Source organism: Apus apus, chromosome 14 (assembly GCF_020740795.1).
Source record: "Apus apus isolate bApuApu2 chromosome 14, bApuApu2.pri.cur, whole genome shotgun sequence".
NCBI classification, from domain to species: Eukaryota; Metazoa; Chordata; class Aves; order Apodiformes; family Apodidae; genus Apus; species Apus apus.
In genome coordinates, this window is record NC_067295.1 from 11,219,316 (window position 1) to 11,507,673 (window position 288,358).

A 288,358-nucleotide genomic window follows, 5' to 3' on the forward strand; every position below is an offset into this window, starting at 1 on the left:
TTAATGGCTGTGAGGGAAGAGTGTGGAGCCCACCACCCTTTATCAGTACCTCAGGCTCTGTGGAGCTCCTGTGTAATAAGGCAGCAATGTGCAGCAATCATCTTGGGATTGTATGTGCCTTCTTTGCTGTGTTTTTCAGCAGGTTAAACTTGAATGTTAATCTGTGTCAGGAGAAAGTAAAGGTGATTGCCTTCTAATCCTACTTTCAGATGCTTACATTCCATGTACTTAGTATTCTAGGCCAAAAAAAATGCTTTTCTATATAGAACAATTACAGAGCTATGGGATATGTCTTAATGTTCTTAAGGCTTCAGGTGATTATTTTTTCTCTTTCTAGTCAAGTTATCTCATCATGATAGTGAATACTTGAGTATTTTTTCAAATGTGTTAAAGGTGCTAACTTGCCTGCAGTTGGTGTACCTTGCGTGGTTCTGAGCTGTGTTGCACTAACACCATTAAAAGGAAATCCTTCTGGACTTAGATTTACTCTTTTATTTCATAATCTGTTCTTGGACTTAACCAAATATTATAAGGGACAATATTTCCTGACGTATAATCAATACATTGCTTGGAAAGTATCTTACCTGCAGGCAGTGGAATTATGAACCAAGATTGTGGCAAGTGAGCCAGAAATTCAGGAAACAAGAATAAATAAAAGGATTACTTTGTGAAACAAGGAAATCTCTTGAACAATGGCTAGTAGAATCTCTGCTACTTAGGGTATTCTTAAGTGATATATCAACTTGAGTACAATTTAGAGCTGAAAAAAACCCCACAACAAGATAGATTAATATAATTTGAACTTCATATAACCCATGAAATATTTTGAGGATGGTGTTTCTAGTAATCTACTTTTTGCATATCAGTAAGTCACTGTTTTTTTGGGAACTTTTTTGAAGGATAAGAATATCAAGAAGTACTTGGGAGTAACTCCAAAATGAATATTTTATAGAAATATGCCTGGAGAAGTAAATTAACTTCTGTTTTTAAATAAGTGTCTTCACTTCTTCATGGCACAGCTGTTATCAAATTGTTTTTTCATCTAGATATAGTGTTCAGTTAGCTTTGGTGATAATTAGCAGTTTGTGTACTTGTTCTTAAGAAAATACACCTTTTTATATTTGATTTAAACCACTTTTAGATAATTCATATGCAGAAAAACCTTGAAATTAAAGCTTTTCTTATTAGTGATACAATTGTATATAAAGTTATCTCTTGTTTCTGACTGCTTCAGTTATTTTATGAGCAGGTTTTGAGATAGATGCTAGGGCTCGGGATTTGCCCTTTTGAAATTGTTTCTTGTGGTGCATTCTCCCTCTTTCTGCTTGAATTGTTGCACTGCACCATGTGCACCTTACAGGCTGAAGAAACACTTCATATGAGAAGGAGCCAGGAGTTTGTCAGCCTAATTCAAGTCTTAACAGTCTAATCAAAGAGTTATTATTAGTCCAGGAATAATTATCGCTTAGAAAGAAAGAGTGTTGTGGTTGAAAAGGTCTTGGTCATAATACAGATTTGTTATTCACATGCACCCTGGTTTCTACCCTTTGTCTTGCCCTTCTTCATCCATTTGCTGCCCTTCTGTGCCTTAAGGTCAACAGCCACAGCCTTCCTCAACGAGGAACAGGGGCGGTTAGGTTGCCAGGCTACAGCATGGCAGCTTTCCACAAAAAGGGCACTGATGTTGATGATGGTGGTGCTTTTTGTTTCTCCTAGAGCCCACATGGGGCTCTTCTTATTTTCTAATGCCTGTTTGCACTGTGTTCTTTGTTCATATGTCTGGAATTCCATGTTACAGCTGAATTTCCCAAATGTAAACTATACTCTATACGTACATATATTGGATGCTTATTCTTTGTTCTCTGCTATAGCTGGTTTTACCTAGCTCCATTTTTTTTTTTCATTGAATGACCAATAATCAACTATTCATGAGTTGAATATAACTAAGGTCTTAGCTCCTTCTTGTACCTTTTTCCTCATGTTTTGCAGGGCAGTCAGTCTATTTTTTCATGCTTTTGGTTTTCTTGACATCCCTTTTTGTTTAATCTGAACATGGCAGGGGCTTTTATGATTCTTCAGTGTTTGCATTTCTGTAAACCCTGTTTGGAGATACACTAAAAGGGATCTCAATTTTTATCAAAAATCCTGAATATTTTGTTTTCATACCTCATTACAGAAATGCTAACCACCTTTTTAAGATCTTGGCTGTGCTTTTGCTGCAAAGTTTATTATATTCTTTCTTAATATGCTGTGAGATATGAACAACGCTTTAATGTTTATGGAAGTAATGCAGATACTGTTATACTGTTAAAAAACTAGTAGTGAGGCAGTTTTCCGGAAATGTTCTGTACTACAGCTTGATGTTTGTGATAGGCCATTATAATAAAAGATAAACTTATTTACAGGATTTAAAGCTGTAATTAGTAAGTGTGCTATTGAGGATTGGGTCAGCTAAATGAGTAAAGTGGGTATTAAAATTCCAGTTGTGCTTATGGGCCAGTGAGAAACTGATCGCCTGCCAAACTCCTTGACTCATCTTAATGCCTCAGATTTAGCATAAAGTAGTTCATTTATAGATTAACTTGCTCAAAGACTGGAGATAAAGATGAGGTGACTGATGGGAGATTAGAATGGAGTTTTGTGCTGTAAATTCAGAATTGCCATGTGTCAGGAATAACAAGTTAATGTTTCTATAGTTGTAGAAGAGTGGCTGCCTGGACTTGAGTGTACTTCACATGGTATTGGTGACTATATGTACTTCAGAACAAGGGGGCAATAGAGATGATTTATCAATTAAATTTCCATAGCAGTTTTCTCCCATCCATCTTCTTTTCTGACCAGAGGGTTTCAAAGCATTCAGACACCAACCTCCAGTGGCTTTTTGTACTTGTAAATTGTTCAAAACATTGAAGGTTCAGATTTTGGCCATTTTATTCCCTCCTGTTCTGTCTTTTGCTTGAGTTCTCATTTTGCTATAAAGATGCAAATGTTGATAGGGGGTGTGGAATTAACCATTTTAATAGAAATGCTTTTGAGGTTAATTATACATTGAAACTTTACTATCACACAACTGTGATGTTTTTGTTGTGGTTTCTGCACAGCAGAATCCTGAAGTGGATGCCACTGAGGCTAACTCTGATTACACTATGCAGCATCAGCTGTTGGAAGCTCACTGGAAGCATCTGGGGTTTTTAAGCATTTTTCCTTTTTTTTTTTTTTTTCCCCCTAAACAATAAAGTGCCAGAAAAATGATGCTGTTCAAGTGAAGAAAACTGAATCTCTACCATCTGAGCAGTGCACTTTTTTCCCCAGGCAAGAGAGTTGCTTTTATGGTATTTACACAGGATTTCAGAGAGGTCCTTGAAACTATGGGTTTGTTGGCACAGGGGCAAGAGAAGGAAGTTTGTGAAAGGTGTTAATTTTGGCCCTTCAGTAAAGACAACTGGATTTCAGAGCAATTAATTAAATATTTATTTTAATGTATACTAAATTCTGGTCCTTTTTATACTAATATAAAGCATCTAATTAACTCCAGTGTACAGAAATCTATTGCATTTACATCTTGTGTAAATTTTATCTCATGAATGCTTTAGATGAGGCACTAATTTCTGATGTTCTTCTTAAAGGTCTCTATATACAACATTTGGAAGAACGTCAATTTATAATTAATACTTAACTGTTGAAAATAGCTAAGCTGTAAATTGCAACAGAATGTAGTATGTGGGAAAAGGAATACACAGTAGAATGAGGCAAATTACTAAACTTACATCAGCCTTCCAATTTGAGGGCCTAGCTATAAATATGGATTATCACTTTGACTTTGCATGGGTCAGAGTCTCTTGAATATCACAGCTCTTAAATAATCATGAGTTGAATCATTATGAATTTTTGAATATCCAATGGTGGAAATGCTCACTATTCCCTTTATTGGGATGGATGAAAGTCCAAACTCCAAAGTGCATCCAACCCTCATTTCAGGTAAAGAAAAATAATTAAATGAATCATAAATCTAAACATGAGTCAGGTAAGACATGGGCTGAAATATACTTAAAATTCCATCCAGTGAAATTGCGGTTGTGTTTTCTAGAAAGGTCATATAGAAATGTCAAGGTGGTCACATTTCAAGTGTTACTACTTCAGGTGAAATTTGAGGTGGAATTGAGAAGAAGCTCTGATTTGAAATGCTGAGTTCTGCAGCCTCAAATCGTATACAGCAAAAATATAAAAGCTCTGTTAAGTGCAGCTCCTATTCTATTTTTTCTGGGTAGATGTGGGGCTGAGATGCATGGTTAGATGTCTCTTGCTTTACCAGTTATGGCAGAGCAGCTCAACTGTGGAAGCTGTAAAGTTCCTTAACTTTTCTCAGTGAGCTTTTTTTATTGGTACATCTCCATAGAGGTTACTGTATCTAAGTGAGAGGGACAGTTAGCTTGGAAGTACATTCTTGGGCTATGCAAATTAATTTATTTTGCTTTATTGCTAGTCCTGCAAATAAAATAGAGAAACTGCCCATTAGTCAGCAGCATTTTACTAGGTGTGTCCCTAGCATCTTGAGAAAGTAACATGAATTCAATTGGAGTGTGTTCTGTAATGTGAATCATGCACAACTGCAATGGTGAGCATCATGCTTCACTGAAGGACAATGTCCATCTTTCATTTTAAAACATCATTTCAGCTGTGACCATAAGGACAGGATATTGAATGTGGGCTGGAAATTACCTTTTAAATGAATCTTAAAAAGCTAAAGGATCAATTAAAAATGAACTCATACAGAGTTGGAAAATAAACAATTGAAAATGCTTTTGTCTACCTTGTACTGATTAATAGATGTTAATTAAAATGGCTCACTCTACCTGCTTTAGTGGTAAATAAATGTTTGCTAGTGCTGCTGAATCAGTACTTGATCAGGAACATAAAGCAATCATGATTATCAGAACTGACTTCTGAGTGACATTCATGCTCTGCAGTTCATAAAGATCTGAGTATTTAAATTTTAAATATAGTGATTAATCAATGTAGAGACACAAGATGATTTTTTAATAAAACAGTAACCTTTTTCATTTCTTATATGAAACTGATGAAGGTAAAAATCTTTACCCTTTGCTCAAAAAAATTAGTAGAAAAATCAAGTTCATGTTTTGCAGTATAGGGCATTACCATTGATCTCAGACTAAACTTTGGCCAGAATTCCTTGCTTGAAGGGCATTGGTCTGTGAATCTGAGTTTATTGGTTTAATGCCATTGTTGGTGGTGTGAATGAATGTATGCTGGCTATTTTTAAACTTAGTCTTAAGGGGTTTAGTTGCATGTAATTTATTTTGCATGCAATTGGGCTGACAGCCCAAATTCTGACTAATTTTGGTTCTAAGTGTGCAACAGACTTGTCTGAGGGCAGCTTCTGATGCAAAATGTCACAGTTGGGAAGCGAACATGGAACTTATGGTCTGTGGTTTGTTTAATATGTTTACATATTTATATTGTGTATTAACTTCATAGATGTGTGCTGGAAAGTAAGTCTATGCTTAGGAAAATTCATAAAATACAAAAAACAAATACAGTGCATAGAACAATAGAAGAACAAAGCAGGCAAGAGTGAGATTACAGGGAGACTCACACGAGTCACTTGTGAATACTAAGTTCTTCATGGCTGCAATGGCTGTATTGATTGTGAAGAATGTGAGTTTTTACTATTCCTCCCCCCACCCTGTTTTTCCTTTTCTAATTTCTCTTTGAATGATAGTTAATAGTTAGTATAGCAAGACAGGAAGCTTTTCTCATTTTGCATTGCTTGATTTCAGACTGTTATGTACTTTTTTCTGCTCTACATAAATCAACGCCTTACAAAGCTCTTAAACTGGGAGCCAGTCTCTTAAGCATTATATAAATTGAGACTTTGAGTCAGGAGGTCTGTATTCCAGGTTAGTATCTGTAAACTGCTTTAATTTGTGGTTCAGTTTCTGATTCTGACTGGAAAGTCAGCAGTGGTTTGTTTTTGTTCTGTTTATTTTATTTTATTTTATTTTTTTAATTAGAGCTGGTGCTCCCTTATGGAAACATATATTTTCTAGAAGAGCAGCCTGTTGAGAAATTTCTCATGTTCCCTCTGTGATGAAGTGGGAGGAGTAGGTAGATACTGAGAATATCTAGGAGAGGAAAAAAATACAGAAGAGAAATGAAATTGTAGTTAGCTCATAATGAAAACTAACAGAGGCAAGTGTCATTAGGGAGTTGGAAAGAAATGCATCTAAGGTAAACATAGCAAAAATATGATCAAGTTGCAGATCAGGTATTTGAAGAAGCTGTACTGATGGATTGATTATGTTGTAGCAAATCTTGAAAGGGAGGAGTTATTTCATCCAGATCTGGAAAAAAGTTGTAAGTGGCTGGAATGAGTGTGATACAAAACCATAGAAAGGGCTCTTGGCAGATAGTGCTGACTGTTTTTCCTGCATTGCAAAAGAATATTGCTGCTAGGTTTTTGGTTTTGGGCAAAGCGGCTGTGGGAGCTGCATAGTTGAAACAGTCTCTTCTTTAAGTGCATCTGTGTTCAGTGGCAGAAGACTCTCCCTCTCCTTTGCCTGTGTTCAGTGGATTTCAGGTGTAATGTTCATAAATTTCACAATGACATGATGAAATCCTAATGATTCCTGTGAGAGCAGGTTGCATTACCAGCTTGCTTGTGTCCACAACAGAAGGCACAGTTGCTTTTGGCAGGCCTACCTGAAATTATCTTCTTATCCTAGATGATGGCTCCTATGGGTTTTTGTTGAGAAGAAATGAATAATTGGCCAGTCATGCTCCTTTTTTTTTTTTTCCAGAATTGTATTTGCTGACTTAGATCTAAAAAGCAAAACAAGTAATATTAGAGTAGAAGAAACATGAGTACTTGAAGGATAAATAGCATTTTAGAAGTAATTCCAGTGCAATTACTGGAAGATGAATCTGTAAAATAAAAATAAACCCCACCAACAAAACCCAATATGGATTATCTTAGGGTTATTTGATTTGGGTGAGGATGAGTAGTTTTTAGTGAAGTGAGTGGATGGCACCTGTTGTTTGCCAGTTGTGCTGAGGCTGCAGTGACAGAACATGCATTGAGTTTGCAAGATAAATGTTTCATTTGGTTCTGTTTTATCCCTTTTAATCCTTGTCCTTATTGAACAAGGTGAAAGTAGAAGAGAATAGAGGTATTTCTACTGCATCGCCAAGAAGCAGGTGTCGCTGCTCAGTTATTTATAGATCACAAGAATGCATATCATGGAAATGGGCTGTGAATGGTCAGTTATCCATCTGTTTTATCTGCTGGGTGTCATAGTTGATTGTGTGGAAACTGACTTTTTTTAGCTGAAAATTGGGGTTCTCAACAAACCATTATTTGGCTGACTTTTTGCATCCTATTAGCCCTGGAAGTTAGTTATATGCAATTTAAGTTTAGAAAACAAAAAAGGCTCTTACTGTGGACCTTTTCTAATGCCTGCTGAGCAAGAAGATTACTTCTATCAAACCTTGAATGCAGCATTCCAGATTGTAGCTATTAAGTACATTAGGTTTCCTGTCTGACTTTGCCATTTCTTCATTATGGGTCTAGTGGTTTCTGTTTGCTTGTTGTCCCCTTCAGTTTCAGATACTTAGGTGAAAGAAATGTCAATACCCACTTCCCAATACTTCCCACTTCTCCCTGCATTAATTTAAGCTTGTGTCCCAGAATTCTGGCTGTCACTGAGAATATGTAAGCTTGAATTTTAGCTTGGAAATATTCCTTAAGATCTAGGTCAGAGGATGATTCAAATGTATTTTATAATAATGAAACTAGGGCAAAACAAAAAAAAAAAACCCTAAACAAACAAATGCAGCTTTTCAAGTACAGAGACATGGAAATAATCCATTACAAACAAAACAGCCAGCACCTCATGAGCTGAGATAACAAATTTCTGCTCTTTACCAAATGAAGCTGTACAGACCCACTCAAGCAGTTTTCTTTAAACCATTGTTAGTTTCTTACTGCTTAGTCTTTTTCTTCCAATTTGTACAGAACAGTGACCTACAAATATTGCTTTATCTGTCAAAGAGCAGAAATGAATTTGGCAAAGAGAAACTATCTAGCCTCTTGTAATGGTCTACACTATAAACAGTGAAAGTCTGCTGATTGGTATATTATTTTCTAGTTATACATGAAAGAGTTAAATATTTTAATGTGTTGCTTTTGTCCATAATAATATTAGAAGTAAACAAGTCCTCTGTCCCCTCTGTAATTAATAGATTATCACACCTTGAATTTGCTAATATTATCAAGCCTGTATTTAAAGTGTAGCTATTCTGGGTAAAAAAAAAAAAGCTGAAGAATTTCTTTTCAATTTGTATACTTATTAAAAAATTTGAAATTGTAACAATGATATTGCTTCTCTTGCTCTGAGGTTATAACATAAAGCTTGTCATCTATTGGAGTTTTGTACAGATTAAGCATTCCCTCTTTGGGACATGGGATCTGTGATATTAATTTAAACTGAATTATTTGGGGAATAATTTTGTAATTTAAATTCTTTCTGCAACTAATGTTTTTATGTTCGATTTTGTTTATTTTCCTCTCTGATATCAGAGGTAGTGTTCATAGAGTGTCTTATGGGTTAACATTCCCAAAAATGCCTGGTGTAGAAAGACTTAAGTAGTGCATTAAGAGCTTGCCCTTCCAGGGGGTTAGGCTATAAGGTAGATACTGTGGTGTATTTCTAGTGGTTAACAGCAATGATTCCTTTCTCTGATCTGTTCAAAACACTTCATGAGGAAGGTAAAGGAGCCTACACTGGAAGCACTGGTATCCTACAGAATCAGCATTTCTTTTGAGGAGTCAGGACAGGTGAAGGGGCACCTAAAGAGAAGAGTTTCTAACATGTTCTATTTATGAGTAAAACTGGGTCATATTTTTCTGGACATTTATTCAGTAGAAAATACATATTTGGGTCAGCCAGAAGTATAATATTCTTGTTTAATCCTATTGAATTTGTCCAGTTATTACAGAAATAATTTTGGCTTTGTTTTTTTAACAATATCTTGCTCTGATATTTGTTTAGAAGGTTAGTACCCCAGCATTTCCTTCAAAGTAGAGTTTTGATTTAAAGTGAACAAAATTTCCTCTCATGGATTAACCAGTGAACTGAAAACATCCTTCATTCACACAGCAATACTTGCAGTGCTTCTGATGAGGGAAGCTATAAACAATTCAAAGCTTCAAAGTAAATCTGCTTTAATGTGCATAAAGCACACGCGAGATTTTGTTGATAGGAAACAGAGCACTTCTATGCTATTATGTAATAGTATGTAAAGACAAAGAAGCTGAGGAAAACAGTCTAAATGTCTCAGCACCAAGAAAGCTGATGGAAAAACCTTGGCCCCTTTTCTTCATCACAAGAGTCCTGTGGTAACCATTAAGAGATTGTGAGATGGTGAAATACAAGTGGGGGAAGTACCTCTAGTTAGAGAAAATCCCACACATCACATTTTCTCTTCCAACTCGTTTTTTTGTGCAGAGATCACTTATCTTTCAGCCACAATTTTTAAAGCTTTTGCAAAAGCAATGCAGATTTGGTTCACAAAGATTACACATAGAGAAATGTTAGCATGCTGAAAAGAGAAGAATGTGATGGGAAAGAGGTAGGATCTATAGGAAAATTAACTCCTGTCTGTCCTGCAACATTTATTTCCTTTCCACTTAGTGCCTTTTCACCTATTCAAAGTGATGGGAATAGTCAGGTCTGAGGTGGAAACTCAGATCCATTGAAGTGAATCTGTGGTCCCAGTGCTGAAGCAGTGGGAGGAATGTTGTGATAAAAGTGGCTGGTAAAACCATTCTTCTGTCTGCCCTGCTGCACAAAGCAGACAAAGTAGGTTCTTCTCAAACTGTGGAACTTACTTATACTTCTCAAAAAGTTGTGAGTAATAAAATAATGGAATGGCTTCGGTTAGAAGGAACCTTAAAGATACCTAGTTCTAACTAGCCACGGGCTGGGACACCTCCCTATAGACCAGGTTGCTGAAAGCCCCATCCAACATGCTCTTGAACACATCCAGGGATGGGGATATCCATAGTTTGAAATAGTTGAAATCTGTGCTTCAGTGATACCCAACTTGCTTTGGTGAAAATTTAGGTTCCCTTTCAAGTCTTCAAAATTTTATAAAGGGAAAAAACACCTGAGTTTAGAACTTAGAGTGGAAAGAAAGTATAAACTCAGCTATGATTTGGGAATGGCAGCCAAACCTGAATAATGTGATCTGAGCTCTCTATGTGTAGAGGAGGGAAAAGGGATGCAAAGAGTGGTATCTGCTCCCTGTCCTTTATTTTTCCCCTCCAGACACTTCCAGGCAGGTTATGACAGTGATGTAGTTGTAAACTTTTAAAGGGAAAGAAGCTACAGTGCCACTTGTATAAACTTGACATGTTCTTAAACAGATGACCAGGGTCAAAGTATATACCCACAGCCTTCACAAATAGGTTGAAAGAGCATCAGCAGAAATAAAGCAATCTCAGTGCTGCATTTGGCAAAGCAAAATCCCTCAGATCTCCAGGCAGTGAACTGAAATGGTGGTCTATTCAGAGAGGTTTTGAGACTAATTTTTGGTCAGGGTCAGAGAAGAGGAGAAACAGTGTCTATTTTGTTTTGCTTGTGTATATACTCCAGAGTACTTGAAGACACTTCACGTGCACACACGCTGTGCTGCTTGCTTGTTTATGCTCTATAAATGTTCCCATGCTCCAAGCAGTTTAGTCTGATGACGACCTAAGTATGGGGATTTCTTCAATGTTAACTATGCTCTGCCTATCTTATGTTTGCTTTTGTTACAGAGATGTGACCATATCTTAAGAGTTAGGTATGTTATTCTTAGCTCTGTTTCTTTACCTGCTTGTTTCCCCTCTGATGCGATGCAGTCTTGGAACTGCAATGTGTTGTCAGTTTACATCACATCAATAACAATTTTTAAGTTGGCACCAAGTTACATGATTAGTTTTGCCTTCCTGTGGTTAGATGCCTACTGAGCAATCAGGGCTGCATGCTAATGACTCAAGAGTAGTTACAGATCATACCTTGACAAAGTAATTTGCTGTGGACAGTATGTGGATAGCTTCTCAAACAATTTTTGTGTAAACAATATAAATATAGCTATGCACTGGAAATTTTCAACCCAGTTTTGAATGTAGTTTCCACGCAGGAACAAACTAAAAATAACTTGCTTATGCTGAACATAAACTTTGGGCTGTTTCAGGCAGGTTAGATTTTATTTTGCAAAACAATGCAGTTGACTGGGATCAACTGTTTTACTCATTGTTCTGGCCAACTGGTACTCTGTAAACAGTAGTACAGACTGGGCAAATCCTTCTAAATAGTGGCTAGAATTTTGCTTTAAGCACAAATATACTCCAATATATGTCTGGTATCAAAATAACTTGACTTCTTGGGCAGTTGGACAGAACTACAGAGATGTTTTTCCTTACCTTGTGTGGCAGGAATGATAATGAAGTGTTCCACCAGGAAACTTTACGGACTAGAGTCTCCTGGATCCAACTAAGCGAACTGCAGTACAGTTGCAGGCCTTGATTTAAACATGGTCTGAGACAATCTTAAGTGCTTGGTTTGAGCATAAGTTAAGCTGTCAATAGATCATTTCATTGCTGCCTGCAAAAGTGTAAGAACTTGAAGGCTGGTGTTCACACCACATAGGATTTCTTGCTTGGTGGAGTTAGTACCAATGTCTCCACAAGCAGCCTGAACAGTACACAAGCTTAGTAATTCTTCTGCTGCAATTGGAAGGCATGATAACTGCTGAAATAGCTGTTTGCATATTCTAAGTTTACCTTTCCTATAGAACAGCATGCAGCATGCAGTGGCTTTGTGCTTATGCAAGACTGCTGTACTCTGGTGACATGCAGCATTTGTTAGGTAATTGCCATTTGAGTCAATGTATGGAGTTGCTTTTTGTCCCCTTGAGTAGTTCTAATGTGCTTTAACTTTTAGACCATCATTCCACCCATTTTAGAAAGTGGATTATACCCTGCTGTTCCCTTCCCTCATCTTGGAGTGGAACTGAACGCTGGGATGCTGTTCAGCTTGATAGGAGTAGTCATAGTGGAACTTTGGGATGTTGCCAGACCTTTAACTATTCAGAAGCCCTTGTGAAAGAAGTAAATTATTCTGAGCATATGATACTTCAAGGGGAGTATTTTATACAGTGATGTACTTGATACTAAAAATAGGCATGATTTCATGTGCTTAGATTAACAATTGCATGCTCCAAAGGTAATACATACCCAATCTGCTTCAGTATCTTGTGCTTCTTGAAGGTGAGATGTGGTGGGCTGTCAGCATTCCCTGTAGTCACTAGAACACACTTCTGTGTGACACTTGTTAATGTGTTTATTTAGCTGCAACAAGACATCGTTTGTTGTCGTGTGGATATATAGGCAGCATCTTGGGACAAGTGAACAACTGTCATGTTGGACCTTATTTTAAATGGTAAATTAGGTTATGTCCCATAGCCCTCTTCTACAGGAACATAAACAAGTAAGTTAAATGTAAGAAATACAAGATAAATATTTTCTTTCTGTAGTGTTCCCATTGGTGCAGTTTCTTAGGAAAGTAACCTACTGAGTTTATAGATTAATCACTTGCCCTTTAGAGAAGAAATTATCTATTACCTTTTTAGTCTTTCATTTAGCAATGGAGTGTTTATAAGCTCTGTTAGATTTTTGACTTAATGCTTCCTTTTGTCATACAGTAGTCTATTTTATGCATCTATATATAAAATCTAACATTCTGGATCTGAGCTGATTTGTCAAATCAAGTATCTGTTTCTTCTTCATACTTACAAAATTAACTCATTTGGAAAACAGTCTGAGAAAATATTACTCACTTATCTCCAGAAACTAAGCCTTATTCCTGCCTGTGCTCTTCTCACTCCAGCAGTCTAAGTGCCTTAATTGATCATCTTGAGATGAGGTTTAACTTGGCAGTTAATTGAACTTCAGGGAGCAAAATACATTTTGTTTATAAAAGTGCTATATTACCTGTGAAGGCATTGGACCTGTCACTGCTCTGCTGTATTGAGTTAACAATTTGCAGACAACAATTATTTCAAAACTTATAAGAAGCATAAAACTTTGCATGTGTTTAAAACACTAGCTCTTCATGGACCTATTATAACTGCTTGTAGAAAAGAAATCTAGTCAGTTACTCAGCAATCTTGCCCAACATATGTTTACAAAATATATATTATACTGTGTGCATGAAGTGACGTATTTTGAAATAATAAATGTATAGTCATTTTGCATGTGGATTATTTAGGTGATTTCTTAAGGAACAAAAAGTCTCTGCCCTTAAGAGGATAGCTGAGTGTGTTTTTTCTTCAGAATATTTTCCACTAAGATTTTTGGAAGACGTCTTTCTTGGGTCAAAATTTACATTGTTCTTAAAGGGGAAAAAAGTTTTGTCTACTTTTTTATTCAATCGTACAGCCTTTATTAATGTCTGTGTTTTCATATATGTTGACCTGTTTTGTCACTTTGAAACTGGCTCCTGGCTTTAAAAAAAGAGATGTAATAGAAGGCAAGTCTATCTCTTACATTGCTCTGGGAAGGTAATTTATTGCACTAAAGTAATCAGATGGTCTTCAGGTTTTCATTGCTTCTCTTAACTAATTTACCTTCTGATCAAATGTGTGGAGAAATGAGTGGAAGGTTGTAATTTTTGAATTTGATGCTAAACTTGGTTATCCTTCTACAGAAACAGAGATGACAATGCGCCCTTTGTAGAGTAATTAAGATTCAAGAGCTAATAATCTGAAGAACAAGAAACAGGAGAGAGTGCAGGCTTGGGCACCACTTCAGTGTGGCAAGAAGAGAGAGTTTGGAAGTTAGATTGTAAGATATTAGTGAGAATGTTTATGATGTTTCTGTATGCGTTTATAATCTAAATAAACTGGAATTGAGTGAGGCAGCTGATGGAGTCAAGGATAGTAGTGTAGAAAGTGTCACTTGGAATGGTAGTAGGTAATAAAGCAGGACACTTGTTTTACATTAGAACTCATATTGAAACAGACCCTTCCCTGTTATCTTTGAACTTATTTTTGTTACTGATATTAAAAACTTTTATTCTGTGAAGTTTCTCTCCAACCTCCTGTACTGTCTTGAGTAAGAGTGCCTTTTTAAGCAGTATCTTTATCTTCCTGAGTGCCTTTGTAATTGATCGTGGCAACATTTTAATGACACTAAATCTAGAGTAACTGGCTATGCCAAACATCAAAGCTGTCAGGATTATCAGTGTCAGGGTATTATGTCAGCTGTAAGCATGTTACAAAAGCCATAATGTTAGCAAGGGCAAAGCAACTCAAGTGAAACAGATGTTTTCTAGATGAGCTAAGATGAACATCTGTAAATCTATCTCTATACATGTATACATGATGATGACTAGTAGAGATGATAAAGGTTTGAACAAGGTAAAAGACATCAAACCCTTTTAAATGATAGGTGGGCATTTTCATAATAAAGGATTAAAATTAATTTATTTAACCCCACTTTAACCTATTTAAAAACTGAGCCAGCTATTACTTCAGACCATTAAGATGTCCCCTTTCTATATGCTAAGTGGGGCTATTGAGGAAAATTCCTCACTATTGACTTTACTGGAGTAAACAGCTGTTCTTGGAATTAGTGCTATTGAAATATTTTTTTTAACGGGGGTAAATACGAAGACTGGGAAATGTGCAAAGACACAACATGGAGTCTGTTTTTTTTAATTTTGTTTTTGAACCTTGAAGTGGTTTTCTAAGATAAATAGCTCTTACACCTGCATTCAAGGATGAATGTTGATAGCAGTGAAGATGAAAAGTCAATTGGTAAAAAATATGTTTCAAGTTTTTCAGACTTGCATCAAAGAGAACTTGGAACCATGAAAAAAATCTGGTGGACCAGGACAACAGTGAGAGATAAGTGAGGTCAAGAGTGAATATAAAGCAAATGTGTTTTGAAATTTCTGGTTTATATTAAGTATCTTCAATTCAGATACTGCAGAAGTGCATGCTATTTCTCTTGCAAAAAGTCACATAATCTATGGATTTTGATATGGGATTGTAATCAAGTATGTAAAGATAAACACAACAGAAGGTAAATACAAATTGAGTAGCTCATGAACCTTCTCCTGGTGTTCAGTACTGTAGAAAAGTGCATTGTTTCCCACTTAGCAAGATGGTTTAAGAAGAAAGTCTTACCTTTTTGGTTATCTTCCACCATTTTAGCTTTCTGGCTAAAATCAAGAAATTAAGAAAACTGATTTTTGCAGAAGAAAGATAAGATCTGGCAGGCTTCAACTAGAAAATATTCTTGCTCTTATGTGTATCACAGTTATTTTGGAATCTGTTATAGAAAGGACTGGTGGAACAGAAATAGTTGTGTGAAAGTAGATAGCATATAACTGTCTGCCAAGCAAGATTCCAGATAATTGGCTTATAAAAATTAAGTGATTGTATATTAATTCCAGAAAACAGGTCTGGGATCATTTTTTCAAGAGGTTGGTAAAATACCTTCATATGCTTATATTTGTCCAGATGATTCTGCATGTGTAATTGTTACCTAGAAAACCTCCCAATCCTTTTTGTTTTCTGATGTTATAGAAAGTGTGCACAGTATATAGATGGTCAGATAAAACAAAACTGAGGATATTTACAGTTTGAATTATATGCTTGAGCATATACTCGAGTCTGAGGTGAAAAAGACACTTAATACTTGTGTTGATGTAACAGTGCTATTGTTTAGCAGATGGTATTTAGAATAGTAGAGATTGATTTAAAGAATGTCAGTAACATAAGCAGATGTTTAATTCATATCCATTTGATTTGCTATAATGAGGTCATGATCATAAAGTCATTCCAGTAAATCCTAGAAGGCCCCTTATTTGGAAAAAAGTTACTTTTGTTATGCTTTCAGTTTGTTTCTTAATGGTTATCATAATGAAGTTTATGAGAAATCATGCACCTATTTGTATTTTAAATATAAAATGCTTTTGGGCATCCATGTTCAAATATAAAACCAACAAAACAATACCATTTTTTGTGCAAGTGATTTATGTCATTGAATATGAACAGAATTGTCTTGGACACTGAACCAGCTTGGGAAGGTCAGATCATAGCAAGACTGCAAGCAAAGTCTGTGGTCAGAAACAGAATCTTCCCTGATGTAACTGAGGCTTCCGTATCAATCTCAACCTCTGAACTTGACATCCTTTCTAAAGCAACATAGAGCTATATTGCATGACACCTGGAGAACTAGTAGCTTCTAAACCTTTGAGGTTTAGAAGCAATGATTTATAAAAAAACTAGAAATGAACCTGTACAGTCCTTGATCTCTTTGCAGAATTCATATGAGCATGAATTATTTTCTTTTGTCCACTTAGAGCAGGAGAGGAAGAAAGAAAAGAAATGTTAACAGTAAGTTTTCTGGGAAAAGACCTATTTAAACCTGTACATTTTGACAGTACAGGAACTGTTACAAGCAAACTCCATGTCTCCACCTAAGGATTAATTCCATATGGCTTATCTTGAAGGTAGACACAAGCAGACAATTCCTGTATTTCTAGCAGCCTGAAAAAATTGCTTAAATCTTTCCTTCCTCCATCCAGCTTGACGTCTCCTGCCATACAAGGCAGAAGCCTTTCAGGCTTAAGAGCTACTCTCAATTAGACGTAAGTTAGGTGGGTGAAATGGCATTTGTTTTACTGGGCGGGGGGGGCATTTTCCAGAACTATTGGAATAATTTATTTGCATATCAGATCCTAGAAATGTGGTCATCTGGGTAAGATAAACCAGCATTAGGTAAAAGACAAATGTTTTAATATGTTACTTTATTTAAAGCCCCTTTGTCTTATTTGTTGTTCCCACCAGTGAGTTTGAAAATGCAATAGAATGAAACTAATTAGGTCTACTAATAATCACAGTTACTGTAGAGAGCACTGCAGCCCAGAATTCTCTTTGGGCAGGGAAAAGCAAGAGGCTTAATTTCTACAGTAAGCAAGGAATAGGGTACCCAGACTGGAGCAAGAGCAAACTGAATTAAAAACCTAGAAGATCCATCACAATTGCACTTCAAAGAAAACAAATATTTAAGTGATTCAATGGCATTCCTTATATGAAAGAAAGCCATGTAACATGTATGGGAGAAACAGGTAACAGAAGGCTCTGACTCATCATGTGGAACTGTAATTTAAGTTTAAGGGGAATTTTTCTATCTTGGAACTATTCCTACTGGCTCAGATGTCTCATAAGCCTTTAGCACCTAGGTTTAATAGAGCTAGTGCCTACAATTGAGAAATGGGTTGGATGCAAGGAGCAAAATATTATTCATCTTAAAAATATCTTCCAGCTAGAGCTGAGGTAACTTTATGTTGGCAAGAAGCTTCCATTGGCCTTTACTAAATTTAATTTTCTGGATTTAGTCTCAACTCCCTAAGCAAAAATTTGCTTAGTGAAGCACTGAGAAGCAGATGCAGTGTAGGCATCTTGGAGCTTCCCACTCAGTACAGCTTTCTTTTAGCAAACAAGTACCACCAATGAACAATGTGTGAGAGGTCGCTGCTGTCTCTTACCACCCATAAGTAGTAATTTGCTTTGTGTTGAATCAAATTTTAAGTGAAATAGCTTCAGAATATTCTATGAAAATTCATTTTACAAGTAATACTAATATTGGTAAGATTAGTAGGCCATCTATCTTAAAGATTCATAAGGTATTTTTCTGATTAATATTTTTGAACTTAACAAGTCTGTCCAGCCCCTTGAATGCCTAGTATGTGTGTATTTATCCAAGGGATTAGGCTTTAGAACTGTGTTGCTTCCTCAGAAGATCACAATTATAGTAATCTTTGCCTTAAATTTTTGGTAAAACCTCTCAAAATGTACATCAGCTATATGTATTGGGGCTTTTTTTAGGTGTATAATATCTCTATAAATGTAGATCATTGCATGTGTGGAGATTCAAGAATCTGAACATCCTTTATATAGACTAATAAAAACTGGTAACTACTTGGGCTAGGAGGCTCATCATGCTGTTCTGAAATAGATACAGAAGAGACAGATTTATATGGTTCAGGGGGTGAGTGAAAAGAAGACTTAAAATAGTATTTAAAAAAAATCTGATTAATGAAAGTTTGTCAGTTTTACTGAATTCAGTGAGGATTAGGAGATCATATTTTGGCCCTTAATAAATAATGGTAATTTTTGACAGCTCCACTACAGCTCTGTGTTAATGAACAAGCTGTACTGCACTGTCAGATGTTTCTTTGGGTGTTCCTGGATGCCTTTATTAGAAATACACTTTCTGATTGAGGGGGAGAGCAGGGAGGGAAGAAAAGAAGCAGTATTAAACTAGGGATTCACACCTGATTCTGTTCCCTGAAGTCTGGACCTTGTATAGGTGGTTGGATGTGTAATGGGGTTGCTACTGACACAGTCTTCACAGGACTGCACATCTGTGACACTGATTTCCTTGGTAATAGAGCAACTTTAATTAAGCAGTACAGAGTTCATGATGAAATTCTGGCTTAACCCTCAGTTAGATTTGACTAATTCAGTGATTTCCCAGAGAAAGCTAATTCCTCTTCAGAATTGCATAGCAGAGTTTGGAAGCAAAGCTAAAGATTGATTTGATGGGGAAATAGATTACAAAAGAGGCAAAGACACAGTCTTGGTGAATCTGAAATAACTCTGATAATTGTAGGTGAGGCGGTAAGGAGGAACTCTGGCTGAACTGTCCCTGGGCTGTTCCTTCCCTGCTGGGGATTGTTTGTAGAGAAGCTGAAGTACTTTAACAGCCTCAAGCTCTATTCAGTGATGTTGCCCCCCCCGCCTTTTTTTTTTTTTTTTTTGTGGCAGCCAGCTCATGTCCTTTGCAAAAATGAGAGTAGCTCAAGGCCATCATTTCATGCATGACTTGGTAAATTGTGCAAGAAAGGACACTGCCAAATGAGGAGCTAAGCCAGTTTTCAATAAGAGGGCCATCTGTGACCAAATGCTGTAGTAGATTGAAAACAAAAAAATTCTTTCCCATTTTTACTTTGAGTTCATTTAGCATGTATGTAACTTTGCTGCCCCTCAAGAGTAAGTTTATTTTACTGTATCCTTGCTTGATATGCATTATCTTTGTTGAGTCAAGTGACTTCATTTCAGACTTGATGCTGTGTGGTACTGGAAAATGACTTTGCATCAATGTTGCTTTTGGTTCTTGCTGGTGACTTTTCTCAGGGTAGATGAAATTCAGACATTTGTAGCAGATAAGCTGCATGGAAATATATTGTTACTGGTTACAGCAATATTCCCTAAATGTCATTGGAGTTTAAAGCTAGAACTAGAAATGTTTTTGAGGTTGGAATAAATTCAAAGTAAGGCTCTCTCCCCTAACCTAGCCAGTTACCTGTAATCTCTTGTTACTGCTTTGTTTCAAAAAACAGATGAAGTCTTGTGTAATGTTGTCTGTGTAGCAAGGATTACTGAGTATATCTGCAATTTGTTTTAGAGGTTTCTTGGTTCATGGCTCAAACTTCCGCCATAAAGACTACCTCTATTGAAAATAGAGTGGCAATGATTTGACATCTAAGGCCTTGAAGTATTTTTCTTGGCTAACTGTGGTGACACTGCATGAGAAAATTTTTTTTTTAAAATGAGTGACTGTGCTTGCCTTACTTAACTTCTTCTTCTAAGGTTACAGTAAAATGATAGAGTTGTTTTTTTCTGAATCTGGGGGTTAAATCTGACTTTCAATTTAGCTGTTTAACATGTCTGAGGCAAGTGTTTTACAGCTGGTGAAGTAAAGTGAGTGGAGAGAAGGTAACAATGTCATTAATGAGTCAGCAACAGAAACCTACCTTGTGCCAGACCACTAGACCCCACTGCCTCTCGAGTCCTTTGGAAACATTTCTTGTACCTTATAGTTTGGCTGCTTGCTACTGTTGACAAGTGTACTCTGCAACACAATTTTCAGAAAGGGGAAACTGTTTTTAATTTAATGTTGCTTTGTAAGAGGAAGGCTTCTGACCCTTAAGTATGGGTTTATGAAGCAGGCAGAAGGTAGGGAAACCCCAGCTGGAAAATATCTGCAGAAGAGCAGCTATATGGTAGCTTCTTTTAGACAAATGCACAGCTGTTTGTGTGGAGAAAGGGCTCACTTATGTATCAATCCATTTGCCTGTCAGAATACATGTTCTCCATGAAAATACAACATTTGTAACTTAAACACTAACATCTTTACCTTTGGGAGATTGTTATACTCAATTTGAAGTAAGCATTCTGTTTTCACACACAAATTACAAGGGTAAGTTAGACACTTAAATGCAAACTTTGTTTTATTGTTTCTATTGAGTGAAGTTGATTTTTTTACCATGTTTGCAGCTCTTTAGTCTTAAATTAAACCGTGTGAATAAAACCAGAAATAAAATACACGTCTATTAAAATAGCAGTCTAATTTTGCTGCATTAACTCAACTCTGTAGGCAGTAAAATTAAAATTAAAATCTTAAAATTAGAAAACTTGTCTATTTCTTTGTATTTTAAGACAAGAAATTCAGTCAATGTATTATGCACAGCATATTGCATACTGACTATTTTCCAAAGACACCATGTCACTTTTAATATTTTAAATAGATGTTAATGTTAGAGACATCATTTTTTTTTCCATTGTGAATTTCACTTGCATTCTACCATCTTGAGTCCCTGGTTTGGCTGCTGTTTTAGTAAATCTACTGAAAGATAACACTGAAATAACCCTTACATAAGGGTGGAGATGCAACCTCATCTTCAGTGACTACGACAAGTATTTCCATGATATTTACAGGAGAAAAGTGTGCATCAAGGCTGAAAGGCAAAGATGCAGTAAACCATCAAACTTAAAAAAAAAAGGGGGGGGGGGGGAGGGGAGAGCATGGTTGTAGCTGCTTAATTGCTTTGCTGAGGAAGACTAATGCAGTGCCTGAGGAAGGAAGTAATCTCTAAATGAGTTAAGAGACGAGATCTTTTAAGGAGAAAAAAGGCATAGACCTATTGGGAAATACTATGAAGAGACTATCAAGAGCAGTAAAACTGTGTTGTTAAATGTCTTTGGGAATGAGTTCTCAGGGTCCTGTGTTTTAATGTGGTGAAAAGCAAATCTCAGAGTGGACACTTGGCATTATGCTATTCGAACCCAAAGGCTTCCTCTGGTGTAAGTGCCTGGGCCATCAGGTTTGTCGAAGTAAGGTAAATTCAAGTTTTTAGAGTAGAAATACACAACTAAAAAGGATTCAGTACAAAGAAGGACATCACCTCTGTGGTAGGCAGTTAGCTGGTGTATACCTTTATGCAAAAAGAATTAAGTTGTGGCAGCTGGAGCAGGATGGTGGAAAGGGGAAAGCGGAAGAGTAATGGAGTGAGAGTGGAGGAAGGTAGTGGCAGTGTGTGATATGGGCAAGGGGAAAGAGCGGCTCAGCAGCACGGGGGGTCTGGCACCAGGGCTGTGCTGCATGAGTGGGAGAAACAGGCACAATGCTTTGAAGTAAGGGATGGAGCAGTGGGGTTGCCCAGATGGCGCCAACTTCTACAGAGCATTTTTGTGATATTAGGCTGCGGTCTGGAGCTGCTTTTAGCATGAAAGCTGCTGCTCCACATTCATTCCCCCGAGCCTATGCCAGGGGCTTATGGTTGACGGCCCCTGAATCAAGGGAAAGGATGGGCTTCCCGGGCTACTAGCCTCTCGCTGAGGCTGCTGGAGTGGGAAGAGTGCTCAAGTTTGGGACTCTTTTTCACTGTTTCCCCAGATCTGACACCCCCTACCCGATTGCCGGAGTCTGACTCATTCACCGGTGGCTGTGGAAGCAGACGGGGGCAGGGGAGGGGTGGAGAAGAGCTCTCGAAGTAGCCGCTCTTGCTGTCGGGGTGACAAGGCGCCCGTGAGCTTCACCCCTGCAAGGGCGGCGGAGCGGGCCGGGCAGCAGCGGCAGCCGGTGGATCCCGCCGCACCCCCAGGAACCGCCGCTGTCAGTCCCCGCCGCTTCCAGGAAGCTGAGAGGAGCGCGGGGGCTCCGGAGCTGCCGTCCTGAGGAACTGCTGCAGCAATCGTGCAATTGCCCTTTAAACAACAACAACAGGAAAAAAAAAGGGGGGAGGGGAAAAAACATGAAGACGTTTAAATGCTTCCTGCCAAAAGTAAAGAGCAAATCTCAGTTGCAATGGCTCTGCTAAAACTTGATCATGCGGGATTTCAAGCGGTAAAGGGCTGCCGGGCTTGCATTTACTGCGGTGGGAACAACTTACAGGATGAAATCCAGGCATTAAGGGACCTATTTCCTACTTCATTGCTCTCAAAGGAATCTACTGAAATGACTTTGAGGATTTTAAGGCTGGAACTATGTGGAGCGAGAATGCAGTAAGTATCCCCTTTTGGCGAGCACCGACAGGCGCCCGGTAGTTGGGAACGGGCTCGGCGGCCGCGGGCGCCGCGCAGGGATGGCAGCGCGGCTGCTCCCCCGGCTGCGTGCTTGGCTCTTAGTTTCTAGTCAGCACCGAGGAGCAGTTAGGGAATGCCGGTTGCCTTTGCCTGACGAGTCGGCGTCCTACATTTAACTGGGGTTGCTTGGAGAAGTGTCTTTATACATGTTTACTGGAAATAGTGAAGGGAAATTCCTGTTCTTGGAGGGATCTGCTAGATTGTGCCTCTCTCGGTTTGTTTATGATAAACTGAGAATTAATCTGTTCCAAGATCAAAAAGAGCTTTATCCCACACCGATGTAGCTGTTTCCCAGATTATACTTGTTTTGAACCTGTCAAGAAAGCCCCTGTCCTTGATCATGTGAATTAGTTTGCTTCTAGCCTCTCTTCCCAGGTTGGATGTCTCCGTCCTCGGAGCTCAAACCCGTGCATTTCTCTGAGAGGCAAACGGGCTGTTGAGAGCCCAGGATTTTCCTGACCTGGATAGGATAAGGGACATTCCCCCGACAGCTGCGGGCTCACGGTTGTTGCTCTAAGAAATAAATTTAACCCCTTTCGTAAGAGAAAAAGGGGAAGGGGGGAGTTTTGAATCTAGTTCCTTTATTTCGGTTCACGTGCCACATGAGATCGAAGTGTGGCGCTTTTTTTTTTTTCCTGTCACATCTCCAACCTGACTAACGGCTTTTCGTCGTCCCCTTTCCTTCCCCCGTTGTCCCGTCCTGTCCCGTTCCCCGCCGTGTCCAGCCCCCCTTTGCCTGTCTCCCTCTCCGTTTAGCTGCCCTCCCGGGATGCGATGTCCCTCGCAGGCTGCGGCGGGGATCGTTCGTGCGGCCTGCGGCGCGGAGGCCACCCCTGAGCCAGGGCACCGAGGGGCGAGACATGCCCTCGGCCGCGGCGGCACCAGCGGCATCCGCAGCACCGGCACCGGCAGCACCGGCACCCGCCGCCGCTCCGTCTCCTGAGCCGCTGGGTACGTGGCACCGCGCCCACCAGGGGGCGCCGTCGCGCCGCGGCCGGGGCAACCGGCGCAGCTGCCGGTACCGGGAGTTACGGGAGCGAACTGCGGGCGGGGGGGGTTGTGTGTGTGTGTTTGTGTGTGTTTGGCTTTATTCTAATTATTAGGGTCTGAAGGAAGCTGAAGGGGCTTCGTGGCATTTAGGTTTATTTCTACCGCTTTCCGTGGTACCTCTGGCGCCTCGGCGGCGAGAACCTGTCCCGCAGTGCGTTGACTTAGGAAGCGCAGTGGCACTCATCTGCAATTAATGATTGCTCAAGTACTCATCTCCTTGTCTGCCCCGAAAGGAGGTTATGATACAGCAAACCTTTGTCCTGGTGTGTGTTTTAGCAGCGGATGATTCTGATTGATAATAGAGATAGGGCTGGGAGGGTGAGAGGTGGGGTTCTGAAATAATGCCACCCCTGATTGGAGAGCTCTGCTGTTTTTTTTTTTCTGCATGAGGCTTTGCAATAAGCTTGGCCTAATGTGGCGCAGGGAGTCCCTTCTTGCAGCTAGCAGAGAGCCAGCTATGGGGGTGGAAAACCCCCGGGGCACAGATACAGGGGGCGATCTTGCAGAATCAGACCTGTTCTCCCTCTTCTCCCTCCTTCAGATAGTTCAGATCACTCCTGTGGCTCATCTCTCTCTCCATCCTACTCTATATTCAGCCCCCTACAGAGATTTGGTGAAGACATGAAGTAAACCAATGCAGTGATGCTCATTTATGGAACACCCTTCTCTTCAACACCATTGACAACTTTGTCTGAGATCAGCAGCTCTGAGATGCTCAAGTGAATGCCGTATAAGAGGAGAGAGAAGAATCAAGACAGAATATTGTGCCTCTGAATCAGTTCTAGAAATGCAGTAGACTGTGCTTGAGCAGCAGCTGTCTAGGAGAGACCTTTAGAAATAAACCAGCATGGTTCTGAGATGCTGTGTGATGTGTGAAGTATGTGGACTGGTTTTTCCAGCAGACCTCTGGCTCCCTTCTCTAATTTCTAACTAAAGCACCTCTTCTTGTTGGACTGTGGCTGAATTTTAAATGTTCAGGACAAAGGAAAATAGATTTCTGTATTTTATCTGGTTTAGTATGGCAAGGTTAAAGAGAAGAATTATAATATATTTTTTAAATTATTTCAGTCACTTTAATTTTTTTTGCCAATCAGAAAGAATTTTAATGGGTCTTTCCTCTGAACTTGTGCTATGTTTCTTTGCTTCACTTGTGGGAGACTGGTTGTAATACCCTCATTGACAAGCCAGATTTTTTAGGGGTTGTAAGAGGCTTGAGCTGAAACTAAGGTGAAGAATGCATTATAAAAAGCTGCTAAAGTTTGCATTGTGTCCAGATGCTTTCTGTTTAAAACCTTCATTGGAGATATACAGTATATATTTTTTTCCTCTCTATTGTTTTTCTCATACAATGTGGTCACTTTTACAGGGGATAAAGCTGGCAAAGATGAGGAAAATTGGCTGTGCTCTCCTGATACTCCAAGCTCTTCTGGCACCTTTGGATCTTGTTTGTGGAGCAGAGAAAAATTACCCCATCCTGAACATTGCAGTGATTCTGGGAAGGACCAAGTATATCACAGAGAGAGATATCAGAAGTCTCTGGACCAGGGAAATGTCAGCAGACATGACTGTTGATGTCAATGTAGTGACCCTTCTGGTGAACCAGACTGACCCTAAGAGCATCATAACACATGTTTGTGACTTGATGTCAGGCACCAAGATCCATGGAGTGATTTTTGGAGATGATACTGATCAGGAGGCAGTAGCTCAGATTTTGGATTTTATTTCATCTCAGACTTCTATTCCAATTCTTGGAATTCATGGTGGAGCCTCCATGATAATGGCAGATAAGGTAGGAAAATTTATTAAAAGCTTTTGCCAGTCTAATTACTTCATTGTGTTGTTCTCGATCATGATTAGTCACTGCAAGTAGTTAAAAAAGGAAGCTTCCCATTGTCTCTGTATACTTTAACAAAATATACAGTGCAGTGTCCTTGTTGATCACTCATCAAATATCCCAAAATATTTTGTTGTCCATGATTGAAACTCAACATTCTGTCCATTGTAAGAGCAGTCCTAAGGAAATTTTACCCTCCAGCATGCTAAGTGTTGGTCAGTTTAGAAATTTTACTAGCAAATATGGCAGTAAAAACTACCTCAAAATAGTAGATCAGTAAAAATAATTTTACATTTTATCCCTAAAATAAAAGCAAATATTCTGTGGTGCTTGTAAGAAAGAGAAGGCAATAGACCTGAATGTATTTGAGGACAATAGCAAGATCAGGACAATCATCTGAAACTGGACTTCTGTGCTCCACTGCAGTCTATAAACTAAATAGTCCTGCAAACTTGAACTGCTTCTTGTATCACTATGTTTATTAAATTAGATTTTTGCTGACTGGATACTTCGAATTTCCTAGTGTATGAACATCCACAGCGGGGTTGTCTGTGCTCTGGAGATAATGACAAAATGATTTGTTGGAAAGCATCTCTATGTAATCAGTTGTGAAACTATGGAATGGTAGAAGTGACTCATGTGCTCAGCTCCTTTTCCTTAACATAGTACCAATTCATTTCAACCCCCTTGCTCGCACTGCAGCATTGGTCCTTGAAGTGATCACTGCTGTTTGTGAACCAGTCGGTATTAGCACCTAGCATGTCCAGGCCCTCTGGCATTGACTGCTGCTTGGCCTGAAACTGAGAGGAGTTTCCACTTTGGGAAAAGATGATAGCTGAAGAGGGAGTTTGAATGTGGGAAGTCATTTAGTGGTTCTCCTGCACACAGGGCTTTACAAATGTTAATTGTAACTTATTTCCTGATATTTTATGCTTTAGGGTTTCATATTAAATATTGTTATTCCTTATAAGTTGCTTTTGAATAGTACTTGAACAGTAAAGAGCTCTCAGAATCCATCTGAAAGTGAAGTGGTCCAGATGCCTTGTTTCATAAATTGAAGAGGAAAAAGAGGCAGGAAAGATATAATCATTAGTTGCAATTGAGGAATCTGTTTTGAACTTTTGGAACTTTTTACATTTGGGAAAGACTTTTTCCACTGGGATAAGAGATCTCAGTATTTGAATGGCCTTCCTTTAAAGCTTACAGCATACAAGGGAAGGACAATAAGTGATGAATTATAACTGGGATTCTGTAACAATGTGTCTGATAACCTGATTTATATGGAGAGATTATTACAGTTGATACTGCTATCTTAAATGTAATTGAAGTAACCAAGTTACAGAGGCAGTTATCTAATGTACTTTTAAATTACTGTGCAATTTACCCATCTTTGTAAAGCTGGATTTATATACATTTAGGAAATTTATTTCACTCATATTTCTATGTCAGTATGAGGACATTTGAAGATCCTGGCCAGTGCTGTGTGATGAATACTGGCAGAAATCCTTACGGAATTGACTTCATGCTTGGTAGCAGATGCAGGATGTTACTGATAGAGATAATTTTTTTTTATTCTTAATGTAGAAGTCTCTAGAAAATGAAGCTGATTGTATTTTTCTAGTCTCCATAACTTCCTGCTATTTTCATTGTGTGCTAATTAATTAATGGTCATTATTATATCACTGTCTTTGATTTTTAGGAGCTATCACAGTTTGCTAGTAAAACATTCTCATGCTGAAGCTTGGCTTCAAAGATTTCCACTTGGGAAATAATCTTTTGTGTATTAAGGCAATCTAACAGAGCTGTCTTCAGTCTCTTGAATTGTTCAAATTGTTCAAATTACTTGTTTAAGGTAATTTTAGTCACACAATTTTTAACTTGGCTTTTGCAATGTACGATGTCTTGCAACTGGGTTTGGAACATCACAGTAGTGAGACTTGCATGTGTCACTCAATTAGCCATTCGTTTAAGAGTGAATTCCTGGGAGCTGAGGGTGAAATTCACAGTGTTGTCAAAATGGCAGAGGAGATGAAGTCTGAGGGAGAAGGACTGCAAGTGTAAAACCTGTCTTCCAAGTCAGTGTCAGGATTTTAGCTTAAACATATGGGTGTTGGCTGAATTGTGAAGCTTGATCAGTGTTGAAATACTTTTGTTTTTTTCTCCTTCATTAGTCTGACTGGATAAGCAAAAAAGATGCTTGGTCCCACTCCTGCTTGTGGATGTCATTCTCTGACGCCCATTTCACTTATGTCCTTATTGTGTGGCTCTAACAGATATTTTCTTTCCCAGTGGCATTATGCTGGTGTTGTATTTTAGATGACTTTTGCTTCAAAATGTGTGTGTAGGAGCTGCTTGTTTATGGTCTACCAGGCACGGCTGATGCAAAGGTGGAATAAAGGTTCAGCGAGTTCTGTGCCTGTTGGTTATTACATGATGTTTAACTGTCCTAAATATGAACATGAACTAAAGTGAAGGCACAGAATGAGAAGTCATTTATAATGCTCTATACTGCTAAAGACTTTACTGAAATGACTCAGAGTAGATAAGATTACCCTCTTCTCTGTGGTTAATAAGTGTTATGTCAACATGAATCTCATATGAAGAGTCATCTCTTGAAAAAGAAAAAGTTGTTCTAGGTTTCTAAATATGAGATATGCCCACATCTAGAGCATGCAGTGATTAATGTGGGACATAAACCTTTAGAAGCACTGAATCCCTCTGTGAACATCTGCTGTGAATGCTGCGTAGTTCAGACTGCCTCCTCCGTGGGCCCAGCTGACTGTACGCTGCTTCAGTTTGGTTCAAGTTTGAGAAGACAGGTTGCTTGAAACAGACTATGAAAACTGACAGCCATGTGAAACCAGCAGAATTGAAATGTGTTCTGAACCTGTCTTCACCTGACATCTGCTGTCAAAACCCTACCAATAAACAAACCTGACACTTAAGGATGTATGTATCTACCTGATCCCAGCTGTGCTGCTGAGACACCCTTTGGGTGATGCCACATGCTCTGCCTCCAGCTGAGTTTGTCACCTGCTGTTGGCAAGAATTCTCTTGCCAATGAACTGCTCCTTGGCTTTGGTTCTCAATTCTGTCATGGACTCAAAACATATTCAGATGTGGGATATTCTATGGAAGCAAGATGGAAATTCTGTCTGGGGCATCTGTGGTAACCTGCTGTGCATCAGCATTCCTTGGGTGATGCTGGAAACAGGCTGTTTATTCATCTTCTATCTGTTGATATTTGAGAGATCTCAAACCAAACATTACTTAGGAACTGTTTCTTGACTTGAACATTTGGTTTTAAACTTAGTTATGTTTGTTTCATCACATGCTATCACTATAGTGATAGTATTTATAGTACTAAAACAGAACATCATACTTAGTTCTGTGGCAATAATAAAAGATTTGTGTCCTTTGGAAGTGAGGAAAAAAGCTCTATGTATTATAAATACATCCAGGAATACTCTGAACAATACTGCTTTTGCATATTACCAAATTGAGTCTTTCTAACATCTCATTAGAATTCTTTGAAAGACATAACTTGAAGCATTTTATTGTCATGGAAGCAGTGACAGTTACAATGCATTGAGAAATAGCAGTAAAGGTGAGGGTAATTTTCTAGAAGGACTATTACAAAGTGATACTTCTTGAAACAGCTTTGGAAATGCTGTGCAAAGTAAATATTTGCTTTAAAAAAAGTGTATATATATGGTTTAATTATTATTATTCTGTTGATAATACTCAACAAAAACTTCTGTTTTTTGTATAAAATCACTTTTACATCTACTACCACTTCAGCTTTCCTTTTCTACCCCTATCCTCCTTTAAAACAATAAACATAAAATAATAGAACAATTGAGGTTAGCAGGGATCTGGAGGTTGTCTAACCCCACTTAGCTCAATGATGAGCTGATCAGTCAGATCATTTAGTTGAGTTTTTAGTATTTTCATGGACCTAGATACTATAGCCTCTCTGGGCAATCTGTTCCAGTACTTAACCTTTCTCACCATGCAAATATTTTCATTATATCTCATTAGTACTTCCCTCTGTACTGTGACCACAAGCTCTTGTTCTTTTGCTGTCAGTCTGAGTCTAGCTGTGTTGTCTCTGTGTAGTTGAAGGCTGCAGTTATACCTGTCCTTACCTGTCCCTTTTCTGGAGTTCTTGCAGCCTTTTCTTGCACCTCTTGTGCTCCAGTTCTTTGAACTCCCTTGGGTATAACTTGTGTCTTGTATGGGGGAACCCAAAACTGGAGGGAGGACTGCAGATGTGGCCTCCTGAGTACCAAAGAGGGGAACGATCCCTCCCTTCAGGCAGCTCTACCTGTGCTCTTGCTAATGCAGCCTGGTCAGGCTGTATCACCGGAAGGGTGCACTGCTGGCTCTTGTTCAACTCATCTGTCAGGTCCCTGGGTTCTACAGTGCTGCTGGGATCTTTATCAGACTGTGAATAAGTATTGAGTGAAACTGTACTTCTAAATCTTCTTCATTCTTTTGGTGGATATTTTTCAGGTATTTTAATGAAATACTTGCAGATGTTTGCATTACTTATGATTTTCAGCTCATTATAGTTGTAACACCTCACTTGTGCAAACCAGAACTCTAAGCCCAGCCCTCTAACTGCGAACAGAGCACACCCAGACTCCTGGCCCCGGTACTGAGAATTTACACTCCCTTATTTGTATATAGCTTGTATGCTGCTCTTAAGGTTCCTCTGCACCTCTTACAGCTTATTTGTCAAGTGTCCTCAGAACACAGTGATCATATTAAAAAAAGTAAAAAAAAGTTCAAAAGCCACATTTCACATTTGCACTGTGCAGGCTGACTTTCTTTCCTTCTAGCTGTACTAATGCTGTTATGGGAAGCAAAACTTTCAGATATTCTCATTTTTTAGTTTGAACTGCAACAAAAATGCACATTGACCTCCTTTTGCAAATCTGTGTTTACTTGGCCATATCCATAAAAGTCAATCTATACACATTTTAAAAAATAAGCTTGTTTTACACATCCATAAAGATTTTTAGAACAAGGTTAATAATCTGCAGTTGTACCTTTTACGTATATATGCCATAAATACAATTATTAAATGGTTTAAAATATGATTGAAATCTTAGTGAGGTCAGTGAAGTGAATGTATAAAATATTTTGTGCTTTTCCAACAAGAGGCAGAGCTCTGGGAGCATGAGTTGGTTATGGCACAGCCGGCAGGTTTACATTGCTGTTCTTGTACTATCATAGCTATGAGAAACTAAAAGTTTAACAGTGAGAGCTGCTGCATTTGCTGCTTTAAGCTGCTTCAGAACTTGGAGGAGCATTGTGTTAGTAACATGATCCTTGCTTTCTTGCTCTCTCTGTCTCCCACTCTCCTTTTTTCTAAAAGATTTTAATATCTATTTGAGATGATGATATTGTTCCTCATCCTCTTGTCCACATAAAAGTTTCCCTCTTAACTTAGCAAAGAAAGCATGGAGGATTTTCTGGAATACTGTGAGAGTAGACTTGAACTGTCACCCTTCTGGGGTTGAAGGGTGAGACATTTGATTTAATTTTCCTAAGTAGAAAGAAGATAATTTTGAAGAGATTTGGACTTTCTCTAATAAGTGGATTGTAGCAAAATGAATTCTTCTAGATATAATTTGATTTTTTGAGGTAGCTCACGTATGATTAAATTCCTGTTTTTTTAGCTTGCTTGAGTTAACACTTCACAGCTGAGCCCAGGATGCAAGGTGGAATCCTATAAAACACTCTGATTTAGGAGAAGTGTGTTTGGCTATACTTGGATCTGGTCATTTGCCAAAGAGCAATACATTTTAATCTCAAAGGTACTGTTTTCTTTCTCTTCAAATTGTCTGTTCTTACAGTTCTTGGAAATAAAAATTCATAACTGTGTTTTGAGTAATAACATTTTAAGACTTCTAGAGAGTCACTGTTGTAGATCATCCATGCAATCTCTACACTGTTGCCTGCCTATAGGTAATTATAACTTAGGAGACTTGAAGGTGCAAAAGTAGGACACCAGGTCTTCAGCATAACTTTCTGCTTACAAATGTTCCTGGTGGCATCTTTGGAACTTTTTCTCAAGGACATTCTCAAATATAAAATTCAAAATTATTCCCTTTAAACTACAGAATAATAACAGACTATGATAAAACACACAAGGAGTTTCTGGCAATCAGTTGGGATATACCCAGAGAACATATCTGAAAAAATTAATCCTAATGAAATTATGCAGTGAACAGAACAAAAGGGCCTTGATATGTCAAACACATTTTTCATGTTTCATCCATCTATTTTTTTGAGAGGAGGCTTAGATTATTTCAGTAGATGGTTTAGTAGTGTTTTATTTGTCATTTATTTGAGCCAACAATTTAATTAGAATAATTTCTTTATAATTTTTTTTCACCTTGCTTGGAAGATATACAGAGCAGATAGGCCTATATCAGTGATGGTACAAAGAGCTTTGTACAGATTAAGAGAGAAACTTTGCAGCCCAAAAAATTTTATTTTTAAGACATCTATTATCATCTGGGCCAGCTTTGCATTGTACTCTTTTCTCCCCCTCTTCCTCCCCTCTTTCCTGGAGCTATGAAGTTGTGTGGATTTTACTGAGGGAGCCCAGTCTGGATTGTCTCCACACCATCTGTCACCATATTGTTTAAATCCTTGAGATATTTTCTTCTGTACTTCACTGAAAAAAAATAAAACTGTAGCAGCATCATTGGCTATTTAAATTAGATTTAGAGGTAATGTCCTTTAGAAAGAGATCCTGTGCTTGCAATTGAGGTGCATGAGCTAGATGCACAGTTTGTAAAAGTGAACATGGTTTAATTCTCTTAGCATAGAGCACTAGTTACACTGCATGTTAACCTTCCAACTGAGCCCCTCTGGCTTCTGAAGAGAGAGACCTAGCTGGCCTCAGAGATGCCAGAAAGTCATCTTCTGTTTCATATATAGGAATGAACATTGCTGAGAAAGCTTGGCCTGTTGTTTCGTATCTGTGGAGGTCCTTATCCCTCCTTTCTTCCAGATGCCCTTGCTGAAGGTGGAGAGGAAAGGTGAGAGAATAAAATCTTCATACTTTTAATATTTTTCTTCATGTGCACTCATTTCTCCTCAGGATGAAACCTACAAGTAATAGAGGTTTAGTGTGTTGAATTGGCTGACAATAGTGTAATTTCCCAGTAGGATCACACACACCCATCTTTGAGTAGCTGGAGCAAGTAGATTTTTTTCAGTTTGAGACCATATACCTTTCAACTTCATAATGACATATACCTTAATTTTGGTTTTGAGTAAACTCTTTGGGGGAGGTCCATCATTACTGCATGACTCTTCAGTCAGTGTTTCAGGCTTATATCTCTGTCATTGGTTTGGGAAAGTAGTCTCCTTTTATGCTTTTAATGGATGTAGGTTGGACTATTTTCTTGTCACCTGTTACCTGCTGCAGCACGACTGAAAGCAACAATGCTGGTCTTGCTGCACAGCTTCCACTCAGTGGAGTTTTAGTGGAACTAGAACTAGTTATAGCCTGTCACTTGTGCATCTCAGGCTAAGGTATTTTGATAAACATAATTCATTCAAGGGATTGCTGGGTGAGAAGATGCTTATGTTTTACTTTTATTTACAGTGGTTGTGGGATATTATTTTTTTGTGTTCTAACTTTTGGTTTGAGATTCCTGCCTGTAATCTTGTTGATACAAAGTTTTTTCTATTTGTGCTGAACTGTTTGCCTCTCCACATGACTATAATTAACGATAGGACTGCTTTGTTTTCACTACATTGATTTTGTGTCTAGTGGAAACACACTGCATGTGTAGAACCACTGTGAAAGTGGGAAGAGCAGGGATTTTATAGCCACCTTCCAGCTCACCACAATTCACAATACAATTGGGAACAAGAGTTATAATTGGATAAACAGGAAACAGAATTAATCTGTTCTAAGCGTGAGACATTACTGTAATGAGTTGCTTTTAGGAGTTACAGAACATGTAATTTATCTGGTAATTATGTTTATTTTTTGTGTGAGGCTAATTAAGAGTTCTAGGTAAACTGTGTTGGCAGACATAGAGCTATATGAAGTATCTAATTGGGATGAGATAAGGCTTGTGAGTTCATAATAAGATAACATGTAAAAACTGGATACTGTCTGTATCCTAGTAAAGTGCCATTTAGATGGTCTGGTTTATTTTTCAATAGCCACATTATCATTGTAGCAAATAAGCTAGCCCTGTCCTTAGTTTTGTTTTGGTCCATTTGCCATTCCCTCCTCTCTCCTTTCTCCATCTGCTTTTAAACTATTGTTATCTGCAAAAAGGCTGAAATTTCCTGTAGTGGAATCAAGGTTTCTAGAGAAAAATGTGAATTACTCCAATGCTTAACATGCAAAATGTTGAGCTTTATTGCTTAACCATGTAACAGCAAATATTGATACAGAAGTTGTAAAAAGAAACATTTGCTTCCTTTGCTTGTTCTTAGGCTGTGTTTTTCTTATCTGGTCTGTTCTGTAGACAAATTTTTGTCCAACAAGCAGCTGTTTCCAAACACCTTCTTGTTAAGATGTCTTCCTCCACCTGCATCCCACCTACTTGCTATTTCTACTATATATTTGGCTGTGAACCCTGCTATTAGAGTTAGAGTGGTTGGTTTGCTGTCTTGTGGGTTTTTTTAGTGTTTTTGTTTGTTTTTAATTTATCTATTCCCTTAGTTCACTTCTAGCAGAAGCAAGGTTGTCTAGGAGAGACTATACCTCTCAGCTTTAAATTAGGTATCATTTAATGTTAGCAGTACTGGGACTCTTTCAATGTATGTAGAGAACAGATGATAGCTGTGCCAAAATAAGATTATTGGAGCAAAGAAAAATTCTCTGGAATCTCAATAAGTAAAATATGTTATGATTTTAAGTGAAGCCTGTTAATATTTAATAAGCAGAAAACAGAGAAAGGAGGAGAAACTAAACCAGGTGAACTAGGGTGATGTTGATAGAGAGCTAAGATGGTGATAAACCAGAAACTGAAATTACTGATGAAAGTGATCTGTTGGTGAAGAAAGAACAATGAGGAAACCAAAAGTATCCAAAACTCCAACCAGTTTCCATCTTGGTATCTCTTCAATATCTCATCCTGAGACTTTGGGCAATTCTTCTCCTATTATAAAAGATTCCTTCAGTGTTCATTGAACCACCTGTACATACTCACATAGTGGACCCTTTCTAAAAGTGGTTTTCCTGGTGCAATACAGGGTGTCTAGGCTGTAGTCAAATATGTGGAATATAATGTATGAAAGTCTGTATATTTCTCTTCTAATTTAATTTAAAATATCCCTACTACTTTTATTTTTTCCTTAATATCACCACTGGGACAGGGTCAAACTTTCCTAAATACACCTACCTATCCAGGTCATGTAAGAGTCCCACAAGGAAGGCAAAAGCCCTGCTTGTGGCATCCTGGCTGAAGCATGATTAATTTCTTGGAGAAGTAAAGCAGTAGGAGCAAGTGCAAAGTAAGCAAATATGTTAAATATTTAGTCCTTCAATGCTTACTTAAATGGTTTTCCTGAATATTTGAATGCTGCAATATAAAGAGGAAATGGAGAGTGTTTTGCCTTTGTAATAAGGGGCTTAGTGGTTCTTGATGTAAAAGGCATAAAGATGCAGACAGCCTCTTAATGTTTGAGGTGCAAAGTCCAAGCACCATATTTGACTTGAGGCATATTCTGCCTAGAAAAGCAATCTGTACTCAAAGGAATGATTTGGAATGCTGAGGGCTGTAATGGTACTTCGGGTTTTCTCTTTCAAGTGACTTACTGGACTGTTGGTGAAATGCCTTGTTGATATGCTCTTGATTTTACTTATGTTAAACCTGCTATTTTATTTAATCTTCACATTGGTAATTAGATTTTTGTCCTCTCAGGTCACTTTGAGGTTTCATTTGCATGTTTGACCCAGTTAAAAACTCTATGTTATTAAAACAGCTTTTCTGATTCAGCTCAGATGGTAGTATCTTTTCCTTAACAAGCATTCTAGTGCTGTATTTAAAAAGAAAAAACAAAAAAATTTCTCCCTTAGCTTCTTTTTACATAAAGTATGTACAATAAGTCTACTCCCCATTGAGCTGGTTTAATCATTTGTTTTTCCATCTGCAGAAAGCCAATTCCCAAAGTAACTTCAAAGAGCCTTGCCTGAGTAAAAGCTTTGGAGCAACAAAGATTACAGAAATATGCTTATGCAATAGCTTGAAACCACTGGTTATCCTGTCTTGGAGGTTAAGAGGAATATTTGCCTCTATTATTCTATTACTATAAACGTTTAATGTTTGTAACTGAAAGTTTTACTGCCACTTTGCTTTTGTCTCCCTATGCCCAGTGCAACGTGTTACTCAAATGCACAGATGTGGCTTTGGTAGGGGAGAGCAGTGGCCTTCTGGGTCTTGAGGTGATCTCATCTTGAGGGAACTTCATCAAGAAAACACCCATAAACTTCAGGCTTGACATAAATTGTCTGTAGACAAGTCCGAAGACTTGCAGCAGCACATACAGAGTATTTGTTATAGTTTTGATATAATCCAGCCTAATCTTTAATGAAATCATGAAGCAACTTCAAATGAAATGGGTCCTGGGAGAGTGGTATCTTCCCTTCTTAATTTTTAAAATGTTCTGTGTTAACATGTGTAATCTCTCAGCTTGCCAAAAAAAAAAACCAATTCCCTGCCCAAAATAGATAATTAGATACAAGATAAATGTTTTCTATCTAATGTATATGTCATGTTTTTGAGCATAGTAATGAATTTAAAGTAGTTAAAATGACCAACTGAGTGTTTGTGAGAATCTACTTCATAAAATAGAAATAAGTAATTGTCTTTATTTCTGCGGTGTTCCTAACTGGAGACTGCTTTATTCATGTATTACAGTCCAGTGGTTGTCATTATAATTTTAGAGAAATGCTGATTTATTTTTGTTCTTTTTTTGGTGACAAAATTCCTATCTGAGAATCTGTGTCTGGGATTTGTCCTAAATTAATTTCCTGTGGAGAGAAGGACTATGATTTTTGGTCTCAGTACAATGACTCTTCTGGGTAATAATATCTGTCAGTAGAAACGCACCACTTGGATTTTAACTGAAGCAATTTCAGATCTTAATTTTTGGCTTAGTCTAATCCTTACCACAAGCAAATCTAATTCTGGCATACTATTTCAACTGCACGGACTTTCATTTCTAACTAAGGATTGGAAGGATTAACCCAGATTTTAGCAGTTCTCTCCATGACCGGGTGGATAGGATTAAAATATCTGTGCTGCTCATTGTGGCTGTTTGTTCCAATTTCTAAATATCATGTGTTGGCCGGGCTGGAAATTTTCTGAGGAGTACAGCTAAAGTGCAGTATCTTGAGTTCTCTGGAGTGTGTTGTATTTCAATTAAAAATGCAAAACACCCCAAACCCAAATGACTCTCTACCTGCTTATAATATCACAATATATAGTTTTTAATATTCTAGATCCATTTTTCAGTTTGCAATATTAAGAAATTTATCGTCTTTGAGACATTGTAAAAATAGATATTTTAGACAAAAAATTGAGCGGTAAACCAAGAATGGCATTAATCTTAGTAGGATCAAATTTTAACAACTTGTGAAGAACTGCTTGCTTGCAACAAGCCTTTGTGAGCCAGAAGTTGGCAGGGAGTGCCTGCATTTTTTTGTGTTCATGCTACTATTAGAAATAGAGACAGTTTCACTCCACTAAGCAGGAAATGGAGGAACTTCTGGAATAATTTCTGCAATTAGCTCCCCTCATTCTAAAAAAACCCTGGATAACCTTGTAAGGGGTTTAGAAACTGGCTTCTCCAATGACTGGGAATGGAAATTTTCACCTGCAGGGGGAGGTGAACTGGTTTAGTTTAATCTAGTAAAAATAAGCCTGGAAGGAGAATATGGTAGCCGGATACAGGATGGAGAAAAGCTGATTTGGCAACATGAAATGAGCTTATTGGAAGACTGAAGCTAAGGTGGACATAATTTGGGTGAGAAGTTGACAGTAATGAATAGTATTTAGAAGGAAAACTAAGAAGTTAGGAATGGCAAGAAACCAGATAGGCTAGTGTTGTGATGGGAACTGATCAATGAATAAAGGATGAGGACTTGCAGCATGAAGTTCTTCCTAATCCTATGTTATTTACATTTGTAAAAATCTTGAGATAACCTACCATACCATAATAAGATTGTGTCCAAACCTAGCCAGGCTTATATAAATGCTAGGATCGGTGAAGCTAAAGTGGGATTAATAGAATCCTGACGTACAGCTCATCAGAAGGTCAAGGACTCTCCTTATTGCCTTGGAGAGACAGACTGTCCTTGGGGTCCTTGTAGGAACACAGTAAACTCTATGAAGAATTTATAAAGTCTCAGCTCCTAGAAAAGGATATATTTTGTTTCTTGGGAAAAGGTTAATTTTGTCTTTTTATTTTAAGGAGAGTTTGACTGTTCTTTGGGTATTTCTGCCTTTTTGTATTTTAGGCTCTTGTACTTCATGCAGCAGCAGAATTCTCAAGAGATGTGCAATGAACATACTTTTGACTTGGAAAAATGGTGCTGTTTGCTGCATATCATCCTATTTTATTAGGCAAAAGGAGAAGCTAATAACCATGGAGCTGCATGTTTGGAAGGTTATAATGTTCATAGCAGTGAAAGCCTTGTTACTGTGGTCTAGTTTCACCATAATCTGCAGGCAATGTTGGCTGCATGCCAGACATGATATGCAGTGGTTTACATTATAGAAATACCTGACCAGTCTGGGTTACAGTTGCAGCTGGACACTCAAAATGCTGCAGTTTTTAAGGATGTTGCAGGACGTTCATGGCCATTCTGTGTATTGAAGGCATAGGTGGACAAGCATGAGAAAATCTGATGTTTTCTTGATGGCAATGCATACATAATTATGTAAAAATTGTATTTTATTCTAGTAGCTGAATCACCTTGCTTTTCTTGGAAAACCAAGCCGTTGTTACCCTGTTTGCATGAATGTATTCCACAGGATGCTTTTAATTTTGTTGTCTTTTGTGTTACACAGGCATTTAGAAACCAATCATGTACTGTTCATGTTTTTCATGTTCTTGCAAATTACCCTGTTTAAAAAGTTCCTTGCTCCTACTCTTAATTCTATGATCTCCAAACACCAGAAAGAAAGATTTTAAACCTCTTAATGCTCAAATAATTGTTCTCAGGCTAAAGTCTGTGGTGGTATTTGTCACTATTGAGTAATCAGGAGTTCTAGACCAACCTGCTATCCTTGGTACAGAGAATTGTCTAGCTGAATATGCTCTCATTCAAAAGATTGGTTCAGAGAACAAAATCTATTAGTTCTTGTGCTGTGGAGAAAGGTTTCTGGTGAGTGCCATGAGCTTTTATGTACGTAGTGAATACAGAAAGGTAATAATCCTGTGGTTACTGTAAGTAACCAGCTCTAGGAAGCAGAACTTGCTGTTTAGGACAACAATTTCTTTAGCGAGGAGGAAAAGTTGATGGAACAGTGTCTGTGAAGAAATGTAGAAGAACTAGATTTCTTCGTATTTGAGAAAGGACATGAAAAAATCCCCAACAAAACTAGGTAAGTGTACAGATAAACCTTTTCCTGGATTTTAGGCACTTTCACCAATTTCATTTCATGGTTCTGGTCCCCAAGCCTTGTTTGACCAAGCTTTTTTGGTGCTACTTCACTCCTGTGATTGTATATGGAGCAAAATAATTCCCTCCAGGTGGAAATCTGAGCATAGCATGTAGGATAGGTTGCTCTAGGGTGTGCTCCTTAAAGGTGGTATGTGTAGCAGACCTGCTCCCACAGGCATGAAGAGGAGCACAGCCCTGGACCTGGAGGCTGTTTGCACTGTGGTCTGAGAGCATCTGTAATGCAGGTGATGCTACTTCTATTTAAGGCTGACTTAAGCCATGAGAAAGGGTTTCAAAGAGTAAGTAAGATAGAGAAGGAGAGCTAGAGATAAATAGATTGATAAATATATTTCTAACTTTGAAAATCTCTCCTGGCTGTTTTCCCTTGTGCTCCTGTGTTTTTCTACATAGCTGTCCTGAGGAACTGATGATTTCAGGTGCCTGCCTACAGAGCTTGCACAGTTTTCAGCTGTGAAGGGTTCCTCAGAGACAGCATACTTGAGCTGGCCTTGTTGGGCAATTGGAAATGAAGGTTACTCTCACTGAGAATTTGATTTTATTATTTAATAGCTCTCTTAAGAAAGACTAAAGAAGGTAATGCATTCCAGCATCCATAATTTTTGTGCAGATTCAGGATGCATAAGGTTTGAGGGATGCTCTACTCCATGGGCAGGACATAATCTACATATATAGCAGAACATTAGCAAAGGAAGACTAAAAACTTTAGTGATGCTGCGTTATTTGTTTACCATTCTGTGTGGCTGTGTTTGAAGAACTGAAACGGTGTCCTTGCTGGAATGGAATAGTCTTCTTATAATGCTTTAATGAAATGGCCATTTACTGATAATTTACTGTGTCTGAAGAGGAAGGGTAAAGTGATGCGCTAATGAATACTACATATGGTCTGAGACACATGGATGGTACTGTTTAAAATATTTTTTTTGTACCAGAAAAGGCTTAACAGCAAATTGGATAAAATTCTGTGACCAAGCTTGTTTCTTTCCTGAAGCAATTCAGACTTCTCCCAGACTTCATTAATACTGGATTTATCATAATCTGTGCACCACTTACAGCTGTTGCTTTTTTAGGGACCTGCAAAAGCCAATTATTTTGTGATAACGTGTTTATTGATGACAATATGTGGCCATCTAGAAAGAAAAGGCTAGTGCAAGTGTAAAAAAAGTGTTTCAGAAAGCTTAAGGCACTCCTAGCTATTCTTTTGGGAGAGAAGAAGAAAAAGTCAGAGAAGCATCCTTTGTTTTAATATAATTTTATTGTCTGTGTGATGACCCTTGCTTTCTTGCAGTAGGGAATAAGGTAAAAAGGATACATCTCTTTGAAAAAGAAAACAGCTTTGTGCTCTGTCTGTACTTATGTCATGATATAAGGCAGTATGTATTGCTGAAAAAGTTCCTGTAGTTTTGTGAATTCCTTGTCTAGAAACAAGTTTGTGGATTTCTGTTTGAAGTACATGGCTTAACCTCTGAGTTAGGGAATGTAAGATCACACTTAGCATTTCCACTTTCACCAGCTTACCTGACAGAAGGGAGCACATGGAGAGTCATGAAATGGAGCTGTGTTACTAGCACAGCCAAAGCTCCTGAAACTGCTTTTGTGTGCACCAACAAAACCCGTTCCTCTGATCACCTAGGGCTTCTTTCCCTGACTCTGCAGGGCAGTTGGTATCTTTCTGTTTGGGGCATTTTTGTTGTAATAGTTCTACCTCCCCACAAAAGCATGTACTTCATGCACTTGAGCCCACATCTGATTTTCCTCATAAATGTAGCACTAATGGCACACTAGTCATTATTTGTGTAATGTATAGTTGCCCTGATTGTTACAAACTTGCTACTGGGATTGCTTTCAAAATGATGGATTTTTTTTCCTCCTCTTTTTTCTTTTGTCAGTTGAGGTTTTGGTTTTTGATTTTGAGATGACCACCATCTTCTTTCAGCTTCATTCTTCATATCAATTGTGCCTTGATTCCCCTTTTTCTCCCCCATGTTACTGCTGTCTTTGTGTTCTAGACCTACTTCTGCAGCAGATACATGAAGAGCTCTGGAAAGGTATTTTGAGTTTAAGTTGTCTTTCACATCCTTTTGCAGCATCTGATCTAGTCTGACTGGCACACAGAAGCCCTCAGGGGCTCAGCTGTGTTACTCATGGACTTCCTCTGCTAAAAGTGAGAGTTGGCCTCCTGCCTTACTTTGGTTGGAAATGCCTTGGAATGGCAGCTGTGCTTTGTGTGCTATTTTGGACTTCACCAAATACAATTCACCATGTGCCTTTTCCAAAGTGAAGATCAACATACTGCAAAGAGAGCAAAGCAGTAAGAAACCTCTATCAAGTCAGCAAATGAACAGTCTAGTCTTTTATTCTGTGGCACTTTTGGAAGGAAAAATAAGAAAGATGCATTCATAGTTTCTAACTTCAGTCAAAGTAAAACTTGCACTGAAAATCGGACCCTGCTTTTCAAACCCAGCTTTTCCCTGAGCAAGTGTTTAGGATTAGAAGTACCTAACTGCCCAAACAGACATGCCAGAAAATTTGTAATTCTTGAAGGATTTAACACAATACAAAGGCAGATACTAGTATGTACATGGTTACTGCTTACATATAAGTAACTAATACATGAATTGCCTTCTGTGAGGTCTTTCTATTGATTTATATGTTTTTGGTTACTTATCTCTAAGAGGTGATTAGCTAGTCCTCATAAGTGATAAATTTGCTCAGAAAGTGGTGTTGCTAATGAATAAGTATTTCTGTGAAGAGGGAGGAATTTGAAAGGCTGTAGATATGACTCCTACAGGAAGGTATGTGGGTCAGGTTTCTTTGTTCATGCAGGTATCAAGAGCTCTGAAGTCCAGGCTGGCACCTTGTCTGAAGGCAGGTAAATCTGCTTTCCTGATTTTCTTCTGTGGTTTGGGTAGCACAGCAATTTCTGCTTCATTGTTATTTCATACTTGGACTGCTGGGCTGTGCTGTAATTTTATGTTATTCTATTAATGTGCTTTCTGCTCATAGAAAATGTTTATGTATGTTTGTAGTATTTTAGGGTTAAAGCAGTAAACATTAGCAAACACACAGATTTGGAATAAGTGACTAGACAAAGCATTACAACAGAATGAAGCAGAGGATCCCATTATTCATGTTCTCAGGAAGGTACTTTCTGCCAATTATATGATCTGAGTCTTTTTAGTATGTGTGTGTGGAAAACAATAATCCAACACACTTTTCTACTCTGGCACTTACTGTTCTAACTTTTTCCATTTTCTCCAGTGAGCAGTCTCTTATTGACCCCACCAGGTGTAGGAAATCTCAGATTTCCTCTGGCAGTTAGGATATCTGTCATCTTGATGAAAGCCCTGCTGATGTGTTTCTCCTTGGGAACTGCCTTGGTGACGTTTGAGAACTGTCTGCTGCTGCAAAACCAGCATCAGGTGAATAAGCTGAGCATCCCAACAGAGAACAAGCACCTTAAGAGCACTAATTTTGCATTCCCAAGTAGTAGTCCCGGTAGACAACCTACTAGCTTTTCGAGTAAGCTGGTTTTCATATGTGAATAATCAGAATAGCAACAAGTGTCTATGAAATAATATGAGTAAGGAAAACAATTAATGTATTAATAATACGAGTAAGGAAAAAAATACAACAGGGATCTCAACTGATCCCTCATGTTTGTGGGCTCGTGGCAGGTAGTTTAGGGCTTTACCAAAACTTTTCCTTGACTGGAATACCCTTAGAGTAGTAGTTATAGCTAACTGTCTCTCTCTTGGAATATGGAGTAATTCCCCCCCAAAACAACAACAACCACCAAACAACACTGCTCTGTTAAAAGATAACTGGTGTCTTGCCTCCTTCAAATTGTGAATAATGTCAGGTTCTTCATCTTGGCATGCACTACTGAGCTATTTTCAGGAAAGTGCAAATAAAAGCTATAATTCCCCCTGGCTCATCAGGGGTGTAATGGAGGTGTCTGGCAGTATTTCAGTAAAAAATTGTTTGGTGAAAAGGATTTCCTCTTGGCATGACTGTCAGTCAAAGTATAAATAGAGTGTGAGAACCTACTTACAGCTTTGGTAGCTCCTGGACAGCAGATTTCAAGCCCTTACAGCTAGGACAGGTGATAATCCTATCCCAGCACTTTTGAATTTGTAATTTATGTATTGAGAAGCAAGAGTGAACATGCTTGAGAATTAGGCATGTGCCCTCTCTGAAAAGGGGCAAAGCATCAGGTACTTCCTTGTTCATAATTTTTGACAAGGTATGTGATGAGAGGAGGCAGCTGAGATGCAGCTAAACCTTGGGAAAGGCTTCCAGAATGATTTATTAAAAGTAAGCTTTAGGGAGATACTTGAAAAAATGTACCTTGTTTATCTTTGGCTTTGCATGTGCATGATAGCACTATGGTTCATATGCTTTGAATAAGCTGAAGGAAGTAGAAGCACTCTAATTGTAATTTGCATATCCTTAGCTGGTTGTAGGGAATGTAACAAATGTTAAAATGAGACATAAACAGGTGCTTGAATGTTTCCTTGGGTAGAAGTTGCAGGAACAAAGTAACAACTGGGCAGCGGTTATTTTGTTTCAAAGGTTTTATAACAGGTGCTTCTTCTGTAAACATAGTGAAATTTGCTTCCTTTAACTTTAATTTCCAGCAATTTCAAGTGATGACATGTCAAAAGTGCACCTTTCAGTGACATAATGGTGACAGTTCATTCAGCATGATCACCTTAGTTTAACAGAGAGCACAGGGCTGGTCTACTTGGAGCTTTCGGGAAGGGCAAGCTGTGCACAAGCTGCTGCTTTATGCTTGGAATGAGAATCTTGAAGCCTACTAACTTCCATTGTTTAGTAATTGAATATATATATAACAAAAAAGTGAGGATTATTGCATTCCTAATTTAACTTGTAAAGTAGAATATGTGAGACCTTCCTCCTCTTTTTTTTTTTTGGTGTTTGGGAGATAGCTTTTCAGATGGAATGTGTAGAGCAAGGCATGAAAATGTGGCATGATTTTTCTCCTTTTGTTAGAGGGACTTAAAATACTTTTTTTTTGCATTTCTTGTTGCAACATGATAAGTTATTTCCCCTGCAATGTGTAGAGCCCCGGGGGTCTGCACTTCGCTATATTCCTCTGCCAAGGCACTTCAAAGTGGTGAAAAATCAGGTATTATTTCCTTGTGGTTAGATAACACCTTTACCTCTGACTAGTCATTTTGCTTGCTATGGGTGATGTTGTACAGTGTCTCATATTTACATCAGAAGCCTGTACCTGAGGGGGGTTATTTGGGTTACTTCATTCTCCTCATAATCTCTTGCATCTGACTCTTTCAACACTGGGTTTTTATTCCCTTGCTCCCTCCTCCCAGAAGTTTGCAATGACAGCTTTTTCTGTTGTAGATCTTCTGCAGCAACATCTCCAAAATTCAAGCTGATCCTCACGACTATGCAAATAATTGGTTAAAGCTTCAAGGTCCCAAATCCAGAATACGGCACAGTGTTTCATTCCAGACAGTTACACATGGATCATAAAATATTTAGCTGATAGCTTGAAGATGGTGTAAAAAACCTCTTGCATCCTCTAGATCACTGTTAGAGATGAGTGAATGGGATGACTTTAGGCAGGTTGTGTTGATGAGGGTAAGTAGAGGGATGACACAAGTATCAGGGAAGTACAAGTTTTTGTTGTAGCTCTTTCTTGGGGTTTTCAACTTTCTTTTTTATTTTTCATTATTTCAGAAACCCATTTTGAAGCAACTTGTCTGTGGGACAGGTTCTCTGGGTTCTCTGTTTTTCTGTTAAGATACATGAATGAATCTTGCTTTTTTTTCATATGGGATTCTGTGGCAGGTATAGTGTTTCACTTATAATTTCAGTGTGAATTAAGAGGAGATACGAAAATTAAGAATCAGGTATAAATACAATTGTTGTTTTTCCTGGTCTACCCTATAAATTTTCCTATCTAGACTGTGATAAAACACTGAAACAGAAGGAGGCTTTTTATGAAGTACAGAAGTTCCTTTACAGACATGTTCAGGGTTTTGGGCAGTGTATAAGGTGTACTAACATTTGCATTCAAAGAGACAGAGTGGATTTCTGGAAGAAAGTAACTAATGCTTTAGAGGAAGTGCGTTTGTTTAAATAAGCATCTCTCTTTTGTGACATTTAACATACATCCTGTACATTTAAACAATGTAAATGGAAATTGAGGCTACAGAAAACTAAATTAAGAATAACTAAATATGATGGATCCATTTTTGTTTAATTTCAAATTGGGGTTATGACATTGAAAGTAGATACGAATTTACACAATGCTGTAACTGCATGCCTTACCTCATATACACAAATTTGGTATGAGTAACTCATGCATTTGATTTTTTTCATAAGTTTATTTTTTTGTGTGTGCAATGATGATTTATGTTCAAGCATTACTGCACCAGTGAGGAAATGACAAGTGAAGCTGGAGGCTGCAACAGTCATCTGGGAGATGACTTAAGCTCTGGGATAAGTGTAATAGTTGGGTATATTTGTTAGAATGATCAGTTGTGATTTGAATAAATGAGAACTGCACTTCCTAATGATCTCTGCGATGAACATTTTTGATTAACTGGCCTTCTGAATATTGAGGAAGATATTACTATATCATTTTACATCTGCTTGATGTATTTAAAGATGGCTTTATTGGTATGATGCTAGTCATAAAACTCCATACAAAAATTGAAGTCTGGAAGTTGGGTTCAATATTTTGCAGAAGATGAATTTTTCATGCAGAAGAGTTCCCTCTGCACTGTCTGTTTTGCATCCTTTTGCACAGTGAATGTGAATAAAAGATATTCCCCTGGTTTATTAGTGTGAGGACTGACCTTTCACATCTTACAGTCAATTCTCAAGTTGCTTGAGAGCTCACAGATGTCTGTGATGTCATAGGAATGCTACATCTGTGGTTCATGCTTCTAAAGATGATAACTTAGCAGCTATCCTTTCTCTGCTGTACCTTCATTTTGTTTCCTGTATGGGGCTTTCACTTGCAGACTTCAGACACTGTCAGAACTGCTTCTCTAATGAAAAAAAGTACCATCCAATAGGAGCATCTGAATCAGTCTGTCTATATGTTGTCTTCTGCTGTGCACACTTGGGAGCCACTGGGTACTGTTTCTGCTCAGTTGATCTGGTATGTGAGTCTCATGTCCATGTATATAAATAACACCAGAGCTGTTGTCTCCACGTGTGGGACCTGTACTGGTCCTGAGCACAGAAAGGAGGCTTCAGTGTGTAGTGGACAGGTTCCAACACTGGAATATTCATTGTAATAGCCTAGGAGTGTGTGCTGGGATAGGAACTCAGTTCCTGAGCTGAGTTAAAAGGGAAACTGTTGTTGATTGGTGTCTGCTTGTACCAACTCTTAGGGGTCTCCTGGTTGTTTCTAAAATGGTGTGATTCATTACTGCATTGGATCCATACCTGCAGGATTAGGAATACTCCACTGTGTGAGTGCACAGAATAACCTTGAGAGGAATTGCAGAGCCTTTCATTTTTCTCTTATGAGCCATGCAGTAAGAGAAGAAAGAGTTGTGATTGTCATAACAATCGTGCCTGCTGCTTTTCTTTGCAACTATGGCCAGTAAGGTGCCCTCTGTTCTAGTGGGCAAGCTATGGGTTGTGAAATGACAATGCACTCCCTTGTACCATTGGTTGTTCTGGGTCAGCATTGATGTGCATTGAATTTAAGCATCTATGAATGTCAGTCTGCCACATCACTGTTTGGGTTTATTTTTGGTTTTTCTAGTTAAGTAAACTTAAGAGTTTGTGGAGGTGCTATAGATTTTGAATGCCCAGGAGACAGAACTTCAGCAGCTGCTGTTGTGTGTCTCACTAAAGAAGTATATCTTCCTTGGCAGAGTGTCACGACTATACCAAGTGTTTCCGCTTAGAATTTGTTGCTGATGAATGTCCTTTTGTCCTAAGATCATGAACCAAGTTCCTGCAGACTGTTACAGCATGTTGGTTGGTGCTGGGCACATGTGGGCATCCCACTGACAGAATTACTGAATAATAACATTACTGAATGATGCCTGAAGGTGTAGAGGTTAATTGAGTATGCATCCCTACTTGTTCAGTTGCTGAGATGCTTGCCAGTTGAGGTTGTGGATTTAAAACCAAGAAAAGATCAACTGTATCCATCCTGGTGTAAATAACTAATACTGTGAATCTAAGCTGGATTGTCTTCCTCTAAGCCTACTAAACTTGGCATGAAGGTGATTCTCCAGTGTTTATTTCCTACCACACATGCTTGGCTACACAGTCCCTTTTTAAAAGTTCTCTGGCACTCATGCAAGGGGCATAATGGTTTACTTTGTGAAGGTGGGAGACAAGGCAACCTGGCAAGATCCAAGGCTTCATGGATCTTGGATTGAGTTTATTCTGCAGGCTGTTTTGGTGTGGGCTGGCAACCTGCCTGGGGACAGTCCCACGTCCTTAGTTTCCTTCTGTCCTGGGTAGCGGTGAGCTCAGGCAGACAATGCCCTGTGTGAGCTGCAGTGAACATCCAGTGGACTCTGGGACAGCAGGAGGGAGGAGAAAGCCACATTGGAATGCTTTTGGGAAGGCTGCAGAGCACTAATCAATGAAGAGTATGAAGGAAGTGTTTGTTGATAGTTGGGATTGAGAATCTTGAGGTGGGGAAAAGACAGAGGAGATGGTATGGTTTGCTGTGTATGACAAGAAGCACTGAGACAGGCCACATAGTGCAGTTATACATATATGATGAAGGGAATGGGAGAAGAGCAAGAGGAATGAAGTTCTTTAAAGAAAAGAACTTTCTGAACTACTGAACAAATGCTTTTCTTCTTTCATTTGGATCTATTCCAGCTCACAGCTGGGGTCTTCCTCCCCCCACCCCCAGCTCCATCAATATCTTCTTGGTGCTCTTTCCCCTGTGAGAGGAGGGGAAGCAACTTGCTGCTGCAGGAGGGGAGCATCTGTGAAAAACTAGTCATGTTCCATTCTGAAAATCAATACAGCTGGGAGATTTCAGTCTAAGCCAGTATGGTTGTTTTAATCTACAGCTCACAAGAAACCTAAAATTTATGTGCATATTTCCCACAGAAGCTCCCATCTGTTACCTTAGAGTGAGTTTTCATATGTATAAATAAACTTAATTTGCAGTTGAGAGAACATAAACAATTACCTTTAGGCCCTGTAGGTATCTCAAGGGTTGCTGCATTACTGTGATTAAATGAAGACTGTTCAAGAATTGGTATCAATGTTAAAGACTAACTCTTGTGATCAAGGATCAACTTAGATTGTTTCCCTTCAGAGGTATGTTTTAATTTTCATAGAAAAGTTGGATTTTAATTCAGCCTGTTGAAATGGCTGAAAAAAGATACTTGAAAGCAAAACACTTTTAAATTACTTTTTTTGGGATACTTTAATACTATAGATAACCATCCAAAGTTTCCAGAAGAAAAAAAGTTGCAGGTTTATAGTCAGCTATATAAATAATAGGTTACGCCTTGTTTAGAATATAAATTATTATTGGTGTTTCTGAAATACCTCTTTGAAAGCTTCATTGCTGTAATACTTCTGGACCAGAAGGCAAACAGAGCAAGTCTGAATCAATTCAAATGAGCTGTTTATGAAATGTATCACTGGAGAGGTTTTATTTTGCAACTTAAATTAGGAATGGTACGTATAAGAACATCCTAGTAACTGTTGCTTTTGCTGAGACATTGGAACCAGTGCAAACTCATCTTTCTTGTTTAGGATCCTAGTTCTTAAACTCTGCGGCCACACAAATGTAGATACCTATTCCACTGAAGAGGATCCATAACACTCCAAGGCTGACTATGCAATTTCTTATAACATTTTCAAGTCTTACAAACTCCAAACTGGTATTACATATGTCTGAGAACTCACCAGCTTGATCTATCCTTGTCTTACAAAGCTTTCCTGCAGTTTCCTAAAAGATTGCCACAGTATTCTACTGTTAAATATCAGTGACTTTTGACTAACACTGAGGCCTGTGATACTAACGTGGCATGCAGGAAAGTGAATTGGGAACTAACTCTGCTTGGGTTTCAGAAATGGACATCAGCTCAAGGCTGGAGGCAGGGGTGGGTGAATATTTGTAGAGCTTTTTCTACTGCTGTTCTGCTTTGTTTTAAGCAAATAGTCATTGTCTGGAAAGTTGGAGCCTTCCAGGGGAGAAATCTTTAGTATATGAGAGGACTTGTCTAGGATCAAATAAAAACTGAATCATGCTAGGACAGAGAAAGCATAACTAATTCCAGGAATTCTGTCTGAGTTGAAGAAACAGCAAGAGAAAGTCTTCAGTGAATCACCTTTCCTGGTAAACTGATTCACTGAGCTATTCCTACACTCAAATGTTCTCCCTACCACTGAAGGGTTGTGCAGCAATAGTCCTCAGAGCCTCTTCTATTCCATCTGGATGGCTCAAAACAAGCCTTGTTTATAAAAAAATCCTGGCTTTCTGTATGTTACCTTTAACAAGAGTAAGTAGTATTTTCTCAAGTAATGTTATGGTAAAGAGACCCTCTTCTACTTACTGCTCTGGCTGCAGCTGTACTTGACAAACTGTAACTGTATCAGCTGTAATCAGGTAATATCCCAAATGCTATACTGCAAACGCTGGCAGCCATCTGAACTAAAAACTAGTTCATTTTGAAAACTTACTGGAATTCAGAAATTATGGCCCATTTTGCATGAGAGAACAAGTAATGAAAATTCATGTGCAGAGAATTTGTCAAAAAGCATTAATAGGGAAAGAGTGGTGTGTTAGGAAGCAATTAAACCTGAGCTAATGAGAGAAGTTCACTGTACTGTGAGTGAGACTACCTGCCAAATGTGCTTATAAAAACAAAATGTACATTGTAGAGAAACATTTCATGTCATAGCCATGACCTTGAGTGATATTTTAAGTGTGTTTAATTATAAGTCTCATTAATTTGTGCAAGTTACTCCTGAGTTTTATGAAGTCAATTTGCATCCGCAAGCTTCATTGAGAACTAACAAAGAAGCAACACAACCAGGTTGAAAAGGTCCCTTTCCAACTATCACTGAACATGTAGGGTCCTATTGTGCAATGAGTGATCTAGATTAAAGCTGCTGACATTCAACTAAATGCACCCAGTGAGAAAAATCCCAACAGTTCTCTTACTGGTTCTTCTCACACTTCTATAATGTATTTTACACCTTCTTGAACAGATGCATTTGAGCTTTCTCATAGCATTTTCTTTCTCTAGAAAGAAATGTGAAGCAGCCTTCTGTAGAGAAATAGATCAGAGTCACTAGAGGTTCTCTGACATGTTTTCACAATCTTCTAAATTTTCATGATTCTACAACAGCTCCCATCTGATGCTTATTTTAATAAATAGATGCTATGCATTTTAAGTACTGGGTGCTTGTAGATTAAATACATAACTTCATAAATATAGCAAATTGTTATTTAAGTATCAAAGTTGCCACCTGGTCCTGCCTGGTTTCTTAATGTAGATAGGAAAAAAAGATGTAAAGACTGCTAGGTTTGAGGCTGCTACAATAGGTATTGAGCCCATGGCTGTTTTAATTATTTGTTCCTTAAGCCTCTACAGTTATTTGTAGGTTTCTGCAATATAAATGGGATATTAATTGATGGCAAAATTATGAGGGAGGAAAAGCTCTGTCCATTACCTCAAGGATGTTTGCAATGAATTTTAATTCCAAATTTTTGAGACAGTTAGCTGTAAATATGTTGTATATATTTTTTATAGAGTTCCTTGAACAGCTTTTCCCCCCCCCAAATGGCTATCTAAAACCAGACAAAGTAATCTACATAATTTTTGTCTGAATCCAAAGTCCTTATGTTTTGGCTTTTGGTGCAGAAACGTCATCGTGAAGAGGGTGTTGGGCTACTCTACTTGTCCCATGACTGAGGAAAAAGAATTGCTGACAAAGAAAGGCTTATATCTTTATAGCAAAGGAGCTTATGAAATCCTATCTAGGAAATGACTTTAGATCTTGCCTGTAAATAGCAACTTGATTTTTTTTTTTCCAATGAGGTTTTGTTTTTCTGCTCTCTGCTTTCTACTTTTGGATGAGACATGAGTCAACCATTAATCCACTTCTGTTTCTGAGTTCTGAAGATAAAATAATTGGGGGATAATTTGAGTGGTGGAAGGAAAGTGCTTTATCTTCATATTAGATCTGCTGCTAACAGTATTTTACTTTACTTTATTAGGTAACCTCAAGTGGTGCACATAAAGAACTTATTCCTATCTACAAACCACATCAGTGATATTTAACTGCATCTATAGAACACAATTTAGTCAGCTGCGTAGAGCTGCTACATTCAGACTGAGATTTGTTGGATCCTGTGTGTGTGGGTACAAATATATTTGAGAATGTGGTGAATAAGACTCAATTGTCCCATCTTACTCTAAGGAACCTAGTTGTATCCAGAGAAATAGAATTTCCCAGCATTTTAATAATGGGTATATCAGCCATATTTCTGATAAAACCCATATGAAGAAAGGGTCTTTTCAGGCTTCTCAGAAGCCTTTCTTTTTTTTCTGTCTTGCTATGCATGTTTATAATCTCTTCTAGTCTTTATCCCCTAGACTGGCTTTGTACACCCCAATTCACTTTTCTGCACAATGAAGGAAACTAAACCTTCTGTACTTTAAAATGAGAATCTCATAAGTATCTAGTATTTGCTTTTCCTTTAGTTATTTTGCTCGTGCTTAAGTTAAGAATTCATGTTTCCCAAAGAGATACTGAAGAGTAGTAGGTCATTCAGTGAACTTAAGACTTTGTGCAGTGTCCATGTTGGAAAAGTAGCCACTTAAACTAGATGTTTAAAATGGTGATTTAAATACCCTTTTCTCCTGACCCATTTTACTGGAAAATGTGCATATAATTTCTGCTTTGCATTATGAGTTTAGCTTTTAATTCTGTAACTGCATTTAAATGCAAATCATTTCCTTTCAAAAGTAAGTCTTTAAATGATGTTTTTCCAATTAAAATATCATGGTAAAATATATTCCCCCAGAGGCTTGGTACAGTGTGAAAATGTGTGAATAATGGATGCATGTGCATTGTACAACTTCCTACCAGATGGTACTGCTCAAATTTATAGTGTTGCATAATCACTTTAGAAGAGGTTGAACGAATTTGGTGAATTTTAAAATTTCTTTTGTAAATGTTCAAGGATTTTTCCTGCCATGTGTGATGTTAGTTTCATCTCCAGTTTTGCCCCAACATGTATCTAGACCAAGGAAATCTTAGTAAAAAAAAAAAGTCAATATTGTATCTGCTACAAGTTAGTGGGCAGACAACTTTTGATTTAGAACTAGCTTAGCTGTTGTTTTTTGCATAGCAATAAAATAAGGTGTTTTGCCTTTTGGACTACAATTCACATGAGACAGTGCATTAGTATAAAGAAAGATTTTGGTCAATTATTGGTAAGCTTCTTTTGATTGCTGCTGTCCTTCACTCAGCCTTTACATTTCTGTTAGAACACCTACTGAGTGTCCAAACTGTGGACTTGTGTATCACTAGGTGTTAAAGTACACTATTTAGCTACTTGTAGTGTATATTTTTCCTAGTACTGTTCCTAAATTACTGTGGAACTGAATGATGTTAGTGTTTGCTTAGGATGCTATCTTAATGAAACATATACTCCTTCACATGTGCCTAACTAATTTAAAAAAAATCTTGTTTCTTTACATTATGTTAAATGTAAGGAAACCAAATAAAGCTGTCTGAAGAAGGATTCTTGCAAAAGTGTGCTGGTTGAGTCATTTTGTACAAGCAGACATGTGAACTGCTTAAAATGAAAGCCATTTGTAAAATATGAGTTTTTAGAGACAGGCCTTATGAGGCTTCGGCCAAGCTTGACCTTGGACAGAATTCTGTCTATGACTGACAGAATATTTGCAAGGATATTGGTGCATGGTTTCAGCTTAGCAGTTTAGTTTGGAGGGAAGAGGAAGCAAACCTGGAATGGAGTAAGGGGCAAGCAAAAGGTTCGTGTATTGATTTTTCTCTGCAGCTCTATCTGCAGTCTTCTAGTGGAGTAGTACAGAATAAGATCTTATTTAATCACCTGTTTCTGTTCAGCTTAATTTTTGGTTTGGTATTTTTTTACAAGCACTGCCTATATGTTCATAGCAAAATAATGTCTCTGCCTTTTCCTTGTGTTTTAGGTTATTGTGTGAAGTTTTTAAATTTTCAACCTTGTGTTTAGTGTGTCATCCTCTCATTGAACTTGTAAGACATTTTTCTTTTGCTTTTCTGTGAATTCTAGTGTCACTGCCATCACTCATCTGAGACTGAGTCAGAACTGAGAATCTATTTAAAATTGAAGTAGAAAATTGTAATATCTAACTATTAGTGTCCACTGGTTTGAAATCTAAGTATAATAGTACAGAATGGTGCTAGACTTGCTGTCCTGCAATTCTGCCAGTTGCTGAATGTTCAGAGAAGCTGACAGCAGCATCTGCTGAGTTTTCCTCTTCAGATGAGAAAGGAATGTGGTTTTTTTTGATCTGGAAAACCTTTGCACTGTGACCATGCATTCATGGTCAACTATGAGCTTGTTTCCAAGAAGGCTGGGACGTACACTCAAAGAGCCTCTTGGCGAGGTTAGCCCTACTTTTCAACCTTACATTTCTACCTAAAAATCTTAGTTTTTATCAGGAATTTTTCTGTCCTGTTTAAAAGTTCTATTTAGCTTCTCTCTCAGTAATTCTGAGACAAAATCCCTCTTGTAATTTGTGCATTACATTAAGGTTTGCTTGGTGCCCACAGTATTTCTTTTAGAAGGATGATGTTTGACAGCCTCTTTATTTTCATGATTATGCACTTACATTTTTGAACCTCAGTTTATTCAGTTATTATTATGTACCTCATACACACTGTGACTGTGTGAGCAGCATTCTTAGACAGTTCTTAGGCTTTCCTAATGCACCTCTCTCATCCTAGTCACACAGTAGACCGGACCCCCTCTGTCAGTCTTCCCTTTTCTAGACTAAACCAGCCTGTGTGATGGGTTTTTGATTTACCCTGTTATTCCTATAATGTTTCTCTATATTTGTACAGTTTAATGAATATTTACTGAATATGGGTAACAAGAATTTACAAAATAGTGTTTCAGATGGTTGTTCACCAGTGCTTTGTCAACAAGCACAAATATTTCTGTAGCTGTGCTGCAGATGTTAACAGTGCATCCTGAGATGAACTTTTCTTAGGACTGTGTTACATCATGATCAATTATTTATAAAATTCATGTCAGGCTGTACATTTTGGGGACAAAATAGTGCACTATTTCAGTTATATGAATTTGAAGTATCTTGATATTGTTTACATTGTCTACAAAGACAAATACACAATGCTTATTTCTGTTACAAATATTATTTACAAAGAATAGCTTCTTAACCACTTCAAACATGATTTTTCAAGTTAAGATAGTGTGGAATGTTCAGCTGTCACCTGAATTCAACATGTTCTACAGGAGAATGCTCAGTGTAAGAGGCTGTGATTTCTTGTTTCTGTCCTCTCTTTCTTAGACGATGACAGATGAGTTCATATTATTAAAAAAATAGATGAGAAAAAGAATGGACCCCTTCATTCATTAGAGAAATAGTGAACTTTTTAAAAGGCATTTAAAAATAATTTCAACTTATCAATTTTATCAGAGTGCAATGAAGGAAAATATAATTCAAAGGGAGTCGTGTTGATCATTTTGGTTCAAAATATGAAAACAATGATAACTACCAATGAAAGGGGCTAAATATGAATTTATTTAAAAGCACATTGGTGACAGTACTGGTTACAGCCACCACCTTGCTTGCAACTAATTTTATGGCATTTTAATATAACAATTTATTCTTTTGTAAGATTTACTAGAGAAATCTCAAGATTTAAAGAATATATACATCTAGAACAGTGTAAAGGTTAGAAGGAAGTAATAATAAAAAATGGATATAGCTGCTTTAGTAAGCTAGCATTCATATTCTGGTGCAGACAAGATCTGTGAAATGAAATAGTAACATCAAATTAACCTTGATGCCAGTATGTCTTTTGGTCAAGCTCTGTCAAGGCTGTCAAAATGCTACTAATGACTGTTTACCAAGAATGGGACTAGCTATTTTAGAATAGTTCTGTAAGTTCACCAGCTTCCTTTGGTCTTTCCTGAACTCTGCCAGTTGCATAACAACTGAAATTATACCTGTCATTCAATTTGTCTGCATTTTGGTAATTGCACAAGTTTCTGAACTTTGTTCTGAATCTGAAATTAGCTGTTTCTAGCAGAAAAATGAGTTACTATTCCAAGATTTGTAATGAACTAAATTTGGATCTTCCAGGAGTCAGTATGTCTGTCTGTAATACGGCTTCATGGAAGACTGATCTTGCTTTGTACTTCATGGCCCATTGTGCTCCCATAATGTAGCCTACTTTGTATAACTGTTTTATAGAGCTAAAATAATACATTTGTTTTACTAATGGTTAAATTATAAAAGTTTCAGAAGTATTTGTTTCTGTACTTGCAGCATATGGGTTTCAGACCAAAAGGCTCACTCTTAATTTTATTGAATTTAATAAATCTAGCAATCAAGCCATGCAACATATAATTGATGTGTTGGCAATGTAGCCAGACTGTCTAAAATACAAACTGATTTATAGAGAATAGCAGGACCTTGGTGGGGGGAAAGATTGTTGTAACTTCCAAGCTTTCAGAGGCAAGAGTTGTATTTTCACTCTTTTTTCCTCTTCAACAGAGTGTTAAAGGAAGGGAGTTTGCTTAGTAGAACAAGAGACAATGGGTTTAGAGGAAATATTTTACAGTAACACAAGAAGAGTAGGTTTCATTAATTAGTTGTAGTAGTAACTGTATTGTGCTGAATTTCTCAGGTATTTATGGTTTGAATGATTTTTGTCCTGCAATATTGCTATGATACTGTTAATTTTGTGTCTTATCTGCTCAAGATTTTAGGTGGTGGTTGGCTCTTTTGTATAATAGAACCTTCACTGAGTTTTACCTTTTAGAATATTCCCAAATCCCCCTGTTAGTACAGAGGTACTGTAGTCTAAACTAGCAGCAATAAAAACTGAAGCCACAAGGAAAATCATGTCCTAAAAATGCGGCAGCTTCCTGGAGAAATAGCTCAGTAATTTAGCAGCTTGAAGTTGTGCACTGTTTTGATGAGCTCTTGTTCACAAGTTGAATGTCTTGAAGTAGTAGAAGAAAGGGCCTGGCACCGTTTGTTCTTTCTTCCAGACAGCACTAGTGACAATATAGGTTACATCTGTTCTTATGGACCTGTGATGTTGACTGGTGACGAGTTTCTGAAGTCTGGCATATGTGTCAAGGTGGTGAAATACGGAACAAGGCCAAACCATTTAAGGACCTTGGTGTAACCTGAAGCAAGTCCTGGAATATTTTGCTTCTTGGCCTGTGATAGATCTGTCGTGAAGGTGTGCACCTCAATCAGTGTTACCAAAGTGTGAGAGAGATCCAAGGATAGACTTCTGAAAGATTGGTCTCTGTAAAAGGCTACAGGGAAAGCTATTTTGATAGAGAAGCGACTAGAACAGCTGTGATGAAGGGGGCAGCATGGGGTGGGACTGCAAGTCATGCTGTGTACAGCATGGGGAGGCAGGTGGCTGTGAGGAGCTTCTCCTCTTCTACTGCTGCAGGCTGACGTATGTGTCTGTTGGCTCTGAATGCTAGGCAAGCTGCAGTCCCCAGCCTGATGACGAGCCTCCCTATAGGGAAACTGGGATGAAGGCAGAATGAAGTGTTGCTGGACAGTGTGAATGTGTAAAAAATATATATATATATATATACACACAGATATGAAAAAAAAAAGACTTGATGACATGACATCAGTAAATGTGACTGTTTCCTTTGGATCTTCCCACTATGACTGCCTGCTTTACAGAGGGGATATCTAAGTCAACCTGTGGCAGAAAAATCAAGAGCCATGAGTTTCCAGCTCAGTGGAGCTTATTTCACCTCTTCCCCAAGGGGAAATGTAGAACATTTCCTTATAATTCAGGTGTGTAAATGAGAAACACTCTGGGTGCTTTACATCTGTCTTCTCTCTTGGCTACAGCTTACAGAAAATGTTTCCAATGACAGTCTTTTTCTGTGGTCACCTTATTATAAAGTAAATTTGATTGTTCTGAATAATTTGGAGCTGACTTAGATGTTAAATGAGAAATTTGGGTTATAGCATGTTAATTTGCATAGTTTCACACATGGCAGGATCATGACCATCAGCATATAAGATATATTTGGAAAAATGAATTTACCATCTTTTTCTGTAGACCTGGCTGTTCAGTTAAATTAATGAGGATACCTAATTTATTAGATAATAAAATGCTGTTGTTGCTACATTTATAATGACTTCTGTAAGGTATATAAAAGGTGAGTTTTGATCCAAGTTGAAATGACAGCACTGTCCTACCCTTTTAATCATTAGATACTTTGAGGAAATAGCCTCTGGCATATACACCTCAGAACAAATGTATTTTACAGTAATATTGACAAACCAACAACCTTCTATAAATCAATGTTATCTGCAGTTCAGCTGTTGGCCTAATTTGCCCTAGTAATAAGTTGCCCACGGGCTGAAGTTGCTGTACAGAGGTCTGACGATTCCTCATCCTGTTCTCTGAACATGGCTTTCATCAGCTGTAGTTTCATTATTTCAATACTACTGCACCATTAACCACAGAGCATTCACGGAGATGTGCACAGGTATTTGAAGGTTTTGCTGGATCAGTGAAACAAAATCACAGAATTGTTGAGTGTGGAAGGAACCTCTGGAGGTCATATGGTTCAACCCTCCTGCTCAAGCAGGGCTGCTGAAGGTAGGTTGCCCAGGACTACATCCAGACAGCTTTTGAGTATCTCCAAGGATGGAGACTTCATAAGCTCCCTGGACCATGTGTGGTGGTGTTCAGTCACCCTCACAGTGAAAAAATATTTCCTGATATTTAGTGTGTTTTAGTTTGTGCAAAAAGACTCTGGTCCTGTTACTGGGCACCACTGAAAGGAGCCTGGCTCCATTTTCTTTACAGCCTCCCTTCAGGTATTTATATGCACTGATAAAGAACAATTAGAAACATTAATAAGGAATTATCAGAAAAGAGAGTGGAAGGACAGAGGCAGCTGGATAGTGCTGTCATACCACTCCCAGCTAACTCAGAACTGGTGTGGGAAAGTTTTGAGCCTTTCAAGTGATACAAATGTTGCCTGCCTTGAGGTCTTTATCCAGTTTTATGTTGGTATTTGACACATGTAGATGGCAACATCTTCCTTAGATTTTAACACAAGAACTGAATGCATTTTTATCTTTTCACTGTTCTGTTTGTATTGAGGTTATAAATATGGGAATGATCAAGTGTTACAGCTGTCCTAGTTTCTTTGAGAATTTTCAAGGATGATGTGCTTTCAGTGAGAGACAGCAAAACAAAGTGAGGATTGAAGTATGTTGAATGCTGAAAATCTATTTACAGAAAAGAGAAATCATACAGCTGAATGCAGTATTAACCAAGGAAAGAATCACTCATGACTGGAATAAGGCATCTGAATTCACTTGCTACCATTGCCTGAACTAAGTTTTTCTTCCCTTTGCCTTTAAACAGAAGTTTTCTTTGAAAATGGTTTTATATAGAGCAGGAATGTAAATACAGTGGACTGCAGGTGACTTTGAATAAGAATTATATGACTTCTGGCAATATTGGCTTATTTATTTACTTTTGAGCATGTTTTTAATACACTTTTCCCACTTGAATTCTGAAGAATCTTAAGTTGGCTGAAAAATTTTCTTGAACTTTGTCTGAGACAGGAAGCTAGACATGACTGGTTTATACTGCTTCCTTTGTTTAACTCCATAAATACCTTAGAAACACCTTTTAGTATGGTAAAAAAAAGTTGCTTTAATATAATTTTTAAATGTTTCTCCTTTCTTTCTGTCCTCATGTATAAGGTCATGCAGAAGTTTACTTAGGTGTAAAAATCCATGGTTTCTGGATAAACCTATTTTTTTTTTTTAATAATTTGAAATGTTTGAAGAGGTAACTGTAAAAATAATCCAAACCCCAAACAGAGCTCTAAATTTTTTTGAAAGAAATGTATTTTAAATAGGCACTCTGGGACTGAAGTGTGTATGGCTCTATTGAACTGTTGAAGCACAAAGAAAATCTAATAATCAACTGGAGTCTAATATTAGAGTCTAATTCAGTGTTGTAAAGTTTTATGATCTGCTCATTTTAATACAATTTCAATTAAATCAATAGTGGAAGATTTATATTATTTTTGTTTGTTTATCATATAAATACTTTTTCCTTTTATTGGTGAATACACAGTTTGTAATAATTTTTCTCTGCCTAGCCAGTATTGTTTTTCTTGACAGAATAATATTTTTGCAACACTGATAATGATCAGAACATTATCCCACCTCAGCCTTTTTATTAACTACTGAAGTATAAATGTTTCTTGAATATATTCTTTATGATTCCATTTCTTTAATAATTTAAGTGATTTTCTGTTCTTTACATGTCCTTCTTTTGTTTGACACTTCCACCATTGAGTTTTGAAAATACAGACAGCTTTCTAGGTGAAATCTTAGCAGTGCCTCACATTTTCTTGATTTGTGCCATGTCTATAAATGTGGCATAAAATCATAATGGCTTTCTCCCAGCTGCAAAACATTCTTTTATAGCTGGTTGAAAAACAGGAAGATATTTAGGCAAGAACTTTTCTCTCACTGTCAGTAATATTCAGATAATTTATTTTTTGACACATTCAGTGGTGGTTTTCTGATGGGCCACAATTCAAAATGGTTGACAGCTTCTTATGACAATCCAAATTCAGTGTCTTGTTTCCTATTGCCTATTGAATTCCTGCAAGTTTTACATTTTAATCTCACTGCAGTTGTCAGCATTTGGCTGGATTGCTCTGTAGCTGTTGTCTAGTTTTTACTGTTCTACCTATGCCCTGATTCATGCAAGGCTTGAGACTACACGGTTGACTCTGGGTATAATGACAAATGATTACTGAAATATTTCCATGTTCAAAAAGCCAAAGTTGTTTGATCTCTAGGTAGTGCTTAGAAAGCAAGTGGTTCAATGCACAGCTGTTGAAATAATCATCAATATGAATATTGGAGTTCTAGACCTTAAACAAAAGGAACAGATGTACTATGGAATTTTTTTACTTAAAATCACAGAGTTATGGAGGCTGGAAAAGATCTCTGAGATCAAGTCCAGCCTATGACCTATCACTATCACATTGACTAGACCATGGCACTGAGTGCTTCATCCAGCCTTTCCTTAAACGCCCTCAGGGATGGCGACTCCACTACTTCCCTAGGAAGTGCATTCCAATGTCTGATCACCCTTTCTATGAGGAAGTGCTTCTTAATATCCAACCCAAACCTCCCCTGGTGCAGCTTCAGGCCATGCCCTCTCATTCTGTCACTAGTTGCCTGGGAGAACAGTCTGCCCCCCCACCTGACCACAACTTACCTTCAGGTAGTTGTACAGAGTGATAAGGTCCCCCCTAAGTCTCCTCTTCTGTTCTTCCTGCCTCTGTCTATGCTAAAGTCCATGGAAAAGCTTCAGTGGCATAGCTCTGAACAAGCCTCTGCTTAAAAGGGGCTGCCTTCCAGCCTAAGAGCTATGTTGAAGTTCTTGGGACTGGAAATGCATCAGAAAGACTTTGGTCTGAAGTGAGGCTTGAAAAAAAAGTTCACCTTGAAGTCTTTAAAATACATATATGCTGAGAATCCTAACTACATTCAACTCCCTATAAAAAAAATGACTTTTTTTGTTAAGGCTAGTGTAAAGAGCTTTTTCTAGCACTGGAAAAAATCTATTTGAGTGATGTAGTGTAGGATTTGCAGAAATACTGGCTGATGTAAAACCAAACAGGTATCTAGATGGTCTTCCAGGACATTGTCCAAAATGAGTACTCAATAATGAACTCCCAGTTTTAATAACTCAAAAAGTTTGCAATTAATTTTAGAGAATTTATGTAAGTCTGTTTCCCAGTGCTGGTATTCCCATGATTCTGCAGTGTTCTCATTTAACTTACAAATTTGCAACCAGCCAAAAATACTAATCTCTCTGCAACAAAGGGAACAACATCTGTCAATATTTATATTAAGAACTGGGAGAACATTCTAAATGCAATAATCTTTCTGCTATGGAAGGGACAACTATCACAGATACACAGGTATCTGTGGTTGTGCACATGCAGCCAGTTCTGCTGAAGTGTAGATTCTTTTTATGAAGATGCCCTTACCCAAGACACTTCACAATGCAATATTGCTTAATCTTTAAGCCTTATCTTAGAATTAAACCATTTTACTTCTAAAGCTGCTTGCATTTGGAGCATCTCAGTTAAGATTCACCTAGGTGTTAACAAATGTTAGTCATTGTGTTTGGCAATGTTCTTTAAAGATATGGAAAAGGATAGCTTCCTTTGAAGAGCTTTGAGAGCTTTGTCCTTCCCAAAGAAAGTTCTTCTGGGAAAGATTTCCCTGTTCCAAGTGTACTTATTGATACTTTTTTTTTAGGTGTTGTCCCTTGTTGTACCTGAGTAAGCCCTGCCAATTTACATGTCAAATACTAGTACAATGCCTTCAGTGTACCTAGAGCACCTACCACAAATTGAAGCATGATGACTGTATCTAGTGAGAGGTTGAATTAAAAAAATCAGACATTTCGTCATAGATTTTAGAGAAATCTCTGACACTTCCATAGAAAGACATTGCTGCAGTGTCTCCTGAGGAGGCAGGAGTCTGATTCAAGATATTTGCAGCTCCAATATTCATTAATACTTCAAGCAATGATAAATGAAATTTGATGTATGAATTGGACTCCATTCCGATGTGTATATGAGTCGGAGGATCTGCAGGCTGTAGCCTGAGCTCTGGTCAGAGCCCACAGGAAACAGGGCAGAGGCAAGCTTGGTCCATGGTGAGATAGGTGTGGGAAACATCCAGTGGTCCTTTCTGGTTGGATGTCAATGTGCTTTCCATTGGTGAATGTATCTTTTCAGACATATTGGTATATAAATGCTAGGTGATAGCACATATGTGGTGTGGTAATCAATATAAAACCTCTTAGGGCAGAAAAGCATTTGCACAACCCGTGAGTGCTGGTTGGGAAAAAGAAACATCAGCAGTGAAAGAAAGACTTCTGTCCTTCTGTCATATGACAACTGTCTGACCCTTGTGCTGGATGGCAGTGAGGTTGTGGGGCTGGTAAGAGGGCTGAGGGAAATGTACAGTGTCACAGGCTGTTGAAGACATATCTATTGCACCATTCCTCTCTGAAAAGCAAATTAAGACTCTATGCAGTGAAAAGGAGAAAACAGGATTTTGTTTCTTGGTTCAAGTCACGTAAGAGAGCAGGCAGCCATCACTGCATAAAGATGAACCTGCTTTGGAAAACCCTTCCTGCTTTCTTGTTTGGGTTTTCTTTTTTGTATTGACATTGCTCCCTCTGCCCTTGTCCCTCATGCCTTTGAGCATTCTGTATAGTTTGATTTCTAAGTACTCTAGAATCAAAGGCTAGCAGAAAAATACAGGAGCTGTTTAAGACTGAAGTGTTTTGCAGATCTTTAACCTGGCTCAGGAACTCAATCATTTTCATGTTTTAAGACTGAGCAGCAGAAGCAGACATGTCCTCATATTATTCTGAACCTGTTGCCTGGCTAGGCAGTGGAGATGGATGATTAAGCCTCATCCACAGTGCTAACTTGTGGTGCTCTGCCACTCAATATGCAGTGCATGTTTTCAGCAATGAAATATGAAAACATTTTGATGATACTTAGAAACAGGATCTAGCAATAAAAGTTGCTTTCCACTGTGGTTTATTGCTGTCTCTTGAGCAGCATATGCTAGTACTTTGCTTGTTTGCTTCATCAGTGCCTGTGTTGTGGGGCCAACAGGTTGTCACAGGTAAATCTGCAGATGGTCTTCTTAACTTTGATGTGATTTATCTAATTTGTAGGTTCCCTGCGACTTCCTTCTTCTCCCCTAACTGTGAGACATAGCAATATTGAGCTACATTAAGAAAACTTTGCAGCTCATTTTCAACTAAATTACCCTGAGCGTGTAATTATAGCTATTAGTAAAGTTCCTTCTGTCTTTCAGCACTCTCCAAAAAGCACCTTTTTCATGCAACTTAGGTAAAAAGCCCAGAGAGGTTAGTAGCTAGACATTTAGACAAGTCAGTCATTTAAGAAGTCGCATGATGTGACCAGGATGGAGCTTATTGCAAGCACTAAAATACCTTGACCAGGCAAAAGGCAGGTTTAATGATACTGTTGTTTGGAATGCACAACTGGAGAAAAACGAACTCTTTGTTTTACAATTTTTGTAGGTACGTTTTGCAGTGTGCTCATTAAATAGGGAATTGATGAACAACACTGGAGAGCATTCAGGATATTGCAGAATGTATTTTTCCAGAAGATAGCCTCCTTCTAGGGATATGGTCACTTCTCTACGCTCTGGAATCTAAATGTGTTTTCCTTGGTTGCAGTTTTGTTGGGGTTTTTTTGTGGTTGTTTGTCATTCTTGTTTTTTTGGTAAATTTCAGGTTTAATTGAATGATCAAAATACAAAATAAAAAAATAAGAAAAATAATTAAATATGCAAGCACTGGGGGTTTAAATTCCAAAAGGAAACTAGGCTTTTAAAGCAAAATTTATCTCCCTTTTTGGCTGATTTCATGCTGTGGGGGGATTCTTCTCACTGTTGTCTTAGTTCACAGTCCACGTGGCTGTGTCATAATTCAGCACTATTGAGAACTGACTTGATCAAATGTTCTTGAGGGAAAGACTGTTCGGTGCTCCAGGAAAAATCTGTCTAGTGCTCTGGAGAAGGCTGAGAAACATAAATCACTTCAGCTCAAGATTTTTTTTTGTTTTCAATATTTCATCCACGATCATAGAACCGTAGAATGGTTTAGGTTGAAGGGACCTTACAGATCATCTAGTTTCAACCCCCTGCATGGGGAGGGACACCTCCCACCAGACCAGGTTGCTCCAAGCCCCATCCAGCCCGGCCTTCAATGCTGCCAGGGATGGGGCAGCCATCACTTCTCTGGATGACCTGTTCCAGTGTCTCACCACCCTTACAGAGAAGAATTTCTTCCTAAGGTCTAATTCAAATCTGTCCCAGTTGAAAATTATTCTTCCGTGTTCTCTCACTCCCTGCCCTTGTAAAAAGTCCCTCCCTGGCTTTCCTGAAGGCCTTTCAGGTACTGGAAGGTGCTATAAGGTCTCCCTGGGACCTGCTCTTCTGCAGGCTGAGCAACCCCAACTATTTCAGCCCCTCCATAGAAGTGGTCCAGCCCTCTGATAGTCTTTGTGGTCCTTCTCTGGGCTCGCTTCAGCAGCTCCATGTCCTTCTTATGGTGGAGTGTCCCTGATATCTTGGTTTACTGCTTTTAACTCTCTTGAACCATATCTATTAGCTGTGGTTATTGTGGTGGACTTGTGAAGTGGGTGCTCTGTGGCATGCTTGTTGTGTGTAACCACAGTTGTAGGAATACAAGTTATTCCCAGCTTCTTCAGCAGATCAGTCCTTGCTGGATCTGTTGTTGAGTAATCATTTTGAGCAAATGAGGCTGAAAGAACTCTGCTTCATTTAGTAGCTGCTTCTCACAGGTCAGTATTGTGGGTTGTGATCTTCTGTGCCACTTATCAGCCAGGTTCAGCTGGTTCAGGAGAGCTGCTTCTATCAGTGACCACTCTTCTCTGGGCTTTAAAAATGGCGTAGAAGGCTGAAAATGCTGGACTTAGATTTGTGGATTATTAGCCTGAAATTGGAAACATGATCTGATATAAAACAAAATTACGATTTGCAGAAGTCAAAATACATTGAAAAAGTTAAAGTAATAGAACAGCGTTATTAAAGAAGAATAATAATTTATAGATCTTCTCCCCAAAAAATCCATGTCACAATTGTAAAACAAACTTAAAAGTTTGTAGCAGGGACAAAATAATGATTAAACATTTAACATTAGAAACATTTTTGCTTCAACAGAGACTTATAGAAATACCCATAATTAGGGCTACTGCACATACAGCTTTTCAATGTGTGATTTTTTTTTTTTAATCCATAAATTTTGCTAGAGCATCTTTGGTATATCAACTGAATTGTGTAGATGACCTGTTCCTATACAGTAAATTAATCATATTCTGATGTCTTATATTTCCCATTCAGACACAACCTGTGTAACAGGTGTACAAGTTTATTACATTATAGAAAATATGATTTCTATGTTGAAAGAATACTATAAAAAGGTCTGGATATTATCCCTTTTTGTTGAACTGGGAGATAGAGTGTTTCATTTCAAAGCTAGAGTTGTATAGGAGCTTTTCTGCCTGCTCTCTGTTCATTCTCACATTTTTTGAGGTACATTAAAGATCTGTTCAAACAACTGAGCAGATAAAAATGCAGAAGAGCTGTTACATAAACGAAATGTTCCATCTAACTATTCGGTGTATTATCATTATGTAAAGAAATTTGCCATTGAATCTTATTTTCAATTCACAAAAAGGTAAAATGTTAGAAGTTTCTGAAGTCAATTAAAGAGGGTGAATTTTTATAAAACTAGCAAATGTTGGGGATGTGACCCACAGGGGAGAATACCCATAGTTATTATAAAGCGCTTCAATAGCCTTGCAAGTTGATATGTCGATCTTTTTCTCCTTATGACAGAAAGACAGAAAAAATTGTTATCTCAAAGAAAATAAATTTTTAGACAGGCATGATCAGAGATGAGGGAGCACCCAAGGGACAGCATCATAAGCATTTGCTCAGTCAACCCTGCAATGGAGTGCAACCTTGTGGAAGTAAAGACACCCGAGAGGCAGAGGCAAGTCATGTCCCAAACTTGAAAGTCTCTAATTCTTCTCTAGGTGCAGCTTCATGCTAAAATACTTAAACATTCCCTAGATGTAAGCTGTGATTTGCCACTGAACTTGCCAAAGGATATAAATTTTGCATGAAATCAATGCATTTTATTATAGTACAAAGATACAAATATATGCAATTAAGATAATTGACGTTTATTACCCTGGCAAGTGAAAGCAGGCAAGGACTAGTCACTAGTTTGATACTATATTAGCTTTAAGAGCAGAGATCATTCCATAAGGAAAAAAAAAATAAAAGGTTGCTTGTCACATATCTGTTCTGACTATTTCCTTTATCTCTTAAAATTAATTCTGACTAATATTTAAGGAGTTGCAGACTAGAAAATATTCTCTTTTCTTTAAGATTTCACTTTAACCCCTCAAATTATTTTCTGACCAGAAAACCTATTAATACTGCATCTACTTAAAGAAAAGGCTTGTGCATTGATACCATCTAGCATATGAAAAAAGTTTGTTGAAACATGGCTGGATACTAGCAAATTTATTTTTATCTTCTTTGGGGAAGTGATCACCCTGAATGAGACAATAACTTGGAAAAGTGATGGTTCAGTGATTGCTGGTGGGATCAGACTGTGACACATGTGTTACTTTGAGAGATCTCAAAGATACAATTCACTCACTGCAGTGAAACAAGAGTGTCTCCTCCTTCTGTATGGGTAGTGGTCCTGAAGAGAGCCTTTGCTTAGGTGCTTTGGTGTGTGGAGACCTTGAAGGAATTTACAAAAAAAGTGAGAAGAATTCAGTCTTACTGAACCAGTGGACAGTAATCCCACAGTCAGATGGGGAACTGGGATACATCCAGCTCCAAGGAAAAGTTGCACTATCAGAAGAGGGAAAGCAGTCACCATACTGCAGTGCTGTTGTAGGTATTTGGTTATGACGGAGCAATTATAGAAGTTTTATGTTGGATGTCACACTGAATCCAGCCGTCAGCCGCAGGTGGCAGTAAGAAGCCAGCTTCCCACACAAACTAACAGTTGTGACATTCATTACCCAGGGAGTTACAGAGGCTGTTCTGCACCTGGCATCCCACAGGCATCAGGGGAATGAAGCACCTTGTGGTGCTGGATGCTCAACTCATTGTGCATTGGAACAGCAGCCATTTCTATTTAGGCCTTATCTCTGCAGGCAGGTGGTGATTCAGCAGTGTCAGTGAATTCACTTGGTCTTGATATTTATTTTCCTAAAAAATGAGCATTGAAATTTATTTAAAAAACATAAATACATGGTTTTTGCTACCTGCTTGAGATGTACAAATAGCAAATGGGCAGTTTGTTATGTATATTCCATATATGTCTGGGATTTTTGAAAGGTTTAATAATACATTATAATTACATTTTACAATGTCTGTTGTTTCTGGATCCTGCATTGACTAGTGCACCTAAATGTCATTGGAAAGAAAATTAAGGCTTAGTAAAGGGATCAGAAGTAACTTTCAGTCCAGTCATGGGTATCTGTAACTCTTGGGTTCCTCTTCTGTTCCAGACCTTCAGCAAAAAGATCTGTTTTTGCAGCTTCCTTCACTATTGTAGTCTGGCATAAAGGTGGAGCAAAATAATTTGACTTTGTATTGTAATGCTTTTAGTAACTATTGAAATTCCTGTGCTCAAAGCCTTTTGAACGTTAAGAAAGACTGTACGTTATTCACATGGAGGAGCTTGTGTTTGCTCTGGGGGATGAACTGCCAAGGGGCATCCTTCACAGTAAAACTGAGCAGATGGATATGATAAGGGCTGATGTACTTTTACCAGTGGTTTGGGCTGAATACATAGAATAGTATCTGAATGACTTTCATTAGACATTCTCACTTTTCAGGTTTGTGCAGGGAGGCAAATATGTAAAACCAAGATAAAGTTGGATGAAGGTGAATAAAAAAAGCTGGAGTGGATCTTCATCTAGAGGTTTCTTCTAGTAATGTCTGTTTCATATGCAACCATACTTGGTTACAGAATTAGCAGCAAATTTGGCTACTTGCAATGACTTCATAAAAACTTTTGCCCCTTTCATGCATGTGGTGTCTGCATGTCTTTTGTAAAGTTCTGACAGCTTTTCTTATGTAATTTTTGCTAAGCAGGTACTTGCTGTCTATAAGGAGCTGCTGGTGAAAGCCTAATTAAAGTGTATCCTCTGTCATAGTAATTTTAAAGCTGGCCTAGCCAGTGTTGCTTTCAACAGATTTTTGTATTTTTGGGCTTAAGATAGGCTGCCTAAATCTTTGGCTTCTAGATAATCTTAAAAATAAAACTAAGTATTTGAAATTCATGTGAAGTTATAATAAAACCAACTTAACTCCAAATGATGATTTGTACAAAACTTATATAAAATTAAAGCAGATGCTTTTTTGCTGTTTTGAGCTTGCTGGGATGTTTTCCACATGCTGCCTGATACATGCTCAAGGGAGAACACTTTCTGTGTTCTATTATTGCTCATGTTCTTACATCCTTCCCCAACAGAGGAAAAGGCTAGAAACGTAGATCAAAAGATCTACCAGTTCATCATCTGCTTAAGATGCCAGTCAGCAGGAGAATATGAACTTGATAGAATTAAAATCTACAGTATGGGTGAGGAGAAGGAATGGTGCCCAGAACTGAGCTGAAATTTTTGGCAGATCCTGTATGTTTCTGTGAACAGGTATTAGGATGATCATGTTGGATCTGGAAAACTACTATCTCTCATGGTGTGGGAGGTGTTTGGTGGGGAAAGGCTGTGAACAGATTGAAGGCTTGGAAAAGACAGGGCCGGTTTTCTGAAGGGATTCCCTGGACAAGAGAAGCTGGCAGTGGGAGAAGGACAGCCAGCTATGCCACAGGGGGAGCAGAAGCCGTGAAAACAGCTCTGGCAGCACCCAGCTCTGATGGTTGTGCTCTCCCAACAGCCTTGAGAAATGCCCTGTGGCAAGGGCTTCTTTTTATTTCCTGTTTTTCAACCTGTCCTGGTAATGTGTGAAGCTTGAATAGCCAAATGCATTTCACCAGGACTCCTTCTACACAAAAGAAAACCTGTCTCTTTTTTTTTTTTTCTTTTCTGCAATTACCATGTCTGTAATGGACTGGTGAGGTGTTGAAGCAGGGCCAGCTTTCTTAGCCAGAACAAACAACATTTCTTGGCCTATGGAGCTAACCTGGCACTGTATATTTTGTTAAAGGTTTAGCACTGGAAATACATGAACAATGATGACTTTATTTCCTAACTGGAGCCCGTTTTGTAATTACAGAAGAGAACACACTGAGTGGGATTTAGTGTATTTGAGGCTGAAACATGGTCTTACACAGTGAAACCTGCTGTTCACAGAAGAACCAACTGATTGCAAAACAAAGTAAAATTTTCACCATAATTGTGCTCTCTAGAGTGAGGAATATCTATTTGAAAAAGCTGCCTTTGTAGAACATATCATGCAAAGCACCCTTTAAAATTATATAGTTTTCATCTATCTTAAAGCAAGACAAAATGTTATTGCAGAGATAATTTTGTCTACTTTCACTTGTATTCATGTATTTTTTGGTAACTTTTTGTGCAGCTTTTTCTGTGTAGAGATTTGCTTGTACCTTCTGAAAGCTGGCAATTGTGACATGAAGCAGTTGTAGTGGCAGATGAAATAGAATGCATTTATCACAAATAATTATTTTATTCCTGTATTTATCTACTTCTCTTTTTTTTTTTTTGTGGAGAAGAAAAGGCAAAAATCTTCCTGGTTACACTGTTTGTTTGTTTTTTATTACAGCTACTTATGTGACAGCTTTCACTTTTCCTCCTCAATTTTTATTATCTCTGTAAGCTGCTGAGGCAAGGTGAATTTCTACTGCAGGTGACATTAGCCACAGCAGTGTGAGTGGATGTGGCTGTCTCTGAAATTGTTTGGAAACCAATTTTATTCTTTAGCTCTTCCTCTTCTCCCCAGGAAAAAAATGCATAGAAAAATGCTCTTCTGGGATTGCTGCAAGTAGAAATTGAGGTGGTGTGACTTTGGTTTCCAAGCACTTTAGTTTCAGGCAATGCAAAATTCTAAGGTCTTAATTAAAAAAAATTAAAAAAATCCTTTTGCTATGGAGAAGTGCTCTGTAGATGGCAGCATTGGTGAGGCCTTGCTTTCATTCTCAAAAGAAAAGCAGCAGAAGAGCCAGTGGTTAACTGGAGGCATTTTCTTAGTAGCTTTTTTTACAAATATAAAAGTAGCACTTGGCATTTTGCTTACATAATAAATTTAAGTTGCTTCTTAGTAGTCTAGTGACTTAAGATTTGTTTCAAAGCTATAGCTAGTGAAGGTAGATGTTTTTGATAACGTGCATATTCCACTTTTAGCGGGACGCTTTTTAATAATTTTTAAATCATTTTTTAAATCATTTTTATTGGTGAGACTGAAAACAGGTATCAACTAGATCAGTTATCGGTCCTCTTAGGTGGTTAGATAAAGGAGCTGTTTAAGACTGAAGAGTTTTGCAGATCTTTAACCTGGCTCAGGAACTCAATCATTTTCATGTTTTAAGACTGAGCAGCAGAAGCAGACATGTCCTCATATTATTCTGAACCTGTTGCCTGGCTAGGCAGTGGAGATGGATGATTAAGCCTCATCCACAGTGCTAACTTGTGGTGCTCTGCCACTCAATATGCAGTGCATGCTCTCAGCAATGAAATATGAAGATACTCACTTAGCAAATAACATGCTAGCTGAGAAGCCACACATCATGTACTCTGAAGTTACAGGTCCTTGCAACAATTCTAGTTTACTTACTCCTTGGTTGTCTGCATTGAACTTCTACCTGTGTCGTTTGTGATGCAGCCAAGGATTTTGTAAGAGCACAAGGAAAGTGAGGCTTTAGTGGCAATAGCTGTTACTTAAAATATGTTGACTAATTAAATAGTTATTTACTTAAAAGGTGCATGACACTGAGATATTTCTTCTTTATATCAGTGATGTTAACCTTCATTCATCTTGAAATCTATACTCAGGACTCTGGCTATAAAATCAACAGGACATCCAGCACTTAGTGGTGGCAGTGATGAACAGCAGACTGAAGTTAGTCAATTTTCCTGTCATCTGTGTTGTGAGAAGTGTTTATAGTCTTCTTACTTGGTGTCATCTGTTTCTTTTTATAGGGTAGGGAACCATGTTTTTGTTTTTTGTGGCATATGTGTTCTTAATATTATTTCTAAACTTAGCAAGGCTCTAAAAAACCATAAAGGTTTCTGTTCTTTGGGATGCTTAGAACTCCAAAAAATTGAACCCTTAAGTGTGTGTTGGAAAAAATACAAATGCTGAAAAGATGAAACCTTTTTTTTTCCTGGTTTAAAACCTTCAAAATATGTAACTATTTTTATCCACAAAATTTTATTTTCAAAGGAGAATCTAAATATTGTGCATTGGCAGTTATGCTTTCTTTAGAGTATTGGAGTTGAGAATGCAAATGAAAGAACATTTGATGGAGCTGGAGGATAGCAAACAGTCAGTTTTAGGATTAAAAATTGTCACTTGGCTGTAAAATCTTGTTTTCCTCAGTTTTTTCTGCTTTTCAGTATACAAATTTAGAAATATAAGTCTTGACTCTCAGAACTGTGGACTGTGTGCAAAGCCTAGACCAGAGCTGGAAGTCAAGTATTGTCAGCGCTGCAGTCTGATCTTCAGGCTGGTTTTGAACACGACTGCATGCTTCTCAGTGCATTGCTTTTGCCATTTGAAAAGCAAAGATACTTGTCACCTTACAAGGTATGGAGAACTAATTAATTTGAGTTGGTAAATTGTTTTGGAACCCTAGAGGGAAGAGTCAGAAGACTGTCAGAAGTCTGAAAAGTATTAATTGTTTTTGTGATATAAGCTTTACTTTTTCAATCACTGACAAAAGTGCTTAGACTGTGAGACCCCCTGAGAATGAAGTAGGAATGTTCTTGGCTTGCTAGCATATTAACATGCTAAACACTCTGCTTATACCCTCACTTACGAGTGAGGACACCTAGATATTAGCTTCAAATAAGCAAAAAATGTATTTGATAACTTTTCAATCAATGAAGCTAAGTATCAATATGAAGGTAAAATCAATACTGTAGCAGCTGCTCTCCCCCAGGGCCACAGAATGGACTGAGTAGCAGTGATGTACAGAGATTAAAAATGAAAACCTCTTCTTCAGATATGTAGAAATCACTGCTGCAAAAGGTGTTAATGTAGTTTTATTAATAATAAACAGGACTTCCAATTTCATCCTAGCAGTGCTTTGATGCTACATGGGCTTTCTGACAGTAGTTTTGAGGAAAGATTTAACTTATAGTGACTTTTTTTTTTGCCAAATTAGATCTAACATAATTTGGTAAGTCAAAATATCTTCCAGTTCAGAGCAGATATTGGATGGAGACTTCATTTGCTGTTCCCTTTCTATCAACTGCAATGAAGTCATATTATCGAGACTGCTTAGTTTCTGCTGCTAGTTTCTGCATTATGCAAACTACTAAAAAGCCATATGAATTAGGAAAGAACCTTTTACGTACAGTTGAAGTGACACAAATGCACAATCCAGAAAATGAACTTCAGTTGTTTATTGTAATGTTAAATTTTTAATTTTTACATGCTAAAATCTGAAATGTTTTATTCATTATAATAAGCCCTATTTTTTTCGTTAAGTTAGCTGTGTTCATCTCAGTTTGCATAAGCCTTTCTTGCTTGAACAGCAAAGGTTTTTCAAGTAATGGCATGTATGTTGGTGAAGAACATCTGCACTCCTGGCTGTTTCCTCTGAGATTGTGTTACCTCAAGTAAGTTCTGGAGCATAAGCTGGGAGTTGGACTTCTCTGCTTAAAAATGAGCTAACGTCACACATTCTGCATGCAGAAATCCTCTTGATATACTGTACCAACTGAGAAGAAACATTAACAGGCCATATTTTCTAATCCATCCTTGTGTATTCTCCTGGAATCTGACCTGCAAGGCCTTTCTATAAAATTTCTGAGATAATAGGACCTCTGAGGTCATTCAGTTGTTGGACCTTGTACCTTCTAGCAAGAGATATTCAGCCTGAGTGATTAGGTGCTTGAAAGTTCATTGAGACCTTCAAATTTTTCCAGTGGACAATTCTGGCTTAACTGGTCATTATAAAAAATGGGTTTTGCCCAATAATGATTGACTTTCTGTGAGGCAGTTTTTATAGTGTGGCTGAAGTATTTTAAGTAAGGTCAGAGGAGAGGAAAAACAGGGAAGAGGAATGGAATCTCAGATTGGTTGTGGTGAGTGCTGGCTCTGCTGAGGTACTTGATACTCCCTTTACATACCCTGCATGATTTTAAGGCAAAAGAAAAACCCTTTAATACTAGCAGGGCTAATTATTTATCAATTAGAATGGGATTTCAAAAAATGGTTAATGGTTTTGGTATGATTAGTACTAATTTATTTAGGCACTAACAGCTTTCTGCCATGTTTTCCTCAGCACTGTATTGTGCATGAAAACCAAAGCTTTGTGCTGTGGTGACATTTGCCCTCTGTGATATGAGGAAGGTGCAGCAGATGTGAATGACCCCTGTTCTGCTGGCCAGTCTGGCTTCCACAGTATTGGTTTACCTCTACTGAGATAGACTTGCATTATTTTTTCATATTACCTCTCTAATCTTTCTACTCTGCCATGTTTTACATCAGATGCTTCCTTGTTACTTTAGATATTTTATCACCACAGTAATTTAATGGACTGCAATAGAGATCAGAACCAAGAGGCATTACTCTAAGTGACAGAGTTAGAATTTAGATCTAGATTTTTATCTCAATACTGTCTTTGAAGTCACTGCTTCATCTTGAGATGAAGCTTAAAATAGCTATTAAATAGGGAACAAGACAGGTAATGTAGATATTTAAGATCTCTGTGGAATGATGGAGATGGGGAAAAAAGGGAAACTGGGGCTCTGTGATGATGTGTCACTCAGTGTGATGTATTTCTTTTGGGTAACTGAGAGCAAAAGGCTGCTGACACCTCAGTGAAGGACTAGGCTGTCACTGGGCATGGGAATACAATTGTAGAAGCAAAGGTTTTTTCTATGTTTGTTGCTATCTCTTGAATACGTTGGAAAATCGTAGACTTTTACACTTGGTGAGGAAGCAGGTATAACAGAAAAGTTAAATTTTCATCTGTGACTCATATCACTTCTGTCCACACAGAGGAAGAGTTTTATACCAAAAAAGAGTGAGACACTGCCATTTCTCAGACCACGCAGTTACTCTCAATGTGAAATGATGCATGAAAATGTTATATCTTGATAATAGACTCTACTAAAATGTGAAATGTGTCCTTGGAGCTCATTTTTGTAGTGCTGTACTCTTTCCATGCGAGAAATCCTTTTGTAAAATAGCTTGGACTTTCATTAGTGCGTTTGGACCTTCTCTTCTGGAACAACTTTAATATATACTAAGCACTAGTTCCATGAGTTGAAAGAAGTGTAGGATACCTTCTTTCTTAAGTACATGCCTTAACTCACTGCCTCATGTGTTTAGAAGCAGGTTTGAATTCAAGTTGTATTACACCCTGCTTAATAGTTTTCCCAGCACTATGTATTGGTGTCTCTGGGAAAGAAAACTTGGAATACTGACTCTTGTATTTGAACTGCTAATTTAGGAAGGTAAGCATTGCCATGTTTATACCACAGCACAGTAAGTTGAAGGACTTTGTATTGTTGTATGTGAAGGTCTCAGTCTCTCATGTATGCTTTGGAACAAATCCTCTGAAGATTGTCTGTTAGCAAGGAAGGGATAATTTAATATGATGTAATAAATTGATAATGGTGAACATTTTAAGTTAGTTTTTCCCAACGTGTTCTATTTAGCTGGACAGCAACAGTGAGTAGAGGAAATGCAGTAAAGAGGCTGCTGAAGTCCATTTAATTTTAAAGGTGTCTCATTTTTCTTTGCTTATTTTGGCTACATTCCTGATGCTTACCCTCAAGACAGATTCTAAATCTTTAGTTTGTCAAACTGATCAGGTTCTTACTACTTGTAGTAGTGCAAAGAAGTAGGCCAGGGTTTGCATGACCTGATGAATGCAAGCATTAATTACCTCTTCATTAAAATAATTAAAATTTTGATGAGTATTGTTCTGTAAAAAATAGCTGAATTGTGTCCTAGACTGTATGAAGAAACTTGAAAAGAACAGATGAGCTCTGAGCACTGAAGGAGATGAGGTTCTGATCTTGTTCCTCTTCTGGTGCCTGGAGTAAGAGATGATTTAGCCATCCATGTAGTTCTACATGCTTGCAACAGCATATTTGAATAAAGTAACATGAACGAAGTAGCCAAACAATGGCTGGAGTATCTCTTGCTGGTGACTCCAGGCTGCTCTTCAGTGAACAGTTACTATAGAGCTTTCTTCTGGGATTTGAGAGCTAGATAACTATACATTTATTGTCAGTATTGGCCTTTCACATCAGTGAGTGCTGAAAAGACTTTTGCTACAAAGCTGAGACTGCTGAATCGCTTCCAATTAGAGCTGATATGATGATAATTAGCCTGATGCTGCCTTGTAAGCTGTTTAGCACTTGTGTCTCACCTGTAATATGTGCTAAGGAACTGTGACTTTTTCCTTTAAGTGAGCCAATGAGTTTCTGGAAACAGTAAAACTGCTTTGACATTTAGTCTGATAATGTGAGAACTGATTTCAGACAAGCAAAATTCCTCCTCATGGAACTTTTTACCTGTGAAGCCTGGTGATCAAAAGCAATTTGGTCCATTGTTTATAATTAGTTAAAAATGTCTATGAAATTGTCATGAAGCACTAATGTCTTTACTTACATGTTCAATCTAGAAAAAAGTTAATATGGAACTGTGTGTGCAAAGCAGCTGAATTAATACTATTTTCATTCTGTTTCCTGTGCTTTTAGCTGTGTGAGTTCAATATAGCTTTAATTGTTCTATGTGTCTCTTTTACATATATTCATTCCTTTGTGCAGGTGGTGGATATCTTGGCGTTGGCTCAAACACTTCAGATGTTGTTACTTTCTGAAAAAATGAAGTGCCTTAAATATTAATACCACAAGAGAAGCTTTAACACTTAAACTGGTTGAAATCTTTACATGGCTCAAGGTTTTAAGGCAAATAAATTACTGAGTGCTTGCATAGCTACTCTGTCAACTTCACAGTGCTGTTGTTTGACCTGAGCAAAATCATAAGATTTACTCCAATCAGAGAGCACCTGCTGACTCATATATGATCACCTAGAATAAATCTAGGAAAAGAATGTGTGTATCATAGAATTTGTATCAGTTTGAACTAGACTGCTACATTGACACACATTCCCTAACTGAAGAATATTAATTGACTTGAATTCCAGCTGTGTCTATTAAAAGAATGAAAGTTTCCTCCTCATCATCTATAAAATAATAAGTGCCTATTTTTATATTCTCTGTGCACAACGGCCAATAGCTTTTCCATATCTTTAATATGCAAGATGTGGTGTTTGGGCTCCTATATAGATATTATTAACAAGGCAGATGGTTGATTCATCTTCTGGGTAAGTGTTTGGCAGTACTGTGTTCTCAGCCTTCTGAAATGATGCTGGGGTTTTGCGCAGAAGTTCGGATAAACTTGCACGTAGAGCAGAAACCTCATATGACATTTCAGCCCTGGAATGGCATTTTTACATGTATTTTTAGAAAGCTCAACATGTCTGAGAAAAAGCGGTTTAAACTTTGGAAAGCTTTTTCTGGTCATCAGCTAAATCAGGACTATCATATTTTAATAGGCAGATGTATAAAAAGTCAAGGAGTAAGTGTTGATTAGTTAATTTGTATTGGTTTGTATACTTACATGTAATTTGAAAAAGATTGGTCACATGGTCATGGAAAAGGCTCAGTTACTAAGCATGGAAGTAAGTATTCTCAGCTGAGCACCAAGTACAGTGAATGTAGTGGTTTCTATTTAATTAGCTCTAAAATATCCTTGCCTTGAGGGACCTATGTAAGATCCAATAAAAATACATACTTAATAAATTAATAGAGCTCATGAATTTTGAATGAAAAGACATTGGTCCTAGGCTGCCCTTTTTCATAAAAAGTTCTTATTGAACAGCCAGGGATTGTTTTGTAGCACTGACAATGTAATTTGATGCATTTATCCACAGAATATATTCTTGTTTAGATTGATGTGTCTCTTAGTTCAGGTCTGTCACTGAAACAACCAGTGAAAATGAGAGCTGACTTTTTATGTGACCATACTGATAACTATGACAACAATAAACCAAGCATCTTGGCACTGCTTCTTTTTGAGCAAAGAAACAATAATAATTAAAAAACACACTTTAAAAGTCTTAAAGGTGTATACTCTTCAGCAGTCTGAGGTTATGATCACAAACCTTATACTGGAGATCAAACCTCTCATTGTTGCAGGAATCCTAAGAAAAAGCAGCTGTAATCATTGCCTGTTGTGGTGCCACTGTTAGTTTTGAATCTTTTTCCCCTTTGCTTCTGAAAACAACCAAACAGGATCTCCCTTTGTTTTGTGAGAACTAAGTTGTACAAAAAGTTTGAAATCCTCTCTCTAAATTATATTTCTCCTGGGGAACAAGGATATGAGCAGAAAACTCATGAGTTTAGGAAAACAAAACCCCCAGAGTTATTACAAATGATCTAAATATTGCAAAATTGATTCTTAAAGAGTCAGATCAGTATGTAGATGACTAGTGTTGGTCTCCTGTTATTGTTTTAAGTATGGTTTTGTAAGGTCATATGAGTCATTTACTTAAACCCTCTGTTCTTCAGATTAATTCTGACTTTTTCTTCTGAACTCTTATGAGATGCCTTTGTTTCATTTGTGTTTTTCTGTGCAATGCTGAGAGAAACTGTCTTAAGTTCATTGTTTTGCTTCCCGTATTTCATTCTCTGCTGAAATATTCAATGGAGTAATTTTATTACAATAGTCTAAATGGAATTACTCACATTCCTGTAAAACTCTTGAATACTTGAAAGTCTGCAGATAAAACACTGATGCTATAAACTTAGTGGTGTGGCAACAGCAAAATGATATAGCTGTGTTGAGGATGGGCTCCCAAACTCCATGCTTTATTGAAGAGGGGAAGTCTGTGTAACAGGAGGCTGCTGTTGTCAAATCTGAGGGTGACTGCTGTAAAAAGTCATCCCATGTGGAATGCAGAATGGTTTAGAAATGTATCTCTTCAAGGAACTACTGTTCTTGAGCAGTCTTTGTCATTGGGCAATTTTCTAACTGGCATGGCAGTAACAGAGTAGAAAGTGAGATTTGTTTAATATCAAGTCACATCAGACTCTTCTGCTCAGACAAAGTCGGGGAATACTCCAGCATGACAGGTGTTGCACAGATTTTATCAGGGTCTCAGTATAAATAAGCTGGCATTTGAGGGTGGAGAGAGACACACAATACATAAGGATGGCAAGTGACCAGAAATATTCCTATCAAATTTAAATTAACAGGATTTTCTAACAGAAGTAGTCAAGTGGCAAGGAAGAAATGTTTTAATTACCTGTTATCACCCAAGCATGGTTCTGTACATCTCCTGCTGTTTTGTATCAAACATCTGAGTGGAGCCTGAAGTCAGGCAGCTGTGTCCTGTCTCCTCCCCACTCACGTACTGCTGTGAAAGCACTCATCTCTTCATCAACTGCCATCATAAGAAGACTGATGGCTGAGAACGGAGAACATCTTAGTGCAAGATGGACACAGCAGGAAAAAGGAAAATGTTAGGGGGACATAAAAGGTGCATTCTGATAATTTGCCTAAGGAATTATATCTGGTCATCCTCTGTATTTCCAGCCAGAGCAGATGTCCTTTCAGAGCTTTAGCGTGTTGGGGTTTTTGCAAGAACTTGTTAATAGTTTACAAGCTGATTAAAAGGGATTTTTATTTCTTTATTTTAGGCTTGAGTGAGTTAGAATGTAATTTCTTTCTCCATCCTGTTATCCTTCTTTTACATATTAATGTGTTTCAAAGTCTGTGACTGATTGTTGTACACTGGAAGCTTGCCACAATATTATATTTCAGTGTTTCCAAGACTTTTTAATTTCAGTAACACTTTCAGATATCTTTTATTATAGTATGCAGCCAACATTTTTTTTCTTGTGATGAAATTGCTATCAATCTTTCTGGAGACAATTAAAAATAGCAGTACTTGTCTTACAGGCTGCCATACAAGGACTGTGCAGTACTCTGCACCAAAATGACTTGTTGAGATTAGGAGTTTTGGTGAATTTTCTTAAGAAAAAAACCAAAGCAAAACAGGAAAAAAACACCAGCTCCTGCTTTGATTTTTGGGGAATTTCAGCTGTGAGTAGCAGTAGTTGAGGATGAAAAATCCAAACACCACAAAAATGGGTTTATATTATTGGTGCACCACACAATACAAGAACAGCAAGAATCCTCAGATAAGGTATGAGTAACTCACAGCTCCTGAAATGAAAGATCGAACACTTCATGTACTGTGTAAAGGCTTTATTAATAGACAAAGGTGCTGAAAGGATAGGAGGAAGAGAAAGATGAGATTGAATTTAAAGGCATTTTCTGAAGGTGTGGGAGACTTCCTGCTAATTGTTAGGTACTGGCTCAGAAAGAAACATCTGTTTGGGCAAAATAAAGAACTTACTTGTGCTTAAGGGGAAACTGTGTCTTGAAGATGATAAAGCAGTAGCAAAAGAATGATGGTAGGCATAGGCAGAGAGTACAAAAGAACATATAAACAAAGGAACTGAGAGCTGTGTCTCCTCACCTTATATCCTTCAGGAATTGCACAGAAAATAGCAAAATTATGTCCATGCTGATGGTGTGGAAATGCTGTGAACTTGGATAGTTGAGTGCTTTGTTTCAGCAGATTTCCTGAGGCAATTAGGAAAGTCTCAGAAATACCCAGAAAGACCATTTATGCACTTTCTACATAAATATTTTTCATTTTAACTTATGAATATTAGCTATATGAACATGTAAAAAATGGAATGTGTGACAATTATGATAGTAGAGCACTTCTGTACAAATGTGTTAGTTTTCCAGTTGAAGTCTAGAATTTTGCTTTTCATTAGTTTTTCAACCCAATTTTAAATTGGGATTTTTCTTCTCCTCAGGTTTTTAATGGGATGGGAAAAGGATTTCTCATTCCTCTGTAAGTTTTCAGTATCTATTTTATTAATATAGGACCAGCTCCTTTCTGGGCATGTCTACATAGTGCAATGCCATTCCATGAAGAGAGACCCTAACTAGTGGGAGTGTCAGGTGAGTTAAACTACTTCAAAAACTTCCCTGCCCCTCCTTAATAAGGTCTTCTAGACAGGGATGCTACTGTTTTTATTCATACTTCTATAGCTGATTTTTATTTACTCTTAAAATTGCTGTAGTATTGACAGTTAAGAAGGTACAGCATATTTTCAGTCTTCTATCATTAAGACTCAAACACATGGTTTTCAAGAGATGTTTATTCTCTTAATAGCTACTTTACACTTAGTTTGCAGAGAACAGATAAAAAGTTAGAGAGAGAGAAGCTTTCATGGTGTGAAGCTGTAATTTGTCAGTACAATTATGAAATTAATCAATAGAGATGAAAAGCACTTTTTGTAAATACTGCATTTTATGCTTGAGGTTGCAGAAAAATTAAATAAGGACAAAGTCTGAAAAATTCTTTAACTGTCTGATTCTATCAAAGCTTCAATTATATATAACTATGACCTGAAGCAGAGCAACAGAAGCTTCTGGCCATTTGACAGTCTAAAACTCCTGTGCCATATTCACCTAAATATAGGATCACTTTTATGTAGTGAAATAGCTTACCAGGTAAGACCATTGTCATTAGGCTCTTATTAGTGTATATGAAGTATATGTAAGTTTTATAAGTGAAAATGCTTCTTAGTTTTTCTTATGACCAGTGCATATATTTGGTACAATCAGTTGCTTCTGGATATAGGAGGTCACTTTGTGGACTTTGCTTCCAAGATATTAATCTGTATTTAATTTCTGTATTTCAAGTTTGGGCATTTAAGCATCCCAGAAATGAATACAGAAGTAGAACACTTCATATTTTAGGTTAAGAAGCAAGAAATTTGTCCTGAACTTCCTGCTTGAGCTGGTGCCTCTGTAGATCTTTTAATCAGCTTTTCATTGTGGGCAGGCTGGGTAATTGGGCTGTGTCTCTGTTTCCCTCCAGGGTATTTTTTTTTTCTTCTAGTCAGCAAACTGTGTATCAGTAACAAGCAGCTTCAAGCCATAGCTGATTGTTTAACAGTATATTTACCATTATATGTATATAGTTCTGAGCAAATGGAAGATGTCAGCAATATGTTTTGATCGTGGGGAAATCCACAGCAGCCAAACCATTCCCTGGGGTGCTCCTGCACCCTGAGAACTATGGCATGTTGACAGCAAGATAAACGCTTTTCTATATCTTTTAACCACAGCAATGTGTGTTTGAGATGATTATATGTTGTGGTTAGCCCTACATGTTGAGTAATTGCACAGAAGACTGATAAAAATACACTTCCTATATAAATCAATCTCAGTATAATCCAAGAATTGGGTTATTAGCACAATTGTAATATTTAAGTGGTACTCTTCCATCTGAAAGTTGGACTTGCGTTGCAGACTGAGAAATAGCAGAAATATTCAGAAATTCTTGCTCTGTTGTAGAAATAATCAGGTGAACTCACTCATACAATGATAGTGAAATATTTACCAATACCTATTCACAAACTAAAAAACAGTTACTAAAAAGATAGTTAAAAATCTGTAGCTTCACATACCTGACAACCAAGAAGTGGGCAAGGAATTCTCTCCAGTGCTAAAGCTGAAGGATTTGGTTTTGTTTAGGTGGTTTTTTTTGGTTTTGTTTTTGTTTGGTTTTTTTGAATTAGGCTCTGTATCACTGAATATGTACCAGAGAGGTCAAAGAGAATGACTTGGGGATTCTTGCCTCAGCTTTACATCAGTTGCAGGTAAAATAAAGGAACAGCTGATAAGACTTGATTATGTTATTCTCCTAATTTTTTGTTAATTGGTGACAAAATGAAAAATAAGCTACTTGTAATTTGTAATGAGATTAAAAGTAACAATATTGAATAAATCTGTTTCTGCAATGCTTGAAGTGTTTTTGAGAAAAGTTACACTCAGCTGAGTAACAAAATTGATATCCTGCAGATGTCCATGTCAAAATGTAATTCCAAATGGAAATCTATGCTCGTTAGATATACTTCTAGCAGGCCTGGGACTAAATATTAAGCTGTATGTCTAGAACAAAACTATGGGCAGAAGTTCAGAACAGTGACTCTTTGACTCTCAAGACAATTTGTATTTGCTGATTATCCACCAGAAACTCTAATGTTGCTGGTGAAAGACCAAATACAACCTTTTTACTGGTGTGGGAGTTGTGAGCAGGAATAGTGAATCTGCTCCTGGCCAAGGGCAACTGCTATTAAGACCTGGCTGTTCAGTTCTGATGATAGTCATAAGAAAACCTCTTGGGGGAAAAAGCAAGCAACCAACACCTGTCTCTCCCAGAAGAACCCTGAGGAGACTTATAAAAATTTGAAAACATTTGTTTCAGCAAGAAATTAAAAGATATTATTTTATTTGTCAAGATAAGATGAGCTGGTGTCTTGATCACATTATGGAGTTAAACGGGCAACAGAATCTTTAGTGTGTAACAAATGTTTGGGATGAAAGGTATTTGAGCTTAAATTTACAGAAGACAGGTAAATCTTTAACTAAGAATGATTAATTATTGGAAGATTTTTCTGATGTGATGGGTGGACTGAGATAGACACTTCATGGAAAATGTGAGAATCTAGGTTCATCTTCCAAAGTATGTCATGTAGTCCCAGTAGGAATAAATTCAAGGAAGGACTGTGTCTCCCAGAAAAGGCCTTCTAGATACTAGTGGCCTTTTCTGGGCTTCAGCTAGACATGTTTTTACAAAGCAAAAATAGCACATTCTTTGGTCTAATCTTAGGCTTGAAGAAACACTGCTTAGTATCTGTGTTATCTAATAGGTTTGTAGTCAAAATACTTCTTACATGAAATGTTGTTAATTTTTTTTATATCATGCTTAGGATAGTGTTTTTCCTCTTTACTGTAGTGATAGGACAGCATTTATATTCCCTTTTTTAGCTCTTTTGTCAGCTAAAATTTGGAATCTTAATTGTCAGTTTCCTGTCATTGAACAATAAAGACTTTACAGAAAATGGAAGATAGAATTTTCTTTTGCTTCTTGCTGTCTGTCAGGTGTAATTTTTTTTCAATTGACTTCATCTTAGATTTATTTGTAGATTGTCTCTATACTGAGGCTATGGTTTCATCATAAGTTGTTTTTGACAGCAGTACAACATGAAACTTGCCTGTTTCCTCACCTTCCCCCAGACATCTGCTGTGGCAGCACAATGTTTGTATGGCTGAGCCGTGAACCAGCTCAAGGAGCTGATCTAGCTTTTAAAACTAACTCATAAAGACTATATGATATTTGGCCTCTTTCCAATATGTGAATGAATTTCAAAAGGCAATGATGGGAAAAAATATTCCCATACAAATATTTCATGTGGATGGCATGAACTTATTTCATAATCAAAGTGAAAACACAAGTTCTTCTCCAGAAGCATTTCAGACCTCTGCCTTAACTTGCTGGGAGAAAGGATTAACATTGAATGAGGATGCAACTGTCAATGAACTCATTCACTACTTTTATAAGAAAAGGCTAATTGCTTTTGAGGTGAGAGCAGTGAGGATGACACCATCATTTTGAGAAAATTCCTTGGAACACTTTATGCTTACAAAAATAGATATTCACAAACCTCTGCTATGACAAAACCCACTGTCACAGGGTAGGGCTAGTTCCTACATTGTCTGTGCAGGAAATAGTTTAATTTTAGATCTCTGAGTATATCAGTATATTTTGACCCTCCCTCCAATCTCTCAACTAATCAAAGTTTCACAGCTGAAGATATTACAGACAGAATAACTGTTGGAGGTTCTTGGTTTGAGTAACTTTGTATGGGGGTACGGCACAATCATGGAGTTGTTTGGGTTTTGTGTGTTGGTTTTGTTTTGTTGTTTTTTTTTTTTTTTCCCAATACATAGGTATTATGGGAATTGATCAAAGACAGTGTAATACTCTTGTGAATATAGCTCTTAAATTATCAGCATATGCTGGAGGCTTTCCCTCACTTTCTCATCTATTTGATTAACTTCATTTTCCACTGTAATGGATATTTTCTTTGCAAGAAACATATTAAACTACTTAGGTGCCCTTTCACACACCTAAAAACTCATTTGGCAGACTGAAAGCACTTTGACGCTGTCTTTTTGGGTCAATTAAAAAAATGTTAGATTGCTAATGATAATTTTCTCTACCATGCTTGGTAGGATCCAGAAATCCTGAGGAAGCTGATGTCTGAATGCTACATTTATTTTTTTTGTAATGTGTTGGTAAATAACATCACAACTCAAAGTTATTGTGTGTTTGATCAAGTCCACATTTTCTTGGTTTAAAAATTCTATTTTCCTACTATTTGTTTCACTACTACTGATTCTTCTTGATACTGTTAAAACATTGCTCCCTGTTAGCTCTTTACTAGAGAGTCTCTTGTACTCCAAAAAGACCTGCTTAGATGTTTAAAATCAACCAGGCAATGCTTTCTTCTTGGTGTCCACAACTGCTTTGCTCCTTACTTAAAAGAGAGTAAAAGCAGATTTGCAGTTTTGTTTTCAAATGCTGATTTTTGTTTGACACCGATCCAAGGACCAGCTTGTGGCCAGGCTCTCAGATGTCCAGTTTCACTGGACTAGAGCAGTTTAATCTTCTGAGCTGCAAGGGGGAAGGCTGAGTTTAAGGACCTGTCACTGAAATGTTGCTTGCTAATTTGTGTAGATCATGTGGGTAAAATCCAGTGAGAGAGGATCCCAAATGCATCAGGTTGTTCACGGCTTTGATATCTCTCTGTATTTCTGTGCCTCTGTGTCTATACAGATATTTTGAGAGAAAGTAGTTTTTGAACATAATTGATACAATATATTCACAGTTATGGGCTATCTGTGCAGATCTAGGACCTGTATTTTGGTCCATTTTGCATTCTCAGCTAAATTATGTTTTTTTTTCTTGTTTACTCATTTCGGGTACAGTTGTATTTTTTTTTTTTCAGTGATATTGGAGGAGTGTAAAACCATTTATTTGATCTGCTGATGGGTGGAATACTGTGGGATCAATACTCCTCAATAATTAGGAAATATCTATGCACTTCATTGCTTTCCTGGGGAGTTCAGCAACCATTTATATTATAATTGCTAGACTTTTAAAGTAATTCTGATCATGCCTCAAAATTTCCTGGAAGAATGAAGAGCTTTGAAAGCTGTAGAGGCACATAGCTGTAAAAACTGCATGAAGAAATCTAGTAGTTTTCAACCAAATATAATATCTTGAGTCTACAGGGACTAGTAAACTTTGAGGCTTCGTTCTGCGTTGACATAGCAGATGATTGCTGTATCACTGTGAAATGAGACAGATGTGGAGGCTCCTGTGTCAGTTCAGTGACAGGAACTTTCTGAAGATGGCATGCTGCTATAATTTAAATTCAAATTTCCATTAAAAGACTTCCATAAATTTAATTACAAACTAGCTCAACTCATAACAGTTATGGATGATGCACCACTTCTTGTTGATGTACACTTGCTTTGGTAAAATTATTTGAAGTTCTGATGTGACATAACAACTTGTTAGGAAGTATTTCTGAAGCTGATTAGAACCAATTTTTTGTGTGTGTGTGCCATCCTCTGAATGATTCTGCATAAGCACACTGTAATTAGCTACCCCCTTTAATGTAAATGTAAAACTGCAGCAGGTGTAAAAATAGAGTATTACAGTAATTTTTAAAACAGAATACTGCCGGTGGCGAGGGAAGCAAGCAGTCCAGAATCAATGTGATTGATAAAGCAAGCTTCGATTTATTGAATACACAGTGTTACTTTTATACCCTTTTCGAAACCTACATGTAGTGAATTCATTGGATAGTAACTACTTGTAGTGATTTCACTGGACGGCAACTACTTGCAGTGATTTTACTGGATAGTAGCACACATCTGAGTTCCAGGGTTCTTCCTTGTTTTCTATCATTCTACTTCTCTACCTTGTCGTTGAGTTAGTTTAAGCTAACAGAGATTGTTTATACTTGTGTTAGGCTAAAAAAAAGAGATTGCTTGTACAGCTGCTGTTTGTGCTACACTCTCAAGGCCTCTCGAAGAGATAGCAAGGGCCCATGGCCCTGCTGCTCAAGCCATTCTGCAACAGAATACCATGCTGGCTAAGGGTGTTTGTATATATGTATATAAGCATATAAGTTTAACCAAATTTTGTTAATCACAAATGGTTCCTTAGTCATTGGGGAGGTTAATATGTAGATTGAGCAATCAAAGAAAATATTAGCTTCAAAAGTGCCTCTGGAGGTTGTCTGGCTTGATCACCTGCTCAGACAAATGCTGGCTTTGGAGATCAAGGGGCTTTTGCAGCCTTACATCATGGCTTTACTGTTCTATCAGGTTCATTTCTATCTTCTCCATCTAGTAACCTAGGCTGTACTTCCCTTTAAAATCTGACACTTTTCCTTCCTGCTTTATATTGTCAGAGGCTAAATCATTCACTAAAGATTTAGCAGACGAAGCAGGATAAACAATTCTGCTCTAAGCATCCAGCTGTTAGAAAGACAGACTTTGGGCAAATGAGATTGATTTTGTGAAACTTGTAATATCAACTCTTTATTCCTCTGCAAAATTGTCTAAGTCTGTGTATTACCACAAATGCTCTATTTATGCGTTTATCTCACTGAGGATAAATCAATTTAACATCTTGAAATACATATGAAGAATAGAGGAAAAGTTTATGCTTTGTCAGGAAAACATTTGTACCCTGCTTGACAGTAAATCAGATGCATCATACTGTTTCTCTTTTTCTGGAAAGTTAGGAAGAAACAGGTCAAGAAGTGCTGGCAGCCAGTATAGCCTTTTTAGACCTAGGTAGCTGGTAAAATACAGCCTGGACACTTCAGTTCTTGCCAGGAAAAAGAAATAAGATTTGGTACTGTATTTGGTTTGTGCTGCTTTGATTTAAGTTCTCCAGTTTCTGCTGATGGATCAGAATCTCCTTTTTGTTTTATCTCTGGTAACAGCTGCAGCTACAAGGATGTAGAATTTTGAGATTTTAACATTTCATCCTCCCATAAGTATAATGAAACAGTAATCTCCTGTGTGGCTTCTTGTGAAAACACAAATTATCTAGATTAATGTAGCCGTGTAACCTCAGAACCTGTTACATGTCAGCACTAATAAACGTTAAGCAGAGATGAGACGGCTGACTGCAAAGTTTACTCAGGTAATGTTCTTCTACCATGCTGCTTGGAAGCACTCCTGCATCTGAATGGTACATATATTATGTCCTGCTTAGGGCAGAAGTCCTTAAGTGGCAGGTTCAAAGTTCTTTCCCCCTCAACCATATGCTACTTTATTGGTGACAAGTGGCAGTAAGGAAATATGCCTCTGTTGCAGTGTTTTGTGTGCTATGGGCTCTGGTTTCGAAGTGTGCTTAGCAACAACAATCAGAAAATCTAAGAAAAAGTACACAGGGATGATCCACTCTGGTATCTCTTTCATCTTTAAGACTCCCGGGAACTGGAATGAGATAATAAAAGTTCAAGTTCTTTACATTGCTTCCAGAGGAATTGTTTTGCCTGGCTGGAAAAAGGTGTCACTTACAGGTCCGTTTTGTGGTCCTGGCAATTTATTCAGTAATGTATATTTTCTCTATCTTCCAATAAGTCTTTGCACATGCTCAGAAATGTTGGTATCTAGTGACTTGATTCACATTTCAATGGAAAGACAACCTTTCCTTCTTAAATTTTAGCTTTTAATTAATGTTTTAAGCATTTCCTTTCTTTAAACAGGAAAATCTTGGCTTTATTTTCTTGCAACATAAATGAATTTTTAATAGGGAATTATTTTCACTAAGATTCTTAGTGAGAAATCAGTTTGTAATTTTTGGAAGCTCCTTTTGCTTTGCCTTGTCTTACAAAAATGGTCTCTTCCATTAAAAAACCCTCTTAGCATACCAGTGAACAGATCATGCATTGCACTGTACTTAAATTTGTCCCTTTCATGGCAGTAATACTGAGGTTGTAGAGCAGTAATAGTGCTGGATCTGGCTGAGGATGAGAAATGCTTGTATGAATGATTCAAACTTGGGTAACCTCCAGGGAAAGCATAGAAAGCTCTGTAAAAAGATGGTGTAGTTACCAAGTTAGCTGTTTCTGAATTTATGCAGGGAATTTTTGTTTAGGTTTGTTTCAGGTCTTCCCTAGAGTTAGTGCAGAGGGTGGGAGACAGAGGATGCTGCTATAAATGCAGGTATTAAGGACTGATGGAGGGGATGGACTGTGAGAGAGCTGTCTCAATATGCTTGTAGGATACAGATTAGCTGAGGATACTCAGCAACTCTTTTACAAACTGCTGTTCAGGTTCAGAAGCCTGAGATTCCACTTTGTTGGCTAAACTTCCAAGTGTTTAGGTGGATGTGGAGATGTGGTTTGCTTGCAGAACTGCATTCATTTATAGCAGGTACTTAGACTTGAAACTTAGTATTCCTGGTGTCCGTTCTCTCTCCCTTTTTTTCTTCTACTGCCCCACAAACTCATGTGCTTTTTGTACATGTTATAGATTGTTGGTTTTTTTTAATACAATTCTTATGGTAGCCTTTTGAAAGTTGCTTAGCAACTACTAATTCTTTTCTGTCAGGAGTTTGCATAAAACAGTCCTGGTTAAACTACGTTAAACTAATATCACACTAAATTCTTGCAGTGTTCAGCATAGATGTAGTGCTTTGCAAAAGCACAGATAAGTAGGTGTCTTCTGAAATTCTGAGAGATCAATTTTTAGACTGTTTTACAGACCTTGACAAACTTAAAGTGTTTATTTCAATCTCAGAAGAAGTCATGTCCAGGAAGGAATTCTGACTTCCACACCAGGAGGCTTCCATACTGGTTAGAGAGGCTCTTCTGTGAGAATTCACTTTAGAACAACCTCTGCTGACTGAGATAGTTCTTGCAAAGGTGAAGATGTATTTTCAGTGTTTAAAACAATTACTGCAATGAAATCAAAGAAGTTGGGGAGACTCCTTGTATAGTATGGGGACTGCTGGATTTCTACTCACTCAATCTCTAGTCCTTAGCAGAAGAAAATTATAGGAATTCAGCCAGTAAAGCCATGACTCAATCTTTTCTTCAGTAGGAGCTTTGTTGACTGCTGGGGCGAGACTCATACCTTGCCTCTGCTTAGTTCCAGCATTCTGCTGAAACATTTCTCCCTTTGAATGGCTCTTATTCTGTTCCTGTAAGAGCAAGAAATGCTATTTGCCACCTCTTTTAACTGTGAAGAGTTTAATACAAACTCAGTCTTGACATCAAAACACCGTTACTATCAGTTTCCTTGGTAGAGGTAGGAGGTCTTGGTCCATTAGTTGTCTGTTCTTATTTATGTCCACCCCTCTCTGCAAGTGGTCTGGCTTTCACCCATTAGTAATGAGAACTAAGATGATCTGACTCTTGGTGGTCTTTGGAGATACCTGCACAACACATGACCATTGTTTGCTTTCTATACACACTGGCTTATGATTGCTGTGGTTCTGAAGCTTCTGCTTCCCTATCTTGTAGCCACACTCTGTCATATTTTAAATTGGCTTTGAAAGATCCTTGGGGCAGTACAAACCACCTATAATTGATCACGTCAGGCATCTAATTTACATCCAGTACAACAGACAGTATCAGCTGGCACTTCTGGATGCCATGACCTGGGAATTCATACTTATCAGAGGGTGAGAGTAAAGAACTGGGTGGCGGGGGTGGAATGCGTGTCCAAACTGCAGTCTACAGATAGTGGTTCTACTTGTACCAGTCCCTCTTCTGAAGTTTCTAAGGACCTTAAGGCTCTGCAGCTGCCATTTGGCAACTTCCAGAAATGTTATCTCCACTACAAAAGGAGTCAGCAGTGGGATTCACCTGTAATCTGCAGCTTTTATATGCTTAATTCCATAGATACTACAATGTAATATATAGGATAAAACCACTCCCATAGATACTGTGTCTTCTTGGCTATGTCGAAATTATACATGCAAATGATGTTAGATAACTGTGATATTTCTCTTAGAGGAATACTGATAATTATTAGAACAATGAAGACTTTTTGAAAATACCATATGTGTTAGGAATATGCCAAGGCATGGATTTCAGTGGTAGTTGGTGTCCAATGTGCCTTTGAACTTAACTGAACTGGGCACCTACATAAATATCTTGAAGACTCTGAGCCTTGAGCCCATAGGACATTTTCCTTCTGCAGTGTGTGTAGCCTTGAGAAAAGGATTTAGCTTTCAGAGGAATTCATTCCTGTAGAGTGAATTAAGCAAAATAACTTTTTATTCTTGTAAGACACTTTTTTCCTAAAGGAGAAAGGATTTAAAGCCTTTAGCAATGCAAGCACAGAGTTAAAAGTATCAAAGGAAGAAGATAAGGATAGATGGTTTCTCTGACAGTTTTGTCTCCCTGCTGTGCCAAGTGACAGCCAACATGTTACTTAGAGGAAAGCTTTCCATGCTGAAAATGGTGGCACAGAAATTCTCTCATTTGGCCTGATCTGAACCGTAACTGATCCTGGTGATGCTTCATGCTGATGGCAATTTCAGGTGTTGTGGATCCAAAGATAATAGGATCCATTCAGGGCCTTCATAGCCAAGTGGGGCCCATGTAATTTCCCATAACACTCTAAGTAAATCATGCGTTGAATTAGTTATTTACATGTTCATAATTTTGAGTGGTATTTTGTGACACAAAATGAATATGATCTATTTACTGGTAAGCTGATTCTGATGGACAGTTTGGCTCTAACACTGCTCTCTAGAATTACAAAGGAGGTTTAATGGTTGCATTTATTCATGGTAAAGTTAGATTTGGTTTTAGAAGAGCACAGCAAAAAGCACTCCTAATAAAATTAAATCTCTGGGTCTCATCTGGTTGTGTATCTGGGAAAACTGCTAAATTCAGCATGTAGTCATGGGAGAGTAAATTAGAATAATTGTATTTATTGATTGGAGCAATGCTAGGTTAAACTAATATCACATTAAATTCTTGCGGTGTTCAGCATAGATGTAGTGCTTTGCAAAAGCACAGATAAGTAGGTGTCTTCTGAAATTCTGAGAGATCAATTTTTAGACTGTTTTACAGACCTTGCCAAATTAATTTATACAGTCATAAAAATGTTTGCAGAGGCACTATGTTTTAGGACTGTCATTGATGGTTTTAGAGTTATAAAAGGACACTTACTACCAGTTTTAAAGATCTATCCTCTGTCATCAGAATTTTTTACAAAGAATGCCTGTATACAGAGAAGGTTTATGTATATAAACATAAAATGTGTGCTTTGAATTAGGCAACTTTTGTCTCTGGTCTATCAGAAAAGTCCAAGATTGAGCACCATATTTGGGATCATCAGAGAGAAATGGAGAGAGTATTATGGAATATCCTTTCCCACATGTGAAAACATGACAAATCGATAACTCTCCAAAGGGGTTTGAATAAAGATGCATCTACACACATGCTCATAATGCAAGTTTGATATGCAACCTAGTTGTTTTTATGTGCCTGTTTCCACTCCATTTTTCAAGCTGATATCTTGATTGTTATGTGGAGAGACAAGTTTGTTGGTCACCTGAGACAGGTACATTCTTAAAATCATGTTTTCTTGATTAAATGTATTTTTAAGAGGCAACATCTGCCTTCTTACTTGGGTAATTATATAAGAATACATAGAATCATGGAATCATTTAGGTTGAGAAAGACCTTAAAGATTATAGAGTCCAACCATAAACCTAGCACTGACACATCTGCCACTAAACCATTTTGGTAAGTGCCACACCTGCATGAGTTTTAAATACCTTTAGGGATGCTGACTCAACCACTGTCCTGGGAAGCTTGTTCCAGTGCTTGATAACCCTTTCAGTAAATAAATTTTTCCTAATATCCAATCTAAACTTCCAGTGGTGCAACTTGAGGCTGTTTCCTCTCATCCTATCACTTTTTACTTGGGAAAAGAGACTGACACCCAAAAAAACCCCAATGAGGGGTAGAAAAAAAAAAACAAAACAAATACAAAACCAACCAGCAAGCTCTGAAATCTGGGTTGTTTTTTTTATTTTTATTTTTCCACTACAATGGAAAACAACAGGCAACTAAAGAAGGCAGTAACCAATGTGGAGGATGCCAACGAGAGAACAGAATTGTGTGCTTTTCTTAGCAAGAGTTCCCTTCCATTCTGCCTATAGACCTGGTGACTTCTGCTGACTTTTTTAGCATTGAGTGCTTGTGCTTCTTTTGCCTTGACATGTCAGCTTGAACTGTGGTTATATTGAATTAAATTATTGGGCAGCCTAGTTGAAGGTGTGATCATCCAGTAGCACTGTAGTTAAAACCTCAGTGCATAGCAAAGGATGTAAATCACACTGATTGCTTCTGTTAATAGTAGTAGTTCTGCAACAATACTTTCTTATTACTTTTTATTTAGTACTAAAGAATAATATCTATATAAAATACATAACAATAAATAAACGTTTAAACTGCAGGTTCATGAAAAGTGTATACATTTTCTTTGGTGGGAACCCAGTGGCAAATCTGACTGACACTGAAATTGCTGAGAACTTTTTCTTGAATTTATGTAGAACATGGAGCTGAAACCTAGCTGCTTACTATTTAGTCCCTGTAAAAAAAAAGTCAGCTTTTCCAGTATATGATTTAAATCCATCAACACATTTATTTTCATAAATTGAAAGTAGCAAGTATTAGTGGTGAACTGAAAGGAGTAGAGCTAAATATTATCTTTATTCATTTGGTGTACCTTTTAAATGAAATCCATTAAATTTGGGCTGAAGTTCCCTGAATTGGCTCCTTTGGTTTACATTTTAAATTAAGTAAATACATAAAATTTGGGATGCCTTTCTCTAAATTGTCTTCACTGGAGATACACTAAGGCTAATGTTGCACGGAGCACTCTGGTAGTGAGCAGGATTGGGTTATCTCTGAAGGTGAGAGGTCGTGCCATGTTGGTGAGTTGGGTAGAAGAGGCAGGGTAGTGTGCTACTAGGGTCCCTCTAGTACCTGCCTTTCTGTCAAAGCTCTGCTTTGTCCAGCTTAGATACATGCATTTGGGATTTAAATACTTGGTTAGTGAAGAGCAGGGTGGGAGATACAGAACTCTTGTCTTTAATTGAGAACTTGCTTTGTCCTTTTCTTGATCCACTAGACAGCCTGGCGAGCCCAGGAGCAGGCTGATCCAGATGAGGGTAATGCATGAGAAACTCTCATCTGAGAATTCCTCTGCAGCAAGCTCTGCATCTCTGGCTGAGCCACTGTATAAGCATTGCCATATAATCAGTGCTGCTCTTCTAATCTGAAACGAAAGGTTTCCTGTTTGCTAAAAAGTTAGAGATTCCGTTCAGATATTTTATCTTAACCTACATGAAACAGAGAACTTAGAATGTGCTATTTTTTGGTCAAGCAAAATTGATTGCAGAAGTGACATCATGGTGTGGATAGTGGTTCAGGCTGATGGTTAAGGTGGGTGTGTTTAACTAGACCTTTCCCTATGCGATGAGCTTCACTCCAAAATTCAAATGGTTTTAAACTTGAAGCAAAGACTTATTACAATCAGTAGAGGTTTTAAAAAATGCATTTAGTTGCAAAAATTTGAAATGGCTTTTGAAGTGAGGACAAAAATAGGGAAGTTTTATACACTATTTTTCCAGGAATCACTTTTGTAAGATGTGATTACTCTGTCTCTTTGCTTTCCTTCAGCAGGATAATTACAGTCAGATGTGTTGGGATAAACTCCTCCATGTTTAAGAATCATTCAAATGCTGTAATGCTGTGTTTATGGAAAGCATGTAAATTAGCTGTGAGCACTTGAGAAATCATCATTATGGCTCAGCACACGTGGGGTTCAACACCCACAAACAGGCTTTTCTTGCTGCAAATGACATTTTTGTTTGTCTCAAGTAAGGATCCATGCATTATGGGTGACTTGGGAGCTATGTTTGTCTTCCAATTCTAATTAAAACAACTCATTTAAAAGAAGAGGATTTTAATTTTCCTTTCATTGTTTGTGAAAAGCCCAAAAGATAATTCTATCATAGCCTTTTAATGACAGAAGCAAACGCCTTCCACAAAACAGAAAGGTTCTGCACCTGAGAAAGCATCACACAAGGAGATTTCTAAACGAGTCTTTCACAGATCTGGAAATTAAGGATCCACCTTTTTTTAAGTCTTGTGGAAGAAGTTTGCCCCCTTTTTGCTACAAAGAGACAGGTATTTGCTTTTCTTTAGCAAAAGTGAATGTTTTCTATTTGTGGGTTTCAACCAGCCACTTGGGTTTTACCAGGTTGGAAACTTGGAATGTCAGATATGTTTAATCTGAAATTTACCATGTATGAAAACCAGGGCATACCAGATCTGTACAGATGAAAAAAAAAAAAGTGGTGGGTTTAGTTTCTGCTTATTGTTGATATATACCAGTCTGCAAGTTCCTGCATTTGGAAAAAGCAAAAGTTTGTCTGTAGTTTAATTGAATAAACGATACATTTCCTGTTCAAGAAACTTTAGAAAGTGTTTGGGTTATGCTTTAAAGTTGTTTTCAACATATGCCAGTTCTATGATAATCCTGTCATCAAACTCCAGAAGTCCCCCCTGCCACCTTCACCACCTTCTGATGACACTATCTGGTCTTCTGGATTATTTTTTCCTGAAACAAGTTCTAACAGTTGAACATCTTTGAGATTGTTAGTAGTGATGGATGTGCTATACTGATTATAAGAAAAAGAGCTCTGTATTTTGGAGATGCATACTCCTAATGTGATAATTACTCTGCTGGGATCCCTAATAGGTGTAGAAATAAAAAATCATTTAGGTTAAAATGTTATGGGAAAAACTTGCATAACTTGTAACAGATAAGGTGGATAGATATTTGCTTTATTTTTATTAGAAGTGCAGGTTCTGCAGCCATGGATGTTGACCAGCTGTAGAACTGCTTGAGATTTTTGGATCAGGCCTTGACTGTTTAGGACTGCAATTATGGAAAACTGCTAGAAATCTTATTATGGATTTGATGAAGTCTTTAGTTTCTTACTTGCACTAAAGGAAAGAGCATCCTTATGTGAGTATTTGCATGCTTGATCTGCATGATGTGTTATGAAATTTGCTACTCCTTTCTGTAATATTGCATTAATCTGCCTATGTGGAAGTGTAGTAAAGCTAAATTAAATTTCTATCAGTACATAGAGCATTACTGACATGAGATACAGGGATGCAAGCACTATGGAAGAATTGTAGCCTGAAGAAAAATTCATCTGGTCCACCTTCATTAACTTTAAATGGGCTTAGCAAGTTTGAGGTGTAATCTGTAAAGAAACTTGTAATACAGCAGGATTGTGGAAAGGGAACTGGGATATGAAGAGAGTTTGTGGCCCGTGTTGGAGAGGAAACACATTAAAAAATGCAAAGCTTACTTAAAGTGTTAGTGTTTGTTTAATATTTCAAAAAAAGTCACTTGACACTACAGCTCAGACACAGAAATCCTGAATGAGTTTAAATAGGCAGGTGTGATTTTGAGACAGTCTGCCTGATCTGATTTTTTTAATTGAAATTTGACACAATTTTTACCTTGCAGTTAATGTATATGATTACACATGTCTGAGCTTCTAATAACTAGTGATTTTTTTTATGTGAATACAAGCTCTGAATCTAACCTAAACTTTAGAGGCATAGTTAGTTTTATATATTTCAATGATAAGTGAGTAGTTCCATGATCAGATAGTAATTGCAGAAATAAAATATTTCACTTCAGTCTGCATCCTTTACTCCAGTCCCTGCAGTATTCAATATCATCCTTTTCCTTTGAGGTTAGTGCTCTGGCAGCAACAAAAAAATCACTGCACACCCTTCATCTACAGAGCAGGGCTGGCCATTTTTAGGATGGATGAGACACAAGAGCGTGTTCAAGACAACCTGACTGATTTTGCACTGCAGTAACCAAGGAGTATTCATGTGAATCTTTCTTCCAGATGCACCACAGGGGTGACATCTGTCAATGGGAGATAACAAATCAGTGGTCAATGAAAAGGGGAGATGGGACACATCGGTATAATAATTTTAAACACAGTTGGTTTTAATACTGGTTTTCATTCATTTGCCTGAAAAATCTAAGCATAATCCACCAAGCTGTTCTCATGACTTACAAGACTTCCCATTCTGTAGGTCTTGGTGTACAGAACTTGGGCAACGGCAAAACATATTAATGAGAAGGTCTTGGGGCCATGAGCTCTCCCAAGCTTTGATTAGAAGATAAAATACTTGTTCTGAAGGTGTAGTGGTTGAATCACCTTGCCGAGAAAAAAAAGGTAGTTCAAATAATAACATAAAGACTAGTGTAATTTGTCAAAAGCTCCATTCAAGCCAAATGTTCTACAGTCAGCTATAAATAGGTAATAGTCTGACTGCCACACCTTCCCACAGCAGTTATTTTAAAATCATGGCTTATTTGTAATGATTTAGATTTATCACCCATTCATTCCCATGGCTACCCTCCCCCCTAGTTTCTTATAGGACACCAGTACATAGAAATTAATCAACAGACCCTTAAAAAAAATATACATTAAACTTTTGTTGAGTATGGGAACACATACTAGTCTTTGTGTAGAGAAAGGGCTCTGAAAACCAAGTGATGAGCATAAAAGAGGCTGACTTTGTGTGGTGAAGGGAATAAATTAAATCGGTTTATGAATGTATAGCCTACTGAATCATGTTTGTTAACTAAACTCTTAGTCATTAGATACCTTGAGCCTGTCTGGAGATCCTGAAAAGTTTAAGTGTATGGGCCTGATCTTTCTGAATTGGGCAAGAAATTGTCCTGAGCTTTGTAGTAAATAAAGGTGCTTCTGTTTTCATAGAAACTCTTTCACCACCACCAAGCAGCAGCTGAAGAAAAGAGGTCTGTGTGAAAGATGTTAAGAAACTGTAAAAATGTTTGAATAGCATGACAAATGAGAAAGGGTAAAACTACCTTTGTACCAGGCTTATGGTCACTTGAAAGAGATTATAAACTATTTCTGTATGGATGGTTTAGAGACATTTCATGAGGTGTGGGCATTGTAACATGATTTGTGCTAAATTATTCTATGTATCTCTGGAGATCAGAAATCTTCCAGGAGGGAAGATGTACAAGGAAATGCCTTATACTTGCTTACTTGAAGGCTGTACTCCTTATTACAAAGGAAACCTGTTATATCTTTGAAAAGTGATAGCTGTTGAACTGCAGCTTTTATGAAAATGCCTTTTTATGATACAGTCATAGTGCAAACAATCTGAAGAAACAGGTAGAATATTGCTCCTAAGATACATTACTAAGAATGGTAATTACTGCTGTAATTTAATGAGTTAAACATTTATTGGACCTCACAGATTTTATTTCATGTCACTCTTAGTATTTTTTTAATGATAGATATGGATGATAAAGTTTAAGAAAATGGGCTTTTGTATATAGCATTCCTCACCTGTTTGTGATTTGTGTCCAGTCACTTGCCATATTGTGTTACTTCTGTTCTTAGTACCTGTTCCTGCCTGATCTTCAGCAACCAGGTTTGCTCCCCCAGAAATCAGGGAGGATCAGAATAGAGCTTTCCTCTACGTGACCCTATGCTTATTTCCCTGAGACTTCTAATGAGCTGACAGACTGTTGCATTAGTAGCAAAAAATGTCTGTCCACTGAGAAGTATCATAAATGTCATGTGAACTTCCATCAAGTCAGGTATCCATCTCCTGAAGAGCCTCATGTAGTGCAAGAGATTCTACTTTGTGTGGAGTGGAGCACATCGAGCAATTTGGCACAGTTTTTACATCACATTTTTCTTTCTTTTTCCCCAGTTTTCTACAGACGCTGTGCATGAAGACTGCTTAATTTAGCAGGGTTTTGAAAAATCAGTCCCTTTCACTCTAAAATGAGCTATATCTGCTCATGAACACAGGATAATCCCTGCTTGCTCCACAGATCCACCTTACTTGTACAAAAGGGAGAGATTTGTTTCAGCTTCATTATTCATCTTTTAATTATCTGTTAACATAACGTAAAATATCATCATCTGGTGAACTTAAAGTTGCACTGCTTTTATATAGAGAATTATGATTCACGGGAAGGAGTGCCAGAACTACCTAGTGAGAACTGTGCAGTGAAGTCTTCCCCTGTTCTTCTACATTTCACCTACATTCCAGGAGATTTTGTGGAGTATATTGCAGGGATTCAGGTCATGGCTTTTTCTTTTCCTTTTTTGATAATAAACCATGTCACAGTAAGCCATATCAGGTTTGAGGATTAGTCCTAAAACACTTATTAAAATAAGATATATAATGGTTAGGATGCTGCTTTCAAGTCTCAGTATTTTTCAGACTGGGTTTTGGACACCAGAAGGTCCATGAGTTATTTCTAAAGAACATGCAAAAGAAGAGCAATCTTGTGTTCTGTAAACTTAAGTTTGTTATTCTAGGGTATGGCACTAAGGGACACAAATGGAGACAAATCAAGATACGCTAAGGCAAAGCACAATCCCATGTGTATATTACACTGAAATCTAAACTGCAATTGCAACTTTCTTAACAAGCTTCCTTACATAAGGCTCCTGAAATGTAATGAGTACTCATCTTTTATGTGTGGAACTGAAGGCACTGAACAACTTGTAAGAACGGGTGTTTTTGTTAGCTGTCCTACACAAACGCCTTTTTTTTCAAAGGAACCCAAAGATTTACCATCTAAATCCCTTTGCACAGTTCCATTAGAGAAAATGAGCAGACACTTTCACTTTGTATTGGTAGACAATCTATTTCAGTTAACTGAGTACTCAGGCACTCTTCTGAGGAAACAAAGTAGCACAAGCACAAGGTGCATGGCTGAACTCTCACAGCTGTGCAGATGCTCTGTTCTGCTTGAAAATATCCACCTTGGAGGCTCTTAAACAGCCCAAGCTCCTCTTGAATTTAGATATGAAGGTGCTTACAACTTAGTTGCATAATGGATATTGAAGAACTCTACTAATTGTTTTACTCTATACTGAGCTTAGGTAAAAATCTTTCATGTTTCCTCCCTAGCTTAGAAAAACTCTGGTTAATTTTGAAATTTTCTTAGGAATCTATACAAATCATTGTTATATGTGTTGTACCTGTCTAGGAAATAGCTTTATGCATAGTGTTGTCAAATAAGACTCATAAAAAATTCTGGCATTAGAAACATCAACCCATATGTTTTGTTACTTATTTGTACTCAGTACAAGGGTTTTTATGTCTCTCCCTTAAAGTGTAATGATATTGTGTGGGTTAAGGAAACTTCAGTTCTCTTCACACTGTACTGAACATTGTGCAAACGTGTTTTTTATAGCTGAAAATAAGACACTCAGTTTGCTAGAGCAGTGGAGTATTGATTGTATCTAGTATGACATTCAAATATGTAATAATTTCTAGAAAGAATTAATATGCTTTGCAAGAACCTAAACTTAGCATTTTGAACTTTTCCTTTCTTGAAGTTGTATTCCCTCTGATATTTACTGTAAATCAGAACCATGCTTAAAGATACTTTGCCTCTACTCAACTCAGGAATGGTAGCTTAAACTAAGCTCTTTCATAAAAGAAAGCATTTTACTGCCTCCCAAAATATCAGTAATTTGAATATATATTGTTAAGGCTTTTCTGCCTGGAATATTATTTGCTCATGGGAATAATGCTTGGGAAATCTCTTGATGCGTGATATTCTTGCAACTAAATAAGTCCTTTAATAAAATGCCAGAAAGAAAATGTAGATTTAAGTCAGAAGTGTGCAACAGTGTGGATAGAGTCAGAAAAACTGGGTGCAACAGTTTTTTGTCTGCGTATCTCTGCTGTATTACATTACCACCCATCACAGAGTGCAACATTAAATGCTCATGTCCTTATCTAAGCACACTGATACTGCAAAACTGTTGTATCTGCCTGCAGCTGAATTCCACATTGTTCTTATGTTCCTTCGAGTATGGATGCAGTTGCTCTCAGTACTGGAAACTTTGCAACTACTTTAACAAAAAATGTATTTTGTGATTTCAGCTGTGTTTATTCAAAGGCTTTGCAATGAATACTGGTGAAACATCATCTGCTGTTGGTATATTTTGGGCTATGCTTTTATCAGTAGGATTCATTCTAAGATATGCACTTAGCCACACTCTGAGCCAGGGTGATGTGTAAGTCCTGATAAAGATTGTACTTATCAGAAATTGGGTAACTGAATATGCTTCTGACCTGCTGCTGTTAAATGTGCAACAGAAAAGGATGCTCATTGCTAGATCAATGAGCTGATTACTCACTTTGAGAAAGCATATAATTTCTGTTAGCCTAACAGAAGAGCAGCTGTAGCTTCACCCAGAGGCCAGAGATGGTGCCTGAAGAGGAGAATCTTGAAGAGGGCAGTTATCCTGAAGAGGATAATTACAAATGGTACTTCCCTTGCGTACCCTGTCTTCTTCAGATCTGCTGATTACAAAAAAAGAAGCTAAGTATTTTGAAAAAATTCCTTCTAGAAGGGTTCAAATGCAATGTGTACTTTGGATAGCTTACAATGTTTTTGTGACTGCCTTCCAAAGGCAGGTGAGTCAGGTTTGCACCTCTTTGTTTAGTAGCTAAACTGCCTGGGGAACCAAAATGTGTATGTTTTCCTGAAGAGATCGAAAATCTTGAATCTCTTGTCTTATCATATTCCTCTGCTATTTGAATACATTCCACAAATCTCTGTTGCCATGGAAAGCTTCTCTGAATGGCTCCTTGAACTCTGTTTTGCCTTCCTCTTGAAGGAGCTCCTTCCCATCTGCCTGTCCAGTTGTCCTCCCTGCCAGTGTCTTGCCCAGAGCTGCTGGAGCATGCTAGGCACACAGAGGTGGCTAGTCCAGGAGTCCTGGCTCAGAAAGGAAAAGCACACAGTTACAGGCACACAAAGCACAAGGCTTTGCATTTCTTTTATTTGCTTAGTATTTTATATTTACCATTTGGTGAAAGGGGGTGGAGGAGGAGGTTGTTTGTTGCCTTCATTCTTACTTGTTAAGTGTAGATTTATGGAAATTTCTGAGTTAATGTTTTCTTATCCCAACACAGGTGAGAAGTATTTTAGCATTCAACTGAGACCAAATGTTTTCAGATAAGAAGGTTATGTATTAAGGCACATTTATTGGTATTTAATTGTACATATATCTTTCTACATAGTGTTTGACACTTACGCACTCTTGAAATATGTGCTATAATCAGGTTATTTGGCTCGATTCAGTTGCCATTAAAAAATAGATTGTTGCTGATTCTGGATTTCATGCTGGAGTCTTGGCTATAGCATATTTAAGTGTTACTACTTTTAAGTAAAGTTTTGCTTCTGTGTGCAGTATTAGTAAGAGTGGATGGTGCAGGTTTTAAAGCTCCTAATGGTAAAAACTGGATGAATATAGTTTTTGCAGAATTCAATGATGCATAAGCTGGGAGCTGTTTGTGATTGTAGGTTTTTCTTGTACAATATTTGTTGTATGTAAGAGAGAAAAATTGAACAAAGAGCCATGCTTGTCCTTAGCCACTCTAAATTGTTGTTCTAAACTAATTTTCCTATAGCTTGGGGGTGTGCAGTACATATCTAAATAACTCTGGGACGTCATTTTATAATGAAGTAAAATTGTTAGTTTGTGAGATACCAAACAGCTGGAATGAATATTTAACCCAGGGATAAACTATTGTATAGCATTGATTCTTGAGCATTTCCATAACCTATTCAAACAACTTAGGTTTTTTAGTTTCTCAACAATAGTAATATAAACACATGCAATTTTTCTTAGCTAACATATTATCATTAAACTGAAAAAAATATTACCAAAACTATGTATTTTAATTTAACAGGTTCCCCAAAATATGTCAAGTAAGTGGGATTATAGTGTATTCAGTGGATGGCTCACAGTAATTTGTGTACATAGTGCAATTTATGGCTGCTTGGGTGACTGATCTTGCAAGAAAAAAAATGAATTAGACTCATGCTGTGAAAAACTGTTAACCAGACAAAATGAGTTTGGTTAAGACTAATGACAGAACCTTTTGGGGCAGTAAAATATGTAAGACTAAACTATTAGAATGAAATTTTACTTACTAATATATATCTTTTTAGTACAGATTAGTGTTCTTCACTTTTTATTGAAAGAGGAAGATAAAACAGTGCTTTTAAATTTGTTTCTAATTTTTTACTTCCTTGGAAATCTTAGAATCTTCCTTTGTGTTAGAGATCCATCTGCCTGTAGTAAAACATGACCATCAATAACTCATTTTGAAACCAGACAGTGAAACCCTGTATACAAGGTTGTTTTCAGTAAGCATGGTTGTTAACAGCAGGATTGTTTTCAAGATTTATAAATAGAACTAGCTGTCTGCTCCAAGAAATAGTATAACTCACTGTAAACTAAATGCTTTGATTTTTATGCTCATTAAAGATTCCCAAAATGCATATGAATCAAGAGAAGCTCATCTCTGATGGCCTTATGGGAGCAGGTGTTGTTCAAAGTAAATGAACTAATTGATTTGATACATAATTCTCTGTAGTCACAGAGTGAAACTTGAGGAAGGTGAGATATTCCATGCATCTCACCTTCAAATACTCCAATTCCATGTAGTATTATTGGAGTATCTTCACAACAATTCTGTCTTTGAAAAGTCATTAACTTTCCTGGTGCTTCTCCAGTCATTCATGACAACTGTTTGAAGAGTTTTCAATGAAAGGACGAACTCAAAGAGATCTCCATGTGAACTACTGGTGTTTCTTGAGGTGAAAGATGTGTTGGATGGCTAATGTAGTCATTTTCCCATGGAAAATTAGGACTTCTTGGGCTCGTCAAGAAACTTTTCCACCAGTTTAGTGCTGACTAATTACATTAATAAAGCAGAAGGGCACTGTTCTTAACAAATCATGAGAAAATCAGACACTTCAATTTAAAAAATGAGAAAATATCTGCAGTCGTGGCAAAGAGGCACAAGAGAATTAATACTCAGCTGTAACCTGTGGTGTAAAATCTGTCCTTCCTGTTAACTAATTGATCTGCAAAGTCACACATTTTTCAATATTTGTTTTCATCATGAAATACTTAGAGGAAATGAGAGTTTTGTGCAAATCTCATCTTCATAAAGAAAAACTACTTCAGGATGATGTTAATGCTATACACTGACATACAGCATCACCTGATCCTCTATTGGATAAAACCCGACTGATTTATAACCAAGAAATATGTGAATATATGAAGCATATACAATTGGTCTGAAAATACCTTTTATTTTCCTTTATCTTACTTTTAGGGATCAGTTCTCTAATTCTTACATGTTGGGCTTCTCTTTCACCCCAAAAGCTCTACAACAGCTGTTACTCATCCAAATAGCTATGGTACAGCCAGCTCTATGCTGCCTTTGTGCAGAATCACAATTTTGCCCTTTTTTGTTGAAATATTCATAGTGTAAGAAATTTCTGTAACAGTGGAAGTTGAAATTTATCTAGAAAACAGGCATCTTGTGAATAAACCTTTCATCAAATCACCACACAAAAATGCCTGCTGGTTTGCATGAATCTTTCCAGGATTTTACCAAGTTTGGGCCCAGGATTGTCTATGTCATTTCAGCCTTTGAAAGCATTTTTCGCTTGCCTGTCCTGCTTGAACAGAAGCTCAGACTGAGACACCAGAATTTCCAATGTTTGAACCATCCAGGAATGAAAACCCAGATGGTGCCCTCCAGCCCAGGGAATGGTTCATGAGCTGTGTGCTAAGCTAGTTGTCTTCCATAATGAAGTGATGTTGTTTCACAGTGATGACAGGTTAAGTTACTTTAGTTCATTAGGCATGACACTGTATTATTCAAAGGATGGAAAGGACCAAAAACAGGTGGACTATGTGATGACCTGTAGAAACCTGGTTCTTGTTCCTTTGTGTTTGTCATTCCAGTATTGAAAAAACAGTGATAAAATTCAACTTTTGAAGCTGGCCCAGAGAAGTTAAGTAGTAAGAAATTGAATGTATATATAAAAGGAAAAAAACCCACAACATACCAAACAACACAACCCCCCAGAACACTGTCTGTTATCTAGCAAAATTCTTAAGATAAAACCATGACCTTAAAATACAGAAGCCTCTGCAAAATGAACTCCTGCAGGCTCCCTCTGGAAATGAGAAAGGACATGCTTGATTAAACTGGTGCTAACCTTTCAAAATCACATTTCTGTGATATTTATTCCTTGGAATAATAAAAGGGGACATGTCAGATGTTGGAAAGCCATAGTGCACTCCCTTGCTTGCTACTGCCCTTTTCTAATGTGTTACTCTCCCAGAGCAAATATTAAAAATAAAAAGTAAGGCCTTGGTTTGTCCCTTTTGGTGACCTTTATACATTTTGTGGCTCTGCATTTGCTCCAGTTAAATTACAGAGTAAGAAAATTTCTATCCTCTTTCTGGGTCTGCAAGAAGGCCTAAATCTTCTCAGTGCAAAATGGTAGAATGCATTCCCAGGTTTATGTGGACGCATTGAGAGAACATAAATTCTGTTTATGGGGTTTTCAGGACTCCACAGAGCCCCTGCCCTGCTGTCCCCTCCCTCCCAGCAGCTTAGCCCATGCCTTGGGAAGGCTGGCACAGATGGTCCAGGTATTGCTGGACAAGGACAGGGTGACAAGTTAGGCTCCAGGTCAAATGCAAGGAGCAAGTCAGTATCTGCTGGAGCTGAACATGGGCCTGGCTGCAGCTGAACTTGACTCAAGGTGATAGCAGCTGGGGGGATCCCAAGCAGGGCAATGGTGGCTGGTTGGCAATGCCTGGGGCCTGGGCAGCTCCAGAGCCCACATGGGAGGGCAGGAGTGCAGCTCCTGGAGAGTTTGGTATTAGCAGAGAAACCTGAGGGCCAGGACTCATGCATGTTTTTCTAAGTGTGAGACTAGAGAGGTGACAGACCCTTGGGAAGCAAGTCTTCTCTGCTCTTTGTAATAATTAGTAAATAATTTCCACCCTCTCATGTTGCTCTTCTTTGCTTTTGTAATATTTCCCCCAAATTGCTCCCATGCTGATAATGGGGGAGTTTTCTCTTTGGGTGCCTCAGCAAGATGTTTGTGTTGGGAATTGCATATTTTATATTGTTAGTGAATAGAGACAGAAATTAAATAGCCTAAGCATTCAGAAATGTGCGGAGTATCTTGGGAGGAAAGGTTTTCCTTTTTGCTCCCCTCTAGTGTTTGCATTTACTGAGTTTTGCATGGGTCAGTGGACCACAATGGAAGGCTGCATGGCTAATACCTAGATATTCCTGACAGAAAAACATGGTTCACTTCACATTTACCTGAGGATCATTACATCATTTTAATTAATGTAAGAAAAATGGTACCAAAGTAACACACTGCAAAATCAAGTATTTATCTACATTTCAGATTGGTACAAATAATTTCCTTCTGTGTATTTTTGATACGATACTAAATTGTTCAGCTTAAGTTCATAACTGATTTCTGGCTTTTAGTTATTTCAGTCTTCATAAAATTTCCAAATAGCTACTACAGTTCATTAAACAGGAAACAGCTTGCACTGTGTATGTAGACCTAGCATCACACGCATTAAATCTGTTACCAAAATGGAATATCTAAGGTACAGTGGTGTAAAATAGGAGAAAAATATTTGTTTTCTGGATCTCTATGGAAGCTACAGAGTGAGTAAGAATGAAGTAATTAAGATAACTTTAAAGTCCTACTTGTAGTCCTGTCATAATAATCTTGTTTCTGGCTGAATAAAATCATCCTTTGGATTGTTTTTTAAACTATATTTCATATTGTTTTTTGTTTCCTGTCGTAATACTGTCTTACCAGTGAAACAACTTCCCTTGACAAGTCTGCCAAGTGGAAAATCGATTTGGTCTTATGCTGACCCCTGTTTTGTTCTGGTTTAACATTTATTTTTCATTTAACAAAAGGTATACTCTATTAGATAATAAATGCTTCTTTCTTTAACCAACTATTGCAGCTTTTTCCCTAGTAGGCAAAAACTGCTGTCAGGGCTTGCTTCAGCTGTTACAGCAGCTGTGAATATGCCCTGCTGATCTCATGGAAAAGCTGGAGCTGGGAAACTAAGGTGTCATGAAAACAGCTGAGGATGAGGTTTCAAGAGAAATATTCCTGTAATTTGTTGGAATTGGGAAAGTGCAGTGTGCAGTTCTGACAACAGTGACAGATTTATAGACTCAGTACACTAATTAAAAAGCAACTTACTCTAATATATTAATTTATGAAATGACAGCACCAAAGAGGGCTGCTCTGTGTGCAAGCATGGAAATGCTGAAGAGCCCTTCTCCTGTAATGACAGAATTGTATACAAAATTCAAGAATAACGTTAAACAAGAAGCAATTGAATTCATTCTGGTGTATCACATGGTACAGTTTCATTGCACCCCCAGTCCAACAATTTCAATAGATGGGGCAACTTATTTCTGATGTGTATTTAATGCACCTCTGGCTTTATCACTGTGTTCCTACTTCAACAATGACTTAGATGAATGTCTTGATAGATGACAAGGTGACAGCTAAATGAAAACAACTGAAAAAATTGTGGTTTACACACATCTATTCAGTTTGCTTTTGAATATAGTAAAGTAGACCTTAAAATTGTTATGTGTATCAAAATACTAAGTCTCTACAAAGCAAAGGAATCATAATGCTCATTCAGGAAGAATGTGAAGCTTTAAAAACCCCAAAATTAACATCTGTAGATGTTTAAGGATACAGTAGTTGAATCCATTATACTTTAACTTATTTGCTGTTTCTTTGCTAATTATTTTCTCCCTAAACATAATAGATAAAACATCCTTGGATATTTTCCTTATAGGCATCTAAATATCTGTTAAAGTTCCTAAAACTACAATTTACTTGTAATCATCCATCTGTTTCAAATTCATTGTGAACACGTACAGTCATATCTTCAGCTCTATAAAAGCATCATATGAACTCAGCAGAGTTACATGGAATTTTTTCAGATGAGAATCTTATTTGTGATACTTGTATTTCCTTTTTTTTTTGGACAGAAATTTGTTTTCATCATATGACTAAATTTTTTTTCCATCTTTCTAATCACAAATTGATAGCAATTGCCTGATTTTGCCTGAAGTTCTCATTCAGAATTATGTGAAAAGGATTAATGCAATATGAGTGTGAACTTTAAAAAGATGTTTAATCAAAACTCTTTTCATAAGCTATTTTTTTTTAAAAAATATTTAAAAAAGAAAAGACTTGTTTTTAGTACTTTGCTTGTGTTGTCAGCCCCCTGCAATGGTGACATAGGTTGTGCACATGGCTGTTGCTAATGGCCAGGGAAGATGACAATGACTGCTCTAGGTTAGAAATCTGTATTTACTAGTTAGAAAGGTCACACTTGGAAATGTCCCTGTGCACTGGCTTTTTTCCCCTCAAAGACTTCATCTTCAGTTGCCTTATTGTGATGCACGAAGGACTCTGGTATATCTATTGTTTGAAATAATGATTCCACTATATTATTAGTCATAACCTTATATAAAAAATGGAGTACGATGAAAGGATTTGGTGGAAGAAATAGTCTATTCCATTTATTATAAATTGTTGTAATTATTTTTACTCTTAGCATAGTCAGAAGTAAAGACCAGGATAGAAGCCAAAGAGGAAATTTTGAAGTGGTTGACTTTACATTACAATATTTTTTTTAAGTTCAGTTAGGAAGCTACAGCAAACTTGGATTCATGACATTGTCTCTAGGTATCTAATTTACTTTGAAATAATAAATCAGTAGCTAAACTATTAAATGCTGACTCTGAGTAGATTTTCTGTGTGTTGAGTTTCTATAGCTGTGTCTCTAGCTGAAAAGCTTGGTTATTTGTTCATTTTTAAGTATACAGTCTAGGTCACCGTGAAATTCAGTTCTTCTTCCAGATATGTTTTATAACTGTCCTGGTTTGAGCCAGGAAAGAAAAAAATTCAGTTTTCATTGAGTTCATTTAGTTCATGATTGCAGATTTTCATCTATCATAATAACATTTGTAATTAACCTCAAACTACTGCAGGTCTGGCACGGGAATCCAGAATGCTGTCTTGGACATACCAAAGATTATTTCATTACCACCAGTGGGGTGTGTTTTGTATCTTCAATATTGCTCTTCACATTCTGACACAAGTTGTAAGACTTTCATTGCAGTCAAGATATATAAAATCCCAGTGTCAGGTTCTTAACAACTGGAAAGTAATAACTCTTCTCATCTTTATTAAAAAAAATACAGACACTACTCAGTTTGCTCTGAATACATTTCCATAGACGAAGTACAGAACTTGAAGAGCTGAGCTCCCTTTCTCACTAGTAATTGTGTTTAACAACACCACCTTGCCATGAAACCTAAGCCAATTATTCTCTTTCTGTTCCCCATTAGGGTAAAATAGGATAGCAGTTCACAACCATGTTCATAAAACTCTTTAAATTAAAAGCACCATGTGTCTCTTTCCTGTGAAGGCTGTTTCAGAAATCTTGAATGGTTAATATCTTATTTTTAAATGCTAAGCTTTTCTTTCAACAGGAGTTCCTTCTTTCGGTATCTGAAAGTTATGCTTCTAAGTTGCCACTACTGGTCAGGGATAGATACTGAAGTCAAATGAAAATAATTTTATACCTCCATGTACATAGCTTTGGTAGTCTGATAACTGTTAGGTATATAAATCTAAAATGTAAAATTAAAAAAGTAAATCTAGAACTCACAGCAACTTGGTAAAAATAAACCAATTAAAAAGTTTGTAATTTAGTGCCAGCAAAATAGATTGTGTTGCTTATTTCTGATAGATGATGTCAAAATAAGAGGCACCTGCCCTTTTGCTAGATGAAATGCTATTAATACTGTGAAAGTCTAAGACAAATACTAGAAACAAGTCTTACAGCAATCTGAGAGCACAGCTGTATCAGGCAATGCAGCTAACAGTTACAGACTGAGGCCATTGTTTGAATTTACTTCCATTTAAGTCCTTTAATGAGAACACAGGCAGTTTGCTGGTGGTCCCTGGAGTCCCATCCTGTTAGTTCTACATCAGACAGCACTGGGCCATGTGCTCTGACTGGAGTGTGACCAGTGTTGAGCCCTCAAACAGCAGTTCCCAGTGCCTGGTGACAAGGAATCTACTTCTGCAGAACTTGACAGCTTTCCACCAAGTCTAATAAACCTGTGGAAATTAAGTATCCCTCAGACATTTGGTCTGGAAGTACAGTGCTTATTCATATATATATGTATTCACAGTATGTGCATTGCAACTTATTTCCATTGTAGCTAAAAATTGGCAAGGATTTATTGGGTCACATTCCTAATAAGTGCGATGAATCTAAAGCTACCTGCTGGAGATGAGTTGTTTAACAGTGGGTGGCTTCCTCAGGAAGTACTGATTTGAGTTGTTGTCTTCAAGTGATCAAGCACTCAGAAATTTCCTATGTAAATATGTTTGTTACTTTTAGCTGTGTTACTTATGATCAGTGTTGCTGAATAATGATATGAATATGGTAAGGGTAAGGCACAGAAAGTTATTTGAATACATTGGAATTTTGTTAGCCTCGGTGGACCAAAGAGAGTGGAAGAATTAGAGAACATGTTCCCTTCAGATTTATACAAAAGTGGTAATCTTTCACTGTGTTTGGTATTCCAGGATGTGACATCCACGTTCTTCCAGTTTGGGGCTTCCATCCAGCAAGAAGCCATTGTCCTGATGAAGATCATGCAGGATTATGACTGGCACGTGTTTTCTCTGGTGACCACCACCTTCCCTGGATATCGAGACTTCATCCATGTCATTAAGACCACAGTGGAAAATAGTTTTGTGGGCTGGGACATGCAGAACGTCATTGTACTTGATACTGCTTTTGGAGATGCTAAGACCCAAATTCAGCTGAAGAAAATTCATTCATCCGTTATCCTGCTGTATTGTTCCAAGGATGAAGCTGTCTACATACTGGATGAGGCTCGTTCCCTTGGCCTGACTGGCTATGATTTCTTTTGGATAGTTCCCAGCCTTGTTAGTGGTAACACAGAGATCACTCCCAAGGAGTTTCCTTCAGGTCTCATTTCAGCATCTTATGATGAATGGGACTACAGTTTAGAAGCTCGGGTACGGGATGGCCTTGGGATTATTGCCACTGCTGCATCAGCCATGCTGGAGAAACACTCCTTCATTCCTGAAGCAAAAACTAGCTGCTATGGACCACTGGAGAAAAATGACCGGCCATCTCACACCTTGCACAAGTAAGGTTTTTATTGGTCTGCGTTGCTTTTTCTTCCTTACATAACCTGGGTAATTTTCCATTCTATTGCCATGATATGTTTCTTGAAGAATAAAGTTATTTTTTGTTAATCCCATCATGCTCTTTATGAGCAATAATTTTCAGGTGTTCCGAAGGAACATACAAGCAGACTTGCTGTGGTGATAGCTGTGCACATGGAAATGGTGTTATGTACTGTGGAGAATAAATACTGCTCTGGATCTGATGAAGAAGATGAGAGAAATTGGTCTTAAAGGGTTTGAAGCTGAGGTAATGAAATTGTGCTGTTGTGTATTATGAGGTAAAATTGCCAAAATGCTCTGGAGGCTGTGTCTGAATCACTTGCATCAGCAGCAACATGGTAATAGGAGCTAAGATACGCTGCACTGAGGAGATGTCCCTGGGAATTATAGAAGTATTAGATTAGTTAGGCAGCTTTTATCACCTAATAACTGAAATCTGTCACTTCTGCTTGTGAGGATTTTATTTTTATCACCTGAACTAGAATAACTCTAGAAATTAATTTGCATTAATCCAAGCTAATATAGATGTTTTCTCAAAACGGTTTGTCATGTGGGAACTACCAAGGTTTATATCAGGATTCTTGTGGTACTCCTGATTATTTCTATCCAAAATATTGCATAATACATGCTACATAGTAATATATTTCTTTATCTGGTTTATGAGAGCAAGCAAAGGGAATCTTTTTACAGTATCTCATATGGAAGATACTAAGCAGTATTATATTTGTTCTGAACAAATACTGCAGATGATGTACTTTCTATAGAAAAGCAGGAATGAATTGGCAAAAGAAAGAAAGTCAGTCCTGATTTCATATAGGAGATGGTGGAACATTTTCTATCTTGTGAGATGTATGTGCATATTTAGACTAGGGGTTGATTGCCATATAATGTTATGGAACAGTTGCTGTTTTCCATGAAAATGGCATCTTTGTGCACAGCATTCTCCAGAAGCTCTCTTACAAACTGAATACTGCCAAGTAAATGGATTTTAACATTTCCTACTTATAATTCATAAACAGTGACCGAACTGCAAAAACTTGCACAGTTCTTAGAGAGGACTTGCCTTTAGTGTGATGCTTCCACTTTTTTTTTGTCTCCCCTTCCCTATTTCTAAGCCTCTGCCTCTAAAACTACAAATTTACCAGAGGTGTTTCAGAAAATCTGTGATTCTTTTCCTGCTGCCCCACTTGCCCCTGAGGAGTGACATGAGTCTGCGTTGAGGTGCCTCTTCGGTCCAACATGGCTCCAGGAAGGCCATCCCATGGTCATTTGTGTCAGGGCAGAGCAGCTGGAAGGCTCTGCTGGGATTGCTGTCCTACCTGCACTTAGTGTGTGAACCTCACGTGGTGCTTCTTAATACACAAAGTGAAAGCCAGTGGCACCCCATTAACCCATCTGGGTCCCTTAACACTGTGATCTGTAGGAACAAAGAAGGTTTACTATTAATATTTGAACACCAGTTTCTGTGAAGTTAAATTGTATTCTGCCATCAGAAACGTTGGTGTTTAAAATATTGTGGTTCAGTTGGATAGGCCACAAAACCTTGCATTTGTTTTGACAAGGTCTCCTGCTCCATTGTTTTGGTAATACACTAGTGTAGACTTGAATTAGGTATGCAGCTTGCATTGTCTTTCTTAAAGCAATCACTTTTTTCTAACTAAATCTGTATGACTACAAGAACAAGGTTTCTGAGTGTTAGGGTAGTGAGATGAGACTTCACCAGCAGATTCTGCAGATGCAGTGTGTGGTGCACAGAGGAATTGTTAATGGGAGGCATTGTAATATAGTGTTCTGAGGTTTCTGAGGTCATTTCCTGATGTGAAACACGGAGCTATGAAGTGAGAATTTGTTTTTTATACCGGAGATTCTGTGAGCTTCTTCAGCACCACAAGAACAAGAAGTAAAGTGTTTGTCTTTTTTTTTTTTTTTTTTTTTTAATTTAGAAATGTCAGAATTACACTAAAATAAATAAACTTTAAATAGCCCTTCTTATGTAATAGCTCCCCAAGACTATTCTTGTCACATACAATTTGCAGGAAAGCAAGTATATAGAAGCATTTAGCAGTGCAAAGTAATCTCTGGGATCTGACCAGTTTCTCCATACCAAGGTGAGCTGAAGTGAATTCATTGTACTTTCTTATCCTCATCAGTGAATTGTGGGTTTCTATCTTACATGACAAATCTGATTACATTGGGATTTTATTCTGAAACATAATCTTCAGTTTTGGGTCACAGATAGTGCAGTGTTGTATTTTCAACTACAAGATAATTGGATATGATGCTGTATTAAGGAGCTAATTTGAAAAAAGAATTTTGGAGCATCCTCACAAGGAAAAGGGTCAAAGTAGTTGTAAACAGGAAGGAGGCTCTGGAAGGTGATGCTTGGGCAAAATCAAGCTCAAGAATGGAGCAAAAGAAAGGATTTTTAGACTCTGTTTATTATATTGACAGTCTAATTTGGTTTTAAACCCAATATAGTACTCTAAGGCTATGCCATAATAGCTAATTTGCATGTAAATGCATGTTGGTAATGCTTTCTGTGCAACTTCCCAACTCTAGACAGTGATTTTCATCTCCATCTATGAGGAAATTCTATGTAAAGTAAGCCATTGAAGGAAAGCTCCTCCCCTCTCTTTCTCAAGTCTTTTGAGTATTACATTGGTTTGAAGATATATATGTTTTGAAGCACACAGTTTAGCCTTCCCCTGTCACTGCAATTTTAAGATGCTTTTAATGGCTTCCTAGTCTCAGAAAAAAATTAGATGTTTTAGTTTTTAGAATGATTTGATAAATCCATTCTAATACACATGGGAAAACTAGTTTTTCCTTTTAATAAAGGATTTTTTAAAAAACCCAACAACAGGGATAGTATTCGAAGCATTAAAAACATACGTGTGTGTATATACATATATATGTATTGAGTCAGATAATTTTTTCCCATCTGTGTAAGACCCACATTCCCTCAAGATAGAAAAACACCATTATGGGAATTACTGGCACACGAGCAACAGCATAGATAGAATTAGCAGCTCATTAATGCAATGCCAGTTGAACAACTGCTTGTTCTCTTTCAAGAAAGGAAAATATGTTAACAAACAAACAGCAAAACAAAATAACCCTGCCAGTCATCATGGAAAGTGCTGCTGCTTTGTGAATAGAAATGCTTCTGCTTTGTCCAGAAGAGTACTCACGTTGTGTATTAAAGTCATAACCCTGGGAGACAAATTTCACAACGTTTCCAACCACTCTGATCTGTACAGGGATGGATGGAGATGACAGAGCTGTTGCTCCATTGCCATTATCCTGAAAAGCAAAAAGATATGTCTGTCCACAAGTAGTCAGGTGTTTACCACACAGTATTTACTGTTAGTTACATTTATTTTTCAAACACAACCAAATAATATGCAGGATTTAGAGCCTCATCTTACTTTCAGTGGTGAAGGTACAGGGCTAGAAGCTGCCCACTCTGCTCCTGGCAGGCTGTCATTCCATAGGCTTCCCCAGCATCCTTTACTCGCCGTCACAGATCCTGGGAGCAGGAGTAATGTGAGGCCAAAGGGCCAGATACAAATGCATTAGTTGATCCTACCCTGAATCACCCTACTTTAAAATCTGGGGACTCAGTGGGAACAGTGTTTTCAAATATGCTACCTAACGTTGCTGTCTTTTCATGGCCTGAACAGTGCATTTTCTTGTCCTTGCTGTTGTGCTGCTCTTAGCTTACAGAATGACTGCAGTGTCTTCTGCAGGGGGCAAGGGTATCCTGCCTCTCTAGTCCTGGTATTAATTTATCAAGTTCAATATTTTGATGCCAGCTTTTAGCAATGTCAGATAAATTTTCCTCTTTCTTTTTTTCTGAGTGAAATCAGGTGTTAAATAGACACAACAGCTTGATGAATAATCCAGCAAATCTGTTTAATCTTTCCATGAATACATAGCAGCAGGGAATTTTCAGAGGATTTGTTTATTTAAGTTATGTCAAAAGTCTTGTGAAAAATAAGTATTATCTTTATTGTATGATTTAAGATGTGTCATTATTGAACTAATTCTTTAGGAAGCAAAAGCGTTTTTCTCTAGCAGCGTTCTTGTGGTGCAAGAAAAGCCAAATGTCTTTTACATTTGCCTAGGACTGCCTGGGATATGGTTTGTCTTTCTCATTTTGTGATCCCACTGCAGTTTCACTGCAGCCACTGCATGCTCACAGGAGTGCAGTGCACACAGGGTGATGATCTGACACTGTAACCCAAGTTTCAGTAGTCACATGTTGTGCAGGGAAACAGCCCATTTGAGTAGATTTTCAGTTCAGTACTCCATTTTTGGTAACTTTAGAGCTTGAAGAAGTTTCAGTTTTTGCATGCCACTGGACTTGTTTATTCTTCCCTCAGCTACTGCAAGTGCTGCTCTATGGAAACAAATTCAAATGTGGAGAATGCACCTAAATGGCTGAAGGCATGAACAAAGCTGCAAGCCTTTGTGGAGTGCTGAGGCCACAGGGCTGCAGAGAGCAGCAGATTTCTAGAGAGGACAGTATTATTTAGGCAAGTGTCTCCAAATGAGGACTAAGCTGCCTGTCCTAGATTTATTAACAACTAATTTCAGATGTCCCTGATTACAAGAAATAATTGTTGTCAACATGAAAAAAAATTAATGAGAGAGGATACTCAGGACAAGGAAAAAAATGGTCAGTGACAGGATCCTGCTCAGCCTCATTATCTTGTGTGGGGATGCTTTCTGATCAGGAGACCCAGTAGAGTATTGTAGTAATTAGACTGGTGCACAGGGTACACAAAGTCTAATTTACTGCTGATGAGCAGATTTTAAGCAGTAACAGCTCCATGTTTGCACTTCTTTCAATTCATGTGCTGTAATTGCCCTCTTCTGTAGTATGAGGGCATTTTCCATCCAGTAGCATAAAACAGCAGGAGTGGAATGGATGAAACTGTCTTCATGTTCCTCCAAAAGTAAAACTAAACTTCACTGGCAACAAAAGAGGTGTTATGGAGGGAAACACTCCACCCAAGAGATGCTGACATGGTGCTGCTTTACTGATGAAGTGATTCAAGAGATTACAGAAATCTGTATCAGAAATTTCTTCCAGGTTAGATCAGTTTAGAAAGCAGAAGGTGCCCAAAAGTTACAAGATTAGGGGCTTTTAAAACTTTTTCCCCTTTTTGTGATAGTTTAAAAGATTTTAAAACAAGAGAGCAGGTATGGCCTCATTTTTGGAGCTGAGCAGAGCCAGCTTTCAGGGCTGAAACCTGGCTTTGAATTTCAAAATGTAAGTGAAGGTTCTTGGAGACAGACATGCTGCAAACACCCTTGCAGGAAGTCAGTCAGGTTCATGGGGAAGAGTTTGGGATGTTCCTGAGGTGGTGCAGCAAAATGTAACCGTATTAGTACTTTTTTTCGAAATGCTATTGCTAATAAAAACATTAACTCACAAAACCTTCTCGTGTTTTATGAGTTACACTGGTTTTCAGCACCCTCCTGGGCATCTGGACCCGTTCTAATTTTGCTTACTCCCCTTGTGCCCCTTTCAGAAGGTCTCCCCAAGAGTTTTGTCTCTTGTCTGGCAGAATTGGGGCAAAACGACTTTTCCAGACCTAGTGGCAACCAATGCTTTAAGGACCGGCTGGCAGGAGGTGCAAGTAGTTGGCATGTGATTCCTTTTTCACAGTCACTGAGCATATTGTTCCCAAAATTTTATTCATCCATGCTGGCTCAAGGCCTAGAGAGATACAGCTCCTAGGCAGGGTATCATCACGGAATTATATTCAGGAGAGTGAGGGCTGAGGGGAGCAGAGGCAGAGATGGCACAAAGAGGAAGAAGAGGCTCTTTGCACCACTGCGAGGGAGTTGAATTTAGAAAATAAAATAGCCTAAGATATAAAATTGTTTTTTAATGGAGCTTCACTGTTTGAAAAACTCATTGCTAGCTTGTTTAATAGTGATCTATTTCAGACCTATTTCTGTATGTACTGCAGACTGCTCATTACATATTCTACACTCGGTGTTTCTTGATTTAATTTTGTAGATGCTTTTAGGAAATCTGTTTCTTAATGATAAGTAATTTGTCTTGGGGTTTCTATTGATACATATCTTTCAAATTTCAAAGTAGAATCACAGTAAAGAAGTTCAGTAGTTCAGAGCTTCAACAAGATAAGGAAGAAAAGAAGAAAATTTGGATTAATTCCTGCTTTTTTAGGTATCATGCTGGTAGAATGCCAAGCCCAGGCAGGCTGGTTGTCTAGATTATTAAAATGGTTGATTCGTACTGTTTGGAGGAAAGAGAAATATCACCAGAGGACATGTTGGTTGTGAGGCATGTCATCTGCTTTAAATCTCAGTTTGGAAATTCCCTCTTTGGGAGAGGAGGGGAGATTTTCTTTCATGAAGTCTGTATTTCCCTAAGTCTCTGCTGTTTCTCTTCATTGCCTTTGGTTGTCACGGATTTGAAACACTGCTCCATGGTGAAGAAGGCACTAAATAAAGAATGTGATAGGACCTGAGGAATTTATCTGGTTTGATTATGTCATCTGAACTGCAGGATGAGGGCAGGAAATGTGGGTCTGAACTGGCAGCATGGACTCCCATGGGCTTTCTGCTCCCTACAGCTATCAAGGCTGAGTGCTTTATTTTACAGGTTTACTAACTAAGTTCTCTTCTTCAGAGGTAGCTTAGGAGTGATATATTTTTATTAATGCCTTTGCCTTACCCATTATATTTTTCCTAGCCAGTGATCTGTTTGGGAGCTGGATACGGGGTGATTTCACACTAATTATAAACCAGCCTGCTGTTGCTGAGCTGGCTCTGTTCCTGGAATTAACAAGTCCTGAATTTCTACTTTTAAAAGTTTGAATCTGTGTAAAATTATCATTATGAAACAAAAAAGAAAGGAGCTAATATCAGAGCACCCAGAAGAAAGGGCATCTGAGAGAGTTTGAAGTTCTCTGTCTCTAAACTTGCTTTTAAAACCATGGGATGTTTGGTGAGGGTGTTTGCATGACCCATTTGGTTTCTAAAGTTGAAATTCCCCTGGGTGTGAAGCCCCTCCATGCAGGCTCCCTTTTTGGGATTCAATGTGAGAACAGCTTGAATTCTGCCCCCAAAATTCCATTTTGTATATTTATATCACCTGGGAAATCTTACAAACTTCAGTTTTCAAAAGTTACTTAAGACTTCATTGTCTTAATATAATAACAAGGCCCCCTGCTATCTTGTCTTTGCAAAGGCTAGAGCATTAATTAGGTATGAAAGCAGATTGACTACTAATCCAAGTCATATGCTGAATTGCCCCCTTCAAGTAACAAGCTCAAATAATCAAGCACCTCATTTAGTTAAGAACAGGAACAGGTAATTCCAAATCTACTTCAGCAGTATATATTCACCAACTCAGAAGCCAATGACACCTTGCACAGAATTAATCTTGGGCTTAAAACTGTAAGAATAATGTACAATATAAATGCTTTCTTTTTCCTCACTCTGCATAACCAGGAACTGAAAGGCACAAAGTTGTTTTTCATAGAGACAAGTAGATTAGGATCTTGACTAGTAAAAGCAGACCAGGAATTTTGTCCTTTTTGGAGGAAAAATGACAAATCAAAAGGGAATGTAAATTGTAGGGTTTGGTTTCTAAAGAGCACAGACAGTTGATGAATTTTGTAGAGAAGACTGTGCTTAGGAAAAGAAGCTGCAGTTGGAGAACCTGGGGTAGCTCAGTCTGCATTGCTCACTGATACCTTTGTATACAACTCCATACAACTTTAAGAGACTTCTACAGATTTCTTTTTAACTTGCAAAATGTGTTTCACTACTAAATGGATGGTAAAGGCACACAGTTCAAAAATATAGAGTTCCGTTTTTTGTTTTAGATTTGTGGTTCATCTTTTGTTTTGGACCACTGGAGTATCACTGCAGCTTCTGCACAGTATCTTGTGATGATCCTTGACTACTTTGTAGGCTGGGATATTTGCATATTCATAATGTGAAACATGATGAGTGGTGTTTGAAATCTGGGGTAGTGATTCTACTAAAGAGCATAAATGAAGGGCTCAACTCCAGTCCAACCAGCAATGGCTATGGATTGAAAAACCCAACTGAGCACAAAAGCTGATGTACAGTGTGTGATTGTGGTGCAGCCCTTAGGAGGAGACCAAGTGCATGGCTTACAGTTTTATTGTAATGGGTTGATGTCTGCCTGGCTCTGTAGGGTGATGTGTTCATTGTGGGGGATTATGTCACATGTATTAGTTGGGATGGGATGTGAAGGTGGATGCAGAAATACAAATACTCAAGTAGTGCCTGTTTGCATAGTGTGTCCTTGTTTGCCCCTTGCTGTGGCTTCCTGGGCATTCCATTCCTTGGATCACAGTGCTTTGATTTTCAGCCCTGAGCAAATGTTATGCTGGTTTCTTGTATGTATGCATGAGAAAATTCTGTCTGGTGGTTTGCCCCTTGTTCTTGAGGTGGCAAACAGGCTTTTTGTTTCCAAGTAAGCTCTTTCAGTGCTGGATGAAAATGTAATATATGGGAAATTAGTTCAACTGAAAAGCAAAGTTCTGCCAAGGGGAAAATTTTCACGCTGAAAGTCTGTCAAAAAATATGAGTTATTGTGATGGGTGAATTTACAAATTGCTGTCAAGCCAGTGCTGAATGATGTTAATACAACTGTTTAGGGCAGTGCACACTTAATAATTAACTGTTATGATATAATGCCATTCTTTCTTGTGGGTCTACATACTTGTGTTTAGTGTGCTTCTACTATTGGGATTTTCATGCAGCTATGTCAACACAAATCTTTCTCCTTTGAATATGGAGCTGAAGAATTTTTCAAATTCATCAGGAGAACAGGCCACTACTGCTGCAAAGAAAAAAAAGTGGGAAAAATAAAAAGCAAGCTTGTAAACCTGTATCAGTTTCTTGTGGGTAAAACATTACAGAGCAAAGTATGAAGAATAGTTAGAATAGCTTAAACACTCATCAAAACAAATCTGTCTGAGGGATGGAATGATATTAGTGTTGAGTCCCAGAAGAAGAGCACCTAGGTGAAAGTTTGGACTGAATTTCATTCAGTGAAAAACACTAAGAATTCCCTGCAATTCAATGCAATTAACTTCAGACCATGAATATGGATTGGACAGCACATTATCTTCTAGAAGTGCCCTGAGATCTCAAGATTTGCAATTGCAGTTTTACTTCTCACATGCAGGGAGAGCCTTGTCAGGCTCACATGGACAGTCTGGTGTTTTGGTTTTTTTTCCACAAGACCAAGTAACAGCAGTGTCAATGCCAGTCTTTTACTCTCTTCCCTTTCAAGCATGAGTTTTCTTAGGTGAAGAAATTTCAGATAATGTATAAAATGGTGGATTTTGCAATATCACAGCCTGGGGATCTTGACCTGCATACTGTGCAGTTCAGACTCTTGGCAGTAGGTTCCCTGTATTTGCACTTTAAATAAAACCTGCAATTTCTCATCACTCTTTCTGACCCTGGAGCCGTGGAAACAATCTGTTCTCACTGAGAAACACTGAAGCTATGTGGAACTGGAGCAACCAGAAGTATGTATTTATGTTATAAATCTGTGGAAAATTCAGAAAGAAAATTATTTTTGAGGAAAGAGAAGTTTGTTAGATGGCCAGAGTGCCAGCATTTGGAGTCAATGAAGGGACAATGCTTTGGAAAAGGATATATGCTTCAATGATGAATGGAAAGCACCAGTTAGAAATCAAAAACTAGGCATACTATTCAGGAAATGGAATAGTTTAGATAGACTGTGTTAGAATTAGTATAAACTCAGTAAGGAATTTAAGAGCTTCAGTGGCTAGAAATGTTATAGGACTAGAGTTAAAGGATGTTCCTAAGCTGAGGAGTGGAGTACCAAGATTCCTACCCCAGGGTTTTCATACCTGATTTTTGCTGAAGGTAGTGGTGAAGTTTATCCAAGGAGACAGCCTAAACAGGTGAAGCCAGAGAAGAGTTCTTACCTCTGAACATAACGCCAGTGAGACAATCGTATAATGTTACACCCAGAGCTGATGTAGACATGTTTCAAATGGTTGTGAAAAACTGGTGAAGCTGTGAAAAGTGCCAGAAAGATTGTTCTTGGAGTGTACAGGTCATACATAATGTGGAAACTGCTTTAAAAAAATATGTCTGCATGAAAATTAATATGTGAACACTATTTTGCTTTGTCTGCTGCTACATACTGCCTTGAAATACTCAGGATCCCTGTGCTGCCATCACAGGATTTTCATGTGGTGCCTGTGTTTTATCCATGCTGCTGCTGACTGAACTAGTTTGCTCATTAACTGCAGGACAGCTCATTAATTTTTCAATGAACTTTTTTTCCTTGCCTTCTAGGTTTATGATGAATGTGACTTGGGAAGGTAAAGACTTGTCCTTCACAGCAGATGGTTATCAGGTGCACCCCAGGCTGGTGGTGATAGTGCTGAACAACAATCGCGAGTGGGAAAAGGTGAGTGTTACCTCTGGGCAAAAGAGGTGAGAGGAGAGCAGAGGGACTTGGTAGAACCTGTTCATGGCAAGTGGATTAATGTCACTGATGTCAATGATGATATTTTGCGGTAGCAGGTTTGTCACAACAGTTCAGAAAAGATAAGTTTACCTTATTCTAAGTAGGTCTAATGAATTTTAACAGGAAAAGCAACATATCAGTGAAGATATACCATGTGGATTTCTGAAGATTTCTGTGAAAGACGCGTTGTGTTTCTTCTTACAATTCAGTAAAATAAAATGGGTGACTGAAAAATCTCCTGAAACTTGGGCCTCAGCTACCTATATTTGCATGGATTTTTATAGCTTGACAACTCCACTCCTTTTATTTGCTTATCTTTGTATTCTTTGTCAGAGCTCAGTGTAAACGTTGTTGTTTTTTTTTGGTTGGTTTGTTCTTGTTTTTTTTTGGGGGGTGTGGGGGTTTTTTGTTTGTTTGTTTTTGTTTTTAAACTGTGAAATTCCTGTTGAATTGGAGGATAATTCCTATGATATTTACTTTAAAAATTCAGAATCTTGACTTGTCTTATCCTGGTAGGCAAGTGATATCTGTAAACCTCTATATAGACAAGTAGGAAAAGCTACTGAGAAGAGTAAATAAAGTGACATAATGCAGGGATTTAGAATTTAAATAGAACTTGGGGCTGATCAGAGTTCTAGAACTTCCTTGTTGAAAATTAATTTACTGAGACCAGGTTCTGCCATGCACTTTTAATAAAATCCTTTGTGTTAATCATATCCTCAAGGTTAATCATATATGCTACTAATAAAAGAAAAAGATTAACACAAGCATTTTTTCTCTAAAACTCCCACCTCAACTGTGATTTTTTTGGCTTTGAGTTTTTCAGGCTCTCTGTGGTCCCACATTTTAAAAACAGGGCACCTTGGAAACTGTTAGCAATACACGACTGTATAAAAATATATCTGTATCATCCACCAGTTTTATTTTAAATTCAGAAAGCATGATAACTACATTACCTAAATTGCTGCTGAAATCTATAAACTCTTTTTCTTATAGTTTTAAGGTTCCATAAAATCAACTTGAAGCTCATTTGTAAGACTCCGACTCTTCATGATATTGAATAATAATGACAAAATAAGAATTACTCAAGGACATCTCAGTAAATATGCTAGTAATGCAAGAACATAGAGGGTAGTCCTAGATTATGCTATGTATTTCATTGTGTTCATTTGATGCAAATTCAATTCTCTGGATAAATTTAATCCTATCCAAATGTGTCAATCTGAATCTTTGGGAGGAATCTTTTGCTCAGTAACCATTATAAATATTTCTTACCCTATTTTTAAATTCTTCAGCAGTCTGCATATCATTTATGATGTTCTGGAAAAAAATATTATACTACTTGGGGAATATTAATATGAGGCATCAAAGAGAGAAAATGGCCAGAGAAGCAGCCAAAAACACTGATGGTACAGTAATTTAATACATTCTGTACCTTGAAACTTCTCTGAAGAGATCATGCAAAAGAAAAGAGGAGATTGTTTTGTTGTTTTTGAAAAATGAGCTAACAACAGTAAAGCAATACCGGGTATATGAACTTGCATTACTTCCAAGAAATAATTTGAGCCTGTTTCAGCCTTATCTGCTGTCCGAAGATGGAAGATGTGGTGCAGGTTTTTCTGCATCTTACTGTGTGTGTTGTATGTGGCAGCACATACCCCACCTGCTGCCCCGGGCTTACAAGGCTCTCTGGAGGCTGATGCTTATGTTGTCTGTACACAGTTTTCCATCTGGTGAATCCCTTCCTGCTCATTGTCATGTTGAGGGGCTTCTAGGAGGAAAAAAAGAGCGACTGAAGGAAAGGTCCTGTCCAGAAAAATATTAATGCATTTTCTTCTAGCTGTCCCTTTGCTTTAGAGCCCAGGAGGAGTTCCTTGGGTGGAGGCAGCCTGCCCCTAGCTGCTTCTCTGTGGCAGCACTGTGGGAAGGGGGCCAGGTTTAATTATGTCAGAGGGGAGAAGTGAAAGGCAGCCAAGAACGGGCTGTCACTACCAGAATTATTCTTCTGACCACAAGCTGATCCCTGCCTCTGTGGATGAAGACAAATAAACTGACTAATCCATTATCCTGGCAAGCTGGATGTAGCTCTCGGCTATCTCGAAGCACCCCACGTTTATATCAGCAGATTGTCACTGTGCACTGCAGAAATAATAGGACAGTGCCTCTGACTCAGAGATGTGAGAAGGCCCTTGCCCACCCGTTGATTTATTGAAACATCTCTCTAGTGTTGTCTTGACATCCTTTCCAAGTTGCATTTCTCACCTCGTACCTCTCAGCCGATTTCTTTCTCCAGGTTCTCTCTCCTTGCGCTGTTTTGCTCAATTTCAAAACAGTTGGAGTTACTTGCCTGAGATCTAACATTCCTGCTTTGAGTTTCCAGACAGGTACATACTCTTACTTAAAATTACAGTACTACAATAACATTAATGTTTAATTAAAGTCTTATTTAATGTCCTCAGTCCTATTTGGAAAGCACCATCCTAGAATTTAATTAAATTATTTACTCATTGAAAACTGACAGTGCAACAGCCTGCTGTTCTCCTAATGCAAGTAATGTACATAGAAATTGCAGATAACATGTAAGAAAGAGCAATTGTGTTTTATGTGAAGATTTTTTTGCCCAGTATTTTCCTGAAAATATAAGATGTAATATTAAAATTCAATTTTCTTTGTTTTTAGTAAAATAATATGTTTTTACTTAGGTACAATTTTTCCATAGTCTCAAAATGGACATATGTGATTTGAAGCTCGAGGTTATAAAAAATATATATTCAACCATAGTTAAAGAGCATATATTTATCCCTAAGAAAATAAGTTTCTTTTCCTTTACAAATGACTCAGTATCAAAACTTTGAAGTGTTAACTTCACATATAAATGGGGTTGACTGAGGCATTTGTCCCATATCAGATTCTGGAAAAAGCTGGTTGGATGAGAGTAGTTTGAAGACTGAAAATTACTTTTGGGTATGTTCAGCAAGATGTTTTGACAGATCCTAAAGCAGGTACTCAAGCTTCTCACATCAACATTCATATTCTTGCTGCTAATCTTGACAGGCAGAGGGGCTGCCAGTTCTCAGGCGGGAGATTTTTAAGACAAGCTTAGTGTGCTTGCTTCACTGAAACTTGGTAGATTTGCCAAAGTTTACAGTGTTGCCCAAATATGACCCAAGTGCTGCAGAAAGACTGTGCTAGTGCTGAAAAACCCTCAGAGGTCCAGCAGTACCAGCTGCAACTCCCCTGTTTAAGTTTCTCTCAGTGGGGTGGGACCTGGTATCTCATTCAGCCAAGGAAGAGGGGACTTAATACTGTTTGAAGCTGAGGGTGTTCCATGTGTAAAGATGACTTCCAGGGTAAAAACCAATTTTTACTGGTGCTCCAGGATAAGTATAGATAAAATTACTACTAGTGATTCATATTCTGGGAGAATTTATGAGATATAAAATACTACATTTCAATAGACAATGAATTTTTACAAGAAGTAAGAGTAACAGGTACTGCATAGCACAATTGCTTACACCCAGATTTATGCTAGACATAAACAATAATTTTTAACTTTCTACTGACGCAGGATTTAATGTAGAGCTTGATTTTGCTCTGACTAACTAGCATATGCCAGATTTACAATCTCTGTTGAGATTGTATACATTTGTATCCAAGTAGGAATGAGGGAGGGGGCAGAGGGTGCCTGATTTCCCCCTTAGAATAAATGAGCCAATATCTTCACAGAGAGCTCCACCTGGCTGCTCACATCCACTGCTGTGTAGCCAACAAAAGACAGCTATTGCATCCAATGGTATAGCTGAAACTTCACTGGACAAGAACTGAAAAACCTAACACTCAATTAGAGTTCTGACAGCTTTTTGTCAAAGTATTGTGCTGATAAATCCCTGAAAGGGTACAGGGCAGTTCTTTTGGAAATCTCAGTTGATCTCAGAGCAGGGGTCATGACAGCTGAGAGATCCCGATGCTTCATGATAGACATACCTCAAAAGTTGTGAAGAAATGCATGTATTTTAACTAGAACAGGTGAAATGGCATGATCTAATAATGCATTTACTGGTATACCTTTGTCAGTAGTTCTGTGGCCTAACATGATGGATTATTTTTGCCCACAGCAGAAACAGCATGCTCTTTAACACCTGCTAGGTTGTCATTTTCTTTGTTCCATCCTTGCTGCTTAGGGTATTTAGTCTTCTTGTAAATATGCCTGTCCTGACACTTACTGTTGAGTGAAAATTGCATATTTTTTCTTTATCAGTGAGCTTTTACTTACTGTACTGAATTGTTTGAATTGCATCAATTATTATGCAGCATTTCTTAAATCCCATATTCCCAAGGAGGATGGTTCCCTCCTCATTGCTGCTGTAAAGGTGTCACAGGTACTATGAAAAGCAGCGATGAAGTGGGCTTTGCTCCTGTTCTTTACAGCTAATGTCAAAGCAGAGGTTAAAGTGTAGGAAGACGTTCAGGGCAGCTGTTTCTCTCTGGAGGTAAAAGTATGGCCATCTGGATGCTTCTGGAGAGCTGTATTATCTTCACTGGGTGCAGAGGTGGCAAAAAGTTTTCCCCCACAAGGAGGTGGAGGAAGGGGCTATACATTTTTTTAGCTCTTTCTTTCTAATGACATAATCAACTTATAAAATGGCTTCTCTGGCATGAGTTTGAACTCTTATGCTACATAGAGTTATTTGGGACATTTCCCAGTACCAAAACTGTACCAACCACTGAGGATTTGGTGAGTGCTTGTTACTAATTTTGTATTGAAAAATGAGGCTAGAGGAGGTGGTAGCTTTTGTTTCTGTTTATTGCTAATCCCTCTGGGTACTGTGTTTTCCTTTGAGCCCTGCTGGTCACAGCATTGGTCCTTTCCTGTCAGCGAAAGGAGCAGCCCTGAGGGAAGAGTGGTACATTTGCATACTCCACATGAGATTTTTGAGCAAATTCTGAAAACTTCAAAGTCTTTAAATGGATGTCTTCAAACCACCCAGGATAGGAAAACACTCCCTATTAATAAGACATGAAACTGCTTGCATTGTATTTTGTCATTTAAATTTGGAGTATCATTGTGAAATATGGACCTTCAGAAATATGAAGCAGTGCAGAGGTTTGCAGCAGAAGGTACCCAACAGATGCTGTTTCTGGAGGAAGAATTTTGCTCTTGTGCTCAGTTCTGCAACTGCCTGTGATTGCTAACCTGACACACTCAATTTATACTTTTAGTTACTGATGAAAGCTTGCCAAAGTAGCTCTTCCTTGTAAGTGGGAAAGTATGATGGAATAAAAGTAACAAGTAGCTTTTCTATGAAGTAAGGTGAGTTAGATTTTGCATTTACTCAGCATTATTTTCCTCACAAAAGTGAGACAGCTTGAAAAGGTGTGTTTGCAGTATGTGTGTCTTTTAATGTAGAAAGAGCATCCCTGACAATTTTTCTTTTCAAAGGTTTGGTCAGGTAGTTCTGAGAGTGTATTTAGCATCCATGTTGTTGTGTAGGATTTTTTCTGACAAAAGGATGATTGTGTATTGCATACACTTCCCATCTGCTGGGAAAAGAGGGTGATAGGACCGAGTTATTTGTTTGTTTTCTGTGCGATAGGCTGGTGTGAGAGACATTCTTTTCATGCCAGCATTGGCACGCAAGAAGAACATACTCTGCTCTTTTCTCTCTGCCTAGGATCTGGCTTTGCTCTTTTTCCTTTGATTCGATGGTCTCTGTGAGGGTGTGTGATTTGGATTATGTCAGTCATGTCTGTATTATTTAGAGACTGCTTCAGGGTTCAGTGGGAGAAGTGACTCCATGAGGTACAGCAATGTCCTTTGCAAGTTGTCTGTCCTTCTTAGGCTAGCTGCATTTATCTAGCTGTTAGACAGAAGCACACACCAAATACTTTATCATCACCCTTCTTGGCTGCAAGCTTCAAAAAATAGATAGGCATGCAGGAGGTGGTCAAACCATGTATGTAATGAGGCAGGTTTGTAAGGTGCGTCAGACAACAGTAGATGAGATGAGGACCCTGTGACTGCTGATTTAGTCTGACATCAAACGAGCTCTTATGTGCTCTCAGCTGTTTTCTGCTTTCCTTCCTGTATCCTGTAGAAATTGTAACTAAGAGAAAATTCCAGACTGTATGTGAAGATAGAGAAAATAGGAAAGAAGGTACAAGTTAAAAAAAATAAATACAGTGATAAATGTACCATTGCCCACTTTCTGAACTGTTTTCTTTCAAGAAATTAGGACAATGGAAATTATCTCCTGGAAAGTTCTCTTCTACCCATGTCCACCCTATCAAAATACAGTTTTGGTAACCTGACAAGTCTGTGCAGTATTATGCATATGAGCATATAAGAAAAAAGTTCATGAACAGCAAAGAATTCCCTTGAGATTGATCAAGTACAAGCAGAAAGTTTTAAACTGCAGAAGGAAGGAAAAAAATTAGCAATTCTTCACTGGAGTGATAATATTTCCACAGTAGAGGCAGAGTGTTTCTGTCCTACATGTGAGTTTACTGCTGTTATTTTTGTGAACCTGTTGGTCTATGATAGACTGTCTGTGAAAATGCTTTCTGGTCTCTGCTCAGAGAGTTACTGTTCACTACTGTTCTCTGTTGAGGTGTGTTCTAGTGTTAGAATAATTTATCATTATAGTTAGGGAATATTGCATAAAGAATATCTGTATTGGGGATACCAATATTAGCAGGTAAGCATTAATTTAAACACAGACCCTTCTACCTCAAATCTAGAAGCTTGGACTTGCTTGCAGGATGCTGCATTCAGTTCATTTCATCAGTAGCTATAATGATCATGAAGTAGCACATTCTGAAAATGAGTGCTGCAAAACGCTGGAGGCAATTGGATTTTGCAGCTGTCCAGGTTGGTCAATGATTTCACTATAGAATGGTTTCTTCAAATATCACCATTGTCTCCTACTGAGAGCAACAACTGAACTTTTCATATTCTGCTTTTCATATTTTACATATGAACTTTGATATTCTACAGCATTTCTAATGACCTTTACAGGTGAAACCAGGCCTTGTGTAACTTTTTTTGCTTCAGATGTTTTGCCACTTTAACTGTCAGTGTTGAATAAGAACTCAATGTTTGGCTTTGCATGCAAATTCTTACACTTGATAAGCCGACCTCTTTATAAGGTTCTGAAACAAAATGAGTGTGTGTAGTTGTTATAACCTGTTGGTTTTTTCCTCCTAAGTATTTGAAGGTTTGAAAGGCATTCAAAATTTATATTGACTGCATCCCTAATGCTAGTTATGACTTCCATAAGTGACATAAATGCTGATCCTGCAGGTCACCTATGTAATAGGTGCATTTTTTTTGTTGTTGTTGTTGTTGTTGTGAACCTGCTCATATTTTAATTTTGGTCATTCTACAGCTTTTCTGTATTGTTTCAACAATTCACTCTGTGAAAACGATACTATCAATTGCACAAAGATGTTGAAACAACTAAATGATATAACAAGGTACAAAACATGTAAATAATTAATACCATTCATATTCTTAATAACAATACTGTAATTAGTTCTGCACAAGCTAGGAGTTTTCTAATACAAATATAAAAATCCTCCCATACTTTGGCTATGTGCTTTAATTGTATAAAACTAGATTCTTACCCTCCATTGTATATAATTGGAAAGCAAAGTGTTTTGATCGTTCAGAACTGTAGCAGAACAGTAGAAGTGCACCATGTAATCTTCAACAGTATAGGTATTTTAAAATCCAAGTGTCAAATAAACATGGGAACTGTTCACTCGTTAGTCCAGCATCAACAACAATGCAAACCCAACAAGCAAATCCAGTGGAAACATTTCTCAACCAAAAGGAGAGTGACCTACAGGCTCTTCCTAATTACTGCCCTTCCTCATTTGTCATGCTTAGCCCACCAGCAAGGATTCTGAGAGACTCCTGCCTTTTGCCTTTCTACCATTCTTAATGACATTGATATTATTCTCTTGTACTTTTTTTGTTGTGATTCTTGATACTGTGGGTTACTCACTGTACGGGTGGTAGCAGGGATGCAATGGCCATATGATTTGTGCACCATATAAAGCCCAGATGAAGTCACTGTGACTCCCTGGGACTATAGCATAGACCTCTGTGGACAGAGAAGCAGGGATGTGCTGAGACCCAAGGCAAGGTCTTAATTTTTATTTCTTATTTTTAAAATAAATTTACAATTCTGAAAATTCATGGAATGCAACAGATGAAAAATTCTAGACCTAACTTAAGAGATTTACTCAACACATAGCAGCTCCATACAGATGGAACTGACAAAAGAAGTTATCACTTCCCCAAATTCACCCATTTAAAAATATCTCTGGTTGTACCCTCTTCAGGGCAATAGTGGCAGTTACTCTAATAAAAGTATGAAAGTGTGTTATGATTCCTCTTTTTACAGCATCAAAACAATCATTAGAGCTTTCATCAGTGAACTCATATTGTTGTGGGCAGCTTGTATTCCTGTTGGTCCATGTGGAGGGGGTGGCTTGCAGAGGGAAATGCTTCAGGTTTAGGCAGAGCTCGCTCCACCCAAAGTCCTGTTTCGGGTGACTTAGAAAGGCAGGTGCTGCCACTGCTCTAGTCCTAAACACACAAATGCAATTGACCCTCAGTTTCTTTTCTTCTTGCTAGTTGGAATAGTCAGACTGTTGGGCATGTTTTCCACTTTGGGAATTCATTGTAGTGCTTGGCACGTTTGTCATTTGGCTGAAGTACTGAGCTGGCTGGAATTCGCCCCATTCCAGATGGCCTACTTTGTGGCATACTTAGGAACAGGTCTAAATGACACTTTGTAAGCTAATGTAAACCAGCAAGGCTCTCCTGAGAATGTGGCCATATACCACAACTTGACAATCACACTAATATTGTGATATAACTCTCATACAGAGTTAAATAGATTTGTTTTCCTGTGTATTAAATTGCTTCTCATACAAAGGTTTCATTCTGTTTTGGATAAATTTCAAAATAGAACTGTACATAGTACAAATCCTGTGCCTGATTCCCATTGATTTAGGTGTGAATTCCTAATTGCCTTGAGATATTTTGTGTTTCCTACATTTAAGTGTATAGAGATTTGGCATCCCTGCCTTCTACATTAAAGTTCAGCAAAACATCCGGACTTTAAACAGGATGGAAAGGAAATTGCAAAAAGGCAGGTGCTTATGAGCTTCCCTAAATGGGAATGGATATAAATGGAATTCTTTGGGAATTTTTGTGTTTAATTTTAAAGCCTGTAGAAGGTAGGTGACAATTTCATACAGCTTTATTTTCGGGACCTGAGTCTCTCATTGTGCTGTTAATTTCCACCATTTGTCTTGTAAAACAAGTATTTTCGCAGTCTCATGATTGTGTTAGAATTTGTTTAGCTTAGGTAACTGAATAATTATTAAAATGAAATAGGTTATATGTTTTGTGGATCACTAGCTCATTTATATTATCTGTCATCTCCACTTGGATAAAACATGCAATTAGATTTGTGGATACAAAGTTGCTAAGCGCAAACTGAGCAAGAAAATGCAGAAGTTTAAAAAATATTTAAATTGTATACCCCTTTCTGGTGTTTTGGAAGTGGAAGGAAAATATTGGTTAGTTTAGAAGGGATGATTTACAAAATTAAGTAAATAATTTTAGTGTAAAGTGGAACACGATTTCTTAAATCCCCCAAGAGTTGACATTAGCTTAAGCAGAATAAAATGTTATTTCTAAAAAGTACTAAATAATGCACATTTAAACTCGGGTTTACTAAGAATGTGATTTGATCTGGTTCAGGTGGGATGGAACACTAAATAAAGGCTTTCACAATGGCTTTTCAAACTATAATAATAGAAGAATCTTCCTTTTTGAGACGATACAGAAAGGATATTATGATACGTTGCTTATCAGTCTGGTGTGTGTGTGTGGTTAGTTTTCTTCTTTTTTCTTTTCTTTTTTGAGATCTGTTTGCTTGTTACTGCAAGTTGATCCTGATTATAAATGGAGTATCTGGTTGCTGGTTCGAGTCAAATGGAAATAATACATGCCAAATTTCAGTGCAGCTACAGCCAAGTGACAGATAGTGCTAACTAATGTCATCCAGTCTGCATAAAGCTGTTATCTCTTGAAATAATGTTACCTTCTTTTTATTTACTACAGTGCATTTTTTCACTTCATGCAATTGCTAAAAAGTTCCAAAGTAATTTTTATAACAAGAACCCAAGACAACAGTCTTTGCAATGTAATTTCCTGTGCCTGTATCCCAGCACATTTAATTTTATATCTCATTTGTCAAAAACAAGCAAGCAGATAACAGCAGGCTGTGTATCTTGGCTTTTCAGGTGGGGAAATGGGAGAACAACTCGCTGAGCCTGAAGTACTCTGTCTGGCCAAGGTACAGCTCTTTTGCAGACAGCGACCCAGATGACAACCATTTGAGTATTGTCACCCTGGAGGAGGCTCCCTTTGTCGTTGTTGAGGATGTGGATCCTTTGATGGAAAGTTGCCAAAAAAACACCGTGCCGTGTCGTAAATTTATCAAAATTAAGTAAGCAAATACACAGTATTCCTTCAAAAAATATAAATTAAAAAAAAAAATCCCCTGTTTTCTCATTGTTTCTCCCCCTTGCTTCCTTCATTGTATAATCATTTTCTGCTACTTTGTTCTCCTTTTCCTCTTCCTTCCTATATTTGCTTTTCCTTCTGTGTTTCATTTCATCTTGCCTTTTCCCACAATGTATGCTTTTGTTTGCACATCTTCCTTCTTAACAAGTTGAAAGGTCTGGTTATATACACGAGTCACATTGAATTAAGAAGATTGTATTCTAAAATTAGATTGTTTTAATGAGTCCTCTTTGAATTGTTTCAGGTTATGTTGAAATAAGCCTGTTTTAATAACTCTTTAACAATTTGAGAATGTCTCCTGTTTGATACGGGATAAACTACTCCAGCATAAAATACCACTGTCACGTGCTGTCTAAAGAAAATTCATCTTCTCAAAGTGCAGAAAAAGGTGCAACATCCATTTTCATTATGGTGAGATGTTGTGCCTTTACACTGCTTACATCCTCGGGAGTTCTCTAATTACTAAATGACATGTAGTCTCATGTCATGAGAGTAAAAGTAGTAAATGATTAAGAGAGAGATCAGAAAGAGGAAACTATGTTTTGGTGGAGAAATGTAGTAGGCTGGAAAGCAACTGCATTATGGTTAGTAAGAGCTACAAACACTGTATAAAATATCCTGTGGATTGTTTCTCCATTGATTCAGAAAAACATGGTCACTCATACGTATGACAAAATGTTTCACAGTATACTGAATCTTGCTGTTTTGGTGGTTCTGTTTTTCCCAGTAGAAATGTTTCTGTCTCTCTTCTCTCTTGACAGCAACTCAACTAATGAGGGGATCAATGTGAAGAAGTGCTGCAAAGGTTTCTGCATTGATATCTTGAAGAAGTTGTCTAAAACTGTCAAGTTCACATACGACCTGTATTTGGTGACTAATGGGAAGCATGGCAAAAAAGTCAACAATGTGTGGAATGGAATGATTGGTGAAGTAAGTTCTGTTAGGTAAAAAAGCTCTCAAGTAAGAACTTAGTGAAGCTTGTTTTTAATGATGTTGGAGAAGTGAGGTATTCTCTGCTGAGTAATATTGGTGGTGTCTTCTCTTTGTGGACCAGGTGGTTTACCATCGTGCAGTTATGGCTGTGGGGTCTCTCACTATCAATGAAGAGCGCTCTGAAGTGGTTGACTTTTCAGTGCCATTTGTTGAGACTGGGATTAGTGTCATGGTGTCACGGAGCAATGGCACAGTTTCACCATCTGCTTTTCTAGGTATGATTCCCCAGCCCCTCCAGATCATTTAATTGCATGACTGTGGAGCTGGGCAGGTTTCATTGTTAATCTGTACAGTGCATAGACATTTCTGTCAAGTTTTGCATTTTACATTAGGAAGTTTGTATCATGTTGATGTGTGGATTAACACAATTATTAGCACATGAAAATAGTGCTCCTGGTTTCAGATGCAATAATGAAAACCAGTGATTTCAATATGAAAAATAATCCCACAAAATCTTCAATTGGGAAAATTACTTCTTCAAAACCTGCTTATTTACTAACTAACTTATGTTTGTTTAGCCCATTATAAATTGTTTCTTATTTTTTTAACATCTGTATTCACAAAATAATTTGAACTGCCCATGTGGAATAGGCAAAAAAAAAAGGTAATTCCTTAGAATTAGAAGAGATATGACAGATAATTTGGGAAGAGTTACATGTGGCTGCTGAACCCCATTCAGCTGTGCAGGAGCTTCTGAGTTTTTTCTACTTTGATGCAATTAAACTGTGGAGTTGTGATGATGCAGCTTAACAGCAGAGTAAAGAAATGAAAGGCTGGACAGAAAGGAGATGGAATGTAAAGAAAAAAATATTTTGCTTTTAGTTCCTGTTTGCTTGTTTGAATTGTTCATTTCTCCTCTTATTATTTCCCTCTCCTTCTCTTTTAGTGTCTATTCTTTATTTTTGTATTTGGTGATTAGCCTGAAAATACCTGAAGCTGAAAAGCATATGAAACATGAGGTGGATGAAAAGTGCCTGGGATGCTGTTATATTCTTCATAGTGTATTTGGGTCCAGTATTTTTAAAGATGTTTTACACAGGAAAATAGTGCTAGTGACACTAACATAATTTAAGTAATACTGGGGGGGAGAAAATAAAAATCAGTGTTTTCCAGCCATTTTATGGAAGAGTTCAGTATGTTCAAGTCCCTCAGTCAGCAGTGATGCCATTTTCCCATCACTGACTGTATGGGTTTTTTTTCTAGATTGTTAATTGTGGGTTCTTCAGTTCCACTGAAATCACTTGTAGCCATCAAGGAGCAAATTGTTGGTGCAGTATCAGCTACAAATGAGCAAAGAATTGCATTTTCTTGCACAAGAACAATCATTTAGCAACAGAAATTATTTCTCATACCTGTTCCATGAAGGCATATTGCAGGCCTGATACAAATAAATATAGTGCAGTGAGTAATCAAATCACTTCCCAAACCTGGTGATACCTAAACAGATTTTGTGGATGGCTAATATTTTTGTTTAATGAATGAAAGACTTTTTACTTGAATATAAGTGGCTGTATTTTTAATGAAAATATTTAGATAGTATCTTAATTTCTGTAAGTAATTGACTTTTAAAGTTAATTAATTTTTAAAATTGCAGTTGCAGCATGCTAACATTATTTAAAATATAAGTACTGGGGTGTTTTCTAAATATGCTACAAGTGCAGTTGATTTTCACTATGGACTGTGCTTACCTTTTAAAAACCTGCTTACAGCTGCCATCAAAAGAGAGGCTGCTTTTGCATTTTTCATAACATAGTTATTGATGTCTAAAATGCATTTATTGTTATTGATTTAGTTGGACTACAAATAATTAAAAAAGTAAAAATAACCCCTTCCTAAAAAGTGCTACAGAATAGCATTACTTTTGAAAAAATCTGATTTGCTGCACCAGTAAATCAAGTCTGTGCCCTCAGAAGTATGTTCTGGTTTTTCAGACGTAGATGAAACTGCCACTTTACTGGAAATTACTCTCTTTTGATGAGGTGTGCATAGTAGTAAAACACTTTACCATAAAAAAACAGTATCAGGCAGATAAGTTAATTTATTCACAGATTGATTTTGTTTCAATTAAGTAAATGTTGGGGAACAGAGTCACCTTACATAATTCTTTTTAAAGACCTTTTAAAAAAACCTGTCAAATATGTTTTTTTCCCTAAATAACGTGTTTGCTGTTCATGAACTATCTGGTTTCGTAACTTCTTACTACAAATGTAGGCAAATGCAGGGCTTTGTCTGAACTAGATTTTCCATTCAGTGGTTGCATCCAACAGACCTGAGTAACTGATGGGCTGTGACAGCCCTTTCCTCATTATCTGCTCTGTGCTCTTCCAGATGTGACTCCTTCAAATGAGAACTTTACTCACATCAGAACATTTTCATATCATACTAAAATTCACATGTACAAGATCCATGAATATTTTTTATTTAAACGCACGAGAAACCTCAAATCAAAAATTCTATATTTTTTAGAGGGAGAGAGTTCATAGGTGAGGTCAGTTTTCTTTTTCTGGAGGAACAGGAAATCTATCTATAGCCCTGCTAATTTTATGTATTGTGGTGGGAGGTAAAAATCATACTTAGTGGAGTAAGATGTATTTTTATTGCTCAATATTTTCCATTGCCATTCATTTGAAATGCAAGTTTTATATTAGTATTTTTCTACCAGTGTATAGGTTTGCTGAAAATTATTTAAAAACCCACTGTTTCCCTGAGGGAAGTTTTTTTTCTGTCCTTTGAGAATCAAAGAACAGCTCTGAATGTATAATTTGATCTTTAATATGACAGGAAGATCAACTTTGTTATTCTATTGATTTTGTACTTGTTCAATTTTACTGCTTGCTATTCTAAATAGCTGTTTATTTCTATATTCCTTCTTTTAATCCTCTACCTCAGTATCAGACTGCTTAAATTATTAAAGTACATTCTGCTTGAACTTTTTAAACAAGTGAGCTTGTTTATAGCTCACTTTTTCACATCTGCTTGTTCTGCCCTTTGCCTTATTTACAATTTGACAAATCACCATTGCTGTTTCTGCACTGTTGCTTTTGATAAGAGTTTTATCAAGCTTACTTTCTTCTATGAGAATGCTGTCAAAATAATTTTATATTAATTCCAATTTATTCCAGCTAATATGTCAATTAATTTAATATTTGTTATGATCTATGTTTGGCTACATAATGTCCTTTACCTGTGTGCATCTCAACAGATCTTTCTCTGCCTTTGAAGAATTCTGTTATTTTGCTCTCTTACTGTTCTCTTCCAAACACATAATTATAGCAATTGAAAGAACTTAATAACATCTCTTAAAATTAAAATAATAATAATTAAAAAAGTACTTTTCCTTAACCTTATCTTATAGAATGAAAGAGAAGAGTTTGGCTTAAAATTTCCCTGCCATGCCATTTTAGTTCACGTTCAGAATAATCTGTGGGGCTATTTGGAATTTGTTCTTGGTTCAAAATTTCTGAAGAAATTTTAGTAAAGGCAAATGATCTCATGAGATTTCCATGCCTGGGCCTGAATTATTGCACTTAATTCTAGTTCTGGCTGAATCATTCATGCTAACTCTGACAAGGTTCAAATGGAGCTATTGGGCTTGGCACACCTCAGCTCTCACTCATGGTTGTTTCCTGCAATGATGGAAGAATTCTCAGTTTTTCAAATCTTAATTTAAATTACAAGAATGAAGTAATTAGGATGGAGGAACCATTTGATCTTTCAAAACCAGGCAAAGTGTTGTAACAAGCTAATTTCTTTTAATTTCAAATGCTTCTTGGTTGTGTCCTGAAATAATATACTGAGATATTTTTTCCCTTAACACTGGAGAGCACACTCTCACATTATCTATTGAAAATAGGGCATAAGAAGTCCCCAAATTAGCTGACCTAATAAAGAATTATCATTTTACCATACAAAACCTTTCTTACATATATCCTTATACTATGACAACTACCACAGGGCCTCCTGAAATCACAGAGAACTTGTGATTTTATCATATACTATTACCATGTCCAATCCTTTCAAAAAGTTGGTGCCTAGTCTGGTATTCAAAACTGCTTTTAGCTTTCTGTTCCAACCTGCCTGATTTTCTTAATCATAGTTTTCTGTCTTTCAAACTGACATTTGGTTTTCTTAAAAAACCTCTTGATTCAGAAATTTGCTTCCTGATGAAGATGAGAACTTAAAAGGATGTGTTTGCAATTGGTAAAAACCTCATCTTCATTGCAGGAAGATGAAAGAGAACGTTAGGAGAAAAAAAGTCTGAAACAGCAATGTGTACTTGGAATGCAAGTAGTTAGCTAACACTTCTTCTTGGATAGAAAATGGGAGGGAAATGTACTTTAGTGAATTACCAAATGTATGAATCCTATAGCTGGTTGCTTTGCTCTGCAGACACAGCCACAGCAGTTGGGCTGTTCTGCTGCTGGGTGCCTGCAGCACAGGATCAATAGAAATGGGCCACCTGGTTGTCAGCTGGATAAGCAGAGAGTCAATCCACTGATTTGCCACTCAATGTCAGTTCAAGCTTTGTCAGAGAAAAGGGTGCAGCCTTTGGCTTTGAGTTGCAACCCACGTTTAAAATTTTGACTGTAGGAATTTTGTGTATAGCACAGCAGTTTTAAAATATATGGCTACTTAGTTATTGCCATTGTTTTGGTTGGTAAAAGCTATAATAAGTAAAGCCACTGGGCTTGCCCAGCCAAAAACATTAGAATTCTTGTGCTGCAACCAGTTTAATGAACTGTTTCTGTTTCTCTTATCTGTTCTGCTGCAGAGCCTTTTAGTGCTTCTGTCTGGGTGATGATGTTTGTAATGCTTCTCATCGTGTCTGCCATGGCTGTCTTTATATTTGAGTACTTTAGTCCTGTAGGATATAACAGGAACTTAGCACAAGGGAGAGGTAAGCTTTGCATTTTACACAACCCTAAAGCTGTAAAAAAATGTACTGTATTTCTCATCCCTTGCCCTTCATCTTTGAAAAGAAATGTAACATAGGAAGAAAACAGTAAAAGCAGCTATGAAATTGTTTCCTCTTAATTTAAAATGTGATTTCATGAGGACTTGTATGCTTACAGTGTATCCTAATTCATTGGAACAAAGACATGTAGAAAGGTAAGTGATATCACAGTTGTATTCAGGCAGTGTTTGGTTACTCTATCAGCTGTAGAGTGTCAGCTTGAAAAAGTGTTGCAATAATTTCTATAGACTTCTGACTTCATGGTTAGTTCAGAGATCATGATCTAAACTGGTGTGGTTTAGTGGGTAATCTGGAAAAACAGCAGGTACATTGTATGCAGCTTTATACAGTCCCTATACAAATTCTAATGAGCTCAGCCTTGAAGTGATGGCAGTGGCAGAAGGGCAGCACTTCTTTCTGTGTAGCATCCATGGCTATAGAAACTTAATTTTTAAAATACGCCAGTACAACAAATTTCATACTGAGCTTGTTTTCATCAGTGAAAGCTGCAGTTCCATATTATTAGCACTTTGTCCTGAGAATGAGGATTCCATGTATCGTGGTGCCCTCATCCTTCCCTTTATTTACAGCTCAGAGTGCAGCCTGTTTTTACTTTCTAACTCATCCTTGCCTCGTTGTATAACAAGAGATCTTCCAGCCTGGTGAACAGTTGTGTTACAAACTAATAGTTTCCTCTAGATGATGATTGGTTTGTTCCCTGAAAAAGGGGATTATTGTAATGTTTAGATGATGCTACCATTTCAATAAGATGGTAAATGTGTGACCTCTGTCCAAGGTAAGCCCTCTGTTTTGGAAGACACTGGGGCTAGGCATTCACGAGCTGATTATTTAGTGTACTTGGAGCTGCAAAGGCACTAGACCACCCTAACCTATAATATTATTAATTAAATCTGAGTTTGTAATCAGAATTCTTGCTTAAATGGATAGGGCAGGGAAAGAGGTGATATCACAGGTGTCTGTACCAGAGCTTATTGTATGAATTGGTATTTAATTAAAAAATAGATAGTTATAAAAAAGTCAAATGAGTCACTTTTAGGGGAGGCCTGTTTCTCTCCTTAGAGGATAAACAGTCTAGATGATGAGCAGTGTGTGGTGACTGCACTCTACTTACCTAGAGCTGGGTAAGAACAAACAGCCCTTCCTCTCACAGGGCTCTACAAATACGGCCTTTCAAGGGGTATTAGCCTTGCTAACCCACTTCTGCCACTATGTGGGTAAGAGGGCATTGTGCTGACCACTTCCTGCTTTGGGATGAGCTAAAACCTGACAGAAAACAGAAATCATAAAAATTCCACAAAGATCCAGCTGGGACAGATTTTTGCCTGTAATGCCGGCACAGTTGAAGCCACAGAACTGGTTCTGAATGTATGAGGTGGCCAGAGTCTGGTTCACTCTTAGTGATGTAGCTCCTTTGTGTTGACTTACTGACTTATCCTTGGAGTGCAAAGCTCCTTAAAAGCAGGTGACATATGCACATATTTTGATCTACATGCTTACATAAAATTCAAAAAGCGTAATGTTGGGAGACTGGAGATGATACAAAATAATTTGGGCATGAAAAGTACTAAAACTGCATCACTAGGACTTACACCCACAGTTTTCCATTTTACATACCTGCTAGCACATCAGATGGAAACGGGGCAGGGCTGTGGCACAAACCTTCTCTGCTGCAAGAGACGTATCTGTTGGCATCTCCTCCAAACCTGTGCTTTCCATTTTCTTTTTTAAATTTTTGAAGTAAATGCCACGGAGAAAAACACTGAAACATTTTTACAAATATGGAAATAAATGTCATTACAATAGAAAGCACCAATGGTAAATCTTGTGATTCCATTTGGAGTTCAGTGAATATGTATTGAAATATTTTTTAGCCGTATCTTTATGAGTAATTTGTTGTTACTATGCAGGGTATCTTGCCAAAGCTTAATTTAATGCAATGAAAATAACTGCTCCTTGTAATTACAGATCCCCATGGACCCTCCTTTACCATTGGAAAGGCAGTGTGGTTACTCTGGGGCTTGGTATTCAACAACTCTGTGCCTGTGCAAAACCCCAAAGGGACGACAAGTAAAATCATGGTGTCAGTCTGGGCTTTCTTTGCTGTCATTTTCCTGGCTAGTTATACTGCCAACTTAGCTGCATTCATGATTCAAGAGGAATTTGTTGACCAAGTGACTGGACTGAGTGATAAAAAGGTAAGTCTTCAGCTCAAAAGAGGTCACAGTCCATTCTTCATAATCCTACAAATTTTCACTTTGTGCTAAAAACTCTGAGCAAGGTAATAAACTAAAACTGGATTATTCCATTTGGAGTGTAACCCTTTACTAACAAACCTAAAACCAAAGCATGAAAATATCAGACTGTTTTCAAAGTCTTTGATATGTTTCTTCAAAAGTAAGTGCTTTAATTGGAAAGTACCCTTATTTTGTGACGGAAATAAATTTATGTGTGATTAAAAATAGTGCCTTTACCAATATATAAAAGTTTGAAAAATGAAAAAGTTAATTTGAATGCAGGGAAGGCATATTTTAAATTATTTCAATATAAGTGTGTGGAATATTAATAATACATTAATTGACAAAATATTCAAAATGAGCAGCTACCCAGCAATTATTGGAAGCCAGTAAATACCCCTGAAAAAATGTCTTTTTTTTTTCTATGTAGAGTGCAAGAAAGTGAGATGAAGATTTCAGATTTGAAGTGGTGCCAACATAAATAAGCAAAGAGATATAAGAAAAGTGACGTGTTGTCTGTGGATGTTTGAATGTTTTCCTTGTATAAAATGGCAAGAGTAAACAGGAAAAAAAAAACAACAAACAAAAAGATCAGAAAAGTTGGGGTTTTTTGTTATCACATGGTAGTGCAGAATTCTAATGTGTTTGTGGAAGATGCTTTCCTAAATCCAGAACTTGAGCTTTGAGTAGTAGACTCTGATAGTTCTCTTCCACTCTACTCAAACTGACAAATAATAGATATGCTTATTTTTCATATTGCTCTAGCTTGACTGAAAGCATACTTCCCAGAAAGTTGTACTTTGGAATTTTAATCAATTGTCTTATAAATCAGAAACCTAGCAATTACTTTTCAAATTTATTTTGTGCACCTGCTTAGTAAGAGTGTGTTGTGTTGAGGGACTGAAGTCCATCTGTTGTGATGGAAGTGCACAAATACCTGAAGAAGATGCCATTTTCAAGGTTGTGCCCAGTTTTAAAATGAAACTAAATATTGACATTAAGAAGTAACGTTTAAATACAGTACAGCACAGGGGAGAACTTCACAAGAGATTTATCTCAAAGGACAGAAAATGAAGGAAATTGGTATTCAAAATAAGGCAACAGCTCAGATAGTCTTGTGTCTGTTTTTTGTTTTAACTGCTTTTCATGACCAGCATTTGATTGATTTCCTGAAGTATGAAAGCATGAATTGCAAGCATAGCTAGAGGAAAGATAGATAAAAAGAAAATAAACTTATAGTACTTCTGTTCTCATTAGGTTGTTTTCTTGCAAAAACCTGTGGAAATATGTGAAGACTGTTCAATATTCCTGTATTATTTTAAGATTATATTGTTAGCAAGAGACAGATAAAAGGTATTCTCTTGAGGATTAAAAAAAAATGGGATTTGAGAAGTGTGTTTCTCTTGTTTGTGAGAAAATATAGAGCATTTTCCTGGGAATCCTTGGGTTTGGCAGGGTTTGGCTTGCACCTGGCAGGGCACTAGTGTTCTGGTCTGCTGCTGTGTCCTTCCTGCCCTCTCCCTGCTGCCTGTTTGCCACTCACCCCTGGGCTGGGAAAAAGTCAGAATTAATTCTCTAGCTCTTGGCTAAAAACTTCCTTATTTTTCTCATTTTTTAATTATTTCTGCTAAGTCGGATTTTATTTCCACAAAAAGCAAAATAAAAATAGATAAATACTTGAATCAGAAAATACCATCTGCTTTCTTGTGGTCTTATGATCATTTATTTGATCCATGACCTTTGTTTTTCTTTTACAGTCATTCAAATTTTACCTGAAGCATTTAGAGATAAATCAGGAGAGCCAAGTCTTTTCTGATCAAATTAAACAAGCCAGAAGTCTGGAAAAGAAATTAAATATTTCACAGGATTTTCTTGTCAAACACAGGTTTTGCTGCCTACACACTCCTGAGGTTTTTTTGGATTTTAAAAAATCAAGTAACTAAGGATAGTATATGGGAATAGAATTACATTAAATTATTTTTCTCCCCTCTGCCTTGTTACTGCAACATTGTTAATAGGGGAACAGTTCAGGTTTTGCAACAATTTGACTGTTGTTCAGTACAACACTGATCCTTGCTGCAAGCAAAATGGTAATAGGCAGAGGCCAGTGAGAAGGGACAGAAGAATGGGTAAAGTTAATTTAAACAAGTAATATCTAGTAGTTCAATACTTTTTTGAAAAAACTTCCAGACTGATAAATCCGTTTACTATTTCTCCCTCTCCCCTTTTTCCTACTGCCACAACAGAAGACTCATGTTCTTTTGTCACTGCCCTGTTGTTGATACAATAAAGTATTCCCAATTAGAGATATGGGGTTTCTCAATCCAGCTCCCTGTGTGTCAGACTATGGAGAAGAGAAACCAGGCAACCCAGTTGTCTCTCCAAGCAGTCAGCCCTGGCCCTCAGCATTCAGCATCTTCCCCCTCAGGAAATATGTCCTGCTCCAGCAGTGGGTTCAGCACGTATGGTGAATACATGGTAACATGTTCTTTAACCCTCTTGCCTTCAAGACTTCTTCAAAATGCTGCTAATGAATTTTTGAAGGCCATGTCATCTGTTTGTCACCCTGAAATACACGGCACAGCATGTACTGGAGTTCCTAGGGGTGGGTGTTCATAAACCCGAGTGATTGAGAAGGAGAAGAAAATTATATTTTGACATCTTTTTGTATGTAAAAGATTTTTAAAGCTTTGTGTTCATAAAAAAGGTACAGAAAATTAGTCCAACAGCATCCAGTAAAGCTGCCATTTGTAGCACTTGTTACTTTTGAGACCATTTATGTTGTTTTCATGTACTGAGAGAGAGACAACATTACCAAGGGAGAGGTACCTGCTGTGATTCCTCCACACAGCCATGTTTTCAGAAATGTCTCACTTGCATGTGGTCTAGGGGATTCTCTTCACCCTTAATAGGAACTTAGTTATGCAAAGCTTTCCCTCCCCCCCCCCCCCCTCCTTATTTTTGCAAGATTCTCAGTATTCTTGTAAGATTGGCTTTATATTTTTGTGCAATCAGATGGCACAAATTCCATAGTTTCTTAGAGATTCATCTGTGACAGAGCAGACTGGGGTCAGAAGGCAGCAAGGATGATGGAGTAGTTAGAGTTACCCTCTTACCCCAACCCATCTTTTCATTTCAATGTTAGACCTTTAAGGTGCTTTTTGAGAGTTGTCAGATATAGATAGCAACTGCATTTCAGTAATTCATGAGTATAATAGTTTTGAAATATATTAAACACTAGCTCTGTTTTACAAAGATCAGAAATCAGGTTGTTGGTGTTTTCCATCTAGTAAAAGGAGAAAGCAGAGAATTCAAGTATGGGTGAGTTTTTTTGTCATGCCAAAATAGACAGAATTCACATTAAAATATGTGTTAGCAGAGGGAGAGTATTTACTAATTTCTACTATTTCAGTAATATTTTCAACAGTTCCTTAAATTACTCCAGAGCAGTAACAAATAACTGCTCTGAAGACCAGCCTCTTCAGGCAAGGGTGCAGATTAAGCCAGTATTTAATGCTTGTGAAAGATCACTTTTCTGGCTTTAAAGACATACAGGCATATAGGTAAAACAAAACCAACAGGACTGTTTCCTCAGCTGTCCTGTTTGGGATTCTTAGATCAGTAGGACTGGAGTTTTGTTACCAAGTGCCACAGTTTTAGCAGCTGGCAGAGCACAGGAAAGAAGAAGAACAAATGGATTAATCTTCTGAATAATAGCAGATCACAATTCACAATTATGACTCAAGCAAGGGGCTTGTGCATTCAATTTAAGGATTTTATAATAGATTTTTAAGAAGTCAGCATTTCAGAAAATGTTTAGAAAGAAAATTGTTTCCTAGCAGACATGAAGAATTTTTATTTTCTGTCATGGGGCTGCAGGGAAAATGAGTTAGAGACTTGATGCTTTTTTCTTTCTTGTCTTACGCCTGCTACATAGATCTTTGCTGCAATCATGGAGCCTATGTACTTCTCCAGTACATGTCAGTTCCTAGAATGTAAGTTTAAAATTATTGATGAAAACTTTATACAAGGTAGATACGATTGCACTGTTAGGAAAAAAGATTTTAAACTCTTTCTTTCTCTTTTACAAGTAGTCTGTGAGCAGGCAGTAGTAGCAGACAAGCATTTCCAAAAAATCTCCTTGTGAGTGTTAAAATTTTTTGTTAAGTGCCTTGTGCTAAGAAATTCCAGTCAATGGTTGTTGTTTGGAACTATTTCTCTCCCTGAATTTTCTGTATTTAAATTCTTGATATTAATTATTTAATCACTTGTATTGCTTGTTATGTTTCCTATGGAAGGAAACTTCTAACAACTTAAACTCGTGTGAGTGTTCTTGAAAATGAGACTATTCAGAACCAAATTCTGTTTCTAAATTACCAGAACATGTCACCATGATCCTCCTATTTCCTCAATTCCCCTGCCATAGCCCTGGACAAGGAATTGAGATTGCTAAAGATTCACCACACTTGAACTTCCAAAATGTGTTAGCTGTATGTATGAGCAGCAGCAATTTTTACAGGTCTTGAAATTGACATTGTTCCTTTAATTATTTTTTCCCCAGTTCTGTTGATTGGAAAATTTGATAAATTAGCTGTTGGAAGCCATCTCAATACTTCAGGGATTAATTATCTGTAGGTTCAAATAAAGTTAACAGCAAGCTACATTTAGATTTAAGTGAAGGATTTGTCTCAGTGTCGCATAATAAACATAAAAAGGATATAGCAAATATAGACTAAGAACCATGACTAGTATACAGTGTAATTTTAGTGCACAGGTCAATTAGTATGTGTAAAGTAGGAGCAAAATAATAATTTAAACAGTTAAGCTGTGAAAAGGGAAAATGAGAAAAGTAAGACATCTGTTAGCTAAGCAAATAGAGAAAAAAAGAGTTAATTCCTTTATACTTTGTCAAAATATGCTTAATTAAAGTGAAGCATTTAATTGTAGTTCTGTAACATGAAAATATTGTTGCAGCAATAATTTCACAGTCGAGGTTTGATGGAATTGAAAATACTCCCAGTTTTTGTATAAGCCTATTTGTGTTCTTTTTGCAAATTGGCACTAGATCCTGGGAATTTTTGATGTCCTGAGACCAAACTTTATAAAGAGAAGTATTACATGTGTAGCTCAAAGGAAGCAGCAGCTGTATAAATATTAGCTCTCTTGCAGCACAGGGTATATAGGTCGCTCTTCTGACTTCAACAGTAAAAACAGAGAATATTTTGGCAAGGAATTAATGGGTGACTGCTTTTATCAATGCTCAATTGAATTTCCTCATTAGTTGATAATTTCTCTCATTTGAGTGGCCTTTTTCATTTAATTTTTAAAGAAATGTTTTAACTTAATCCAAAAGGGTCACTTAGTATTTAAAAGGAAATATTGAAAAGGTGGCTATAAAATTTTCAGGTCTGTTAGCAAAAGTTGATATGAGATTATCTGAATAATTTCCAAATCAGAAACCTGAGTGTGCTCTGTGCTACTGCACAGAAATTCCCTGGCTTATCTCTCTGTGCTCATGCAATAGTGATATGGAGGGTAAAATTGTAGAATAAACCTAGATACAATCGAGCAAATGGTTTGTAGCTTTAAATTGTATAAATGAATAGGGACTGGGATTCTAAGTATGGGAGATACAGAAGTCCTTTTCATGGCAAGTGATGCAGTTGCTGAGTCCCTGGGGAAGCTGCAAGAACTTTTATTGACCTCTAGTGGTGGTGGTGGAAGGGAAGCCAGCCCTCACCCTGTCCCTGCCTGCACCCCTCTGGGAAAAGGGCAGCAGGTTCCCTGTCAGGTAGTGCCAATGATCCTTTTGCCTTCCTTGTGTGGGGATCCACAGTGTCCCAGCTGAGATGGAAGTGTGAAGTGACTGTGAGGAAAACACTGTTTTCTTTTGATTCTTGTTTACCAGTGTGTCTGCTTATAGTTTGGGTTCTCTAGGGAGATGTTAGCAGATGAGGAACATCGTCTAGTATGTCTCTACTCCAGTTTCTGTGGTCCTGCCATGTTACAATACATGGGAGAAAGTCAGATTAGATTGGTGAAGTTGAACTGTTTTTACTTTGAATGTAGATGTTTCTGTAACTTCATCCAGTGTTAAGACACAATTCCTGGTATAACAGAGCTGAGTTAAACCACAGCACTTACCCAGGTAAAATCTGAGGCAGCTTATACAAGTCCTGTTTTCTTCAACCTTAAATCTCCCTTCTTCATATTTTGAATACCTGAGACATTTGTTTGTTTCTTTTTCTTTCTAGTTTCAAAGGCCGTATGATTATTCACCTCCTTTTCGGTTTGGAACAGTCCCAAATGGAAGCACAGAGAGGAATATCAGAAATAACTACCCTGATATGCACCTTTACATGACAAAGTATAATCAGAAAGGAGTTGAAGATGCCTTGGTCAGCTTGAAAACTGGGTAAGATTTTTCCATGGGTTTTAAAGAATACTGTAGAATTTGCAGAGACTGAGAAATATTGATCAGTACTTACTGTGATACTGAACAGGCTGATGTCAGGCATGGTGTGCGGTACGTGGCACTGTACAGGTAACAGAAAGAAAAAAAATTGCCCGTGATTTGTATGACTATTTTAAAATTGCAGAGAAGCTTCCATGTCCTATGTACAAGAGATTCAAAGGGCAGAATTAATTTTAGTTCTCAGATTTAAAGAGAGAAGGTACAGATGATCCTGGTTTTGAGTGCGGACTCAACACAGAACATGATGTTTTGTACAGTCCCTCATTATCTTTGCACATTCTCATAGGAATGTGCTTTTGCAGGATGAATTTCTGACAAAGCTTTTTTTCTAGCCAGTGTGCAATTACTTGGTATTTCTTTTCAACATCCCATCCCTTTGGTATGCTTATAGGTCAAGTCTTATATTTTCTTCTCTAATTGTCATGGCCCTGTACATTTACTGTCACATCTGAAGTATTGACTTTGATCTTTGTAAAATCTGTTGAGATTAGATAGTCTCAAATGAACAATCTAATCCTGCTTCTGGAATCTTGGTAAATATTCTGGAAAATATTATTGTCCTTATTCCTTAAGATCAGAGACTTAGACTGGAGTGCCATCCATCTTTTTCTCTCTTTGAAGTAGCCAATTCTGCCTGGCTGGACAGTGAGACTGAATTTTCATTTTTAATCCTCAAAAGGTATGAGAGTGAGACCTTGCTTGTATCAGTGGTCATCTGGGTGACAGGAATGTGTTTGCTCTAATAACTTTTTCTAAATATATAGGCTTGATAATAGCACGTGTGGTTTTTGTTTTATTTTGTTGTTTTTTTTAAAAATATATTAAGTAGATTACAATAATAATAATAATAAAAATAAATAATAATAATAATTTAACAATACGGTTTGTGTAGGTTTGTTTTGAAGCATGAAAGCTAAGCTACTCATAGTGAATTTAAATACATCTGCTCTAATGCCTATTTCAAGGCACATCTCACTGCTATTCTTTATAGTAAAGACAGGACACATTTCTTCCTATATTGAATAAAGCTGTTATATTTTGTCCATTTTGGGGAACTGCCTTTCCTTTTAATTTTTACTCTACTTCTCCCAGACACGTAGGGGATTGTAAAATATTTCTTATGCAAAAAATTCTAAAGAGGGTTCCCTTCTTTAAAAAAAAATCCTTCCTACTGTTCCTGCCTGCACTGTCCCTGTGTTGCTGCCTGGACTCTCTCTGTTGTCATTTTGCAAGGCATTCTCAACTGTCATTTCTCAGACAAGGTTGTCCCATCCTAAGATAGACATGTAACACAATGTGAGAGGAACCACACCCAAGGGCTTCCAAACTGCAGACACAACTCCTTCTCCAACTGAGCTTGTGCAAGTTGTATTTCCTGGGTGACAGCCAAATTGTGCACTAGAGATAGGAGGCTGAATGCTACCATTCCTGCTGTGCATTTTAAAAGAAACAGCCTTAATTTCGGGCATCGTTCTCTTGGATGGAGAGTTTATTTAGGGGAAGTCTATTCCTTGTACTTTTCCAAGTCCATTTGTGCTACTGCAAACCCTGAAAGACTGCTATTAGCTTCAAAATCAGGCTACTTGTCAGACATGAGACGAGGTGGCTACCTGACTGCGGGAGAGTTCAGCACATCTGGGAAAACTCAAACCAGCTGCTCTTGTGTCAGCTGCTTCTCTTCCTCAAAAGCTTTAGTCATTCTGACAGCACAAGCTTTTAATTTTTCATAGATTTTTTTTTTTTTTCCCTGCTGGAATTTCTTTCCTTTTCTAAGTGATTTCTCAGTTTGGACATCTCCAGGTGTCTACCTTGCTCCCCTTGACTGATGTTTCTATAGCAGATGGTACAAATAAGCTGCCATGTGCAACATTTTCTGCATCAGTGCAAGTAACAGCTACATGCAGCTGCACTCCTTAGTATTTTGTCTGATGGCATCTAGAGGAGGATTAAGCAGCATGCCATCAGCTGCTGAAGTTTCCCACAACAGAAGTGTCACTTTGTGTTTGCTCCTATCACGGATTTGGACAATCCAGCAGGAAAGTAGTGTCAAGCAGGCTTACATGTTTTCTGCCTTCAGTTTCTGCAGAGCTAGAGTGGTGCAAGGGCCCAATCATTGTGCTGATTGTGGGCAGTAAACTTGGTTACAGATCAGGCAGCATGATTGTGCCTGCTTTTTGTCTCAGAGTGGTTTCTATCTGGAAAGACGATTTCATTTAGGTGACCAGACCAATCAGGCTCTGTCATTGTTGCTTGTCACTTGCACGGTGAGCCCACCCAGCTTAGCCTTTGTGCTAGGATGTTTGGTGAGGATGTGATGCAGTTCCTGTGGCTGACACTTCAGGGATCTCTGGAGCTAAAAGTGTTCTGAATGAAAGAGATGGGACTGTATAACATGGGACTGTAATAACTCACATTTTCTGTAAGGAGAAGAATAGAAAAGCATGAATAAGTACTTGGTAGTGTGGTACAATTACTTGCTGCCTCTTTTTCTCCAAACAGCATGTTTCACTTTTTCTACAAAATTTTCTGTTCCTCAGTATAAATGTTGCCTCATTTTTTATATACCAGCACTGTATCTTCTTCCTTTCTCCCTTATGAATTATGACCAGATATTTCTCTCTTCCATGTAGTTTGCCCTTTCATCCTTATCTAGACTTGTTCAAGCTTTCACTTTCCCTACTTTACTTGATCCCATGATTTTTAACACATCTTCCCCCACAGACCCAAAGTTGCTGCTACTTTTTTGAGTCTCTCATTCCTCAAACTGCTTCTGCTTCCTAGCAAATACATATTTTCTGTTTTCCTCTTCAGTATTTGTGTGTTCTGCTCACCTTATCACAGCTACTTTTTCTCTATTCATCTTTGTCTTCTGCCATAGCTATTCTGCACTTTTATAGTTTTAATCTTTCTTCATCCTCATCACTGGTAATATAAACCAAGAAATTTTTCTTACATATGGTAAGGCTTGCTGCTTCTGCATAGCTTTTGAAAATTAACTACCTAGTCATTATAAATTCATTGACTTGGGAAGGACTTGAAAATATTTAGTTGATGTTGCGAGTCAAAATAAACAGTACATGAAGAATGTTTGTATAATCTGCATGTAGTTCCAGTCTCACTCTTAAAACCTCTTTTGTTTAATTGAAGACATAAGATTTTGTTCCCTCTAATTTCTCATATATAATGCTTGATTCTAATGTTAAGGAGGAGCAAAAACTGCCAGCAATCAGGCAATGCTTAATGACTGAATAATGCTACACATGTGGCCTCTGATCTAAATAGAATCAAACTATCAAGTAGTCTCTTGTCAGAGTTCAGTCTGGTTATGTTGTATCTCAGACTCTTAAGTCTTTAGATCAGCTTTAATTACCTTTAGCCTCTTGGGATCTTGATTTTTGAAGCCATTGTGTTTAACACATAGTGTTACTGAGTTGAACTGGAAGGAGAGAGTGGAAAGGAGACAAACATAAAGCTTCAGATGCACAGATTTCTCTAAGTTTTCTTTTTTTTGTTGGAGATGTGTTTATGTCCCTTTTCTTATTCTGAAAATAAAGAAACAGCTGGCTTTTTATCTTTCTGAACAGAAATGAAAAACCAGCTGCCTGAGTTGCTGGGAAAAACCTCTAGGGCAGAAATACAGATAGGAATATGTATAAAGTAAATGATGTTGCTGCCTTTATTTTCTGGTGTGGTGAAGGGGCTAGATCTTGTGACGGAGTACTGAGTGTGCACGCATTTGTGTCAGGAAGCCTTGAAGAAACTACCCAGCCCCTTTGTGTTTTCATCTTTGAGAGGTGAAGATAATAGCATTTAAAAAATTGACTTAGAAGGAAAGCATCTGCATTTTCTTTTTAATTATAACAAACAACTTCACTACATGGGTGATATGCTTGGACCTATGTTGTGCAATTAGCATAAAATAAGTTTAAGATCATTCTAGAAAGAAATCAGCTGGGAAATGCTGCAAATCAAAATGGAAATGAGATTTTTGCTTTTGACTGACACTGACATTCTACCTACTCCTTCAGCTGAATCCCCATGGTGGGGCTCATTGCAGCTTACTCATGAAGGTTTGTTGCCATCAATAGTGAAGGTAAATTTACCAGCTATGCTGGCTTTTCCCCTTTGATAAGAAATATTTTTTTCTGAAAATATATTTTAAAACCCATGTAAAGTCTCTGTAATGTCTGCCTCTTGTCAATAGTGTCTTATTTCTGAGATTCATAGGTGTAGTTCTCCGAAAGCCACTGAAACACCCATTTGAACAAGCAGCAGGATTTTCTGTACTGTAATTACAGGTATCAGTTTGCAACCAGGCCTGTTAAAAGGGAGCAAAATTAATGCATCTTGTTATTGAAGTACTACTTAATATGTTTCAAAATGGCTAAATATTGTTTCTCCTTCAATACAGTTTAGTACTGAAAGCAGTCATGATCTTACAAGCTTGTCAAAAGGTACAAAAACATTCCAGTGTTTCTCCCTGAATTTCCTGTGTATAAGGAATCAGCTGAACCACACATGCTGTGCTACCTGCAGGGCTTCAGATTGCTCTTTAGGCAGGTCTGAGCAGCTCAGGAATTCTCCAGAGTTTTTGTTCCTTTTCCTAAATGAATACAGAAATGGCAGTTGTTTTCTGGAGCATTATTCAGATGAGTAAAGTCTGTAAGACATTAGCTAATGTATTCTTGATGGCTGAAGTCCAGCTCTATTAGAGCTGCGGTGGCTCCTCTATGTTCTTTAAATGTTTATTGATCAAATAAAGTTCTAAAAATGCATTTCAAGCATTTCTGCCTACACTGCATTTAATCAGTCTTCATTTCTAGAACACTGTGCCAGAGAGATAGATCCTATTGATTTTGCTTCCTGAAGAGAAAGTCTTTGAATAGGAAGCAGTTAATTATTGTGTTAAGTTTAGAGTGCTTGTTTTAGGTTTGTTTGTCTCTGCCTCGTTATATTTTTCCAGAAGAGGTTATAGCTAAAGAATACTATCTTTTTGCAAGCAAGACAACCTTACCTCTTTTAATTCTTCAGTGTGTGTTGTGTCAGCTTGTAGCTGGTCAGTTTACCTGTAGTGTTTCTCTGTCTGAGTCCTCTGCTGCTGCAAAACTGTCAAGAGGAGAAAAAGCAATGGCAATAAACTGGAAATGCAATTCTTTGATTTTATTTCAGCTTGATTGCAAAAAGCTGAGATTATCCCTTGTTTCAAGGAAAATGCAGTCATGAATCCCTCTTGTTGCACAGGTGAGCAGCCCCTTCCCATACAGCTGCAGGACCCCTTGCTGCTCTGAGCTCTTTCCAGGTTTTATGTACAGCCACAGCTGAGACTCCATGTTCAAAGATTGGATGCTAAAGTTTTCTTGGGACTCCGTCTGCCTTCCTGTTGAAGACTGTACTGTGGTAGTTTAGACACACCAAGGCTAATACCTTATTCCCTCTTTGGCCGGGGCACACTGGTGGAAATCCGAATCCTGGGAAGGCAGGGAGAGCGATGGCATTGCTGCCTGGCTGGGGCCTGGCTGGGCTGGTCCCACCTGCAGCAGGTGAGCAGATCTGAGCTGTCCCCAGGGAGATACTTTTGGCCTGCAGGTGTGCCCTGAGCTGCTGGTCGCTTGGCTAGGAACATGTGATGATTCTATTGCCCAGCATTTTTAAATGTCAAATAATGATGCTAGAAGAACCCCCTGAAAGTATCTAACTGAGAACCGTGACACCAGAAGCTATTTCCTCCCCACAGACACATTCTCCCATGTAAAAAACCCAATACAATTGTTAATTGTTTTTAATAATTCCATGGTACTAAGCAGAGAAAGCACAAGAAAAGACCCTAGAAAGATCTGATGCCCTTTTAACCCTCAGTTTCTACATTAATTGGCCTGAATTAATTATTATTTCTTTTGGTGCTTATAAATTGTACCCAATTTGCAGCTTTGCATACATTGTTATTTGCTGAGCAGACACAGACTGGTGAGAGGCTGTGCTGGCAGCTTGTGCAGTGTGGCACAGGCATAACCAGGAGGCAACCATCTCTGCTCCTGTCAGCTGGAACACAATTCAGATTGTGCCCAGCAGGTCCTTCTGTTAATTAGGTCTGTCAATTAAAGTGGTGGTGTGCATAAAGTGAAAAAAAACAAAACAAACTTGTCTCTTAGGCAGCCAGCTGACATCTCCACTTAGATGCAAAAACCAATTTCAATATCTTTTGTAGTAGTTTCAATGTATATTTTATAGAAAAATTGGCATTGGAAATTTTCATCAGAGGAAAAACTCTCTAGTTTTTATTCTTTCTGTGGTCCTTACCTTTTCACCTTAAAACAGGGGGGAAAGCTATGAGAGAAATTACTGCTTGAAAGAAAAATTATATACTTTAATTTTTCATAAAAAGCACAAGGTCTTCATCATTCTTCTAGGCAGGTAATAACAGCTTGCAACCAGCACTCAAATAAATGTTCAGCAGACATAAATTTTTTAACTTTTAATCTAGTGGCTCTGTGTTTTTCTACCATTTCTGATTGACAACACCTTACAGTATTTGTAATTGAGATTATTTGCTCTTTTCTTAGACTTTTAATATTATAATACATATAGCAGTTATTCTACCAAATCTTTAGGAAATTGCCAGGGATGGTTAACTCTGAAGTGCGTTTGAGGGAGAAAGGGAAAGGTGGATGGGCAGCATGAGATATCTGTAGTCTGTAATAATGTATTGCTCACAGCCCTCCTGGATCCCTGGTATGATGCATAAAGACAGAAACTGTGCTGGAGACAGCTTTAGCACAAGCACCCCTTTATGCAACTGAATTTTAAAGCCATGTATCAAATTCTTAATATCCAGCTATCATTATATGAACTGGATGTTTTCCTGCTTTCTCATGGCCTGCTCATCAAAGCAAGTCTCTGTTCTGAGCCTGCTTGGGTTTCATGTTTTCCACAAGCTTCAAAACAAGATTAAAGAATGAAATGCAGCAACTGAAATAAGATTTTAGGTGGGTTACCCTTTCTCCAGTCACACTTCTAAGATGTCACTGAAACTGCAGCCTGTAGTTGAAGTGCATACTGATCTTAATGTAGAGGGAATGATATTCTCTTTAAAATCGTCTTTCAAAGTGTGAAAGCCTTAGTCATCTTTTGGGATCCTAAAAGTTCACCAGTTTAAACTACTGAATCTGAAGCTTGTTTATTCAAATGTGATTGGGAAAATAATTTCCTGAGTCTCCATCTGCCATTACTACAACAAAGCTTGTAATCTAAAACAGGAATTAGCATGGAGTGATTAATCCAATTTGTATTTCTAAATGTTGTTTTGTTAAGGAGAAATGTTTAAGAAAATTACTGTCCATATTTTTGTCAGATCTATAGGATATTAATTTAAAAGATTTTTGTCAGATCCTGAAAGGGCAAATTATTGTGCTGGATGATAATTCCTTTAAGGGGGTGGTAAATCCAAAATGTGAATTTGTGACATAAGATGATAAATGAATATTTCATATAATTCATTGTCATTTTTACTTACAAGTAATGGTTGGTAATATAAAATAGCTTAGAGGACTGATTTAACTAGCTTCTGGATTGCTCTATTTCTGTGCAAAGGCACCTGCTAGACCATTTTTCTGGATGTAACTTCTGGACATTTTTGATGGCTGACACTTAGAAGCATCCATTTCTGCAACTGGTCTGAAAGACAAAGTAAAAAAATCCACAGAGCTGTGAGACAGGACCTTGGGGACTCCTCAGAAAAAAGCTGAACGGAACTTTAATTTCCTCAGTCAAATGATATCTGAAATGGAGCTGGACTACATCTGAAGCACTGTTCGATTTCAGGCAACTTTTGTGGTAAATTGCATACAGAGGATCATACTTTATGCTTGCATACTTTTTACCTTGTAGCTGGAGTGGAAATAGGGATGTAATATACTTTCAGGCACTGTTTTTCTGTAGTGCTCTTTAGTGCTGACAAGTGGAAATAATCACAGATGTGGACCAGTGAATATTTTTTTGGTTATGTGAAAGTGTACATCAGTAGGTTTCTCCTCTCTCTCTTAGTGTGTCTCTCCCCTCCCTGTTTGGCACCTGACCTTGGTAAAGTTCCCTCGTGACGGACAGAATTGTAAATATCAAAATTAAAACAAACTCAGAAAGAAAGCACATGTGAATAATTTGGCATGTGTTAAACACGGGGCTTAACAGAATCTGTACTTCATGCAACATCCATTCACCTAAAGCCAAGGTATGATACTCAAGGACAATAGCATCCATACATGCCTTGTTTTTTGTATTTCTCCTTAAGCATCTCTTGTTTGCTAGTGTCACATTTTATTGGGACCCAAGTCTAAGCTGGTGAGGATCTGCTGCCCCTGGATAGGTACCCATGTGTGAGGGGGTGAGGGCTGGGGGGAAGTGGAGCGAGTGGCCACAGGGCTGGTTCTTTGTTGTCTTGTTAGGCCCAAATCATGACACTTCATACCTCAATATTTTCAAGTTATCTATAAACAGAAGCAGACATTATCATGTCCTTTTGTCACATTTTCAGGGATTTATTCATGGCTATCAGATAAATGTGCTGCTTTCTCTGTTTTTCTGCTGTTCAGCTGATCCATAGCAACTTGCCTCCAGGAAAGAAAAATAGGCTTATAGCAATTTGTTTCTAGTTCATTTACTCAGTATCTGAGTGGTCTTCTGACTTTTTTGCATCTATGCTCCTATTTTTTAGGTAATGCAATTATCTGTCTAATGTCTTTAAATATTGTAAAGTACCTGGACATAAAATGAACAGGTGAAAGCTATGTCCCATCTAACCCCATTTCTTTTGAGAAGAAACTATTCTCAGTTTTTATATTAATTTGATTTGGGGATGAGACCAAGTTCTTAGTGAAATGTGATAAATTTCTCCTTCATTATGCTATTGTAACTGGGACAAAATCTTTAATCTAAAAATATATTCCCCCTACTTGACTTTTCAAATTTTGTGTTTTGATAAACTGGTGCTTTGCAAGTACTTCATTACTTGGCTTGTGAGACTTGAAGTGGGACACTATTCCATTGCATAAATTAATCATGAAGGCACATCAGATTTTCCATGATTTTGTTGCTAAGGGAAATGTTATAGGGACTGGGAAGGAGGGTGGACAGAGGTGGTGAATGAGAGCTCCTGGGAGGGAGGGATGTGAATATGCCCGTTCAGGCAACCATAGCCAAGTGATGCAGGAAGGTTCATAGTGATTTTTCTGGCAGCCTGAGATTGCCCTGACAGGTGAAGTGAAGCCTCCACAATCTCTCCAAGTGGTGTTAATTTCTGTCAGGGTTTGCTCTTTCGCGTTTTGTGTCTATGATTTCTGTGTGAAGATTGAAGTGAGGACAGTTTGAGCCAGGTGAAAAGCTGAAATTCCTTCCCTGCTAATGAGTTCATCATCTAAGGGGGTTAAACTTTGCTAACCTGCCTTGTTGCCGTGGGGATGGCTGTTAAATTCTCCCCTAATGAATTGGCAATGTCAAAATGTCAAGAAATCCATCCAGTGTGTGTGAACTTAAGGTTTGCATGGAGCTATACTCAAATATGTGCTAGAAGATAAAGTCACTGCTGGTGAACTGCCATCAGAGAATCTGAAACATATTTTAGACAAAACTAGGCAAGGGAAACCTTCATGCTAAAGGTTAAATATCTGTTTCTCTTGCTCTGTCAGTATCAAGGTGTCACTGTAGAACACTTTCATTGAAGCCCTGTCTTCAGAGCAACCTTCTTGCCCTTTGATTGCTGTGTGGTTCCACAGTGACCTTTTAGGACTAGATCTCTGGGACATTGTAGTTTTAGAGATGTACAAATGGTGGTTATGCCTCTCACTGTACACTCCTGACATACTTTCTTTTATCTCCTCTGTGTATAAAGAAGGGACAAATTATAAATTATTATATTTTTCAATACATCTGTAAATCTGTACTGTAAACCCATCATATTTTAAAGCCAGTATTTTTGCACTTGCTGCCTTCCTAGTAATAGTATTGATGATCTCCAAAATGTTTAATCCAGCCTTAAGTGGATACCAAATTTTTGCCTGATACCAAATTGTAGATGCTTCTTTAAAGGTCATGTAAGACACCTGTTCTGCAGACTATGAAATATTTTTTTTAAAAAGCAAAAATACTTAAAATTAGAGCTTCCTGTAGAAGATTTTCAAAATCAGTTCTCTCTCTAAAAATCAGGTTTAGGAGAGAAAACCTTACTAGGTAAAAGTGTTTTTGATGATGAAGGAGGTGAAGAGGGGAGGGTAAAGGTGATGTTAAAAAAATTGAGGATTGAACGACTTGTAGTCTGATATTTGTGCTAAAACAGTAATTTCAAATATTGTGCTTTCAAAAGATATGACTGGAGCCTTAGTAAACAGGTATGACACTTGTTATGTAATAATCTTTGTAGTATCTCTTGTATTTATTTACAACCAAAATTGAGGAATATTATATCTTATTTTGATTTACCTAAAGAAATTTTAAACATAGATTGATTTCATGAATTATTTTTCCTCAGAATAAAATGTATATAATTTATAATGAATAAGTATTCTTATATATGTAATTGACCTTTAATTTTTCAGAAAGAGCCCCAGAAGCTGCATATGGGAGTTAAAATGTACTCTTCATCACAAGCTCGTTGTGATGCAGCTTTTTACTGCAAAATGCAATGCAAGCAAATTGCTTTGATTACACACTTTATATATTAGCCTTATCCTGCTTTTGTGTAAGTCAAATCTGTTTTACTAATAATCCACAGCTTTTGTGTGACAGTGAAAAGAACATATTTGGGGTGTTAGAAAACGTGAAGAAATGAGGGTGAGAATTGATTCAGAAGTTAATGTTCTGGATCTGACAGGTGAACACTGCACTGAATGGTACCCACTTTAGCAAGAAATTAATTCTGCTGTAGATATTTTATGTTTGGTTTTACTGCAGTAGTTGAAAACTGGAAAGTGACGTCAGTCATGTTTCAGTTTCTCTGATCCTTGATGGAAACAATATTATTTAATGTGTAGGTTCCAGTGCTTGACAGTAAAACAGAATAACATGAATAAAGAGGATTGCATCGAAGCATCCCTGTCATTTTCTGAGTGCTATGACACAGGTCACAGCAGGACATCCAGTCATTCAAACAGACTGGTTTCTAGTGTGCTGGAGTGCTGTTTGTGTCCCCTCAACTGCTGAGTATGTTGCCATTTGAGATTTTTCCCTCTTCTTTTCCATTAAGAAAACAAAACCCCTGAAGGGCCATGTAGTTGGTTAAGGAAACAAAGCAACATTTTCCAAGTGAGTTAAACTTCTGTTGTGGAGGAAGAAGCTGTGCCTGATAAAGAGGCATTTTCCTAATTCTACGTTTCAATTTCCAGCATAGGAATTTGGTGAAAAGTATGTGCCAATAATAAACGTGGAAAATTATAGGCAAGTATTTTCAGCTTTTCTGAGTTTACTTTTCTGACCATTTTCCTCCAACTTTAATATTCTCTACTCAGGTATTTTTGAATGTGTACAGCATTATTTTAGAGAATGGCTTTTTGCAATAACTATTCTGATTTTTCAACTCTTATCCTTCTTGGTGATTCATAAGTGTTTAGGTATAAGACTGTCTCCATTTATTTATTTATTTATTTTCACAGATGTCCCACTTCATATTATTCAGTAATGTTCTTCTGGGTTTATTTAAACTGTTTCAATTTGTAATTGTGTAATACCTGACGTTCCTTGCTGTGTGAACTAAAGTTTTCTCCACCCCCTTTCCTCTCTGGGCTTGCTAGGTAGTAAAGGACATTTGTGTAGTCTCTCCTATATAAATACTGAAAAAAAGTTTATTTTCTCTCCTATTCAGGATTATTGCAGTAGTTCAGAGGAAGTTTAGAAACCTGTCAGTTGCTCACATGACTCTTAAGGCTGAGGTCCTGCTCCTCTGCATTCACTGGAGAGGCCTGGCATGTTCAGCCAGTTCCTGGCAGTTATAAATCTTGTTGCTTGCAGCATTCCAGTTTTTACAGTTCTTTTTCATCTTTCTAATAATTCTTAGCAGTTTATTTAAACCTACACAAGGTGACAAAGCTTTTCAATCCCTGAAGTGGCTGCACTGAATGACAAGTTAATGGATTCATTTTTACATGGCTAAGGCTTGCAAGAAGCTTTTTGAGCCCTTGGTGCCGTGGGGCTGCCCTGGGCTGCCTTGGGCACATGCAGGCTGGTTTCCAGGGAATGTGGGACCTGGGCAGCAGTGAGGTCAGCACTCACACCAACACAAACCTGGTCAGCTCCGTAGCAGAGTTGAATTTTATTGCCACAAGAACAAAATTCCTGAGGCTTGCCAGTCCATCTCTAGAGAAATAAATGGCTGAGCTGGCCTGCACAAACACCTGATTTGCCTTCTGGAGCTGTTATCTTTGCTGGGACAAACTGGGACATGGTCAAATTCTTGGGCTTGTCCAGATTTTGGTGTCTCAGGTTTTAGAAACTCTTACTGAGTAATGTTTAAAGTTGTCAGAATTCTCACAGTGTCAGGTAATCCATCACCTAGTGATGGAAGAGTTGGATGCCCTGACATCTGAGAGCTTCATTCATGACTTGTTACTCCCTGCCCACACTGCAGGAGTACATCATGTTCTTAAGCTTTGCTGTGCAAGGAATAGTATTTCTCTAATCAGTGCATGATGAAAAGATAATTAAGCCTTGAGAGGTTATAAGATTTTTGTTGGAAATGGAGGAGGTATGTTCTGAGTATGAGTTTTTATTTGTAGACAGCAAGACTTTTTCAGGGCATTCAACTTTTTCATTTACAGTTCAGAATGACAGCAGAACTTTTCAGCACTCAGCATCTGTCAAGATAGTACCTCCTGTTTTTAAATTAATTTGCTTAACAAGATTTATTGTGACCTTATAGAAGAGGTATAGAGAAAACCCTCACAAGGAAAGCCTTCTGCAGCTTTAGAACTTGCTTTCCTTATGCATGCCCACTGCAGCTGATGGCAGACTCTCTGGGAAGCTGGGGAAGGAGTCCACAATGAGTGAGTGAAGCTGTGATTGTGCCTTGTCTGCCTGTCCAGGGCTTACTACACTGCTCAGTAATGAAGGAGGCAAGCTGCAGATGAAGAGGTGGCACAGGGCTTTTGCCCTGGAGTCTTTATCAAAGATACCTTTTTGCTCTGTTTCTAACTGACTCTGTTTGACAGAACAAGAGCTGACTCTTTTTATTTTCTCTCTGTTTACCAGCATGTGTTTTAAATGCTTACATTGCAAAACTATAAATCCCAGAATAAACAGATGACAAATTCCAGAGTGTATTTTAGCTTAGGAGGGTTTGGTGCAGCCATGTCAGTATCCCCAGAGAGGAGCATTCCTTTCCAACCCCTTGCCTGAGCCAGAGGCATCCACAGAGAAGGGATGTATCCTCCCTTCCCCACAGACAGCTGTGGAGGTCTGAAAGCATGGCATTGGATTCTACTGCTTATGGTCATTGTCTGATCAGAAATGTTTCAAGTATCCTGAGGTTGCAGCAAACAGTTTTCCTTTTTTCCCTTGTGCGCCTACCCAAAGGACACGGATTTTTCTGTCTCTATACAAACCAAAGATTGTCTCTTAAGTGCTGAATCATAGCATGTCATTTAGAAAACTGTCTGGTCTTGTGTTGAAGACTGCAACCCTGGGCAGTACCCCAACACCTCATCCCCAACAGCCTGATGGCTATTTCCAGTTTAGTTGCTCTCAGTGGTAGGTGGCCATCCATTTCTTATTTCTGGATTGATTTTGTGACACATCACCTTCAAGATGTTTAGCAATTGATTTCTCAGTGTTAAATTACCCATTTAAAGGAAGGAGAGAGTCAGACTTTTTAGCACTGATGGAGCTAACATGACTTTTCAGCTGGGGATGGCACCAACTGACTTTTAGGGAAAAGTGGAAAAACAGAGAAAATGATGGCCCAGCTGATTTCTTTTAATGATTGCATGAGCCACCTGCACTTCCTCTGAATTAACTACTTCACTAAATTCCAATTTGATGACTTCAATGAAGACTGTTGGGGTAAGTATCCTTGAAGGAAGTCATTAAAGTACAGAAAGTAGTGACAGGAACATCACTCTTCACTTTTTCGTGTCAGAAGACAAAATCTAACAGTCTATCTCCTGGTATTTCTCTTGGTTTAAGGTGAGATGGATAGGGGTCTTTTGTAGCACCACATTTTTGTTACCTGATCTAGAGTTCCACAAAAAATAAGGTTCTGTATAAAATTGTTGATTGAGTATTTAAGAACAAGCACTGAACTATGTTGTGTATGAAAGTCTGTTTGTTTGTTTGTTTTTTCTTTAGATAGCTGTATCAGACATTTTCCAGTACCTTTCTCTGTTTTCCCCTGACTTAAAGAAAACTAGTGAAGTCACATTTTCAGTCCCAGGCAATCTTTTAAATAAGCTAATTGGTTGCTGTTGTTTCAATTCTAAATTCTCTATTGTAATTTGTGGGGTTTTTTTGGCAATAATTTTGCATCTCTAGATATCTATGATCCATTTTGAGAGCAAAGATACAAAGATAACAGGGCAAGACATTTTGTAGCTTGGTTCCTCCTGCTCGGTATTTTTTTAACAGCCTCAAAATAGAAATGCAAAAGTATGTGTCCTACTTTCCCCTCACTAAAATAGATGCCTTTTGTTAATTTTAGATACAGCAGAGCAGGATATGTAATTAATGATATCAAAGAATCCATATGATATTTAACAGGGTCCTCACATCAAGGACAAAAGAAGTCTGACGACAGCTGTCCCCAGTGATTTGGTTTGTAAAATGTTTGCTTTTATTTCAGGAAGTTGGATGCTTTCATCTATGATGCAGCAGTGCTGAATTACAAGGCTGGAAGAGATGAAGGCTGCAAACTTGTCACAATAGGGAGTGGATACATCTTTGCCACCACGGGCTATGGAATAGCGCTTCAGAAAGGATCACCTTGGAAGAGACAAATTGATCTAGCCCTCCTTCAGTTTGTTGGAGATGGTAGGGACCAATATTTTATCCTGTCTTTTCTTTCTCTAAGTATTCACAGTTCATGCAGTTTTAGTAGCTCTGAGCCTTTTATTGCTGTTCTCTCAGTCTTTTAAAAAAACAAGCAAATGCAAAACAAAGGACTGAAATGATTTCTCGATGCTGAGACAGGAATTCTCTTCCACTTTGTTCTATCTCACCTCACTGCCAAGGACATGTGCATCTATTTTCAGAAGGTGTTTTCATATACATCATGAAGTAACAATGGTCTCAATGTCAGAGAGCATTTCTAATTTTTTTTTTTTTTCCTTTGAGCAATTCCTGGGGAGTTTTTACTTGGTAGATGAGTTATCTTTCAGCATGACTGTTTTGCTGTTTAAGTGTTTAGCTCAGCTCTGAACTGGTGTGAATGAGCCTTAATGTAGGATGGATTAATTTAAATTTATAGTAAAAGAATATTAACAGAATTGAAGTAGTTTGAATTATTTTATTGGATTTCAAACAGTTTGGTTTTTTTTAACTAAAAAATAGAGGAATTGTAGGTTCTCTCGGCACTTCTGCCCTGCAGAAGAAGGAAACTTACTGCACATCTTTGATATATTTGTAGACAGCCATAATGACTCATTCTTCACATAGGGCTTGAACTACGTTTTGACTGGAGAAATTTTTCTTTGCCACAGTGAATCTTCAAACCTTTCACGTGTGCATTGAAAGAAAAACAGGGTGCTGAAAATAATTTCTTTATAATATAATGTATATATAATGAATGATGTATAATTTCTAATTAAAATCCTCCATTCGATTGAAATATGATATGTGTTAATTTTAATTTTTTTTTAAACATAAATACATGGGTTAAATTTGCATGTCTCTGTGGAAGACAAGACTTTATTGAAAAATAAATATGCATTTAAGGTCATTAATAACATGTCATTGAGACTAAGAATGGTAAATTTATGTATAATACGACAGTTTCAGTGACAGAGTGCAGGACCTCCTGTGGCCTCCTCTTCCATAAAAAACAAGACATAAATTTTCACACTGGAGATAGTGAGTATGTTATTCTTCCAGCACACAAGTTTTATTCCTACTATTAATACTGCATGACTGGAAGAGATGTAATCATCATGACTGATGCATTTTAGCTGATGCACATAGAGAGGTATCAGTGTCATCATTATTGATCAGTTGGATTTAGAGAGGCTTATGGAAAAAACATTGCCTACCTTCAGCTAAGTAACAAATGTATGACCCATAATAAGTAGGTTTCAAAAAACTAGATATTCTTGTTTTGAACAGTTGCAATAAGTTTGCTAACATCTTTGCTTTTTTTTTTTTTTTCTATTTGTGAATATTGTGTGAATAGACTGTTTTTTCTAGTTGTGTAATAATTCTCAAAAGTGTTAAGTGCTGTAATTCTGGCCCATTTTTAGATGGGGACACTGAGTCAGAGTATTTATTTGTCCCATATTAAAGAAAATGCTTTTGTAGGCTGAAGGCAGGGCCTGAGTTGTCTTTCTCAGTTGTGGGCTAACCCCTCTAGATGTTGCCAGAGCATCAATGAGGTTTTCCTTCCTTCCATCTTTCTCCATCCTTACTCTTTCATCATGTTTTATATTTCTTATCCAACAGAAAGAAATAAAATTACAGGGGAAAAAAAAATAAATGGAAGGGAAAACATTTGAAGCTATTCAAGAAAATCCTGTCAAAATACCCAAGCTACAGTGTTTTTATGCATCACTTTGTCTCTGAATATCAGAGAGAAAACAAAATGGATGGGAGGGAAGAAGAAAAAAATCTTATCATGTATTTACACTTTGACCTGTGGATTTACACAGCATATGAATGCTTTTATCTCTAACCCATTTTTAGTAGCCAAAAATCATACAAATGAATTGTCAGTGAAACTCAGTATTAAAATTTCCATATGAATAATTTATAGAATTGCAATAGTTAGAGATGGCATCCAGTTGAATGCAACCTTGTCATGGAATCTCTGCTCCCATGTTCATCTCGTTCAGATATTACTTCAGAAAATAAACTGAAGTTTTGAATACAGAAACCAAGGGGTTTGTGAATGTCTTTATGGCATTTTTTGCTGGTATTTTTAAGTAACTTTAGAAGATACTCTGAACAACCCATGAATGCTAGAATGTTCTTTTTCTCTTGTAAAGGATCTCTAAATCTGTTCAGAAAAGTATATGTTTCTTTTAGTCCCACAAATGATTACTACCTTGTCTCACTTCCTTGTGTCATAGGTTTAGATGATAATTTTCCCCTAAAAAATCCCAACAAAACAAATGGGGGAAAAAATTAAAACTTACCCAAACAACCGAAAAACCCTAAGAATGGCATTGAAGTTGAAATTTCTTCTAATTTATGAAGGACATTGAGGCAAACTGAAACAAAACACCAAGAAATGAAATGTAAAGAATTATTGCCTGGATCTAGCATGACCTGATTTTGTAATCTACATCTAACTTCAGTAGTTTTATGAGTCATCTTTTTAGCTATGAGCCTACATAACTCTGTTTTGATTAATTAGAAAGGATGAACCCAAAGTCCAGACCAACATCACTTTGCTGTATCACTAAAAATCTCCTTGATGTTATCTAGACTGAAAACAAACATGGTTGGGGGGAGAGTTTTTAATTTTAAGATGATAATTCTGGGAAACTGTCAATGGAGTCCAAATGAGATTATTTAAGTAAACAGGCAGACACAAACGAAGGTAGAAATACTTCTTTCACATGTGTAGGCTCTGCAGAATTTACTGTTCCTTAAGACTAAGCCTATCAAGAGCAAAGTACCTGGCTGTATCAAATTATTATTCAGTATGTGTAACAGAACACTCATCACAGTATGGAATAACTTCAATGAATTATTATAAATCTAGTGAGTTTCATAGCTGTGTGAAAAAAATCCAAATGAGGTGAAAAACACAATTTCTTGATATGAATGTTATACTAATAAGAGGAGAGAACCATTTGGATGATACTAGTATTTGGATAAAACCAAGTAATTTGTTCAAAAGTATATCTGATTGCATCTACAAAGCATTATCTTGTCTCTCTTTTACATTTACATGGTACTGAGAGAGCCCTTTGAAATGTGTTTCAGAGCTTTCAGTTTCCTCTGCATGTGCCTTTCTCCTATGATTTTTCTTATTTCAATTTTCCTTGCTCCTTCTAGATCATGCTCATTACCAAGCCAGCTCACTTACATGTTGAAATAGCATTTTGGCACAGTGGACAGGAATCTTTACAATCTTTCTTGCTGGCGTAAAACATCCAATTGAAGTATTAATGACTTTTTCATGCAGGAGCATCTTTTCATACTTTCCAACGCATTAGTTTTTCCTGCATTAAAGTCAGTGGCTTTGAACCCTCTTTATCTTGTTGACATTGGAAAAAAAGGAAGCTAAATAGCGAGGGATGTAGGATTGTGTTAGGGATAACTTTAAGCTTAGATGTGTGGTTTACATTCATTTACATGAGTAGTGTTCTGATCCTGAGGACAGTTTTACTGGGTGGCCAGATTATACTGATTATTAAAAATTACACTGTGAAAGTGATTCTGAAGTCTCAGTGGAAGGAAGCAGGCTACAAGATGCCACATTTGTTGCTTTAACAAGGAGGAAAATAGACAGAGGGAAGGAGGATGGAAACGAGTTGCTGAGGAATGTAAAGAGTAGCTACTTATTTGTCTCAGAAACAGGATTATTCCTAAAATATTTTATCACTTAGTCTGTGCTGTTTCATACACATAGCCCAGGTTGTAGGAAGTTGGGATGAACATGCATTTGTTAGTATAAAATTAATTGCTTTGGAACACTGAATCTTTTTTAAATAGAAGTTGTTTTTCTTTTGCTTGCAGGATACAAGTGAAATGCATTACTGGTGAATTTCTGTTTTGCATTACATCCCATTGCCAGCAAAAACTTCCAGTTGATGATTAGCACCCAGTTTTGTTAAAATAGTTGATCATCGGGGTAATCCTCTGAAGCACACTGGTGGCTTGCTATGGTCACAAGGCTAAATTTCATTGTTTTTTAACAGAGAAAAATATTTCTAGTGAGACACAAAAGACTATTTTTCTATCTTCTGTTGAGAAATAGAAGCATCCAAGAATTCAAAAGCAACTAAAATGATACAGCAGCTAAGATGCAGCAGCATCATTTTGTTTCCTCCTCTGCCCACAGCCACAGGAACGTGTCAGAACAGAAACGTGCACTGAAGAAACATCATGTGGGCTCTGATTTCTTTCATAAAGGTCTGCAAAGAGCAGCTGGACAGGCTGACATACCCAGGGGCCAGCACGGTACCCTAGCAGCTGGCAACTGCCTCTTTGTGCTAAGTTGCCACTTGATAAATGCAGGAAAGGCTCAGGCACACGGCCTGCGGCATTTAGCAAGTCTGTAACTTCTGGACTGCAACATTTGTGAAGGCACCCACTTCCTCCAGCCTCCAGTAGCAGGAACTTTTGGCCAGCTGCTTGAAGGCCCAGGTATTGCTTCTCTGGCTGGGGCTGAGTGGTGCCGTTCGAAGCAGAGTGGTTCTCTTCTAAAAACACAATGCAAAGTAGTTTAAAAGATGTTGCTCTGAAACCTGTACCATCATGTTTGGCATGTGGAGCCTAGTAGGTGAAGGGAACATACCTTTCTTTCTCTCCTTTTTTTTTTTTCTTTTTTCTTTTTCTTTTTTTTTTTTTTTCATTTGTGAGCAAGTGAGAACTTTGACAAAGCTGCTTTGAGGTTGAGAGTGCAATAGGGCTATCAAGTGTGCAAGGGATGGAGAGAAAGACAGCATGGAGCTTTTAGCCATGGGGGTTGCAGCAGAAATTGAAGGATAAAAGATGCATGACAGAAGAAATGGATGGAAATGTGGGACAGAAAAAAGCTAGGTAAAGAGGGCAACTATAGAGAGGCATGAGAGAGTATCAGCCAGCTGCCCAGGTCAAACATCTACTATAAGTGAAGTATTTGTAACCTATTGTGTTATCTGCAGGTTACAAGCTTAGTTCCAGAAAAGGTCTGGGAGGAGATCTCCAGGAAAAGAGGGCAGATGGTATAGCTGTATTAAGCCCTTAACCCTTAAGGCTGCAATCTTTAAAGCAGTTAGAGATGCAGAGATGTAAAGAAGAAAACTGGTTTTCATTTGAGTTCCTACAGAGCGTCTGTTATCCTCTTCCTAATAACTGTCAGTTCTGGCTAATCTTTATATGCTTTTAGGAGAGCTTAGTACACTAAGAATGTTTTTCCTGGGTGGATGATTGCTTCCTATTCCTTAGGGGTAATGGATAACTGTGGAAATGAGATTTGCCCCCTTACATCTGGAACAGGAAAGGTCTTTGCTATTTTTATTATTATTATTATTATTATTTTCATATTTAGTTGAAGCCTCCCAGATCATTGTCTAGATGATAAGGACGTGCAGCAGTGTGACTCACTGGCTGGTAAAGACCAAGGAGGAAATACATACGTGATTATCAGGACATATTTGCAGTGCATGCTGCTCAGGCAGAATACACCCACAATCCCAGTGAATTTCTGTTTATATATTTAGTGTCCTCCTCAAGCAGTGGGTGGAACAAATGTGACTGGAGAGTGAGAGGGTATAAGTAGAGGGTGTTTGTGTAGCTGAACAAGAGTTAGAGGAGTTGTAATATTGAAAATCGTGCTTAGCAGTTCTAATGGGGGCTTGCAGGTTACAGTCATTAGCTCCCAATATGTGTGTTGCTGTCAGTAATTTGTGTTCTCCTTGCTATTTTTACTGGGGGAAATAACTTGGAAAATAAGAGTAAGAGTTTTGGGGGATCCAGACTCAATTCAAATAGTTGCTATGCTTCCGTATGACCTCTTGTATGAAACCTTCTTTATGGATTGTATAACTAGGTCAGATTGAAATTGATGAGTTTATTGAACCAAATGCAGAATGACCTATTTGGTTTCTGACTCCTCTATTCAGGGTAAAGACCCCTTATGTTAGGGTCTGTAAGTGATGGGGTGCTGCCTTCCTCCTCCATCACTTAGTGGGAATTCTCACCAGGGTAAGTGTGAAGCAGCCTGTCCCAAAGTTTGAAAACTGCTGTTTGTCCTGTCTGAGCAAGCAGATGGTTCTGCTAGTGCAGCCACAGTCCTTTGAAGATGATGCCCTACATCTGACCAATGTAAAAATACATATGGAACCCTTCTATTCAAGTTCTATAATTGGTATATATCAGTTTTCTTTACTTGAATGATATATTTTTGGCCTGAACCTAGGTTAATACTTTGCCCAGGGGTCCCCACCCGTTATACCATCAATACCAGGCTGGTTCTTTTGTCACCTTCTGCTCTGTCTTGTGTACTATGATCTCCTGCTGAGGTGGCCTCCTCCTGCCCTGCACTTTATACAAGTCTAGGGGATGTGCTGACACCTGGGGTCTGTTCTGCTTAACCAAGAAAACAAAGGCATGAAGTGCAGTTTTGTCTTCTCCAGCAGGGCAGAGCTTCCCTTCTTGCCCTAGCACACACTGCAGAGCATGCAGATGGCTGTTAGGTAGGGGTGGCTGCAGTGTCTCAAGCAACACAGTGCTTTTCTAGACACCTCTCATTCATACAAAGCACCGTGTTTTGGATTCAGAGGAGGATGACTTTCCATGCAGTTGCCAGATCTGCCTGCTGCAGGACCTGGCATTGGTGCAGGTATATCCAGCACTGGGGATTTCCACAGCTCAGGTGGTTGCAAGTGTCTTTGTTCAACAGATCTCACTGTGTGAACCCAGTCTCTCACTCATGCTGCAGAGAGCAATGGCCCATATTAGAAATGCCAGTGCCAGAGAAGTCCCATTAGATTATTTTTTCCTCAGCTTGTTTTAGGCTTGCTGTTTCTTTTATGTTCTGTTGGCACTTCAGCACTGGGTTTTGGTTTATGGTAAGGTGGAGGCACAGGCTGGCACTCTGAGCCACCCTGCAACTGTGATTTGCAAACAGCACATGAAGTGTTAAAAGTATTTTTCTGGATCCAGAAGGGACTTATGAAATAGATTTATTCTCCTTTTGTGTGAGAGAATAATTAAATAGATTAAAATTAAAGTAAGAACTTGATGAAAATACCTCTCAGGAGTACCTACAGAAGTAGCTGTGAACCCTCAGTGACTATTCCCAGGAACCTGTGGCTTTAGCCAATAAGATTAAAGTAGGGCACAACAACACCTGTCTTTTAAGGAAGAAAAACTCAGTGAACTGTTGACTTCATTGGTTATAGAAATATTGAAACAAATTTTTTAGTTTTTATATGATCATTTGGAGGATAAAAGAATAAAAATTTAAAAGTCAGTTTTCCAATTACAAATCTTGTAAAATTAATGTAATTACTCATCTGATTGGATAATTGTTCTTGCAGAGAGTGTACATAAAGTGAAACACAAGTGAAGAGTAAATTCTCTCCCATAACTTTTATTTAATGTCTTCTTGACCAGCATTTCTCCAATGTAGGGCTAATTCCAAAGTCAAATCTCTGGCCATTGTTATTTCTTCAATTTCTCTCCATCCAACATTGTGTCCAAACCTCTATTGGTGTTTCCCCTGGGGACTGGCTGAATACAGGACATCTTCTAAAAGCAAACACTATCCTGGACTTTTGGCTGCTATTTTAAACTGTCATGAATCTGTGTTTAATCTGGCTGGATTCCCAAATCATACTGAAACCCAGCCTGGGCTTGGCTTACTTCCCAAGAGTGAAGAGCAAAGGAAGTAAATCATGGGCTTTGTTTGATTTTGGGGGTGTTGTCCTGCCAGGATGCAGATCTAACCAACAGCTGCACTGACTGTGACAGTGACCTTTGGTGCTTGGCAGCAGCTGTGGGGAGAAGCAGGATAGAAACCCTGTGGCTGTGGACTTGGAGAAGAGTTGGAGGCACTACTGGGTACACAGCACTTCTGACACTTGCTATTTATTGACTCTTGGTGTAGGCTCTTGGTTTTGCCATCAGGAGGGCACAGGGTTTGATTCTCCATCTCGATCTCTGTTCCTCATGTTCGTATCTTCAGGGAGAGAGGCAGAAGATGCTTGGATGCCACTCAGGCTTCAGAGGTCTTGCTTTCTTTGCTGGGGCAGCAAGTTTATTTTATTATTTGCTTTTTAAATAAGCAGCAAAGAAGGTTATCCTGGTTTTTTTGTTCTCTTTTTGGATGTAATGATAAAACTTTGTGCTTATTTGTCTCTGGCAAATTTGTAACTATGGACACACTTAAGTGATAATGAAAGGTTTTAATTTTTTTACTAATCATGACGAAGGCAACAGACAAGTATTGGAGACCTCTTATTCCCTCTCAAAAAACCAAACCAACAAAAACCCACAACAAACAACCAAACAATAAAAAAACCAAACAAAAATCTTACCCCAATTATTTTTCTATTAGTACATGTGGAGAATGATGGATTATATGGGTTTGGGGATTCTGTTTTTTTATAAATAACATGTCATTTTCAGTATGTGTGTATCTTCTGGGATGCAGGTGTGAATGCAGAAGAAACACAACTGAGAAAACAAAATTAATTCTTTGAAATGACCCACAAGGCAGACAGATTTAACTGTCAGTGCCTCGGGGCTGGCCCATGGTTTGGGAAGACTCTGCCTCTTTTGGGCATGTGAGTTAATGGGCAAAGCTGAGAACCAAGGGAGGATGCCAGACCTTCCAGGTACTGGGCTTAGGAAATGACGGGGACCTGCGGGTACCAGTAACCCTTGAGAGCAGACACATCTCCAAGAGACAGTGACAGAGGCTGCAAAAGGGCAGCATCTTTTTCAGCTCTGAGAGGATGGTGGCTGGGATAGATGACACCACAGCCTGCAAAAAATCCTAAGGGCTCTGATGAGGAAAAGCATGTAATTCTACCCTTTGATCTGTGTCTGGATAATTATGGTTCTGTTTTGAGAAAAATGTTCAGAGGGCTCACTGAGCAGTTTATCACTTCTTTGCAGAGTGATAAAGTGTCAAATACTCTAGAGGTGCTGCACTAAACTGCACGAGGAAAGGCATTCTGGGCTGGGCAGAGCACAAAAGGCCAATGGGCATGTTGCAGAGCAAACAGCAGCCAGAGCAGAGAGCACTGCAGCCACAGGGGCAAATCCAAGAGAAATACAAAGGGATCTAAGTACTGTTTGTGCTGTAACATAAAAACATTTTAAATAGTCTTGAACTACCCACTGAGAGAGCTAGAATTTTGCAGTTTATTAGAGAAGACCATACCGTGTTTTGAGCGATTAGTGCAGAGGCTCAACACTGTTTGAAATATGGATCTTTAAAATACTTGCTTATAGTGATTCTCACAGTATGAATGAGGCAGACTTTTTATGATAGAGTGCCACAGAAATTTAAGAAATAATTTAATGTAGGCATCATACAGTTATTTGTGAATTTTGCAGGTTAAAAATACTGGGAACATATTAAACAGAAAATAAACACTGTGGTTTTTTTTCTTGATCAAATACATTGAAGCTGTTCATTTTCTAATCTTGTGCCAATGCCATCATGTACTTTGCTATAATCTGCAACTATTTTTTTAATTGTTGATCTAGTCCACACATAGATGAAGGTAGAAAATTATTATGTTTGTAAGTGTGTGAAGTGAAAACAAAAAAACCTTAAAACCAGACTGATTAGTATTTATAAGTAACCTGAGACTTTCCTATTAGATTCAGGGTTGAACTCCACTAACAGCTGGTTCATTGAGGCTGGGCATTTGTGTATGTTGTGGTTGCTGACTTGGATTTCCAAGGTCTGTTTTCTGGAAGATTTCAAGCTCTTACTTGCTGATTGGAATTACACAATGAGGCAACTGAACTCTCCAATGATTAGTAGTCACTAATTACTTGCCTTTCAATTACCAGATATTGCTACAGGTGTCATCACCTGAGACATGCACCTCACAAATTAAATCAACCAAAAGGATTAGAAGGACACCAGCACTCCTCCAAAAAAACTTGATTCTTTAAAACCAAAGTTTAATGAGACTCAGAGTTCAATGTTTTGAGTTCCGACTCTAGGCCAAGTTTGGAAATTGCTGGAATGAATTGACACTCTTGTTAAAAAATTCCTTGTATCTGAGGATTTTGTAATAAAAATGTTATCTCTTCTGTAAATATCTTGGATAAAACATAATGGGCAGGAAGAGAAATAAATGGACAGGGCATTTTTGCCAGTTTTGTAGGGTCAGCTATACAGAAGTGTTTTTAGAGTTAATTTAGTAACTTTTGTCTGTGTTTCTTTGTGTATACATTTACAGCATATGTACGTATATGCTCTAAATGGTAACTGATTTATATATATAGAGACCAGAATTAGCAGCCTAATGTGTCCATTCCCAGATAATATCATTTCATAAATAAGAGAATCCAACAATTCATGGTGCTCTGCAATCTATAAAATTGTGGATTAATTTTGGGTATTAATTAACAATTATTTCTGTCATTGTTGCATATGATAGAAAGGATATTGTAACAGCAGGATCTGGGGGACTCTGGGGTGTTTTGTTCTTCATAGCTTGCCAGGACACTGTCATTTATCTTGACTCAAAACAAGCTTAGTTGTTTTCTGTAGAGATGTTTTTAGAAAGGTTAGTGGATTATCAATAGTTACTTTAAATATACGTGCCAAAGGGAAAGAAACTGAGAGGAAACTGTAGTAAAAAAGAAGTTTAAATTACTTAGTGAATTTTGTTATGAATTGTAAAAGGGCAGAGCAGTCAAATCAAACTGATGTTTGACAGTTTTGGGAGATGTGGATTTTCCTGTGGGAAGTAATGAGGGCTGATTGTCAGAGCTTTGGACACTAATGCACAAACCAGAAATACTGCTCTCTTTTTTTATTATTCATAAACCATGGGGAAGGCTTGAAAGAGAGACAAGGGAAACATTCCACTGAGGTTTAACAGAACAAAAGTAATCCAAATGTTCTGATTTAGGGAAATGCAATAAGGAACCCCAAGTATCTATGTAGTGCCAGTGTGCAATATCCATACTGTTACAATTAATAATTTAGTGTCCTTATGTCCTGGATTAGAAGACTTTTAAAGATACATTAGGAATTACTTACTTCTTTGGGGATGCTCTTAGGTATTTTGAAGATGGAGCACTGTAATTTGGAAGTAGATACACTGCTGTTTCCAGCTGTAAAGGTTCAATTCATGCTTTAAGCACAAAACTAAACTCAGAATTACCTAGGAACCAAATTGTCTCTCTTGTAAATTTGTCAAATTCCTTTGCTAAAGTGCTTCAGTACTTGTCCTTTCTTCTTCAATTTTTCCTCCACAGTCTATGAAAAGCAATTTCTCCATTCCAGTCCAGTGTTCCACTTCCAACTCACACATCCAAATTATTTGTGGTCTGCAGCTTTCCTAATGCCCTGACACTCTCTCCTGCAAAATGCTCTTGCACGGCAAGGTCATTGATATTCCAGTCTAGCTTGGAGGTAGCTGAAATGTCAATATAGCTCCCAGCCATTTTTTTCTGGTCTTTAATCCAATGTTGTATAGATTAGAATACTGAAAATGTGTTCCCTCATCACTGGGTGATGGATGACTGGATCAGGAAACTGTAGCATGGGAATTCTTCTGCCAAATCAAAGCTGTATCCTGAACTGGGAAACAGACCAAGCCAGCTAGCACTGTACTTTCTGGCCCTCTGCATTGCTTACCGTATTTTCTAGAAACAGTGAAGTTTGTGTCATTAAAAATAATAATAGAATTACTCAGGTGACTGTATCACCAAAAGAGTGAGAAGGCACCTCTGGCATATGGAATGTTTCAGTCTGAAAACAGATCATATCATGCGATATAAAAAATGATCTTGGCAGGAACAATTGCAGTTTCTTGCATGTCTCTGTCCATGTTGGCAGTAGCAGCCACTGCTAAGTGATAGTGTCCTTCATCTGAGGCCAAATCTGAAATATGGATTCCAAGACTATGGGCCATGGGGAGACAGTGGATCTGCTTCCTTAGCTGTAAGTAAATGAAATGTTTTCATGGCAGTGAGGTTGTGGCGTAGCCAGAACCAGATGCCAGGAGTGCTCTGTTTCAAGTATGAGATGCTGCCAACTGTTGCTCTGCTGCTGCCTGGGAGGCAGGCAGGGGCAGCAGCAAAAGGCCAGAGGAGCCTCTCAGCAGAAAGACTGGAGGATCCAGAAGGCCAGGAGGGAGCAGAGGGATGTGTCCAGGGCACCAGGAGAGAGAAGGCTGGGGGTACTTGACATGGAGAAGTTTGCAGTTACTGCATCACCCAGGTCTCAAGGGAAAAACAAAGTGAAATGAGACAGAGAACCAGGAGAACTGTATCTGAAAGATACTGCTAATTGCAAGAAAAATAATTAAAAAGGAAACTTAAACAGGAGAGGAGTCATACTGTATTCCTGCCAGTATCCAGGCATTAAGTGACAGTTATTTTCTGTAGAATACAACTGTTTTTCCTCACTTGCTGCATGTGCTGTTTGGGAATAGCTCGCCAAGCTTGCCATCACAGTAACCTGCAGCCACAGTGCTTTGGGGGATTTTATATCCAGTGATGGTGATTGTCATTGCTTGGAAGAAAACCAAAAAGTTTTGATAAGTAATGCCTTTTGTTTCTAAAGTGCTTGTAGACAGAAAGTGGTTTAAAATGACATCTCTAACTCAGTATACCTGTTACTGAAATGCAGCCAACTATGAGAGGAAATGTGCCCAATGACTATTGTAGTGATGGTTCCCAGGGGCAGCCAACAGCTGGGCCTGGTTGCTACAGAACATTCTGAATTTTTAAACTTGTCAGTTAATTTTTGTTGTCTGGGTGGTCTGTCTTTCAGCATTCAAAAGCATCTTCTTGGGCTGGGAGGCTGGAGTAAAAATATGTTATGGAAGGGTTATGTGACTGTAAAGGATACGTGGACACCCGGATACTAATGTTGTTCATGAGGTGATCTGGTTAGTGGCTATTCAACATAAAAAATAAAACTAGATACCAGAACACTAATAAATAAAATCCCCAGATACCCAAACTCTAGGGAGCAAGAGATAACAGCAATGACAACAGAGACCAAACACACAGAAGAGGTTCAGTCAGAACATTGCCAACCTGTAAGAAAAGGGGAAATTTATTTGGTGATATTTAAGGCAGGGGTCAAAGTGGATCAGGGAGGAACAAGCATGAGAAAATCTCTTTAATAAAATCTGTTGCTTGCTGGCTTTACTTTCCAGTCAGTATTTTTGACTGTGGGATTTGTTAGGGGACTTCTGGAAATACCTGAGGTCAAATCCAGTGGTGTGTGGGGTCTGGGCTATTGCATGGGCTTAGCCCATGCCAGTTTTTGAGGGGTCTGTGTCTATGGGTGTGTTTGTGGATCACACAAATGATGGTGTGTGCATGCTTCATTAGCAAATTTCACTCCTCATCAGCTGGGCAGGAGGAGGAGGAGGACCAGGCTGTCTTCATTTGTGTTTGTAAGTGCCATGTGGGAGCTGTGAATGACACTGCTGACCGTAGGGGTCTATGTGTGCATCAGCACCTCTGGACTCCACACATGGGTTTGCTACCAGCTGGACCTGCAGATGGGAGCAGCACCAGTGGCATCTATTGGACTAGGATGGGAAGAACCTCCTAGGTATGAGCATGCACTAAGCACAGCTCTTGTGGCTGGGGTAGAGGAATCCCCTGGGACTGGAACCCTTCAGTTCCACTCTCGGTAACAAGCAGTACTAGTTACAGCAAGAAGAAAGTTTTACCCAAATTCCAGATCCTACTTTTTTGAGCAGCCAGCTTCCCATAGAATTTATGAAATCTGAGGACATCTGTAACTAGGGTGATATGAGTTGAAATCTGCTATATTTGCAAATCCTTAGATAAGACTACAGAGCTCCACAAGCAAGTGTTAAATGGTGCTGTATTTTTAAACTTGCTAAGATTTTCAAGAACTGTGAGCAGCAATTTTTTTTTTGCACTCTAACTGGTTTGACTCCTTCCTCTCTCTAGGGGAAATGGAAGAGCTAGAAACCCTGTGGCTCACTGGTATTTGCCACAACGAGAAGAATGAAGTCATGAGCAGCCAGCTGGACATTGACAACATGGCAGGAGTGTTTTACATGCTTGCAGCAGCCATGGCACTCAGTTTAATAACCTTTGTCTGGGAGCATTTATTTTACTGGAAACTTAGATTCTGCTTCACTGGAGTCTGCTCAGACAAGCCAGGATTATTGTTCTCAATCAGCAGGGTTAGTATTATTTTCATTTACTCCCTTCAGGCAACAGACAGAACCAGCACTACCTCTCTCAAAAGTTATCTTTCCTTTTATTCCCACTTGGACATTTGAAATATATGGTAGAGCATCAGTGTGATGCTGTAGAGAGGTCAATGGGCTCTGGATATACTTGCACTCCATGGGAAGTCTTTTCCCCACTGGATTATTCTATGGTGTGAATTATTATATGCCAGGATAATCACAATAATTTTACCAAACCCAAAGTAGCTTTAAATATCCAAATAACTGATACTTATAGTAAAATAAAGGAAGTATGAGTTTGTTCTTATATTTTTGACAAATGAGTTTGCTGTTTTTTCTCTCTCTCTTTTTAATTTATTTTTTTTTAACACTACTTTCATTAGATATTTGACTTTGCTGGGTTTTTTTAAATACAGCTAAGGAGAATTGAAAATTATGCTAAAATGCCTAATTGCTTTAAACTGTACTGAAATTACCCTGTAGTCAATTGGGTTATATTGGAACTCCATTAGAAATACTCTGCCCTGCTCTGTTGGAGATTGTCTAGAAAAGCATATACACTTTTACCTTCACACTTTACATTTGAACTTCATACTTTGGTCCTTTTAAATGTTAAATTCTCCTAACCAATATGGAGGGGAAAAGTGCCTATTTCAAAGGCAAATTTAGGAGAATTACACCTTCACAGGGTTGTAAATGTCAACAGAGCTCACAGGAGTTACTGAAGATGTTGGAGTTAAAAGGCAGACTTCAGCCTTTTGCTCGAAATGAACTCAAATTCAGGATTTAAAAAGAGATGGGATTTTTTTCCTGTATATTAGGTTAGGATACAGAATGCCATGACTGCAGATACAGAGAGCCTGACTAAGAGCCTTTTTATTATATGAAAGTGAAAAGTACCTTAACTTCCAAGAAAATAGCCTGACTGTTTAGAGGGATAATTTAATCTCTGCTTCAAAATAATTGTTTCCATTACTGAAGACTAGTTATATTTTGTGATGGGACTAGGCAGCTTTTTGGGGTAACTTCTGATCTTGTTTTCTAGAATAAACACTGGAGGCCAACACAGACCATTGGTTTGTGAAATACTGGCAATTTTTTTCCTTTATATTTCCAACAGATATGGCAAAATTATTCTCCCATATCAATGTAAGGAAATGCTAAAAGAATAGAAATATTTTTAATCTTTCCAGTCATTAGATAAACCATGCTAATTGTTCTTTATTGTTAATAAAAAATAGAATGGAAATATTTAAAATGTACACCTTGTGATTTAATTTGTTCCTCATATTGCAGGGTATTTACAGCTGCATTCATGGAGTACATATTGAAGAAAAAAAGAAGTCTCCTGACTTTACTTTGACCAATTCCCAAACCAACATGTTAAAACTGCTGCGAACAGCAAAAAATATGACCAATATCAATCCTTCAAGAATTAGCTCCCCCAAAAGAACAGCTGATTTTATTCAGAGGAGTTCCTTGATTATGGATATGGTCATGGATAAGGGAAACTTGATATTTTCTGATAACAGATCCTTTCAGACAAAGGACAACTTTATTGGTGACAATGTGAGTGAACTGCAGACACTTCCTGGCAATAGACACAAGGACAATCTTAACAACTATGTTTTCCAGGGTCAGCATCCTCTCACACTGAATGAGTCCAATCCAAATACAGTAGAGGTTGCAGTAACAACTGAAGCAAAAGTAAACTCCAGACCCAGGCAACTTTGGAAGAAATCTGTTGAATCTTTACGTCAAGAATCTGTACGTCAGAGTCAAGGTTCCCAGAGAGAAAATGGGTCAGATGAAAACAAGCAGCTTTCAGTGAAAAGCCAAATATATCTTCCTGAAGAGATTGTCCATTCAGATATATCAGAGACATCAAGTCGAGCTACTTGTCATACGGAAACTGAAAACAACAATAAGCACCACAAAACCAAGGACAATTTTAAAAAAAGGACAGTAGCATCAAAATACCCAAAAGACTGTAGTGAAGTGGAACTGACATATCTGAAAACCAAACAGAGCTCTCCACGGGATAAAATCTACACGATTGGTGCTGACAAGGAGCCAGAATTCCACTTGGACACACCTCAGTACATTGAAAACATTGTCCTTCCAGAAACCATAGAGCTTCCTGATGTCTATCAAGACAACAACGACAACTACAGGAAAGCAGAACATCCTAACAGGACTCCTCTGCATAACGAAGACAGTCTTCCAAATAACGACCAGTATAAACTTTATGCAAAGCACTACACTTCAAAAGATAAAAATGCTTCCCTAGGTGATATGAATGATAGATACAGACAGAATTCCACCCACTGCAGGAGCTGTCTTTCTGATTTGCCCACTTATGCGGGACACTATACGAGCAGATCTCCCTATAAATGCGATGCATGTTTGCGGATGGGAAACCTCTATGATATTGAGGAAGATCAGATGCTGCAGGATACAACAAATTTGTCACTTCCTGAAGAAATATATGAACATAGTTGGTCACAAAATAATGCTCTGCAATATAATAAAAAGAATAAGTTGAGGATTAGCAGGCAACATTCTTATGATAATATCGCTGAAAAGTCAAAGGAAATTGATATTGGAAGACGTTCTCGAAGTATAAGCTTGAAAGAAAGAGAGAAATATCTACAAAGTAGTCCATATGCAAGCATGTTTAGTGTTCCCTCAAGCAAACTGTCGAGCAACAAGACCTCCCTTTTAACTCATGCCCTAGAGGACAGTAAGCGGAGCAAGTCCCTGTATCCTGTTCACTCAGATGATAACCCCTTCCTGCACTCGTGTCACGATGACCAGCACTTATCTCTTAGGCGAAGCCCGGCTGATCTTTATAAATATTCATTACCAACAAGAGGAAGACATGATAATTACTTAAGGTCATCCATAAAGTCCACAGCATCATACTCTTCCAGGGATGGTCGGATCCATAATGACATGTACATTTCAGAGCATGTTTTGCCTTATGTTGCAAATAGGAATAGCTTGTACACAACTCCAAGGGTTTTTAATTCCTGTAGCAATAGACGTGCGTGTAAGAAACTGCCTAGCATTGAATCAGATGTTTAAATTTTCCACAAATACTTCATCTATACGGAAAAAATAGTTGCCACCATCTTAGAGGGAGAATTTATCCTTTAACAGTATCCTGCTATGGTAAATGATATGTAAACCTCTCCCTTTCCCAGTGTACTTTTGCACATGAATAGGTAAACTGGTATGCTCTTAACCATCCTTATTTTAAAATATGTCTTGTTGAAAAGGATAAACATCAGCCATTTATGTATGCTTTATATATAAATGGCAAACTGTACTGAAATAGCCCCAATATATGTTGGCAACTATGCTGATTTGTATCTAATTATTTTGCTATTTCGGTTATTCTGATTTATGTTGCTAAGTATCATTCAATGTACTTTTGTCCTTAGAAATGTTTAATGATTTTTCTAGTACTGGATAAGCAATATGGTGTGCATGTAGTATGACACAGACAAAAAGAATTAGGAACTTATTTGCACAGTTACAAAAGTAAGACTCTACAAGAGAACAGAAAGTGAAACTTTCAAAAATATATTTTAGCTTCATAATAATTTCACAGCCAAATAATAATTTAAAAACCCCAAACTCTGGGACCTCAATAAATAAAATACAGCGTGTTAGTATAAAATTAGTATGGTCTTTCTAGACTGACAGAGAACAATGGGGAAGACTGTAGGCCCAAGCATGTGAATTGCTGTGTACCAAAAGGAAGCCCCATGGATATTGCTTAATGTTAATGTACAAATGCTTTTTTAATATTTCACACGCACTTACCATTACAATCTAAGTTTGACAAGTCTGCTGTCATCTTGATAAAAATTTCACAGCTGCCTAATCCAGAGTATATATTTTTAGATATCACTATATGGCACTTACTATGGAGCTGTGGACTTTATTAGTAACCTTGAGGCCTAAAGTGTATGTAGGTTTGCATTTGCCCCTTACTGGTGATTACTCAGGGCTGTATAGTATTTCTTTTATTCCTTCACTTCTCAAACCAAATCCAAACCCACTGTAGTTCTTTGTTCATAGTGTATTAGTGACATTAATTATATGTTAATAGTATTAGAGCTGTTAATACAGTATCAAACACCGACAGCCATATGTTCAGTATAACCCATGAGGAGCACAGTGCTGTTTACTTGCATGCACAGTGAAGGATTAACACCTCTTGAGGGACTTCTTCCTTCCAGAATATTGCACATATTTGTTGAACATCAGATTGATTTTTTTTAAGCTCTCTGATCAAGTCTGTTATATAAATGGAATACATGCATAGATAGCTGAGGAGCAGTATCTTTATTATCAGTTACTGGTGTATGAAGATATTGGCATAACAGGGATGCATATATATGCATATATGACTTTTACTTCTAGGAAAAGATCAGTGAGATTATTTCACAAATAAAATCCCTGTTGCACACCCCTCCTTATCCCAATTAGGAAAAAAGAAACACCAAACACACACTAGATTTTATCAATAAGGGAGTGTGGAAGGGAAGAGAGGAAGTCTTTCATTAGTAGAGTGTGCAGCTGTAAATTTAAAGTAAATAAGCATAATTGCTAGTATATTTAAGTTCTGAAAATATTCAACAGGTGCTCTCCCATTCTCCTGCTACTCTGTTGTGTAGAGGAAGTTTAGATTATTCTAGTGTTATTCCCTGCATTTCACTGCAGAACAGTGAGCATGGAAACTATTACCACTGTGAATTGGAAAATGTGAATTTTACCCTAACTTTTCTCTAAACTAAATCTCTTTTCAATAGAATCATGCCTGTCAGCTGTATTGTAATGCCAGAGGCACAGTATGTAAGTTGCTTAATTTGGAATAGTGTATTGCTGAGCAGAGTTGCACATGGGAGGTAATACACATGATGTGCAGGGATAGACAAAGTACAGCTTCTTGAATTTTGTTTACAATTTTTTTATGAAACAGAATTAAGCTGGCTTTAGCTACCAAACAGTCCAGAATGAGTCCTTGGTATTTACAAATGTATCTGTATGTTCACCATGATGGTGAAGGATGATATTTTTGAAGGAATTAAATGTAATGAGATTTGGGCTTCCAAGTCCCTTTTGAGCTTCCAAAAAAAACTCAGTATACTTTATTATAAGTATGTTCAGAAAGCATACCTATGGGTGTCTGCAAGCTGTTCCAAGCAAATATGTTTTGAGCATTATTTATTCAACAGTTGTTCACAATTATTTGCCCTGATTCACATGGTATGCTTTCTGCTTCCTGGCTGGATGTAGTTTTTATAAATAGAAGATCCTTACCTACCCTCAGAGATAGATTCACATTTCTTAGCAACAGTTGTATGAGCTAAGCAGGGCTAGGCTGTTTATAGCATCAATATTACTTTTCATCAACCAAAAACCTTTTCCCCAAGACACAAGTATACTCTTTGCCTTGGGTCTACTGGAAAGCATATTCACTACAGTGATAAATATTGTTGTAATGAGTTTAATACAAATATTTCAAGCAAATTTTAATTTCCAATCCAAATCGTAGTATATTAAGTAAAACTTAAGCACTTTGAACTATCTGGTGTGCTTCAGCAGATATGGTATGTGCTGGTACCATACCAAAAACTGCCATGCAAGTTGCTGAGAATTTTACCAAGTGAATCATAAAACAGTGGTGGTTCTTGTATCATCTTAAAGCTCTCAAAATATTTGCTGAATGCTCCAAGTCTTTAGTATCACCATGTCTTTCAAACTAGCCACAAAGAAATTCAGTCTACAGATAAGCACTGTATGTGAAGTTGTGAGAAGGAAATATAGCCCATTTATAATGTTTTCTAAGTAAATCATTGAGATCCAAATATAAGCATCCCAAGAGCAGGTGGATTTGTCTTTCTGTGAAATGTACCATTAGCTAGAACAAAATACATTGCAGTGCTTACTTTTTCTGATTTGAGCAGATTTCTGGTGACTGTAGGGATTTGCCTACAGTCTGCAAACATGCAGTACAACCACCTCCCCTAAATCTAAACAAACTAAAGAGACAGAGGGAAAACTTGATAATGTCGCACAGCCATTGTTCACATGGAAATAAAAGATGTTGTTTCAAAGGAGAAAAAAAACACCAAAACACCCAAATTGACAGATCCTGACAGCAGAGGGAATCAGAATCTGCATGCATTTCTTGTTTTGATCTTGGCGTATCATATGAGTGAATAAAGGGGGAAAAAAAGGCTGAAGTGCAGGGTTGTAGGCGAGTAGCTGGTGTGGTTGTGGATGTAGAAATGTAAAGAAGCAGCAGCTGAGAAGTTGAAGAAAACTCTTCAACAGCAGAGCCACAAGCCACAGCTTGTAAGGCTCAGCCTAAAGCGTATGGAATTCTGAATATTGCCTGAGCTTTGTTGATATATTTGCACTGACTTTCAATTAAACAAAGATCAAGACTTTCTGTATTTCCCTCTCTCTCACTCTAGCTGCTGCTATTCTTGAAGAGGAGAAAAGAATCTTCCTGCATAACTGGCCATCCTTTCTGTACCTTTCTGGATGGTGCTGGTGACTTGTTACATTTTCCTGATTACAGCTCTAGCAGTTTGTTGGTCATTCCTGTCACCAAGATTTCCTGTGACTCCAGCTGGAACTGAATCAGGCTGTAAATGACACGGGCCATTCTTGGTAGCATGTCCTGTAGTGTTACACTGCTCCTGGATGACAACTTTTTTGGAGGCAGGATTTTGAATTGCTGAGGAATGGAGTAGGTACATGGAGGTAAAAACAGCTACATAGACATACCTGCCTCTTGCTTTTTTCCTCTTTTAAAGACATTGTAGATTTTCTTAATGTTTTCATCTTTCCTTTTTCACCACAGTAAATTTTCCTTTTCCCTTTTAAATGGATTTTGTGTTCTGCTTGTGTTCTTAGAGCAGTGTAGCCACCCACTAACTTAAACGCATGGAAATAAGATATTTAATATGTAAGATAAAATTAAGGAAAATTAAGAGTTTTGTTATCTCATTTAATGTTTTTGCAGCTTTTGCTTGGAATTCATTGTTCTGCTGCCTAAGAAGCTTGGTTAGGAAAAAGAGTGCAGTGGACAAGCAGAAACCAAACCACCACCAGCTCACAGTGTTTTGGCAGCATCTCATAAATGCATGTCTCCTTCTCTACGATCTTTCAGGAACACTTAGGAGGTGAGATAAGGCTCATAAGGGAAATCAGGACTGATTTTTTTTTTATTATTTTTTTTTTTTCTGCTGGTGAAAAGAAATCTTTTTACATAGTTTTAAAGGTAGCAGAACCTGGAGCTGTGTAGCATAGGTTTTCTGTGCTGGAAGGGAGAGAGAGAGAGAAAGAGAGAGAAAGCCTCCTCTGGATGGTTGTTCAGAGCATGAAAGGCTTGGAAGCAGTTGTGTGTGTGATGTGTCCTGATTTTACTTCTCTCTCTTGACCCTTTAGGAAATACAGGTTCCTAACTTAGACATCTCAGTCAGGTGGGCTCAGAAAAGTAGTGGTCTACTTTTCCGCAGCCTCAAAAATGTGCTAGTTAAATCTGCATGGGAACACCAGTTAAACCCTGAGGGTGCACAGACACTCCTGTGCTTATGCAGGTAGTTCCTAAGGCAGCACCTCTCCTGGGGGGCTTGGCACAGCTCCCAGCCTAATCAGTATCATCGTTTTCTTTAAACCAGGTAACTATCCAGCATGAAATGAAAGTGTCAGAATCTAGTCCTTGTAGAATAATGTGCTGTTTTCATATTTCTGCAGAGTAGCATATGCATCTTAGTGATGGGGAAGATTTTGGTACTAGTCCTTCTGTTGCTGAATTCATCAACATAGAACAGGAACTGAGGTATGAATCTAAGGGTCTAAGAGTCAGCTTGGATTTAGGAAGAATTAAAGATGTGAACTTTCCTGTTGTTTTACATTACATTTGAGATGTTTGATATATAAATCCTAGTGAAAAAGGATATTTAAATGACAAAATCCTATTACTTAATATAAAGAAGTAACCATCCTGTGGCTTGGCTAGATGTGTTAAGTGTCAGTCATCACATCATGTGCTACTTTCAAGATGCAGTCATACATTCCCTTGCTAAACTCCCTTTCCCAGCTCCTTTTAAAGTAGATATCTTTCCTGTACAGGGTAATCTAGTTTGCAACATAAAAGGAGTTTTCAGGTGATTCACTTACATTTTTTGTTTTACCAATGTAATTCTTTTAATCCAAACTTCCTTCCTATCTAGAGGTGAGCCTTTAAAGTGTAACAGTGCTGAAGGAACTTCTGAAAGATGAGGAAGACCTTTTAAAGTATGACTTGTATGATATGAGCCTTTTCCATACCCAAACTTGCCTGCACTACCTTAATGAAATGTATTAGCAACATGTTAGCATTTGCTATCAGGAGAACGGAGCTCAGTTTAATCACAGGTGCGTGTTTATTTGGAGATGCAAATGCAAGTATAGACAGGTTTAGGGTATGATAGAGTGAAAGGCTCACCTTGCTCTGGCTGGAGTCACCTGTCAAGCTGTGGTGAAGTTCAATGGGAGTAGCCAGAGTGTCATGTCTCTCACATCGCTCTGATCATGCAGATGTTTGTGTCTGATATGCACATGTTTTACATAGTGTAAAACTCTGATTGATGCTCAGTTTTCACTGTGGAATTAATCCCATGTTCACCTTCATTACAGTATAGTAGTGGTGTTTGTGGGATGGAGAGGTGGTTGTTTATGTTCTCTGCTGTCTGCTGCCCTGCTAAACGGGAGCAGAAATTCTGCCTTGCTTCTCTCTGATCTGCTTTGGAGGGTGATTGCACTCTTTGTAAATAAGCTCTTAGTTTATTTAACCTCATTCAAGCTTTTAAATTTTGCTTTGCCCTGCTTCTGTCGACCTGTATACAGAGTATACTGTCTTAAAATACATGCTCTTCCAATGTCCTGCAGCTTTGGAAGTCAGAATTCCAAGTGTGCCTGGCCACGCTTGTGAAATGCACTTTGCTCTCGCAGGTTCATGAGGTTTTTTTGTTACATACTGCAGAGTATATCTGCTGTGGTTGAAATTGTTTTTGAAATGAATGGCAGTTTAAACAGCTGTAAGAATTCACTGCTGATTTTGTGATGATTTTGTCATATCTATAATTTAAGAACCAGAAATAATATAAGTAAAATTAAATTACCTCACTATTTACCAAGTTTTTGTTGTTTTGCACTTAAATGACACTTTTTACTCCTTTTGCTTTATTCTTTACCTGTATTGAAAACAATGCTAAATCAGTAGAGACTATAACCATGCTGTAACATCATGCAATACCTTTATTAGTAGATAACCACACTAAATATAGTATTACATAATAAAAGAGAGCTGGTTTTGACCCTCCAACTCTTAAAAAATAGTAGTGGTAAGCAGTTATACTCCTAGATGTTTTGTCCTTTCCCTTTTGTATTAGTATTTGTTTTCACTAATATATTTCAAAAGTAAAATTTCTATGTGCACGTTCTAAAACTGTGAGAATAAATACCAGTAAATATTGTGATACTTATTCAGTGCACTGTAAAGTTCCAAGTGAGATGATACTTTGCTTGGGAGTTGATGAAGGTTTCCTCACTTCTCAGAAATGGTATTGAGCTTTAACGTGGGCAAATGGTAATACTTACAGGCACATGACATTTGGATGGAGAATGTCTTGTTTTGCACTTCTAGTACTAATAGACGAGATTACTTGTTTTTTCCTCAGCAAATGCATTATGAAAATACATGTTTTAAATTTGTTTTGTGCAGTACATAAGAATAGCTGTTTTGAAGAGATTTGTGTTACATCCTTACTACAGGTTTCTTTAATCCGATAATTTTTGTTGAGCTTGTTTAACGGTGGTGTTTAATGGGAAAAAAAAACACAACAAACTTTTGGAAATCTGTTTTGGCTTCTGTTTCACCTTGCAAACCCTGCTTTTGGACTCAAAGTGATGGAGTTGAAGGCCCTCACAAGGTTGTTGTGCTTTCCCCTGCTACTGGGGAAGGAGATCTTTCTTGTTGGGACAAGGGTAGAGGAGTCGAGAAATATTTTGGAGGATGTGTTGTGCAACCTTTGAAGTGTAAATGATCTTCAGAAGTGAAAAAACCCACTAATTCAAGTTCAGAGTTATCCACACTAACGAGTGATCTGTTTAGGCTGTGGGGTGTGTGGTTTCTGGAGGAAATTATAATTTTTATCCACAGTAATTGAAATTCTATGTAATTTTATGGAACCCACTGAAAAAAACAGAACTTTCCTCTTTCTTTTCTTTTTTTTTTTTTTTTTTAAGCCAAAGGTGTTTTTTTTGGTTGCCATACCAAGTTTCACAGGAAAATGGGCCAAAGAATATAATTAAATATGCAAAAGGTTAATCCTATGAAAAAGGGTATCCTGTCACCTTGATATGCACAAGCATAACAATGGTAATAGGAATAATGTGTGTAATTTCCTGTATATTGCTACATAGGTTGCACTATTTTGAATAATACAAGTCTGATATTTTAATTACCAAATACCATAAGAAGCTGTTTATTAATAGTTTAAATTTGTTAAGCTAAATATATATACAGTATACACAGTGTGCGTGCATACACTTCCCAACTTAAGTCATGTGTGAGAAATGTCCCAGGGCTGGGGGACACATTTCAGCAGTGCTTTAGTTTAGGTGATTCGCTTCATTCCTTTCCAAGCCTCCTAGATCCACAAAGCCTCTAGCAGTGTTTGTTGTGGTGATTGATACCTAGGACAGAGGAAGCAAAAGGACTTGCTAGGATCATGTCAGAGGGGAGCTCCTCTCTGAAAGAGCTGAAGTGGTACTCCCTAGAAATAGCAAAGCCCCAGGAGAGGGATGTCTTGTTCTTGGCCAAAGAGGGTCTGTTGACCTGGCAACTAACTATAAAATTATCTGTCAGCTTATGTGATTAAACATGTTCCTTAAGGTAGCTGAGGAAGGATACCCGAAAGCCAAAAATTCCCAGGAAAGATCAGTAGGTGTGGGTGCCAGTGGCTACTCAAATATTCTTCCACACAAGCTGGGCAGTTTTCAAAGCAGGTTTTGCAGACAAAGACAGTATTTAGCACTGGTGTTAAAGTCAGAATCACTTTTCTCAATGCTCAGGTTTTTGAGCTTGCTAATACTGATGATGTGGAGATTTTGACCATGGGATGATTGTGGTATTTGGCTTCTTTTCTAAATTTACAGTGCTCTAACGCAAACTTATGACAAAGCATACCTTGGAATCATTTCTTTGAAGTAATTCTTGAGGTTTTTGTCAAGGGGAGAGTTGGAAAGCTATTAATTTTTTTGCCTTTAACCCAGAAAAAGAAAATTCTTTAGGGTCAAATTTTGTCTGTGCTTCATTGTAAGTGTGTCTTGGAAAAGAACTTGGTTCCAAGTCCTTAATCTGCTAGAAGAAAATTTTTGAGTAACTCATTTTTACCTGGCCTAGGTCTGGATTCCAAACTTCGGCAAAACACCTTTTGACTTAAATAGGGATGTGTGAGTGGGTGATGGGAGAGAAGATCTTTGGTGCAGTTCATGCTCAGAATTGAAAAAAACCAAACCAAACCTCGTGTTGCAAAGCTATGGAGGTTGCATCATGTAAAATTGTATGCAGCTAGGAAGGAAACTAGTGCAATTTTTAATAAGAACTGTTTACAGTTTATACTTTATATCAGCTATAATGTTTTGAAATACTTATTTGTTGCAGAACATCCATTTTGCACTGATGAAGAACAGCTTGATCTCTGAGTCTTCACACCTCACACCCACATGCACATGCATAGTATATCTTGTGTCTTCCCTGTTGAAACCAGAAGGTACAAACAGAATTCATTAATGTGTTAGGCAAACTCCTACCTGATTCTTAACTAAGTATGCTATTTTTATGCAAAATTTGCATCCATACACTTCAGGTTCTCTCAGAAGCACTTCACCTGTGAGTGAAATTAATGTTAATTTTGCTTAATGAGATTCAAATTTCCACTAAACCTGAAGGGCATTTCATGCTTGCTTTCATCCTCTTTAGTGACTTTTGCTGGCTTAGATGAACCACTAATATTTCTGTGCTGCTAAACAAAAAAACACCAGAAATATTTTAAAATCTTAAATTACACTTTAAAAATATTTTTACCTGTGTACTTGAATAATGTAAATGTAACGTGTTGTCCTGATTAGTCTTTGCATACATACGTGTATATATATATAAGCTATATATAAGCTTTATATATATGTGTATGTATAAAGTTTTTAGGGAGAATGAGAAGCAAGACAAAAATTCAGCATTGTGACAAAGATTCATTTATTAACAGTTTCAAGTAATGTATTGCTATTTTGAGTTTGATTAGAAATTATTTGCAGTTGAGCTCTGAAATTGAAAAATAGTATTGGATCTTCAGTCATCATCCTAAGACCAGTGTAATTTCATTTGTATCTTGAGAAAATAAGAATTTGCAATGTTAACTTAGGATTTTGCTCAGAAAGAAAATTAGTTATTAGCACACTTGGAAAAGTGTTCTATGTTCTGATGGGGGAAAAAACTCCAAGTGTAAAAATTTGTACTGCTTACACAGAGCACTGAAGTAGAAGAAATTTGCATTCCATAAATAGCATCTTACAAAAAATCATCTTGGAAACATTTGATTCCATACACAGTAAATTAAAAAGCCTATCACTTCTGTTATTTACTAGTGCAATTTACTGTAACACTCTTAAGGGTGCAATATTTCAAACCAAAGTGTAAGTCATACATTTCCAATTGTTCATGCAGAATCATAGATCTTTCAAGACCTCTTAACACCCAGGGAAATAAATAAGGATGTCAGAGTAGAAGTAAAATAATATTGGTGAAACGGAATCAAGCATAAAATTAGTAATTTTTAAAAGAATCCCCAATTTCACTACAAAATCCATCGTCTAATGGATTCTTCAAAATAAAGGGTTTTGAGAAAAAGAGAATAAATAAAAACTAGTGTTTAACATTCCAATTACTGCCTGTTTTCCTAGATAGGTTTAGCAAACTGAAGTGAATTTTGACACACAAGTGTTAAACACACCCAGTTCTCAGACACCCACCTGCCCTTGTACCTACCTGCTTCATCCCAGCAGGAGCTGGATCTGCCCAATAGCACCCATTGCCAGGGGAAAGAGCTGGGAGTCACACACTTCTCTCCCCTTTACACCTACTGTCTCACAGCAGTTCACCCAACCATATTTTAACCCAGTGCATGACTGAGTGCTAATACTGTATAAATATTTTGAAACATATCTTAAAAAAGAAAAAAAAAGAAAAAAAAAGTTTGCTTCAAAGTTTTTATGATAGAGAAATATATAATTATTATGGTTGTCTTACAAATTGTATTGTGTTCTTCATTTTTGTTAAATATGTAGAAAAACATTAAGGGAATGGGGGACTCGAATGTCTGTGTGTACTGAAATGTATATAGCTATTTGGGAAAACACACGTGCCAAGTATAACATGATGTAAAAAGTGTAAATATATGAAAAAATCATTTTTCTAATAAAGATAATTTCTGCCAATTGATATGAAAATGAACAATGGTATCATTCTTGTCTGTCTGTCTTGTTAGGTGAAGTATCATCTATTAATAAGATTTCCCTTTGTTTTTTTCATTAGTAGTTGATTTGATTTGAAAGGTGTTAACAGCCCTGTGTTTGGAGCCATCCTTTGCTGTTAGAAATCATCTAAAGGTGAAGATGCCTGAAGCTAAAGCTGACAGTGTATGCTTGATGTTCCAAGTTTAATTTAAGTCATGAAAAGGATGGATACAATTAACTTATGTAAAATTCATTCTATGTGAGAAGTCTACTCTGAATGATGGTCCCTCAGCAGAGGGAGCAGCAGGAACAGAGTTAAGGGTGGCCCCTTAACCTGTAGCATCACTTTTCCACATTTTGAAACGCTCTGGATGCACAAAACACAATGGGCCTGCAGGAAGTGATGGTCTTGGCTGCAGAAATGCAGAAAGTCTTCAGGTGATTGTGGAGGCAGCATCCAGAGCAAGGAGGAAGACATGTCCTGCCAAGAACTTTGCCATCCTTGAGAAGAGCTGGAGAGCTGGGGGTGTGGAGTGTTCCTGGTGTGGCGGTGCTCTCTGACGTCCATCAGGTGAGGATGGGGAGAGCAAACCAGGGGGTGAGAGAACAGCAGCCATGTCTCACATTTTCTATGACATTGTTATTAGCAAGCTTGCTTAATGTTTTAGTAGAACAATTGCAATCTTTTCTAAGGTTTGACCATTTACATGGCCATGGGATCTAAAGGAGCAAGGTTCACACATCACTCCTAAGTGGTTCCGTAGGACTCCGTTTGCCAGGATGTCTCATCAGCCAATTAAAGTGTTCCTTTACTTCACAAAACGGGCATAAACAAACTCTTGGCATTTAGAACAATGTTCTTTGAAGCAGGGGAACAAAAGCCATTATATAAATCCAAAGCATCATTTTGATAAACATCTTTCAAGTTGAATACAAAAATATTAGACAGGAGGTGAAAGGTTGCTCACAGATGTCTCACAGCAGAACAGTCCCATCTATTAGTTCCCAAGACAAGCATGACTGCACAGATAATATAAGAGATATAAAATTATGTCCTTAATGAGGTTTTTAATGAGTAAAGACTGCTGGGCTTATTGTCCTCTGCTAGAAAGCTGTTTTAAAGAGATCCTGCTCTATTTTTATCTAAACAACCCCATTTCATGAAATAAAATGAGATGGGCCCAGCTTATTGAACCTGTATCTGATTTTGACTATTTTTATGCAATGGACAGGCTGATCTGTTCCACACAATAAGACCTGGTGATTGGAATGGCTTTGGTTCACCTGGACTGGTGTCTACCAAAGGCCCAATTCAAGTCCTTCAGTCATGTAAAAAAACAGGAGTCTCTGTAGGAAGTGAGGACACAGACTGAGGGACGTGATCCGGAAACACAGCTGTGACTCCTGTCTCCCAGCTGGAGAGCTGGGCTGGTACTTGTGTCTAGGCTGCTCCTCCCAGCTCTACCTGTGAGCTTAGCTGACTTGCCTCTGTGCATCTCTGATACATCTCTGTTTCAGCTTTGATTCCCTTTGGGATCTGGTTCAAAGACAGTCATGTTCTCCCAAATAATTCTTTTGAGTCTTTGCTGATGTGTCTATGGCAACTATCAGTCCTTCAAGAATTTGCTTACCAAAAAAAAATAATATTAAAAATAAAAATAAAAAATTAAGTGGTGTCTGGGAAATGGAAGCTTTGTAAGTCTGACATATTGTGCATAGCACTGCCAGCAGCATTCATAGCAAACTGAGCAATTCACCTGGCTTGAGCACACGTGTCTTCCTGTAACTTGGACACAAAACCACCTGTTCCAAGGCCAAATGCTGATGTCTGCTCATCTCTATATGCAGAAACACCATCCACCCTACTTTTCCTGGGGACTTTTCCCATTGATCACACTAGTCTTTCTGCTTCTTCCAACAGTTTACAAACAGCATTAGCTTCCCCTTGCAGGTTTGTTGCCATACAAAAACCAGCGCATCACTTCCACAACTTGCATTATTGATCTGTCTTGTGATCCTCTGCACTGCTATTCTTGACAATCTACTTGACAATCTACTTCAGCAGGCATCTCCCCACCTACAGCACAGCTTGTGACTGGATTCTTCTTTCCCCTGAATTAAGGAAAATCCATGCAATGAAGGTCTCTGTAGTGATTGCCATATTTTCTTGCTACAAGATCCTCAAAAAGCTTTCTGTGGGGGTAATTTATTGACTATTTATTTATTTGCTATTAGTTAGCTTATACATAATGATCATTAAAGGGCCTGACTGCATTTCATCCAAATCAAAATGCTCAAATCTTATGAAAAATAATATATGTTTATAATGTAAGTTATGATAATTCCTTATCTATGGCAATAACAATTTTAATGCCCTGAAGTTTCTTGGTATTGTACTAGTAAACAGGAGCCAGTAATAAAGACAATAAGGATTAACATTGTTTACACAAGGTTACTGCAAGGTCAAAGATATTTTCCAGTTGTCTCCATGCAGCTCCAGGTGTAATTTAACAGCAATAATCCTTAAAACCCCCTTTGTGCTGCAAAAGCACAACATTTAGGTGTTTCTTTCTCTCTTGTTAGAGTGGAGCTCAGCCTGCCAGTTAGACATGACACATCTCGGGAGATCATTGAACCTTTTCAGAGACCACATATGAACACAATGGCAATGGGGCCAGTAACATTTCACACCGTATGTGAAGAGCAGGAAACCTGGGCAGAGGGCTCTAGAGACAAAAGATGCAAGATTAATCAGGTTGGAAAGACTAAGACCCTTTTGCTATATAAGTGTGTATTAGTGTTCCACTAATTACTTTGGGAACCGATGATGTTTGGCACTTCAGAGGCTTGGTTATGAGTAGCTCTCTCCCTCCGTCCTGCCAAGGGAAAATCAAAACAAGTAGGAACCATAACAGGGGTGTCTGTATTCTCAAGGGAATATATGTTGGACAGGCTGTACTCCCAGTTTCAGAGATGGTCTGGTTTTATAGGTTGAGATGTTTGCCACATGAAGAAAAAGCTTCTGCAATGGTGTCATAACACAATGCTGATTTTACCCTCCTCTTTCTCTGCAGGAGTAATATGGCAAATTGTATAATTCTCCTGGTAGCTGAAATGTCTCAGAGTTCCTTTACTGCTATTATGAAAGAAGAACCATTTGTCTACCTTGGAGAGGACAAAAGTAGTAGGAATGAGGATGACTAGAATAACTGGTTTTCCTCTGAGAACAAAACTGCTGTTGCATTGGTTTGGTCACAGTGAGTGTTTTCTAAAACGAGCTTTGAAAACTGCAGTGCATGTTAATTTCTGTTACTCTTTTTATTCTATATGTAAGTGTTTGTGAAGAGCTTATGTTTAAAAATAGGGGTGGTGATGGTGCTGAGGGTTTTTGCCATGGGAGAAACTTTCAAATAGGACTAGACAACTCTCAGGATCCTGCAAAAAATGGCACAAATCTTTTTGAACATGCCTCTCACCTGCAAGAACAGCTTGTAGTAGGTCTTAACCAACCAAGTAAATTACTTTTAATGAAAAATCAAATCTCAGATTGTTACTCAATTTTGATTTTTACCCTAAGTAGAAATGCTGCAATAATAATCATGTTCTATTTTGCTCTACTTTTAATCAGCCGTTGTTCCTTTCCACAGTTGCACAATTGTCTTAGCAAATGGGAGCACCAATGTGACCTTGACTATTTTAGTATTTCTGTTTGCTTTCACCTATCTCTTCTCCGAACAAAACAGCTCTGATATTATCACCTTTCCTTCTTGTTGCCCATTCATTCCATCTACTCCTAACAGTTTTCTCCATTTCTGTCCCTGCTAGAACATCATGGAAGTGTGAGCTGCACCTTGAACCAGGTCTGCATGGTCAGCATATTTCCGAGTTAGAAACACTGTAATCTCTGCTTTCTTTTCTATTTCTGTCTCATTGAAACTATTATTTCGTTTATTTCTGCACTGCCACTCTGCAGTTAAAAGATGATTTCAGTATTCAAAGCATAAAGTCATCCATAACCTTTTTTTTTCTTTTTTTTTTTTTTTTCAGATGTTATTTTTGCACTCCAAACATTTGGATAGCTTAAATTATTTCTCCTTGTGTGTTTTCTGGCATTTCTAAACACTAACATATTTTTCCTGAATACTTGAATCTGATAGGTCATTTTAGATCTCCTTCAAACCAGTCTAGCTTAGGACAGCAAAGAAATGACAGGTCAGCTGCAGACCAGGCTAAGGGCAGGAGTTGTGTGTTTTAGGGGATGCTGCCCAGATTTCTGTGCTTCTGTGGCCTAAATGCCTGCGTGTTGTGGTGTTGAATTCCACGTGCCCAGGGCTCTCCGAGTTCATGTTTAGCATAAAAAAGCCTTGTTATGTAATGTGACAAACTGCGTTGGGCCACTAAATGCTTTGAAGTCAGAGAATGAGAAGCCCACAGTTTAGGTTATCAAGGAAGATATTAAATATTGATGCCTTGAGAAAGTGGCACATGTCTGCAGTTCAGACACTGCAGTTCAAAAACCTCACAATTCTTTCAGAAGCTGTATGCAGGTACCAGAACCAGGAAAAACTGAGTCAATGGAGAAAGCAGCACTATTTGATTGTGGTAATTTCACTTATTTCTCAGGGCAGTGGGTGGGTAGATTGGAGTGTATATGACCCAGAGTCACCAGCTCATTGCTGGCACCAGTGTATTCCCCAGCTGGTTCTGCATGCTTCTGTGGAAACATTTCTACTTCCTGAGGCTGAGAGGGGAAGGAGGAGGTGAGGTTATCTGCAGCCTGATGCTTGTACCCTCTTGCTGTCCATGGGTACTGCTTCAGATTGCAAAGTTGTACCATATTTGCCTCAAAGCTGTGACAACAAAATCTCATGATTTTAGATAGGAAGTTGAGATGTAGTTATTTACACATGGGCAATCCTTAATGAATTAAATACAAATTAAGTCAGTCAACTGCAGCCTATTACCCCAGTGAGCATGCAGAGTAGCTCTGGCTCAGCAGCCTGTGCACAAATGGCTGTGCTGATGTGCACAAAGTCCAATTACCACCTAGGAACATGTTGATCCTCCTAATTGTGAAGCATTCCCACTGGCTTCATCATACTGATGTAACCTGGGGAAAACTTGGCTACAGATTCTTCATCTTTACCCAGCCCTGCAGGGCTTGAGCAGTGACTACAGATGTGTTACTGAGCCCAGTCAGGGCTGCTGATATTTTTGTGACTGTGTGTGCACTTGTATGTGCAGATTTTGAAGAAACAGCTTCTCTAGTCACCTCTAATGTGAACACAGTGCTCACTTTAGCAGCAATTGGATGAATGGTTTTTAGGGGTTCAGATGGCTCAGAGATCATTAGGGCCTGTGCCTTCCTGACAGTAGGATTTTATCAAATTCCTGCTTCATTTTTGGGTGGGAGCAAAACAGATTACTGGACTGGGAGTCTCAAAGACTGGTTTCTAATGTTGACTTCTAGTGGGATCTTGTGAGTCACTTCACCACCACCATTTTCTTATATGGAACAGACACTAAAGCCTTGGCAGAGGCAAACTGGCTTTGCAGCAATAAAACAGTTAAAAATTCTCGATTATCAGTTTTTCTCCTATCTTGAATGCTATTGGCGTGACTTCACTGTATCTGACCCTCTGCCAGCAGAAGCCTAATGCACAGGGAAGTATAACAAAGCAGAGTACTTCTCTGGAGCCACCAACATTTAAGATGAAATGCAGCAACAAAGATAAGCCTCCAAATTGGTCTCGTTCCATCTGAAAGTGGGTCTGACACCGTGTTGCTCATGGTACTAAAGAGCCGTGTTTGCAGTGTGAGCACATGAAGGAAGTACTGTTTTTAAAGCTGTGGACCTGAAATTAACAGCAGTGGCTGGAGAATACTAGTGGTTTTGACCTTTGTTGGAGTGTTTGTCCCAGTCTTATGCAGAATCTTCATTTTCTTTTAACCTTATATAAGTTGTGTTGTTTGATCATTTTTGCTTAAAGACTTTTCCACGTGACGTTTCAGTTGACAATGCTTGTGACATTTGCTGTTCTTTAGACCACTGTGAACCTGTCAAAGTGTCCTCAGGGACCCATGAATATACTTTTTTGTTTAATTTTTCAGAGGTTTTACTGGCTGGTTGGTTGTGTACAGTGCAGAGCAGCTGTCCTGAGCTTTATAGCTCTGTTCTCCTTACAAGGGGCACAAAGGAAAAGCTCTTTGGAGGAAACAGATTTATTTCCCCTTAAGAGCTTCAGCATGAGAAAAATTACCATAACAGAGCAGTTAAAGAGGGAATTTGAGCTAGCTATAACATGAGGGATCCAAATATTTTTTTAATGAGATAGATTATAAAAAGTCCTGTAATGGTTTCGAAGATTTAATCAGAAGAGTTGATTCATATTCCAGAAACAATCTTTGTGCCAGAATCACATCTTCATTAAGGGCTTGCATTTTAATGGTCCTCCAGTCAAACTAAAGATCTCTTTGTGCATGTAAGATCGTGACAGTCCTATTTTAATATTGTGATGTCTTTTAATTGCTTTCCCTGCACAGCCTGTGCCAAAACCCCAGTGCATCTTTTCATAGAGCCCTCTGCTGAACTGGCAGATGAGAGGAAAGAGCAGGAGGAAGGAGTGTCACTGGTTGACACATGCTGCCCAGCCACTGGCAGAAAATAGAGTCTCAAATGGCTGTTTCAAAGTTAAAAAAAAAATAAAAATAAAAGATCTCCAGCAGAAACTCTGATTCAGGAGGACTGAAACTGTGAGTAAGCAGTTGCATTTGCTACCTGAGACTTCTTTCCTGGTGCAGAAAGAGGAGCAGAGTGTGACAGTGTTGGGGACAGAATGGAGCAGCTTCACTGCAGCTGTTACTAGTGTAGTGTCTAACCTGGCACTGCCCCACTCAAATGTCCCTGTTAAATAAGGAAAATAGCAAATATTAGGCCACACAACTAGCAGAAGAAAACCCTTACACTGATAAATGTTTTCAACTGCTGCATAAACATACTGTATTTTGAATAAGAGATGCTGCAAAACATGTTATCCAACAGCAATATTGATTTAGGGACTGAACACTGGGAGGTGCAGTGCCATCCTGCTCCACACCAGCTCATTCAACAGACTTGCCAGCTGATTCAGATGAATATCCCCAGAGTGAGCAAGCCAGTTTTCATGTCTTGATGTACTGGTGTAAGTGCTAGACCCCCCATAATTGAAATAATACCCCAAATATTTGGATGACTTATTTGAATCCTTGCATTTGTTTACAAATTACATTTTGACTGCTGCAGATAGAATACTTTATCTACTTTGAAGATTTATTACTTTATGAAGCTGGTTTAGTGCAGCCTGACTCATTTTGGAAATTCTCTTCAGCTTTTCCAGCTCTGGGAAAGATAATTTTAAGTATGATGAGGCCTGAGTAAGTTGTTTCAACACATGGCACCCCTGCTGTCCTTAGATGTATAGAAGGGAAGGAAAAGACAGCAAGAAGTTTAGCTCTCAACAGAATTAAGTGTTTTTCTTTTGAACAACCAAGTTTTTAGAAAAAATAACACTTAATATTTCTTTCAGTTCTTTCAGAACCCTTTCTCCTGTGATATCATACCTCTTCCTGGGAATACACACTGTGATGTATCCTGACAGACAGAGACAGCATCCTAAGGTTTTGGGAGCTGTATGTATGCAGTGGAGTCTGGCAATGTTGTTTCAGGTATGTCATGGACCTTTAAATTATTTGAAGACATTGGCACACATCCTTAAATATGTATTTCTTCTATGTTAAATAGAATCATAGCTCAACAAGAAAAACTGAAGAAAGGAGGATCTGGTGAAAACCGGTGGGTGTGGGTGGCAGATCTAGCTTGGGGTTTGTTTACAGGTGACATGACACTAAATACGTGTGAGGGGACACATGCTCTCACCTGTGGTTGTCCTGTTGGCATCAAGTTTGTCCTAGTTGTTGTGGAGGGTCAGAGGCACCAGCTTCTATTCAGTCATCCTTGATGTCAGGTCCTTTCATACCTATGAGAAAAGTTGTCTAACCAGGTGCTGGTGCAGAAATACGTCAGTTAAGCTGTGAACAATGAACTACTTTCTGTCATCTAACACTAAGTTCAGAACCTGAAAAAAAAAAAAAAAAAAAAAGGACAGGTGGCACAGGGAACAAAAACTTTCAGTTCAGACAGTGCCAGAGGAGGTTGTAAGTGGTAGGTACAAAAGGCCTCATCAGATTGGATGTTCAGCTGGTGTGTGCAGTGTAAGAAAGAAGCTAAAGTACAAGTGTTGCACAGGCAGGCACCAAGGTTGCCATTGATTCCACTGACTTCTGTGTCAGGCTGAAAAAACTTCAAAAACCTGTTTTCTCCAATGTGGATGTCTTATCTGTTGAGTTTAGCATGTAGCAGGTGTTTAAAAATCCTTGTATTTTCCCACGTGATTACTTCTGAAACAAAATGCAGCTGCAAAAGGTTTTACAGTCGCTAGTTTCCATCCCTCGCAAGCTGGCAACTTGAAGCCTGGCAAATAGAGTTTTTATAACCTAGGAAAAATATGCTCATAACCTTGTATTTTAACATGAGGTGCTCACTATTCTTGCCTTAATCTGAAAAACCTGATGGTAAACACGCAGGAAGGGAAAACTATTGACCTCATTGACTACTTATTATAATAACTCTGATTCAGTAACTGGAATGACTGAAATTAAGTTGAACCTGATAACAGTTTTGCACAGGCTGCATTTTCTAGCAGCTTTTAATCATTTTTCATAGCACCTCTCCATTAATACCCCATCCTGGAGTTCTCTGGCATTACAAGCTCCTTTTTCCTATTCTAAGTAATGTTTCTTGCTCATTCCTCTGTGCTCCCTGCATATCACCAGGTAGATTTTTTGTACTTCTCACATTGAAAACCATCTGCTCAGTTATTTTAGATAACTTAAATCCATACACCAAAATGCAAGTTGACAGAATTTCCTGCTTAACCAAAGCACTCCTTTTTTATCCTTCTTTCCAACACTTGACCTATGGCCAGACCTGCTCAGCTGAAACCTCTCAGACAGTGCTAGGGCTCAAATTCCATCTTTGGAGTTCTCCATCTGGCTGTGACAAGTATTGATGAGACCAGCTTTTGGAAAATGGCCTGAGTGCTTGGAGAGAGATGGATAAAGTATCCAAAGAGGGAAGAAGTCTTATACCCTTGTAGTAAGTAATAGTGTCCAAAGTAGAATATACGTGAGAAACTGGGAAGATATTACTCAAGGTGAATAACCTAGGTTAGATAATGTGTAGTTAGATCCTGGGGAACTGCAGCATGGGTTCAGGTAACCCTGATGAAGGTTACCAGCTCCTCTGTGAGCTGGGTAAGTTCAGCTCTTGTTCTTCTGGCACAAACACTTGTGCAGGCCATCACAACATCAGGTATGTGGATGATGGGCTTCACAAAGGAAAGAAAAACTAAACAGAACCACATCTTTTTTTACACAGGCTTCTCCCTGCCCTGGTTCACCCTGCACTTGCAAGACTGAGAGCTGTTTGTGCAAAGGGCCATGATTGGGGCTGTGGCCTGTCATCTGGGCTGTCAGACGGAAAATGCATCTGCCATGGAGACCTCAAGTTGAGGAGAAAACCCGAAGGACTACAAGACATTCAATCAAGTTTGTAAGAGCAACAGAGCAGGTCTGTCACACTCCTGACTGAGAAGTTGTGTTTCTGTTGTGTTTTAATGGAGATTTTCTGTTTGACCTGCCCATGCACAGAAGAACTCTGCCATGAACCAGATGGGCCATGCTCAGCCTAAAAGGGAAGTATTTCTTTACATTAACTCTGTCCTCAGCTGTTTCTCAGCCCAGTCAGTTATGGTTGCTCAGGTCACTGCTCAGCAGCACACGTGTGCATGCCAGAGCAGCCCAAGCAGTGGGTCAGGCAAGGAAGGTTTGGGAACAGTGATGGGTGGGACTCCCCATCATGTGGCCATGGGGAGGCACAGTCATAAGCTCCAGGTCCTCATTTTTTCTTGGCCTGAAAGACACTGTGGTATTACACAGAGCCCAAGTGCCAGTGACTGCATCCAGCTGCATGAAAAAGTGTCTCCAGAGTTTGTAGTTTCTAAAACATGTAAGTTGTGGATTGTGTAATTTTCGCTACCTCCCACAGCAGGAGAGGTGGGATTTCGCACTCAGAGGGATGCATGCTGTACTGACTGTGGAGTGAATATGTATCTCCCAGTGGAATTTCACAGCCTGGTCCTCCTCCTCGGAGCTCACCGGGCTTCCGGTTTCCTTTGGCAGGAGGTACAGCATGAAAGAAGTCACTCTGAGAGGGAGAGAGTGTTACTTGGGCTAATTACCTCGCATCATTTACAATTCTGGAAGAATCTAATCTGATCTGATGAGTACAGGAATGTGAAAGTGGCTACAACCTGTAACGTAATTTAATGTGAACTAATGAAAATGTAAATAAAAATAAGGAAACAAATCCCTAATGAGCTACCTGAGCCACAGTTCCACAGAATGTAATTAATTTTTCCTTGCTCTTAAACATTATATTGCAGGGAAAGATCTGTGTCAAGGGCAGCACTGATTAACTTCATAGCAAGGAGTGAACCTGTGTGTGTGTTTGTATCTCACCACATACCTGGAAGAAGACACAGAAGAACAACTGAGGACCTCAGACACAGAGATGGCAGAAACTAGCTGCTGGATGGGGCAGGTCAGGAGCTGACATCATTGGGTAAATATAGGCAGGAGGTGTTTCATATTTTGGGGTCAAGAAGTAAAGGAAAGTATTTTTATTGCATGTTTGAAACACATCTGCATGCTATTGATGGTTTGTCCTTGGTTTAGGCTGTGATCTGAGTCACTGGTGAAGCTTGGTCCTACATAGTACTGGCCACAAGCTTGCAACCCTTTGAAAATACCTGGCTAAATGCCTCAGGAGCTCCAGGTATATGAAATTAAAAGTTTATATCTCTCACTTTACCAAAATAAACCCTCCCTGAAGTTTAATATAACCATTTAGAGGGCAAGACTACATGCTCATAACAGTCAGAAGTCCCCCTCAAAGTAGCCCCTACCCACAGCTGCTGGTTTAAATCTAACTGTGATATAGAAGCAATTACTGTAGAGGTAAATATTTGGTTGCTCAGCAGATTCATGCCCATGTCTAGGAACTGGCCAAAGATTTGCATTTCCCCCAGCCATGATCCTATTTACTAACCCGCATTCAGACATCTTGCCCTGGCATTAGAGGTAGCAAATGTGCCTGGGATTCACTGAACTCCTACTCTATTTACCTCTGGAATCGTCTTGCTGTGCCAGCAGAGCTAATCTTCACAAGAGGAGGAGGCTCTTCAGTCCTGAGGAGAGACACTTTGGTCCAAGAGGTGAGTAGCCAGGGGATGCTGGCAGCTGCCCCAGCTGCTGTGCAGGTTTTAGCCGTGTGATTTCCTTCTGGCAGCAAGCAATGCTCCCTGCATCCTGCCTACAAAAATAAATAAATAAATAAATAAATAAATCCCCTTCCTATTCCTGAATAAATAGATTCCCTCTCCTGGAAAAAAAAGCAAATCAAGAAAATAACTATAGTGCAGGCATTTTAGTGTAGGTTTGAAGGGCTGGAGGGTGATGGCTCAGCCTTGGCCATAGCCCCACCGTGGTCAGGTCACTGCCTGGTGTGAAGCAGAGAATGACAATCAAGAAATGATGTGGCACATGTCATGACCAAAATGTTGTCTGAACTTCTCTGTCCAGTTTATTTTGCCACTCTCTGATGGGGTACTAACTCAACAAAAAGCAGGTTGTTGATCGTCATTTGGTGAGCAGAGTCTGGGAGAGATCATTCATCTCACAGCTTGAAAGGGTGCAAGGGCCAACTGTCAGCTCCCTGATGCTGCCTGACAGCAACCACCGGGCTACCTCAAGGGAGGACACCACGACAGGGAGAGGGGCTGTGTTTCATCCTGTGCATGTCTTGCATGTAATTGTTGCACTTGCTGACAGCACTGAGAGATGAGCAGTTTATCACTCCTCAAGTCTCTCCCCTGCCTTTGCCCTTAGACATTTAATTTAATGTATGGTGTGTATTCCTGACCACTTCAGTGCCAGGAAATCTCTTGCTGTAACATTTTGAGTTTAGTTTTTTCACATGTTGTTAAGAATATGGTTTCATAAGAAAAGCAGCTTTGCTGCAAATCTGTTGTTACCTGTTGGTGCAGGAGAAGTAAGAGTATCTGCAAAGAAATTGAAAAATATTAATATAGGAATATTAAGAGATGTATTTGTGAATTAATCCATAACTTGTTTTAATCCAAAATTTGTTTTGTTTTGTTTTTAGGTGGGGATGGAGAAGCAGAAAGAGCTGTCATTATTTTATTATGCTATCTAACTAATGATAACAAGGTCAGTCTTTTGTTAATGCTCTTTTTCTTTGTTTGACTTGAACTTGACTTACTGAAGCTAAAGACCTGCATTATTTCATAAATGCATTGGGCACAAATGCATTGGAAATGAACTGATGTGTGAGAAGCTAATTAGAATGAAGAGGTAAGCTGTGTTCCAGGTGCAGGAGCCATTAGTATTCTTCTGCTCCAGTTCCCTGAACCACTGCATTTATTAACCTTTAGCCAGATCAGAGCCAATTTCTTCTGTTTCTTACATAATGTTGGATCTGTAATTGACAGTAGTGATGAAAGGAAGAAGTCTCGCTGCAACTCAAATGTCTTTTGCTTTCATGTAGAGGATTTTAGAACAAGAGTCTTATCAGCTGTGAATAATTGCATCTCATTAACTGCAGACTGGAGATATACGTATATGCATATTAGTTGGACTGGTGTATATATTTGGCTGGAAAATGTTATGTCATGCTTCAAGCATCATCAGTGATGTGAAATTCAGTGTGCATGGCATGTTTATGTAACTGGAGTGACATTGCTAAAGAGGAAGGAGAAGATGATAGCTGTACATTTGGGTGCAGTTATGGAAGACTAGCAGGAAGACTAAGCTAGCAAGCTTAAAAAATTCAAAATCTTTCATCCTTGTAGTCAATTGGACAGCTTTCACCATTTGGTACTCTGTTAGTGAAAGCAGAAGTGTTCTTTAAAGCTTTCACTGCCCCCATCACTCTGTTTGCTGCTTTGAGGTTGCAGGACTCCTTTTCCTGCACTGAGAGTGTTTGCAGTGATTTTCTCTGGTACTTGTGCTGGTCTGTAAATCCCAATTCACAGCTGACTTTGGAGTCTCTAATAGACAGAAGAAGCTGCCAAAATGTCATTTGTATGTGAGTGGTAAATTGCCTCAACCCTTAAATCCTTTTCAACACTAGGAAAATTAAGTAATCCCTTTACAGTCTTCTGGTTGCAACCTTGATTTCTATGGGTTTTTTCCATATGGTTAGAAAGATCGTTCTTTGTGATAATATTAGATGTACTCTACTCCTTAAAGAGACTAAGCAGTTACCCCAGAGATGACTTTCCTTTGTGCAGAAGCTGTGGCTGCCATGTGGCTGTGCGAGGGGCTCACACCCATGAGATTAACCTGGCTGCAGTGCAATAATTAATTGCTTTCTGGCACAAGGAGTATCTTGTTATTGCTTGTAGTTCAGAGACAATTCAACTCACACATGCACACGCTGGCATGAAGAAAATGCCAGCTGCTCTTATTTCCAGCAAAACAATGATATAATTGTAGAGCTGATGAAAAACAAAAGCTTCCTCCTAATTTATTTGTTACTAAACGAAGAAACAAAAAAATCTGCTGTTTAACTAAGGAACACTTTCCACACTTTGCTGCAAAACCAGCTAACATTTAACACTGGGAAAATTCAGGATGAAGTTGTTGAAATACCACTGTCAGATGAATTTTCATGCTTTCTTTCCCAAAGGGAAACTGCTGGTTTCTTCTTGCTCCTGTTGGATTGGAGCCACTTAACCTAAGGAGAACTATCATGTAAGGTTCATTTTATCTTATTGTTTTGCTGAAATTACAGTCACTTTATGTAAAGCATAACATCTGATTATAAGAATATTGCCTACTTTAAGCTACTTTTGTACCTTCCTTTAAAGAGGAAAATAAAATACTACCTTTTTAAAAAAAATTAGGATGGCTTATGTTTGCCACCTTCATCCTTGATTTGACTTAAGGATTTTAGCACCTGACCAGAAAGTGCTGGGAATCAAAGTCCTGGCAAGTGGAAGGGCAAGTGCTGCACAATGTAGTGCACAGCAAGGGGATGGGGAGAGCAGAAGCACAGTTCCACTAGTGGTGTCAACACAAACACTTGGAGGATAGTGCAAGTAGTGGAACTTGAAGGGCTGTATCCAGAAACAAACTGAAACATGTTCAGGAATATATTAATTACCAGTTAGAAAAGAATACTTGTAGGGTTGTTGTTGTGATTAATTGTTTATCTTATTAAATTGTTTTCCTAGCATACTATTTTTTTTTTCATGGTGATGAATTATAGCTTGAGTTTATGTGAGAAAAGGTATTTTCTAAGGTAGCAGAATTATTTTCTGCTGTATTTCTTTGGAAAGTAACAGTGAGGATTCATCAACACTCTAGTGATCTGCTTGGAAGAAAATAGATAATCAAAGACTTCATTATGCTTTCAGATGTGCAAAATTTTGCACGAGATTCTTAAAAATGTCAGAAGTGTGAAAATGTAGGGACAAATTTTGTGAGGAGCACCAGTTTTTCTGTTCAATCTACAAAATGCAATAAAACCCCCCCAGGATTATGCTGTATTTGAGGAAAGAGGGAAGGGGTTTAGCAAAGTAATTTTCCATCAAACTCAGCATTTTATTAAAGCAGAGATAGAAGCCCACGTATGAAATCTTTCAAACCATCAGTCACGAATGAACTCCAAACTGGACCTCATGCCAAGTATAAAACTTCATATAGAACTGAGGCACAAAGATGAATGAAGAACTGAGACAAAAGTGCAATTCATCCAAAGATTTGATTCTAAACAATGTCAGCCCCTTCTCCTCCATTTTGTAAACACCGGGCAACTTATCCCACTCTAGCTGGTCAGTAGGCAGCAGCATGCAGATGTGCAAGTGGATATTCTATTCTGTTGCTTCTTAGTGCTTTCTTCTAATGTTTGTTAGACATTTCATTATATAGTAAACATTAATTTAACCTGTGAAAACCAGTAGGATGGATACTTTCCATTAATCAGGACATAAGACTCTCCTGGAGATGCAGTTTGTATTATGCAGAGTCAGCTCTTCAATAGGGAAATTTCAGTGTAGCCTGTCCTTTCAACTTTGGAATGTCATTTGGTAGGAGGAATATATTACATCCAACAACTTGACACCTCTGAATGCTATCACCTTCAAACTTATACAGTCCTACCACAGGTGGACATACTGCAGCTTTGAAAAGCCCAGATTACAGATTATTGTTATTTGATTTAGCTAGATAATGTGACCCATGCAGTTCTCAGGCCATAGCGAACTGGGGACAGGCCTATCCCTGACCTCAGTGCAAGGATGAGTCCTTGCTATGCAAGTTGACTCCTTAATCTTCTCTAGCTGTATTTTCCCTTCATTCTCTGTTGAGAGATTCAAGATGTTTGGCACCCTTCTCAAGATGTGCCATAATTTGGCTGAGGAGAGCTATAAAACTTAGTAATGTTTGGGCTTCCTGAGCTGCTCAGCAAGAGCTCACCATTACTGCAGCTTCATTTCTCTGGCCAAGGCACCCAAATGGATTCAGAAGGATTAGTCAGTGCCCGTGCTGGGTGCTGGAGCATTAAGAAGTGCTGCTGAATTAACTCCCACTGGTCTGGAGGACACAGAAAGTACAACGGGGTCGATTCAGTGATAGATTCAGAACATGATACTGACTGGTGCACGATAGGCTAACCAAAAAGGCCTCTACAGTGTGTTCACAGAGGTGGTGATATTGATATAATCATGACAGTTAATTTGATGGTAGATTTGCCCATGTAAACAAGCTTAGAGGAACAGGCCTATTCAATGATGAATTAGACAATATAAGTGAGAAGATTTATGCCTTTTTTTTAATATGTGTCTGAAACAGATATGTTGTATCTGTTTCAATCCTCTTTACTGCTGCTTATAATCATGCCCCTATTAAAATGACACTTTTTGGGACTATTTATTTAATAGACTCTCAAGTATTCATTACTTTAATTACCCAGTATAAATTACCCAGGATACTCTCTCCTTGTTTGGCTCAAAAATAATTACTTGTTATTATTCAGGTGATAATCAACAAATCTTAATTCTTTGCTAGTGTATTATGGATTTTCATAGGAAAAATTAAAGCAGAGTCTTAAACATGACTGTTTCCTTCTTTGTTTAATTAGCGAGCCCATTTTTCCTCTGGAGAACTCTCCCAGGTGGTGTCAGGCTGCAGAGGCAGGTAGTTGTCTGCACGTGGTACTGAGAGGTGACAGGATGGGTGTCCCCCTTGACACAGGATGCTACATTATCCAGCTCTTTGGGAGTTGCCCATGAGCATTGCTGGATCCCTTCTGATGGGATTTCTTCCCGGACAGTTGCTTGGGTTGTTCTCCAGTGGTGCCAAGTGCTTGCCACAGCAAATGAAGTCAGCTCTTGATGATGTGCTTTCTCTGATTCAGGGCAAGGCCTCGGGGAGGACCATCTGCTGGCTGTTTGTGTTTCCTTGATGCACTGTAACTGGTGAAGCTGCTGGGTGTTACTGGTGCTTTTAGTGTAGACATATGAAAGTGGATCTGTGATTGAGTTTGCCCATATGCTTTCTACTGAGGAAAGACTTGAAATCTGTGAGGTTCAGTTGTATTGCATGGGTTTGTAAGGACTGTGCACTGAGTACCCTGCAGTAATTTTGGCTTCCCTCTGCACAGGAGATGGTGGCTTCCCTGGATACCCTCTGAGATGCCAACTGGCTGTGGCATTGTAAGGAAGGTTCTTGCCCACCTCTAATGCTGAAGGAGGATTAACCTGAGGACAGACAATTGTTTACAGGCCTGATTGGGGCAGTGGCATCCACAGCAAGCACTGAGAGTTAGGTCTGCAGAATGAGTGTCCAGAGCCTGAGCTTTCCAAGCCCATCAATCTTGGATATATCTGCATGCAGGAAAGGGAACACCTGGGAGCCAAAAGCTTTTCTTTAGGCCATTTTCCCTGTGCTCCCAGAACATGAGAACATGACTGTGCAGAGTAGGAAAACAGTACATTTATAAATTGGAAGAGCACCTTATTCTTGCTTAGATTTTTTCAAAGTAATTTAAAACACAGGGAGTGTCACAGTTCCCATGGTGCAAAGCAATTGTAAAGACTTTTTGTCAGGTCACCTATCAAATGTACCAAAGAGCAGGCGTGAGACCTGTAATTTAAGTCCTAGCCCTATCCTATGTCTACTAGGCTCCAGAGCTTCACCTGCACACAAATCATACACTGAACCATATCCTGAAGATATGGTGACTAATATCCTAAAAATATAGTGAGCCTCTAGCTTGTAAAAACAGCATTTTAGGAAGCTGCAGTGCCTGTAGACTGTTCACTGGCTTAGCCCGTGCCAGGAGAAGCCCACAACATTTTACCTCTATGTAATTACTGGATTTATTTATTTATGTTCTTGGTTTATCTTGGTCTATCTACTTTCATTCCTACTCTATAGGAAAAGTATCAGATTTAAGATATTTTTACCAGTGTTATTTCCAGCTGTTGTGATTTTTTAATGGCAATTAGGCAAGCAAACAATTACACATTAAGATGTTGAGGGTGTGAAAAATTTAATATAACCCATCTTGTCTATAATAATCAAAGGAATCCTGATCAAAAGATGGTGTGAAATGTGCATGAATTAATATTAGCATACAAATGTCTTTAATATGCTCTTTGATGTGGCCTTGTAGAGAAGTTTTAGGAATCAGTGAAGATTAGGGGGAAAGCGACTATTTCTGATAACAATTTCTAAATGCTTGTAGCAATACAGACTGATGAGGTGTATTAAACCATTTTACCAGGCTTTTCCATGTCTTTTTTATGTTTTCAAACTTGGTATTTTCACATTTGGTTATTGAGATCTTGGCAGGAAGAAGGAAGAAAAAAGAAAGTGTTGTCTTCAAGGATATTTATATTTTATCATTACTCTATGTAAACAGCAACTGATGTTGCACTCAGGTTTGAGTTTCCTTCTTCCAGAAAAGCTAAAGAATTTTTTTCAGTCACCAGGTCAAATGAAGAAAAGCTCTATGTTACAGTTCATTTGGGGTTTAGATTTGTACGAGTCTCAAACTATTAACTTCTCCATGCCTGACACCTCCAAGGAGCCTGTACCTGTTCAGGTCTGTGCATGTTTCTCTCCAGGACATGCTGCATCCTCTCTCAGCCTTGGGCTTCCCAGGGACACTAACTGCAATTTACCAAAGGCACCATACCCCTGGTCTGCCTTTTCTCCCTGCAGCCAATTCCAGTTTCTCCTTGTTTCTAACTTCTAACAACCTTTTGGCCAAAAAGAGACAACCATCCATATCATACCTTGGTTGTTCCAAGTTGAGTAATATATGTTTGGTTATATGTCATGTTTATAGACTTTGAAAGAAATTAGTTTGAAGTGCTTCCATTTAAACACAAAATTCCCAGTTCTTCACTGAAAAATGGAATTGAGCTTAAGCTCAAAGTGAAACATATGATGATAAAATGCTAATAATTCCAAATACTCAGTTGCATATCTGATTAACATCATAAACTGATTTTTATGGCATCCTGGCCAAATGCAAATGTAAATTAATATGGTATTTGAAGACAGGCCTTTGAGTTTCATTGTTTGCCCAATGTGGCAGGAAAAATGAGAAAAAATAGTGAAAAAACAAGTAACTTTTTACTTTGTTGGATACATTTACAAATGCCTTTTAATTATATGCTAGAATATACTCTGACAAATTCACTGATGAGCTCTATTGATTCAATAAGTTGTATCTGTTCATTTGAGTCCCTTATGAACCTCACATGCAATATTGCTCTGCACTTCAAAACCTGTATTTTCTTTTTAGTGGAAGCTTTTGTTTTTCACACTATGAGAACCTTTTTAAACCAGCATACCTATTGTTAATGCTGCACTATTAACTTTTCTGCAGTAGTTGGTCATTCACTGATATTAGTCAATATGTGCATTCAAAATTAATAGTGCTAGGGTTTAGAAACAAGTATTACTTGACTTTCCTTTTAACCAGCAAGCTAGTTGGAATGTTGGAACCTCTGTAACCAATAACTGCCAGGAAAAATAATTTCAAACTATAAACTTAATTTGGAATTCGCTTGGCATTATGTGCCAAGAATAACATATGTCTGTAAGGGCTCCCCAACAAAAGACTCAGCAATTAAACAGGTATTTTTTTCAAGTTTAAACTTTCTTTAAATAAGTTTCCAGAATTACATCTTGTTTATTTGCTGTCTGCAAAGAAGTAGAACTTTTCATCAATTAATGTATAAAATCCTGCAAAATGGAAATGCTAGTGATTACTCCACAGTACATTGGACCATGATGGAAGATATGGATAACAAGGTCTTACTGGATTTGGCCTCCATTGCTATAATAAATTTCCTTTATTCTAGGAAAAAAACCCTTCTCATAAATACTACTTGTTTCTGGCAAATTAAATTAAATGGAGTGGGTTTCCTTGGCACCAGCACTTGTGACTGCTGAGGCCTGCAGTTAGAACAGAAGGGTCCTACACCACACCTGAGCTGAGGTATTTGTGCTGGGGCTCTTGTATACTTGCCAAGACCTGAGTGATTGAATGCAGCTGAAGCTGACGGATGCCCTGCCAACTGCTGCACATTTGTGTTTTATAAACCATCCCCCATATTGTGGTCAGGCCCAGAAAGTAGACTGAATTCTTATTAACTGTCTAATATGTCATGGCTTTATTAAAATTAATACCAGGCACTGTGAACGAAGCATTTGAAGCTACCAGTGCATCGAGGTCTGTTTGTGACCACAGCTGACTGAGCTAAATGTGCCCTTGATCTGAACAAGTGCAGCATCCTTATATGCCCTTTAGTTTTTGACCGTGTATCTTGCTTAAATTACTTGGTGTTAATGAGTTAGCTGTTCTTCTCAGATGCAGGTATTTGCTGGACTTCTGCAAACCTGAGAAAGGCTTAAATGTATGTGGAGCAAGTGCAGCAGGAGATCAGAATAAACAGTGGAAAACTCACTGATTTTGGCTAAAATAAAAATGTAAAAACATGGCTGTGGATCATGAGACACGACAGTAGAAAAAAAAAAAAAGTGCTGTTCAAGTTTCCAGTTATTTCTACAGAGCTTTTGTGTGTGCCTATTTGTATGTTCATATTTTATGTGGAGGTAGGCTGTGCAGAGTCTTAGCTCAATCCTTCACTAGTAGCTAATGCCAAGACATTATTTTTCTAGGGAAAAAGATGTTTTCTTTCTCACTTTTTAAGGGCTGGTGGTTTTTTTTTTTAAACAAAAAGGAAAAACAGTGAAATTATTTCTGTTGTGCTCTTACAGGAGGGAAAAGAAAAATAAGACTAAAAATATATGTAAATGTCTATCAGTGTTCTCATATTATCTGAGCAGCATGTAACTTAGCACCTAACTGTTTTGTAAATGTTGTTTAGCTTAGATAGGACTTGGAGGCTAAAGCTTCTGAAAGGAGCCTGCTAGTCCAGGTGCCAGGCCAGTGAGACGAGGATACATTTGAGGCCACCCAGCTAAGAATGCAAGGTTAACTTCCTAAAGAAGGAGTGTTAGAAAATAAAAAAGGTGCATTCTGAGGCTGCTTAGTCCCAGCTTCTGGGTCTGGTTCCCTGGGCTAAGTATTTTTGTGAATACATCATTGGATAATGTGCATAATCACTATTCCTTTGCAGCTGCCAACATTTCTCTAGTTTCAAACATGAAGAAATTCCCTTAGATGACCTATTCATGTCTTCTACGTTTTGTTTCTTCAGGACATACTTCCATGGAGTTATGAAAGACTTTTATTATCTTTCATAAGCATGTAACATTTGAGCCTTAGATCATGGTCTGGAATCAGTTCTACTGGAAAGAATCATTTTTCCCTTGTCCTTTAATTCTGTTGTTGTAACAAAGCAGAAAATACTGCAGACAGTGCCATAAAATGTAAATAGTTAATGTAAAGATATTTTCCCAACCATGACAGGGTAATATAAAAAAATTATGAATTATCTGTTTCTTAATGAGAAATAAGGAGTGTTAGAGATATTAAGAGACTCTCTAGAGCCACAGTGTCCGGGATCCATGAACTGCAAGTTTCTAACATTTAATAAATACTAGCAATGTAGGATGATTTTAAAGAGCTCTAAAATTACTTTTATTTATGAGGTTTTGGTTGGAGTTTTTTTGTTTGTTTTCCCCAGATTTTCTTTGGATAATGAATACAAACACATTGCACCTTTGCAATTCATGTCTGTTCCCATATGAAATTCATGTTCACACAGAGAGGCCAGTGGACATTTGGGAAAAGTGCTTGCATGTAGGCAGCTAGGTTCATTGTCCTCTTGTGATTGCAAAAAGCAATCAGGAAAACATCTGTGCTTGGCTAGAGCCAATTCCAATGGACTGGGTTCAAATGCTGGTATAAGGCACTTGGCCGTCAGCTTTGGAGCCCGCCCATGAGCTGGGAGACACAAGGCATATTTACAGGGAGTCAAATTAGTTATTTACAAGACAAGCAGAAAGCAGTGGGAGTCTGTAGGGCTGGTAGGAATGGAAATGAAAAGTGACAGAGTAAGTGGCACTGAAATGCTAGTGTCTTCTTTTCCAAAGGGTGTAAACAGAATAATGCCATTAGCTACAGTATTTATTCCTTCCCCACTTAAAAGTAAACAGACAAAAAATAATAATAAAAACAAAACTGGAAAAAACTCTGTAGTCATTTGGTGAGGAAACTTTCTTCTGAAGTTTGTAGCACTAGTCTTTCTACTTCAGGAGTAGGGATTGTGCCTGGTTTACTGAAATTGTGCTGCTAAGTGGTTAAATTATCAATGTTATCACAGGTGTGTGGCTGCCGCAAAGGGAGTTCAGCTGCACTTTAATATAAATTAACAAAGACCGGCAACAGCTGAGTTTGCTCTGAGTTTGCTCCTTCTTAAAGCCCTGCCACATCCCTTCCTGCTCTTTTTATTTTTCTCTTGTCTTGGACGCAAACCTGACTGAGCATGGAACCAAATGCTTCATGGGGTGAGTTATGAGTGCAAGTTTGTCTTCTCTGTAGGGTAGGAGTTGACTTTTTGGCAGTTCCTCATCTTTATGTGGTGTTCTTGAGCTTCTGTAACAAAAACAGAGGCTAGAAAAGTGAGGGGTTTCCCCTCCCCCCCCTTCCACTTTTCAGGTGAATAAGTAGCCTCAAAGTGTTTGTAGATTTTAAAGTGATGTATGAAAATAGAAGTAGGGTATTTTGTAGTTGAAGATGAGAGGTGGAGCTCCAGCTTCTGGAGGAGCAGATTCTTGTTTTGGAAAGAGCAGGGTTGCTGCATGGATGGACTGGTGTGGGAATCAGCTATTTGAAACAGTCCAGTGTTATGTCTTTGAGTGAAAGAAAGCCTCATAACAACTGTTGCTGTGGCATCTTCTGACTCCTCATGCTTGCATAATAATCTGCTTTTTTATCTCCTTTCCTATTGTTGTATCTTGGTTCCTTGGGAAGAAGGGTCACAGGCTTTTGTTCTGACTGCCCAGTGACCCCTTGTCTCTGCTGCAAATTCAATCTGCTGGCCAGTTTAAACCATGGTTACCAAAGGATGTTAAGTTTTGTTGAAATGGGGCTGGGTGAAGGAGGAAAACTGAGTTGCTCACAGATTACATTTGACTCTTAGTTCAACATCTATTAGACTTAATAAAATCCACTCAGATGCTCACCTGTAAGAGCCAGCCTAATATTTTAAGTGAATCTTAATTAGTTTACCACATTTACTTTAAAAAGCAAAACCCACCACATCAGAACACACATAAAAGCCCCACTAATTAGATTCGAAGCCTAACAGCCAATAACTTCAAAATGCACTGTGGTGACTTATTTTGGACAGACAAGCAAGTCTGTTTTCATGCTAATTTTTGGCCAACGTATTTTTTTAATGTGTGGAGTCCTACTTGGCTGTAGTTCTTACTCCTTTGTCTTTGTACTGTTAGATGGTGGCAACCAGAGTTGGAAATGCTCAAATGCAGTGTTTTTTCACAAGCAGGAAGAAATACACTCCTGGGACCTGAAAAAAACTGTTCTCCCTTCAGTTTGAGAGAACAATATCTTCATTAAACTGATAAGTTAATTGAGTCTGGCAGCCTCCACTTCATTGTGACTCATTACAAATGATTGAGTTTAGTCAGCTCCTCATTGCAGTTCTGTTTTGTAGTAAGAATAAAATAAAATAAGTAACATATGGTTTTAATTTCTTTGTTTGTTTTCAAAAAGCTCTGCAATTTAGAATGTTTAAAGATTTGTGATTTTCTTGATATATTCTTGGTCTTCATCTATGCAATATCTCATTTTAGAAACACAGGTTACCAGGGCTCGTCCCTGCTTTATCTGAGATTAAAGATATTTCCCAAATTCTGTTGTCCTGTGGAGAGGCTGAAGCTTCCTTCTTCTCTGAGGTAAGATATCATTACAAGAGCTATGCCTTTATAAAAAGGATCCATGTATAACTTACTTCCAATGATTAATGTAGTAATTTCTATTGTGCTAATGCATAATGCTTCTTGCATTTACTTTTGTAGGACAAACGTACATCCATCAGTGAAGCATTATCTTGCCAGCTTCTCCAGTATTTTTATTTAGCTAAATCAACCATTGAATTACCTAAAAGGATCTAATTAATCATTATGTTCCTCATCTTGGCTTTTATTGAGGCCACAGTTAATTAAGTTTACAAATTGACATGGCAAAGTTTGATCCAGACAAATTACCTTGCAGGAGGATTTTTATCAATTTATATGAATACAGATCTCTGGACCAGCATACTGTTGGCTTGTGCAGCTGGTGATAAAGGTCTTCTGGGTAGGCCTGGGTAGGGAAGGCTTGGAGACACAGTGATGTGATGAACTCCAACTTGATGGAGCCACCTCAGCAAATCAGAAGTCGGAGATTGTCATGAGCGCTTCAAAATGGTTTTGCAGTGAAAAAGGATGATCTTGCAATGTGTTCAATACTCTAGCTCATGCCAAATCATGGCTTCCTTGAGTCCAGCATGGCACTGCTGGAGTCAGTGGGAGCAAGAAGGGGCCTTATGTTTTTTTCTGGGAATTGCGCAGTGCCAGCTGGGACACGCACCCTGGCATATCTGCCTGGCCCACAGGGCAGGTGCAGGCAGCACTAGGGGCCTGTGCTGGGCGAGGAGCTGGGGGACAGGCAGGCTGGGTGGCAGTGAGGGATAAAGAGACTGACAGGATCTTCACAGAGACGCTTTGAACACAGTGCCTGAACCTTCATCACTGTGCAAGGTGGCACACAACTGTGCTTTGCAAGGAGAGTCTGGAGATGGGGAGGCTGGGCCCTTGTGAAAGGCAGCTCTTTCTTCTGCAGATCTGCAGCTGCTGAGGGGTGAAATCTGTCTGTGGGGACCTTGGAGCCAGCCACACCTGAACAACACATCCGTGGCGAGGGGTTGTGGTGGCAGAGTCCCCCCTGCAGAGCACAGGGCCCTGAGGGCAGCCAGGCTGCTGTGGAGAGGTTGCTGGGGCTCGTGCAGCTCTGGGGACTATTGCCTCTGCAATTTATCCCTGGGAGTGTCAATGGCAGGGCCAGGGAAGCCTAGGCAGGGTGCCCAGGTGGAGTCTCCTCCTATTGGGATCCACCTGGAAAAAGCAGGAAAAGGGTACCTTGGCTGGCTGGCTGCCAGCCTGCTGAGGAGAGCTTGGAGCGGAGGGAGGGAGCGAGGCTGCAGGCCACGGTTAAGTGTGGTAGGCATGAACAGGGTTGAAAATGGGTAGCCCAGGGTGATGGGAAACCTCAGGAATGATAAAACGGGGCAGAAAGAGGCCCATCTCAAAGATGCGTGCAGAAATCCACAAAGCATCACTGGAGTGACTGAGACCTGGCGGGCCAGCTCGTGTGGCTGGAGCGGCCCAAGAAGGGCGGGAAAGGTGGGCAGGAGGAGGAGACGCGAAGGAGCAGCGTGAGAGCACACAGAGCTGGGGAGCGTGCCGGGATGGGGCAGCCTGGGGCACAGGACCAGAAAAGAGGCCTGGTGGGTTGGGATTTGTTACTCCAGTCCCCAAACGATGAAGTATAAATGTTTCTAGAGTCACAGGTAAAATAATTACTTCAGGGTTTTTTTTGTGAGGTAATTGGAACGCAGCATTAGAAACATGTAACACTGGGCATTTGTTCTGGAAAACAACAACAAAAATTTTGTTCTGGGCATTGTGTTTGGAAAAATTAGCCTGGTTATGAATGCTTTATTTTACTGGATCTCTTATTGATCACATTGAGGAAAAAAATGAGGAATATATTTAGAAGTGTTTTTCCTGCAGTATCTGCATGCTGAGCCAGTTAGATACAACAATTCACTTGAAGAGCTTATTGTCCTTTGCTGTGGTTGGACTAAGCACTGCAGGGTTTTTTTTTGTGTATTTACTGTGATACTATTTGTTTCATTCCCTTTTTTGTCTTAATTTGAAGTATTTATTCATGTTCACTCTGCCTGGCTGTCTGCTGTGGCAATCTGAGCTCAGCAGATGACTCTAACCTCTGCTCTAAAGGTATTAAGAATCCTGCACTAACTTTAAACTGTGCTGGTGTTTCTGTGGCTACAGTATAAATTGACGTGTAACAGATGAGATCTCCATCACTGTTCAGTGCAATACTAGCTAGTCTTGGACACTGTTAGACCAAAGTGATAAGATACAGGACACTTGATTCATACTGAGCCAGAACTGTGTCTTTGAGGCACATTTGAACAGTTTAGTGCAGAAAGGCTGAAGTTAGGCCTAAGTGACTTGTGCAGAATGAGAGTACAATGGTTCTGAAGCAATAAAGTAGGAAGTTCCTTTGAAAAGGTGACCAAGTGGGTGAATGAAGAAAAAATTCATGCAGTGGCCACTGAAATGCCATACTGTTTTGCTGAACTTCAGCAATATTCATGAAGGGGGGTGGGGGTGAACAATAAGCAAACTGAAGTGTTTTTTTCTTTGGAGAATTTTAACAGAAAGATTGTATCCCCTGCTGTGTTGATTTTCCTTTTAATGATAAAAATCTCCTAAGTATTTTGATTCTTAGTTTTTATGTATTTTAATCTCCTTTATTAAATGTTGAAAGAAATTGATAGAAAGCAACTTGCTGTTTTATTCTGGGTCAATTGCTGGATCAGGTTGATTCAAAACAAATTGTGTTGTTTGTTTTTTCTAGCTGTCCAGCAAACTAGAATACTGCTGATTGACCTTTTCACCTCTGCACCAGGATTACCACATGTGTAAGTATTAAAACAAAATAATCCTTGAAGCATAAATATTTTTGTCCTTACTAGGAAAATATTTTGGAAAACCACATCCGCATTTAGATACATTGTTATCGTTTGCTCATTCTGAAAACATTAGCAGGTGAAAACAAGCATGATTTTGTAACACTAGTTATTGTGATCCTTAAGCACAGAGACATCACTGCAGTTATATTTTCAGAGTAATGTGCTATTACTGGAACAAAATTATTCTTATAAAAAGGATGATTGATCAAACACAAGGTACTATAATGTAAGGGCTAAGACAAGGTCAAACTTATTTTACAGGTATATGGAAAATAATAACACCAGCAAATTGCATATTCAGGTATTTCCACTCATGAATATACCTGTTTTCATTATTATATTTCATAGTCTTTCTGCTTCTTTCTCATTGACTGCAGTGTGCATTCATTCATTCTGGTCTATAAGCACTTCACCAAATATTTATTAATGGTAATATTAAACCCAGGTCCTCAGTTAGTTATACATTCCTATATAATAAAATAATTGTTATATACTTGTTGTAATATCTGGATGTATCAGGTAAAGATTTCAATGGTTGAGTGATCTCTGTCCCAAGTACAGGCAATCTGCTCTCAAGGTACATAATTCACAAAAAAAAATCAGAGCCAGCACAATAATAATGAATAATTTATCTGGTCAATTTCCCAATCAGTTGTGGTATAAATAACTTGCGTATGAATTTAAACTTTGCATGCATTACCATTCCTAAACAGTGATTACATTTTGTTGGAGAATCTGGGGACTCCAGCTGTGTAATGAAGCAAGTACAATTTAGAGCAGGTCAGATGGAAGCTTGGTTAATTATGATCATTGTGAGTGAACTGCCAGACAGCATCTCCCCCCTGCTGCCCTGTTCTCTGCCATGTGATTTCACACCCAACCTATACACTGTGTCAGTATTAATGCAGCCAGGTATCCATTCCTGGGGGGAAGGACTCCATAAAGTATCTTGCTAGCTGCCGCCATTTTAAGGAATCGAACAGTAAATAACATGAGATGGCTCTTGGTGGAGCCTAAGGTGACTCACCCAGTATTATCTCAGCTCAGAGGTGAGGAGTTGCAAACCAGCACAGCCTGTTAGCTCTTAGGCCAAGGTAATCTTCCTTTAGATAACTCGACCACAAATATTAAGAATTTTATCACCACAGTCAATCCCTATCTCACAAACAGCAGGTGAAAAAAAAAAAAACGTTAACTGCTGAAGTAAATGGATTTGAAATGCTGCCATGCAACTTTCCTGACCAATTGCACAGGCAACACTGCTTGTGGAATTAAGATGTTTGATAATTTGTGTTATTTATAATCAACAGCAAAGAACAGCAAATATGAAAGTGAGTGTTGTGGGGTTTGTGTTAGGTTAGGTGGTAATGCAGACTGCTTCCTGAGATTGCTTAGTGGAGACACTGCTCTACATTATACTCTCAGCCCCTGCTCTGCATGTGCTAGAACAATACAATTGGTACAAAGGTACATGGAGAATGCTCACACTTATAGGGAATAATTGCTAATCCATCAAAGAAACCCATGTACATTTATTAATCAAAGGAAAATCTGGAGCAAGCACATGAGGACTGGGATGGGATCAACGTTCTTGTCCTCTGAGCTTTCTGACTGTCACAAGCTGACTTGATTACTTGAATTCTCTTCACACTAATTATCTGCTTGTATTTGACCCCTCCTTTGAGTTGATCCTTGGAACAGGGGGATAATACATTCTCATTGCTCCTTAGCTATGACCTCTGAAACAAACTACTAATCAATTGCTTGCAATTGCAATTCAGTAGCACTTCTCAGACATGTAGCAGTTACCCCCATATGTCTGGGGTATCTTCCTATTGTCCAAATTCAGAGAAAAATAGAGACAGAAAAGAGATCAGGGCAGATCAGTTGTGGGCTGTGCTCAGCAGTCACTGGGAAGCTATCTAGAAGCAACCAAGAAGTGACTTAGTTCTGTTGATTCTGCTCCTGCCTCCCTCCTCATCCCGCCCAACTATTTCTATGCCCAGGTTTCCTGTCCATTGTCTTTACACTGTTGACTTGTCCTAGTTCTCTTTCGTTCTGGGCCATTTTCTAGAGACAGGAGCTGTGTTTCCTGGGTTGCCTGCAACGGAACACACAATTTGGTTTTGAACATGCCTTGTTTTGGTATTAACAGCTGGATTGAAACTGAGCAATTTGCATACAGAGGAGATGATCAGGTACACTGAAGCTTGATATTCAATATTAATTTGAGAGGTTTATGTCTTCTATACTTGGATATTTATTCTTGAATTTTAGCCTGTTATCATACTACTGTAACTACAGTATGGAGATTGAGTTTTTCACTGTTGATTGCTTTTCCTTTTAATCTTCAAAAATCTTAAGAAATTGTTATTGGCCATTTCAAACTCTGGCCAGCTGCTGCTACAGCTTTGATTTTCACACTGCTGTTACAGTCACACTGTAACAACTGTGTCTAAGGCTGCTGGTTTTTGGTTATCTGGTACATAGTTGAGACTCCTAGTTACTTGGTTTACTTTTTTTTTTTAACCAATATTTTAATCTAACTCCCTCCCATTCTTAGTCGCATAACAGGTCACCTACATGATTAAGTATTTGAGTTGGTGTTTCATTTTACATTTTAAGCTCTGAGTTCTCTGTTGTCTCCTTGTTTTACTTATTTTTAGATCTATTAATATATAGAGAGGCGTGCTACAATATTTTGACGATGTCATTTGGTCATAAGCATAAAAATTAAGTAATTTTTAAAAACATTATTATTTTAAAATAATTATATTTTAAAATATTATTCTTAAAACAAATGAAGGGTAGAAAATTATGAATATTTACAAAACAATTGTTATCTATTGTGCTTTTCTGAAAAAAATAAGAATGCTTGAGAATAAACATTTCAGCCTGTTAGGTGTTCATTGATTAGTCTAGTGAATCCTGGTGGGATATGATTAGCTTATGGCAGTCCTCAGTCTTGGATGCTGGAGAGAGAATTCACATCCAGAAAATTAAGGTACAATAAGCAGTCTTATGCTAATAGAGTATGTTGTTTCGTGCAACATGTAATAAGATCTAAATTAGCTGTAAACATTTAATAGGATTAATAGAATATAAAATTGTCCCATCTGTAAGTAACACCATCCTAAATTGGCTGTATTTGTGTGACAGTGAGCTTCACAGCATCGAGTTTAAAAATACACTATTTCATCCCCTTTTGACTTGAACTAGCAGTTGGATATTCTGAACACCTCTGTGAGTGAAGTAATGACATCAACATTATTTTGTTTAAACACAGGTACTTTCTCTGGGTGATCTTTCCTCACAACTCAAAAAAAAAAACCCAATTCATCTGGTTTGTTGGAGCTGTTATTGAACAAGGTTCCTGTGACCATGCCCAATATTTCATTATTTGAGCTCCAGATAAAATATACTTCATCACATAGCTTCACTGTTCACATTTGTTATGTATTAAAATAGAACTGCACAGGATGTTTTAGAAGAACATACTTCATCTAGAAATGCCAATTTGTCAAAACCAGAATTGTGTGGGTAAGGGAGCGTTTGATCCATTTTTTTCGTGTGGCAAAAGCTTTAAGAAACAGATTTCAACTGCTGAGAGTATCTCATTTCAACATTTTCAACATGCAAGTGGCAGCTTTCTTGGCTTGGAAAAAATATGTAAACTATAATTAAAAGGAACAAGAACAAAAGAAATGCAGAGAATTTTAAGAGAATGAAATAATTCTAGTAAAGTCAATCTGACTTCACTACTTAAGACTTTAATTAGACTTTATGGCCCTGCATCCACAGTTTTCAGTGCTCCTGTGCTCACACACAGCTAGCTCATATTTCTTAGTTTTGCCTGACATATCCTTGCTTCTCCCATTCAAACCGGTAGTAAAACACTGTTGCTTCCATTCAAACTGGTAGTAAAACTGCTTTGAGGTTTAGTCAGTGCTGAATGCTTGAAAAGCTCATCTTTGCTCCTATGGCACTATGCACAGTCTAGGAGATGGCTACTGACCTGAGCTGCACTGCAGTGTGCTGTCAATCCTATTTTATGAGAAAACCAGAAATAGAACTACTGCTTAAAAGGCAATTTCACTGAGGAGATTTTAATGCATTACAATATCATCTGCTATGATCTGTTGGTGATGTTTGAGAATGTGTGCATTACTGTCTGATAGATTCAATTTTTTGAAATGTCATTACTTGGGAGAAGAGTCGATGCAAAAAAAACCCCAACAAAACCCACAAAAAACCTCAACAACAAAAACAGTTCCTATCCCGTGTTGGAAAGTCCCCTGGAATCACTTTATAAGAGAGAAATCCAATAGAATTCAGTAGAAATTACCCTGAAATCGTTAAGTTATTAGAAATAACTTTGATGTTAATTTGACAGAGAGTATTCTTTTTGCACATTTTTAAAAAACCTCTCCTAGGTAGTTTTTGGTGGAGTTATAGTCCCTCTTTTTATATGTTATTAAAAACAACTAAATCAACCTATTGAAAAGTTGCTGGGTTTTGTTCAATTGTACAGCACTTAAAGGCTTGAGAATATTCAGTAAAAGTTATTGGTATAATTTGATTATATAGTATTGTATTTTTCCAAGGAGTGATTGAAATAACTTTATTTTTGGCCAATTAAGTACTGACAAAATTGATGTTATGTTATAAAATGTCTTTGCCAAACTTAAAATATTACCATATGCATATTACCACATGGTCATGGAAGGTTGTTCTTGTATTAAATGATCGACCCTTTCCTTATTTCAGAGTAGCTGTAAGAAAAGAATGGTTATTTAAGATAATCAATGGCCCTTTTTCATTCAAGTGTTCTAATTATAATGTAAACATTGCAAAACTGAGTCTCTGGGTTATAAAACCTTGGGCTAAAACCAGACTTATTGCAGGGTAGAAAAATAACAATGCATCAATATTCCCATAGAGATGAGGTGTACACAAGAAAGACCTTGACTTCTTGGTAATTCTCTGAAACCATCAGTCCTCAGCTTCTTGGTAGTCAGAACCTAAATACAATCTTAGAAATTATTGTGTAAATTTGAACAACACAATAAGTCACGTTCTTTCTCTTTATGAATAATTTACTTTCTCACATATGTATGTTATTCTGAGTCTCATCAAAAGAGGGAAGGGTTATCTAGGGTGAGAGAGGATGGAGTGGTTTTCACATGTGGGTAAAATATTCTGAATAGAATAACTGGGTTTTGAAAAGGTTGTCTGTATGTGTAGATTATAGTTATCCTTAAACCTAAGAATGGTGATTTCAACTAGAGAACAAGATGGTGCAATGTTAAAAGCAAAGCAAAAAAAAGAGTTCTTCGTGGAAAGCAAAGTACAAATTATGGAACCACTTGGTATAAAGAGCTGTGAAGACATATGTATTCACAGTGGATCAGACTAATTAATGGTAGGGTTAAATGTGTATGGAGGCTGTTGAATAAGAAATTTAGAAGCTAGTTCTAGGTGAAAAGTCATAAGGCAATAGAAAACAGCACCTGTGGTTGTAAGAAGACAGAAACAAATAATTTGAATTATGGGGAAGACCCTTAGGATTACATTTGGTATAGCATTACTACATGTGCATGCACACATGTAGTGTTAGACTGCATAATCAGATGTTTAATTTCTTGTGTGCTGTCTTCAGATGAGTATAGCTGGGGGCATACACACATATTTAAGTATCTTTGCTCTACTAATCACATATTTCTGGGTATTGTTTTCCAGAGGCTACAGACTGTTTTATAGCCGTCAATTTTCATCACAGTAAAGCTATGAGGTCTCTTTCTGCTGCATATTCAGTGGAAGACTTTCTTTTGTCTCATTTGGGCTGTAATCTGTTAGAGCTTGGCTTTGAACTTATTTGCTTTGGAGGACAGGATCATGCTGTGTTTAACTGCTTGGTCAGATGGGAAGCACAATTTAGAAAGAACATCTGTGCAGCTGTTGGGACATTCATGGCACTGCCAGGCCTTCTCTGTGATTACCAGTGTGTGAGGATTGCATTCCTTCTGCTGGTTTTCTGTACTTAAATTTAAGAATGGATGTCTTCGATCCACATTTTATTAAATATTCTTTCTTATTTGATTAGTACTTGACTTGAGCCTTTCAGGGATTAGGAGCATTAAAAGGGCTGAGCATGCTCGTGGGGGAAAGATTGCCTTGAACCTCTGTCTGTCAGTAATCCCTGTGTGATGCATGGCAAGGATGTGCAGGTTGCAGAGAGCTATAGTTCCCCTCTGATTAAAGAGGGGTCACAGCTATGCCAGGCTTTTGATGGGCTTTTGATTATAAAGTGTTAACCAACACAGGGAGCAGGAGGAGTTCCAGTGCCCTGAAGCAATATGACAAACATCTATTTAGTTCTAAACACAGGTTGCAGTTTCAGAATTTGTGATTCCTGGTGCTTTCCAGGATGTCTTGTGTTTGGTTTTATATCGTCTGCTGTAATTTATGCCATAAAAGAGCTGCAAGTTTAGAAAGGCTTTTATACATGCATAATGTAACAAAATGCAGGAAGATGAGCTAGGAACATCCTATGGATTTATCTCAATTTAAAAAACCAACCAACCAAAAAAAACCTGCAAAGAACAATTTGGTTCACACAAGGTATGATTTTTAAAATGTTTAGTATTTTCTTATCAGCTCAGGGAGAGGGAAAATGCACGGGGAAGTATACCTAAATGAAGACAAAATAAAACTGACAATTTTGGTATTTCAACAAAATTCAGCTTTGTAACAACTTAGAAATGGGAAGCTTTGCAATCAGGTAAATTAAAACCATATTTAAACTTGAAGAGGTTTAAGAAAGGGTTTTTTAATGACCAAACCTAGGAAAGGCTTTCAGGCTTGCAAACCTTAATGGTTTATGAAACCATATGTCCGAGGGCATGCAAAGCACAGGATGCATCTGTGCTGCAATTGCAGGTTATCTACTCACAGGGGCTCTACTTGGAAAGTACTTGGTAAGCGGAACATGGGACAAAGAATTAGGAAGGGCCTATTATTAGGAACACAGAATGACACCAGCAATGGTATCCTACATGAGAGCCTGGCTGGGAGGCTCATAGGGCACCACACTGCTCAGCCTTGTTGCTTGGGTCTTTGCAATCACACTCACACCACAGACTTACCCACAATTCAGAAAACTCATGTTTAGTTTTGAATGCAGAGAGTCAGACTACTTAGTCTGCAGTCTGATCACAAATAAAAAGAAAGTGCATGTTGGAAAAACAAAAACTTAATCTGGTCTTGAATAGCAATTATGATGCATTTAGCATAAAATAGTAGTTACAGGAAAAATAGGTTTTCTTTTCCTTTTGCAGCAATGTGGTTCCCTGTGAGATTTAATTAATAGCTCTCATTTATTCTTATTTCTCCCTATTCTGCAAGTGTTGAGTTAAAAAAAAACAAACCCACAACCACATTTAATTTGGCTTCTGGGCAGCAAACAAATTCATTTACTTTTGATATAGAAGCATCTCTTTTTATTTTAGAGGGAAAAGAGAGGGAGGGACATGGAGGGGAAATGTGATTAGTGGCATTGATATTGTAGACAGTTTGAATGGCTTTAGCAATCAGATTGAATTTTTATGAAAAGCAAATTTATACTCCTGCACAACAACTCAGAGAATGGGGAATTATCTCCAGTAGCACATTAGATAAATGGAGCCTGGAAGCTATAACCCACTTAATCTGAAGGAACATTTTCTCTTTCGGGGATATAAACTACATTAGAAACACACCTATGCTCTCTTTTATCTTTTTCAATTAAGATAATAAGCTTTCTTTTGGCTAATGTTGTCTTGAGGTATAAATTTCAGGTTAAGCAAATCTTCCTGATGGCTGAGACAGGCTACATTGCACATTTCACTATGATCTTGCAAGGGACAGAGTAGCCAATCTGCAAAATTCCTCTGACAAACATAGAAAGCAGGGAGCGAGATAGGTATTGATGGATGGATTAAGCAAGTCAGCTAGAAGGCTGTGTTCCCTAAATTAATAGAAGTTTTGCTACCAACTTTCACTTAATTCAAGATCAACCCTTCAGGCTTTCATTTCTACCAAGTTTAGCTGCAGATCCCTTGGCACCAAGACCTGAAATCCAGTGCTATAAACTTACATCTGCATTTTTTACATGAAAATGGCTGCTCTTTAAAGGCAAGTTAATGTCTTTCAAGGAGTGTGTTGTTCATGGAGAAGCTGGAACCAAGAGCAGCAGACTACTGTTTAAGTAGCAGTTGGTTAGTTAGTGCCTGTCCTTAGTTCGTGGGGTTTAGAAAGAAGATAGACATGAAAAAGTTTTAGTCCCATCTAGTGATGCTCAAGCCAGCAAAAAGAGAGACTGAAAAGATCAAAAGAGAAATGGCAGCATAATTTAGGGGTAAAAATTGCTCAGGACCCATTGAAAGTGCATCAGCAGGACCAGAGAATCCTGAGGATTTCATAGCCCCAAAAGCAGTGGGTGAGCAGTACCACTTCAGTTTCCTGATGACTGTACACAACATGACATTTTGAATCCTGCTCAGTCCTGTCAAACTTTGTCTGCTCTCATTCCTGCAGACCAGCCAATACAGAAGGACAGGAATCTCTGCTTTTTATGACATGACTAATTTATTTGTTAAAAAAAAAGATTAAAATGAGGAATAGGGATTCATATCTTGGCTGCTGTAGTTGTATTATTTGTCAGCTCTTTCTTTGACAATGGACATATTGTCCTCTAGCACAGTAACAATGTTACTTCATTTAGGCTCCCTTAGTTGTTGTTTTTTTTGCACTTTTGGTACAGCTTAAAGACAAGGGGCTCTGGCAGTTTATGTATGCCATAAGCTCGGGCTGTTTATTCCCTCTCTGCTCCCTTTAAAAAAATCTTTTCTGTGTATATTTTTATGGAGTTTTGAAATCAAATGGTATATTGGCAGGAATAGCTGGCTGAGCTGAGTAGCTGAAGGCCATTTGACCTTTGTGCAGTTCTCTCTGCCCTGTAATGCCATCCAGTTTCCACTACTGATTCTTCTCACCAAGTGTCCTCCGTGGTCTTTCAGCCCTGGGGAAATGCACAATAGCATCATACTCACCAGGTGCTCCTATTTCTGGTCTCAAGAATAACAGAATATTTGCATCCTGATAACCAGTATGTGACCTTTCTAATGTTTAACAGCTGTTTTCACACCTTTACCTGCTGGTTTCATGAGGCACCTTGCCTTGGGAAGCAGCTTGGGCAGAAGCTTGCAGATGTGCTTTATTCACTTTGCTTTATGAACTGCATTTGGAGCAGATTATTCAGGATCAGAGAAGTTTGTTGTTTTTTTGTGTTTTTTTTTTTTTTTTAACTCCCTGACATAGTTCTTAGTTTTATTCTCAGTTGGTTGAGATAACAGACCTGGTACAATTTACTTTTTCCAAGCGACGAGCCATGGAGCTGATATGATTTACATTGGCTTTCAGGTTCATTTGGCTTATTACTAGAATATGCGTAATACAAAATCAAAGAAACAAATGTTAGTTGCTGAATTTCTCTACTGCTCATGTTCCTTCAAGCTCTTACCATAAATTTGCTATAGGGGTTGCTGTTGGCCATCTTCCTGTTTTTAATGTCAGTGTCCTTTGGCAATACATAGATCTTAGTGAAACAAGACGTTGTTTTTCTCTGAAGCTTATATGCACTTCTTTTTCACAGTCTGCTGTGCATTTTAGGCAGGCTGTGAGATAACGATAAGATTGCTAAGGTGAATTCCCAGATCACCATGTTTTCTGCCAGACAAGAAAGGCCACATAAATACACTTTTCTGGCTCCTTTCTTAGATGTGTTTTCTCTGTTTTCTCTTTTTCCTTTGCAGTCTGCTAGCAACATGGAATCATATCATCTCTGTTTACCTACATGACCTTCTTCACAGTGTTATCAGAGTTCTGTCATTAATTAATGGTTATATATTTTCCCTCAAAATACTAATTTTATAGTTAAATCTTTGCTTCAGTATTTGTGCTTAAATTTGCACAAAATACTTGACAATGTTCTAGTAAAATGAGCTTCCAAAACCATTAAGTAATGCCTCTTCCAACAGAAAAATAACTATTTTAGAGGGACTCAGATGTTTTGGAATGGGCTATACCCTATATCCAGCAAGGTCATTCAAAATAACCTGAAAAGTAAAGAAGGGAAAAGACCTGGGAACTCTGTTTTGAGTCAGGTCTTCCAAGACTGCCAAGGCTTCTGTTCTCCAGCTGTAAACCTAGAAGTTTAGGACAGAAGCAATTATATGCTGAATGTCTGCAATTTCATGCTAGAGCTGCTCTGTGGGATCTAGTGTCATTGGGAAATTTCTGATCATCAAGTCATCATTTCTGATCATCTGCCCAATAAACCCCAGTGGTGTCAGGTTCTTTTTTAGGAATCTTAACCACTTTGGAGTGTCAAGAAAGTAAGATATAATTCCTATTGCTAAATAAGTGTTCTGAATGTAAAGGATTTCCTTGTTGAATGGGAATGTTTCACTGGGGCCGATGTAGGCAGAAAGGAAGAAAATGTCTGTACACTGAATTTTTAGAACAATACAATTCTTTAACATTCTGTTGTAAATGCCAGGCTCCCAAAGGCAGAACTGAGGTCCATTTGGAAACTTGAATCTAATTCAAATTGTTCTCTAAGCTTTTTGTGGAGATCAAGTTGTGGAAAGATCTGTTTAACCCTTCCTGATCCATAGGCAGTCGATCAAGTTAATCATGTTCCTATTATTTTGGCAAGTAGTCAGAATGTGTGACACATACAGAACTAGAGCATTCCCTCATGGTCCTCAGGCACTGAAAGAGCTGATGACATTTTATAAAATGCAGTTATGTAAAGCATTGCTGGAGGCAAGACTGTGAAGCTAAATCTTTACTGTTTCCAAGGCAGAAAAAAGTTCTAATGTGTTCGCTAACCTCAATAGTCATTGAAACTAACCTAAGCTTATTAGCTACAGTTGACAGGACTCTTCAGCTACAGCTAAAGGTACTTCTTAATTAGTGGAACAGGGACCCAAAATTATTCTTTGTATTTAAAGTTAGTTATGCTAATTCATAGCTTATTGAACTAATTAGAATCCCTAGACAACCTCTTATTTTTATCTAAAAGAATAATGTTTACATCTTATCACTGATTTAGTATTTCTTTTAAAGTGAACTGCTGTGGAATCTAAATTTAGGAAGGAATGCTGAACAGGGACAATTTTTGCACAGGCTACAAATGAATTGCTCGCGAATCATTCCATGACAGATTTTGATGAGTAACGTATTTTTGTAATGAGCAGTACATATATCTTGGTTAATCTTCAGGTTTAATTGAGAATACATTCAACTCTCTCTAGTGCCACGTTTAATACAGTTTTGGGGTCCTGTGCAGTTAAATTGGAAATTACAGATGCCAGTGATGTTACGCTGATGATAACACTGAGTTAGAAAAGTAGCATGTGCAGGCAAGGAAAAGGAAAATATCTTCTTGCAATGATGCCCATCTAATGGTGTACTAAATGTCTGAAGTTTTAATCATTCCTATTAAAATTTGGAAAAAAGTAATTACAACAGTTAGTTGAGCTTGATCAATAGAAGACAGAAGTAGGTTTTATTTTCATTGGTCTTATTGATAATTTCTTTAAAAGTTTTCCAAATGTGTCTGTTGCTAACTCTATTAGCTATGGACAAACAATTCCTATGACTGTAGTAAGGTTGAAAGTGCATTTAGTTGCCCAAAAATTAGGACTTGAAACACACTGTTTGAGGATAGATTACTCAAAGCTGCACAAACAGCTTCTTCTAGACAAGCACTCTCTTCTCCATTCCACATGATTCTACATTAAAAAACAAACCCTAATTTCACTTAGTCTCAAGAAATCATACTTTTATCAAATTCAGTTTTGCAGTTCTGCATTAATTATCCCCCTTGTTTGTGTTGTGGCGCAGTCTGTGACTATTGAAGACCTTAGTTTTTTATTTAAGCCTACTGACCTGTGGCCTGACAGAAAAGGATAGGTCCTCCAGAGAGACCAAGAAGTGGGCACTAAGAGCTAAATGCTGTCTGGTGACAGGGGAGGAGGCTGGTTTGAAGAAATCCAGTGGGAAGGCCTGAAGGAGTTTTGCTAGAAAATAAAATACCATATCAGAGCAGTCATCACACAAACCTGTATTCTGACACCTGTGGCTAGCAAGATGGTCAGTTCCCAAATGGCACAGAGTGGTGGGCCAGGGAAACAGCTAGCTGGATCATTGGTAAAAAAGTGAGGTCACTGCGAGATTGCTACAGGTTTCTTTGAACTGAGGAGACCGAAAATTCACACAGCTACAGGAGTAACAGGTCATTTCTGCAATGCTAAAATCCCCATGCTGACTAAGAAATCGGCTTAGCAGAGGGAGACAGATGCATGCAATGCAGAATCCTCACTTTGTATGACGGTAAGCTACTGTGTTCTGTGTAAATGTGTCAGAGGAATCCTTTGATTATGTTGTCTGGACCTGTGCTTTAGAAAACAGTGTTTGGATCATACCGTCCTGTTCTCTCTTCTCTAGAGGATTCAGAATTAGACAAACCCAGATGTAAACCAAAATTCTGCTCCCATCTACAGCTAAGTAACTCTTGAAAAGGCTAAAGGAGGCAGTAAAGCAAAGCATTGTGCAAACCACTAGGATTATTCTTCCAGTTAAGTGCAGGCAGTTAGCAGTAGGTTTACTTTGTTTTAAAATATGGTTTAGATTGCATAATGAGACCTGTGCCAAAAAAGCTCTGAAAGCCACGTATTTGTTGAAATTCTTATTCAGAAGGGGTGTCTGAAGCCAGTTCCTATTTATGCCAAAGAATCCCTACAATTTTGGATGTACCCAGAAATATTTTAATACAAGACATACCATCTTGCTCACCAGTGGCAGTTACTAGATGAGAAGCTATATTTCTTTACATCTTGAGCTAAATATCCATGGTCTCTAGGTGTGGTTGTTGGTCACACCCAAGCTCTTTGGATGTGTTAAGCACTGGGGGATGGAAATGTGTATGATGCATGTTTGACTGATGGTTCTAGCTTGTAGGTACATGAGCATGACCAGGAATGAAGTTCACTGCTCTTCAGAGACACAAATATGCTGATTTGCTGGGTGAGTCTAGCATCTTTCTTGCCCTTTAGGAAATTAAAAAAAAAACCCAACACTTGTGCACTGGCAAAGTTAGCGCTAGGAAGGAGATTGCAACAAATGTTATTGACATGATGGTGTGAGTTGTCCTGTCTCCTTTAATAGATGCTGGGTTTTGTTTGGGTTTTTTTAGGATAAGATTCTCAATAACAGGGTTCAGGGGTCCTGGGATTAGGTTTTATTCCCTTGGTTTGACATACAATAAAGTTGATTTGTATTGACCATAGAGTCAGTAGTGTCTGTGTACCTCAAGGTGTGCAAATACTGTGTGAAAGCTACAGTAGATTAATGCTTGGAAATTATTATAAAGTTAATGGGTGACTAAGAGCAGAGAAGAAAATTGAGCCAAACAAATGCCACAAACACAGGCAGTCTTTGTGTAAATTACTGTACATAACTGCATAGTACTTCCTGCAAATTGTGCTCTACAAGTCGACGATCTAATTAATGAAGTACTGTAAAAGATTAGAATTTGAGTAATTTTTCTTCTTAGTAATCCCCAATGCCAGCTATGATATTTTTATTACCTTGCCTGTTTTGGAGGTTTATTTATGGGAACTGTAGTCACAGATAAGCAGAATTATTTTTTTGATACTTCATTCCAAAGGTCTATGAAAATATTAGTTAGGCTTGCTGTGAAGTAACAAGTTTTCATTTCTAGGTCATTCTGGTACTTAGAGTTTTCTAGACTGGAAATATTATTTTCACATACACACATATGAATGACTATTTGCAAGAGAAGGACTCTGGAAAACCAAACTGGGAAATGGTGCCATATGAAATGTTATATGAGCCCAAGCATGTTTCATATGGGTACAGCATCCTTGTATTGATCTGGATAAAGAAGCCAGAGATAGAGATTAATGACACAGTCTACAAGAAACTTTTGTCATATGTGTGTCTGTTTGCAGCCACGAACTAGTTTGTGCAGCAGAAGAATAGTATTTTCTAACATGGGGAGGTTGTATTTGGATGCATGAATGTAAGTGAATATAGTCTGTGGCTAAATTTAGCTTTAGGTCAAACCTACTATAGATTTCATAAATATGAGAGTTGCTGACGGTCCAAAAGTTGCCCATTAAGGTTTTCCACCCAGAGGGTGGTCGAGCACTGGAACTGGCTTCCCAGGAAAGTTGTCCCAGCACCAAGCCTGCCTGAGTTCAAGAAACATTTGGATGATGTTCTCAGGCACATGGTGTGATTCTTGGGGTGCCCTACACAGGGACAGGAGTTGGACTCAATGATACTGTTGGGTCCTTTCCAACTCAGCTTATTCTATTATTTTACTTTTCATGGAGCAATCAGGAACCATATTCTGGGGATTCTTCATCCTAAAAATACAAACAAAGTGAAGTCTTGATCACCTCAATCCATGTCCTTAAATTAAATGTAACTCCAAGACTCATGAAATGGAGCACTCTGCTGCAGTGTGAGTTTGATGCTGGAGCTCTTAAACATGATACAGACCAATGGAGTATGATAGCAGTGCTGCAGCTGAGCATAGATTGATTCTATCAGGATTAAGTGATTTATTGCATCAGGTATAACAGCATGGTACAAGGCAGCATACCATGATTAGATTTAAGTAACATAACTCAATGTGATGGCTGAAATGTCAAGAGGAGAAGGCATCCATTTTTCTCGTCAGTTAATATTAATTCCCCTACCTCACATCCAGCATAATTTTTTCAAAGAATCAGAGCAGTAGGAGAAAGTTTACAAGGAGAGATACATGTATTTTGTGTGTGTGTAGTTTTTCTGAACAAGCAACTTCATGAACAGAATTATTTACAATAGATAGATAATGATCTAAGTTTATATTTAGCTGTTTTAGCTGTAACTAGCAGTAATATGCAATAGTTTAAGACAAAATCATCCTTAATCTCAGTTCAGAGCTTCTGTTCTTACAGCCCATCTGTTAACATGACAAATTTGTCAGATTTCAGAAGGCTGTTGCTCTGTAATTTTACTGTACCCCAAAGTGGTGCTTCATAAATAAATCAAAGTGAAAGCCAATGAACTTTGGCCTTGGGATAAAATATTTTGCCTATTATATGCTCAAAACACTTTTTTAAATTCTCAGTTGTTTCATATTGAGTATGATATGTTTATTTTTTTTCTTTGGAAAGGAAGGCTCACTAATTTACTACATTTTTTTTCTCATGAAATCTCTTTGCTCCAAATAATTTGCATGAGACTTCACCAGCCTTTGCCTCCAACCCTAAAAGCTAATTACTGGGCTAATAGTCATGTTTTGGTCTCTCTTTTTAAGGCCACCAGAATTTAATATGCAAAACATAATTAATAATGGGTGCTCAATCATTCAGAACAGGAATTTCTCGGCTAACCACTGTACTTGTTCTACTGAGGACAAATTTCTCAGCGGAAAGAGAACAAGACTGCTTCTGAAATGAAGTAGTGGGATGGTACATGGCCATTAATGCATGGAAGTGTGTTCATAAGGTGTTCATCATGACCAGTGACACCTGCACACATTTTCTGGGATCTGTCTTGATAAATTGAGCTTGTGAAAATTCCCTGCACGTTTCAAAATAAATGATTATATGTAGGTTATTTGTCTATGCCACTGAAGTTGTATTACCAATAATGGATTAGAGTGTCATGGTGTATCATAAATAAATGACTTTTAGAATGAGTAACCTTCATCTAGAGTGTGTGGAATACCAGAGTATGTGGGGAATATCTGGACAGGTTGTTCTATGGTCATAGAATTTCCAGTATTTGGGGACAGAGCTCAGGGAAATAAATTAATCAGGTGTGTTGTTGGTTATCTGTTAGTTTGCATGTAGGAGATGAGATGTGCACTCTGTTTTGAAGATCTTGCCTAGACACTCCTCTATCACCCAGCTCTAGGTCTGCAGTTCAGACTTAGCACTAATTCATTGATATGCATTGTTCTACTCAAGCACAGTTTGGCTCATTGTCTTGTGCCTTGGTTTTTAATATGAAGTGACTTCTTACTTTGTCAGCTAGAAATACCTGTAGCCTCAAGGTGTGCAGGTGTTCCAGGCACAGTTTTTATTGTCCTACCTGCTGGCAGGTAGGATGTTGAAACAGCAGGTGGCTTATGCTATAACCCGCTTCTCTAGGTTTCTAGCTGTCCTGAGGGTTGAGGTAACTCTCTAGCATTGCAGCAAACAGCTGGGCTTTCTTCTCACACAACTTGGTCTTTGCATGTTAATGCAAAGGCATGACTTTAGAACTCCTGCACCATGATAGACCTTGTAGAAAATCTTTGGTCAGTTACCTGGATGGGCCCTTCTCCGCATGCTGCTGACACATGCTGCTGAGCTATATGGTTTCTATTTCTATTGTCCTGCTCCCTTAAAAAAAAAAAAAAAAGTTCTAATTCATAGTATTAGTAAGAAGAAAACATCCAAGAGCCATTTCTCTGACAGCCAGTGAAAAGTAGGAGCAGTGTATGTTAATTGACTATTGTTAGTTGGAAAAAAACCTTCAATTAGCTTCTAAAAGCTGTGGTAAAAGGGAGATTTGACCTTTGTGTTTTAGGATGACTATAGCAGCTAAACCTTGTGGCAAAACCTCATCGGTTTTATTCTTGCTAGTACCATGATGAGATACTGTGCCCCAGTTTCTCTAGAAATTATATTTGCCACAGACCATTTTTCTGATTCTGCACCTGAACTCTCTGCTGATAAATTTTCATATATTCATCAATCACATTGATTTGATGGCAAACCAATATCACTTGGTAGACTTAATAAGTATAATTCACTAAGCCACTTTTATTTGCATATTTTCTGTTCAGATCATGTGACTGGCTGCCTGGATCAATAGAAAATAATTACTGCTTCTTGCTTTAATGTTTCAATAAAACAAATATTTGAATAAGGCCATTCATTCTCAGCAGCATTTAGCTGTTAAACTCATACTCTGCAGAGGTGTCTTGTTGTGCCTTTCTCTCAACAGAAGTCCTTAAGAAGGCCAGAATTACAGTGGCAGAAATGGGCTTTTGTAAAGAAATTCTGTTTGTGTGTGGTTCACTGGTAAACCAGTATGAAACTGAACTCTAACAAATACTTATCAGTATTTCATTCTTATAGGATTTTATTTTTTTTTTCTTTTTGGCTAAATAATTTTGAATGGATTTATGGTTCTCATTTTATTTCTGTGAGCATTCTTGTGGCCTTAATATGGTTTCATTGTTAAAATACCTTTATTATAAAAAGGAAAAATTAAAAAAAAAAAACCAAAAAACCACAAAACCAAACCACTTGTAAAAGCAGACTCATGAGAAAGAAGTGAAGAATAAACCTGTCTTTCATAATGGGGAAAAAACCCCTCAAGTTTAATAACAAAATAATTTACATTTATTTTAAAAAATAAAAATAGGCCCCCACTCTTTCCCCTCCTTCTCATTTCTGTATTCTTGAGCTGCTTTTTCAGTGGTGAATCTAGACCAAGGAAGAAAGAAAAGAGTATTAAAAAAATAAACCACATGCTTCTAAAATCCCTTTTTGTTTTGGTAATTTTTAAATCATGTTGATTGCTTCCACATTTTAGCTGAAAATCGTATCAACTCATTTGACTTTTTCATCACGCTGTCTGATATTGATGGTGTATTTAGTAGCTTGGAAAACTTTATGGCAAAAGATAAGAATGAAATTAAATTATCAGCGCACTTTACAGTTCCAGTTTTGAACGCTCCATCAAAACAACATCTCAAAACCACCACATTTTTTGGGCATGCATATTCTATCAATCTGTCTGTGCCTTGCTGAAATGAAGCAATTTAAAAAATGGTCCTATGTGCACAGATTATTTTATTTAGGAATTCACTATTGATTTTGCTAAGACTTTCTGTCATCTGGAAGAAATATAGGCTCTTCATTTGACAAATATGAACACAGTATTAAAGGAAAATAAGCCAATCCGCTAATGTGGGTATGCTTCCAGTCATCTGCCAACACTGAGAAATTGAGCCAATATTATCACAACAGAATTTTTTTTCCAGATGCTCTAAAGCAATTACTGAGGAAACACTTCTTGGTAATGAGCATCATCCCTGTTTCAGAGATGGAAGAAACAAAATTACAGCAAAATCTAAACATGGACAGACAGAAAACAGATTTTAAAGAAGAGGGGGGGAAAAAACCAATTATTGAAGATTTTGCTTCCTTAACCAGAACAGTCCTTGTTTCTTGGTCACAGAGTTTGGACTGCCTTGAAAATAAATAAGTCTTGAATTAATTCTGTAATAGTGCCAAACTCTGCTCTCACTTCATTTGCTTCAAAATGAAACTGGTCTCTTACTGTAAACAGTTTGGGAACATGTGAAAGACCTGTATCCTCTTTACCAGTGTTAAATTGGGCTTGATTGGAAGAAGTGTGCAACATGTGATAACTGAACTCAGTACAAGAGATGACAGTATGATGCTGATTTCTTTGTCCCTTGAACCTGCGAAAGTGCTGCTTCAGCTGTGTTACCTGCAACTGTTAGGTAGTACACATTTGAGGATTTTCTCCTTAAATTTAAGCATATCTTGCATCTCCATGCCTGGCATTCATCTAGGGCACTGAATTGGAAATGGAACTAGCTTGAGCTAATTGGTCATTATTTTTACTTTAGCAAAGTTTCTCAGTACACCAGTGCTGCACTTGATGGAAGAGTTTAAATACCCTGTTATGGTAGGTGCTACTGAAACACAGAACAAAAATGTGCTGCAGGAGATTGCTGTCTCTGTAGGAATCCAGAGAAAATGGATGGGAAAGGGAGCACAGGTTAAAGGGGATAATATTGGTCTTAGCAGTAGTTGAACTGCTGTTGTCTTTATATATTAAGCTGCATGATGAATTGTATGATGTCTATAATGAACAAATGTTTTGAAAAAGAAAGAGAAATCATTAATGCTATCTGGCCTTTGTTTTTCCTTATCTCTGTGGAAATGTTTGCGAAAGTATTTGTTAATAAGCAAAACCTACTGGAGCAGATGGTTTTACTTAAGAAACTGCATTTGTCTAAAGATTACGAATACTGTTAGGTTACCCTTTATTCAGCTGATCTTTTGAGATGGGAGCCCCTGTATTGAGATGTTGATATTAATTAAAGTTATCAGTAGTAGGAATTGTATTAATGTCATAGAAGAGAAGAGCCATTTTTTCCTAGCTTTGAGGCAATGATATTAGTCAAGGTCCACTGAAGCCAGTGCATGAGGTCAACTTTTGCCTCAGGATCTAATGATACAGTGACCTTAGAGCCAATGTCAGTCCAGGCCTGTGGACACACCCCAAGAGTGGCTAGCACCCTGTGCTTGTTCAGAAGAACAAGGCATGTCCAGCATTTCCCTTTCCCTTGCAGAGAGGAAATTCCTGAGTAACTTTGCACTGTGCCTGCTACTCATCGAGTTTCATAGTGATCTGTTCTGTAGAGATATTTACTCCCTTTTTTTACCTTGGTTTTCCTTTCTTCTCTATATTGCTCTGAGTTTTACAATGTAATTATGCTATACAGTTGCAATAGAGTTATTTCTGTCAATATAAAACAGGTTTTAGGGACCAACACACCAAAAATCAGAAGGTATAAATTAATTTTTTTTTTCTCCTCACTAAATTTTTTTCTAGAATTTAGTAAAATTCTATGTAGGACTCTGGATTTCAGATGTAAAGTATAGAGGCTCTTAATGTGGCTTGCCCACTCAATTTTTTTCATACGTAGTTAAATACAGGATAAAGGTTCAATCACAGCCACTAGAGGCTGAACATTATAGAAAATCTTTTAGTATTTCACAGGAAGGGAAATTCGCCATTAAAATGATCCACTTAAGGACAGGGGTAGATTTTATCATGTGCTGTATGTAAATCAGGACCTTAAGGTGATGAAAAGGAAAGTTATAAGGTAAATGCAGAAATTACTGGTAAGTTTTTCAGCTTGTTTCTTGTAAGAGGTCAGATTAGATCCTGGCTTTAAAATTGGTGAAGTACTCAACAGAGTGGTAAAATCTTGAAAATTTAGTTTCAAAGGTTTTTGAAGGCTTTTGAAATTCTGTATGCCCTCTAGTATTACTCTCTTGGGCAGATCTATTTTAAAAGTATCTCTAGCCTGTTGACTTAATTTGAAAGCAGACATAGAAAGGGTCAAGAGAAATACAGTAAATAATCTGTTGACTAGGTTAGGGATATTTATATGATGAAGGTGAAATTGAAAAGTGTTTCCAGGCAAGTTGAACTGATAGGCAGAGTCCTAAGGGGTCTTAAATACTCACAGGTTGCTGGTCTACTGGAAACATCTGGTAGAGAGGCAGTTACTGTTACCATAAGCAAAACCAAAATGATCATACTTTTGTGAAGATATCCCTGAAGTCCAATTTTTCAGATATTACAACATCTTTTCAATGTAGGAGGAAAAAACGAAACTGGGTGACTCTGAGGATTTGAGTAATTTGTGTTTTTATTCTACTCGGAGACTAAGGGGCACTATCAGATGTAAAAATCACTTATCTTTCAGTGAATTAGAATCCTAATTCAAAAATAATTAGTATTAAATGCTATGATCTGCTTGATTATGGGCACATGCATTAAGTAATATAGTTGCAGCTGTTGGTTGGTGTTGCTGTGTACAGTAATGGCCAGCTAAGAAAGACAAAAGTCTGTTTGGGCAATAAGTTTCCTTGAGTCATCCTCCCCTGCAGAACTGTTCAGAAGTTCCCCGCTGGTTTCTGGAAAGACCTGGAGTTTGAACACCACAGGCCAGCTAGGCAATCTGGATCTGAAAGTAGACAGGTGCCAGCAGTAGAACTGCAAAGTCACAGCTCTGTCATGATCATTAAGGGACATTGAGCTTTGCCAGTGAGGTGCTCTCAGTCTCCTTCTCTGCAAAGTATTATTCATTCTCCATTGTAAAATACTGTGAGATCATCATACAGAAGAAAAGTTAGAAAAGCTGAGTATTCATGTATGTCTCCCCTATCTCACTCTGAGCTCGTGTAAGAGGGATTATGATTTGCCAAGACGGACATATCTGATATTGTAGAAGATAATTTGGTAATTCTGAATTGGAGAGAATTAGTTAATTCTAGTCAGTTAATTTGCTTCATTTTTTCAAGACTTGTTTCAGCTTTGTAAAATGGTTCTTTACAAGGGTATCTTAGATCAGTGAAGAGAAAAAAAATAGATACACTGCTATTATTTGAGTCTATATTCCCCAAAATTATTAGTAGCTTAGCTGATAACCGCAGAGTAGCAGAGTGCTCCACTGCAGCCAGTAAGGTAGTTGAGGAGCAAAGCAGTTCTCTCCCAGAGAAGTGGTACAGTATCTTCAGGGTTCATGAAGAGAGGGCATGACACTGAGTAGTAACAGAAATATGTAATATGCTCAGCCTTGTCTATCTTGTGGAGATAATATTTCCAGACTAAAGACCTTTAATTTATGGATCTAAGGGGAAATCCTGCCTACATCAAAATAGTTATTTTTCAAATTAAAACAGTATTTAAATTTTCAAACAAGCAAACAAAAAACACAAAACCCCCACCACTCCTAGTAAGCAAATAATTATGGTGTATCCAGCAGAACCTTTTCTGTTTTATCCTGTTTCATACATTATTTTGTAAGAGAACAGCTAAGTCCTACTGAAAGATGTTTGTTCTTGAACGGAACAAGAATAAGACATGTTGATATAGTTCTAACTTGACTAGTCAGTATCTGACTCACCGAAAAGATTTGCATGAACTTTGGTGGGTCTGAACCATAGAGTATATTCCTTGCTTGGTTCAGAGCTTTTTCATTGTAATTTAATGTCAGTAGTTACCAAGTGCATTGCCAAAAATGGACTTTTAATTTTTGTATCTCTGTAATGAAATTGGGGAAAATGTTAAGGTATCATAATAATTGATGCTCGGCAACATTTCTTTGAAGGCAAGAGTGAAAGAGTTTATGTACGGAAATAGTTTTGATCTACCTTTTTCTAGTGTCATCACTTACCCTGTGAACTGGTTCCTGTGATTTCAGTACATTAAATGTGCATCCTTACAGTTGCAGCCAAGGCTCTTTGACAAGGAATATGGGCTGCTAGTCCATGTGGTCAAGTGCTTTCCTAGTGCTAAGAAAAATCTTTCCACAACAATTTGGGAATTGTCAGTGATGGAATTTTTGTTCAAGAGTTTGAGTGTGAAGCAGATTAGACAATTCTCACAGAATTTGTTGTACAAGTTGTCTCAAAAAAAGGATTCTTAGGCTTTGTGAACCTTAAAATTAAGTGAAGATAAAGGTCTGAGGGTCCTATCAGAAGCTGCACATTCTATTCAGAAGCCTATTTACAACTAATCTAGATCTAGTAACTATCATAAGACTTTAGCTAATCATAGTGTTAAGAAATTTATCTGCACAATGACCCTATAATTAGGGAAGTTATTTTTTTGTAAACCTAAACTTGAGTGTCAGAGCAGCCAGGACACTGTTCTGTGCACACATCAAATTCTGTAATTTCTCCTGAATTCCTACTGTAATTCTTACTGAAAGGCTCTTGATCAAGATCCCACACTAAGTCTGTACAGAGGTAAATAAGTTCCAGTTCCAACTTCTGAAGTGTCTGTATCCATATGCATCTAGTGAATGGAATATTTCTTAAGATTACTTTAATTGCAGATACAAATTGAAGCAAAATGGTGTCAGCTGCCCTCCCCTTTCAGATTCTGAAATTCTTAAACTGAATGGTTGGAAATGATGTAAACACACATTAATTTGGTGTGAGAAAATATTAAAATTGTAGAATTAAGGTAATTGAATAATCTTATACTTTGGTTGATAATTAAGATTGTGGAAATTCTTAATCATTACCTCAGGAGTCCATCTGAATTTACATTTTTTCTGAGTTTTCTCAGCTCATAACACGTTTCCATGGAGCCAGCTCACCTAAAAGACTTCTCCTTTTTAAGGTGATCAATGCAAACTTTACAGTATTTTGCTCAACTGATCTTTGTTGTTTGCTCGTATTTTTTTCCCTGCTTTCCTTCATACTGTTTCTCCTGTGTTTTTTCTGTCAGTGCTCATGTTATTATTTTCAGTACAACCACTTTGCTTTCTGGGTGTTTTTATTTAACTTTGCATGCAGTGCTCTCCTGTGTCTGTAATCTCATACATCATAAATAAATCAGGCTTTGATGCAAGTACGAATAAGATTTAACTTGAATATGGAGTCAATGTTATTGCAGATGATGAGGAAAACAATCAAGCTGTAATCACATTTTGAATATGGACTCTAAAAGCATTGATAAATGTTTATAAATAAAGCAAAACCAGCTTCCATTATATATGTTATTGATATATACACTCATATTACTAAAATATTTATGACATAAAATGGGAAAATATATTTACCACTCATTTCTTATCAGAAACAACTTGCAAAAAAAAAGCACAAAGAAATGAAGAAAACTCATAAAAATAAAATAGCTTGGAGAAATTATGTCCTTGTTGAATAATTTATCTGCCAGAGTCAGCGGAGTTTTGCCCAAGTTTTAATCATTGCAATTTTCCCTATTTAGTGGGAGAGAATTTCTCAATCTGTGCTTGATGTACTCACCTTTCTATATCATAGTGTCAGAACAGAATATAGAGGCTTAAAAAGCTTTGCACTATGCTGTGTGTGTGACTGAATTGCCATCATGCAGGAGCTGTAGAAAACAACTCAAAGGCAGTATGGGAGTCTGTGATTCCTGTGTCATCCTCAGGAGTTGCTTAAGTCTGGAAGGGGCACAGTGTGACTCAGAGCCACTTCAGCCAGGAACATTTCAGCACCTCCCTGCCCCATGTCTGGATATAACTGACTTCATCTATTGTATGATGTAGAGAAACTTATTTTTTTTGACTTGAACTGTTTGCTTTAGCACTGAGATGTACCTCTTGAACTTAAAGGGTCATGGTGTTTCAGAGCTGAGCTTTTGCTGCACACCAAAGCTGTTGTGTCATTGAAAACATCCGGTGGTGGTGGAAAGAATGCAATAGGCTGGAAGCAGAGAGCAAGATGTTTTGGTAATGAAGTGACAATTCTAGGTTGTGCAGTGCAAACTTAGTAAATTCACAGTAGTCATCTTAATGCTCCTAACTTAAGCCAACTTGGATGAAAACTATCACAGTCTTCAGCCTGAGATCTTATTGCTCCTTGAAAAAAAAACATTGTACTGAGAAACAAATAGTATTTTCTGCTACTGGCATTTTTTTTTTTTAATCCTCCTCTGTTCTGCAGGCTGGAAGGTATAGAGAGACAATACAAATGGAGGCACACAGGATTCCATAAGAGACCTATAAACAGATATAGAATCAGTGGCTGCAGCTTAGGAAGCTGGACATTTATTAATGAAGGGAGAGAAATATTGTCTTCATTTTTCAGCTCATAAGTTAGTTATCATTAGAAAGCATAACTATCAAAAGGAATAATTGTCAAAACAGCCATTAGGATAGAAATTGGGACCAAGAAGGAAGCCTTTTCATGCTCTGGATTTTTGCATTTAGAAAATATTAGAGAATTACAGGATAGCTCTGGCTGGAAGGGACCTTAGGTGGTGATATTTAAGTCCATGAGTGGTGGTCCATGCATGAAAACAATTTTATTAGAAATAATCTAGGCAAGCAACACCTCTTCCCATTTCTAGCATCACTCAAGTGCCTACACAGTCCTTTTCTAGCCATTATAGATGCATTAGGTAAAGGTACACTTCAGAAATAGGAAGCTATATTTAAGGAATCATGTTTCGTTTCCTAGCACTCTGGTTTTCAAAGACAGCTTTGTTTATATTTAGTAGCAGTTTTACTAAGAGGAGAGAAATATTTATTTGAAGTGAAGCTGCTTTTTCAAAATGTTTCTCAAAATTATTTTCAGTCTTCTGAACATAATCCATGCTAAGAAGCCATAGCAGTGAGTGCCCTTGCAAAGGAGTAAATGACTGTTGAGAGGGACTGAGGGCTGAGGTGCTTCAGAGAGCTAATTTGTTATTAAGCTCATTTCTGTGTTTGAATTGGAGATGACCTGATTGAAATGTTTGCACTGATTCCTTTGCTAGTATGAATCTGCATTGTTGTACTGAACATTAAGAGGCTGTTGTTATCTGTGTACATGCTGGCAGTTTATCCCTAGGGATACCCTCTAGGGAGGCAGCCCAAATATTGTGTAAGATGCCTGCGTGTCTCCGACAGCCAGAAACACAGGCAGAAGCAGGAAACAGTCTAATTACTGGGCTCTGAGTTGAATCATATGTGACACTAGCGTGAACTGAACAAGAGGTTCCATCTGGTTCATGTAACAGTGAAACCCTGGCTGATGGTTGCACACGCCTTTTGAGTGCAGCCCCAGGAAACTGAAAGGAGGGTGACAGAACTGCTGGGGGGCTGGAGAACTTGGATATTCAATGGGCTGAAGGCCAGAATATGAAGTGGAAAGACAATAAAATGAAAATGCTAAGGGCTCTGTACAGCTGGTGGAGACACAAGCACAAGCTTATTTCTGCTTGTTTTTCAAAGTTATGTACAAACAACACAGTGCTGTATAACTTCGGGCAGAATACACAAATATTTTTTTCTGGCCCTTATTTGGGTTATGTTACCAGATCTCTTTCTCTCCTAACCTCACCAATGCACCAAAGGACATCTTATAAATATTCTTTTAAGAAATTTTTCAGAGAAGTGTCTATTACAACATTTTACTTCTCATTTGTAAAAAATGAGGAAGGAAAGGACTTGAGGGCATTTAGAACTGCTTTGGTGCCACTAGTAGTGAGTCTGTTAGTTGCAATAGATACACACACACGACCATGCACTAAATGTCCTGTCTGTGAAACACTAGAATTTGAAGTCTACACATAAGAGCTACTCAAGATTTCATTGCTTTATTCTTATGAAATAAAATATTGAAAGCCCCTAGTATATATGTATTTTTGTCAGAAATTCACGTTTTGGGTGAATATAAACTAGAGATGATCAGAGTTGGATATCAGGCCAATTTGTCCTGTTAGCCCAATCAGAAAGCAAGTGGTTAATAAATACATCAAATGTACTCAGGATTCAGTGATGCAGACTTAATACAGTAGATTAGTGGCATTTCAGATTCTCTAAAATAGCTTAAACACCCAGATGAGGCCAGGACATATGACATGAGAACTAGGGAGACTGATGTCCCTCTAGGGAAGGCAGCGATACGCTGTGAGTGCCGCAGTGCTCTGATCGCAGCTGAGTCACAGGAGCCGTGTTACCCAACTATCAGAAAGATCCCAGTTTTCATTCTACCTTTGTTGATGAATTTTGCTAAAAGAAACACTTGTTATAGTTTTAATTAGTTTTGCCTGTGTTAGAGATGGCTAAATATGGTTGGGTTTGTGTTCCAGGGGCTTCTTCCTGGTTGGCCAGAACCAAATTTGATGAATTCTAAGATATAGGATTTTTCCCATCCCTGTCAGATGGGTGTTTTCTGCAGGAGAGTGTGTTGAAGACCTCTAAAGATTTCTTCACACTTTTTTTCTGTGATTCTGAAGTGATGATCTCACATGCATTGATACCATAACTTGAAGTTTTATGCGAAGATACTGAATGATGTCTACTTGAACACATACTTACAGTAAATCCAGCCATGTGAATCACTGTTTGGTGCCTGTTACTTGATGTCTGCTACTTCAGCTTTCTGGTGGCATCTCAAAGTTAAATTATAAGATTCTCTGTTGGAGGCCAAGGGAATTATATAGGCCAAAACAAGATCAGGAAAGACATAGTATAATGAAAAGTATTCTAACAGAGGGATTTGATCAATAGTGATTTGTGATGTTTATATTTTCATCACAATTGAGTTAAGAATGTTAGAATTACATTAGTTATTTTGTGTTATTTTGACAATTGGGATTGATTTTTCCCACCAACAGTAAGAATAAAGCCTTTAAACAACCCTCCTCCTCTTATTTTTATGGGGAAAGACTCCAGGCTTTGACACAAAGCAAGCAGTTTTAGTTATACAATAATGTTGTTTCATTCCAGTCAAGAAAGTCATGAAATGAACTTGCAACATCACAGCTATTGGCTTTCCTTAGAATAGTTAACAAATAATACAGAGGGAGGCACAAATTCTGAATTCTGATCTTGTGAGAAAGTGATGATACTGATATTCAGGTATATTCTCTGGAGTGGGTTTTTATTACAGGCTGATTTTCATGTTGCAGTATTTAATAATGTATAATATGTGATTTTTTTCAATACTTTTTTTAAGCTATGAAATATAATTGTATCCCAAAGAAGAGACTTATCTCTCTTTATCTAGTCCTCTTTAATTTCAAGCAAAATTATAATGTGGATTTCTGATGGCTGTTTTCAGGCAATAGATTATTTTAAATCCTAAATATAGGAGGATGTTTTAATTTCATTGGAGGAGCAGTCAAGATAAATTAGTTTGGAGAGGGAAACCTCAATAAATGAAATTTTTTTCAAGGATAATTGTTTTGAGGATATCCAGGGTAAGTAAAGAATTATTGACTGAGCAGACCATTACTGGGTTGTATTTTCTCTTTTTATGTTTGCTGTGGTTTAGTTTTGTTGGTTTTGTTTTATTTTGTATAAAAATCTTTCTAGCAATAGATGTCTGTGCCCATTTTTAAGGCAGACATCTATTCATGTTAATGCATAGTGATACCTTTTGCCCTAAAATTGCCCCTGGTGTAACTGCAATTTGCATGGGACACAATCCCAGGCTACACCCTTCTTGCTGACTTGCTGTGGGAAGATGTGTAAGCTGACAGCAGGCAGCCATCATTAACAGGTCAACTTCTTGGAGCTCTTACTGCTCAGAAAGGCAAACCTCACAAGGTGTCAAACAGCTGCTGCCAGAGACTTTGTACCATTCGACTTCTGTTTGCTCCACAAAATCTCAATGTAACAGAAAAGAGGCAGAGAATTCCTAAAATAACAGTATGGACAATTGTCTGGGTACCATAGAAACTACCACTGCAAGGAAGAGCTTTCCCTTCTTTGTATTTGCTATTCAAATACTGAGAATGCAGAGATTTTCTAAAGAAAAAAAAAAAAAAGGTGTGTTATTTTCATGTCATGTAATTGTCCATTTGCTGCAGCTTTTGTTTTCTTCCTGTGTGTGATCAGCTCTGTGTAATTAACTCTAATGTCCAAAACTTGTCTCTCCCTCATGATACTATATGATGAAATTTCACATTGCAACCTTTCAGTGTGTTCCTTCCTGTCACTGGTCTTCAGGCAGAGGACTTGACCTTCATGACTTTTCTAGTGTGAGGAAATGCAAGCTGTCTTGTTGGCAGCCTGCAGTGGCCATGGGCTCTGCACCTTCCTCTTCTCTGCCAAGTTGCAGCATTGTTTGTTTTTTTATTAGCAGGTGTGAGAAAGTTGGTTCCTTGATTCCTGGAACAGAAGATGCCTTTAATAGAAATGTCTTGCTCTGTATGCTCTGGGATGACTAGCAAAGCCCCTCAACAACCTGATCTGTATCCCTTAGCAAAGATCTGTCACTAGAGGTGCAGGGAAAAATTGCATCCAGACAGATGGGAAAGACTTGAGGCTGATGAAATACTGTGTGCACTGTGTTTATCAAAGAAAGGATTCCGAGGCCAGGCAGCTGTCCACAGTGTGTTCTGTCTTCTACACTGAGAGGGACATGTTGCAGAGTATCCAAGGCACATTTCAACATGACAAATAGCCTCAGAAAAAGAAACCATGAGGTCTTGCTTCAGGTCAGCAAACACATGATCTGTTAGGTGAGCATTGGATCTGCCAGTAGAAAATGAGTATAAAATGAGAGTCTCCTTACACTTTGCTTTGCTTGTTGCCTGGCTTCCCCAGGCTATTTGAATTACCCTAGTCAGTGCTGGATGAGGGGTCAGCAAGGAATGCTTTTGAGCTGCCCTTGGGTGGCTTTCTAGCTAAAATCCTTCAGCAGTGTAGTAAATGTGCAGTTGCTATATTAGGATGGTGGGGGGAGATGGACTGATCAACTTGTGAAGCATCTCGGATCATGTTCTTTCAACGGCTTGTTGTAATTTTCACAACATGAAGAATTATTTTTTTTAACCCAATATCCTGAGCTTATTTTGAAAGGAAAGTTCTGCCTTTCTAGATTTCCTCCCACATTTAATTTAAATAAGTTATTTCTTCACCTTTTGTTCCAGGCTGCCGTGCTCTGTTAAACGCTACTTCAGAAATGACTGCCATTTACTGATGGGTGAAATAATCTCTGTGAAAAGTCTGGAAATTATTTTCAGTCAGGGAGGTATTTTAAGCTTCTTTGAAGTGAGAAGTGCAGGATAAGGGGGATAGGCAGTGTGTGGGACTATGAAGTAGGTATTATGCATTCTTTATTGGCTCCTGATATTTTGTGCTTTATGGGACTTTGAGCATGTAATTTAATTTCTTATTATTGCCTTTTTTTTTTCCCCAGAAATTTTGTCAAATTATTTTGCCACTGTATGCTGCTTTTTTGCTTTGGATCCTTCCTCAGACAAGTGTGTAAATGTGAAAAGCATGTTGCTTTTCATGATGGTCAAACAGTTACATGTCTTTGAAAAGACCTACTGATGCAAACACCTAATCCACCAAATTAAGAATGCATGTGCTTCCATTTCCATATTAATCTGCTGGCCTCTGCACCTTGCTTTAATGAATGATTAATTTTTATTTGCTTACCTATCTGTCTCTCCTGTGGCCATGAAGGGATGTAGGTGCATACGTCCAGAAGAGTATTTGCTGCGCCATAGGTCAGAGTTGGTGTTCTGACATTTGCATCTCTGTTCAGGCTGGGAATAAGGACTGCCATCTGTTTTTTTTTCTGCCATTTAGAAGATGATGCAGCTTCAGGACTTAATTAAGAGTGACAGAAACACTGATTTCCTAGCACTGCTCATTTCTGCTGTCTGTTTTGTGAAAATCCTGACTTGAGGACTGCTCACAGGGGAAGGAGGAAAAGAAGGGTCACAGTCTGTGTGATATCACTGGGGTCTCAGTGGGTCTCACAGTGTGCTGCTGTGCTCAGTAACTGCTAACTGAGATATCATGGCTGTATCAGGTTGCTCATGGGTTTCAGAGATGGCAGTTATACCCTGGGATTTATACATCTATGCTCACGAAAATCAATTTTGCAATGTGTCACATTTGCAGCACTTGTATTCTTAACTCTAATGCTGAGTGAAAAGGAGTGGCTTTGGAACAAGACAATTCACATGCCCCTGCAAAATCTTTACTAGATTTGCTCTGAGTATGGTGTCTGTCTCCTTAGTTGGTCCAGAGATATGCTAAAGGAAATACATAAAATTGATCCTCTTGATAAAGCTGGTGTTAAGTCTTAATAAAATTAAAATGCAACCTTGATATCTCCTTAGTGCTCCTGTAACCTGTATGCCTTTAATTACCTGTATTGTTTACTGCCATTTCAGTTATCAGGTATAATAAGTGAGCCTAATGTTTTAATATTTGTTATTGGCCTACTTTCTAAACGCCTTATAGATGCAAATTGTACATAATTTAAATAAGAAGTGCTGCATGCAGTCATCACCACTGTTTTCTAGAAGAAGGAAATGGCATTTCCTTTATTTAACCTACCAGCCCATCTCCTCCTGGGTACATTTCTTCAAATTAAAACCAATAGTGTTCCAGTTTGTAGGCTGCTATTGCTCATTAGCTTTGCAAGGATATAATCCTGCTGCATTCTCTAGGCTTGCTCAAAATAGTCTTACTATTAGTGTTAGTCTTAGGCACAATGAACATCAGAAAAGTTTGGAGATTTTAATTGTGTGGCAGTTTTGCAGTAAAACAGACTGGGAGAAAAGCGAGGCTTTCCTTTTTTTGTTCTTTTTGAGTATTGCTACATATTTTTCTTGAAACTTCTAACACAGTGCAACTTCTGTTTGATCCTGCTGCAAATAACTTGCATCCTCTCTAACTCTCCCCTCCTATCATCTCTGTGTCTGTTCTGTCTTGGGGCCTTGACAACTTAAAACCACACAGTTTGTTATAATAGCCTGTAGAAGGAATCTTTTTGATTCATGTGTATCAAAGTGCATGACTCAGCTCTCACTGTATATTTTGCTGGTGTCTGGTGTTAAACTTCTTTATGCTTTAGTCACACATTAAAAAGTGATGCATTTATTTTCATAACTGAATTCAGAGTCCTAGCACTACATTTTGTAGAAAGAAAGATGATGTAGGAAAGCAAACATTCCTGTTGACTTACTGTGATGTGTGATCTGCCAGTCAAAAGAATTGAGGGTTTTTTGTTTAGAAAAGGAATGTTTAGAGGGGGGAAAGTAGATTGCTAAAAGCAAAAAAATTCAGCTGCTTGCTACTAATTTCAAATCTTGCTCCAGCCTGATAGGAAGCTCTCTTGCTCAATATGCGATGTCTTCTCGTGTGGATACGTTATATTCTTATGGGAGTTGCAAGCATCTTTCTTTTCATAATTTTAGGGCTTTGCAGTTTATTTTGGGCAGAACTCTTGGATGGTTAACTTCTTCTCTGTTTTTTTATTATGCTTTGGCTTTAGTAATTTTAATTTCCTGCTTTATCACCAAACTTTCACTTCAGTTTCTAGCAGTGAAAATACAGTAACAGTTAAAACTACTCCAGCTTTTTTTATCTTGATCTAAGACTCTTGGAAATATCCTTTAGAAGTGCTGATCACAGCATTTTTTCCAATTTGAAGTTAACATAAGTAGCTGACATGCTGATTAATATCCACTTTGGAAGTATGTCTTCCAAATACAGTTCTGGGTACAACGTGTAATTTGTCTGAAAGGGACTCCGGGAAGTCCTGAATCAACATGAAAAGCTGAAAGGATGGAACAAGTGCCCTTAGCTCAATTTACCAGATTTTTGGGACACTTTCTAGCATTTCATCACTTCATTTGAAAGCTTTTTAGCCTTGACATGCTTGTTTTGCCTGACTCCTGAAGCTGCTACCTAGTGTTTGATCAGTCCTGAACACCAGTAGAAGTGGTGTGGAGGAGGGATCTGCATGACAGTCGAACTTGATGCTTTGATAGGTATACAGGTGAGCAGTGAGTAAATGTGTGCACGAGTCTGGTACAGCTTTGAAGTTCAATTTGCATGTCCCTGTGCAGTGGGGCATGGAAAAAAAGCAAACAGGAAGGACATAGGAAAAATCAGGGTTGTTATTATCTTGGGGAAGCAGCTCTGTCAGCCAAAGCTGAGGTGAGGTTTAGTTGCCTTCTCATCCTGGCAGTGGTTTTCCTTGTGATGTTTTTGCCATTCTTGCTCAGATCTCATCCATATCTTTCCTTTCTATGTAGTAACTGCCCAGGGTGTAACATTATCCTTATCCTTCCTAATTTCTGACAGCTCTTTCCTGTTTAACTTCCATAACAGGCTTAGGCGATGTCTTCAGCTGCTGTTTGCTCCCTGTGGAATAGCAAGCAGCATGTTGCTTCTGCAGGATAACCTTCTGTCTGAGCCCTTGGAGCAGACGGAAAACTGGACAGTCTTGATTTTTATTGTTTCCCATGCAATGATCTCATATTTCAGCCTTCTCTGTCCACTCATTGGTTTGTTACAGCATGTGCCAACAGAACAGCATGTTCCAACAACAGGCTCAGAAGGGGTGATAGATCACAGGCCTCCAGCTTTAGCTAAGCCTCCTCACACTCTTGTGCTAAAGAAGTCTGAGTTTTGAAGCACAAATGGTAGCTCAGGAGCATTACAACTTTGGGATCAGATGGAATAATTTCTGTAGCAGCAGGTAATAGAGATGAATGCCCCCAAAAAAATGCCAGCATGGAAACTACAAACATGTGATTACCATGGAGATGAACACAAACCTGGTAAGGACATTTTCAGCAGAGCTGTCTCCTTGGCAAATTCATCAAAATGAAAACTTCTTGAGGAAATGTGTCAGCTTACAGGAGGAAGATCTCAGAACAGACTCTAGCTTAGATATTCAAGCTGAGCTATAGGGGAACCAAATTCAAATCCCTGCTCTGAATATCATCTCCAGATCCTACTCTTTTTCTGTTTGGCTTCCTTTCCTTTTAAGTTAAATGTTGAAAGCTTTTGAAATCTTGACATTTTGTGTGGAGTGCATGTTTCCTGCTCCAGCTCATCTTCTTGAGAATTTTGATAGAAAAAACTCATTTTGTTAGTCATTAGCCCTGCTGTTAAATTAAGGATTTTATCCCTTCATGTAAATGCACAGTAGTCAGGAGGAGGAAAGCAAGATTCTGCTAAACTGTACATATGGGGAATAGAATAGAAACCTGTTTAGCTTAACCTGGATCATACCTAATAATCCTCCTTGTTAAAAAGTATAACAGTGATCTTTAGCATGACAAATTAAATCCTATCTTGTGCAGTATCCAGTCCCTCTGAGATCAGTGGAGTGAGACAAAAGTGTAGGTGGATACTGGCTGCTGTATATTTAAGCTATTTTTTTCCCTGTTCCCCTTCTTGTTCTCACCCAAACACATGTACTGTATGTGACTACATCTGACATCTCAGAGGGGCAGAGCTAAAGCCCAAATCACAGGTAACCTAATGCACTGACTCTCTTATAAAAAGAGACATGGCAGCCATCAATCCCAATTAAAGACATGTAACAGGACATGCTGAGCAGCATAAACTTCTGGCAGAGACCGGGTATTTCCCTTACCAGCTCTTTTAGGGCCCTATGTTGAATGTTAGCTGAGAGAAATTGATAAATTAATTAGGCTTCCAGCTATTTCGATTGTAAGAAGAAAATTTTTCAAAATGGACTTAAGGGTTAAGTCATACACCCTTATCCCTACCTCTTTGCATAAAAAGATCACAATAATCATTCAGCCATTTAGTCATTCAGTGGGTATTTTCTTAGGTAAAGAAAGCAAGCAATGTTTTGCAATGTAACATTAGCTTTACTAGTATACAAGTAATGGTGAGAAAGATCATTCCATTGTGCTATGAGCTTCTAAGAGGATCCAATTCAGAGGGAACTCTGCTGAGAAGAAAAGTTTTTTTAGAAGTCAGCTCTTCACCTAATTTAATCTCTTCTGTGGTCAGCTCCATCGGCAGACAAGATACTGCTTAGGAATCTTGTATGTCTCATGTTAGCACAAAATGCCTCACCTCCTTATGGGATTAAATGCAATTAAAACACTATTTACTCCCTTGTGGTTTAGTGGGTGGGTAACTTCATTGCTCTTCTGATCCTCTGTGTTAATCTGGGTATCTGCTGGCACCAGTTTTTCCCAGCAGGTAAAAAATACAATTCAGCTTGTTTCATTTGTATTGTTGCTACTGATGATTGTTTTGGTCAAGCTTTTTTGGGAGTGGCTAAAAAATAAAATACAGCATACTTACAGATTTTACCAGTATTGCTTCCCTCCAAGGCAAAGCACATGAAGTTGTGTTAAGCGGAAACATCAGAGTACCTGGGTTCCTTCTGGAAACTAATAAGAAACACAGAAACAGAGCAAACTTTGGGTTTGCCTTTACTGCAGAACTCAAGTGAAAGAAAGCAGACGAGGTGGAAGGGGAAACAATCTTAAAGTCTGAGGAGAAAATCTAAAGCCTGTGGTTTGGGATAATCCTCAAAAAGCTTCCAGTCTTTTGGATGAGTGGTTGAAATGAACTGATTTTTTTTAGAGGCTTTCCAGATTCAACTCAAGCTATTGAATTGTCAGAGAAAGGGAAGAGAATCTGCTTTTACACAGGAGAAAAACACTGAAAACTAGTAGAAAGCTCTTGTACTCACCCATCCCCAGACAGCAATGAACTGAGTGATACTGACAGGAAAGGACATGATAAGAAGCTGTTGTAGGATCTGAGGGTAAAAACATTTACAGCTTTGCAGAGCTGAAGAAGCCTCCAACCATAAAGGGCTCTGAGCATCTTGATGTCCTTTAACAGTTCCTGGGAGTGAAGGGCTGCAGGAATCCTGCTCTCTTGCTGTGCTCCACAGGCTGCAAAGGAAAAAAAAAAAAAAACAACAACCAACATCTGTGGCAGCTGATAACTTGCATTTAATCTGAAATCTAATAGTAGTGAGAGAACAGTGCTAGATACCAGATACAGGCCCCTCTGGGATGACAAATGGCTTTTTTGTGTCCCTTCTAAAAGGGAATGTCTTTGCAAAAGAAACGGGCAGGCATGCTGCGCGGGGAACAAGTGACACGAAGCTGAAGGTAAAGGCATAAGAAGCCAAACTAAGCCATTACATTCCTTGGCCTCAACTGCTTATTGAGTATTTCCAGGGCAGCGAGGAGATAGATACTAACTGAAAATTGAATCTCCTAAGAAAATTTCTTCAATTTGTTTAGTTTATCGGTTTGTAGGACTTTGTACTGAATGCAGTTAATTCTCTTGGCCCTGGTTGGGTGAATGAAAGCAAGTCTCACCCCTCTTGCATAAATGTCAGTGAAATGCTTTAAGAAAGTTTAAATCTTCCCTTAGGAAGAAAGTCTTTATTTTATGCTTTTTAAACTCATTTTTGGAAATGGCATCTTTCAGTAAAATATGGATAAATATGGAAAAAAAAATTAAACTTTGTCCCATCTTTCCTCACAACACACACACAAGCAGAAACAATTCTGAAACCAAACCGTTGCAGCCTGTTGGTGTGGTGGTTGTTGATTTAGTTCTCTGATTTTGGTTGTTTGGTTGTTTTTCCTTTGTAGTTGTGTGGTTTGTTTATATATATATATATATACACGCACACACAAATACACACACACACACACCCCTACCTGTCTTCTTTTATAAAGCTACAGAAATTCTGAACTTAAAGACTATACTTTATACATCCCCATCTGAGGAGAAGAAGAGCAGTTCTGGGAGGAGAGCACTGCGGAAGATAAGAGCTAAGCACTGTCAGGACTGTAGCACATTTCTTCTAGTGGTCTTTGCTCAGACAAACCTACAGCAGTGTCTCTGTGTTTGTGTCCCTTTGCTTAGACAAACCTACAGCAGTGTCTCTATGTTTGTCTCCATCTGAACAAGTTGGTGCAGTAAGAAAAGAAACAAAAATCACAATCCAAAAGACCACCCACATTCCCTCCCCTGGAGAGGGGTGTTGGCAGATATCAGGTGTTTGACCTCCTGGAAAGAATGAGCTAACTGGGTACAGAACCTTCTCATTTCCATGGTAATGAATGTGTCCTAGAAAATTTGCTTTATATCATATAGTTGGAGAGTACCTTTTATTTTAGATTTCCTGGAAAAGGTTTTATTAGGCAGGTTATTTTGAGTCTTGCTTTTGTTGCTGTCTGCATTACCATATCAAAGAACCACTCACCACACTGCACAAGAAAACAGCAGTATCGTACATGGTCATACAGAGTTTACATTAACAGTTTGCAATGGCTAGTGTTTTAACTTCATTTCAGAGCCATTTTCTCTTTAGGTAGCATAGTTTTGAAGAAGTGCTGAATAATTTACAGGATTAAAATCAAATTAATGTGAGAAAACACCAGGACTCTAAACCCCTGGTACTTGCTAGTCTTGTGTTCCTTTTAGTCTGACAGCCACTTAAAGAAATTCCTCTGCAAATCTCTCTACTGTTTAATGTTAAAAAAAATTCAAAGCAGCATCCTTCAACTTTAGGTGTATTTTTGCATTTAAAAAGACTTCCGTTTCAGATAATGAAATGTGCAAGCTTACATTAACTAAAGATAATTCTTTTGATATTTTTTTTATTTTGGGGGTATTTTGTACAGCTCAGATTATGAATGATATGGCTGATTGCATTAGTGACAGCTTGGAAAAATCCTCAGCTGTACACTAAATGTTCATAGGGAGCAATTTCAGGGGCCAGAGATAGCTCTTGAAGTGTATGAAGTAATTCCTTTTCCTCCTTTCCTAGTCCTGCCTGTTTGGGTAAATGCTGCTTGGGCCTTTTGGTGTCAAGTTGAGATCTAAAGTCACTTCTTTCTTCTGTCAAAGTTTCCTTTGGATAAATTATTTAGTCTCCTCAGTGAATTAGCTCCCCATTTGCAGTAAGTGTTTTTGTAAAAGCTGTGCTGCATCCATGACACAACAATCAAAGCCAGACAGTGCAAACAAAATGTTCTGTGAAAATGTGAATGCTGAATTTTCTGGTATAAATGAGTAGCAGAAAATCAAGCTGCAGAAATATAAACAAACAGCAGCTTTAAAATTGAAATTTCCCAAATTTTGCCAATTTCAAGTGCAGCTGTGCTATTTAAGTTCAATTAGATTAAAATAAAACAATTTCCTTTAGTACATATAGTTTTGCAAACATTAAAATGATGTGATAAATAAATAAATAAACAGGCCCAGCCAGGCAGCACAGATGCCACTTAATGTGGAAGTGTATTAAAGTTTACAGTTACTTCTTTGAGATTCTTCCCTGGGGTGCCATGTGTCAGCCTCCTGGAGAAGGAACTGCACAGTCTGGTTCACTGGTGTACTAGACAACATCTGTGCTCGCTGGCTTGGATTAGAGACACTGAATCAAAAAGAGTTTGATCTGCCTTACCAGCATTAAGCTGACACAAGGTTATATAGCTTTAGCTTGTTGGCTTCTTAATCTGTTTGTGTTGCGTGTTATGAGTCAGCACTGGTTGGCATTTTAGTTTTGGGAATGCCACTTTCCTGGGCAGGATACGTGGTGTGAAATGGGTTTGGCAGTATCTCTAACTGGCCCAGAAAAGCTCTGCATTTCACATGGATTCAGCAGAAGTATGGGGATAGCTTGTAGGTGGGCCAAGGTGGCAGTCTGTCAGGGCACCAGCTGCCTCATGTGAGGTTAGGTTGGGTGTAAGGGTAAAAAAAGCTAATTCCTAAGAGATGCTACTAATGTTACTCCCTCTGGGTCATCTTCTCTTCCATTGGAGGTTATAGATTAAGCAGGAACCACAGTATCAGTCCAGCTCCGTCACCAGTCAGTTCTCATACAGTGTAGCCCTGGCACAGGAGCTGTCTAAGAGCTGATAGTGTGCAGAAGCAGCTCAAAAGGCACAGGTTGGTGTCCTCTGGTGAGGAGAAAATGGGTTTGCTATAGTAATTAATATTGCAAAAATACTGGGGATATGTGCTTGCTTTGGATGAGTGCCATAGCATTGCTTCTTATCACATTCTTTTACATAATTAAACCCCACTTTGTGTATATCTTTATTTCAAAAATTCTATGAAACATGCACTGAGCTTCCTAATTCTGTGGATGCATATTCCTGGATCCCTGGTGGCTTTAGCCTATGCTTGAACTTTCAGACAAGAACAGCAGTTCTTGAGGAAAAATTAAAATTATTTCAGTTCCTTCATTTTGTTTTATTTTTTTGTAAATTACTGAAGGATTTCTCAGGCTAGGAAAGACCTTGAAGAGGGAGGAGTGTTATTTTTGCTATTTTAAAAAATTAGCTTCCAACTGACACTGTCTTCTCCTAAGTCACTTAAAATCTCACTCAGAAACAGTAAATACAATTCTTAGCCATCATAAATAATGAAAGGATATCCACTTTAGAAGAGCACTTAGGTTCTTTCTGTATTTTTAACCTTAACTTTTTGAGTTTGTTGGTGGGGTTTTTTGGGGATTTTTTTTTTGTTGGTTCTTTCTGTTTTGTTGTTGGCTTTGTTGTATCTCAGTATAACATTTTCTATAATTAAGACTCTGGTAACTAAAGGACAATAGCCCTACTTTGGAGGTTACCATGCACACTGATACTGAGACTAAATGAAGGCAAAACACAAATTTTATTTTTCCTTACTATTTTGTTGTGGGTTTTTTTCATTGATCATCTCCATAAGTAATGGCTCATGATAAACCTTTTGCATACGGTTGTAATAACGAACAGGGAGCTGCCATTAGAATATGAATATGGTGAGAAGCTACAGGATGAGTCACTGTTCTTCCATCACCAGAGGAATTTAATGGGGAAGATGACAGCATCTTAAGGCTTCAGTGTGACATTTTTCCTTTGCTCTAGATCTCCTAACAGGAAACTCCTCAGCATTTATGATAGCTATTCCTCTGTGAAAAGTTTGAAGAGCCATTTAGAACAAAAAACTGTGTTTCCTTTGGCCTAATTTTGCTTTTGGGAAATTTGACAGTAATCATTACCCTTTCACTTGTACTTCTGGAATCCATCTACTGGATTAGTGTCTTAAACACATTAAAGAAATGCCTTAAGTTAACCCACATCCAACTCAACACACAGAAATAGCTCACCCAATAGACCCTCATCAGATGAGAGTCCCAATCTTGTCTGGTCATTCTGGCTTAATGGCTTGCTCTCTCTGTGCCTGTTTCACAGTCCAGAAAACTGTTTATGTGCTTGTTTGATAACTACCCAAAATCTGGTATTCCTGCTCTAAAAATACGCTATTGAAGTTTGAGATTTATAGGTAAATGTCACTGATGGTTTTGTGAACTGGACACAGGAAAACAAGCTGCCTGAGATGCATAATTCTGGCTGAGAGGATTCCACTGACACAGTAGATATCAAAATACAATCTGGTGCCCATCTTGTCAGATACACAGCACTTGTGTGATGTAAGCAAATGTCAGTTTGGGGTTCACAGCCAAAACACATTTAGCTCACGAGAGCAAAAAACCTAGTAGTCTAACCCTTTGTTCTTCAACTGGAAATACACTATAAAATCTGGGCTGAACGTAGAATGAATCACAGGGACAGACATACACATACGTTAGTGCTCAAGCTGGAAACAGCACAGCAATGTGCATCTTGTTCTCTGCAGAGCCCCTCCAAAGGGCTGTGTGCACATCAGGTAAAGGAAGCCCAAAATCAGCTTCCTGGTGGTTTTGAGACAGGACACACTATTATAGGCTTAGAGTCCAGCTCTGATGAAAATGAGAACTGTTTATGTAAAAAGAGAATTTTGCTGTAGCTAGTGTTGGTGGGGACAGGGGTGATGTACTTACGAACAAAAAAACAAGCCAGAAAAAGCAGAATGTGCCTCACATTTATTTGGATTAGAATATAAACCAAAGGACTTTAAAGTCATGACTCTGAGTACTCTCTATTGCATTCTTCCAGCCTTGTGGGTTTTGTTTTCTCCTTTAGAAGATGAGAAAGCATAAGGAAATGCAGAAGCTTCCAAATTACAAATTTTTGGGATACCACCATCACCTGTCTTTGCCAGAGATGCATAATGAGTGTGTGAAAAAGGAGTTCCAATCATTACAAAACCTCTGCTAGTATAGACAGGTGTAGCTACTGTTATACTTTTCTTTTAAAATTATATAAAATTACACCACTGTCTCCTATTAAATAGACTATTATTTTTGAAGAATTATAACCCTTCATTTTTTTTGACAAATCAGATGCAAACAACAGTAAATGAGTATTTAACTCCATGGCAGCAACAACAAAGTCTGATACTTCTTGGTGCAGTTTTCTGCTGCATGTAACTGTCTGGTTTTCTGTCCATTGAAGATAAAAAACAGAAGAGGCATGTGGCTTTCCTAAAGGAAATGTTCCAGAGTAGGTGGGTAGTAGTATTGCATGTGTCTTTTTTCCCCCCGATTACTGTGTGTTTCCTATCTTAAGTATGGGTGTGAAGGGCTTTGTTTTGTCTCAGCTGATTCTAAGCTCACCTGATTGTGGAAATGCTTAGAAATTGAGCAAAAGCAGCAGCTTGTCTGGCTAGCAACAGTAGGACACCTGTATCAGGTACTTTTGGACACATTTTTAAGGTTCCTAAATTAAAAACAGTTAAGATATTGAAATGTAAATCTAGACCTAATACAAATATTTATTTAAAATTCTTAAATTGGGCATTTTAGGGCTACATACTTTTTCAAACTATTTAACGCTTGGCATCACAGACAGAAACATTTGTTCCTCTCAGCAACAGAGCCTGCTACTAAAAGCCCTGCATTTCCCTTTGCAGCCAAGGCCTGTCTCATTTCCTCTTTGTATCTCAGGAAGCTCTTGTTCAAAGCATCTAGAGCAGCTGGCATCTCTTACCACAGAGGACTTGCTTCCTTGAGTGTAGATGACAAAGACGTAAACAGCTTTTTATTTTCTTGATTTTTTTTTCCTACAGAAAATAGAAGCATCTTTTAGAGATCTCTCCATTGCATACAGAAACGTAGCATTTATTTATTTATTTTCTGTGATGATCCTATGTGGTGCCAGGAGCTGATAGGAGAACCGTTTCATGGTTTTGTTTCTGCCTTTGATTCCAGCCTATAACACAATACACATGGAGAGAGGTCTCCACTGACCTGGAAATGCAGAAGCTCTTCTTCATGGGCCATAGTGGGCTTTGTGAGTATTGCAAGATCAAGGAACACAAGAGAGCATTTTACAGAGGTGTATGCTGGTCCCTTAGCATGTCATGTATTTTTACACACAAATATATACAAATATATGTAATATAACTTGCACCAAGGGAATTGGACTGGATGACCTTCCAACCCAAACTGTTCTATGAGTCTTTGATCACTTAGAGCATTTCTGTCCCAGCATGCAGTTGCTGCACTTGAAATCAAAAAGCGTGAAGCTTTAAGACTTCAATCATAAACTTAAAATAGGAATCAATCACATAGAAGTTATCAGGGTTACTAATAAATTGTACTCAGTGTGAACAGTAACAGTAGTGTCACCCAGCCAGGAAACTTGTCTCATAAGAAAAATGGACCCAAATTGTGCCATCAGTATAAATCAGGAGAGACTTCAATTAAATAAGGAGAACTATGTTTTGAAAGTTACCATGAGAGGAGAATGAGATCTGCTTTATTTACTTTTGGAACAATTAAATGCTTGAAATAGACATTTCTGACTATATATTCTCTAACAGGATTTTAAATTGTCAGAATGAGTTAAAACTGCTGCTATTAATATGCATAGGATGGTTTTAATGGTGCACTGATTTTCTTAGTGCCGTATGTTCCTCCTTATTGAAAAACAAAACAAAACATTAAGATAATCAAAACAGTTAATATAAAACGTGGCTGCTCCTTACATTTGTTTGGATATAAACATCTATTGTGCAAGCCAGATAAGAATAGCAAACATGGATAGTAAGCCTAATATGAAAGTGGTTGTTGATATACCATGAAAATTAGTGTCTCTGTCTTGAAGAAAAAAAAAAGGCAACTTTTTACAATCTCTTGTAGGGTAATGGTTTTAAATTAAAAAGAGGGTAGATTTAAACTAGACATTAGGAGGAAATTCTTCATTATAAGTGTGGTGGGACAGTGAAACAGGTTGCCCAGAAAAGTTGTGGATGCCTCATTTCTGGAAGTGTGTAAGGCCAAGTTGGATGGGGCTTGGAGCAAAGGGTTGAAACTAGATTATCTTTAAGGTGCCTTCTAATCCAAAGCATTCTGTGGTTCTATGAAATGGGAAGACAGATATTGCAAAATCTCCACGAAACAAAGACATATCACTGAAAAATTCAAACTGAGTTTTACCAGGTTTTGTGCTCTTGTTGAGAAAGGTTTTGTTTTTCCCCACCCAGTTTTCTGCTTCTCCTCCATTAGGCATCCGTGTGTTGTGGGAGGTTGAAGGGAAGAATGCTTTTGTCAGAAACAACTTACCATTTCTCAATGAAGGATATAATTCCCAGAGAATTTAATTCAGTATTCACTGTGTTTTTCCAGATGAGGACATTGAGTTGTTCAGATTGAAGAACAAATGAGTCTCTGTGAAGAATTTGTTATAAAGGAGGTGTAATTTGGGCACAATTATACCATAGTTCTATAAGAAACTTTAATCTATGCTGCCTCAGCAGTGTGAATAAGTTGTTGCTCAAGCTGGGGCCAGTATGAATTATGCTTCTCTGAGTTTTAAATTTTCTGTAATTTGTACCTGTGAACTAGAATCCCCTGAAGGGGCTGGAGGTTTCAGCAGAGTGGCCGTTTGAAAACTGGTGGGACACCTGGCACTCCCAGACCCTGGGAGGGTTGGTACTGCCATGGCCCCACTGCCCACCTTGGGGTGCACAGCCTCCTGAGCAAGATCAGCCACGTGAAGTATTTGGAAGGTGTTCTCCAGAGCAGTGTTTATGCAGACAGTAAGAAAGAAGTAGGGCTGTACTCACTGAGAGTCTCTACTTCCTCTCAGGGAGATCCCAATGATGTAAGTAAACTTATAAAGTGCCTTTTCAGGACAAAATCACATCAGTCTTTGCTGCCTTTTGCAGTCTACAGCTACTGAATTTATTTTATTTTAATCCAGTCAGCTTTTTTTATCAAGGTGCGTTTGAGAAAAAGTAGGGTGATAGTTTTGGCTGTGCTAGATCCAGTGATGCTTTATATACTGGGACACTAGTAAGAAATATAAATCTCCCTGGGAACGGGGAATATATATCCTCTCTGAAACTGTGTTGAATTTCTGACACGATTCATGTTTCTGAAGTCTGCCTGTGCTTTTAGTAGCCCTCATCTATTTTGTACCATTGTATGTCCTGTTGGTAGATGTGGATGTGCAGCCACAGATATGGGGAACTGAGGAATTTGCTGTGGATATACTAATTTTGGTCACATTATAATCAACAATATGCTCTCAGTAACCCAATGTCCTGTCCCAAATCTTTTAAAACTACAGTAGGTGTCTGAGAGGGATATAGTCCAGGGCTGACATAGGATGTACTTTTTAAAACCTCTGTTCCCCCATTAATAATAATAATAACCTGTCAGCACAAGGCATTTCAGAGTTGCTCTTTTATTTCCTTTACATTTTACAATTCTGTGGTTTAGTTTTTGAAGCCATTTTTTTCAACTACCCAAATTTACATGACCAGCAGTATCTGTGATAGAAAGGGAAAAGAAAGACCAAATATAAAGGAATGAATATGCATTTAATCAGCCATTCTAACACTGGTCCTTTAAAATTGTGGTGTACTACCCAGATCAGGATATAATGGATCTAAGGTGTTTAATGATAATTACATATAATAATCTGCATGGCCAGATGGTGTTCACTGTGACTCTTTTCATTCATCTCTAGTTGTAAAAAGGTCCCCACACCTTACCCCCTCAAAAAAAAAAAAAAAAAAAAAAAAGTTGCTCTCTGCCCATCACTTTGTCCAGTTATTGCACTTTGTTTCTCATACTTCACAAAATACTGGCTCTTATCTCACTCAGTAATTGATTTAGCTCACTGGTCTTGTGCTGATCCATGCCAGTTTAATAGATTGTTTAGAGCAGGGGAAAGGGAAGCCCAACAAATCAAATATATTTATTTTATATATATATGCAGACTTGACATCTGTTAGCTCTTCGGGATCTTGATTTAGTCTTCTTTACACACAAGTTGTGATCTATTTTGCTTTGTTAGGATGACATAATCTTCCCTTTTCTGTTTGCTGTGTGGTGGATTCCTCTAACAACCACTTCATGCCAACTCAGGAAAATAAATTATTTCTTGGAAGGCAGGCTGTTCAGGGATCTGCATGATGCTGCTGAAGCAGGAACTGCAAACTGCACAGTACAGACTACTTTCAAAAGAGGTGCATGCCAGAGGGGGGAAAAAAAAGTGGTAGTTACACTAATTTGTAGTTTTTAATATTAAGTAACAGAAAAGCAAAAAAGCAACAGAAAGCAAAAAACCAAAACCAAATAATTCTTTCTATACTTATGTCTAGTGAATGCAAAATTGATGGTTTAGTGGGAAAAGAATAAATTGCTTTTGTTACCAGCACTGTACAGGTGACATCATATGTTCACCTTATTTAACCTGGCTGGTTTCACACAATACTGCTTTTAAAATTAATATTGACATTTAATGACTATGGAAACAGCTATCAGTATGTAGAAGATTAAATAAAGCAATAGAAAGAGTGTGCGGTAAATAAGCATGGCAAGATGCAGGCGACAGGGTAACTATGATGCCCCAGTAAATAAAACTCAGAGCAGCATTTTCTACTGTGGGCTAGTTCCTCGGAACTCTGGCCTTGGTGCTGAACCCAGGGGGTGTGGGTTAGTCTGTGTATTATCCATCATTCTCATATGCACTTCGGAAAACTTGTTTCAGAGACACATTTTAAGTTTTAAAAAAAAAAAATTCTCTTTCCCCTAAGGCTTAAGTTATCCAGCACTATATTGACATTTATAATAGGTGTACAGATCTTGAGATACAGGACCTAGCTCACAAAGGTACAGCACATAAAATTCAGAGACTAGGCAATAAAATGGCAGATGAAATTTGGTTTGAGCAAATGGGAAAATGGGGAGCATTTTCACATGGGTAAGAAACATTACCTTAGATTTATCTGTGTGTTAACTAAAAGCCTCCTGCTCCTCTGTCTCCTTCCTGGGTCTGTACAGAACTGAGCTCTCTCCACTGGTGCTTGAGCTGCAGGAACATTCTAAGGTTGCAGATTGCTGTACTCCACCCTGCGGCTGTGTTCTTCCTTATTGCTTGTAAAGGATAAAATCTAGCATTGCTGGAAGTCATTGGCTTTCTCTGAACTTCGGGATGTATCTGCTGAGGCCTCTACTGTCTGATCCAAACTTGACAGGAGAAAAAAAAAAACAAAGGAAAGAAAGAGTAGGGGCTTTTAAGCAGATTTTGAAGATTAATTCACAAGCATATTTTTTTGTCTGCTATGACTGCTACAGGCATTGTGCATAGTTGAACTACAGCTGAATGATTCATAAAGCTGAACTTTGAAAACAGAGTTGTACTAGTTCTTATTAGCTTAATACAATAATTTTCAAATCTTATTGCATTTATAGATAAAATCCTCAATGCTGCCAATTGGCATTACATGAGCTTAAATTTATACTTCACTAATTCTTCATGAGTCTTACTACAACATACCTTTTTTTCCTTCAGACACCTTAGTGGGGTTTCACCATCAGATTAGAGGGCAAAAGCCTTAACAGTATCAACCTTGGCTCTTAAATCAAATGCAGAGGAGTTATAAATAGATCTTCAGCATCTGAAGTGTGAATAGATAGATAACTGATTAAAAAGAACACTGTAGTAACTTGTTTTTTAGGAGGATGTGTTTTCAGACTTTCAAAGAGCAGGCACTTGAGTCTTTGAATTTCCTTAACGCTTGTGTTCAGTGCTAGATTTTTTACTGACTCTTTACAATGACTACATCAAAATGGTATGTGAAAAATGTGAGTTCTGAATTACTGTGTTGAATAAATGAGAATTTCACACCTTTCCATGAGTCCACAACTGAGCATATGAGTGATGCAAACAGGTTCAGCCTGTCTGCAGCATCTTGCAGAGACCCAGTGCAGCTTGGCCAGCTCTGAGACAGAGTCCGTGAGGATGCAGTGATGTAACAGTGAAGCTCTAAAAGCAGCTCACAAAGCTGCCCTAAAACACAATGTCTTTGGTTGAAGCCTGGCAGGTGTTCAGATAGCTTGAGTGCAGGTAGGACAACTACAGAGCTGGGAAAAAAAAATGCACAGACAGGTTTAAAAGTTAGATTAATGTTCAAGTCCAAGTATATTTTATTTGCTTAAAAATCTTTCATCTGAGGGATAGGGATCAGATGCAGTCTTCAATAAGGAATAAGGATAAGATCATTCTCAGATAAGGAACTCTGTGTTTGTGGGCTGCGTTGTTTGATTGCTGTATTTGTGTTTGGACCATACCCTGAAATCCATGCTTTCTTTTTACTTCATATCAGGTCCAAACTATTATGAAACAACACATTCCCACTGCTTCTTTTCAAGCTCTTGCTGACAGTTATAAATATAGTTCAGAGCCACTCTAAGGAAGGGATGCTTTTCGGAAAGAGTCTCTTTCTGTGGGAAGTTTTAGCAGGAACTGAAGGCAGAATGTCCTTGTATAGTTGCCCAGGAGAAAGGGAGGAGTGTTGCTCTGCCAAACAAATACAGTAATTCATGCAAAAAAAAAAATATAAAAAATTGCATGGATATTTTTGAAAATATATGAAAAATGTATGTGCACTATGTCACCTTTCCAGGAGTGGTGCCAGTGTATTGAGTTCTGGGCTTTTGTCTTCTGTAGAACATAATAAATTAGAATAGCAAAAGTAAAATAAGGAAATGGAAAAAGGAAGGGAAAGGAATGGGGAGAAGGCTGGCTTGTTGGGGTTTTTCATTTGTTGTGGGTTTTTCTGAGTTGTTTGTTGTTTTGGTTTTTTTTTTGCATCTCAATATCGTACATGCCACTGTTCTTAAAACTAAGGGTCTGACTTCTCTTTTCTCAAGGCTGCTTTGTGCTCTTCCCTGGTGTGTTGTACATGACCAGACACTTTGCTAAGAATTCACCTCTATGCAGCTGAATTGAGTTTTTCTTCATGTTGAGTTTAATCTAGTTGCAGTCATGGTACATGTTGACCGCAACCTGATTACTGTGCCAGGTCTTGGCATGCTCTGCATGTGGGGGAATTCAGCTGGAGGTGGTTCCCCTGTAGTTGATTTTCACAGTCTGGGCTTTTTTTGTTGTTCTGCAAGAGCACCCAACTGTTGGAGTGGGATGTGGAAAATTATTTTTAAAATTTTGGAGTAAAGTTAATACCTGCAGAAAACATCCTGCAGACAGAGGTTGCCCAGCCCTCTTGCAGTAGAGAAAACTCTTTAAAATTTTTATGAACTATTTCTAATGTCTTTGACTTTCATAGAAGTTGTTTGATATTTAACTGGAAGCCCCTGGGTTTACAGAAAAGCCACAGTTCTGTCTCCCATATATTTCAGTTAAGTGGGTTATGAGCTATTACAAGTTGCTGTTCCTCTTCCACACTCTTGTATTCCCCAGGAAAATTATGGTATCTAGCCTAATTAATAGATGAACATGAAACACTCTGAAGGCCTAAAACTTAATTTAGCCAAAGTAGCAGCAGTACCTCTTCATGCTGCATAAAGCACAGCACAGAGCCAGAGTAGCAACCCCAGTTTGAGGGGGAGCTGCTGGGCTCTCATCCTGCCTGTGTGCTTCCTGACCAGTGCATGTGCCCTCACCAGGGTGACACCTGCAGGAACCTCCAGTGGCAGTGGAGAGAGCTGAAGGAAATAGTTGAGGAAATATAATTGTAACAGTATGATCTGTTTAATAATATCTCACTTTGGAAAAAAAGGAAAAAAAAAATCACAATATTGTAAATTGAGAGCTAATGGATTTGTCATCCTGTTCTCAAAACTAGAAATTGCTAGAGTTCTGGTTGCCCGCTGAACCTTAATTCTTGCCCCAGTGTTTCTGACCTAGTCTCTAACTCCGTGGTGATATCCCATGTTTGTGGTGCTATTTGCAGCAGAGAAGTTGCACAAAAAAACAAACAAACAAACAAACCCACAAAAACGAGAGAAGGAAGATTTCTTGGTCTCTCTAATTCTGGCATGTGCTAACTTTCAATTGAGTGACTTTGCTGTGTCCTTTAATGTAGCTATTTTTGTGTGTGTGTATAAATTAAAAATAGGTCTATAGAAATAACTTTAAAACCCTTGAGTATTTAATAGCAAGCAATTTCCTTCTATAAAAAATTTATAACAACTTATAAAATGTAATCAACAGAGAATTGTGCCCCTGCTTTCAAATTCTTTAGGTAGTTTTAAAAATAATACTTTAATGATGTTGGAAATTGCAGCGTGAAGTTTCTTTCCTATCAAATAGCCACTAAAATAAATTATTCCAACTGTATTAAAAATATTAAAATCCTACTGTTACTTATACTTGAACTGTGGGAAAACACCTTTGTTGATGGGATAATTGCTTTGACAAATATAAACATAATTTATTTTACTGAGATTTAACGATGAAACACCAAAAGTCTTCAAAATGGGATCCTAATTATGGATGATTTCACTGTGCCCACAGAGGTGTTCATCTTGAGTCAGTGTATGAGAAATGTAAAATATTGGGATTTTATCTTTCCTTTACTTTGTGTTGAATTGCTGTTTTCAGAGAGCAGCAAACACAGCAGTAAAGGCCCAATATAAAGCTGTGAATAAATATTTTTTTTCAAAATAGCATTTAAAAATCTTTAAATTGTAAAAGGAAGGATAATAGATTGTGGAATATAGCTTATAATGCTCTTTAGATAGTAGACAAAACACCAAATCTGTTGCAACCAGATAAAACTTGACTGAAAGAACTTTACATAATTATTGGAGATGGTAAAAATGCTAACTGTTTTTAATAGTTTTAGGGAAATTAGGATCTGTTACCCTATCCAGTATTTTTCTAGGAAAATTATAATGATGGGGTTTTTTGAGATATTAAAAGGTAAATTTTACTATGTAGTTTTAATTTCTTCATAACACAACTCAAAATTGGTGACAAGAATGAACATAGTAATTTAAAATATTTGAGACCCAAAGCAATGTTTCAATCCAAGGCTAAATAAATAATCTTTTTGCTGAAATCTCCTCATTTGACTCGCATGTCACAAGAGTATCATCTTTGTCAAACAGAGCAGTTGGGCAGAACAAATCCTGGATTACACTCCAAGTCTTTGTGGAGAGCCATGGGGTAAATCTGTAGCAATATAACAGATTTCCACAGCTGTGATGTCTGATTATATGGTGTGCTGCAAAAATTACATTAACACTATTGCTTAAACAAGATAACAGGATAAAATTATAATACAAAGTCAAATGTAGATTAGCAATACAAGTGCTCCTCTGACATAAAATATTGTATTTCCTTTCACAAGCACAGCTTGCTTTCTTTCATGCCATGCATATTTGTAAATAATGAATTTTAATGAATGAATGCTAATTATTGTAGAGGAAAACAAGCCTCTGAAAGTTTAGAACTAGATTTCAAGTAGAGCTTGTTGGCGTGAGGGATACTTGAGATAATATTCCTTGTGCAGCTAAACTTTGTAGTGTTGCTGGTGTTCATGTTCTGTCATCTATTGCCTTCTTAATTCTATAAGCCCTAGGGATAATTTACATGCTGTATGTATCTGAGGTGGGTTAGAAAAATATGTTCAGCAGTCTTGGCCTGTGTTAGGGTTCTGAGGAAATGTCTTATTTGTTAGCATAAAGGAATGGCTGAACACCAAGTTTTGACAAACTGGTCAAATCTTGCTCCTCTTACACTTCTCTCTGGGAAGAGAAACTGTGCTTTAAGCCACAGATCTTCCAAAGCCCTCCTCAAATCTTCCTTGCTGTCCATTGAAAAAAGGTAATAAAATTGCAAAACCTCACCAGAGGTTAAAGAACAAACACATTTGTCTAGAGTCATTGCCACCTTAGCACAGTCTTCCTTAAAAATAGATTCACATTCCTTTTACAGGCTATTTCATCCTGAACATATGGTGAACAGAGTCCTGCTAATCTTTTGCTGGCTGCAGCACTTCACAGTGTAGCAGTCAAACGTGCTGCTGACTAGTCCCTTCTTCTAGGAGCATGAATGAGTCTGCTCTCTTATGAGGAAATTCGTACAAATTCTGTATTTTCATTAAACAGTTACACTGTAATATACATACCTGATCTGACTGGTCCTGCCAAAAATGCCAAAAGTATATGATAACAAGAGTTTTTCTGCTCTTTTTTTTTTGTTTCTGCTGTTTGTGGGCAGAAAAAGGCTTCTTTCATCTCACATTCCAGCAGACTGGTATCTTGTGCCAACATGAGCAAGATCAGGATTGGGTCACAGCTGTCCTTGGCCCTCCTTATCAGGCACAAAATAACATCAGCACAATCTGATAGTGGTGCCAAGATTGTAGGGAGCTATCATGACATGTTTTGTTGGGAGATTGATGCTGTGACTCTGAATGAGAATGATAATAATAGTTGTTTGGATGGTGCTGGTGGTGGCTGCACAGTAGAGAACTGCTACTCTGCATCCTTCAGAACTCCTTGGGTATGTAACTAGCTTGTCACTGTTGGGATGTTGGTTTGCATTCAGAAATTTCCTTATCAAATGCAAAACCAGTATGAGTGTTTGTAAATACAATCTCGGCCAGTTCCCAGCGGCATCATCACAAAAGCAAATCTCACTGGCAGAGCTGGTACAGAAAATAACCTTTGTTTGGAGTAAGGTTTCAGTGTATGATGGTGGACAATGAAAAACTTGTGTGTTACTTAAAACTAACACAGAAATATACAAAAAATATTGCAGGTCTTCTGCAGCCCTGGAAAGACATAAGTAGAGAGAATGCATTCACCAGTCCATCTTGACTCTACAGTCAGTGGAGAATGGCTATTAACTTGGTGTGTATCTCAAAGAATATTGCATTTTTGGGCTGCTCTTCCAATGTAGTCCCAAGTTCATTCTGTGCAGCTGTCCCGTGTGAATGAGCAAGGTTTCCATTCTGACTGGATATAAATCTTCTTCAGCACTAGTTTCTACTCTGTTTGGAAAACCAGGAAAGTATTCGCTGGACTTTCTACTTGCCAAGGGTGCTTACTGCATGCTTCCTTACTGCACAGAGCAGTACCAGCTAACACTTCTCGAACACTGCATGGAAGCTTTTAGTTTCCTCATAAGCCACTTGCCCTCCTTCATGTCAAAAGGAAAAAAGCCTAAGAATTTTGCATCAGAGGGATCTGAAGAATAATATATCACACAGGTAGTGTATCTTGGCTACCATCCCTCTCCTGGATTATTTTAGTGGCTGTGCCTAGCCCTTGACTAACTCTGACCCATTTTTATGGTTTATCATAATAATAAAAATGTGTCTGTTGCCTCTATCCAGAATTTAGAGGGTGTATTTAGGGATAATGTGTAAAAACAGAAGCAAGTTCATATTAGAAAGAATGTAAAAACCATCTTTAGTGTGTTGTGACAAGTATTTTCCATGTAAAAGGGCCTCCTGGGAGCCATGGTGTGCCATTTATGCAGTCCCAAAGCTAAGCCAGACACCTCCAAGCTTTCCCAGGGGAGAACAATCTCTGGGTTGAGTAAGGCAGCAAGCTATTTGCAGACTGAGTGTAACAAAAAGTCCTAGTCACTTTGAATAGGAACAGTCAATGACCTGGTATGTAAATTGGCTTTAAATGTGGGGGTTTTTTTTCCCCCCTTCACTTTCCCACATTTTCTAGTTTTTCCTAGTTTCAGAATTTATTATAAAGTCATTGAGAACAAGAGGGAACATTTTTCTTTCTGGTCAAGTATTAAAAAAAACCCCTTATTTCACAGTTAAAAATCTTTCAAAGGAATTTAAAAATCTAAATTAAAAACCCCAAACTTGTCAGTTGCTTCTTTTCAGGTGGTGATTAGGTGTAATGGGCTTTTCATACACTGAGTCTTAGGAGGAATACTTGAAGGAGGGGGATGAAACTGGATAAAGCATGTCAGTTAGATTAGAAAGCATCTTTCTGGGTTTCATTCATCAATTCTGTGTAATTCTTGCAGGAAATGTGTTAATGAAAACCAGGAACTTTGTGACCTGGCAGAGATGTATAATAGAGAAATAACTAACAAGGAGACCTTCTGGGTCCTATCTTCAGCTCTGGTAAATTGATATAGTTCTGTCAAAGTTGGACTAAATCATAACTCCTGAGGATCTACTCTTCATACTTTGCCTACTTGGTGCAGCTGTGTTTTGTCTTTTGAAAACAACAAGAAAGGAACTTCTTAGTTAAATGAAAAATATTTTTAATATTTATATTTTTTCCCTTCTTGAAACAATGGACTAAATAAAAAAATACATGTCCAAAGTAGCAAAATAGAAAATGCAAGAAATGAGTAAACTCAGAGAGAAGAAAAGTGTCTGGTTAAAAGTTATTCGCCTTTGCTGTACAAAAGGAAACATCTCAGATGTGATGTGGATGTGGCTATAAAATCCCCAGACCAGGATGCTGACCTGGGATCCATCAGACTTAGTGCTGCATAAATCCCCCAAGAATGTTTGTTGTGGGAAATGGTCCTTCTAGGAAAAAAAGTTTTAATTTTAGCCTAACTATTGATACAGGATTAAATGAAATTGATAATATTGCACCAGGATCACTACATTAACAGTTCTATTTCTAAACTTGCCAGGTTTTTAATAGGATCATATCTGAAACACACATTAAGGAGCAAATGCACAAATTCATGGCTTCCAAAGCAGATTACTTATCCCAACATTTATATCTTTCTTCTCATATAATGTAACAACAAAAAATTAATCATGTGAGTATCAATATTTAATGATTATGTGGTTTATGCCTACACAGCATTTTAGAGATAAAACATGCTCTCTAAGTCTAAATGTAAGATATTCACTCTTTGTCTTATCTTAGTTGGATACAGAATGGCTGAGAACCACTTCATGTTATCTGGAAAGACAAGTACCTGATACTGCTGATACGAGGTGCACAATATCTACTCAAAATTTGCTGAGCACTATGTCAGTCTTTTCATCCACTTACTCTGCTTTGGAAGTTGGCATTTAGAAACATTTGTATGGTAATGAGTGCACAGCTCAAACCTCAAAATATACTAATTAGGTTAAAACTAGGATTGGGAACATTTGGCCAGCTAATTAAAATGTCATAATTGGTGCTGCAGATACAATTGTTACCTCATGCAATTGTATAAATGAAGATTTACTGTCTAATGAGGGACCAAGGAAAGAGGATGACAGTAGAAAAAAGCCAGTCAAGAACAAGTTTTTCCTGGATGTTAGCATTACTAAAAAAATCAATATGACACTTTTTAAGTGATGAGTGACTCACAGTCACCTTTTCTTAATTACCTGATTGTCCTGGTTTGAGCCAGGATGAAGCCAATTTTTCTTTTACTGATTTTTTTTTTTTTTTTTTCCTTCAGTAAGCTTTCTTTTAATGAGCAGCAGAGCATTCCACTTATTTTCATGAGGAATTTCTTTTGGACAAGTTAGCAAGAGTTAATGGCAACTTATGGAACAGTTGCTGAACGATTAAGAGGCTTGTGTACCTGAGTACTCAGCTGATTCTGGTCAGAAACAATCACAGGATGAGATGAACTCAAAAGGAAAATGTTTGTTTCTCCCAAGTCTCATTTACTCCTTTTACTTTCTGTATCTGTGTTACAGGAACTGTTCAGTTTAACTAAAAGATGGAGTGTAGAAAAAGTTTACTCCTTAAGTGTCATTTATGTCAATGGAATTCTTAGTTGTCTGCTGGCACTTAACCCTTTTCTCAGCTATTAGAAAATTTGGGGGAGAAAATATGCAATTCATATATTCTGGGAGAAGTTTTATTAGGTAGGATCCTAGATTTTGCCATGTAAAAGAGGTCATGTTCTTCCTTAAAACTCTCTGCTTAAAAATCTTTCCCTATTTAAAAACTTTGTGTCAAACTTGAAGTGGCTGTTTGTGTAGGGTTTTCAGACACACAGTTGCCTGGATTGGGTGAATGTCTAGAAGCTTGACAAAACAAAGTCCAAATGATATGAGGGAAGATTGCAGCTGAAAAAAAGGAGCTGATAGCCCAAAGTCAAAACTGCTAGGGTGGGAATATCTGAACACTGCAGAATACAGGAATAGAAAAAAATGTAACATAGTTCAGTAGGAGAAGACCAGGGTTGCCTTGGAAGGCTGGGGGCAGGTTGTGACTCACTGGAGTTTGAAATGTGGCTGTGCAGAGAAGAGGGCCTGTTTGGTGGAGGCTGGTGCAAACCACTGCCACCTCTAAAGCAAGACATCAGCTAACACAGGTGTGACAGAAGGCAACTGTGCCCTGGCAGGCAAATGGAGGAGGGTATTCAGACAAGTCTGCCATGAGTAAAAGCACAGATTATTTTATTTCTCCTATGTGTGAATGGAAAAAAGTCATAATTTGATGAAACAATGTTGAAGTTCATTTCAACCTGACAAGTTGGGAAGCCTGAGAAGGAGGATACAGTATTTTTAGTGAATTTAAAAGGATATGGATTAAAAAGAGAATCTAAAATTTACTGGATGACATAATTTCCTTATGATTGGTAGACAGATGTAATACCTACACTCTCTCTAAGGTCTTTGTCTGGAGATTAGTGAGGATGGTGAGGAAAACCTGTCCAAGCACCTCAGTGCACTCCTGCTGAAGGCAATGGGGGAGAACAATACCCCAGATTGGTGCACTGTCATTGTCAACTAGCCAGAGTATTTTGAATGCAGGATGCTGACTGGTGTCTTCTTGGACCAAGGGCTGATGCCACTCAGTTATAATTAGCTTCAGGCTCTTCTCCAGGCTCAGAACTCAGTGCTCTGGGTGTAGGAGGCAAAACAATTACCAAGAATGCAGGAGGCTTCTATTTAAATCTATTTACATAATTTTGCTATGTGTTTCTTAAAATATTGCTGTATGATTGAAGAAATCTTTCCTGGATTGTCCTTTGCTAGAGCTATCTTGACAATTTTACTGTAAAGTTAACTTCTAAGCAAAAAGAGAAGAACCTTCTGTGTGGCACTGGGCTGGTAGGGGTCAGACTCATTCCCTGGAGGCAAGTGAGCAGGGGTGCCAACATGAGTGGGAACAAGTCCATGCCCCTCCTCACTAGTGTTTCCCCCATCCAACCGAAGTATTCCTTGTGCCATGAAATAATTTCCTCCTTGACTAGGACATCTTTGAAACATGTATTTGATTTTTTAGAAGTTGGGGCCCTGTGGGAAAAGAAAGTCTGTCATTTAGTTACACTGAAAGAGAGAAGGAAGGAATGCAGCATCTCTGATGAGGTGTGTGGCACTGTGAACCAATTAGCAACTAAAATAGCTCAATAAATTTCACTTGGATTTCTACTCAAACTTAATAATTTGTCACATCCTCTAAACGGTAAGCTGCGTTAACCTCATCAAAGCAGTATATCCTCTTGTCATCTTTGATGCCTCTTAAACACTAATGTACTGTGCAGTGCCTATGTGTTGAGGCTTTAGACTTGATGACTGGTTCATTCAGAGATGCTATTTTTAAAAAGGTCTTTGCTATGATTTCTAGTAGGCAGCACTTCTGAACCAGCCCTTAGAAAAAGTGCATTTTATAAGTGAATTGGTTTTGTTACAATATTATATTGGCCAAAAAAACTAAGACAGTTTGGGTGAGGGATGAGGGGGGAAAAAAAAACTATCTTTTGTTCATTGGTGGATGTTCAAAGTGCAGTTATGGGACAAAGAAGGACACACTTGGGATTCAGGGTTAGAAGCGCTCTTTGCTAATCAGAAGCATGCAGGTGAGACACACACTTTGTGTCTTTTATGCTTACCACCAGAACAGAGTCAGGTGCATGCATAATGCATGAGGCAAGTACCAGAACTGATGCAGAATAATCCATAAAATATGAAGCTGATGTTATGAATAATTAAAGCACAAACACACTCAGAAACACCTGCATGCAGCTAATAGCATGGGTTGGACTTGGCCTCTAAGAGTGATACAAACAGAGAATTGAAACCCTCCCTCCTCCCACTGGGCGTATCCTGTACTGTGTGCTGAGCACACTGCAAGGCACAACTGCTGGAAATCCCTCTGGATTTCCGGACCTCTCTTTGGGAAGGGAGTGAACACTGTGACTTTCCTCTACAGCAGCTGCAGAGAGACCATGGTATCTGTTTTCTTCAGAGAGAAATTACCATCATGTTTCCTTGTTATGATATCGAAAACGCTGAACTTTCAGTTTCCTGATAAGTAAATGCCAGTTTTGTTCAGAGACAGCAAAGAAAGATGAAATATTTAGTTTTTATCCATAATGTACCCTCTTAGTAATGGTGACTACATCAACACAAAATCTCTGACAAACTTTCACAGATCCCCTGATGCCTTTGAGTGAAGCCAAAGGTTTTTTTAACTTCTAGGGGATGAATAACCCCTAGTAGACCAAGCGGGAACTGAGCTAACAGTATCAGCAGAAGAGAAGGTCATATAAATGATTAGTGCTTTTATGGCTTGTACACTAACCCACTCGTGTGGTGTTAGTAATCCTACCTAATTTTGGGGTCTGTTGTACTAGGTATTGCCCAAAGACCACAAGAAAACCTCCTGTCCTAAAGAGTTTTTTTTCTAAATTGAGGGGACAAATAGTGGCATCTTTTTTGAAGTTAAGAGGCCATCTTTTTTAGGCTAAGTAAAACTAGGGGAAACATTCATAGTAGAGATTGAGTGCAATACTACCTGAAACAGGGAGGAAAAAGCTCTGTCATTATAGGGATTTTGCAAAAAGTTTTTTAATTTATATCTCTGTTAGAGTGATTTGAATGTAATGGCAAATGGTCTCTGGGTTGTGATTTATTTATTTTTTGGTGACAGTGCACATATCAGACTGCAATATACTGGTTTTCATAGTGTGGCTCTTACGAAGGAGATCTAGCTGTGTGCAGAGCAATCTTAGATCTTTGTTATTTAAAAAATCTTCTTTGGTTTGATGTCTTGATTCCTAAGGAAAGTCTGTCTGTACTCTGATTTCATGGAGAGACACTACCTACTACTGAAAAACACAGAGCTTCAAAGCTTAAAAAAATCACAATGCTCTTGCTGGATCACACAGAGAGCGTAGGCTGAGTGCTCAAGGGATTAGATGGATGTGGTATAGATGAAACGAGAAGCTGGACCCGTGGGTCTCTGAGTCTGAATCAGCTAAAGAGACAAAGCCCCAACAGTCCAACAAAATCAGTCCCTACAGTGACAGTTTGGATGGCATATCTGTTTACAAGAGGGGTGCTTTTCCTGTAGTTTTGAAACTATGAATCTGTTTCTAGTTTTGCTATAGAATCAAAGACTGGTACTGTTGCATCTGCTTATGTTCTCTGTCAACTGATAGACCTGAAATGTGTTCCTTTCTGAATCAGGCTACAGCAATTAGACAAAAAAAAAGAAGTAATTTTTCAATTAATTCTAGAACTGGAACAACAGCCTCTTTGGAAAATGCTGCCTTTAAAATCCTACTCAAATGAGACCGTCAAAGCACAAAATGATTATGTGCAGCTTATTTTGCAGAACCAAAATTCTGAAACACTTTCCGTGGCTTGTGCCTTGGGTCAGGCATCAACAAATCACCATCTGTGCTTCTCTTCAGGTTAGAGTAAATGCTCAAATAATTTACCATGATTTATTAGTAGGAAATAGTCAATGACTCTTTCTTCCCTGCAAATAGAAGCCATTAGATTCTGGGATACAATGCGTTCTCCACAGACCTCAGCCTTTAATCAGGCAGCCCTTGAGACCTGCAGAAAGCCGTCAGATACTCTCAACTATGCTGTTTAAAGAAAATCAGAATCCAACAACCCTAAAACCAGACAATCCTGTGTATTATTGTGGAGGAAGTCAAAGTATCTCTAGGTTCCTACCTTGTTTTTTCAGTTCAGAGTCATTGCTCTCACTGGTAAATAAGAATTCTTCATAACTATGGCACTCTTCCTCCCCTACACTAGAAAGAAATGAGCTGCAGTGGCGCTGGGCATGGACAATACTACACATCCAGCATCTTTCCCACTGGCAGGTTAAGGTATGATTTTGATTGTCAAGCCCTTTACTGTTATTCAAATTATTTTCCTAGGGAGCAAATTTCCTGGTAGTTCTGGCCCCCTGCGAGTTAGGAACAGATTTTAACGTGTAGGCTTCCTTTGCCATAATATCTTTTGAGTTTGGGCTGCTAGAAAGTGTTCCTTCACCACAGACCACCATAGAACTTTGCAGGTTTCCTGAGAGCTGAACTGACAGATAAGAGGTTCTTCACGTAAAGCTTGTATTTTTTAGAAATGATTGCTGAGTACTTCTTATAATAGGCAGTAAATTAATGTAAACAAAATTACAAATATAATCACCATCATCCAGTCACGACAAGTGACTATACAAAAGTACACATCCTGGCAAGAATAAGGCTGTTGAAAATTATTTTTCTAAAACTACTTTAGTCTTGAAGTTTGTTTTTAATTATGGCTTTACATCCATTTCAAGAACTTGTTATCTCCAAACCTGCTTTAAAAAGGACCAATGTGTACTGATGAATTCTGCTGTAAGCACTTTGATATTAAAAAGTAATTGCTGTAAACATATAGCAACTTCTGGAGGAACAGATAAAATAAGCATGTTTGTGAATGATTTTGTCCTCTTTCAATAAAGAATTGAAAAATTACGTGTTGCAGTCCTGTGACCTCTGAGAAGGTATGTGCATGCCAAGAAAAGCCATGCTCATTTTAGCTTTCACAACCACACTTCTCACAGTATCTACATGATCAAACTTCTCATGCAGTTGGTGGATATTCCAATGATCTCTCCTTCACATTGTTATTTGTAATGCAGTGACCTCAAAGTCGTTGGATGTACCTCTTATTAACATCTGAGATCTTAAGAGATGGGTCTCTTGGTGAGTCATTTTGTTCAAGGGAACCACAAACCTGCTGCAGCAGAAACCTTGTATGTATATGCTCCTGTACAGTGTTCTGATACTAACATGTGCACATGGTTGCAAAGGGACCTTGTCAAATCATTAAATGGATCCTGCAGAGCACTGAATTTTAATTGCTCTGGGGATACTAAGGGAGAACAGCATCGACTAACTTTATGTAAGTTGTTGTAATGTAAATGTAAGTTGCTAATCTAATATATAATTATGGTACTTTATTATACTTTTTGTATATCTCTTCAATTTCATTAGTGATACTTTAAATGTACCTCTCCCAATTATTTTCATGCATGAAAAGGGAATTAAGAACATCACCTTGAACTGAAATGTTTTCTTTCTAGAGCCAGTTTTTCAAACGTGGTGGTTTCGGACAGCTAAATTCAGAATTAGCCACAAAATAAGTGGTGGTGAGATACAGTAGACCTGAAAGGAAGGAGTCTTGACTGTTCATGGCAGAGAAGATTGTGTGAGAAGACGTGGGATTAGCTGGCTTTGTGCAGTATGGGTTCTTTTTGTGTCTTATAAGCCTTTCCTCATAAAAATCCCTTTGCAAATGGAGGTAACTTAGTGAAATATAGATTAGCTTAAAGAAAGTAAGTTAAAATAGAACAGGCATGGAATCAAGTCAAGGTGGTGGGATGCTCTCCTAAGAGTGAGATGGCAAGCGAGAAAGATGCAGAAGTACTTTGAAAGAACAGCATCCTGGCAAAATTGCTGTCTGTCATAGATTGTGATTCTGTGAAAAAGTGAATTTTAACATTAGTGTTAGTAGATCAGAATTTGTCATCTCCACCTGTGTGCATCCCTGTATCTTTAATACCTGAGCTCAGGATGGGGACAGAGCAGATCAGAGAGAACTCTAAGAATGTCCTTTTTCCTTGTGTGCCCTGAATCAGAAAAAAATCAGTTAGCTTTGAATTTTTTTTCACAAGCAGACTTTGCAGACTGAAGCAATATGGCTTTTTATCCAGGAAGAGAAAGAGCTGATAGAGTAGTTTAACAGTGTATGTCTTCTAGCCTTGGGATTTTTCTACTGAAAAAAAATGTATTGCTGGATGTTTTTGGAATAAAAATGACTGTTGTGGTGCCTGTGTCATGCTTGGATACCACATTAGATGAGATCTACCATCAGTTTTTAATTAAAAGGTATAAAATAATATACATTTCAAACCATGTTCCAGGGAGAATATTTTCCTGAGATAAGTATAGTAAAGGAAACTGAAGTGTCAGGGAGAGTGAATTTAAGGAGGGGATGTAAATCCAAAGAGCCACTTCTAGCCAGTCTGACTGGGGGAAAGGACATATTTTGCATTGCCTGTGGCAAGAACAAAGTGTTGAGGCTAAATCCCATGGGAAAAAATGCTGAAGAGCAATTAAGAATTGAATGTTACCATACAAACACATAGCTGGCATAAGGTGAGTAATAAAATAAGAAGATTGGCAAATACAACATATTTATTAATGGTTACAGTGAGCTAACTAAGGGTAGAGATAAGGGTACTACATATATAGCAATAACCTTTGGTAAGAAGGATCTAGTCTGTAAATAACCAAACAAGACATTTAACAGCATTAAGTACTGCACTTGAAATAGAGAATGGTGATCAGCACATGCAAAATCAAAACTTGGTTAGCCTTCTGAATTACCTCATTTTGTCAGTTAATACTTTTGTCAATGTACAGAAAATACCCTGATCAGATGCTTTGGTAATCAGGACATTGATTTAAGATGTGTAAAAGTGATTGAAAATCAATTTATTCTTTAGAGACCAACTTGAAATTATTTGAATTTGCTTAAATGTCTCAGTGAATGCAGCTTGCTTTTAAATATGCTTGAAACAGTACTTTCAAGAATCAGTATCAAGGATATGATGCTGTGCAATCCTGATTAGTTAAATATCCATAAGGAAAAACCCAAGCTGTGGGTACAGTTAGTATCTAGGAAGGCTTCTCTTGTAGAAAGGGTTATTGAAATTCCTCTGGGCATCCTCATCATGTCTCCAATGTGTGGCATTCAATTCCAAAACCTTTCTAGTTTGTCTCCACTAAGATATGTCTCTGATGACCAGACATGCTAAGATTTAAAAATCAGCCTTGGACAAAAGTAAAACAAATGTAGAAATGCCAGAAACAGCAAAATGAGTCTTGCACTTCCTACCATGAGAGCAGTAGTGCACTACCAGTAATGCTTCCTATGGAAATTTTAAATTATATTTATATACTGAATTGTTAATTATTAGCTTTTTCTCTAATCTTTTAAGTCATCATGTTTTTTTGATCACAGACTTCGAAGCAACATTACTAGGCAGAAAGTTTGGTCCCTTGCTTAATTAATAAAAGTTGATTGAAGCTTGTGCTGCAAGTGTAGTGAAAATGTCATAAGAGAAAAGATGTTATTTACTCCGCATCAGCATCTTGGATAAACAGGCAAGATTTAAAAAATATAGGGATAGTTTCCAGCATCTGCAAATTAGGAAGAAAATTAGCAGAATGCAGTCTGAACTGTGTACATCTCTGTGCATTTGTATTAAATGTTTTTAAAGACCATTACAATGAAATGCTTAAGATTACTGGTTATTTTTATGTTCCACAAGCCTTCACAAACACCAAGGAGAGTAAATGTGTTTTTCAAAACAAGGGTGCCATATTCATGTAGCACAGATTTCATTTTTGTAGAACGAGATGAGCTTAGTAGAACTAATTTTATCTACTGAATGGATAGTGTTTAGGAATTTTTGCTGGCTGCAAAATTTCCCTTAGCTTCTGGCTCTGTTACTCTTGAATGCAGCATTCCAGGGTACAGGGTCTTTTCCAGCTTCTCTTCCAAATTCTAATGAGGCAAACTGCACAAAGGTGATTCTTCTAGTGTAACATATATTTTTCCTGAAACAAGGAAAGGAAAAAAACAACACCCTGGGCTCTAAAACAGCCATGGCATGAAATCAATTTTGTAAACGTTAAGACATTAGACTGGAAATTTCCAGGGAGTCTAAGAGCATTAAAAGCTCAAATCCCATTGAAAACCTACCGTGTATACTCTGAACAAATTACAGAAACAGAGAAACAGCTCTGTAAAAGCAGCTGCCCTGGCAATATGGACTATCCTTTGGAGGGAAGCCTATGAGGTCAGCCTTGGTATGGGGTTGCAGGGAGGGGAACTCGCACCTCTCCAGAGTGACTGGAGACTTTTTAAATGCCCTTCTGGATAGTGCTGGATGAATGCAGGGATATTGCCACTCCCTGTAAATCTAGGTGTAGCTGCAGCCACACTCCACCCTCCAGGCAGTGAGGTAGAAGTGTGTGTAGTGAGAAAGATTTAATTTAGCCCTTTAAAGCATCCTGGAAAATAGGATAAATATGAAAGCATTTCATTAAAAGGAGCAGCTTTCATCCCTCAGCTGACACTCACCGATGTTGATCCAAAGCAGTTAAGCAGAAAGAGGATATACATTCACACAGTCTGTCTTTCAGCATTTTATCAGGCAGAAACTTAGCTGGGATACAGACTTTTTTCCCCTCTACAGTATTTAAAATGTAATCTAAGCAGAACTCTAGGATTTCCTTTTCCTCAAAAAGGTATATTTGTATATAGAAAGATAAGTGGATACTTACATATATATATTAGAAAAAAATATATATTTGTTTTGGTCTCCTAGTATTAGTCTTAAAATGATGATGCTGCTCAAAATGTTTCCAAGTCCAGTTTTTCCTTCAACAAGGTTCCTACATTTGGGTGCATCTCCCACATTTCATTGCACCCACTGGTACATGATATGGGAGAAAGCAGAGACACACTGGAATAGGTATTTGCCTTGATTCATATATTAAATAGTGGTGTTAGTTCTCCACCTTTCAAGCACCTGGGGATGTCAGAATATGTACTGACATCCTTTGCAGGTGCATCTCTATGTACTAATTGGAAATATAGTCTTCTTAAAATCTTTCACGCCTTTAACTTGCACTAAAGCAATAAATGATCAGCACCTAAAGTTTATTTAAATCATACCAAAATCTCAATGAATGTTTGGTAGCCTTCAATTACATTTCATTGATTACTGCTGAGAAAGAATAATTATAAATGGGTAGAAAAGAATGCTTTAGGCTTGCATTGTGATTACTTCTAAGCATCAGTCTGCTAAGTGCAATGCTAGCTCTTCACATGGAGGATACTGCTGAAAAAAAATGTTGTTTCCTCTAATTTTGTTCTTTTTTTTTTCTTATTTCTCAGGAAAAGAAAGCAGAATTCTGATTTCAGTGAAAGACATCTGCTGAGGTAGATTGTGTCTGAGAGCTATGGGTGAGTCATATTGCTGTTTATTAGCAAATCAGAGGCTTGGATGTGTCCCAAAGAAACATTTTATGGGATTTGTTAATGATTTAAGGAATGAATTATGTTTATGCAGGTTCTTAGTACGTATTATCCCATTAGCATTTGAGGGTTGGGCCTTTGTTCCACAGTTATGATTTGTAACCCAAAGAAATATCTGTTGAAGAACATTCCATATCTGCTTCCCATTTACGTAGTGATAAGTTATGTTCTTCTGGAGTTGAAAGTGTTATTTAAAAGTATGCTAGGATTAATGGTGCTAACATTGTTGCAATGGGCAAGTGGATGGACAGAATATCTGATATATTTGCAAAGGTGATGTACAATGGGTGTGTGCACACGTGTATTTAAAAACAAGAATTTTGTCACATAATTTTGTATCTAAACCTGTAACTAATTTATCTGATCTCCATTACTTTAAAAAATGTATTTAGAAATAATGCTTCTGAAACAGTTAAAAACAAGAATGAGCTTGTTCTTGAGGTTTGCATTACTGTTGCATCCTCTTCAATATTTAATCTGTTCTGAAGCTTTTTTTTTTATTCTGCTATAAGATCCTATGTGTGCTGAGCAACAAAGAGGTAAAGCTGCTGTTTGTGGGTAGTCAATGTTTAATAAACAATGTTAAAAGTAATGTGCAAAGGCAGAGTAGAGTGGTAGCTGCAGTGTAAAATTATATAACTGTTAAAATAAATACAGTATGTTATAAATTAAGGCATAATTGAATGCAAAATAGGAGCTCAGGTATTTGGTTGGTTTAACTAGAATATCCAGCTGTTGTCAAGTAACTATTTCAGCATAAAAGACATCACTTACCTCTATGAGGTTAAGAGAACTGCAATTTTGTTCATGGGAATTTGGCCTAAGTTATCAACATATAAAAAAAACCCAAACAAACAAACCTTTCTTTCATAACAAACCTTTTTGTTCTCGATCTTAAGCTTATGTATGTGAGTGTAAATCCATGGAAGCCAAGTATAAATCTGAAGGAAAGTGAGTTGGATGTAAGAAATGGGGACACAGAGTGTTTTTGTCATCAGCTTTAGCCCCCTGCCCTTACAGGCATACTTGGCAGGTTTCACTGTTAAGAAATTTCTCAGGCTCTATCCTAAGGTGTTCTTTTCACTGTCCCTATTTCTAAGGCTGTATCATCCTGCTAGACAGAAACCTATTTCCTATGCCAGTATTTTCCCCCAGCTGTTATCACCTTCTTAGCCTTTGATTTGCCAACTTTGCTGTTCATATAACTCAGGATCTCCTTTCTTCCAGTTGCTACTAATGCTCTCTTCCCTAACTGTAACAGTGGGGTCTAATCTTTCTTGATGTCAAATACATCAGTATCAATATGATGCTGTAATATCTACTTGGCCTGAATATTGTGATTTGTAATAATAATATCCTGTGGGTTTTTGAATGATTTTGTTAATGCTCTAGGCATGACGTAATCCTTGTGAGGAACAGCAGCCCAATGAAAGGTGCGTTGGCACAGGCAATCACAAAAGTTTTGGTTTTGGATAGCAAACTCATAGCATTTTACTACAGTAAGAATTACATTAACAGAGCTAGATACAACCTCTTTTTTAGAAGCTGACTTTTATTTGATTATAATGAAACAGCCTTTTGTGGTTTTCCTGTTCCTCACTGCTAAGAAGATCATTAATATTCCAAGGGAGGCTGAGAGGATTACCCTGTGGAGATAGGAGAGGTATGAATGGGGAGAATTAACAGCAATGGGGAGATGATTCATTATTGCATCAGAAGTTCAAAGAATTTACATTATGTTTGACTAGAGGAGATGGCTGTCAGACTATACCTGGTAAGCTTTTCTTTTCAAAGTCTTGTATTTCATCACTTTGGAGTGCATGCCAGTTGTGTTTTCTAATACACAGGATAAAAATAATAATAATAATAATTCAGTACATAGTTCTGTAGTGTCCCCAGATGCTTACAAAGTATTTTATTTGAACAGGGGAATAGATTAACTATTTGCAAAGCACATGAAAGTCAATATGAATTTGAGTGACAGTCAGCATAGATATTACCAGAACAATGGGTCTTCAAACCTGTTTAACTTCCTACTATAACAAGAAGCAGCTGTTACATCTCTTAAGTTTTTTGGTGCTGTCTCCTGTGACTTCTTGTAAGCAAGACAAAATAATACTTCGCTCCTTCAATATCTGCAGAAGTGGAGTTCTCTGCAGGAGTTAACTGAGGGCCTTGCTGGAGGCCATTGTAGGATGATTATGGATTGCAGGGTTTAATCTCTCTGTTTTCACACATCATGTACCAACTACAGACCTGCCCTACTGACCTTTTCTTGTTATGCTCTCTAGCATAAGGAATAAAGTAGTAGAAAAGGTGGTCCTTTTCCTGTCTCTCTCACTGGCTTGCTGTGCAGCCCAGGATATATGTGGGTTTTTTTCTCTGTGCTCTGTATTTCTTCCTGATAGTTGGCTCTTTAAAAGAGCAGGATCCTGGGAGCAGGGGCTGTGTGTGCTTCTATAATGTGAAATCTGCATTTGAATTTTGCACTGAAATAGCACATGTGAATAGTGCACTCCATTACCCTTGTTTGCAAACAGGCATGTAAGTCAGTAAAGCAACAGTCATTAAACTGGGAAATGAGCATAGAAGCAAATATTTGTATTGGTTAGCCAGTCAATATTGCCACACGAGAGTGAAGTCATGGTTGGAAAAAATACAGACTTTTAAATATAGTTAGATATTGCAATAAGTTCTTTAAATTAGGGTGGTATAAATTTAAATGGAACTTGCTTATCTTGTCTTTCATGGTCTGGTGAACTTTGTAGTCTGACATTTCTTTCAAAATAGTGGAACTATGGCAGGCAAAAGGATAGCACTGCTCTGAATAAAAACTGTCGTCGTTTCCCAATGAGGTTTTATTGTCAAGAAGCTCAGAAGGAAAAAACTTAGGAAAGGACAGAGGGAAGACACGATGACAGATGGGGGGAAAAAAAATAAAAAGGAACCAGGGTTGTTACCAGAAATTATTTCAGCCATTGTAAGTAGCAGAAACAACACCATCAATGTTACTTAAAAGAATTTCCTGCTGAATGGTTCATTATTTTATTATTGGTTTTTTTATTAGTGCTGCAAAGTTTATGGGTGTTGTGACTTTTCTGCCCACATGTCAAAGACTTTTCTCAGATCATGTATAAGTTTTTAAGAGAAGAAGCACTGTTTCTGAATCTGGACCTAATATCCCTAGTATCTTGGTAAAGAAAGAAGAGGTATGGAGACATGTATTTAAAAGATTTGAGAGTTGCCAGGTGGGTTCTACAGTCAGAGCTCTGGGGTACTGATTTTAAATATCTGAAGTGTCTGAGGGATGAAATCTAAAATAATTTTGTATAAACCATCTGTTGCCTGCAAGTTACAAATGCAGAAAATGTCCTTCAATGAAAAATATTTTTCCATATTGTTATTTGCTTTGAGCAATCTGAAAGTAGAAAATATTTCAAAAAGAAGACCCTGGAAAAAATCTAACTGTACCCCTTCAAACTGTCTGCACCTGTTGGAACAGTAAGAGGGAGCAGAAAGGCAGTAACACCCCAACAAAATTGTACCAGTCTTTAGGAAAGTTGACCTGGTAGATTAGAAACTCCAACCTTACACTGGGTACTGCGTGTGAATGGGCACATGGATGCCACTTGTCCTTGCAGCAATGTCCAGTTGTGGATGGATAATGTCACCACAAGACAATCAGTTTAGGAGCAACAGATTTTTCAGTTGACAGACAAATAAAGTTGCTGCTATTCTACACAATTATGCAACTTATCTAAAAGTACATGACTAACGTGGATATGCAATTATTCACCAGAAACACAGATTTTTCTCCAAAAACTGCAAAAACTAGGCAGGATGTTGACATTGCAGGGTGGAGTGTGGCAAACCCCATCTCCCAATGTGAATGGGCCGTGGGACATCAACTACAAATGCCCCACAGCCAGTGGTATGGAGACATGAGATGCTCCTGGCTTTGCTTCCAGGACCAGAAAATTGTAGCAGGAGATAGAGGTGGTGGCAGTAATATCACTGAGATGCCAAAATGAATGGGTAGCATCTAACTGAAAGCTGGATTTATATGTTGTATTCACTTTTAAGGTGTTTTATTTTTTATGCAGCTGGTGTTAGAACAAAGGAACTGATTGTCACAGTGAATACAATGCATTAGTAGTGCTAAGCTGCCACCTCTGAAAAAGACTCTTTTCTACACCTTTACTTGTAGTAGCATGTTGGATACTAGTTGGAATTTCCTGAGAAACTTTTTGATCTCTTATTTTTTCTATTTTTATCACTGGAAATAAGAGTGATTCACAGATTTGGCAGGCAGAGGTCAATCAAGGCCGTTGCTATTTTAGGTCCTTAAAAATTATCACTAAAAATCAGGAACATAAAGTGTAAAAGGTTCAAAGACATAAAAATGCACATCACTTCTCCGTGTAGATTTTGTAAGAGTTGAGCATATTTTGCTAGCAAAAGGAAAATTTAGGAAAGAAACTGTATGTTTAAGTGATGAATCTGTCTAGGTCCTCCATGGGAAGTTGTTTGCATTTAACAGCTTCTATTCATGGGAATTCTAAAAAAACCTCTTCTAGGTTTGAGATATGCATTAAAATTTTTAGCTGTTGGATGCTATTCCTTCTTTTTCTGCTGGCTGAATAGGCATGACCATGTCAAAGCTTGAAGAAAGTTAGGGTTTTTTTAATCAAATGTATTCAAGTAATATTGTTTCAGCATATTTTTTTGTGTGTGTGGAAATAGTAAAAATTCAAACTCTTTTTTCTGATTTTAAAAGGGTTGCCATTGACTCAAAAAGGTTTATTCTGAAATCCAAGTCTAAAGCTCAATGACTGTTATTGTTTAAAACCAGGGCAGTTGTTCACATTTCTGTATTGCATGTAAATAACATTTTAGGGGAAAATATTGCACATGGAAATGTGAAATCTAGTCTGTCATTTTCCACTGATACAACAGCTGCACTTCCTTTCCACAAAAGCTGCTGTCAATGAGATGTTATACCTGAATATTCAGATGAAGAATGCAAACAGGCTAAACTCATGTGATAATGGAGATTTTTTAATACCAACCAAAAACCCATGCATGCCATAACCTCTTTTCAACAAAATATTTGTGATTTTATTATTTTCAGTATTTGTTTCAGTTCTAGTGAAGAGCAGTGGAAGAAGGAACACTCATAATATTGTTCTGAAGCTTCATACTGACTTTATCTTTGTAACACTTGCTAAAATAGGCTTAGGAACAGCTTCTGAGATGTGCAAGAATCTTCAGTTTCATGGACTCTCTCTTCTGTGGCATATAAACTTTTCTGTCACCTATGAATCACCTGTATTCATCAAACATCTCTGATCTCTGTATATCAGAAGAGACACACACTGAAACTAATATACCCTTTCTGAAGTCAGGGAAGAGAGACCATGACAATCATGCACTGGCTTGGCTCTCAAGGGAGCTGCAGTCATGATCAGTGGTTCAGATGACTTAAAACCATCTGCCATGGGTACTTGAGGATGTTTCAGTGCTGGTAGCCTCCCACAGGGAAACAGAAGGTAAAAATAGCTTTTCACCAACAGCTGCTTTCTACTTTCATGATGTATGATGTACCTCAGGAAAGGTGATAACATGTGAGAGTAAGGTGGGGCTGTTTTATTAAGATGTCTGATATTCAGATATGGAGCCATCACCTTAGGAGCCCTCCTCCTAGAGAATCACATGTTTTGAACCTCATCAAGAGCTGTTTACCTCGTAGGAATGCCAGAATGAATATACAGGTTGTGAATGTGCAGCTAAGGCAGGGATCGAGCTCATACTGTTATCTCGGTATGTTTTGGAAGTAGTACAGTGGTGAGCCAGGCCCTTTCGTTTTTATTTGTAGTCTTTCCAGCCTGAGCTGGCATTTTGCTACAAGAATAAAATCTAGCCGAGCCAGTCAAAAAAGCCTTGGCTTGCTGTTAACTGTGAATAGATGCCACTTAATGCAGAACACTGCAAATGAATGCTTGCAGGCATTCATACGCAACTCGTGTTTAATTAATGACATAATAAAAGCAACTAAGAATTCTAAGTATCTATTTAAAATATGTTCTGATAAATAGAGTTTGAGTGCTGAATAACAGCTATTTGTGGAGTGCTCAACAGGCTTTCCTTTTAAATCTGCTAAAGGTTATTGTTCATTATATCTGTTTCCTCTATTCCACTGGCATCTTCTCATTTTTGGCTATAAACAGGTACCATATGCTCAAAAGGCTGATGGGCTTCACTGTGCTTGTCTCTGATGTTATTGGTTCACATAATCATAGAACAGCAATGTTTGAAGTACCACATTGTATAAACTTTGTGCATTTGAATTTTAGACTCTGGTAGTTTTAATACATTTATTAATTTATTTTTTTAAAATGCCTAATAAGAACTAGAATATTCAGTGCTAGAATTCTTCTTAATACTGAAAAGTTCCAGTCAGTAAGATCAAAAAAAGGAAATGGAATAAACCAGCCATATCATTATTGATTCAATTCATGCTACTCAAACTACACAATACAACTAATGACGCTGTAAATGCTATTTTTCTATATTTCAATACAGTACTGAGCACCTAACTGAAGTCTAAAATCCCTGCCCATTCCTGGCCCCATTCTGACCCCTGCTCTAGCCTCTGTGCTCTGCAAGGACAGCCATTTGCAGGGCCACATGCTGAATGAAGCTAGGGAATGGATCCAAGATAAAAATAAGCTTGATCTGGCTCCTCAAATCGTACTTGCGTGGGCTGAGACAGGAATTGGAGGCTAGAGGCGGGGGAGACGGCAGAAGCAGCTTGTGATCGCGCTGCTGGAAACGTCTGTGACAGGGGTCCTGGGAATCAGCTGCATGGGACAGCCTGTTGGCACCCAGGGAGCCAGCTCCTTCCTGCACATGAGCTCTCTGGGAGACCACTCACCACAACACAGGGATTCTCTCTCCTTCAGCAGCAGGAATTAATGATTCTTAACAAACCATGCTCGATTAGAACATGCACTGAAAATGGTCTGCTTCGAATTTGCGATTTTTTTTTTCCCCTGAAGAAGTGCAGAGGATTAAAGTGGAACAACCTCAGAAGATTAAGGGTATGGGGACTGGCTTTGAAAAATATTGGGGAGCTTCAGTAACTTTGAGATCCTTAATTTGATTTTTATTGCGTAATCCTGCACACTGGATACAAGAGCTTTGCCTCCTTATGAGGGACTGGATGTTGTTAGCATGTCTAACAGGTCTACTAGTAGCTGGAGAAAGTAGCTAAAAAAATGAACAGCCTAAGAATTTGTATTTTCTGACAGGTGAGGTTGCCCTAACTGAATTAGCGTTTAAGAAATTACACTGGGATAGTTCATGTGGTAGTTAATTTCATTTTTTTACTGCTCTGGCAGTGTAAATCCCAGTAAATTAATTTCTGTAATGCTTAAGAAGTTTTGTTGGGGTTTTTTTTTCCAGGCCTTTCCTTCCTCGTTCATACTTAACGAACTCTAAAAATTTACATTAGGGTATCTGTACAGCTTTCTTAGTTTTTTACTTGTGGGCAAATGCAAACCCAGCTATTGATGCCTATACAGAAGGCTATGAAGACATTAATGATGCTTAGTTCAACTACACTCTATTTAAATGGCAGACCTCTGTTCCTTAGATGAAATGTGTCCAATTCTGTTTTTAAAAAAATCTACTTTACCACTTGAGACAGATGTTCATGGTCAAATAATGTAAATCTTGAAGGGGCATATGTTTTAAGATAAATATAGATGTGGTTATGGCTCAGATTTTTCTTTTGATTTAGCAAATCAGTACGTTTTGGAGAGATACAGAGAGACTCTTCTGCTGAGTTCTGCTTGTCCACTCTTGCTTGATTCACTGCCTTAGAGAAGCTGTAGTCTCAAGAGGGATGCAGCTGTGATTGTGAGAGGAAAAGAGGGAATTCAAAGATGTGCAACTGATTGTGAATATATGGATGCCTTCATATTCAGTACCGTAAGAGAAACATCTTATTTGCACACTATCTTTTTATAAATTTGCCCATGAAGTGGCTGAGAAAGGTAATAATAATTTAAAATAATTACCTGATGTAATGGCAGCCAGTATCTTTCTACACTGATTTTTGATCCTTACATAGCAGACTTCTAGTTCTGGCAAAAGGCAGAGTTGTAATTGTGCATTACACTCACCTTATTCCTACCCAGAGAAATCAAGATAATATCAACAAACTATTTTGGAGGCAGAATATAAAACCACATAGTTGTAAATTGCTTGGAAAACAAATTAAGCAAACGAAAGTGGGTGGCCTTAGGATGAATGTTCACAAGTAAAAAAAATATCTTTCTCCTGCAAAGTCTTAAACTCTTCATTTTCCTTTCATAACTCCATTTATGCAATTATTCTAGCTGGTAACTGCTAGAATCTGCAGAGAACCATTAAAACTTCATCTCAGATTCATTCCTGTGCAGTGTTATTAAACACCGATATAACCTGAATATGAGAACTGCAGAGCATTTTCCTGCAGAGAATGACCAAACCTCTTGGGCTCAAAATAATATTTACTGATAAACAAATCTATATGCCCCATTTTCACAAGATTCTAGTCTTTATTTTTAGCTTCCTAATGGAGAAAAATATGGTTAACCACCATTCTATATGCATACTGCCATAGATTTCGCCCTGGGAAAGGTGGCAGAGAGAGCTGATGTCTCTTCAGGGGTGCAGTAGAGAAGAGCAAAGTGAGAGAGAAGGCAGGGGGTGTGAGGAGGAAGAAGAGAAGTTTTGTGGAAGATGAGTTAAGAAAGAAGGATGACTTGGGGAAGAAAGGGGGAAAGGCATGGGAGAGAAATTTGCAGTTGGTGGGAACGGGCTATAAGGAGTATGGGGAGTTATTGAGAGGAATGGATGGAGTTCATTTACAAAGGAAGAAGAAACAGTTAATGGTGTTTCAGGGGACAAATAGAAAAAAAGGGGAACAACCGTACTCTAGATATCAATGAATAAGTCTGCAAGCAGAAAAGATGAACAGCAACAAAGAGTAAGGCTTGAGAAATACTTAGGAATGTTTTTTCCTCTTGAAGTTGATTCACAGCTGTTTTGTGCTGCCTTTGTTTTTTATTAAAAGTTAATTGTATATTAACTCTCATGCTCTAAAAATAGAGATATTATTAATGCATTTCCGGAAAGGACAATAGACTAGATAGTTCAACTAATTCAATAGTAATTTTCCAGAGTTGTAGAGATTAACACATTGACAGCAACA

The 288,358-nt window shown here is 38.0% G+C and overlaps 1 protein-coding gene across 1 annotated transcript; it reads left to right on the forward strand.

Moving 5' to 3' along the window:
* The first annotated feature begins 22,401 nt into the window (after nt 1–22,401).
* GRIN2A (glutamate ionotropic receptor NMDA type subunit 2A) lies at nt 22,402–182,705 on the forward strand. The gene is made up of 14 exons (XM_051632502.1): nt 22,402–22,422; nt 24,920–25,342; nt 109,766–110,358; nt 120,758–120,872; nt 131,256–131,461; nt 132,300–132,468; nt 132,593–132,746; nt 137,303–137,428; nt 139,472–139,701; nt 145,995–146,155; nt 161,028–161,215; nt 175,187–175,425; nt 176,731–178,391; nt 181,929–182,705. The coding sequence occupies exons 1-14, from the start codon at nt 22,405–22,407 to the stop codon at nt 181,942–181,944; spliced, it is 4,299 nt and encodes a 1,432-aa protein (XP_051488462.1). The 5' UTR covers nt 22,402–22,404; the 3' UTR covers nt 181,945–182,705.
* Nucleotides 182,706–288,358: the final 105,653 nt, after the last annotated feature.

Bases quoted from the DNA above. Each gene is read 5' to 3' on its own strand.
- GRIN2A (XM_051632502.1), top strand. The intron at 131,462-132,299 runs GTAAGCAAATAC...CTCTCTTGACAG, and splicing joins CGTAAATTTATCAAAATTAA to CAACTCAACTAATGAGGGGA. The intron at 137,429-139,471 runs GTAAGCTTTGCA...TTGTAATTACAG, and splicing joins GAACTTAGCACAAGGGAGAG to ATCCCCATGGACCCTCCTTT.